This window comes from Dufourea novaeangliae, unplaced genomic scaffold, assembly GCF_001272555.1.
Source record: "Dufourea novaeangliae isolate 0120121106 unplaced genomic scaffold, ASM127255v1 scaffold64, whole genome shotgun sequence".
NCBI classification, from domain to species: domain Eukaryota; kingdom Metazoa; phylum Arthropoda; class Insecta; order Hymenoptera; family Halictidae; genus Dufourea; species Dufourea novaeangliae.
In genome coordinates, this window is record NW_015373954.1 from 1,803,713 (window position 1) to 2,082,715 (window position 279,003).

Genomic DNA, 279,003 nt, shown 5'->3' on the forward strand with positions numbered 1-279,003 from the left:
CTAAATATTATATTATAATAGGAAATACGCTAATCGTCTAATTTTTCGATCTTACACTCCGACGTACAATTGAGAACACCTGTCCGTTACAATGCAATTGAGGATTACGGTTCCTAGGTAAACGATTATATGAATGAAAAAAAAAAATAACAATCATGCAATTTAACCGATGAATGAATCCCGCGAGGCATACAATCCACCTGGTGTCTGTAATTCCAGTTATTTACTTTCGTGCCGGCTGGCTAATCCATAGGCTTTAAATATTTATAAGTCGTCGTATTTATGCGGACATTTTTATTGCCGTTCACGTACACCGCTAATTGCAGTTCCCGTTACGTGTTAGTTTTCCAGTGGACATGCACCGTCAGTGACCCAGATGCATTCAGAACGCGGAAAGCCTGTAGAACAGCCGAATTTCGCTTAACCAGACAGCGATCTGTCTCTTCTGTTCCCGTAAAATCATTCACATTACCTTCCACAATTTCGATAAATATAACTATCATATAACTCATAACATAGCAAAAAACATTTCACATTGAGTAATATCTTTGAGTAATAAACCGTTTTATTTACTCCGGTGTATTCCTGATCATTAATCCTCTATTCCTGGTATGTCTGATCAATCCCACTTTCCTCCACTTACCCCCTCAACAGGAAGTCCCTAAACTACCAAAACAAACAATTTGGGGTTTTCCAAAATAATGAAAAATACTTCGATTTTCAAAAATTCCAGTCTCTACGGAACTTTAAGGGAGAAAAATTCTGAAAGAATTTTCTATGATACCTATCGGTTATCCACTATTGACCCCAGGACAGTCTTCAGAAGGGCTGTATCTACAGAAGGCGTCGCTGATGGATGCAGTTATTCGACACAGGGTTGAAAGTACTTCCTCCAGGCGGCAAAAAGCGCGCTGGCAGCGTCGATACGGTTCGTCGAGGGGGTGGGAGGTCCGACAAGAAGCTGCCAGAGCTTTTCTCAGCGTTCAAGATGGCTGGCAGCCAGCCAAAGATTATCGGTGGCGATGCACCTCTCCCCACCCAAGGAACTTCATAACCGAAATGAAAGAATCTAGTGGTTTCGAAACGTTTTTTCGATCTATCGAACTCTATCTCGCTCTCCGTCGATTTTCCGGATAAATACAGGAAACTCCTAACTTGAAATGATGCGCCAACTCCCTATCGGAATTCCAATCTGTCTTCTGCGGTGACAGTCGGTTCATTTCGATTCGGGGAATCGTTCTCCCCGCGAAAGTGATCGAAGAATTGGTCAATTTTGTATATTCGATTGGAGTTCTAATAACTACTGGCGAAATTTCTGTGTTCTGTGGTCGAAACAACACAGGTTTCAAGGACCTGCAAAGTTTAACCGAGGACTGTGTGTTTATGACAATTACGATCTCAATGACTATGCTCGATGCAACAATTATGGGCACTCGAAACGATCTAATTTGACCGATGCAGGAATTATGGGCACTCAATATGGTCTAATTTGACCGATGCGCGTGTTCCGTTTGAAATCTATTTAGCTGGTAATTTTATACACGGCGACGGAGGAAGGTAGTAATGCATCACAACTGTCAATGGATTGAAAATCTCTTGGTGAATGTTGTGTGCTCGGGAAATTTGATAAACTTAATGTGTATCGTCATCGGACAAAACACACGAATCCATACGGTCGTGTTATCGGAGTACAGCTTACTCGTCGGTGTCCTATTTCCCAGATGCATCCAAGTGAAAATCGCTCACCCCCTGCTGTCACATCATCTGTATTTTGTGTTTCAGACTCGTCCCAACTGAAATAGTGAACACCACTCTTTCAGGAACGATAATAAATTTTACGTTTTGCTACGATAATTGGTCAACGAAATAAAATACTCTCGAACGGAATACTTTTGTTGTCCTTTTTGAAAAAACATGAGAAATTCATCGATTAAGAAATAAAGAGTTCGAATTAAGAAAATATACAGGAAATATACATAATTAAAAAAGATATTTGGGAGTCACACTTAAATGAGACACCTTCTAAATTATAATTCATTTAAGCTATATGGTGTCACATTATAATTAAGAATTATTATACAGTGGGTCAGGATCAAATTGAAAGAATCGTAGAAATGGATTAAGAAATAGAAGTGAGATACGGCTGAATAGGAAATGTCCGCGTACGAAGTTCCAGGGGGGAGAAAATGGAGCATACTTATGTATGTATAATAGAAACCTAGGCTGAATTATGGCCGATCTACGGTATCATGGAAACCGAGGGAGCAAATGATAATTGGAATTAGGCCAACTTGAAGCGCGCTTGTCCGGCGCAGCTGCTGTCGGAGGAGCTGTATAAAACGTTGTTTCTTCTTCGAATGCTACCCGTAAATTTTCGTCGTGTCTCCCCCGTATTACGGAATTCGAAATTACGTTCACGCGTAGCCGGTGATGATAATACTTTCAACCCCATTCTGGAGGTGGTTGTTACCACTCCATTCGTAATCCTACATGGAAATGCTTCTTATTAGACGCAACGGGGAAAGTTTTCCCGTTTCTTCCCGTGGCAATGTTCGAATAATTCAGAAGCTATACTTATCCCAACTGCAAATTTTGTGCATCTATGGCATGGATGCAAGTTTGTGAATCGTGGTTGAATGGAAACAAGAATTGACATTGTTCTTCGTGAAATGAAAGTATGGGGACATAATTTCGTGGATAAATGGAGCATACTTGTTTCTCGATTACATTCTTGTAAGTTCCAATTTTAGCCAGTCTAGATATTCACACGGATCACTGTTCTCAAGAAAAACAACTTCAAATGTTCCCCGGATACACCAACATCCGCCTACGATAATTGCAAGTAGAGAAAGTAAGTAATAGTCAGACAGGTGAGCAGAGTCTAATCCAGCAGTTCGTGTTCCACATGAATATTTAAATTCAATTTTCCCGTGAATACGACGCCCGGGTGTAACAGAATTTTATTCCATCATTTCTACCAATTTTCCACGAACAATTCATTCAATGCCACTAACACCACCACTGATAACGAGCCACCGTACCCGTAATTATACAAAACCACCAAAGATAGTCGCTATTCATCATTTCACTCGGCCGATATTAAAACGATAGATCGATTCGGCCTGGGTTGCCTCCCTCGAACGTAGTTAGCATTAAATATTCAAGGGGGTGCAAGAGAAATAAACTCGATAACACTGACAGTGACTTATAGATCGTTTTCCGCGAATGATTGATCGTTTGCTCGTCGAGCCATCAGTCTTTCCTCTTCCCCGGAATAATACATTCTCGTTAAGAATGTGGATGCTAACGCGTTCGTAGAGCATCCGATAAATGATTCACAAGGAAGACGCGTTTCTCTGGGGATCGATAGGTGATGGGTAGTGGTCGAAGTTTCGGTGAGCGATATCGCGGTACCTGTGCAAACGTTGCTAATTACACTGGCGCGTTGGTCCGTTTAAATATTTGCCGGACAGGGTCGTCGTAAATCCATCCCTCCTCTGGTTCCCGAAAAACTGGCCTGCTAATGGTGGTTGAAAAATCAATTTGAATCGACACCACGTGTGCCGCACCGAGGGGGATGGAGAAACAATGTCCCAGCAGAGTAATGTACCATGACGTTACGGAAAACGATGAATTAATGGCATGCCTGTTCACCTAGAGCCTTGTCGAGAGAGGGATGATTACTATATCTAATTCATGCCTAATCGATAACTGATCGACACCTGATCCACACAGTCCGTACCTAATCCATATGTCCTAGTCCATATTCTATCCATACATCCTAGTACATACCCAACTTATGCCTAATCCACACCTGATCCACACCTAATCTGTATCTAGGTTCGAAGGGATTACGTTCACAAGGATGACTAATATTGGAATAGTTCATATTCCATTAAAACTTTATCTAGAAATACCTATTGCTTTCTGTCATCTGTATGCAAACGTGGAATGGATACGTGACAACTGGAGCAAAACTTTCGACATAGCCCAGAATACTTGCTCTCGAATGATTTGTATCTCCCTGTTACTCACGACCGTTTAATGACGTTTCCACAGCCGTATTAGACAGCTTGAGCTTCGATGTTCACCGATTGTCTGCTGCGAGCCACAACGATGACAATACTCTCAATTGCCCCGGGAAGAATACACGACCCGGTCGTCCAACCGGACAGATCGATCGATTCGAACTAATGGACGTTCAGTTTTCAGGTCGTCAGTCACCGTTCCCACCGGACTCGGGCACGATCCAGCCCGCGTTTACTTAGCTTAATACACGCCTCTCAACGAAACACCTCGATAACGTTTTAATTGCTCCCGTGAAGGTAATCGATCTCGTGCACCGTGGGCTTCCGCTCGTAAATCGCGCCGATAGGGATCGACGGGACTTGTGACCGTCGAGGGTTTTCGTGAAAATGTTTCTTGAAATTCAGGTGGACGGGAAAACGGCGTTAATCGTGACGAACGACGACCGTGTGTCATTTAGACAGGGGGGGCCGAATTCGAGCGTTCTAAAACGGGCCCCAGAGGCCATTACTCGAATTGTATACCGGGACGATGCAATGATCATGGTATACCCTCATAACGATGGAGCTGAGGAAACGGGACCAAATGTTTGCTTTGCTGTTATTAGGAGCGACTTACCATTAATTTCTGTAATTTGAACAGACGTTCAATCGACGAACCTGAACACATACCCTATACCAGCTATATGAAGATTTTAATAACGACACTAAATTATGTGATGGTTCTGTCGACGAGACGAGAACTTCAAGGTGCTAATTTACACATCGATTCCCGTTTGATCCACCAGCGTTACAATTGTCACAGGCTTATCGGCTCCCGTGACAACGTTCATTGATTCATTGGGACGTTCTGGTACTCAGACGGTTGCTATTCCAACCTTCCCCAGTCGGAGGGGGCGGTGGCCACTTAGCCCCAGGAAACGAGAAACGTGTGTGTGTGTGTGTGTGTGTTAGACAATGGATTCTGACGATCAGCAAATTGATCGGGGAAATTTTCAGTTGTTCACACCTTAATCGAAAAACAATTCCTATTCGGATCACGATTTCCCCGGAGCCAATTATCTTTCCCTCTGATCGGCTGCAAATGCCCAGACACTTTTGTGACGTTTCGTACGGGCAACTAGGTCGACGTTGGATGACTGTGCAGAAACTTTCGAGGATCCTCAGAACTTACATCGGCTATTTTCAGGGTCGGGGATACGCATCGTGTGCCAGCCGGTAAGACTTTATCCGCTAATAGCCTGGCCACGTGAACGTATTAATAACCATGGGAATATCGTCGTGATCAAATGCAACCGCGTCCCAGGGATCGTTGGTTTCAATGTAACGAATTTTCCTTGGCTTATGCCTCGTGCTAAAATACACGTGTTCACTTTCGGCTACAGAACATTGAGAAAATTCGAAGGTACGTTTGCATGGAATGAAGTCGAGACATTCGGAAGAAGCTATTATCAAAGTACAGAAGAAAACAGAAACCAAAACTTTTTTATGTTATTTAGAAGTAGTTCAACAATTACTAACAAGAAGCACTTGATTACATATTGTATTTACCGAAGAAAACATTCCTAAAGGTAGGTTAACTTTTTCGGCCGTCAAATTAGAATGACCCCTAAAGACCCTTTTCCCTTTAGCGGCCGAAAAAAAAGGTGTCACTTAGGAAATTTTTTTTAAATAAAACAAACAAGATATGGTGAAAAAGCTTCGTGTACTTTATTTATTATATTTTCAGGAAAATAAAAAAAAAATGTTTGTTTCAATATTCGTGCATTGTAGGTGGTGCTAATCGTGTTGATCCGAAACTTCACTGTATGCAAACGATGCCAATCATAAGGTAAAAAATTATCAATTATCGCACGATCTACCATTGAAAATTTTGGAGCATAAATTCTTGTGGTATTCACAACAAAATCAACACGATTAGCGCCACCTACAATTCGCCACGCTACACGAACATTGAAACAAAACTTTTGTTTATTCACTCGAATGTATAATAAATAAATGCCAGGAAGTTTTTTCATCATATCTCCTGTACATTCCTTAAACAAAATTCCTAAATACAGTAAAGACTTGATGAGAGTTGGCTACTTCAGGCCCACCACTAGGGTAATTAATTACTCCCCCCCTCCCTGCATTTGTTGCCGAGGGTAAAGCTTCGGGCAAACAACAGATTTGTGAGGTGTCGAAAGGATTCCCGATGCATCGTGAAGGTCTGAATCGGACCCGAGTTTCAAACTCTCATGGAGTCTTTACTGTTTCACCTTTTTGCGGGCCGTTAAAGGGGCCCTAAATATGAAAGATCGAGTAAACATACGGTACCTGAACGCGGCCCATCGGTGGCGACACCACCAGGAAGATTCTCATGGTCGCCTTGAGAAAGTCATCCTGATTCCGGTTGGTCTCGTGCAGACCGGTCGTCTCCGCGATGCTGGCGCTCGCGTGGGCCGGTTTACGGCGCACTTTTCGTCTGATGCTGCCGACTAGCCGTCGCCAATCCTGTCCGGAACCGGCGTTTGTCGCGCCAGCACCGGTTGCGGCGGCACCGACACCGCCACCACCCCCGCCCCCGCAGGTGGGCGCATCCTGGCCCTCCGTGGGCCCCCTCGTGGGAGGGCTTAACTCGCGACTCGGCCGTCGACTGGGGACACCACCGCGGCTAGGTGGTGCGCCGGCGGACACCGTGCCGCCTCTGGGCCCCACCACCGGCTGCTGGTGTTGCCCGCCCAGGCAACCGTCGACAGGGTCGTCCGTGGTCCCCTCGCCACAACCGATGAACCCCTCCACCGGTCTGCCACCGTTGGGCCCGGCTGCCCCACCGTCACCGAACGAACCAATCGCGTAACGTCCTACGAGTCCAATGCCGCCGATGCTCAATCTACGGACCAGCCTGAGCAGACTATCCTTTAGCGCGTTGAACCCTTCCGCCTTCTCTTCCCTGTCCTCTTGGTGTCTATCCAGGCTACGTCTGAACGGACAGAGATTCTTTACTATTCTTCGGTTGACTATAGCGTCAAGCTGTTATAGGGTACACATTGAGCAGAGGATAAATAACAGGATTGATGAATATCTGATGGTTGTACGTTGGATACCATTGGAGAGTAAATAGAACTTTTGGAGATCTGTGTAGATTTTAGTTTCCCTGGCCACGATTTCTGTATCTCACCTCCCAGAGGGAACTTAGAGCCTGAGGTTAAAGGCTGTATTGCTGCTGAGTCGGTGTGCTCGTTACTCTTGGCAACGGTTCGACGAAACTGTCTACGGGATCATTAGGATCGTTCCTTTCGATGACGTCTCGTTGGATAGTTTCCCTTCGCTGGAAGTGTTGACTGGTTGCTTCTGGTTGTTCACGGTGGTAATGATTCTTTCTTGCTGATCCCGCCACGAGTAAGCATCCTGCCGCTGTTTTGCGGAGGATGATGGATGTATCGGTTTACGGAGTCGCGTGTGCTCACGCGGACGGAGAAGTTTGTAGCTGGCGGGCCACTTGACCCGGGATAATGGCACCCCGTTTCTGGGGTATACGGACCTCTGGAGATCCGATTTTCTTATTATCTTCGGGGAGTTTGGATACTCGCGTACCGACCCAGCTGGATTCTGTGGCGATCGTACAATCCCCTTAGCTATCCCAAAGTTCGCTAATCAACCTCGGTAAATTTCAGAACCGAAGTCGATTCGGGTTTTTAGTGCCGTCGAGGTTTTTATGTCGTTGGCGACGGCCAGCTCTCGATCAACCTACGCCACTTTTCTCGGTCTTAGGGGATAGGCTACTAGGTACCTCTCTGTTGATACTCTGGCCACGTAGCCGTTGTTCGGGAAGTTGATTCAACGAGGAGTCACGTTTCAACGCGACTGGAACGTTGCATTAGGCTGCGCCGAATCGACTTTCCCACTCGAGGCAGCACCTAGTGCGTCTCAAAGATGATGGCATCATTTGCTTAATAGCGGTTCAAGTGGATCGAACATAGAATTGTAAATGGAATCATTGAAACGTTAGGAGTAAGTCATCGAATACGTTTGGAAGATTCCCATCTGGACCTGTGTTCCATTCTCATTCCGCTGGCCAGAGTTCTCGACACCGGTTGGTATATCGGGCTGCAGCACGATATTGTTCCCGCGTATTCCCTCGGTGAACTTTCAAGAATCCACGAAACTTTGGGCAAAACTTCGATCACAAGTCGCCTCGAATTGTAACCAAATGGGGGAAGCTAGTGATCCATCTTCAAGAATCCCTTCGAATAGGTTGTTATTTCGAAACTTGGTGGGCAAGAATCGGGGGTCGATTATTTCTGTTAAACTGTTCAACTCGGTGAAACTGTCGCCTAATTACCTTTTAATGAAACATCGAGGAATCCGAAAGACGATGAGGAGTTTCTTATCTTCACGTTTAGGGGGCTTCGAACTATTGCTTTGCAGGGATTTTTCATTCGTTTGTCTTGCCCTTAGTCTTCGATCCTTTAGATCCTGCTAGTCTTCAGGGCGTAGATGACTTCAATACACGCGACAGTTTGCGTTGTCTGGCATCTGTGTAACCATAGAATCGGGTCAGTGGAGGCTGGTCCAGGCGATCGAGAAGCCTAGGACACATGTCACCGTGGAAAATCGAGTCTCGGGCCGGTGTGGGATCGATCGCGAATATGTTAATGCACGGCTGTGTGCCGTCGTAAGGAGAAATTGTTGACCCGAAAACAACGAGCCCGCCTTAAAGCACACGACCGCTTTCGTGGAAACCTTCTCGGGCTTTTTTAATCTTTCCGAGACCTCGTAGTCTAAGGCTGCGTCGGGCATAGACCGTCCGCGGGGAAAATTTCGCGGGATTTGCGTAAAGTGACCCTAACCGAGACACAAACCGCAAACATCGTGTAAAAGGTACTTTGTTTGGAAAGATGCACGACAAACTGGGACATGAATGTATAATCAAAAAGTTGTCGGTGTTAACGAACAGCGCTGTTGATTAATAGTGTGTTTCGAAACTTTGTACAATATGCAATAAAAAGAACCATTCTGTGCCTGTGTATGTCGGAAAGAAACTAATCGTGAGACAGTGCCTGACTATTGATCGTTATTTCTACTTATCCAGCGATGAAATACGAATTAAAAGATTCTTCAAACCATCTGTCCATTGCAAATACATCGTTATATTATTGTATTTTCTTGAACAATAATAGAACTGATTGTGTAACACACACCAACGTAATTGGAAATCGTGGCCTAAGTGGAAATATCCAAAAATAGTCAGGCATATCATGCAAAACGTTCTCCCGTGCTCAATTTTCCTAGGCGTAGCATAGAAATCATTTTATTCCCTATTTCTGGTTTATTTTCAGCGAAATTCCTGTTATTGTCAGTCATATTCTTGTTATTTCGCGTTGCATCGCACATTTTACGCTTGCCTTGACGTTCGAAAAGGCTCAAGAACCAAAGCTACTGGTCCGTGGTCTAATCCGATCATTCTCTATTCTCGTTTCCTCCAAGATACGGGAGCAAACAAAATATTTCGGGATTCGGAACGTTCGGTAAAAATTCAAATACTCCGACGGAATGGCTCCTCCAGTGCGTTATTGAGCACGTTTGTATGCGGCGCGTGTTCTCTTCGAGTCGAAGGAGCGGGCAAGCCGATTTTTTATCGGCACCGCCTGCGAATAAATTTTTCTCCCTCCCCCACTCCCCATCCTGGGATGAAAAGTTCGTTTTCTCCATGTATTGGTTAAGGCTCGATTCGACCATTCCCCCGGCACGCGGCGGAGTGATCGAAGTGAATCTGCGCGGAAGAACAAATCGAGCGAGCAATTTCCATCCAACGTTTTAAGCCAGCCTCGCGAAATATAAATACGTGCCGCGCCGTGGAGAGCACGCTTTACACCGATTTCTGGCGCTTTCGGGGTGGCTTGAAAGAATGCCAGGAACCCACTTGGCGGAGACTCGACAATTACGGATAAAATGGAAAATCCGGAATGTATGCATTTTCGTTAATTGATATTACCTTCGACGAAACGAAGAACTGAATTCGGAGAAACAGTTCGATTAGAGAATCGAAATCATTTTCTGATTCTCAATGTGTCAAGGAATTGGTTTTTCTCTCGTTCAACAGAAAGTGACAATTTTAACTGTGAAAATGCGTAATCTAACCATGAATACGATTTACTTTGAACGGATAATAGAGACCTGAAAGAATTCTAATTCTGTGACTTTAAAGAAGTGGCTCATTCAACAAGAAAGAAAAATTCTCTATTAAGAATACGAATAAAGTAATAAGTGTAGAATACTCTAATGTTCGACATAATTTTCCTCGAAAGTGGGGTAAATAAATATGGAGGGAAAATCGTCAGGAACAGGAAGAAGCCAAACAACATTCGTCAAGGTTTGACGAGGCTGCAGATTCTCTAATTTAACATTGAATTAACGTTGCCCACTTTTTCCAGCGAATCCTCTTTGCGTTTCGAGACCTCAATTTTTCCTTTTCTCCCTTCGAAATTCCCTCGTTCTCCCGTAATCAGCTTCACCCCAGACGAAACTTCACCGAGTTCATCCGAGTTATTTCGCCGTGGGTCATTCTCGTCTACGTTTTCATTATCCTACGGTTCTATTCTACGTATCTAGAAATTTCTACGATCTAAAACTTGCTTCTAAAGCTTAAATACACCGATATACCAGGACCCCTTCGAGGGTCGAATCATGCTCCTCGATCGATCCTTCCGGTGCCACCAGCGATCCCACTCTAATAATCGGAAACTGGCCCACCTGCTACGTTATTCGTTATAAATTGATCAATCGCCAACCGCGATTCGTATTCATCGTTCGTTCGACACGTGTTCCCAGGGGTTGAAACTCTTTAAATCCCTTCCCTGAAATTCTCTTCTTATACGACGTACCTTGGAATCGTACCAGACCTCACCCCTAGCCCCGTAATCTCCGCGAAACTGAAAGGATGGCAGGGATGGCTTGGGTTTCGTCGAACCGGCCGTCAGATAGAGATCGATCTGTTTACAGACGCCGACTGCGCAACGTGGCGCAACTCTAAAGAAATTATTTGCCCGAGCACACGGTAATCAATGACGAGTTTTCGTTGGTACTCGACGCACATCCGACCTGATTCGATGACTGTGATCCCATTCGAGACCTGTGTTCCGTCGATTCAGTAGAAAATACAGGGAATTCGGTTTATTGGTCTTTCGAGCTAGAGAGCTTACCAGGACGGTTTCAGGGCGGCGGGATGCATCGAATCGATCCGGTAAATTGTTTTTCGGGGATGGAAATTGTCGACGAAGATCAGTACAGTACATCTCATAATTAAACTGTGTACCTTCATGCAGAACTAGATTTTCTAAAGGAATTCATAAAAACAAGAGTAGTACCTAGGGATTTATTTCCTCTCTTAGGTATCTTATTGAGTTTAAAAATAAAATAGAAAACACATTGCATATAATGAGATTTATGTTCTTCATAATACTTCATAGAACCCTATAGGCTATAAATATATAAAATCCGCAGTATACTCGTAACGACAATAATCGTGTAGAACAAGCCAGACGATAATTGAGAGGAGTCTGTATTACAATACAAATTTCTATTGAAAATACATGTCATAAAATAATCATTATGTATTTTATTAATTGTAAAACCCATAAAAACTACCATAAATTTACCTAATATCTACCCATTCATCACTGTAAGTTTTCTTTTGACCACGGTATAATAATTACTAAGTAACTAATAAAAATTAATTCGAGGCAAATGGTTTAATCTGTCTGACGAACGAATCATTTTTCTTCCCCAGCGAACAATTAATTTCCATTTCTCCAACGGGACGACAGTGTCGCGAGACTGATAACGCCCAGATATCCTTCAGCTTCCGTCTTATCGCGGTGTGATCGTGCCTTGATCTCTCTTTGAAGCAGAATCTCAAGGGGGCTAATTGATCGACCTCGTGATTCAATTCGGCCCATTATAATCTGTCTTCAACCGACAGCCTCCCCCTAATTAAGATTTCATTAAGGAACAAAGGATTCGTGCCGCGGTGCTAGAGTCGTTCGAGTTCCTTCGAGAATTTTTCGGTGAGGGGACAATGTCGGACAGGCTTCGTCGCGTCATTATCCAACAATTAGAAACGTTGATGCCTAGTTCGCGAACGTTCGCAAACCCACACCCCTTAATCCCTAATTGAGGCGAGAAAAAGGCCGGATAACAGTTTTAATAACTGGAGAACATTTCGACGAGTCAGCAGATACAGAAGTAGCATCGTTGTTCGAAGATGATCCCTTTTGGATCACTTCAGAAATCTCCCCATATTTCAGATCATTCGTATTCCACGTCGCTGGAAATTCACATCAGTGAACGTAGAGTAAGAATGAATAAAAGTTACCAGATACTGTCATGAAATGAGGCTACCCTTTGTTCGTTTTTGGAAATAATCCATCGATTACCGGTAGCTGGGTCGGAGGATTTTTTATACGCTTCCACATTAATTCCACCATGGGTTAAGACTGTAAAAAAATGAACAGGTAAATATGTTGTATCGTTCACTGAGAGAATAAATTGGAAATGTAGTATAATATTAAGTGCCATTAAAGTTGTGCAATAAGGACCCAAGAAGTGACTCGATAATAGGCCCATAGTAGGCAACATAGATTAATGTTACTTTCACTGCCACGATACGAAGTATGAAAGATATGCAAATTGGTCGATAAACTGCATGTACGAGCAAAGGGTGTACACGTTACACATTTCGAGCGAAAGAGCAGACGATCACGTTCCCGTCAACGGACTCAGTTAAAACTTCGTTAGAATTCCGTTCCGTGGCTTGTAATAAAACCATTCTTACTTCGAAACTCGCGTTATTTCGCGTTGTAATTCGGCAGTTCCCAGGCCACGCACGGCCCGGAGCTGACTTCGCAGTGGAGTAAGAACGAAATATCCCCGGCATTCGTGACCAGTGCCTATGTGGCGCGTGTTCATCACATTCTTTTCTACAAAAAAAAAGGGAACGGTGTAATCGCTCTTACCCCGTCTGAACTGTTGTACAACATTCCTGGGAAATTTTCACAGCTTCTGTGCTCCGTGCAACCTCAGCTACAGGAGTATTCGTACCTTCGCAATTCTTGAATTCGAATAATTAATATTCTTCAACAATAAACATTTTAAAACGTTTATCAATACGGATATATTCCGCAATAACTAAGCTTTCGAATGATATGTCATTAATTGAAAATAGTAATGTATGTAAATAGAAAAATAAGCAAATTATCGAAAGTTAAATCTTGTAAAAGTATTCTATTAATTTGTATAATTTAAGGAGGGATTTTACGAATACATTTGTGAGCTTATTATGAATTTTTATTTTTCAATAAGCGACACATCATTTGAAAGCTTAGTCATTGCACTACATATCCCTGTTAATAAACAATTCAGAATATATATTGTCGAACAATTATTAAGTCATTTGAATTCAAGAATCGCGAAGGTACGAACACTTCTCTGACTCACTGTAGGCGCGAAGCAAAATATACTGAAATAACTCAGACATCGTGTGGAATTAATAACGTTACACTTCTTTGTAACTTATGACAATTTCCAGACAGAAGTGAAGTTAATATAATATGAAATTTGATATTTCTTGGCGAGGAAACGTAAGATAGTCAACTATGAAGTAGAGTAAAGAGAAATTAGTCGGACACTCTGGACATTCCTTCGTATAAATTCCAGTAATTTTCGCGAGATTAATAATAGAACAGTTTATATCATTTCCAGGGGAATTCTACATTTAAACATTTTTTTATATCCCCCGCAGACCACAGAAACTGGGTAATCGTGAAGTGGAATGAGACGAAACACGCACGCCACATCTGACTACATCGTCAAGTCCTCCCATCCGGCAAAATTAACAGTAAAACAGTTTTTACAGCGTCTGCTCGACGGTTTACGATCGTTTTACTGGCAACACGAGATACAATATTCAGAGACTCGGTGGCCCTTTATGGGCCATTTTTATTTGCAAGTGGTACGAGTCGACAATAAGGCCTGACATTCGGTATCCGTGGAGTCAATAATAAACCGATCCTATTCTTCTTTAGAACGTGAGGCTTCAAGCCCTGTGTGCTGTCAATTTTACAGTTGCTTTTTTCCTAAACTCACACAAAACAAAATAATACAAGTCGAGAACGCAGGTGGGACTGACCAGAATGGAAAATTCTTCGCGAGTGTGAAATCCAATCGGTTGATGGCGTTCGATCGGTTTGCATTCTGCCCCACGAAATTGATAAACGAACCGTGGCAGAGCTCCACCGAATTCGGATCGCCGTGTGGATCACGCTGACCGATCTATTTGTGCTCACGGACGATGGGGGCGTCCGAGCGATTCGACTTTTCCAAATATTGAAATTTCTCTGATATTCATCCCCCTGGGGCGTTGCACACGTGATCCACTATTAAACTCACACGATCAACAAGTTACAAGGGAACCCTTTGGAGAACGTTGCTTCCGGTTTCCACGTCCATCTTTGACTTTATCGATCACTGGTTACCGATACCGACATTCCATGGAGGTCGTGGAGTAATCAGTTAGCCCAGGCAACTGATGTTGATTCGAGATCAAAGCAATGCTAGCCTATGACTTAATCCCCTTGAATTCGAGGAACGGTTCGTTGACCATCGACAAAACGTGAAATCTGTCCACGATTTTCTTGGTCAAAGATCATAAACATTTTGTCTGTTTATCGAAGAATCTGATGATCTGGTTTGAATTATATTTATCGAATTATATCGAACGAACAAGTTGCTTGTAGTGAATTTCTCGGGGCCTAATCCCTCCTTTTAATTTACTCGCCTTCGAGACAACAAGGCACAAACGGAATTTTAAACCGATTCCACCTGATCCCCCGAAGCATCCCTCGAAACGACACCGTAATCCGCTTACGAGGTGTATCTAGTCAAAGTTAATAAGCGGCTGGGACGATGAAATTTTATAGTCAATTTTGTTTCATCAAGATTCTGATCGACCGTCAGATAGAGGATAATTTCTGCCATTCGGGATCTTTTAACGGAGGCCTCTTCTCGACTGTTCATCGTACGATCTACTCTAGTTCCTTCCGTATTTAAACCACCTTTTAGACTTCTAAAAGAAGAATTCTTGGAACTACCAATGTGATCCTTTCTGCCAGATTGATCGATCTCTGGTCGATGTTAAAAGGGAACAAGGTTTAAAAATTCACAGTTTTCCTTTACCGTGGAATCCTTCGGAAAATCCGTGTTTCACCGGGGCAAGTACAAATTCCGGGGCCGCCATCAATTATTCTTAGGAGACGGTGGACGTTCCTCTGACAGCAGGAGGGCCAGAAGAAATAATCAATCCCAAGAAGACTCGTCTCCCTTTCCAGGCTGCTTCGACAAAATGAAGTGAATATTTACATAGATCGATGGATAACACCAGGTTCTTTGGTTTTAGATGAAGAAAAAAAAGGTGCCAAGATAAGTGTATCGCGTACATGTTCGTATTCCCAAGAACCATCGGGGAATAATGGCATGACGTTGATCGATTACGAGACTCTGAACAACTGGGCTGGGGTCGAGAGAGCGAATCTCGATGTACTCCGCGCTTTTTCCACCCCCGTCGTCTTTTTCTCCTGTCGAGCAAAAGTTCACCTCTCAAGATGATGATGATCTCGCGGATCCTCGCGTGCACGCGTTGCGACTCCAGCCGTGGGCGTCTTAACCCTTTCATTTCCAAATTATTTAATTATCGAAACAATATTCTGTTGTATTTTTGTGTATGTTACATGAAATATAATTCATCTTCCACAGTTGTTCGTTCAATCGAAAGTTCCTGAATCGTACACGTCCATTGAATGATGGAAATCCATCACACGAAATCCCGTTCGGGTTCGAAACTGCACGACTTTCGATTAAACTTTCCGTTAATGAAATGGACCCCGAAGCCACGGTGAAGATCTTTTTTGTGTAGGTATACACATTCGCGAGACCAAAAAAAAAAAGCGCGGCTGGAGTTGTTTGAACCAGCTAGGTGCTGGCAGCTGTTAAAAGTTTAAAACAACTTCACCGCAACAAAGTTGCTATCCGGAGTGATTTCCACTAGTGTTATATATCAGGACGTGAAAAAAGCACTCTTAATTACAGACAGGATGAAAGTTTTATAACGCGTTATTTTCTTGACCATCGGACGTACACGTGAAAAATGAGTTTTCACGGAAGATGTATCGCTTTTCGGAACAATTCACATCAATTAATTAATATTAACGTTGATCAAAGACATCGGGGCTTGACCTGGAAAAATTTTATCCTTATCGGTTCCTATTGAAACTTATGCAATTCTGTAGTTCGGAAAAGTTTAACTCTGCAGAGAGGAGAGAGAGTGAGATGACGAATCGTTGAAACAGAAAGGGGGTTGGTATTCGATGGTTTGATGAACACGTTCTTTTGAAACCACTTGTGCACAGACTTTCTGTTACATTTTTCGTCTATTTTCATTCATTTCGGAAATTTTTCTTTTATAGTAAAAACAAAAATATCTAGTAACGATGGAAAAAATGCTTGAATTTCATTCATCAGGCGGCATATACGATCCAGAAATCTTTCATATACGTTGGAATGCCACGTTATGCAACGCCAACCCCTCTCAACACACTCGCCGAAGAATCTTAACTTAACAGTTTGAGGAATTCAATTTGGCAACTCTCACGGACTACTTTCTATTAAACAGGTGCACACACACCCACTCGACTTTCATCGTTTCGTTCGCCCCTCCACCCCAGTTAGAACGGTGTTTTTTTGCCCTCGATACTTTCGCCATGCAAATTTTACAAGTTGCTCGTTCACGCGACGAAAGTTTCTCGTTGTTGGAATTCCGGGATGTTATCCGAGAGCGTAATAGCCACGAAATATGCTCCAAGAATTGGAGGCTAAGGGGCTAAGGGTGGTGGTTATTGTTATCTTAATAATTTCTTGGATCTGTGAGCACCGAGTCAATATTTTATGAATAGTTATGGAATTCGCTGGATTAGTAACGAATATAATATGGATCTCAATTAAACGTAGAATGACTTGAAAAATAACTAGAAACACTAGTACATCAGTTAAATTAAAAACGTTTCATTGTTTCATGAATTTCTACGATTAATTAAAACAACTTGCAATTCGATATGATACTGGAAAAACAGAAAGATACATTTATATTTTACGAACTCAATTGTTTCAGGACCCATAATTCACAATGTAGCCTGTAAAAGAAATGGAATATTTTGGTAATGGAGTGGAACGGAAATGGGATCGATATCGATATAGATAATATTAATTACCAGTCGTATCGCCTCGAATTTCGTAATCCTCGCAAGTATTTCGATGCCACGTGCTCCCCGGATATCGATTATCGCGGGAGCGTGTTTTATCCCCGAGGGAGTAGGAGGGGGTGAGTCATTCCCCATCGATCATCGCCTTCCAAATCTAATTCCCATCCCTGGGCGAAAGACACAGTTCGGAGGGAGGAAGATTTCTCAATTAACTTCTTATTGCCAACCAAATTGCGTTCATTTTCATGAAATACTTCCCCCGTTCACCGAACGACCACCACGATGGTCACCACCAGAGATCGAGGAATAGTGGTCCCTTAATGGGGACATAAATATCAGGCCACCACATAATTGGAGGCTCCCTTCGTGTACATGAAAACCGATAGTGAAATTTCTCCATAGTCATTAATCCATAAGATTGTTTCGTCTCAGATATAGGATGTGTAAAAGTGAAATCCTATTTGTCACTGTTCTCCAACCATTTTTAGTGAACGTACGCAAACTTCAACGTAGAAGAAGATAGAGTTGGAGTTAAAAAGGTACTTCAATTATGAAGCAAACGAATATTTATTAATTTTCCACATTGCAGAGAAAATGTAAATTATATTCAGTGTTGTGAAGATTCTTAAGAATTTGTTTAATGAAAGTTTCATTCAGGAATATTCATACAGACGAGTTATAGCACTATAACAGTGAATTTTCTGGAATAATTCTCCCCTGATTACTTTCACTAGTTCTTCGTTAATTTATTTCACGTGCTTCTAGTTGTTTTATATAACAGTATCAGAATTATACGGTTGTGTAATGAATTGGTTCGAATATGGATAGTATTACGAAATTTACAATCGATTATTATTTCACAACTTTTGTTAAATAATTCCGAAAAATGTTTGAGGTATGTTTCGAATCTTCTCGAAGTCACGGTTGAATTGTGTTCTCGACATTTCACTCGATGACCCGATAAATGTCTTTTTGCTCTAAACTTCATTCAGCAAGACATTCCATTATCCGATTAATGCGATCCCAGATAATTAATCTTCCAGCGAAATTTAATAATACGTCCCCTATGGGGGGAGTGAATTTAATAAAAAAAAATTGATAACCCCACCTACTTCGAACAAAACAAAAAATTTTGCTGACGCGTTTCTCATGTATCCTGCATTTTCGACGAACGAGTGATTTTAACGGTGAACGTGGGTGGACAGTGGTGCGGGCGTAAAAAAAAAAGGGCATGGAAATATCTACGGAGAAACATCGTTCATGAAATATTAATTCGTCAGTACGCATTGTGACGCAGGCTGCTCGGAAATATTTAGAAATTGATCGTTTTAGGGCAGCATTTAATTTGCTGATAAAAAATCTGAGAAGAAGGTTGAAAATTACAAACTCCAACAGGAATCGAAATGAATCGCAATGTTTCGCGAAGAGAAAATGAAAAATTCAAACACGGTCGCACGAAACCGAATGTTTTTAAGGGATAATTCTCGTCTCGGTCTGTTCCACTGTTGCCCGACAAACCGATTTAACGTTGAAAAAGAAACAACCTGCTTGTTTGTGAAACACGGTTCTCATAATGTCCAGCGGGCTTAATTAAAAATAAAAACTCGTCACCCGCAAAGTTGTCTTATTTATTTTCTTTTTTTGTCGACCCCGTTTCCCCGCGGGATTATCAGATTTCCAACGATGTATGTATAGTTTCTATGCTTGTAACTGAATTTCCGAAATCTGTGTTACCAGTTCGACAAGCCACCCAAGTCCGAAGATTGCTTTCGGTTATGCTCGTCTCAATTCCAGTCGTATAAATTGCACCGAACGAACTTACGTAGATTGCAATGAAACAGACGCGACTTTTATTAACTTTGTGAACAATATATACACAGAAAATTCAAAATATTTTTTCCCGTCACTCCTGGATAATAATCTAACCTCTAGGAGATGAGTTTCACATGATTTCAAATTTCTTGTATTTAAAGAATTCAAGATGAATTACTACCATCTAAAATTTCTTCTATTTGAACAATTCACGTCTATGGATTAAAATAATAGGGATTTCATGTTATTTTAAATTCGAAGTATTCTTTCCCATCATTGCTAGACAAAAGGCTGAGTTCAATGATTAAACGATTCATCCCGAATATGAGTTTCCCACCATCTAAAATTTATCCTATTTGACCAGTTCATGTCTATCAACTGTGAAAACAGCGGTTTCACGCTATTTCTAATGCAAGTAACGTGTGTACCTAAGCACTGTTCTCTGGGCCGTCCATTAAGCTGAGAGTCAGAAGACCTTCGAGGCACCGAGAACGGCCGTCGAATGGAAACAGTATCCGAAAGGATTGCTCTAACGCCGTCGAAGTAGGATTACCAATGTCGATGAATTTCCGCGTCGCGACGAAATAATGGCACAAGGGCAGAGGGTTCGTTTCGTCGAATCGGTTACAAGGAAGCCCTGGTTCGTCGTTTCGCTGGTAACTTCGTGATTTATCCGGCTGGGATTTAAACTTCTCTAACCTTCCCTTCCCTTGCCCCTTTTCCGACGTGTATTGCGGTTTAAATAAAGTCATGGACTGCTCGTTTTTCCGTATAAACCGACAGGGGGGCAAAAAAGCACAGGGAGCAACGCTCGTATTTGTTAAATTGAAGAAATTGGGTTTTTACACGCCACTGAAAATTATTTACTGCGAGGAGAAGGGATATGGAGAGCTTCAGACTACCTTATAAGAAATATATAACACACGGATTTCTAGAGAGATTTTTGACGGTGTAAAATTATGAATTATAACGTTCGAGGAGGGAAGAACTCTCGGTTATTTAATTTTTAAATATAATTCCCGGGTAATTCCGTTCTCGTTCCAGATAGAATGGAATCGAACGGGGAATATGGAATGAAAAATTACGCGAATGTTTCCGACATAAATCAATAAAATTGCGTTTTTAAGTGGAATGTCCGATTGTTTCTCGGTTCTGGAATGTGGAAATAAATCTCACTGCTCGACACCGGTAATAGTACAACCAACACAGACCGAAAGCATTGATTTATACTACTGCGAAAATATTGTGTATTTGATGATGCCTTGAGAACAAGAAATACTTGTTGCAGTAGCCTCGGAAATGAAGTTAACGTTCCCTCTAATTTTTTTAATTCAGAGAAAATAATTAACATCGTATTGCCATGAGACGTGACGTTCTTGTGTTGCTTTTAACATTTATTCGAGATTTACGAATTATTTTAGCAACATTTTGGCGAAACATTCCTTTAAATACGGTTGTTAAGTTAACTTACTTTCCAAGGCATGTCCAAAGACAAATGACAGCGAACAAACTAGTGGGAAAACTGTACAAAACATTAATTCACCTACTCACTGCTTCTCTGTCTCTCCTCAAAAAAATGAATTTACCGTTGATAAGGTGAACTTATTCCATCACTTTCGCCGGAGGGAAAACTTTTCCCGCCGTCACTTTTCCACGCGACACTTCGAAAACGAGCGTCTCGATTGCCACAAGAATTATTCATCGACCGGTGGCGGTGGGAGTCATGGTAAATATACGGTTGGCGATAGGAATGAAGTATTAAAGGATCCCGTGAGAGCGACAAGGCTGGCCGGAAGTCACCGGATGCTGGGTAATAACGGAACGCAGCCGTCGCGTTGCATTTTGACAGATCGAATTTGTCGTTATTTCCCATACAAATAATGCATACACACACATACCATCGGACAGTAATAATTAGACCACAGATTTTTATGCAAATTCAGATTTTTATAAATTAATTTAGTGAATTGAAATTATACCAAAGATTTGTTTTTTTTATTAACTTTTCTATACCTACCCGTCGCGGTGAGAAACCGACGAAAAGTATGTCCTCATTTGTTTCTATTGAATTTTGTTATAGAAGATTTAAAAATTTATTACTGCAATAAAACTCTACTCTATAATAGTTCTTCTTTTTAGTTTACTTAAATACATTCCCCACCTTTATTTATTAACAATTTTTAACAAATTGTGGTATGTGTTATGCCGCAACTATATTGCGCGGGTATACAAAGGTTGAAGGTTTCGTTAGTATCCAAAGTGAAGTATATTTATTCTCACATTCTCGAGAATTTTTACTGTCCTGTGTTCCGCATACTCACGTTTACGATAAATGCATTTATAGTTCACTACAATGAAGTCACATTACAAACCCAATTGTTCCTATATTTCTGTAATGACTCATACTAAATATTTTTTAGAATGTTAAAAAGATTATTCACCCGATTACAATTTTTTCCCGTCGAACTGATCTACAATTCAATTGCATTCAATAAAAACGTCGTAGTTCAACGAATCAAGAGAATTTTTTCATTAACGTTTAATCGGGCAGGTGATTTCCGTCGAGAAATTCATTGTGGACGGTGGATTGGTTAGTCAGCCGAGTATTCGATCGTTCTAATTGCCGTGGGGACGATCGGTACCGGTAAAAAATTCTCGATATCCGATATTCGAAATATCAGTTTGTTTTAATCAGTGTGCACGGGCCCCAATTCGGGGCTGCGTGTCAATAATTAATTATGCTTTAGCTGAGAATTATGAACTTCACGCAACGCTGTTCGCCGTAACTCGGCCGATTATTTGCCGTGGGGAATTCGTATTTAAGCGATCGGTGAATCAATTAAACACTAAAGTGGATATTTCGAAAAGTTCCATAATTTAATCGCTCGCAGGACCACCATTTACGGGTCTTTTCGATCCTCCTCTGATTGAAAAATTCCAGTGAAGTTAGAAGAAAATTAAACTGCCACAGGATTTTCATACATTTTACTAAATCATATAACAAGCATTCCCGGCATGCTTCGTATACTTTCTACAATACAATGTTTAATCGAATCACGGACGACCGAGGGACATCGTGATCGTTGTAACTCTAGTCGAGTTTACCAGAGTTTAATCGATCTATGGATACATTGGTTTGAAAAGTATGCGAAACGAAGCCTTTGTAAACAAAACACAATACTCTAATTAACCATGAAATTCCAATACAAAACGTGGAGAATTCCTTTGAATTTCATATTGACCGTTGCAATAGTTTGTGAAATCCTGGCAAAGCTGTGTTTGTTGTTCTCCAATTATATTGTCTCGTGGAAATTTACAATATTCGTATTAATATTATTTATACTATATATAAATGATTTATATTACGTACAGTATTTCCTTTATCGAGTTCTTTATACCTCAATATCGTCATCTCCAAACCATGTCACGGTGTCTATCCAAGACTAACCTAGTCATGCTACAGACTTATCAATGTCAGAAGAAAGAACAAAGTGGAAATGAGACACACATTAAACATGAACTATGAACATCATTAACGCCTGCTTCAATCGATCGACGATTAACCCAAATCCTACTACTCTACTTTGAATCAATTGTTTTCCTAAGTCACAGAGTGTAGTGCATTTTCCCACTGTCGAATCGTATGGAAAAAATAGAACAATCCTAAATAAAAATTACGAAGCAACGAAATATATTTTAAAAGGTTGCATACCTTTGAGCTGTTAGATAAGAGGGAAACAATTTTTTTGTATATATAGAATTATTATTTATTAAAAATTCAGTATTGAATTGAGTTATATATCTATCAACAGAAGAAAATGGCTGCCATATAAAAGCATTTATTCGAAATGCAGTTTTCAAAATCGGTACCAGAAATATTTGAAAGACCATTACTGAACCAATTTGGATCAAACTTTGTGGTAATATTCTTAATTTGATTCGTGCGTTGTTTCTTCTTTTAGTAATAAAAGAAGTTAATAATTTAGGTTGGAAACCTAATACCAGTGTTAATTAATTTACGAACCTCCAACGATAATTCAGTATCGAAGATCCCTGTTCGTAATAACGCTACTTTCGTTATAAATTCATCGTTTGTCTTTTCATGAGCAGAGCACGAAAAAGAAGGTGGATTAGGGAAAATGAGAATATCACAAGCGTCACGGTTATTGATTACCCAGAAAGCCAGAGGGCCGCGATTCACCAAAATGGAGGCTTACAGGGTGTATATAATGTCGTGTGACTGGAAGAAAGGTGGCGGAAGGGGGGCGGTTGAGTCGCCACGAAATTGATAGCGGAACCAAGGGAACAGGCACGGGAACGTTTGCCAAAAACAGATCGAACGGTAACGTCATCGTCCACACTTCGTCCACGCTTCGTCCCGTGTTTCCACTGCGCGAAAAATAAAAAAAATCCCTGGTCAATGGACAGTTTCGATCCGGGGCGTATCGTGGAAACTACTGATTTATGCGGGAACCTTTTCCCCAGTTCTTTCGTAAATCCCGCTGCTATCGCGACGCGGAACGATGGAGCCAGGTGGAGAACTTCGTTTACGCTGAAAGTTTTCGGCCAAAGTTATCCATGCCTTTTTATCCAGTATTCGAATACGAAGCTCTAGACGTCAATACTTTTTTTTTTTAAATAAAGCGTACCGGGAAATCAAAGACAGCCACGATTTTATTCGAATAATAAATATGTACAACGTGAGTAATCTGAGATTTTAACCTGACCTGAAGGGAAAATACGTTTGCTTCAATGGGACAATTATTCTGATACGAAGATTATAAAGAAACATAAACAGTGTCTTCGTATGTTAACCCTTTCAGACCTTAATTTTCTTTTAAGGGTGAATAAAAATATTTGATTACACATTTTAACTCAGTAGACTGTTTAGATATTTTATTTAAAAAGAATTTTTTTTAGTTTCTTTAAAAGGTCTGTTATTCAATTCTGAATTCAATAGATCTACTAAAAACATCCAGGACATGAATTTTCTATAAATGCATAAAATTCGCAGTCTATTGATAAGTGTCCTAATATTTATGAACAATTGTGTATGGTGGCTGTTAATACAATGGAGTATTAAGAATCTTAAGAAGAAAGTAAATCGACCTTCCTAGGAAGTGTACCCAAACTGCTCAGAGGTAGAGTATTTCCTAAGCACCAAGGGTAATTACACGAATAATGCACTCCTGCACGTCCACGTTTAACCACGACTATCGTTGCATTTTTATTCGCCTTCTTCCCGTGAAATTTTTAAACCGTCGCTTAAATTTACTCTCTAATTCGAGTATACGCACGGCAGATAAACACGGGACACCACGGAAATTATTCGCTATCAGCGAAGCAAAACGTTCATCCCCCCTCTGGGGAGAAAGTTTTCGCGATGTTTCTTGACCGAACCGAAATGCTGAGGTTTCGATCGAACCGGAAATTTTCGTTGTTGATCTTCGTGTGATCGGATAACTGTTACGCCAGCCAGTACAAGTATTTCGACGAGCAAGTTTCCAGTGGTGGGGGGGAGTCTGAATTTATGAATTGAATTTGAATCAGCAATAAGCTCATTTGCAAGACAAACATTCGCCAACTGAATCCTGTAATCCTAATCAAACGTGGCTCGAGGTGTAAAGTGCTTCTTATTTTAGCTCACTTGAGACACACTCGCTGCCTTTATAGGAGAAGTGATTGTTATCTAACAGTTTCTACCATATTTTGTTTTACAAAATTAGATACAATTGATAGTAGAAACTCGATTGCACCTACTAACTAACGATTTTAACGTTGAACAATTGAACATCTATATTGTCTTCTTTCTCTTTAAATCAACTACTTTCATTTCTTTTCCTGAGTTATTTGATTGCTCGATTTTTAAATTTAAATTTCTGCGAGACTCGATTACACCTACCAAGTAATGATTTTAACGTTGGACAATTGAATATCTAGATCGTCTCCTTTCCCTGTAAAATGGCTACTTTCCTTTCTTTCACTGTGCTGCTAGATTGCTCGATTTTTTAATTTAAATTTCTGCGAGATTTAGTTTCTTTTCGCGCTTTATACCATTAAATGACCAACTATTGTATATACCACGAATGCTTCATAATGCGTAAGAATACTATTCCCGGAATTGTACCCGTTCGTGGCTGGCCTCGTTTATATCGTTCCTTTTATCATTTTCATTTCGTTTCTTATACCCCGGTAGTCCCTCTTTATGCACTTTCATATTTCCGAGGATACTTTTTAACGACTCTACAATACCCACACTCGACCATGCCTGATAACAAAGGAACAAACATGATTCATGTTATATGCAGCAAGATGCCACGGGACAATCGAGGAATTTCTACTCGGCGTTTATCTACATCGAATGAACTATAAACTTTAAAGAAACTACCCTCGTATACGTTCTCGAAACAGCGTAAAAAATTCAGTGCCGATCGTTTAACGGGAATACCACCGGCATTATCGCGGAAATAACACAATGTTGCAAAGTTCCACTATACAGAAAAAAAAACCAGAATCGATGGTTCTCCAAAATGTATGTGTGTGTATGTGTGTACAACAACGTTCCTGGTATCAGACGATGGAATTTCAGTTGGATCCGCGGGTATAGAACGTTTTATTTCCGTGCTGCCACGGCCCGGTCTACACGTAAAAAGGAGGAAAGATTTCGTCGCTTTTGACAAATCCTCGCTCATACGGTGAAAAATAAAAATAAAAATTGAGAAATCAATGATAAATACTGTAAAAAATAAAAATTGAGGGATCAGTGGTGAATACGATGAAAAATAAATTTTGAAAGACCAGTGATGAACACTATACAAAATAAAAATTGAGGGAACAATGATGAATACTGTGAAAAATAAAAATTCAGAGATCAGTGATGAACACAATGAAAAAAAATTGTTTGATTTGGATACCGTCGAATTGTGGAAAAGTCACTGCGAAACTTGAAAAACAAAACTACTCTGAATATAAAAAAATTATCAAGAAGGTATTCCCATTTGCAGGCCGGATCGATCTTTCCAACCCAAAAAATGTACAGACTAATAAATACTTAAGATTTAATAAAATTTTAGGATAAATTTTCTGTCTACAGATCGTTGCTTCACAAATGGGAGAACAATCCTCGAATTCGTAACAACCCTCTGATTTTAAATCGTTCCTGTTCCTACATTCTTGTCCCTATTTTTCCCATCGTTAAAAAAGGATATTTAGCATTCGCGAGAGCAAGAAAATTCCACGATACAAAAGTGCACTCGTCGCAGATCGATCCCCGCGTCTCGATACTTCGATACGGTTCTCGCGGGCAGTAGAAAAGCCGGGTCCGGTTGAAAGGAGACTCGATTTTCCATCGTGGCGCGGTTTTCCCCGGTGTCGAACGAGAAAGATCAAGCATTTACCTTCGACTTTCATCGGCGACGCCATCGCCCGCGTTGCCGCACCACCGTTTCCCTCTCCCTCCTACATAAAACCGACCATGTGCGTGTCTCTTTCTCTCCCACTTCGTTTCCAGTCGTCCTGAAACCTTGTTCACCACTGTGCCTTCCTCCGATAGTATCTTGTTCAGCAGATCCTACGAATCCTCGTACGAGCGGTTCGCCTCGTTCCTTTTCATGCGTTTCCTTCTCATCTCGAGTAGGCTACCGATTTTATATCCCCACCTTACTCCTTTTTCTATCCTCGTACAAATTTTCCTGATCAACCCTCTCCGGTCATCCCATACGAAACGATCATGATCTCCAAACAAAGGTTGTGTTTTCACCGTGAAACAAAGTCTAGATCTAACCCTCTGGACTCTTTAAAGAATTCTTTTTCTAGGTCTCCACTCGTGTATCTCGAGTTTTTCTAATCCTACCTCTGCTGCTTCAATTGATATTCTATCCTCCAAGATCGCGAAAACACAAGTCGACCCCTTGCTCGTTTTCTCTCGGGTTCAAAGGGTCGACCGAAGAAGGAACGATTCTCTGTCAGATAGCTGAATAAGCCCGCTTCGGAATCGTGGTCACACGCTCGTCCGTTTCTCGGCGCCAGTCAACCGCGTTTTTCCGTGTTTGTTCTCGGGGGCGAGGGCGGCGTCGATCTTACCGGGCTGAGGTCGCGCGTCCTACTAGAGGGAAAATCCGTTCTCCGTCATTTCGAACTCGACCAACCCCTCCCCTACCTCACTCACCAACAGCGGGGGTGGCTCGAAAACTGCGCGAGCACGACACGTCCCTCCACAACGCCACGTTCCCATCCCCCCATCCCCACGAGGTTCTTTCTTATCCCGTGACTTCTTCTCTGCGTACAGGGTGACACGAAATAAGGCATAATATTAACCCTTTCAGACCTGGTGGTTACAGTTGTGCACATGAAGGTTCTTACGATTTCACACAAAGCCTTATGTACACTGCGTTGTAGATCTATATTTTTCTTATTACTGTCTGGAACTGTATACTTGTAAATAATAATATAATAATTTTATTATTATAGTAAATAATAATATAATAATACTAATATTATAATAATATTTTCGAAGCTATCGTATCGTATGGAAACAATAAAGAAAATTGTGAAAAAAAAACAATAAAAATGGTAGAAAACCTTCTGTAACCAAGAAAAGAAGAAAGGATGAGGTAATCCAACATTTCCATACGATACGACAGTCACTCGCTTTAACAGAAACGAAAAATTGTTTCTAACTCGGAAAATACTCATTTTTCGTCCCACGTTTATCAGGACATTTTTTCATCATTTGACGAGTACTATCTATAAGTTATGATCCTTTCTTTATATCACCCTGTATATCTCTCTCCCACCATCGCCAGCTCAACCGCCTTTCAGCCGCTTTTTCTCACCCTTCAAACTGGGGAAGGAGATGGGGGTGGTGGGGGTGAGCAGTCGCAGAAATTACCTACGAGGGTCGCGAAGGACGACGCTTTCGGCGATCGTGTGGCTCGCCTCCTCGGTTTTTCGACCGCGCGCGGCAAAGCAACCCCCGAAACCGGGTCGAAACTTTCGAGTTTCCAGTTTTAATTAACGGCCGCCTTTCGAAATATCTCCCCCCACCAAACGGGTGGAATTTTTTGTATGAGATAGAGAGGAAATGCCAGAATTTTTTTCCCGGAAATTCCGTCAGAGCGATCCAGAAAGGGGTGGTGGTTTACTGGCTGCTTCCACCGCGCGTCTGACCGCGGAAAAACCGGGAAGGGAAAATACATTTCTCAGGCTGCCGTCAAAAATCGAGGTTTCCTTTAATTAGGAACGGGCTTATTAGGTCGTTTGGACAGGAAAAAAGAATCAGATAGACGGGACCATGCCGGATTCAACATGGGAATGTTTGAATAGAGGATTTTATCGGCACGTCGAATTTTTTTTTTATGCTGGCGACCTTGGTGGGCTGGATGACACAGGGAGGTGGACACCGAGGCATCAACCCTCCCCGGTTCAGAAATCGATATCTAATCTACATTGCAAATGAACGATCTCAGGGTTTTCATATTTCACTCATTATTATACCGTCAAGGCCGCGGAGAAGTCCGCCGTCAGGAAAATCTGTTAATCCTCCTCCCCCCTATGCTCGCTCCGAGAGTCGAGCTAACTAATAATTTTGCTGGAAGTTCTCCACTGCGCAACTAACCAATGCCCCTCCCCCCTCCCTCCGATTAAACTGTACTGTCCTGGGGATTATAAACCTGTCCAAAATTCCACTAAGGGCATTAAAATCCATCCGGAAATATGATTACCTGGCTTCTGCCATTCGGAATAATTCATGGACTTTTCTGTTTCATCCCTTATCTACCATTTCGGTCGATTTCACGGAAACGTGTGTAATTTTTAATTATTGGACCCGGGCTCTTTATGTGAAATCGCATTGTACAAATTGATTTGTAAAATGCGAAATGCGATCCTGCCCAGAAAGGCAGGAAAATAGAAAATTCTTTTCCCCTTCAGGAATTTTATCGGGATGGAAATAAAATTAAGAGTTTATTAAACTCATGAAAACCACATTGTCGATAGACTGTGAATTTTATGCATTTATAGAACATTTAAGTGGCGAAAATACAATACCTACACTGCGTGGCATTACTATAAAACAATTTTTGACGAATTAATTCTATAAAACCATAAAAAAGACGTGTAAAAGCGTGGCCTACAAAGTCGACTAAACACTAGAAGATACATAAGTGCCTGCCAGTGTTCCGTTCCCGGGGAACGCTAAAAATCAACCACTGCTGGAATAAGACCGAAGTACGTGGGGGAAATAAACAACATATTGTACCCCCTTCCAGTATGACATCTCATTCCAGCGACCACTCAGCCAGGCATAGGCGATCGTACTTTCCTTTTACTCTAGATCCTGCTTTCCGCCACCCCCCCACCCCCTCCCCCCGTTCCACCCTCATCTTTCTCACTTAAACCGTGCTCTCGGGTGGGCTGAAGTGCGCGGCGGTTCCGAAACGCGGGTAAAATGGTGAAAGGTGACCGTGGGTGGTTCGCTAGACACAACGGAAGAGAAAGTGTCGTCGTGGAATCGAGAAAATTCTAATTACAAACGACAAATATTTATCTTCTCCGATGGAAACCCACCAACCCCGTAATCCTTCTTACACGCTCCTGTACAGTATTTCATAATTAACAAAATAATAACCATGGAATAGCAAATAATTTTAATAACTTGTCACGTTTTCTGCCACCTCCCACGACCCACAATTTTTTTTCCTGTTCACTTTACTTTTTTACCACCCACCCCTCCCCCTCCCCCCGTGATAAATCCATCCGTAGATTAAACTGGATCCGCTTATACCAGCACGGAATTAACTCGAAGCCTTAGATCTTCCGTATTATAATGGCGTGATCGCGTAGAATGTATTATTCAGAGACAGTTGAATTCGAGAATGAGGGCCTAGATACACGAAACCGCTAAAAGTTTTCATTACTCTACCTGTAAGAATAATTTAGATATATTTTCCGATGTCACGGTCCTATTTTCAACGGAGATATCCTGGTATTTGCAAGGATTCGCGAGGTAGGGAAAGAAAGCTCGCAAGGGAATGTTCCTGTAAATTGGAAAACGTCTGAAATAACATTTCGTGACGTTCGACGATGCCGTTTTTCGAGAGGGCCGGATCGATCTCTCGATACACACGTGTGTGGACGTAGAAGTCTGATAAAACAGTGTAACAAGTGCATACAAGATCTGCCAGAAAATGCTTAAGGCCAGAAAGAAGTTCGGGCTACTCAAGGAAATCGTAATCGTGTATCAAACGGAAAATATGGCGAGTCGAGTTTATCGCGAGACGTACGAATCGAACTGTCGCGATCTGTTGTTCCTCTGTGTGTTGAAACTTTCTCGGGGGCACGAACCATGAAAAACGGTGGTTTATTTAAAACTTCCCGTAGCATTCTTTCCGAGTCGGCGCGTGGTTACCCGTCCCCCTGTCGGAAACTTGTTTCATTAAAGTATAAATAACAACACCGGTGAACTTTGACTGGTCATCGGTACGAGGGGCTGAATGTACTGGAAATTTTTAATTAAAAAGTTTCATCGAACCGTGGACACGTATGTTTGTTAATCAATAATTCTGATCGATTTAGAGGACGATTCTCTTTTCGTATAAAGGGTAAGGGGGGAAACAGGGAATGTCAATTTTTTTAGCGATTTTTACGGTGTATGACGCATATTTTTGGTGGCAATTTAGGGCTACAAGAACTGTCGATTCACGATTTTAATCATACACGCACGAAAGTAATGTTGGATTTCTGCAATAGATGAAACTTTTGTTTTAATACAAAACACTGTTCAAACTACCTACTGAAGTACACTACCGGCCAAAAGTATGGGACCAGAACTCGATAAATAAGAATATGATATAAATGAAAAAATATAGATCGTAATTCACCTCTTAAAAACGCTACGAACTTTCCGAATAATACCATGTTACACAGACTGTGATTGTCCCATCCGCGGATGTTCACTGAAACTCGCACATGCATTGCTATTGTCTATTTGTATCACATCACAGGGCTCCGCACACAATAACAAAGAAAAAAGAATAAAGCACATAAACTGTGAAGTCAAAAGCCACTAAATTAAATTTAAAAACTACAACTAGTGAACTACAATCTAAAATTACTAAATTAAATTGAAAATTATAATAAACATTTTCCGTTCGCGAGGAGTTCCGTTCTCGACGACGGTCACGGTCAAACTGAAGAAGTGTTCGTTGAGCCTCGCCTGAACAGACGAATTATATTTTCGACAATATGCTTTTACTAACCTGCTGTAGGAAATGTGTGCATTACCTAGTAAATGACTACATTCACTAGAAATAGTATAAATGCTTATATTTGATTTATACTTCTCCTAACACCGTACGTAAATGCATACATTGTAGTAAGTGTATACATTTACTAAACTTCACGCGTTTACAGTGACACATATACCCAGTGAACACGGTTCGATCCTTTTTGGACTAAACAGAGAGAAGAGACACGCGATAAGGCAGCACGGTGCCGTGCACAGATTGAATCGGTGGAAGGAAAAAAAATCGTTTCAACGAAACAGGTGTAAAAGGGAGAAAATGTAACCGGAACACATTGTAGTAGCGATCGGTGGTAGAAAGAGAGACCAGTTGAAACGGGGACTAGTATTAAAGGAGCCCATTAATTTCTCCATCGATCCCTGTGGTCCATTGTCCGGTCGGGTCATCGACAAAAAAAATGGGGGTGGTGGGGTGAGCATTTGGAATCGACGACGCTTGAACGCCTCTTTGGAAAGTAACCTCTTCCCGCTCGACGGATTTAATGATCCGCCGCTGCGAGGTGTATTTACGTTTTCGAGTGTCGTTCAGAAGCAACGCGAAATATCGAAAGGACACCGAGAGGGGATTTCGATGGGCGAAACCACCTCGAAACAAGAAAATTTTATAGTTTTACTCGGATCGGTTTGATCGGGATCGGGAGCATTAGATTCAGTTAGATTCAGTGAAGAATTATCTCCTAGCCCTGTATTGCTGGGATACTCTATTGACAGATCTGAGATCGAACTTTTTATTATGGATTTTATAGTTTTACTCGGATCGATTGGATCGAGCGTTCCAGGCGGAGGTTTAAATTTGGATTAGATAGAATTGTTCTACGAATTAAATATTATCTACTATTAGACAGATCAATAAGTAATTCACTAAGCTTCAATATGGTTGCAATAACATATATGTATATTTCTAACCATCTGTTCAGTCAAAATACTGGAAGATGATAGGAACAAATAGCTAATATCGTTAAAATAGGATAAATCTAAATGAATACCTAACCCTGCATTAACCCTCGAATGGGGTATAGTATCTAATCTATTCTACAAAATATATAAAAAATAAAGGACCATTTGTAACTGGACAGGGAAACTTCGAAGCAATACATTTGTATTTTAATCCGATCGACGTTAATCCTTACCGACTTGTTCCCGTTCACGGTACTGTCGCAGAGGAGGAGGGGTATAGAATCTGTCGACAGGGTGGAAGGATGTAGGGGGTGACGCAATGTTTGCGAAGACTGACGAATGTTCGTTTCTTCCCTTCGGCGGTGAATCCTTCGGAACGGTGCTAACCGTGGCACAGGCCTGGGCGTAAATTCTTTGAAATACTGGGTAATAAATAACATCTAACGTAATGGGAATTCGTTGTTTGTATCTATAACAGAATTCAGGGAAAGATGTTTCGATTCATATGAAAATCACATAAATCACTCGAAATACAGTATTCTCTGTGTGTAATCGATCTCCTTATACACTTGTCACTATTTCCATTATACAGAATCCCACCGAATAATATGTAAACGTGGGCACCACGTGATTCCTTATGAAAAAAATAAGAAAAGAATACAGGAAAACATTTTAGCATTCTTCGCTTAGTTTTCGAGAAAATCGAATTTGAAAATTAATCTGAAACGCGTGTATTCGTAATGGTAGTAAGTAGAAACGGAGTTCAGTGGCCAGACACGCTAGCCAAATATTTAAAATCGATTTTCTCGAAAATTAAGTCGAGAATGAGAAAATTTTATTTCTATATTTTTTTTTATTTTTTTTATAAGATGTCACGTGGTCACTTTGACGTATTGTTCGGTTGGACCTTATACATCATATTAGCTGACACTATACGGACCTTGCCTGATCTATCACAGACCGTAACTACTGCCACATACCTTGTACCTACGTAAAACACAATTATTCAAAAAAATTATTTCTAATCACACGAGGTCATTTATCATTTAAACTAATGCTCAGTTCTACCTATAACAAGCCTCAACACTGCATATACAAGGTAAGTCAATAAGAACTATTATCTCAAATAACTCTTTATATATTGGTTGTGTCAGAAAACGTTTTGATGAATTATGTAGCATTTTAACGGATGTATCGAATGGATACAATTTGATATTTTTATGTCTTATATTTTTTATAAAGAGCGAATTCAGTGACCTATATTATGACGGTAATTAAAAAAAAGATGCAATGACCTGGAAAAAAGCCAAGGTCACCTTGATATCCCCTAAAATAATAAGACATAACAAAATCAAATTGTATCCATCCGATGCGTCCCTTAAAATGCTACATAATTTATTAAAACGTTTTTTAATACAACCAATAGGTAACAAGTTATTTTAGACAGTAATTCTTACTGACTCACCCTGTATATTTCCAGACTTATTTTCAACGTACTGTCAAGTACTCATTTCTCGCGAAACGGTGTTCAATATCCAGTCCAATAACCACCAGTACCGGCTCGCGATACGTCATCCGTTGTATCTGTCCACCTAAAGGGTTAAAACTACCCTCGGCCAAAGACGCTCGATCAAAAGAATCGACGTCGTAGCGCCTCGAGGGGTACGAACCTATTCAAACCACGTCATCCGGATTCTCTCAAAGTGATTAACGAATGCAAAGGAGAGTCTCTAGTCTTTTCCATTCTATGCGGTATAAACTCGCAAAGGACCAGGCCTGGCTGCCATTAAAAAACGAAAAAGGATATCTGACGACGACCCGACGCGCGAAAACTTCAAAGGAAAAAGGATAAATAAACAGCCGATGATGATTCGAGATCACTCGAATAAAAGGGGGTGGAAACTACCCTGCGTACAAGAAGCCGTGTCTTTGGCTCGAGCTCAAAGACCGTCGCCTCTGGCGGACGACTCTTTTGCGACTGGGCCCGCAATGGGAACGCGGATTGTTCCCGGCGAGAGGTGCTCTCGAGCTAGTCAAAGGATCCCGAGAGCAGTCGGATTGTTCAGCGTGTCCGCAACCGTGACAGGATGTGCTCGACACCCTCCTCTTAATCATGCTACGGGAGACAGATCGTCTGTCTGCGCGCGAGACCCCAGAAGACCATTTAAATATTAATTATGGACGAGGAACTTGGGCGTCGGACTGAGAAAAGATCCTCGAGGAGGATCTGAATGGATCATCGATAAACCGTAATCGATCTGGGTACTCAAAAATCAATCTAAAAATCGAAAAGTAGGGAGCAAAAGATCGATCTCAAATCGACAACCCTACACGTAAGTATTATAAACGCTGGAACAGAGAGTTCACCTGCGACCAGCTTCCAGGAAACGCTGTACGAAACAAAACGGTGCTGGTGAGAACACCGTAACTAATTAAACTGGTACTTACCGAATGATGCTTCCCAGCGGATTGTCCGACGTGCAGCTGGGACAAATTTCGGACGGCAACTTTCAGGTTCCTCCATTCGCTCCTGACCTGTTGCTCCCTTTCGCGGCTGAAACAAAAAGTTCACCGGTTAAATACATATATAAACTCGCTGACATAGAGGCTATAAATATTGTAGGAAAAGTACAAATAATGTAAAATCGATCCACGAGACTCTGAATCTGCATTTGGAATTATTCAAATCGAAATCTTTCAAATCGATTTACGCGGCAAAGTTTCAAAGCCGGAAAAAGAGGACATCGGCGGTAGAAGGAAGCATAAGAAATAGATTCCTCCCACCACGTTAATTAACCGTCCGTATAGAAATTCTTCGGCGGTCCATTAAGAGTTTTTCGTACGTAATTTATCACCGCGTCGGATGGTAATTCATCATCGGCGGCGATCGAGCGGGTGAGATCGGTTTTTCATTTCGAAAATCGCCACGGACGATGTATAACGGATGATCGTGAATAAATTGAAAATGAAATGGTTTTCGATATTGTCACCCCTGCAAAACGGCCGCCGCCCGCGCTCCGATGAACTTCGCGAATGATTAATGGCCGTCGAGTGAATTACACGGTTCGCAAATTCGAGGCGAATTCAACAAATCGCGAAACACGGGGAGAACCAACGGTACCAGAGGGGGACAAGCGAGGTCTTCGGCGAATCGCGATTAATTTTGCCGCGTGGGGATCCTGACGGCCGTTCTCTGTTCCCGTAATTGATCGTGTTCCCGCGCTCCAAATATAAAGCTTAATGCTCGGAAATCGAAAGAGACCAACAGTGAGAAAAAGAAGAGGAAAAATTGGTGCAAAGACGAGGAGCTTTGACCGTTCTGATTTGAAAACATAATAAGAGAAACTACAGTGACTCACAAATTTGTTCACAGAAGACTCTCGACTTCATCTCGTCAGATTATGTAACAAATTACGAAATTTTTTTCAATATTTTGAAAAATTTATCACGAAAGCATGATAAAAGTAAAAAATCATGAGGAGACATGAACAGAAATTGCATAAAAATTTGTTCACTTAATTGTAATTCTGAAAGTATATGAACGAATACACGATTCGCTATAAGTGTTCTATGACTTACGGTCAGGAGTGTACCAATATACAGACTGATTAAAAGAAGAGTCCAAGGCTTATAAAAAGGTTAAAATAAATCCTTTCATCGTAAAATTAAGTTTTTATATTTTACAAGCGTTCGATATCGCGAGTCTCTTCGCCACATATTGAACGTAAACAGAAAAATTGCTTCAAGAGTTTATCGATTCAAAATTGTACGACAACAAGGAAGACAAGATACGAAAGGAATATTTGAGAACGTACGTCGATCTATGATGTTTCCTATTGGAATTGAAGAAATAATATATCGAACACGTCTGCAATAAATCTGAAAACAAACTTTTCTATTTATCTTCGAAAAGACTGATTCCAGGACGTATGTTGCCTAAACAATTTTCACTCCTCTCAGTGAGTACTACAAACCCCTATATAGTCTTAAACCTTTTTCTTTTTATCGCCCTGTATACAGACGTACGAGCAAATAATCCCAGGCTACCACACCAGTTTAACCTTTCCCCGAGTGTTTTAATCTCGCCACGAAGATAAGTACGACGAGACGGAATGAGAAAAAGATTTCGCGCGAACACACCCCATTCCCGTGAGTTTCCTCATTCTTTTTTCTTTTTTTTTTTTGTTTGCACGTCGATACATCGTCGGTCGGGAATTTAAGGGACGCGTTAAGAATCGTGCACCTATTCTTTTCGTTTCGGGGGCGGGAAGGGGGACACAATCCGCCCGCTGATTAAAACCTCTTTTACTGCATTCCCAGAGATCCTTCGGGGCCAACGAAATGTAAATGTGTGTGTGACTCTGTGTATTGGCGCGTGTCTGTGTGCACGCGTGTGTATGTGGAGGCCTGCGTAGGCATTACCGAGATTGGGTGGGAGGAAACGTTTCCTTCCGTTTGCTCGTCCTTCCGAATCCTTTCAAGGAAAATTAAGTATATACCTTCTCTCTGGATCCTTACGTGTGCGCCAAGCCGCCAGCACACAGACTGCCAGCGTTGCCTGGTTCGTTTATTAAAACAGATCGCGGAGAAATTGAAAGCTCCTCTGTTCGTTTGTATCGGGGAAGGATTGGAAGGAATAATCCTCTGATTCAACCGGATCTGAGGTCGACTTTTTCCTTTCATATACTCGATTTTATACTTTTACTCGGATCGACTGGATCAAGAGCTGCGAGCGAAGGATTAGATTCAGAGAAGAATTATTCTATGATTTAATTATTATCCACTATTAGGCGTATCGATAAGACACTGATTACTTATTAGTAAATCTGATATTACTATCATTGTTGCAACACTCGTTTCACAAGTTTCTGAGAATTTTATGGTAATAATTCGATATGACATCCTGGAATTAATGATCATCGAACGAGGGTATAAAGTTATCCAATCGATTCTCCAGAGGGTGTAAAAACTAGAGGAATATTTACACTTGGACAGTGACATTACTAGCGAAACATTATCGTACACCCAAGGTTTAGGTATTACGTGGATACATGTCGCGAGCTTTCTTTGATTTTAATCAACAGTGCAGAAACGGTCACAATGCGCGCAGTTTCTGGTCTTCGTCGACGTTCATTACGGAGAAACCCAATCGGTATCGTCAGTCGGGCTTTCTATTACAGTTTAGTCGGAATTTAAAAGAAGAAAAGGCGCGCGGCAAGACGAGGGAGCGGAGGGCAATCGTCTTGTTCGTTGTGCGCATCGCGTTCCTCCTCCTTCTCGCTTCCATCCACGAGAAAGAATAACCGGAATTGCTCAGGGCTACCCGTTGGCTAGGGGTACTTCTCGGGATTGTTAGCAACTGGGTCGAACCAATTACGTACGTGGCACGTAAACTTACGCTTTTGTGGTACAAGGTGATTCAAAGTGGTAACGAACGACTACTTCGAGCACAGTCTCGTGTCTAAAGAAAAACCATGCATCCTTACACCGACCTGTTCACGGAAACAAAACTCACAAGACAACTGCGAGTAGGATCAGAGATGAAAATACATCGGAAGGCTTGCTGAACTTCGAGAAATACCGTTCGAATGTTTAAAGTTTCCCTCACCTTCGATGAAACTAATTACACCCTATTTATCGAACGCTTGGGAGGATAAATCTCTCTGGTCCCTTAATGAGCAGAAAATTTATCGGTTATTTTACAATTACTAGGTTGTTTCTAGTTACTCCTTTAACACCCTATGTGATGTATACGTCACATCTAGGACATCATATTTCCAGGGGTTTTGTCGCGAAACTAAAGGTGAGTCTTTTTTTTTTGGGTTAACTAATCGAGGGAAATAATTTTCTTCCCCGAAAGAGGTGTTTGGGCGTTAAAGGGTTAAAAATAAATTAAAAAATTTATTTTTGATATTTTTGACTATAAACGATTCAAGGGTCTGGGTGTTAAAGGGTTAAAATGAGTTACGATCGTGCAACACTAAAATAACCGTTGTTGAATCTGTAATGAATTAAACTATATAATTATATCATATACAATTTAACACAATATAGTATAATCTAAAATGTATAATAAAGACTACAAGTGAACATAAATCACATTGACGATTTCGCTAATTCTAAAGCAAGAAATTTAAGAATCGTCATTTCCACGATTCTAGGTGTTACCCCAGGTGTTAAGTGTCTACACCTGGTACTTTGGTGGTTCCACGGTGAAATGTCCACTTCACCCAAGTATTTTCTGTACCAAGTATAGCACACGGTAGTGGTCAACGGAAGAAGTTTCCTTTCCAAGAGTTTTCTCTATCGACCAACGGAAAGTCGTGGTAGACATCCCCTTTTTCGTCAGCGAGATCGTCTCTCCCCCCCACCCCCTGGTGAATTAATGGTTTCGGGGAGGGGTAAGACTGCACACCCTTTCGTATTTTACCGCTGATGCATGTGCGAGCCTCCACGGCACGGAGAGTAACGTCGAAACAGGAGTTACGAGATTCCCGAGCTCGGCAAGTCCCGTAAATCAAGCCCGGTTTCGAAGGCGCAATTTGCCCAGTTTTCCTTTAAACAAAAGGAACACACCCGCCCCCTTCCCGGCACGTTAGAAAAGCGACTTTAATTAACTGGAAGCTGTTGATAACAGAGACTATTGCCAGGATTGAAAGGGAGGGGGTGAGCTGACGTCTGAGAGAGTAACGGAGTCGAGGTGATTTCTCGCGACTCGACGACTCATCCAGGCTCGAAGAACTTATTGCGATGGAATTTTTATTCTACCGTTTTTGGACAACGACCGTAATCCATTACTGCGCCTCAATTGAATTCGAAAAGAAAAAAAGGACACTCCATTTACTCTTGATAGAGTTTCACTGACGATTAACCCTTATTCGGGTTTCCCTTTATACACATAGTTTTCCAAAACCATTTTTTCTGGAATTGGTAAGCGCAAACGAATTTGCTATATGATATTTAAGAACTTGATAAATAATAAAAGATTACATAAATTTTCAAATAATTTTGTCAACGCGCATTGAAGTGTGCTTATTTAAAAATTTGCGGTGGCCCCACACAATACGAAGGGTTAAAATGAAGGTGAGTATTTTTTTTTTTTGGGTACTTACAGGGACTTCAGCTCGTTGTTGAGATCATCCGCGCTCGCGAGGGCGGGAAGACTGCTCGCCTCGCAGGGTGGATTACTCAAATCTGTAACGTGAGACAATGAGGGATGAAATCCTCCAATCATATCGACGTTTATCCATGCGTGGTTCTTTGTAAATTTTATCCCTATCTAATAAAATTAATTTTTACTCATTTTAGATTATTTAACTAACACTATTAAATTTCTCAAGATTACCAAATAAAAGGGCCGCTCTTAGGGACTGAACAAAATACGCTAGGATCCATTAAAAAAAAAATCCAATCATATCGTATGTCTATCCTCCCATCGAAAATCCAAAACGATTTCGGTATTTCTTTGATATCAAATAAATTGCACAAGCACATCGAATTACCTATTGTGGAGTCATAGTGATCGCTGTGTCGTCCGTACGGGGCGGTTTTGCTCAGCAGCTCGTTCACCCGTCGCCTTGCGCTTCTGACCTGTCGGAGGAAACGCAATTTCTTTTACAATCGATCGACACACGCTCGAGAGCACATGAAAATTAAGGAACCGCTGCGACGGCCCCCCGAGAAGATACCGTTCGTCTTGGTCGACGATAAAAGATGCACGGCCGACAAGACGAACGGAACAACCCGATTTCCGTGCGAGAATCGAATCAACCAGGATTTACCGCGGCAGCTTCGAACACCGCTTTCTATTTAGAATCGAGCAAGCTAATCGACAGTTTTCTAGGGTGATCAAGGAGGGGGGGGGGCAGATATCTTTTCCCTGGTGGTGTGCTCCACAATTAGTGGATATTTTCATCCGCTTAATGCCCTCCGACCGATTGCACGTCCAGGAAATAGGGAATATAGACTGTCTCGCAGTTCGATCAACTGACAGTAATTTTTAATACTGGAAGCTGGAGTATTTACGATGATTTTTACGAGGAAATTAACGGTCATATTAATACACTAACCACCGTGTTATTCAAATACGATTGACACAAGTTGTACGATAAAATGTTATATCCTTGTGTGGCGGAGCTTGGTTTATTTTGATTGAAAGAAGCTGAACGATTTTCTCTAATAGACAGTACATAAAGACTGTTGGAGTTCATTTTGTACTCATTATTCTGGTTCTTCATCCAGTACATAAGCGACAAGAGATTATTCAAAAGTATTTTTTATATTCGGTCAATTTGACTCGAAAAATGATCGACACTTAATTATATTTTTTATTATGGGAATTTGTAAATTAATTTCACATTAGTATCTGACATACAATATGGGCCAGCTAAATAGGATCACCTAAATATCTGCCTTAATTGTTTGAAAAACTTCTGAGGAAAAAGTTTTTCATACAATTAAGGGAGATATTTAGGTGAACCGATTTAGCTGGTCCATCTTGTATAAATATATTATAATCTAACAATAGGGGAATCTATTTCCTTAATTCGACTTTAATTCAGGCCGAGTTTAATTCAAGGAATAGTCATGCAATAGATTACCAAAGAGTTGTCTGGTGCAAATCCAGTAACTCTCGAGTTAACACGGATTACCCGTGGGGTTAGTTAATCTTCCAAAGTCTCGAAAAGCCGCTTCTAATTTATCTGGATACTAAATCTATCTTAACAAATTGACCGAGTCTTATTGAGAAAAATATTATTAGGTGCTCTGTTAAATAGATCCGTTCACGTTGTCGTAGGACGATGAAACTTCGACAGGTCGATAAGTTGGAAAGTTTTACGAGAGTTTGTGGGCAAACGTGCCCACAGGGACAACGAAATTCAACGAATCAGAGCCGAGGTGGGGGGTGGGGACATTGATCAATTAATCGGAGTTACTTTCTTTTTGTGTGAAACAAACGCCAGTCGATCGGGAAATTTTTGTTAATTCGACGAAGGAACAAAAGTTATTCCCTCGTTTCGTTCCCCATTGTGTCGAATAACGATAATAATACCGAAACGCGTTCAATCTGCGGATTGCGATCGAAGTAAAAACGAAAATCGCAATATACGCGACGAAACAATTATTATCGACGAATTTCGTCCACGGGGTCATTCCTTTCGTTGCCTAGCGATTCGTGTTTTTTTTTCTCTTTACTTCACCGTAGTTCGATTGCTCGTAAAATTGCGTCGCTTACGAAGTTACAAGTAAAAAGAGCTGCGAGTTCCAAAGAATGTTCCGGTAACATATTCTCAAAGCGATCTGTTCGAAGAGAAAGAATCGATCGAAACATCGAATTCCGTGAATTTTTTCAACCAGGTGAAAATACTATATCGTGTCCCGTTCGTCTAGAGACCAAAGTTAATCAAATTCAATCGCACAAATATATCAATTAAGAATCACGGACGGTAATTCCATTTTCCCAGGCCGCCAACAGCTTCATCAAGCGGCCGAATTTTATATCAAATAGAAATGCAAATCCGCGCGTCGGGACCCTTCCGACCGAGATCCACCCCCCTCGCCGATTTCGATTTGAAATTCATTTAAAATCCTATTCAAATTCGATGGGAACGGTCATTAAGTCTTAATTACCGTGGTGAACATTCCCGTAACTAGCACGGTGTCGATGGGGACCGAGCAGCCCTATGAATCGATAGTGCACGCCTAAACTATCGCGTCAGAACGATTGGCTATTGTTTCAACGAATTCAGACATTTCATGAATAATGCTTAAAATGCTAGCTACAAAAGGACTGTAACTACTGATTGCAATTTCAGACATTTGTCAGTGACAAAATCTCATTAATAAATAATTCCTATTGATTTTTATCCGACAAAATTTATGACAAGTTATCATTATGAAATTCTATGTTAATTATCATAACTGTCTCAATAAAATTCTACAATAATCACATTCTAATTCGTCGATGTTTCTTTACATGGGACTACATATTTTTATCATCGTGACGTAATAGTTTAGCTCAACACCAATCCAATGACCTATAATAATGTGATCTTCGCGTGACCTTGTCTACGAAAATCTACAAATGTATGGGAGTAGATTTAAACAATAAAATAGCTACGATTAGTGGAAAAATGTATCGAAGTTGATAGATGTTACTTTGAGCATTTGTTAAAGTAAATTTTCTGCAATCACATTAGGTGGAACACCCTGTCCCAGGTAACACATGACGCCATGAAGAAGCCCATTTTACTGTTATTTTAGGTCTAAACCGCCTTTAACCTGTCTTCAAGGCGTCATTGGGCGTCATATGCTATCTGAGGTATAATCAATGGTTGCAAAATTAACGGACATTTATGACAATGTAGGTCTTACGAAATTCGTGTCGATGAGACTCTGCGTCCTGGTGACTTGTGCCTTCGGTGGATGATGGTCCTCGATGTTCCGTTTCGGGGTTGTGTCCAGCTCGTCGAGACATTCATCCTCCGCCAGAGACACTAAACTGTTATACCATTGCACGCTGGTGGTCCTGATGGGCTTCGAGGGCTCGTGAAGACGGTTCAAATCCTTGCTGAAGCTCAGGCTTCGCCTGATCGGCTGCAGCCCGCGGTTTATCGCCGCCGGTAACTCGGCACTGCCCCTTATCAGCGACCCGATTTTCTGACGGAACGAGGCTTTCCGTTCGAACTTCCCGCTCGATTTTCTCGAGACCGCCGTCAGGTCGTCCGAGTCATTTTCCTCGACGTTAACGACTATCTTATGGTACCTTCGATCTTCTGAAAAACATGATTTTTCATGGACCTCTAGCAGATACATTATCTTTTTGAATTCAAGTTAGAATCTTGGACGCCTTACTGATTCTGTATCTTTGATGACAAACGATCACTTTTGAAGAAAATGAACTGGAGTTTATTAGAACATAAAAATATTATATTATTCGTGTTAACGACCATCGTATAGTATCGTGGGTCTTTTGAAAAAAAAAATGATTTTCCATGGACCTCTAGCAGATACATTATCTTTTTGATTTCAAGTCAGAAATTTGGACACCCTATTGATTCTGTTTCTTTGAGGGTGACAACTGATATATGACAACTGATTTCACTCCTTTAGAAATACAGACACATATAAAAATTCACACTCACGTATTGTTATATCTATTTATCAAATTAAAATTCCATACCGTAAGGGATTAAAAACACCCAGTTCATTTTCTTTCAAACTATCGAGATACATATCCACAAATCCCAATTCCGACACCACGCACTCGGGATCAAAGTTCATTGCGCACCATCCGTCACTTCAAGGAACTCGGGGGTTTCAGCGTAATATGTTCTACCTGATTCGATGCTCGACACGGTCTTTACTGGCTCCTCCAACCGCTGTGGCTTTACTGTTTTCGCGTTACGACCGGATGCTTTCTGGCCGATCGTCATCGTCGTCGTCTTCTTCGGTTTTTTCGAGGCCTTCTTCTCGTCCTTCTTCAGCGTTGTCATCGTGCCAAACGGGCACACAACCTCGAGGGGGGCACGAGGTTCGTCGAAGGCAAAGAGATTAAAAAAAAACGAAAAGAAAAAGAAAGAAAACGTTTCACCGCATCCCCCGTCGTCTCGAAAGATTTCACTCCACTTCACCGCTGGCTGGCTCGTGGTATTGGCCACATTTTCGGCGAGGTCAGCTCGCGAGATAAACGATCGTTTCACGTGTAACGCCAATCACGGGCTGGCCGGTTCAAGCACTGCGGAACCGTCAATAAACGGCGAGGCCACGGCGGGCGCATTATAGGATAACGCGTCCGATCGAACAATTAAATGGAGTTTTTTTTTTCGTTCCTCTTCGAACGACGACTCTCTCTGGTTCCAATGTATTCACTGTAATTCACCGTGATTGTCCGCAACGCGGGACAGCCGAACCAGTGTGCATCACGATGGGTCGAGGAAAAGTGTTTTGTAGTCGTGAAAATCGTCCGATTTAAATGGTTTACGTCGCGATTCGTGCGAACTGTTCGAATGGCCAGACGTGAATGTCTTTCGTACAATTAGTGGCTGTTGTGTACTCGAAGTTCGTAGTGGGGTGACCCTCGTAGGACAGGTATATGTATATACACGAGTGGTATTTGTGATACGGTTGACGGTGATTTTGTGACCTGGAATTTTCGTTTGTTTTGAATTGTACGCGGCTATTGACCTGGCTTGGGGTTCTTGGGTATGATCGAATGGCTAAAATGGTCGATCGTTTGTATAGGGTATAGGGTAAATGTCCTACTTACTGTCAGTTTATTCGTTTTATTTAATGAAACCATACGGTAGAAAGAATTGTGTGAAAAAAATTCTATTATTAAATTGGAATTCTGGTTTACGTGTACGTATCTGGTGTTTGAAAATTAATGTTGAAAAAATAAAAATGCTATTCGAACGTCCAAAACGGAATTACGTAACTAGGAAGAGATTGCGAAATCGTAATAAAGAGCCGTAATTTTGCTATTTGAGCCTATACAAGGTGTAAGAAAAGTGTTGTAGGTGTCTGAAATGAGTCACTCTTAAGGTGATTTAGAACAAGTTTCTTTCTTAGCAAAGAAGTTATCCGAGGCTTTGTTAACGAGATATTAACGAAAAACCCCGACCAATCAGAGCTCGGCCGGCAGACTCGCGCTCTGATGTTTTAAAGAACACGCTTCTTTAATCACAAATTGCATCTAGAATTGCACTTAGCCTGTATCAGTGTATTTTTATTTCTTATCGTATTTTCTTCCTTATCATTGCGACGTCAATTAACCATATCGAAGTTATCGCCCAGAATATCGTAAGTTTTCCCTTTTTCCTCCCAGAGGGCACAAACGAAATTCGCGATCGATCTTCCCGACTAAGATTTTTTAGTTTCGTCTTTTTTCTTTTCTTCTCGTGTCTACGCTCATTAAGGGACACAAAGTACAACTATCCGGTTTTAAATCATCAAAAATGAAAATCGGTAATAGGGACCTGTACAGGATATTTTATTTGCGATTTTTACCACCGTGTTAAATGTTTCAACACGTTTCTCAACTGTGAAAATGCAGTTAAACCGAATACACACCGTGTACTACTTATTGTCGCGCTCCGTTATCGACAATTAACGCTATCGTAAAAGTGAGAGCGTATCGTGGCATTATCGTCGATTTACGAGGAACCTAACGGCTAATAATGTGTTTGCACCTTGATAGTACTGCAAAACTACCTACCAGTTTACAAGTTTAAAGCGATCTTAGTCTTCGATATAGAAACAAGAAGCCCAACACTGTATATACGTACGTCTGATCCTACCATACAATACACAAATAAAAATTTTTTAAATTTACAAAGGAAATTAATTTACAGACGCTTCACAGATGCTAATAATTAGACTGTGGAAGTTCATGCAAATTGACCATTTCAAATTCTAGTATCTACAAATTAAAATGGGAAAGAATTCTGAATCTTACATCAGAAGCTTTAACTGGAAGGTAATTTTACGAAACGATTGCTCCACCTGAAACCTGATCAAAGGGACGTGTTCGGTTAGCCCTCCGCAGCTATCAAAACACGTTGTAGCCAGTGTTCTCGATTGCAGGCCTGAAGGCTCGTGGCTAGTTAAATCGATGCACCGACCGGGGGACCACGTAGCGCGTTGCCACGTTCGTGAATGCGCCGATAAGGCTCGGCTCAAGGTGGCGCGAAGTTCAGCCGATTAGAGCCGGAAAACATCTTAAAAAACTATCGCCGATAAGGCTGGAAAATATCGTACAACTTCCGCGGAATTATTCGCCCCCGTGTCCAAGAATGAAATCACGAATTTTGCGTTCCCCTGTCTCACCTGGCCCCACGTGACACCGGCGATCATCATCAGGGTCCTGTTAAACGTTACACGAGACACAATATTCCACGACAATTCGCCTGGGCGCGATAACACGGCCACCGAAATAATCTCCATACAACGTCACACGTCGCGAGATTCACGGTTTATTGCCGAGTAACCTTGTCACGGAACTAATAGGAAGTGGGGCTTGCGCCTACGGTGGATAGGTTGGCGAGCAATATGGCACACGGTACTGGAACACTGAATCAACGTCCGTGAAAAAATATTAATTAAAATATAATGCAGTACGCGTAGACAATGGAATGTGGACTGTAGACAACCTTTACTATCATTGATAGGATACCCAAAGATCGCTCAGAACGACGTTACTCAAACTAAACATAGCAAGGTACACCGATTCAGGGACGTAAGTCCACCTCCATGGGATCCAAGTGATCATGACACTAAATTACCGTTAAAAGTCACATAGCTAATTTCCCCTATAACGATTTATCACGATTGCACGTGTTTATATCCATTCCTGTTCATTCCACCATTGCACACAATCCTTTTTCTCGAATCGAAGCGTGCATCGAAGACCGTATAGATCGTTCGGATGCACAATATCTATCCAGCGAGATTGTTCGTGGTAAACAAAAGAATTAAAAACCCGAATAATCCGAATTGGTCCCACTTATCGAGCAAACGGCACACTTTCACGAGGCTTATCTCACCGCGATAACACAGCCGCGCACGAATTCACCGTCGTATCGACGATGGGAAACACTATAGATCGCGTATTATATTTCGCTGGGAATGATCGACGCGCGGATTTCCAATATATTGGCTGATCCCGTGGTCGTACAGATCGCGATAACGTTCGTTTTATTATCGGCGCCTAACGTCTACTGGCCGGCGTGGTTTCTGTCTGTCTCCACGATGCGTAACGCGAGCGCGAAAATCGCAGACGCATAGCTGCGAAATTAAGACAGGTGAGACGAGGTAAGCATTTTACTCGCCCGCCGTGGGGAGTGGGGGCGAACGGAACCAGTGGGAAAGAGACAGATCGCGGCCCGTTCGATGGAGCGAAACGAGCGATCGTGAAAGAAACCGTCGGATCGGCGAAGGAAAAATGTGTTGTATCCAGTGGTGCTCAATTGAGCCAAGGTTACCACGATTTCGTGGGATTTTCCGTGGCGTGGATCATCGACTGAAATCATCATCTGAAGACGTTCGTACACATACACGTCCCCCATGTATTGATGCCACGACAAACGTCGACACACCAACGATATCTTTGTAGAACGCACGTTTTAATAATCGTTGGTGATAGGGATTTTATTAAAACGCGATGATTCCATGAAACAGATAGAAGAAGTTAAGTGAGACTATCTATGACTTCGGATTATTAACAGTTACCAATGGAATGTCTAAAATCGATTCTCTGGGAAACTAGGAGAAAATTTCTATATCGATTTTTGTATTCTTGATTACAAAGTATTGTAATGTTCGTCAAGAAACCGATAATAGACGTTCGCGAGTACCCTGTGTAATAGACGAGAAAAAGTTATGGAACTAATGCACCAACGAAACGGCTATAAACTGTCGTCGTTTTGTTAACGCCTGGAGAGAAACTCGTCGTGTAAGATATGTCGAAGCCTTGGAATAACTTCTGTCGAATACAGCGAGACGTCGATTGTAATGGTTGTTTTACGTCCGCGACACACGAATTAATAGCCGGTCATATCGCGTGGAAGACGTTGGTTAGAAGAAAATTGTACATAGATCAATGGACACAGACAATGGTGCAAGAAATACAGTAATTTTCACCAAATAGTACCGAAACACCGTCCATACCTTGGAAGATTGCCTAGATCCGAATATGTCACTACTTACTGCGAACAGAGTCTCACTAGGTAAGTCTCTCTTGATGGTCGTTTCGTATATACAGTCGATATTAAAGTTTGTTTACACCGGTAGCTAATTTGTAACGTTTCACGGGTATTTACCGGACGAGGCAGCGCGACATTACCTCGAAACGCAATAAAGTTTTTATGATGCAACCCCGTAGTACGGGGAACCCTATTCAACGGGCTTTAGAACGCATCGCCCCCGAGCACACGTGCGAAAATGTCGATACGAATTGTCTATTTCTAGGTCGCGAAAGTAAGCGGATCGATACTTACTCCTCTGTGCACGGTACGTAAGGAAGACGACTCGGTAAACTCGCGCCTAGGAGCACGGTCTTTCCCGCCAAACGGAAGGAGAATTCGTGAAACCGCGTGTACGGCCCCCGGGGACCAAGGATTGCCAGCCATTTGCATTCGACCTCGCTGGGCCTCAGCGACACTACTCCAGCAATCGCCGCTAAATCGGTCGCGACGGATCGTAGAGCTGTGCCCATCTTATAGGCGAGTTTCGTCGTTTCCTTGACATCCTTCGCCAGTTAAGGACTCTCCGCGGCGCTCAGGTGTGTCCGCGAAAGAGTCCAAGCGCATGAATCGCCGTTCCATCCGAGAACCGTCCTCGTCGAATCGATAAACGTTTAACCTAAATTTATTCCGTTTCCTACTATGAGCGTGGTGGATTTTCGTGAAGGCGGGAATCGTTGGAGCATCTATGTCCTTCGAGAAATCCAGTTTTTATAATAGATATTACCGTGTAAATCTGTCATGAGTTCTACGAGTTTTGGTATTGGTTGATCTCCTTATCTTCGTGTATCGCAAAACCGTGCACCAGTTCTTCTTATGCTCTCCATTGCAGATAATCGAGGCACCTTCAAGCCTTTCTTGGTATTTTAATACTCACACCGTGTGCGCCGCTTCTATTACCTACAGATCTAGGTGTGATCGTATTAAATCGCGAGCAGAGAAAGGTAGACGTGCCCTGTTTCCAATTTTAAATGCTCCGCCGACCCCGCAATGGGGAGCTCATTAACCGAGGGAAAGTGAACAAATTGACGGCATTGTGAATGGTTCCGTGAATGCCGGATCGGGCGCAATTCGGTGGGGTCATTTATTAAGTCAACAACCTGCTTTAGAATTCCAACGCATTTTACGGGACCGAATTAAATCCCACAACACGATATTCAATGTGGTTGTAGGGCAAGATGTGGGGGGGATATTGCTTCGCAAGGTGTTGAGATTTTGTGAACCAAATATTTTATAATTAAAAAGACAATGAAATAAAACCGTATGCTTACCACGATGAAACAGCAAGGGTAACTGGATCTTAGGTTTCGTCGAACTCAGCTTTCATCATTGTCCAAACAGAGAATCGCGAGCCACGTATCTACGATCTTCGGGTAGCAACACCACAAAAGTTCCTTAGAGGACGTGGTTCACTGTACGTCCAGAAAAGAGGCACTAATTTGAACGATTTTGTATTATACGATATTAGAACTAAACGTCTTTATACTGTAGAAGAACCTTAATAAAGAGGATATTGGATCAAATACAAAAAAGTGTTAAAGTTCTTTGATCGATGAGTCTCTGGGGAACTTTGTCGGCCAAATGGCCCCGAAAGCCTGTGAACCAGCAGTGTTTTTGAGAAGACTGTAACCGACCGCATGGCTCTATACCTGACACCGAGTGGTACTTTCATCCCCTCCAGCTGAACCCTCGTGATTCACCCTCGCCGCCCCCGGTAACGCAATTCAACCTCGAATTAGACTATCGCCATTTTAATGCGTTACATTCGGCCCGAGTAATTAAAGGGTCGGTATATCTAGAGGAGAAACTGGAAAAAAAGGGTAAAATAAATAACGTACGTATCGTGTATCCGTCTAAAAAGGAAAGAAGAATTAATTTCACGAAGGAGAAATAAGAGGATATTCGCAATTTACTTTGAAATTCGTTGGAATGATGAAAACTTAGAAAATGAAAATAAACATAATTCTCTTAAAAGTTGATTTAACTAGCATGAACTAAGCACTTGTTCATTTCGGATATACCACAATGCAAGAATAGGAGTTCGTTGATAAGAAACCGTTATCGATACGAATTTGAACTAATAGAACGAACAGAGTAATAATGACGACGTAGTTTGTCACAATACACAAAGAGAATGATGACACTTTTGGTGTTGCAGTAAAGTGTCGTAATAAAGTATTGTATTAAAAAGAATGTAAGGTAAAGTATAATAAAACGTTAGAAATGATTATAAAATACCGAAAACGTTTATTCTTTCCTCCAACGATTGTCCGTTTCATATTCGTTCTGGAGGAGGCTATTTGACAATGCCCATAATGCTGGAAATTGGTCGACTATAGGCTACGTATTGCGTAAATATTGTGTCCGAAACATTACAACAGCTCAAGCGAAAGAAGTTTTCCATTTCTATTAACTTATCCCTGTTTTCTATCAATTTTATCGAGGAGAATATTTCTTCTTTTGGTTTACGCGTCCTTTCGTCCACCTTGTACAAACGCATCGACTGATGGCGCTGCGATCGGTGGCGTTAATGAAAATCCGCCTGCACACAAGATGTGACACCTCGCGGCCAACATTATTGGAGATGCAATATTTTCCGGTAAAGTAGTTTGGCAGTTCTTTTGGACATTCTGCGGGCAAAAAATACGTGGAAAATGTAAAATTGCGTCGGCGAAACGGGAATCGATTACGTTGGATCCACGCTGTTCTGAACGCGACGAAACTTTCGTGGATTGTGTCTGTGATCCGTCGTGTACATCACATATAGTAGCATATATCGCGATAGGGCGCCCCGAACCGTAATAAAACATCGATCGGTGTAGTGAAAGTGGTAAAAAGAAACAAAATCCAAGTGTTTTTTCATCATGTAGTCGATAAGATCTCCCCAACAGACGTTTATGCTACAATCGCAAACCAATGCTCGTATTATTGGCTTACAAGGTTAAAGAGCCTCAATTCTTAATTGGTTTGTCTCACCAGGGCATTAATAGATGAAAATGAGTGGGGATATGTTTGAGGGAAAGGACTACCCTACCCAGTGGGCCCTAAACCCTTCTGCTTATCAGAATATGAGTAATGACCAAGGTATGTGCAGTAAGAAGTATTTCAGTATGCGATGCGCATATTGTTCATTTTCTTCCAATAAAACTATGAATTCTAACTGATCTATTCACTATTTAGTTGACTGGGCAGCATTAGCTCAGCAATGGATCAAAATGAAAGAGACTGTAGTGCCACCGGCACCACCTCCACCTAATATTAATCCTATATGTTCTGGAAATGATGGTAGCGGAGAGGCACCAATGGATATGGACACAAAAGATGATGATATACCGCCAGCACCACCAGCACCTACTATCAGTGGATCAGGTAACTTAGAAATATTGTAATAATGTAAAATTATTTTTCATGTAGCAGGTATTTTTGAATTTTATATTCACAGGTAACATGTAGAATATAGATACCTATGCATGATGAAAATTAATGTATATTGAAAAGAATTGAACTGTTGAATTCAATAAACTGTTACAAAACTATTCAGTTTCTTTATATTATATTTATTTTTTTAAGTAACAGAGATTATATACTTGTAGAATTATATTGATTTTATATTCAGAGTATACTGTATGTGAAAAATTAGCAGACACCCTATAGTTTTATGTACAATGTTTTGTTTTGTTTCTAACCTTAGTTTCAGAGAGATAAATATTTTAAGCTATATTTATGGAACTGTTTTTCAATGTATATTCTTTACTACCAGCTGAAGCTTGGAACCAATGGAATCAATGGGGCCATTGGAACAGCTCAGGTTCTGGTTCAGGTACTTGGGAGTGGACCGGTGTACCTCCTCCTGGTGTTTCTATAGGTTCTGATGGGAAACCTATGGGAATTCCATCTGTACCGGTTATTCCACCTGCTCCAACCATATCAACAACATCTGAATTTAGCGTGCCACCTCCAGCTGCACCGTCGTTGTATTCTTATAATTCAGTACCTCCAACACAACCTTATAGTCAGGTTAAAATTGTATTTCTAATATAATTCCAAAATCCTTTCCCTTCCTAGTTTTCATAGATCAAATAGAGAAAAAAAAACAATTAGAAATTTTACACAACCTTTAATTATATTTCGAACTTGTCCTGATTTTATTTTCAACAACTTACTAAGTATTATAATAAGGAAGAAACTTATTCTGAAACGAAGTGTGCACGACACTTAAAATTTATGGATAATAAATGTCTTACATATAGGTCTCTAGCTACTGGTCAGGGGATCCACCCGCTACAATACCACCTCAACCGCCTCCTTTCATGAAAGGAGTTAGACACACGAACAGAACATCGCATATGAGGCCTATGGATAATGTACGATGTCGGGAAGACAGAGAAAAGACACCAGAGGAGGACACTACTACAACTATTGGCAAGTATATCAACGACTACCCAATGTTTTTTCGCAATCTGATCAAATGCGACGAGGCAACGCTTTCATAAAGCAAAAATGTTCTTACTTCAGATGCGGCGAAACGTAGACAATTACCAGCATGGATTAGGGAGGGTCTAGAGAAAATGGAAAAAGAAAAGCAGAAAGCTGTAGAGAGGGAGAGGCAAGAAATCCTGAGGAAACAAGAACTGGAGGCCCGAAAGCAGGCTGAGGACGAGGCTCGGGCGGTACTGAATCCGTCTAAGAGCAAATTTGTAGGTGTCTCGTTGCACGGCTAGGCGCGAGCTATTAGTACTTACACAGTTGATCTGTTGGAACGCAGGATTCTGATTCCGAGAAGGAAACAGAGCAAGAGACCGATGAGGGATCACGAGGTCAGCAGCAAGTGGCTGAGAAGAGTTTCGAGCGTACCCCAGACATTCTCCTTCGACCACGGAAATCGCGATTTCGGGACGCGGATTCGCCGGATGCTCATACACACCACACCGACAGGAGTCCGACTATGCCTTCTAACACTTCTCTGGCTACTCCTAAGCGATCGAGAGAGGAAATTCTACAAGATGCGGTGAGTGCCAGCCCAGAACATACAGTTAAATGTAGGGACTCGTTAAACACTCACTTCAGGACCTGCATGATCATTTAACGTGGTAAAAGAGAAAATGGTCTACTTTTTGACCATTTTATGTAGTTAATCTTCAAATGTATATGTTGAACAATACCGATTTAACGAATCCCTAGCGAGATTTTCATGTTGATAGCGCCGAAGATAGACTCGTCGCGAGCATTTAACGGGTCCTTACTGTACTTCGACGCGTGAGGTTCATGTAACATAGATTTTGGTCAGCAGATGTTGAAGGTTCGGAGATCTCTAACGGAAATTCTCCTGGAGGTAACGAACGAAGAAATCGGTGCTATATGCAGAGAGGTTTGGAGCCGCGCACGTGCCAAAGGTACCCCAGATACACACGATACAACTAACAAATTGATATTTCATACTTTCGCTGATCAGTGCACAGAAAATCTGATACACACGAGTCTCGTGCAGTGTTGCGGTGAATTTTATTTGCCCATTTCTGTAATATATAAGCTTTTAAACATTAAACAGAGATTATTCAATTCATAGAGTTACTTATTCGATGATTTCAGGATATCCTACTTTATTTTCCAGGATTTCTATATACATATATATGTATATATATTTATATATATATATACTATAAGTGATACTTATCTTTTCTTGCATTAAATTTTCATCGGATTTTCTCGCGAGTTTGACGCGTGCTGTCGTTTTCTTTTTCTTTAGTAGAGACGAACTATTAACGTTTTTGAACGAGACTTCTTTCGATCGTCAGTCAATTGAAATCTGTGTCGATTTGGCAAAGAAATTTGTTGTTCGTGACGAAAAGAAACAATGGTGAAGAATTGTGTGTTAGAACTCGATGTAACTAGCACGATAAAACGTTCTCATTTCAAGATGTCTGCAAAGGGCAAATACGTGTCAAATACATATTCATTGAAAGTATTCTTATTTCATTGAGCACGCGCGATTACATCTATTGATTGATTCAATAAAACACTCCTATCAAATGAAACACTCGAGACAACAGATAGATCGCATGATCCGAACCCTAAATTCGAAAAATGATTTTTCTTTTCAGACATTTTCCCAAATTATCGTTTAAAAGTATTTTTCGCTTTGTTCTAAACCACAAAAAAAATTACAATATTCTTATATATTGTTAATTATATCGTGCCACATTACGGTCGTGCTGATTGTTAAAATGTCTGTCTACTAACGTCAGTCTAAAGCAGTTTCAGTTTTGTAGTTCAAAATGGATTCGTTAATATCGTAAGGTGTATGAGGAAATGATGCAGGAATCTCGACTCCCTTGCGTGTATCGCTGATGATGATGATGATGATGATGATGATGATGATGATGATGATGATGTGATGATGATCAGTACCATTTAATTTTGGGGGGTACGCTGATCACAGCTCTTAGCCATTGGGTACTAAATGCGTGTGTATTGTAAGTCCCTGCAGGAGAGACCCCCGTCGCATCCCTCAACAACACGGCCCCTCTTGCTCAGATCACTCGTAAGCTTGGTAAGTCCCTACGCTTTTACAATGTTCAACGCACGGTGATCCTAGGAACCGGTCGTGTACAATGCCAGTCATTTGTATAAAATGCATCCGTGCATTTACCGCTGTCTGTAGCCATGCTCGCTTATAAGTTATCCGTGAAAACGAAGATGTCTTACAGGACATTCTTCGATCATAGCAGCAGCATATTTAGTGGTCGAGCGTATGTCTTTTACTTCGAACCAGAAACGAAACAATTCTGCTGTGTACCACGATAATAATCACACGGTTTCGTGTAGGTCTGGGCATCTATGGCGACAGCAACAGCGAGTCCGAGGAGGAGCAGAGCGAGCATATCCAGTCTCAGAACAACGACAGCGACGAGGAACTGATAGTACGTCAACTAATAATTGTTATACCCCGTCTACATTGATAATTATCGCCAAACCTAATGGTTTCATATCTGGTGAAAGAAAAGAATGTATCATCGAACCCGACGGAATTGTTGCAGGAAACGTTGAGACGGCGGCAACAAGCGTTCAAAAAGACGGAGGAAGAAATCGAGGCGCGTCTGGCGGAGGAGGATGAGAGGGATGAACAACGTTACGAGGATCATTATAATAAGCAACAGGATAATCATACTGGTAATACAAGCTGCAAGGAGACAGGTATGTTTCGAAATATAATAGAACCTAAGGCTGTATAAAAATGCAACATTAAGCGTAACACCATCACATCACTACTTTAGTTGATGAAAAAGAAACGATAAATAATCAAAGAGAAGCGTCCGAAACTTTATCGAGCGCCGGGCAAAGTCCGCAGCAACAAGTTGCGCCGGCAGATACGGCGAAGGCCGATACTCCGTCGGGGTCAGCCGACACCGAGTCGAGCAGCTCCGAATCGTCGAGCTCGGACTCGAGCCGTAACTCGTTGAAGAAGAAACGAACAAGCAAGCCACGGGAGCGTGACTACCGTAAGAGACGGTCGAAGAGCCGAAGCCGTTCGAGAGGCAGAAAAACGTCCCGGTCCCGGTCGTCTGAGCGTGGCCGGAAACGGAAGTCCAGGTCCAGATCGATAAAGTCGTCACGTAAAGAGTATCGTTCAAGGTCTTCGAGCAATTATAGGTCCGGCAAGAAGCACAGATCGCGATCGCGAAACCGTAAACGCCGACGATCCCGCTCGAGAAGCTGTCGTAGATCCAGATCGGTCTCGATCGCCCGGAAACGATCAAGGTCGCGTTCCAGACCGAAGAGGAAGTCCCGTTCTATATCACGCAGCAGAAGACGCAGTCGTTCGTACTCGGTCAGACGGAGCAAATCACGGACGAGGGAGAAACGACGTAGTAGATCACGATCGAGGGCCAGAGACCGATCACGTACACGATCGAAAGAACGAAAACGTTCCGAGTCTTACGTTTCCAGGAGCAAGAGGAGATCTCGATCGCGATCGAGGGATCATAGAAAATCACGATCGAGATCACGGCAGTCGAATCATCGGGACGGTAAGAAATCATCGTCGCATCGGTACAGGAATTGAACCTGACCCTAACCCCCCCTGAACTTCTAGCCAAGGTTGTATATACATATTCATATTATAATTTTTCGAAAATATTCGTGCAGAATAAAACGAGAAAAGATATGTGTGAGAGAGAGGGAGAGAGAGAGAGAGAGAGAAAGAGAGAGAGATACATTTTGTTCTACATAGATAGAAGTATGCATACACACACACAAACACAGCAGCAGCAGAGAAACACTGAAAACTGAAGGTTTTCAGGGAAATTGTGATTATCTATTTGAAATGTTTTTCTTCGCTCGCGTGGCACGCGTGGTTAGACCATGTCTGATCGATTAGCTCGTCCCTTTTCCAATCTACTGGAATCTACTAATCTGTAATAGCCTTCGGACAAGTTTTGTAATTATATCGAGAGAATAACTCTACAGATTTTTACCCCTATATAGTGCTGTTTCGTGTGAACCTTCGTACAATTTTCTTCCCTCTGTTTTTTCCGGTTGGTACCCATTCTTCGGTCGGTTTCAAAACGATCAGAAAACACGTACCGCGATACCGAGCCTCTTTCGTTTACCATTCCGATTGGGATTTCCGGCAGCGTATTATTTTGCAATGATATGTATCCGTTTTGTACAAACCGATTACTTAACTTGCATTTCGCGCATTTGTGATTTCGATTTGACGGTCCAAGCGAACGAGCGTACACCGACGTTCGTTGGCTCATTGAATGTCTCGTGTACGCTTCATTGTAAAAGTGCCGATTACCAGTAAACGAAACTGACGAGGTACAAAATGAGTTTTATATCGATGTATGCCCTCCACCCTCCCCCGGAATAGTTTGATTTCTTGTTTGCCTTTCCGTTATTCCATTAGAACCGCGAAAATTCTTAACGTCCATTCTTTATGAAATACCAATTTCCGTCGTGTTTAATTTTTAATTAAACCAAGAACGTTTGACCCGATCATCCTTTGCATAAACACAGAACACACACACACATACACGAAGAAATTCATCTGTTGGTTTTACTTACATGTATTAACATCCGTTCGAAACACTTCAAACCGATGATTTCAATGTATTGTAAGCGCGGGCCTTACATACGCATTGCTATGATAAGTGTAATGAGTCATTTTTAATTGAAATAAATAAAAAAGAACAAAAAACGAAAAACATAACCGAACATGATAAGAGTGAAACATCTCTCCACCTTGCATGAACGATATCGCGAAGGTAAGAGCCCTTCAATTTGTCTCGAGGATGATGATTCCCAAGTTTCTCCGGGTTGTTGTTATCCATTATCTTCTCCTATTATTTTTTTTATTTTTGTTTGTTTTTTTTTGTATTTGTTTCCCTTACAGCGAGATTAGACGACTGAGTGCAGTCCGTTCTATTGCATTATCATAATTTATTTCATATAAACATTTGATACAGTTTTAAAATTTCATTTCGTAGAGCTTAGCTTTTTAGTAGTAGTGTTTTAATAGTTAATTAGATTCTATAGAATGTATCGAAGATAAATGGATGGAGTAATCGAGAGTCAGTTTGGTTTGGCATGATATCGTTTGACGGGTCACTTTGATACATTTGGATATTATATATATATATATAAAAGAACGTCTACAGAACGAAATATGCAACGCGTCGGAATACGAGATTCTTGTTTGGTTTTGACGAATATGGACGCGATAGTTTAGTTAAATTCATGGAACAATGGTGTACAGGTATCTGCAAAATATTTGTAAATTTCTCCCCCTTTCCTGCTTGAGCAACGTTTGTTGGGTAAAGCGGTAGATATGTCACTTTAACGATATTTATTTGTAATACTAATTTTGTAGCGGGATATTTTCTTTGTATAAACATTCTTTCTTCTTGTTGGACACCTTTTTCGAATTATATATACATATATATTTTTTTTCTTACTTTTACTCTTAATCTTCTTTCACTGACCAAAGCTGCCTTGATTCCTGGTTAAGTTTTGTTTACTTTTTAATAAATATAAGTTACACGGAAATAAAACCTGACTAGTCTTGTATTAAACTAAACTTGTAATAGTTAATAAATTAAAATAAATAAAAGTTCTACGTCTACCTGGTTTTCTCTATACAAATACTTAGAAATATTTTGGAATGCCTAATAAATACTTGTAAGAAACATAATGAACCTTTAATAAATCGTATTATTGAAGTCCTATATGTGTTGTTTTCTTTTTTTTAATATATGTATCCTAAATCGTTAACAATAAACAACAATAAAAATCAAATAACTAACTGCAAGAGAAAATTGTGGTTTAATAGCGGTTCTATTTTAATTGCGTATTAATCGATATTTGTCAGTGAAAGGATTAAGAATGTTAAAACCAATTTGTATCACAACATTTTTCCAAACTTATCAAGTAAAGAAAATATTGTTCAAATAGATATTTATCTTACGTTCATTTCAATTCTCGCCTATGATTGATATGTGCAGTATCTTCCCAATTATTACGATATTCGTTAAACAACGAAGATTAGCCCAAAATCTGACAATCTTTTGCATCCAAAGTAGGCATTTCTATACTGTTTCTCCGGAATTAATGTTCAATAGTCGTCATTGTAAAGTAGTAAACACTTGATGATATAATTTTTATTTCAATGATCCAGCCTGAATTGCATACCATCTGCAGATACTAGTCACTATAAAATAAGGTACGTATTTTGATCTATGTGGATAGCTATTGGGAGTCTATTATATAGACTAATCTTATCTATACTCGTTAGAAGATACCTTAACTTTAAATATACAGTAAATATACATGTATGCTTAAACTGTCAAAATATTCTCACCACTGTGATCGAAATGATAGGGGCTAGGCCAGTTATCAACCCTGAAACCACATGATCAGACCTCATTCTGTCAATTCTATTGAATATCTAAACTTATTCCTTCAATAACACAATGAAACACCACTTCGATAGAATTTTATTGTATAATAATATTATTCCGATTTGTAATTCGAAAAGGGATTTTTACACAGAGGTCAGTGTGATTTAAAAGTCAATAAACGACTCGAGGGATGCAATTACTCACACAGAGACGTATATGTATATATGTAGATAAATGTGTACAGTTGAAGGTTAATTAATTTATCAAGCAAGATTGTCACCAGGGGTGGGTTGCTAGTGAGAACATTGTTACAATTTAAGCATAGTGAATATCATTAATTCGCTTTATGTATGGACTAGACTCAATTACTTATAATAGTAGATCTTCATACGATATTGCAAAGAAACATAGTTTCAAGCTGTTACAAAGATGTGAATTTACAATGTGGATTGTCAAGACTTATTAGTGACCATTTTCTCCTACCACCTCTACCTAATGATGATTGTAAAACGATTGACATAGATCGAAGCCCTGCAGAACACGAAATAATAATTTTCCGTCACTATTGGGATCAATTTTTCAATATTAAATGCAGATTGGTTTCAATATCGAAAGAAAAGTCTATCAACTCTGAGCCTCAGACACGACCACGTCAACCAATAAGTCTCGACCTTGTCTATCGCAAAGCCAATCTAGCGGACTGGATGTTTACAAATAATCATAGCAAAATAGTTTCGTATATTGTATAACACTACAACGACATGAAGTAGGTAAAAGTACAGAATAACCGTAGTTTGAAAGATCAAAAAGACGCGTGGATCCGAAGGAAAGAGATGTCTCTGGGTAGCCTTAGAAATCATTACCATGCTATCCGTAAGATTTAAACGTTCCTACTAGCAAATAATACAATATATATATAATCTTTTTTTTTCCTTCATATATCTATATCAAGATTGCGGTAGAATGGGGGACGACTCCACGTACCTTCCCTATTTTCGATTCTGATATGTATACTTCGACGCAAAATAAAAGCACGTTCCCCTTTCTTGCCCCTTCCCCAACCCCCCTGTGAAGATTTGAAGCATTGAAATCACTCAAATCCATCCCCATGTAACACGATCTAGCCCGACACAGGAATCGATCGATCTGTTTTTTCATCGATAGTTCCTTTTTTTTTCCCTTACCATTCCTTTCTGTTTTTTGTCCTCCGTTTCCCCCCCGAGCGCGGATGTTAGCACGTTCACGAAACGATAGTACGTCTATTAAAATTATGGAAGGCTCGTCTAGCTTCGCTAAACGTCAATTACACATGTACATAAATAGCGTATAAATTAATTAAGTACAAAAATTACAAACTTATTAACAGAAACACGTTGGCAAGACTGAGGGGGGTTCGGCCGGATCGAGAGTTTCCCATTGTTCGTCGTTGGCCCCTGTTCGATGGAGTAATATAATAAAATGTAATTACGTCGTTTAACGAAATAAAATACTAATTGTTAATTGTTTATAATGCAATCACTCCTCGATTAACTATCGCGTATCACAGAATCCATATGTGTGTGTACCCTCCTTCGAAGAAACCATTTACACCGCAAGAACCGCGACGACACGATTAACCTCTTCGAGTCTGAACTCGAATTTTCGTTTTTCCATAGTAATTTCAGATTCCTGCGAATTCTATCCACGGAATAATTTCACATCGCGATGAATCAAGGAAGAAAGAAGAAGGCAACGATATAGTACGTACATCACGATCGCACAATACATACGATGATGAAACCTAAATTCAACCTAATTAAACCTAAATTCTGGATACTTACAGTACCGCTCAAAAGTTATTCAAACGCCCAGATTAATTCGGTAAAACACAAAGAATTTTCGATCCATTACACTACCTGTCGTTTTGTTTTTCTCGATGATATTCCACACGTCTTTAGTATATTTGCAATATCACACATCGAATAGCTTTCACCACGAAGAACACACACTGCAGAACACGTTTTTAAATTGAAATCACATAAAAAATTTCTTTTCGGAGATTCCATAAAAATGAAACTTACTAGAGAACTCGAAAAAAAAACAATTATTAATAATTTCTTATTACTTCTTAACAAAAACAAGCTCATCTGTCCGTAATTGGGTCGCTTACCCTATTAGTACCACATTAGAATTCTTGTTTTATTGTGCATTTAAACGATGTGGCCTGTTCCCTAAATACATCCCGTCAACTAAGGGTCATAAAAATCTATAACTGAGTCCATTGTCATCAACTCCAAATATTATATCGTTCGAATAATTCTGAGCGGTACTGTGTGTGTCGCGTTTCACTCGAAGACTCGGGAATTATTTTCAGAAATTGTACCAGCCCGATTCAACTTTTATAACGACGATCACGACGAGGCCCCGGATCCCGTTTTCTCTCGAGGCGATTAATTTTTGTGCTCCTCGGTAGAATCAGGGGATATTATTTGAATTTCGAACGGAATATGTGTTGATTTACAGTAAATCGAACCGTGAAACATTTACGTTCACGCGATATACTCACCACGGCCTCTTGAATCTTAATCTTCTTCATTTATTTCTTCTTACTTTTATACTCGATCGGTCGATTCGTGGAATTTAGGATCGTAGGATTCCCGTAATGATCACCTTTCACCTGTGTGTTCCGCGATCAGGGGAACTCCAATACCGCACGTCCCCCGGAGAACTTTCGTGTGCGAACTTAACAAATACGGACGAATTAACATAATCAGGCATACATACACGTAACGTCGTAGCAACGTCGGATTACATTAACTGTAATGAGTATATTACAGCATTACAAGAGAGAATACTCTTAACGGTTTAACCAATATTATCTGTATGGTACAGTATCGCGTTCGGTGATCCGGCTCGGCGAGACTACCTTCTCCGAGATACCTGAAAAAATACAAGAACATGTTTCAGTGTCTTACGGCAAAAACAACTCGGATAATTCTAGGTTTTTAACACTGGAGCTATCGGAGCGGTCAAAATAACTGGTTCGTAAAACTTACGAAAATGAGTAAACTGATTACTTACTCTCGTATTTTTTAACGTATATGTTTCAAACAACGAATTGCTGTTATTCGAATAAATCTACGTTTTATCGTTAGTTTGGTATTAACAGAAGTCCAAAAATAGTATATAATTAATTTATTATATTACACCAAGTAAACGTTACCTTGATCACTGAAACGTAGCGATGCGGAGGTGACGAAAAGACTATTGGTTGAGCAGGGTGTTAGTCACCTCAGAGATGGACAGCAAAGGACTCCCGGCGTCCGGTTTGGTATCTGAGGGACAGTTGGGCCCATTCCCCCCGGTGATGATCCCACCCCGTGTTGGTGCTGGGGGTGGTGGTGCGCAGGATGGTACAAGACGTTGTGGTTGTTGTTGTTGTTGGTGTTGCTGTCCGGGACGATGCCCATGCCGACTCCCGTCCCCGTTCCCACAGTTGACGGGGGTGTGCTGCAACCGAAAGTATGTCCAACAGTTATTCGCAACCCCTTTCGACCGCCTCGTTCAGCCCTGTCATTGCGGTACTTAATTACTTCATGTCGACAGTATACTCGGTGCACGAAATATCCCTCCTCGTTCAATATTCCATCGATATCGAGAGGATCGTCGAACGTATCCCTCCGGGTGTGCAGTGATACAACTTAAAATATACGAACAGATTACGCGCAATCGACACGAGACCGCGAATTCTAAAATTGTACCGGCGAATATCCTCGAGAATAAAAACGTGGACATGCAACACACAGAGATGTATATACAGGGTCTATTCGAAAGAAATGGGCCCAGGACTTTAGGTGTTTATAGTAGTCACCTCTAGTGGAGTAAAAAATATACAACGTAGAGCCTAAAATCAATCCTCTCGAGGAAAAGTATAGGAGAATATTTTTCAATATAAAACTCACATCCGTGGATTAGGGATCGATTACATTTTCAAATTTTCTTGTATTGCCTGTTATCTTATAACCTTGAAGTAATGAACACTAAATCCTCGATGACTGTTCGAAGGCTCCTCGGCATTGATAAAGAGAGGTACCTCAGGTGTAATGCTGCCTTTTTAATGAGATTTAGCACAGTGATATAGTTTTGGAATTCTAAAGCCAATGATATTTGTATTAGCCATATATGGCTATTTATGAAGTATTTCTAAATCCAAAACTACGATTTCACATCGGGAAGATTGATTTTAGTATATCTATGTTGACCAGGCATTTTTCCCTCCGCTAGACGAGTACTCTCAACCGCCTAACCTCTCGTACTCAATTTTTAGTTCGAACACCCTGTATACGATCGAACGACAGCGCTACTCGATCGAAAAATAATAATTTGTGCATTAATCGTACCCATGCATGCCCGAGAGAAAAATCATCTACACGGTCGATACAGTTTACTCGATCCCTGCACTGATTCACATGTTCGTGGTAGCAATGTTGTATGAATCCATTCACGAAGGAACACACTGTTCCACTATCTATACTATATATGTATACACATATATGCCGACGGTACTCTATAATGCTTTCAAAAAACTTGTGAGGCAGCAGTGACACTCACTGGGGCGCGTGCCTTGGTGGTGCGGGGTGGTGATGGTGGTAGGGATAGTACTGGTAGTGGTGATGGTGTTGCACTCCTTGCCATACCTCGGAGCCCGCTTCCCCGTGGCCATGGCCTGGATGCGAGTGCGTGTATCCGATAGTGCTGGCCGCTGCAGCTGCGGCCGCAGCCGCTGCTGCCGCTGCTGCCTGATATTGTGACGTGGTCACTGGATACTGCTGATGCTGTTGCTGTTGTTGTTGCTGTTGATGATGCTGGTGCTGCGTTTGCGTCTTAGTTCGCGGTGAACTCGGCGCGGTGGTTTGTTGCTCGCTGGGTGACGTTTGCCTCCATTTGCACTCCCCGTTCATCGAGTTCATCTCCGCCAGGGACTTTAGGGGATCACCAGCCGCTGCTGTGTTGGTCGAATGGGTGGACGAATGGGTGGAATGTGGCGTCGGCGGGCTGTAGCTACCGTTATTCCTCGGTGGAGTACGAGGCGGTGGTGCGCCCCACATCAGGACAGTCTGTCTTGGGGCCTCGTTCCCGTACACTTCTGGTTTAACGTCCTCGATCTTCGGGGTGAGCACACCGTTCGTTGGTCCAGTCACGGGGGAGCTTCCAGCGGAATTGCTGGACGACGCTCCACCTTCCAGGGAGTGTCTGCTACCAGCTCGAACGATATTGATGTCGGTGGTCGCTGTGTGCATCGTGGACGCGCTTGCGACCGGACTGGCCGCATAAGGGGAACCACTGACGCTGCTCGGGTGTCTTGTCTCGACGTAGCTGTACTTAGGGGATTCCCCCAATTGCTGGCAGTAGAGTTTCTCTTCTGCTTTACTTGTTAGTTGGTGGGTCTCGTAGGTGGGTAAAGAGACGTCGATGAAGCCGTTGTACGCGGTGCTCGTGTGGTACTCTGGGTAGTAGGAACCGAGAGGCCTGTACTGGAACAGATTCTCCGTGGCTGCTGTTAGATACCTGGATGGGGAATGAACAAATTCGTTGATATTGATGTCACAGGTTTCCTGATCGTGTTATGAAATGGTTAAGCAACTGAAGAGCTACCTATTGTCCAACGCGGTCGCCGGATATAATGTTTGATGATAATTGCCCGTGTGACCGATGTACGTGGTCAACGAAGGATCAGTACTGGCAGCGACTGCCGTAGGCGCGTACGGAGTAGGGTACATCGTGTTCAGGTTGCTGTACGCCGCTGCGACCGCGGCTGCAGCGCTGGTATCAGCCGCTAAATAGTCCACGGACGCGACCGTGGGCGTGACTGGCGGCGAAACGGACGATTGTGCGGAAAGTTTGGTACGTTTGTTCCGACAAGTGGACAGAAAGTCCCTCAACTGGGTCTTGTACCGCCTGTTCACACGCTGAGACGTTGGCTGCGTTGGAAGCGTTGGTGTCATCACCGATCCAGTCAGGCTGTCGCTGTCGGAGAAGTAGCTGTTGGTCAGTCCAGCGTCCAAGTAGCTCACTTTGAAATCCATCGTCCGTTTCCCTAGAAGATCCCTGCCTTCCTCTTCCCTGTACGAGACGAATCGGTGGATTAATGCATGAGACACTAATCTGAGAATTAAGGGGATATTCTACTGTAGTTTTTTTTATTTCAGATGAATAAAACGACCAGAGGTGGTCTACTTCTATGGGCTGCAGTGCCATCTTTATTTCATAGTTTCAATAAAAAAAAAATTTCATGTATATTTCAACATATAATAAATATACAAGATAAAGATTCAGATTAAGAACCTTTCAATAAGTCCTCAAAAAAAATCCTGAAGAAAGTTGAGAAAAATGGCATGTCACAGTAGAACACCCCATTAAGAACTCAAACTGTATACTGACATAAGCGGTCTGTGCGTGCTGATGACGAAGTCAGGCTTCGAATTCTTGTAAACCAATCTGGAACTGGTCTGCAACCACTGCCATCCGCCGTCCTTCTTCTGGAATCTGTACGCTATCATGCCTGAAGCTCCAGTCTTCAGTACTGTAAAAGAACCAAAATCCAAAAATTCACACATAGTTTTTATTTTATCGATAGATCTAATGGAACATCGGAAATGTTCTCACGTTCTTGGTGTGCGCTCGCGACGTAAGCCAAATCGTCGTAATGGACTAGATCGTAGCCACCGAGGTTCGCCAGTTCAGCGTCCGAGTATCCCAGCAACATTTTCCCCCGTTGATCCATGGACACCAGCGCTAGATCCAGTTTGTGTTTACTTTTAAACATCACGTCCTTTTGAGGGACTTCGAGGAGAGAAGGCGGTCCGAATGGTGTGCAGAGGGCGAACAGCGCCAGGGGTGGTTCCTCCGTTTTCCTATTTTGGCCATGGAGTATCTTCACGCGGCCTCTGATGTCTAAACGCTGAAACGTGCATCGAAATTTAATTCTGGACCTTGGAGCTAGATTGTATTAAGTCCACTGCTTCCGACGGTCAACATTATTTCGTTCTAACTCGTTTAGTATTTAATACAATAGTGGAAAGATGATATTAAGTCCATATTTCGTTCGGAACCAAACAATATAACGTCCATCACATAGGGGACCAATGTTCACCATTTCTACATATCGAGACTTTCGAGAGTCGAATTCTCACCGAATGGTTCTAAACCTACAAAATTTTTACGCTTTTAATTCGCTCTCCTCTAAAGTTTAGTATAAGTGTGACTTAATATACTCTGGTTTAGGGGTCCAGAATTATTACCAGACAACCGAGGAAAAGAACGCGGAAGACAAGAATCAAACGATCAGAAGAATCACAACAGCCCACGGACCTGTCCATCGATGGTACTTGTCGTTCCATCGTCCACGAAAACACACGTAAATCATGTCCTGGGCAAAACCAGGTCCGGCCCTTTGGCAGAAACGAGCCGCGTACCCGGCAAAACACTAATTATCTTACGGCAAACAGCCGGTCGAATACAGAAGTAAACGGAACAAAGACAGCCGAAAGGCTATAAAGGGCAACCGACGAAGCACCAGCGGCGGGGCCGAGGATACACGAACACACCAAGCACGCAAAAAGGACGCCGGCTCTGACGTTTATGAAAATGAAACTGTAATCGTAAAAGCTTTACGGCGAGAACGACACCACGGGCACCATCGAGTCGGCATCCCATCGCGGCCCAACACGGGACCGACCGTTCTCCGTTTTTACCAAAATCCACGGTAGCAGGGCGTTGGATCATCCTCGACACCTAGCCTCGTGAATCCTTCTTTTCGCCTGGTTGATGGAATTTTCTTCTCGTCTTTATTTCAACGAAAGGTTAATACGTCATGGATCGTGGGTATCACGAAGAACAGGGCCTAGTTTAATTTACGCACGCCTCTAATTTAAATCCACCCCCCCCAACGCTGCTTGAATCAAGGAGAACCTTAGTTGTAGGCCCGTACAGAACAGTACTCGACGCTTACTAAACAAACAAAAATATTTTCAAACGGAAATAATAAAAAATAGAGGACAGCACAAGAGAAACTATTACTTCGGTCGAATACTACCCTGACCTTATCATCGGAGGGTTAATACGTCGTGGATCATGGATATATTGCGAAGAAAAGGGTTAACTGTTGCTTTTTAAATCAGAGTGAGTGTAACGTTAACGACGTTTCACAAGTCTGATCAATAGGACACTAAAGGGAACCATGGGGTCAGGCCTGTACAGAACAGTATTACAATCTTACGTCAAACGAGAATAAAAAATATACACAAACACGCAGAGCTTAATGCAACTTCCGTCCGAGAAAACCTCTCTCTCTCTCTTTCTCTCCGTACGTAATTCCATCCGCCAGATGCCAGAAAGAGAAAAAAAAAACCGTGGTAATTACAGTCGAACGAGGGAAAAACCACCCCTTTCCGCCGCCAATTAAGTTCCATTATCGCGAGCCGCAGGGTTAAATACGGCTCCCGGTGGCAATTATGAAAATTTGATGTCGTAAAAATCCGATCGATAGCTCGCGACGACGTGAGTGAGACGGCCCCCGATCGAGCGTTCCTCCGTCAAGGGAAAGGGGGTGGTTTTCAGAGGAACGCACGATAGACAGCAGCAGCAGTAGCAGCACGAAAACTCCGCCCGCGGGTCAAAGTATCATCCGTGATCGCGTGACCGTATCGTACACACGTTTCGATGAATGAAGGAAGAGAGTATGCGTACTCGTGGAATTTCCAGTGGAATTGCGACCAGGCATGCGATACAGCCTGGAGGTTCGAAGATCTAGAGGAATTTCGGCGGGAACCAAGAAAATAGCAAAGAATCATCCGAAAACTTATTCTTCTTGCTCCGGATGCATAAATGGTTATTATCGTAAAATCGAATGTTTGATTCTGTTTGTTCTTTTTTTTTTTTCGTTTTTTAATGAAATGTAATGTACGCTCGAGAACGGCAAATCAGCTTCTTCTTTTTACGGGCGTTGTTAGTAAAGGTCGAACAGGAAGGAACAAAGAAGATCCAAGGTACGACCGAGGAAAAAAGCAATTACCAGGAGAGAGACAGAAGGAGAGAGACCGTCGGGAGGAGCCCCGTTTCTCAACCTTTTCCTTTACGACAGTGAAATTATTAATTACGGTTTTGTATGCCGAGCGTGAAGAAGTCACTCTTGGCTGAGGAACGGCGCTGGTCGCCAAGCATCGCGATTATACGACGTAGTCTTTTTGCTTTCGTTGCTACGTTGCCAGTCTAACAGCCGGTAGGCCTTGTATTGCGATTATTTAACTCAAGTATCTGTCGGACGTATTTGCATATTACCATCGTTTCTGCCGTGTTTCGACGTTTATTCGATCGCGGGGATCGAAGTGTCCGTGGGCGAACACTGTTGATACGGAGAACAGAATCCAAAATGGCGTCTATTCGACAGAAGAGTGACGTGGTCGTCCGAGGAAGAGGCACGATGATCGATGGTTATGGAAGAGATTATTTCTGACATTTTTTTTTCAAGCTTACCAAAAAGCCGGACGTATTGTCCAGAAGACAACGGAAACGGACAGTGAAACTGCGCTCCAATAGGTGACTGTGTTGGGGTGAAAGAGCGTACTGTAATTCTTCGCGATCCTCGCTGTGCACCAACTCGTAGACACTTTGGTGGACGATATCGGACTGTGAACAGAAAGAAGAGTTTTTAGAATAAAAGTCTCTAATGTTTTATTGGGGTAATAATTTTATTAATGGTTTAAAACTTGTCACCAAATGGAACGAGTGTTTTATGTGTATTTTCCCGAAAAATATAGTTGATCAGGGTAAGAAGAAATTTTCACGGAGCATGGTGAAATTTTTCGAGAACGATGCCAAGAAGCAGAGTGGCGCAGTGGAAGCGTGCTGGGCCCATAACCCAGAGGTCCGTGGATCGAAACCATGCTCTGCTAAGTGGTGTGATACTTCATTAAATTTTTTTTATTTTTATCTACCTGTTTTATAGCGAGCTGCTTTAAGCAAATACCCACATAATTTCTTTTAACTTTCATGAATATTTAATTTATGTTAATGTATACTGGGATTAAGAATAATGTTTTACTTGTATGAAAAGGTAAGTAGGGTTGTTATATGTATACTATTTGCGACGTGTGTAAAGTAAGTTTCGTGCTAAATGAATATTAAAATGTTTATTTCGGCTGACTTGAATGGGTAATTTGTTACTAGGAAGTCTCGACTGTACTGTATTGGAATAAATAAATAAAAAAAAGTGAATCACTTAGCAGAGCGTGGTTTCGATCCACGGACCTCTGGGTTATGGGCCCAGCACGCTTCCACTGCGCCACTCTGCTTTGTTGAATAGCATTCGAAAATCATTTTCCACATGATTGGATCGTAAATAATTTATTTTTTACTATTCTAATTATCATAAAAGTAAATTATGCAAATGAATTGAATTTAATTAAAACTCCATAGGGTAAAAGAATAAAATTGTGCAACGAAACGAATGTCTACTCGTGATATTATCTACCACGAAATTGTTACAAAGTGCATTAGTTAATGAATACAAAGGATTTTCTTTCCTCTTCTTCATGCAACATCGGTTTCGGAACATTTTAAATAATCTGAGATTGAAAATGTTTAGAAAGCTATGCACAAAAATTAAACGTATAATAATTATGATAAACCATTCGTGTGTTAATTTTACTAATGCGAGGTATTGATTTTCCCCACGGTTTTAACTGAAATGGCTTATATAACAATTTAGGGAAACTCCTTTCACAACAGCAGAGTGGCGCAGTGGAAGCGTGCTGGGCCCATAACCCAGAGGTCCGTGGATCGAAACCACGCTCTGCTAAAGAATTATGGTTCTTCTTTTTTTTTTGCAATTTTTCTCTGTATCTCTTACCAATGCCTATTCACCACTATATCAAACTATTACAGAATTTTTCTTAATTTACTTGCCTTCAAAATTCTACAAAATGTGCACTTTATGTGTACTTCCCGACTTTTTACATATTTCAGGTTATGAGCAATTCCGGTATTAAATATTATATTCCTGAAGCAAAAAGCCCTATTGATTGTTTATTTTTGGCACATTAATATAATGTTAATAACTTTATCTGACTTCATTAAGTAGCAACAAAATTAGCCTAGGTACATATTTTCTTTAATACAAAAGACATTGAATATATGGTTGGCATTATTACAAGTACTGAATTGCTCCTTTCTCGAACAAGGTTTTTGCAGATACACGATTTATTCTTAGATAGGTAGTAGTTCTTATTGACTCACCCCGTATAATACAATCTAGTATAATACAGTGTAATGTAAAATATACAATAAATTAAAGGTCCAACTAAATATCGACGAAGGCACCTTTATGACTTCAGTAATTCTAAAATCAGAAATCTGAATTTTGTCATTCTGATGGATTTAGTCGTTCCAGCGTCAAGCAACGTGTACACTAAATTCTCGTTGTCGTGCCAATAATTCTACAGATTAAAAATCTGACCACGAAAAACCGTGTCCGTTCGGTTTCTCACCCCTGTTGGCTTCCATGAATCAACTGACCCGGCACCCCCGAATGCAACCCGCCCGACAACAGTTCGAGTCTGCCCCCAGGGGCGGCGAATGGCAAGGGACACACAGAGGCGCACACCGTGGCATTATTTCAGGAAATATCTGATCGGTCGTGACGTCGCGACGGCGCGACATAGGCGCGCATACGGCACATGTAGCTACACGTGTCCGACGCACTTTATCGCGCATAATTAATCCGGCCTAGCAGCGACGGACGATGAGCTCGGTGTGCACGAGAAACCCATAGTTTCCTCGTCCCCTTGGTCCGTGAGAGGAAACGAACAAAAAGACTATCGAGTCATTTCTCTCTCTCTCTCTCTCTCTCTCTCTCTCTCTCTCTCTCTCTCTCTCTTTCTCCCTCTGTCTTCGTTCAACGATCGTATATACAAGGTGTCCCAAGATAGTTATAAGTCCTTGGAAGGAATGATTCCTAGGGTAATTTGAAACAACTTTTTCCTCAGCGAAAAAGTTTTCCGAGGCTTTGTTAACAATATATTAACGAAAAATTCCGATTCGTCGGGGTTTTTCATTAGTATATCGTTAACAAAGCCTCGCATAATATTTGAGTGACCCATTTCAGGGACCTACAACATTTTTGTTACACCCTGTATACGTGTATAAATCTTGGATCGTCCTACAACGCAACCCCTCCCCGATATTCCTCTGGTACACAGTGCCCAGCTAGAAAATAGATCGAATTAACAGGCCTGGTTGTTCCGTGGCCACGGTTGTCCGGCCAACGTCGACGCCTGGAATAATGTAATAAATCAGCAGTTGGAAATGATACGGACCGTTGGAACGTGTATACGCTCGTAGAAATAGGAAGACTGCCGGTTTACGATGTAGTCCCGGCGAATGGAGACTTATCCGCCGAAGGGCGAGGAGCATTTTTCGCCCCCCTTCCCTCCCCATAAGGATGGGAAGAGGGAAGAATCCTGTTCTTGGATACGGGGGTTTAAAGTGGTTCATTTTCGAAGGCCAAGGAGAACAATGAACAACATAAAAAATTGCTACTTGAATCCAAAATGGTAGATTTCTTTCAGAAAAATAGCGCGTTACCTTCGGATTCGAATCACGTCTCTAATTGCGAAGGTTTTAGTTGTGGGTCGCCGTTTGTAAGAAATATTGTTATCAACAAACGTTACTTTATTTTTCTTGACCTGCCACTAACCAATTCCAATCGGTATAATGCTTCAGATTTAACTAGGCACGGTTAAAAAAAAAAACAAAAAAATATTCAGACTTGGTTAGAGACACTTCAAGAAAAATGAATCATTGTTTTCTTAATAACTTTTTACTAAACAGCATTCGATAACTGAAATTTTCTGAAGGTCCCTCAGGAGGGTGAACTCGACAACGTATTAAAAAATCATCGAAATCAGACGTGGTTCTCTTGTAAACATATACAAAAATTCGTCTCCTGAGTCTCACTTGGGACTGCAAGTTTCTCGCTGATGATCAATATTGGTCCGTGTCGGTTCGGAACAGAAAACGAACAGAATTTTCACGACGTGGCTGCGGAATTGTCGCGACCGGGGGCATTAACTGGTTGGTGGCTCGGTTAGACCGGGTATAATATAATAAATCACGCGATAGAAGGGAACGGTAGGTTTCGAAGTACACACGTTGCATTTCCGATAGGCGAAACAGCGTTAGCCGCGCGCCGTCCCGTACTGTTCGGTTCGTGTCCGCGGCGCACGGATCTCACGACTTCCATGTTACTCACACCAACCCCCCTCCACCCCCCGACCCTTGCGTTACGATATTACAACCGGACGATAATGGGATGCTGGGGTCTGGTTCAGCGTGCCTTTTTCTGTTTTCGATCGAATTATCGTGATCCATAAAAACAACCGGAAATTTTTTGTAGATTACTTTTTTCAAGTTTATTTTATTTATCGGTTAGTTTTTCACGTCTATTCCATTTATCGCACGTATGTGCGTTGTTCTTGAACCTCCACGATGATGATTATTAACAACTGTAATTTATATTATTTACGTCAAGAAATAAATTATACTGATTGAGAATTTTGTGTTCTGTATAATTTCTCCGCAAAACTCCAATGCATAATTCATCCAACTCCGATTTGTCTAACATAGGTGGCTACCTCGGTTTAACGAAGGTCATTGAAATCTGAGGTGGCCCCCTTATTCTCTATAATTACCAACATTTCTTTCTGGTGATTCCAGAAAAATGAAACTTAGTAGAAAACTCGAAAAAAAAAAACAATTATAAATAATTTCTTATTATTTCTTAACAAAAACAAGCTCATCAAGCCACTAATCTGTCCGTAATTGGGTGACTTACCCTATACCTGGAAGCTACTGAAGGAAACACAAGGAACATGGATCTTTTTCGCCCACCCCCAATGGCCGGGTGCAGACTACTCGACGCCCATAAAACTCGATCTCTCAATAAATATATTACGGAACGCAGCGAGTCGCCCGTGTGTGTCTCGTTGATCCCACAGTTCGCCATTGGGGTCCAGTGAATTCAAACCGGGTACTATATACGAGGTTTCCACGGGCCACGGGTCTAGTCGCAGCAGCAACCCCCGCTGCGTGGTTCCGTTTGCTCTAATTTTAATTAAAGGGTTATACACACGATTTCCGTGGTAATCGAGCTCGAGCCTAAGCTGGTCCATACTTCATTGGGACACAGTGGACGTGTAATTGCTCCGCCGTTCGCCCTTTTATACGCCCGCCCCGCCAACATGGCACGGCGGGGCCAATTTTATTCCCGTTCGCGTATATCAAGCCACACGAGCGCGTACGTGTAATTTTCATTAATACGTGATTTATTCAGGGCCAGCGGTGATTTATAGAATTATATCGACGCCTGGTCGCGGTGCGCCGGCCCGTCGATGTCGAAACGGTGTCTCGGGATCGTTGACGGTTTGGGATCCCTCGATCGATTACAGGTCTCGATCATCTGTTTCGGGGAAGCACGATGACCAGAGTTTCTTATTATTATTTCTACATGTTGCAAGCACTAAGTATTGTCAGGTGTATGTGAAAAGTTTCTGTATCGTTTCGAGCATCGATATCTTCGTTAGTATTTTTACTGATGGAAAAGTGATGTACAGGTGGAAATGTGTTCAGTACTGATTTGATTGGTATATCTTACAGTATTCACTCTATTAATTATTCTTTCAAGAAAAATCGACCACCACAGCCCAGATGTCTTATTGTTCAAATATGACACCAATTGACACCAAAGAAAATCGGGGTGGCACATGCATATAATGTAACGCTGGTAGCGAACGTGTTAACCCATTGGGCTTGCAATATCGAGTCAAACTCGTCAAGATGATTCTGACATTGGATTCAGTAAATATAAATACTGTCAATTTTCTTTACATCGAAGTGAAACACGAACACATTTTCTTTTTTTCTCTATTACCACGTGGATTCTGTTCGGTATAGGTCCGTGGACCGACCAACCCAGCAAAAATTCGTTGACCCCACCCTGTTGTGCTCTTCCCCCTCCTCCTACCGCCACCTCGGTTCGCCTTTTATTTCTCCCCCCGTAGGTTTGCTCACATTTATTTTTAACCCCCCCCCCTCACCGCACCCCAACCCCCGGAACCAACGTAGTCAGCCTTACCAACGACGACGACGACGACGACGGGCGGTTTGCCGGTAAGGTCCGGGTAACGTTTGTTACCATTGCTCGTTTAAATAATCTCGAAACATGCATCCGCGGGACGGAGCGGCCCGAGTCGTGGATGGCTTTACGATCGGCCCTCGTCGTTAATTAAGAGCTTGTAATTATTTAGTGGAGACGCTAGCGCACCCCCGCCGGCATCGAAGCGGTCCCGCTCCCTTGGCAGACTTGATTTACATTCCAGCGAAGAATGCGAAAGGCCTCGCCTTTCTTTGCTCTATTTTCTTTTTTTCAACGCCTCCCCCCACCCCCTTCGTCTCTGTCCTGTCTGCTCGTCCTGTTCCTTCACCTCGTTGGCTTAGACCCTCCAACCCCTTCCCCTCATCCCACCCCACTTATCTTACAGCTCTTTTCTGACGCAGAACTACAACGACAGAATGACACTGTGTATTTACTCGGAGAATCTTGCGAATGATTACAGTTTTTTAGAAACTGAAATGTAATTGAGTATCGGTGAGGAAATTTTGAGGGGTTTCGATGGGAGGTTGGTGTGGACTTTAACCCTTCTATAGTGAAATAGAAAGTTTGAAAGGGAAAGTTAAAACTCGTCTTAAGAATCCAAGGCAAATTGACATTTGGTTTATATTGTTGTATGGAGATTGCTATATGTTGTCTAAGAAAGCTGTATAGTAGAATATCTGTGGCCTAAAAATAGTCCAGGGACTATTTGATATTGATTGTGATACGAAGCAATATCTAAGATCGTCATCCTAATCTATAAACAGTTTACGAGGTTAAATAATTTTTTGCCGAGGGTCTACTCACTTAAGAAGAAACATCACTTTATTATAATACTTGGAATGACCGCGTTTAATCAATAAAAAATGGCGAAAATTCTTATCTTCTACTCGTTATTCGAAACTTTTTATCAAGATAATGAATTTGCCCATCTCTGACGAAATAGGCAAGAGGTGTCGGGAAACGACGAACGAAATCGGTACCAGTCCGTCCCATAAAGCGCCGCCCACATCGCCCGTCACGGGCTTCGAGAGAGACAGGAACGACAGACTACACAGGGAGGAGGGGGAAGAGAACGGATTGCCCGTCGATCGCGTTCACGTAAATCCCCGTTGGCTCGCGCGCACGCTCCTCCGAAGGAGATAAATCAGCCGGGTACGCCGGGTGAAATCGACGGAAACACGATTCGGCGCGATCAAAGGACCCTCTACAAATTGAAACAAATCAGCCGGCTAATAATAATTAATCCGCGGACCGCATTAATTATCGAAAGCCCAGGGCCCCGACGATCCAGCCATCCCCCCCCCCCATGAGCACGAACACGCGGTTTTTGCGCGCAACGGATACGAAAGGGCCCAGGCGTGCGCGCGCGATAATGCGCGAGCCAGAACGCGGCGATACCAAAACTTGAGCTCTCAATTACGCCTGGAGAATTATGACGCCGTGGCCCTTCCACCCCCGTTCATCGGTGGAGGATGTATCCTTTTCTTTGTATCCATCGAGGGGCCCTATAGAGCGGGAGAAACGTACGGACGGAACGCTCCGGGCCAGCTTTGGATTCGCGTCTTCATTAGCGGCTATTAATTGTCGAAATGTGCCACATAATTCAGAGCGCGCGAACCCGACCTGGCTGTATTTAAACTTAACGCGGTCGATTGATTTCTAAATGGTGGGCGACCCGCCCTTAGGGCCCCGAGCTCCCCTCCCCCGTACCTTCGACTTGGGCCCTTGTCTGGCCCGTCTACAATGTTGTTAGATCGGGGGATGGGATTGTAGCTTTGTACCCAGGGATAATATAATCCGCCGTATTTTAGAGATTTTTATACGGCAGAGTCCCAATTATCCGGCCCCCATTTAACCGGTCTCTGCTTTACCCGGGAATCTTTTCCCATTTTCAAGGGGGCCGCGATCTAAGCCTTCCGTTTACGTCAAAGAATAATTAAATGAAATTTTGTTTATTGTTTCCCTTTCGACATAATTAAAAATTGTACTAAACATCTTCCTGTTAAACGTTAAACTTCCATTTTAAAAGGGTTGTACATATTCCATCACTCGGAATCCAACACTGCAATACACAACTAGCAAAGCAACTTCTCTAACCTCTACCAGTTCCACTATCCACCCTACCTCAAGAATTCCACCGTCCACCCCGTTCAGATTCCGTTTTCCCGTCAGATCCCCCACCCCCGACTCGGTCTGTCGCGATAAGCAGCGGCCCTTTGACCTTTCGGTTAAGTTATTACTTTTATCCGACGCGGGTCACGGGCCGCATAAAGGCTCGTTGAGCATTGAATCGACTCTATCAGGCCAATTAAGCCGCGTGCCAACTCCGTGAACAATCGCGTACCCCCCATCCCTCACTTCTCAACCTCCCCCCCACCACTCTCCTGACCAGTTTTTTTCTCTTTCTCTCTTTCTTTCCACCCTGCGTTTGCCACGGTGTTTCTCGCGTGAGATACGGAACTAAAAGAGTCCACAGAGTCCCCGGCTCGTGAATTACCGCGAGGAACATTGCGCGGCCCGACGCTGTCATTACGCGGTTTTTCCCCAGGTTTGTGGTAGGGGGGCGCCCACCGTTGGTAGAGGGGGAACAGGCGAGCTTTCTGTAGAGTTACAGGGTCGTGTAATCGCGTCATCCGAAACGCCCCGCGATTACGTCGGCTCGGATACACGGTCATCGAGTCGGGAAATCATCGGGCCCCTTCTCCCCCCACCCCCTCTCGTAACGCTGGTTTCTTTACAATGTGCCCGGTTGGCCCGCGTTTGCGTGCCTCGTCGCGTATCAATGGACACCGTACACGGTGCGTCCACCCCCTCTTTCTCACTGGTCTGCAGTCGGAGCAGGCGTAGAACGTTTGATTTCGATGGTCTTCGAGGGTAGTTTTATTAATATCTGTACCCCAGTATAATATATTAATATGTGTAATATATTAAATATTAATATATATAATTATAAATTATAATTTTGTGGATTGGTCATTGGTAAATTTAAAAATGATGAACTGCCTCCTGGTCAAGGGTAAATTTTGATTAAATTCTTATATATGTTTTACTAAAGTTTTCGTTAAGAACGCTTGAAAATACTAACTGAACGATGCAGGAAGAAAGTGATACGATACTTTCCACCCCGTCGAGGAAATCGTTGCGTCGCTTATTAAACGCGATACACCTCGTTCCTCTTAAATATCCCGTAATCGGTACGAAAAATCATCGTTGCCCAGGGCTATCGTGACGTGTGTGTGAACCGTTTGCGTGCCCGGTTACATCTCAATGAATGCTACTGCAAAGTCCACTGGAGGAACTTATTTTTCTAAGCAGCCAACCACCCGGCTGGCTTTTTTTCCCCCGATCTTATATAAACAAATTACCCGTTAAATACGATCGAGAGGAGAAACGCGAGGAAAAAGAAGGAGGGGGAGAAGGAATTACGATACGCGTGGTATCTCGAATAAGATTTAATGAGGCTTAACGTTCTTTAAATAACCCCTTTCTTTAAAAAAAAAAATATTCTCTACGTAGTACCTTCTATCGTTTAAATGTTTCACGAAGATCTGAAGATTTCAGGATTCTTTGAACGGTTATAATCATATCTGTGTATTTTATCAGGAAAGTACTAAACGATTAAGAAGATGTTATCTTTATAGTAGTAACGACTGTTTTAATGTTAATAAGTAAGGCACGCGTCCGAATTCTTCAACGATCAATCAACGTGATTCCCAAACTCTGGAAAAACGTGGAGATCATGGAAAAAGGTGAATTAAACGTAAAAAAAAAATTTCCATTCGACTTGCTTTCCGGAACAAAACGATGTCGTTCCACCAACACGCAAGTTCGACATATTTGCCAGAAGAAAACGGCGAAGGGTGAAGAGGGATGACGGGGGAGGTAGGAAGGGTAGGGAGGAGAAGAAAAAAGAAATGACAGATGATGATTTCCCAACGCACACGATGACTGTGCACCAGAAACGCACGCGAACGCTTTTGTGCATAAGATTGTAATTGCAGGAAACGACGAATGATGATTTTCCGATCCGATGATCTCGGGGAAGGGAAACGCGTTACAATATCGCGTTTCTTGTAAACAAATTTCGCGGGGCGATCGCTCGGAACCGTGTGCTTTTCTTCCAGTCCCGTGATTCCCCCGAGAATAGCGTTTCCTAATGGTCTTTCCGACGCACAAATTGAATGGATGAAATCTAACAAGGATAGTGGACACTAAATTATACCGATTATTCGAAAATAGAAAGTAGAAATAATATTCTTGAAGAATTATTTTAGAACTAATATAAAAGTGAACTAGAAACAATATTCTTGTAACGACTATATGACGATATTATCGTACGATGAAAGTTCAAGCCAAGAAACGTCAATGGGGCTCTAGCTTCAATCCCTTCGGAAGGGTCCCCTATTCAGGGTGGTGAGAAACTAGGCGTCGCCTAGTTTCTCCCGTGGTGTCGGAGCAAGGAGAAAAACACGCCCTGAAATTTGACAGAATTACAGAGGGACAGGGGTTGGACGATGTAATCCACGACACGGTGGAGGGGAACGTGGACATTGGATGGGAGGCGTAAGAGGGTCGCGGCCAACCCCCCGATGATCGGTCGCTCCTTCTGAAAAATGCACGGCGACAGGAGGAGGGTGCGCGTCTCCACCGTCAAGGGGGATGATACTTGCGTAAACGTGACACGTGGAACGAAACTGACGGGACTGGCGTGACCGGGAGAGCCGGTTGAGTGTGGACACAAGTCGAGCGAAGATAAACCAACACCGAGGGCACTGGTTTTGTTGCCTAGAATTACGGAATATAGCTAGAGAATGAAAACGGGGAAAAGTATCACCGTTACGTCGAATAAATAACATCGTTTCCTTCGGTCAGATGGACACGCGATCGACGTTTGGATGATTCGTGACATCCTGGATGTGACATCCCGACGTTCGAGGTGGTTTGAACTGAGTTTGTCCGGAGAAATCGGGATTTGATGGGTCTTACGGAAAGTCTGAGGTATTTTGTCTATTTTGTGGTCCGTTTTGCAGAGCGTTGGATGTGTTTGACAATGTTTGACCGTGTGTGAGGTTGTTGGATAGGGTTTGATTATTGTTTGATGTAAATTGGATCAAGTAAACTTCACGCGTAGATGGAATCTAGAGTGGATGAAGAAATGTGTTAGTAATTTAGTGAACGATCTCTACCTGATGGAAGCCAAGGTAACTTTCTATGCTGTGGGTGGCGAAGAACACTTCCCCGTCACAGGTGAGGATGAGTAGGAACCCGTTCAGCGCCTGAAACAAAACGAATTATTTTATGGAGATTATTGTATGTCTGCGTCTTTAACTTCTCTTGCAGTATCCTGAATATTGGATACCTTAGGTAACGAATCGACTGATAGAAAAGTGAAATACAATACAAATCAGTAGAATTATCGAGTCAGGGATGCGATGACAATTTCAATCTGGATTTAGACAATTTCACAAAAATCGTATGGCAAGGGGTTAATACTTTCGATTATCTGATTGTTTTCTCTTTCGACAGCGTTTAATGTGTATTACCAACGACGAGAAAAGCCGCCGAAAAAATTTCTTTCGTAACCTACAAAGTACCACGGCGGAGTGCTCGTTTCCTTTCCGAAAACACGGGTTGTCTGGCTCGCTGAAAACGTTCCGGAAAGTTTCCCCATTTATCGACGTCCCGATAGACTTGCCCCCTGGCTTTCGAATACTGAAAACGAGCTCGAAACTCGAACGTTAAACCTATCGTATCGAAGCCCGAAATATCCCCGTCCCAGTTTAAACGGTCGTGTTGGTCTGTACACCGTCGACACGGGGAGTCGTTTAAAGCCACGTCGACTCGCTTTGTTGCGGGGGCTAAATGTGTACTGTTTTGTTTTATTTCGAGCCAGGTTGCCGTAGGTGCCCGTACCTGGCACGCCAGCGCTGAGACTTTATTGCGTCTGAAATATGAACAGAGACCACCGGTTCCACCCAGTTGTCTCTCGGTTCGGACGAGTTATCACTGAATTTTTCCACCATTCTCGGAATAGAATAAAATTCTACATTGAACATTTTATTACCGTAGCATTTTATCTTGATTCAAACAAATTTAATTCATCTAAATTCGAGGCAACGGAACTGAAAACTCCGAATACTGTTGAACTCTACACAAAACCTTGAAGCAAGAACAATCAGAAAATTTTCTATATCATTAATCTTTACTCTTTAACATTTTCTTGTAGTCTGTGACACGTCGATTTCTAAGTCAGTATAATTTCTTAGATAACAGCAGAATGTGCTTTGCAAAATTCATCTATACTTTATATCATTTATTATCCCTGTTTTGTATATTTTTAATTTCAGATAAACAAGATTTCGAAGTAACGTGCTGGTAGCAAACACACGTGTTAATTTGGAATGTAATAGAAAGAAAACCATAAGAACCTGTCTCCCTTTCTGTTCACCCTCTAATTCCACAAGAGCCTAAAAAGTGTCTCACCCCTCGATAGGAGGTGGCTTGAAACCCACCCCTAGCCTCCAGACACTATAACCGATTGACCCAGGAGGGTGGGGGACGGATATCGAAGTGATCGCATGCGCGACGGATGCTGCGATTTGATTGGTTAATCCGGAGGGTGGGTTTCTCTGGTGGCCCGCGTCAATACGGACCCCCAGCGTAGGGTGAGTTACCCACGATCCAGTCCCCTGTATCCGGAATATAAGTTGTAATAGGATTTTCTCGTTGCCTTTTCGGCCCCCACTTGCAGCCACGAAATGGCCGACATGGCCATTTCTATAAAACGTGCCCTTCCCCTTGGGATCCTCTGTAATCGGTTTGATTGCGTTCGATCCAATAAAATGGGATCGATCTCGTTTCAGACGCCTACAATACAATGGAGAAACGAATCAAAATGAGAAGATTCGTTCAGAACCTATATTGAATGTAAAGGAAAGTTCTGTCGTTTTGAAACGAATCTAAGCTTTTAATGATTTGTCTGTTCTCTCTCATTGTGCCTGAAACATTATCATCGATATGTGATGGTCTCCCTGATCTGGATTTTCCTTTGAATGAAATGTCACCACTATGAAATTCCTCGAACCATCTTTGACAGGTTCTTGGGTTTACTGCGGATCCACTAAATACACCACAACAAATTTTGTACTGCTTGGACAGCATTACTTCCTTCATAATACTAATACAATATACAGTGACCCGAATGCTCGTCTGAATCGAACATTGTGAAACTGATTAATATAAAAAATAATTAATTCACTTGACTAATTTATATTACTGAATATAATAGAACAGTTAACCTAAAAACTGACGTACGTTTTATTTCAATACCTGTTGCCATCTATTAGCTAGAAGTTCCGAAAATTGACAAAATAAAAAACGACAGAACTTTCCCTTACACCCAATAAAAGAATTCTAATCTGTCACTTGAATGATCCTCGATGTATGATGTCCAAATTAGGGATGATTCATGGAAGATAAGGGTCGAACACGAAAAATTCAATGGTTTTTCTATTCTTTTCGCGTGAGCTGACCGGTAAAATCAGTCGCGTGCCGGTTGCCAGAGTACTCGCGTGTTCCGTCCAAGCGTGAACTTCTAATACCCCTTCATCCTCACCTTGACTCTCGTGTATTAGCGGGTCGCCAATAATACTTCACGCACGAAATCTTTCCCTTTTCTTCGCTCATGCAACCGCAGAGGAGTCACGGGCACGAGACGCGCGCCTCACCGGTGTATATGCAGATCCTAGAAATAACTAGGATCGGAATTACAGCTTTCGATACAACTGGTGCACCTTTGACTCTCAACGGCCACATGTAATTTTCCGACTAATTCGTTTTTCGCTCGTGCACATCGTTAACGCTCTACCGGGAATCGGAGCCTACAGTGTATTCCACTTCGATCGTGCAGAATCGCTGTGAATGACGAAAAGTGTCGCAGGTAAAAAGATTGTTCAGTTTCATTATGTCATTTTCTAATACGTACATCGAAAATACAGAAAAATGTCATAAGTCGATGTATATGGATTTATTGCGATTTTCACTTTGCAAACCATAGTAAAATGAAGATTCTAATTTATGAATTACGCCATTGGTATTTTCAAGATCCTAGTACTGAACAATGTATTATGATAGGGTAAACCAATCAGTAATTGACTGCATACCAGTGAATGACCATTAGGCACAGAAATGTAAATAATAAATTTAAAATTGTTAAATCTTTATAGTATAATTTTTATAAAAGATATTTCAGAAATGCAGCAGTCATTATCTAGGCTTTTACACGTTTTGTACTTCATAAATAATTTTTTTTAAATTACGATAAGAATAAGTAATTATTTTTGTAAAAATTTCCATTAAAATAAATGTAATTGCAACAGCTGTTTCAAATGCAAAAATGTGTAAGTAGCTCCGTAAAATGTGAGAATAAATACAAAGGGCGACCCGACTCGTCTTCCCCAGCCAGGAGGTTAATATTAAACGGCCATTTGTATTTTTTGTAATTTTTTTGTATCGTACGTGTTAGAGCCTAGTAATAAATTTAGATAATTTGATAAATGGTATAAATAACCAGGCTTACTCTGGTTATGCCTTAAAAAGTTTAATGAATCTCATGCTCGATGCTCATGCGCTGCATAAATCAGATAATCCATGTACGTTTCTGCGCCGCGTCTGAAATTTCATTAATACAAATAGAACGGGACTTTCTTTCACGGAGACTGCGTTTCACGAGTAAGAAATGCAATTATAAAGTTGTAAAATTAACACACAATTCTTGACGATCACCATGATCGCGCACATTATATACGATATCGTTCTAAAATTTTGAAACAATAAAGCAAAATATTAAACAATCAAATTACAAAATTTTATTACGCTTTTATTTTTAGTCACATATGACCAAGAATATTGTGATAGCTAGAAAAACTATTTTTCATTATGCGGTGGATTATTTTCTATTTAATTCTTTCTATATACACATTTAAAATCGTGTAACATAAAAAGTTTCTTTTTGTATATGTGTAAAAATATTGTTGGGTTCAATCACCGAATTCGATCACTGAACAAAATCCCCCTGGAGTAGCGAACGCATCAGCTTCACGAGGTTTGGTCGAACAGCAATAATTACCAAGGCAGAAGAATCCTTCTCGCGTGCAATACGAAAGGGGTGGCGTGGCCCATCGGGCCCGACAGCTTCACCAGCTGCAACTTTGTCGTTCGTGCGTATACGGTCGCCGATAAGCGTCTTTTCTGTCACGGCATGAATGTAGTATCTATATACGCGATATCGTTTAATAAATTTGCAGCTTTCAACGTGTCCGGCCGGCGATTCTTTCGACGTATTGCCGTTCGGTGTTTTACTAATTAAGCCTTTTCATATGTCGTGTCTCGCAAGCTGGACAAACAACGTCCCTAAATGGGCTCGGCAAATTACAGACGCATACACGTTAACGAAAAACAATTCGACTATCGTGTCATCTAAGAACTCACTTATTACATAGGCAACGTCACACACCCTACTGACCCATTTCAGGGACCTAATTTTTTTGTAGGTGAAGACATAGAGAAACTATGATGGTCAACTTTATTTTTTTAAATGGAACCACATATACTGTTTAATGAGGTGATCGATTAGTACAGAGTTAGAAGCACTTAAATTCCGCGTATAGCTACATTGGAATTAAATACTCTCTTGTAATAAAAGTTAACATATCTCCATCTTAACCATTATTTACAGGGAATGATGAGCTGCATCGTTCAATGCATTAAAAAAGTTGACTTTCAACTTTGGTTTGTGACAATTTCCGGTACCACAAATAATTTTAGAGATATTTGAGGGGACCAATTTAAATGGGACACTCTGTATATCCGTCTCATAATGTTAAAATAACGATTTAAGGGACTGGGCGTTAAAGGGCTAAAATCGCTGACGGAACGTCGGAAAAAAACTGTCCGTCTCGAACATCCGAACGACACGAAGTATAAAATAATAATAATCGTGATAATAGCCCACCCGAAAGGTTTCATGCTCGACCGTAATTAATTACAGACTCCATAGTTGGAGGGGGAGTAGGTTGCAAAGAGGCGAATACGAAAGAAAAATGAAGAAAACAAAATCTCACGATATTCTTCTCCCTTTTTCTACGTCTGAGACGGTTCGCGGATGACTAGGCGATAGACTTCCGGAAACCACAGCGCGGCAAAAGTCGCTCGAAAGTGTTTTACGGCTGGGAATGATTAATCACATCTGCATCTGTCCGCAGCATAACAATCAGCCCAATTCTGAAAGCCCTGAAATATGGGCATTAATTTATGAAACATTTAATGTTCTCTGCCGAGGAGCCTTCGAACACTCATCGAGGATTTACTGTATCTGTATCTCACTCTGAGCTATGAAATTGTACGTATAAATATAAAAATAGTTAACAATTATCTAGTAGTTTTTCAGGGAAAAAAACTTCGTTATCATGAATTTATTACATGATATCTATATACTAAATTGATCAGGAACTAGGTCCGTGACGATATAGAGAAACAAATGAAAAATTACCGGTGACCAAGGTGACGTGATTGAAAAGTGATGCAACCCAATTCAAAGAATGATTTGACCGGGAAAACGTAGTGAGCCAGCGATAAAAGGATTCACCACCGTCCAGTGTGTCTCGGCAGCGTCGACGCCAAGGTAAGAGGAAAGTCGGCGCGGGGGGGTACGTAAGGCGCAAAACGGGGGGTGGTATCTAAGGGAGGAAAGGAGCACGCGATCAATACGGGAAGGACTAGCGGTGCCAGACCAAGGCGAGCCCCGTCGACCGACCAACCTAACCTGACATCATCCCATCCCATGCAACCACCTAACCTACAGTTACCTTTGACTCAGTCCTTGTCTCACTGACTCACTACACTCTGCCGATCGCCTCGTTTTCCTTTGCGCCCCGCTTCCGGTTATCAGTCTTGCCCACCGTTACAGGTATGAAGGAACGCAATCGAAGGGGGCTGCAAACTGTTATCCCGACTACACATATATATATATATACTTGAGGGGGAATATTTCTTTGGGGTCGTACACAGGGGATTAAACAGAGGTAGTCGATGTACATTACAGGTGCATTTAGGATTGGACGGCAATAAATATCGGTTAAAATCGTTCAATCGATTCTGTGTTTCTTTCGACTTCCGGTCTACGGGCTTGACTGTCACTTTTTCGTATAAAAGAATGAGAAGTCAATCAGCATTTAGAAATGATTGGTTTGATAAAGGTTTTGGGGAAATATTTTGAGAACCAGGTAATATACAGTAAATCCTCGATGAGTGGTCGAATGCTCCCCAGCGCTGACTAAAAGAAGTCCTCAGGTGTGACGTTGACTTTTTAATGAAGTTTAGCATAGTGTTTCAGCTTGGAATTCGGAGGCCAATGATATTTGTTTCAGCAGCATATGTTACCATTAGTTTATGAAATATTTAATGTTCAGTGCTGTGGAGGCTTCGAACTCTCATCGACGATTTAGTAGTCTTCTCGTGAAAATTTTAAGTTGGCATGTAAGTTTGGACACTAATAGTCATGGATTTAGCTAACTATACTGAGGAATTGTAACAGTTGTGTGTGAATAGAATTATGAATGTTAGGTTAATTAACGAGTAAATTGACTATGTATATATAGTTTTCTTGATGCCTTAAGAACACTTCGGATACCGAAATAGACTTCGTTTAACCGGCAAGCTGCTGCTCAATGTCGCTCCTTTCTTCAGTGAGCTTTGACACCTGCCGCTTGAATCACTTGGCTCATCTCGTGCGACGGTTTTCGATCGCAAGTGCAGATTGCTCGCTATCTTGTTTGATTAATCTCGATACGACATCGGACGGTTCGCCATCAGGTATACACGATAACACCTTAACCGTTTGTACTTACTAAAGATATATTTCCATTTCTTTTGATCGTCTTGATCAATTACTGAAGTAAAATTTCGAACTTACCAAACAGTTTAAAATATACAAGATACTTCTTACAGATGAAATGGAATCGATTTTTTTTTACTTCATCTGCAGAAAGCTGAGAAGACTATAGAATTTTCTTGATAATTGATAAATCTCTGATATAGTCTGATTATTTCATTTTCTGCTATTTTCTTTCTTTAGCAGTGTAAAGAACTTTCTTTTCAAAAAAAGAATTCATCGATAGGTACTTGGTCGTTATTTACACAGTTTTTAATTCCTTTTTCTTCGCGAATGGAGCAGCTGGCCGACTCGATCTGCACGCTTCAAGCTCTTACTTGTTGCTGATGCTTGCATGTCTACCCCCTCTGCCTCCTGGTTGATTGCTCAACTTCGTCCAGAGTGTTTTCCTGTCGTTGAACTCGTTCGTCACGTGAAATCTTTCGAACGAACCCCTTCCTCGAAGAGTTCCGAGGTTTCGAATCTCGCCAAGGAACGGACAGTCGTTCTTCGAACAATACACCGAACCCCTTAACGAAAATGACTCCAGGAACAGAGCCAGAATCATTTGAAAACAAACATTGATAACAAACAGCCAGGCAATTCTTTTATTGAAAATCGTAACTGCCTTAATTTGGCCAATCTTCGTCAAAATGAATTCGTATATTTATTTATATTAGCTGCTGGTTACGTAAAGCCTGCAGGAATTCTTATATAACATATTAACGATTTCGAGTAAGTTACTATAGAATTTCCTAACCGATGGCTCTGCCTTAACTCGAGTGATCGACAAACAGGAACCTTCCATTTCGTTATGATGAAACCTTATTTAACTTTATTTAAAATAAAATTTCAATTTTTCAAGATTTATGTATTTTGTTCTGCTGTATTATAAAAAATCCCCTCCACTTTTCAAGCAAGGGGGCCCCCAAAAATTTGATAACCCGGGGCCACAAAAAATCTTAATCCTGTTTAACACCAGACCTGTTGATGGGACCAGATTTAGGGAAACATCGAAGGGGAGATTCGATCGACTCGCCATCGTCCACCAGGATCACCCGAAAATGTAGGCGTCGGCAATTGGAAGTTCGCTGGAACCTGCCCGTCGTGCAAGTGAACACTCGAGTGTTGGTAAGAGGCAGCAGGAAGAAAAATAGCTCGGTTATGATTACGGGTTACCGGTGGCGGGGGTTGGTTCCTGACCACGACCCTCTTTTACCGCTACTGCTGCGGTGTGGCCGGCGTATTAATGCGATACACGATAGCCTGCTGGCTATTAAATAAAAAATATGAGAGCAAAATGGCTGCTTTCGCGGCGATACGTCACCGAGAGAGGCGTGATTTGTACCGAACAAAATCCGCTCGAATCGCCCGCTACCAGTCTGTAAACCGCCTACGGAGAGGAGCGGCGTCGACGAAATTTTCGTATCGATAACGGGTGCTAATGGACAGGTTGCCTGGGATCGTTGCCTGTGGGATCGATCCAAAAGGGAGGTAGAGAGAATAAAGAAAGATCGTGTGAAGCGTTTTCGTGGACCGTGATCGCAATACCGATCGGATTCCATCGTGTAGAGAATTTCAAACTTATGAATTGATTAGGACACTGTGGTACGCGGTTGTAGCGGTTCTATACTGTGGAATAATTTATAAATATTTATAGAAACGAATTTGACACTTGATTGAATGTTGCAGGGTATTCGATGTTTATACCAGACCGTGTAATGGAAGAACTATTCTGCCCTCTTTAGCTGAATTGTTCTTAGTAACAGTTTCAAGGATATGGTTATACAAGGTGCAACGAAAGTGTTGTAGGTTTCTGAAATAATGGGTCACTCGGGAGGTGATTTGGAACAAACTTTTCCTTAGAAAAAATGTTTTTTTGTTAATATCTCGTTAACAAAGCCTCGGATAACATTTTCCACTGCGCTTTAATTAAATGTTACTTAATTTTATTAAAAATAAATTGAAATTTCATGTATTTTATTGTACGGTTCACTACAAAAATTTACCCCCACTTTTCAACCAAGAGGGCCCTTGAAGGTATAATAACCCGGAGCCCCAAAAATCTTAATCGGGCCTGGACCATCGAATACAATAATCTGAAATCGGTATAAAACTAACTCGATAAAAAATCTAATATTTAATAAGACGAACACATATTTCTTTAAGGCCAGTAGAGGGAATCCCGCCTCGAAAGAGTTTCGTTTTCGAACGACCATCGAATATCGAATACCATCCGGAAGGGGTAGAGACTCATTGATTCCATTAATCAGCACACGAGGGAAACGGAACGAAGCAAAAGAAAAAAGCATCGAACAGGGGGGAACAGCGTTCGTTTTCTGTTTTTTCCCCCTCGAGGCGCATCGTTCACCGGTTCGCGGTGTCAAGAAAAGTATGTTCGAGTTTCATAAAGGAAAGCTGAGAGGCGCGCTCCGCACGACGGGGGGCGGCGGCGCTGCGCGCGCGAGTATCGTGCCGTTTGCTCGGGGTGATAATTTGCACGGGATGGCAGAAATGGATTGGCAAAGTATGTTCTTCTCGCCGATTGAAAAATCCCCCCGTGTGTACCGGCCGGGGATAACCGTGTGTTTTATTGGTTTGTCTCGAAGCGATTATCAACCTGTTCCCAGGGACAAGGGGACCCGGCTGATTAATGCTGATACGACGATGTTCACGACGATAAAAAGCCGTGAAACCCGAGAAACCGAACCGCCCCAATATTAGTGTCGACGAACCAGAACGGATGGCGAGTGTTTAAAAGTCTTTGGAGCTCTTGGCCGAAATCTTCGGTAGATATTTACCATTAAGGGGGCCACCATCGATTTCGCTGATTTTTTAATGGGTTTGCCACGGTCAACGCCCTGAGTAGTGGTGTTAAGGCTCTGGTTGGGTGTTGTGTAAAAAAATTGTTATCGAATAATGGTTCGTCTTGAACCTGTCACCGGATAGCACATGACGCCTTGAAGACGTATGTCCATTAGTTCATGAAATATTTATTCCTCAGTGCCGAGGAGCCTTCGAACACTCATCGCTGATTTACTGTACTTTGCAAAGTTTTTCTTACTTTGTAAAGAATATTTAAAGAGGACGTACCTCAACTGGGAGATTTAATACAGACACTAAATACGGCTGGAATAATATATACGCAAACGAAACCGAGTCCTCCTAGTTCACTGTTTGCCGGAATATTTAAGGCAATTTCGTAGATAGCGATCGCGCCGAGAGACCCCCGTGTAGATAGCGTGCGAGGAGATACTTTCCCCGGTTGATACTTACGATTTTCTCGACGGTACGCGGATACATTACTCTCGCAAAAGGGTTTCCTCGCGGGGGAGACAGTTACCGCGCGTTTTCCAACACTCCGGGGGAGAGCATTTCTGGCAAAATTGCATCCACCCCCGGACCGGGGAAACTGTAAATCTGTCGACGAACGCCGAATCTACAAACTCTTCTTTCTTCCCTTTCCCATTCTGTTCCAGACGTTTTAGCGAATATTTCGTATCGATATTATATCAGTAGTCAAAATATCGGTACGGCTAAAATATCAAAAGTGAAATATTAGTATCGTCAGTATCGATTATCGATGCTGTTAATTCGTCGTCTGTAATCTGTACTGAAAAAATGCTTAAATAAATAGCTATAAAATGATGTCGATGGCATCAGTGTGGCATCGATTTTCCATTATCGCTACCTCATGTAGAATCATCTCAATTTGTGAAAATGTAATACACTCAAGCAAATGAGAACAGTGTTGCACAGTTGTTTCGAATTTCCGATATTCATGGGGTCAAGTATTGCTGCCACGACACATCGTAATATTATGAATCGATGCCGAATATCGATACGTGGATTCAAAAGTATTAATATTTTGATACATCGATACTGTATCGCCCATCACTAGTCCAAACCTAGGCGATGGTCCAAACTCAGTAACCTTCCCCTACTACACAAAACAGGTAATCGAAAGAAGACTCTGCATATCTGATTAACCACCACTTGCCTTTCGATTAATCTGTCACCAGCCTCGATAGAAACTCTTAAACATCGTCCAAAGAAGGTGGGGGCCATTTTATGGCACAAAGTGTAACCAGCAGATACACCACGAAGATGCCTCGAAACCGATGTCCTTCCTCTCGCGCACGCAGCTTCAAAACACTATAATTGGGGGTGAGGTGGTGTAAAGGGAGAGGGGGGGGGGATGGGAGGGAGTATAAAAATTCGATCGCTCAGCCGTAATTTCGAGAGTGCCTGGTGGTGGCGGTCGGCTTGTCATAAACCGGATTTACTGTCGGGCTTCGTAAACTTTATGAGGATCGGCAAAACGCCGTATAACGTGGCCATCGCGGCGGCTAAAAGAGGGAGGGGGTAGTAGGGGGGGACCAGACGATGGGGCAGGGGGGGAGAAGGCGTAGGAGGCCAGGGGAGGAGGGGAAGTCCTCGGTAGGACAGGTTCAAGGAACTCCCGCGAATTATAGAAAATACGAGTCCCCGACGAACGGTTAATTCCCTGCTACCCCTGCCGTCGGAATTATTGAAGGTGTCCGGCCGGATGGGGAACCTTTATCGGATTCTGTTTCGTACACACACACCGGGTGTCACGTGGTACATGTATATATGAAACGGTTTGCTTTATTGTAATTCCCGTCGATGTTCCTGACGTCACTTAACCGAGCCTCCGGTGGTTCCTGTTTAATTACGGGGAAAGAAAAGAAAGAGTTATCGGTGCTTGGATTTGATCGCCACGGCTGGTTCGGGGTCCCTTGGAATATCCCTTTCGAGAGAATTATCGTCATCTTTGTACTGTTTTTGATACTACACTGTCTTGACATCTCTAGAAGTAACTGATATTCATGAATTTTTTGTAAGAACAATACTATTGCTAGCATTGGATTAAACTTCTCTTTCGGAATAAAACAGTCATATCATTACTTTTATAAACACGTGTTATCGCTGTAAAACAATACAAAAATTAAATGACCCAAACCTGCCTCTACCGGAAAGGTATTGGCGAAATACAGACTCCTTTCGATTATTGTCTGGCTTGTTCTACACGATTATTGTCCAAACGTTATCCGAGGGGCGTGGAACCTGACAAGTGCATATGTTGTTGCCTCTCCGCTTCTGTTACCGAGGTTCCTGGCTTCGGTCAGAAAACGAATTTACAAGGGTCTGAAACATTTCTCCCTACATGATTATTGTCCCGGCGCGAACCCGACCTTCGGGACCACAATCAAGAGGAGTCTGTACCTAGTTTTAGAACGCTAATATTTTTAAAGATTCCTTTGGAATAATAAAATGAAATCCTGATAGAACATTGATGGTAAGACCTTACTAATTTATAATTCTTCAATTAATCATTACCACAAATTAATTTTGATTACTTCTACATCGTCCCGTACCCCAAAAGTGGCGGCTAAGCTGTCAGACCGTCCCGTCCAGGAATCAAATCGCGGCACGAGCTGCATACGTAACGCAATTAACGAGCGGGCAATTAATAACCGGCCGTTATAGATGATGGCGGGAATCGTTCGATCGCATGGAATCGCGGACACCGTTTCGTATCGCTTATCCTCTCTTCCTCCAACCCTTCCCACTGCCCCTCTGCGTCCCCCCACTCCGTGGCAAATAAACCCTTTCCCCTCCCTCGGTTCGTCTCTCTCACCCTCTCTCGTTCGGTTTCGCCGGGTGTGTGTGCGCGGGCTTAAACGCAGGAAAGGGAACGTAATAGCCTCGCATGATACACCGCCATTAATCCGTGTATATACCCTTCCATACTTTGGAGGAATAGACACCTCGTACGCCTCGGTTTCATAGCCGGTTCATCAGCCGGATATCTCTCCCCGCTCGCGCTCTCCTTCGGCTCTTCCTGTCTTTTCCTCTCACTCGCGATGATTTAATTTCGCCTCGTTCCCCCCCCCCTCCACCTCTACTACACTTTCGCCACAGTCTGGGTCTTTGGGATCGATCGAAGATTTGGAGGATGATTCTGGTTCAGGGCCAAACAGTTGCTCTTTAGGCTTGGATATTTTGTTCCTAGGACCCCGAAGTGGGCGATAAGGAGATCTGGAGGGGCGTTCCAGTTATTTTATACTCTTTGTTTTCAATCTAACTTTTTCCGATTCAACGAATACACACAGAACTACACTTGGTAATTTTGATAATAGAGATGGTTGAACAGAGGAAAGTTTGGAAAGGGAGTGGTGAGTCAAAAAACTAGGGGATGCTATGATTTGGAATTTCGATGATTAGAAAGCAAACGGACGAACGCGTTGATATCATTGAAAGCTAGACAATTGTAAAGATTTCTTAAGGTAATTCATATTGCAATTAAAACATTAACAGTATTAACCCTTTCCTTGCTAAAGACTCTCGTAGAGGATATGATTTGTCGTGCAAGTTACACAGGGAGTTGGACAGAGGGTACCATACTGTCGAAAGGGTTAATAATGGTACCAATCAATTAAAATAAAAATTATCTCGTTAGCATACTTGCGTTTGTTCGAATATCTTGAATCATGATTTCCAGTTAGACCTCGAACTGCCCCTATCAAGCTTCGCTCTATTTCACATTTCATTACGGAGAAGTATGAACTAGTTGCAATCACAGACCGTTATTGGGTGGAACGTTAGACTCCCTTCGCACCGAACATCATTCCAGCCACCCACTCGTTCGACCGTCAATCCATCACGAAACACGGGCAAGTGTACATCGTTAAACGAACGGACGTTGATAAAAACGCGTTCTAATTCCGTTCCAACCCCCGCTAGAATGACGTAACTGTTCCCTGAACAACTATATTACAGACCTTGAATGATAAATGGGCCGTTGATAGCAAAGGCAATGCTTTGATTGCACAGTTACCGTTTTCAACTTTCATTCTATATAGATACTCAATGCATATGCTTAATGATTTTACAATTGTGAGGATAGTTAACGATCGATTGCTGTGCGAGTCGCTTACCTGAAGGAACGTTTCGCCGTCAAGATGATGATGATCGTATGCAGCGAACGCGGCCAACTCCCTCGCTCTGTAGTGAGAATCGTGGTGCGAATTTTCCTCCTTGTCTTTGTGCATCACCACTGGAACAGAAATGTTGAAAACGTTACATCGATAATAAAACAGGTGCTGTCAAATCGACGACGATCAGGTGAATGATAAAGTTTTAATATCCGATCTGCATATCTTTTCTCTAGTCGATTTAACCCAAACTAAAAGGAAAACGATCGATTCTTCGTTGCAGTATTATTATTATAATTTCCCATATATTTTGTCATCTCGACGCATATATATATATATTTAGGGACCGAGGATGGCAGGTGTAACAGATCGACAGATTATTATAGGGTTTAAGAGGAAGTGTCGCTCACAATCCTGTCACGTATTGTCGGATTCCCTCGAGAATTCCCTATTAATCTCCATCCGTTCGACTCTTCTTTCAGACCGCTTTGTTTTTTTAAGAATCAACGATAGGCTTACCAAGATTGTGATACGATAATACTCTTCGTTTCACCCAAGCGGAAGGGCACACAGGTGTCGCACCCTACCCCTTTTCGTTCCTCTAAACACGAACGATCGAGAACGTCTGGACATCCTCGAACATTATCTACAAAACCATGGGACAAACATTTTCTTTAAACAACTCTTAAAACTAAATCTACCACAACCGGTTTTGCCGTCCAAATTCCTTTTCGAAAAGTTCAGTAAGTTTAATGTCAAATGAAAATTCATTTCTGAAAGTATTAACGAGTCCAGATACGGATCGCTATACACTATACCAAAAACTTCAAACAAAAAAAAAAAAATGAAGATATCACCGCGAAATTCGAGTTCGTTCACCCGAGGGGAACACCATCCCTGCAGGTCTCTAATCCGTTAAGCCGACATTGCGTCCAGTTCGTCGGACTGGTCCGTTTCAAGATCAAGTGCAAATAATACTGTCGTAGTGGTCGGCACAGCACACGCCCAAAGTGAAAAGCATCGGGCACCAAGGCGCGCACGCAGGCCAGCGCACCAGCACCATCGACGGTGTGCCCCCGATGCAGAGGCCTGGTCTGTGTGTATACACGATTTTCGTATCATTTACACGAGGAAACCGATCGCGGCCGGATAAAATACGATATTTCAGGAGTTCCATGGCCGAGGTGAAGTGAAAGCATCGGTGTCACCGAGTGCTGGGATACCGTACGAATAAGAACAAGACCACCTGCGAGAGTCCGTTCAGGTGGGGTGTCGGAGAGGCTGTCCAAAAGAGGGGAAGGGGAAGGCAAAGGAGCCGGCGATCCGTTTCGAAAGTGAACAACCTCTCGTGGAGCATTTAGCGTCGAAGGGCATCGATGCGTGCATGAAAGATGCGCGACTTCGCCGACGGGGCCCGCTCATAAAAAGCTGCACGCAACTGTACTCCTCTCTTGTCAAGCACGCGTGCGCCACGCGACCCTTCGGGGGCCAGTTTTCATCGGGTACAGTCCGACCGTTGGTGCGCAGGGCGATACGTCTCCGTGTACTTAAAAAGGATCGATTAAGTCGATTTAACGCCGGTCTCGAAATCTTTTCAGGTCTATTTACCTGCCCCCTTGGAATCGGGGACTCCAGCTTGGTGAATATCGTATAAGGCCCACTAGGTTTCGTTGTGATCTACTTTGATACTGATGGATTGTTCATGATTAACAGCTTGGCGCTTGGTGTCGTGGATGTGAGTCACGGAGGACTTGAGCCATAGAGGGGAAACATCAGGCGTCAACCAACCACATTTTTTTCTATCACCAGTTCCAGCGAGGATATTCAGGTGGCCTGTTTTAGGTACCTCACCCTGTATGCTGTCCTGAATCGTCTATCAAATATCCCCTTGTAGTAGGTAGCCTTACCGATGAGTCCAACTAGCATCCCCTCTTCCCTCCCACTTCCCTCTCCATCCATCCTCAGATCTTTCATTACAGCCACTACAAATTACCATCAATTTTAGTAATTATAATCAGTATTATTATCAAATACCTCATTCACACTGTGGAGGGAACTGTTGTCTATCCAGAACTTGTCCATCGTCGCACCATCCTCGGTGACTACCCGGTTTCGCTACACGAACGGACAAACGAATGATCCACGCGGCCGCAGGGAGAATGGCAGTAACAGGTTGCATCGAGCGGGAAGGAAGAGATCGCGGCCCGATTGGACGAGTCGAACACGGGTGTGGGGCAGAAGCGTTTGAGGAAAAGGAACGGGAGAGGCTCAACGACGCGTGCAGGAAGGATGAGCAAGACGGAAGGTTGTTCCACTCGTAAATAGTCGCACGCAATGTCGTGGAGCGGTCGCGTTTCTGCCACGCGACCCTCTGGGACAGGGGACCCCATTAGGATGGTCGTCGGGATAACGGCCGTACCCCGCAGGATACGAACCTCCGCCAGGGCCGCAATGTGTGCTTTATTTACCGTCACGACAATTCGATTTTCAGTGGCCGTATCGACAGGCCGCAACCCCAACCATCCCCAGTCGTATCGGTTCGTCCCGTCGAGTAACGACCGTGGCTAATGTTTCCCCCCAATCGATGACTGCTTTCTTCCGGCCGATACTATATGCTTATCAGATCACCGGTAAGTAGCGTGTAAAGTGTTCAGAAATGTACATATTATAGATTACTATTTACAAGGTTCAGAGGAAGCCTTTAATCTTGAATTCAATTGTTATACGAAGACACACTGACAACGGATGTTTACCTTAGGTTTTTGTTTTTTCTTTCGACGGGATAAGGTAAACCAACCATTAATCGACTGCATATCAGTGAATGACCATTAGGCAGAGAAATGTAAATTATAAATTGAAAATTATTAAATGTTCATAAATGGATTAGTAATATGGAAGTTTAAATATTTATAATTCTTGAATGAGTAAACAATTGGCGAACAATTATTTAATCTCATCAATCGTTCAAAAGTCGGGATAACGATCTCGGATACCTACTCAGGTTTTCACTATTTATGATTCGAATAAAATTCTGCCCAACTCTGGTTGGTATACGTGTCACCGGATGAAAGGGGGCTGTTCTGCGCGCGCAAGTGCCACGGAAATTGCACGAAATAATGCCGGTGACAAGAGCAAAAAGAGAAAAAGCTGAACTCTGTCAGATAGGGATCGAGCCCTCGGCCAGGCTATCCGTAACACCGTGAACACGGGAGTTCAGTTATCGCGATGCACCCGTGAGATCGGTAATAATAATTGTTTCCTCCAGCAAGGTCGGTGGCAAGGCGAGGAGGCCGAGGGGACAGGGCAGGAAGCGACGGTATGAAAAGCACCGGAGGCCAATCGAAATACGCGAAACAGAACGATGGCGAGAGAGAGCCTTGCCTCCCATATAATCGTTCGGATCCGTGGCGTGTATTTACGTGGCGGGCGGCTCTGTGGCCACCGTAAAAATGCGTAAATGTGCTCGACCAATGCTTGTATACTTTGCACCCGTTGAACTGTTATTAGAATTCGTGGGATAAGTCTGTGTGGCATGACCTGCATCGATGTGACGATCAGACTTGGACAAATTTTATTTAAAATGAAAATAAGAAATAACTATTTGAAATAATTTATTTCGAAACTTTATTTTCAATACTATTGTTTGAGAACACGTTTCTTCAACAAATTTTATAGCGTCTATTGTTCCATTAAAATTTTGTTCGAAATATTTTTTTCTATCTGTATGGACTACAGTAAGTACTCGATGAGTGATCTAAGGCACCGCAGCACTGGTGACTTATCCTTGACAATGCCGAGGAGCCTTGGAACACTCATCGAGGATTTACTGTACAGTGTTGCCAAGTTAGCTAAAAGGAATTCAGTGCAGGAATTTTTTGTCCACACCACGTATGCATATTTGTTATACCTGTTTTGAAGTACAGTTTATTATTGCACAATATTCACGCCACTCTTCCAACCGAGCTATGTATGTATACGCTATTCGAACACACCCTGAATATCCATATTTACGTTCGGTTCCTAAGAACGTTACTTTCCATCCTCTTAATTACCTGCTTGTATACCTGGCCAGCAGGCCGTCACATTTAGACGTTCACGGAGTCCAAATAATGACTATCATCGCGTCAAACTATTCAACTGGGGTTCCCCACACCCCTCGAGGTGACTTTGCGTTTTCCGCGGCCCGTCCCATGGCTAAGTGAATGGTTAAGTAAATGATTATCTCCTTGAGCGTATAATCGATCGATGATTAATGGGGGATCGGCGTTGTCGGACGCGGTCCCAATTAGGAAACGTCCCCGGCGATCAGCGGGGACGACACACGCGTGCATGCGCGCGCCGGTTGATTGTTTTGATCCACGTGGCCCACGGGACAGTGGGCGCGGCGACGTCGATTCTTTTAATTTCGCCCCGTCAACTTCCTTACGAATCCTGTCTGTTTACCGTTACAATCGCCGACGATGGACGTGTGCCCGTTACAGGGTCCAACGTTCGACCATGTGAACGCACGAGCAAATAAAAGGGAACTTAGTGTCTCTACCGTTTAAACGAAAATAAAAGGTAGTATTCCTCTTTCGAATAACGCCTATGACCTACAAAATCTCGTTATTGAAACTAGAGAGCGAATTATAAAATTGAGGGTGCCATTTTCCCGTCAAATTACAAAATTTTAATGGCTCAAAGTAGTGTACTGAGACATACTCGACTGTCAACTGGATCAAGGAACATATATTACCTGGGCGGAATTAAAATGTTCAGTGTGCTCGTAAATTCAAAGGCGAAGATAAATAAATAGCCAGACGAGTCTATGGCGGAGAAACGGCAGCGAAAGGTCAGGGCGCAGAAGAACCCCGCAGCGGGTAATTGGTTCGCGTGGGGAGGACGAGTACGCGATAATTGGCCGGGATAAGGGATTACGAGGCATCCGAAGAGGTATATGGTGGAAAGAAAGAAATTACCCAGAACCAGGATCGCACGGTTTTTCAGAAAGTCCGCGACCTCCCTGGCAACGGAATCGAAAAATGCCCGCGGTAGGTACTGACCTGACGAAATGCACTTCGTCTCCGCTTATCGTGGAAGCCATTCGTTTCCGCGACACAATCGGCTCGTGGACGGGGTAGGGAGGAGGAACAAGTATATTAGCGCGCGTGCCCGGTCGCTTAATCTTTCATATTCGTTTGACTCGTTGGCTGGAATCTCGAGGTGAAACGAGGCGTTTCTTGGCGTGGCGATTAGCAGTTTGTGTCGCTCGCGAAGCGACCAGGACTCGACGGGACCGGGGGGATCGAGAAAAAACCATGCGGGTGATCGATCATGTCGCCCTTCTCGCGAATTCACTGCCTCTGGATTCCAGTCAACTTTGGAAACGTTATGGAAATCGGTAGTTTCAACTTCTGTTGACCGGTACACGTCCTGTTATCGGAAAGTACTCCTATTCGAAGTACTCTGATAATTCGCATAGTGGAGGTTGTTCTTTATGATGCCTATAAAAATCCAAGATTTCGCAGTAGCCATCCAATTCGGGGACCAAAGATCTAGGAAGAGTAGCCATCCAATATGAGGACCAAAATTCTAGGAAGAATAGTTATCCAATATGGGGACCAAAGATCTAGGAAGGGTAATCATTAAATATGGGGATCAAAGATCTAGGAAGAACAGCAAACCAATATAGGGACCGAATGTCTAGGAAGAGTAGTCATTGAATATGGGGACCAAAAATCTGGTTCGGGGTGTGTAAACGCAGAACCACACGATTCTTTCGACGTTCAATTCTTTTCTCTTTACAAACTGCTATCGGTCAGGATCATTCTCTGGCCACCTAGCCTGAACCGTGAACGACAAATCGAGGGAACTCCGTGGAATCGTGGCGGATCTGATACCGGGCGGCCAGACGCCGGCAGTTTTTATCGAGGGCGATGAGCACACCGAGGAAGAGAGTAGTTTCGCAGGGCGCACTTTAGTGCTCGACGGCCAAGATACGTGTACCGTATGTATCCACGTATGTATGTATGTATGTACAGTGACCGTATAAAGTAATCCGTCAGACAGAAGTGGGGTGATAATGCATGAGTGCGGTCGCCCCGCCCTATCCCTGTAACCGCGATAACATCTCTCATTACGCAACGAAACGGACCCTCTGCCGCGCTAGACTGTTATCCTTCGAGCAGGAACTCCAATAAAGCATACGTATGTGGAAATTTATATTTCGTTTCGGGACTTTGTGTCGCGCAGCCCCCTTCGATCCACCCCGTAAACCACCCCTCTCCTCTTTATGAAAATGGTGAAACATTGGTTAAAGCCTCTGACTACGAAATACGCTCGTTCTAACCAGCAGAATGTGAATTTTGATCAAATTAATGGTACAGTAAACCTTTCGACAACGTAACATTTACACAGCTTCATTAATTTTTATCGAAAGACGACAGAAAATTTCTGAGAAGAGAAGTCGTGTTCTCCTGTCAAAATTAGCTTCCTGATATCTATCGTATACGTTACTTTATATTTCATTCATTTCGACAATCACGTTGGCATTGTCGCTTGGTTCATCCGTGAGTGTAAAATTTCGCATAACGGTTCGTAGGTTTGTCTTGTGTCACTGTTCTGATATTTCCAAAAACGTCGACACGTGCGATAAAAACAGACGGAAAAAAATGTCGCGACGTCGTAACGCAATTCACGCTGTGGCCGGGTTAATTCGCTGTTAGCGAGCTAATTAACAATAGATACAAATTGGCAGGTTAGTCGCGTTTATGACACATGCGCATGCCGTGCCGCGTGCACATTTCCTCCCGCGACGTGTAATCATTCGTAATTGCGGTTGGTACATAGTTCTGTTGCCGGGCACGGCTATCCGCGGCCCATTACGGCCGGCGAATGTCAATCTAGTGTGTCATCAGACGAGAACTTTTGTCCGTAAACGAGCGGTTCGGTGTTCAAACGCATGGAAAACCGTGCTATCCGATCCGCAGCTTTTTAATCTTCCTCGACGGGGATGGGAAACAATGGCCGCCTAAAGGTCGATTCACGGCTGTGTTTGATTCGACTGATGGCCGCCATTTTAAAACATATTTATCACTGGGCACTGAATATTAAACATTTTATAAATTAATAATCGTATGCAGTTGAAACAACAATCATTGGCTTCAGAATTCCAAGCTCTATTACTGTGCTAAACCACCTTAAAAAGTCAGCGTTATATCCAAGGACCACTGCTTGTCAGTAGCCTTCGAACACTCATCGAGGATTTACTGTACTCACAAAACTAGAAGTTTCACATAGAAATAACCTTCTTACTGATAATTCTTCAATGGATAACGCTTCATTATGAAAAGTCTGTACTACCCACACGATTTACTCGCAAGTGGACACGTAGCATTAGCCTGGAACGGTTTTCGCACGGTCGCGACATGCCACGAAACGAATTTACCATTTCGTACGCGGCGGCGCGGCGGCCCGATCGGGTCGAGTTTCAGCATTAAATTCGGTAACCGATTAAATTTCCTTCGGAGGGGAACCGGCGGCGGCGCACGGAGGACACACGAACCACGGAATCAGCCTGGAAAGCAGTCCTTAATGCCGATGGACTCGTGTCAAGGTGATTTCAGCCGCAATCTCGGGCCGGAAACGCGGCCGCACACTAATGCACCCGTCTATCATCGTCGTCATCATCGAGTGTCGTGCAACCTGCAATGCATATTTCTTTCCAGCCGCCAGCGTAGGCCCGAATATGCTCGTGAGATTCGTCGTCTTTCCATCTAGCCTCGAGAACAGTCGCGTTTTAAGTATTCGAATCCTGAATCGATTGTTCAACACGGTCACCTGATATAGTGAAATATTTACCCTGGTAAAGGAAGGTTTCGAAATTGTAACCTCTATTATTTTAACAGTAGAACTACCAGTATTGAACGTATGATAAGTTAAATTGTGTAATATATTAATACGTATAATACACAGGGTGTAACAAAAATATCGAAGGATCCGGAAATGGGAGACTCGTCATGTAATTTGAAAGTGAGTGATATAAGAGAACTGAACGAAACCAATCTTCCATCTAGAACACAAATGGAGCAGTCTTCTACCACCTCTTATTAGAACTCAGGTGACGTCGATGGAGGACTACGATCAAGGAAGCGGATGAACACACGAAATTCGTGATAGGCGGGGTCGGGCCAGCTCAAAGGCGACTTGAAACGCAAATCACATTATAATTAGTGCGTACAGCTGTAGACACGAGGGCAAATTGTATTAATGCATTCCGTTGTAGGGCATTATCTAGGCTGTATGGTGTTCTCCTATAGCTGGGTGACCAGCTGTCGAGCACCGACTATACTGCCCGGCGACACGACATCGTCATTTATCACCAAGCGCGCGTGCGCTCGCCTGGCTCGCGTAGCTTTTCTTCATTTACCTAATGAGTTTCATAACCGAATTAAATTTTTCGGCCCGTCCACGTCCGGGGTAAAACGGGTTGGGCATCGTTAGCCAGCAGCGACCGCATTAAAACCCGCCAAGATTAATCTGTGCCACAATTAGCCTGGGCTACCATGGTCCCTGTCGTGACCCTACCGCTCCCCTAGATCCGCGGATTTTTCGACCACTATTATGTTCACCAGGATCTCGAGTTTTGTGGCCCATGCGCAGGTTACTCTGTCATTTTCGGATATGAAACTGGTCGTATTAGAGGTCGTCCCAAAAATTCGTAACATTTTCATATACAGTATCTTGATTACTATGTATTTTTATCGAAGAAATGGAAAATTGTTTGATACAGCGAACATGCACTGTTGATGTGAGAAAACTTGAAAAATGGGTTCCTTATGAATTGAAAAAGAAACGAAAATTTTATATCTGACGACTTAATCTTAATCTGTAAATAAATTCTGTGTAATACGTTTATGAGCACTAATCTCCCCGAAAGCTACATTAATATCACCTGTAGCTTCGACCGCGGAATGACCGGAATTTAAATCCATAAATGACAAATTCCTCGAATTTCGTTGCGTTCCTTGCACTCGGTGTGCCCAGCGCGAAAGTAGATTATAATTGTTCTCGTTACTCGGAAGGTGTTACCGTTGATGAAAAGACATTAAGGTTTCCTTCGCTGGGAGCCACCGAATGGACGAAAACCGGAAGTTGCCACCTTGAAAGAAACGTTGCTCACTAAGGGAGCCGTGAATTTCCACGGAAATCTTTGAATTTCGCGCCACTGGACTCTACTGGCCGAAATTTCGATAAAGTCACCATGTTTTTTTTTCTTTAAATCTCTAAAAACATACTTCAGTTTCCGCAGAAATTGTAGAAAACTGAATGCTCACAATTTTTTTCGATACGACTTGCCATTTTTGAGAAATACTTTAAAAATTCTCAAAATATGGATAATTTAAAAAGTTTAAATAACCTTTTTCAGGGATTAGTTTCTTATGAAATGGAATCATTCTATGGGATGAGTACAAAGAAATATAAAAAAAAGTTTTGGTCACGTATGAACGGGGACCATCCTAATATACATGCATACATACGTGTCAGACGTTAATAAACGCGCGCGCACGGGGATCACGATCGGTTTAATTCCTCAGTTTAAATAACGACGCTTCCGTTTATTATTTGCGAGGCTGTACACCCAAACGGTGTATTATTTCCGAGCGGGAGACCTCGCGCGGGGGTAAGCAAAGGAAGATGCGCCGCCGATAAAATCAGTAATTGCGAACCGTTATTAGCCGATGCCAGTTCGGTGGATCTCTCTCGCATTAAAAACGTCTGTTGCTGGCGAACCGAACGCATTGCAACCGTGCTTATCGCCATCGGGCCTCGTGTACGCGTGCTCGCGCAAGATAAAGACAGGACATTACGCGGTCTATCATTAGACGGGTAGCGTCGAATTTCGCGAAACAGTCAGATCGAGGCTGTGTACAAATTAATCGCTTTTGATTGACCGGTGAACTTTCAATTGGACAGTTTCGAACGGAACTGGGTATTTTCTGAAGCGAATTGATAACTGAAAGTACAGTGAATCTTCGATAAATGCTCGAAACTGCTTTGCAACTGTTTCTCGTAAATTCGACTGGTCGTTTGATTGGTTCGAAGGGAAGCAGAAGCATTTAACGTACAGATCATTCCGTGAATTTATCAAGAATTTACTGTAATTCGTTTTCCTCTGTTTCCAAGATGTCAGGCTCTGTCTATAGCGATCTATGAGAGTTGCAACTGTCCGAAAGTGATGTTACAATGCAGAAATGTGATGATCGGGGAAATATCGGATTGCAAAAAAATTCGATGGACTCTGAGCAGAATCCTGGATGAAACGAAAGTTAAATCGAAAACAAACCGAAAGCTCGAACAACCCCATCCGGTCTGACTGAGCCTCGGAGTTCGTTCGCCGGGCTCCTCTTCCGACGGGACAAAATAATTACACACGAGGGAAGAGCAAGACGGATTAATCGAAATTTAATGGTCGCCGGTCGGCCGTTCAAGTGAGCCAGTCACGGTCATTGCCTGGCCGGTTTCGTTTGCTAATTAAATTCGATAAAATCAAGAGGATGACGTAGAGGTAACGCTTGGTCGCGAAACGCGGTCCGGATGATCGAGGACAGACGGTCAAAGGAACGAGGGGTTGGATACCGGGAGACAAGTCCGATCGCAAGGGGGAGAAAACCAGCTTGCGTTCTGTCCCTTAATTATTATAATACGGCCAGTTAACGGGCACTCGGCCAAGAGAATGTCCCTCTTGAGGCGAAACGTTTCCCTGTTTTATTATTTATTTAGAATGGAACGTCTGTTATCGGCAAACTGGTTAGAACTATATCGAAAAACCCAATTGGAATCTGAGGAGGGGCATGCTCTGACCAACACGTTAATGGAAACTTGCCAATATCTCAATCATTCAATATTCATGACTAGACTGCAGAACTTTATGCAAAATAATGTAGATGTAAAGACTGAATATTTTTCTATTTCTTGAGGATTTTATTATGGCAAAAATAAGACAGAAAATGTATTAGATCTAATGTTAGCTTCACCGTTTATCATATTTCACATAGACGTATGTACAGACTCTTCTCGATTATTGTCCCGAATTTGGGTCCGCACCGAGGCAATAATCTTATAGGGAGAATGCTTCAGATTCTCATAAATTTGTTTTTTGTCCGAAGCCCGAGCTTCGGTAACAAAAGCGGAAAGGCAATAAACTATGCGCTTGACAGGTTCCACACCCCCCACCCTCCAAGTGGTGGGGATAACGCCTGGACAATAATCGTGTAGAACGAACCAGATGATAATCGAGGGAAGTCTGTGCTACAAATGCTTGTAATCTGTACTTTATTCATGATCATTCAGAATTTTAATGTCCAAAAAAATATTCGTAGCAGCAATAGATGACACGAACAGGTTCCTTATAAAAATTCAGTAGTCATTGTTTCTGAACAAAACTGTCCTATAAAATACAAATATTGTCCCGTAAATAAGGAAACCAAAAGTAATAAGAAAGAAAGGATTATAATACTAACCAAGGAATAAAATATTCCAGGGTTAAGATGGATCAACTCGGTCGGTTTAAATGAATGCAGTGACTCTCGATCCCTCTGACGCGAAATATTCGCAATTTCATCGGGAGTTTAGGTTCTCGTTGTTTTGTCGACGATCTACGGCCGGGACATGCACAAACGGTGGATCATCAGGCCGCGATCATGAAACCACAGAGAGCAGGCGGAACATGGAAACACGGGGGGAACCGGTACAAATGGGCCGAGATAATGTATTCCCACCTTCCGTATTTTGTCAGGCTCGTTTGCAGGGGACCCCGTGAACGTTTCGGTTTAGCTGAAAAATTACGGCGATCCATTCTAGTTAGACGGAGCCGGTAAAACCGCGTGCAGGGGGACACGCTGTTTCCTCGGAATCCCGCAGGCTCTCTTCCTCCCACCCCCTCCTTCATCAATGATCCATGACTCCCCTCGACCGGGCAAACTCTAAATGATTTTACGCGGGAACAGTCGTTGTTGCCTCGTTACGAGCCTCGGTTACGGATGGGATCAAGTTCGATATCTGAACCCCGGAGTGTACTAATTTTCTTGTCTACGTTTTAAAAAAAAATAACATTTTACATGGTTTCCGTTTTAATTTTCCACTGCTTCTGATGTTAAAATTATTTCATTCCAAGTCGTGTAGCTTTTAATCTAATATTTTAACAGTGATATTAAATTCAGTAGAATGTTCACTATTTCTACATACAGACTCCTCTCGATTATCGTCCCGAACTCGGGTATACGCCGGGACAATAATCTTATAGGGAGAAATGCTTTATGTTTTTTGCCCGAAGTACTAATAAAAGGGTCGGATCTACTCGGCTAGGGTTCGAGTATATTTGGTTCGAATCTCTTTAGTCTGGGTTCGAGTCTACTTAAAAGTATTGCTTTTCTTTTACGAAGTATTTATGAAACGTTCGAAACTATCCAGTTAGATTCGAACATACTTTTAATATACTCTATTCCAACTCTAGCCTCAGTAGGAGGGGGGGAACTTGCATCGCAATCTCAACGACAACATCTGGTGATCACGAAGTACTCGATCATCCTAATCCATAATCACGTGAAAATATTCTGTAGTTCTCAGGTAAAATTAAGTACCTCAACTGCAAATCTACGAACGTTTGACCGAAAGAACGAAGAACCGATGGGAACCGTCCGAGCGTAAAGAAGCTTTGCGTAAGAAGAACAAGCAAAGTACATTACCCGCCCCCGGGTCAATTGAACCGCCACGAACGAGAATCAATGAGTGTTTGCTCAGTTTTTCGAGTGTTGGCACGTATATTGCTTCCGAATGGACCTGGTCATCAGCCATCGTGGTTTCGTTTCTTAGTGTTTCTTTCATCTTGCAGTTCTTTTCTGAAAAGATTTTCATAAAGTGCAACAACTCGATGCAAAGGGGTTAATACTTGTAAAATCGAAAACTTCGTAATGCCTTGTAATTTACTGAAACATGGAGCTGGAAAGGGAAAGAACTTTTAATTTCAAAAGTCCACGAAGAGCTTAGAGGATCCCCCATCGATTCATGGAAACATCCGGCAGCCAGATGAGGGTCGATCGTTCGATGATGATCGAAAACGAAAAATCGTGAGACAGGTTCCTCGGTGAGGTGAAGGAGAGGGGGAATGGTTCACATGCCAACGTGCACCATGCATGATTCGATTACACAGTTCAAATGAAATTTGTAATTTAATTAGTTTCGTAGTAGCAGCCCCGCGCGGACTTTTTGCCTTCTTTGAGAGTTCGCGTGCTCGTTCATACACGTGAGCCGCCGCCGCCGACGGTCTGCCGAATTCAAATTAACCCCCGGGCCGGCTGGTAACAGCAATTTTCTTTTCCCACTCTGTCATTCCTGATAAACCGTGCATTATGCTACCCGAACGCCGCGGGATCTTAGGTCGGCCGTAGTTGAAGGAGAACGAACAGATAACAGAATTAGCTGTACTAATCAGGAAACGAGCTGATACCCCTACACACACATTCATCTAATGGAAGGTTTAAAAGCTCAATTTTGGGGTGAAAGTCGTCGTTTCGCCACGATTTCCACACTTTGGACGATATTAATCGCGTGATTGAGTCTAAATATCTAATGTGGCTGGTAATGTTTACAGTTTAGTTGCAAATAGTCGGAATTTGTTAATACAGGGTGGACAACGAAACGTGATCAGCAGTCGTAAACAGTCAAAGTGACGAGCAGTCGCGATTCGTGGCTCTATCGAGCAGCTGCTGATTTGGCGCGAATTTATGCCGTCGTTTCTAACGAATTTCGAAATTACTGTTTTTTTCGCGACTTCGTAGATCATATCTATGCGTTCATTAACGTACCCGGCTGCATAAACGACGACAGACATTAGCTAATATCTTGCGAACGAAACTTGAGCGGGCAGTTTAAAGGGGCTAAACATTAAATTCCGTTATGTTATAGGAACGGCTGTAAAGCTCTTGAATCCTCACATAACAGATGTTAAAGACTTATCCTTAAGATATTATAATCGCAGAAAAATTAACAAATATATACTTTGTATATAATAAAAACGAATTCCTTGAATTAAGTGTGCTCTCTTTTTTCTTTTTTTAGTTAACAATATCATGTGAACAAATGAAAGTACTGTAAAATATGCACAACAAATCACTCTTCAATTCAATATATAATAAAGTTCTGTTTGTTTGTTAAATAGGGGAGGTACCGGTGGAGAAAACTCTGCTACAGAAACAACATCTCGCATGCGGGCATCGAAGTCACCGGCGCAGACAGTGAAATCTTACCTTCCTTCGATCACGAGATCAAACCTGCTCCACCAAATTCATTGTAACAAAGTATGTAATAACTGGACCGGGGATTTTTATGCAAAAGTAACTAAGGTTGCATGTTGTTAATATAATATATTTTTAACGATCGATTAAAACTGTGCAGGTTACACATCAAACCGCGAGGTTATTTTCGCATGTCAAAATTGACAGGTTTGATATGTGTACACGCCCGAAACGTACCTGTAAATGCACCTATTGCTTCTGCGTATGTGCAGAATGAGATACTTTTGTACATGCTTTTTGGGTACACTTAAAATAAAGAAGTTAGCAGTCTAACATATATACAGGGTGCCCCAAAATAGCTTCGACTCCCGGAAATGAGATGTTCCTGGGATAATTTGCAACCACGTTTTCCTTAGCAAAAAAGTTATCCGAGGCTTTGTTAAAGAGATATTAACGAAAAACCCTGATCAATCGCGGAAGCTCGACCGGCAGACTCGAGCTTTGATTGGTCCAGGTTTTTCGTTAATATCTCGTTAACAAAGCCTCGGAAAACATTTTTGGTAAGGAAAAAATTGTTTCAAATCATCCAAGCAATCCCTCATTTCCGGGAGTCGAAACTATTTTAGTAAACCCTGTATATAGAAGTCTGTGGTACGAACACAGACTCGAGGAGGTATCGTGTCGAGAGCAGTTCGAGATATCGTTATTCCAACGCGCGGCCGTCGCGTCGGTCGGTCGTCCGTGGTTATTCGTGGCTCGAACGGGGTGGCTCGAGACGAAGGGGTTGGTTGGTCGAGTTATCGCGGGTCTAAATCAGCCCGCAATTAGCGAGCAAAGCCGGAAGCCGGCAAACCGTGATACCACTCAAATTCAAAATTTCATTAATTAATGTGCCTCGGACGAATAACATTTCTCCCTTCCGCCACTATTCTTTCTGTTCTTTTTTTTTTTTTTTATTCGAGCTAGGTCTCTCGTTCCTGCAACCCTCTTACCACACATCATACCTGGATGTCACGGAACCACGGGCGTCTGCAACGTTTACGATATATTTATTACCCTCCGCGCTCTCCCTCTCTCTTTTTATTAGATACTTCCATGCGTTTCAACGTAATTCCCTCTACAATAATATTAACATGAAAGTAGAATATTGTGTATTAAGGGGAGAGAATAAAACTTGGGACAAGATTAATAGTGCTATTGTTTGCCTGACGCGTACGAAATGGCGAATTTTTAATGACTTTATACAGGATCGTAGGTGACTGCTGGTACAACCGGAAAGTGGGTGATTCTACGGAAAGAAAATAATTCGAGAGTATAGAATAAAATTTGTGTATACTCCATTTTCGATAAAATCAACTTTGAAAATCTATTGACCACGCGTATCATTGAATAAGACTTTTCAAAATCGATTCTTTAGAAAACAAAGTCTCACACGAAAAAATTTTATTCTGCATTTTTGACTTATTTCTTCACGTAGAATCACTCCATTTCCGATTGTACCACCAGTTACCCACCACACTGTATATTTTTTAGATGATTCTCTATACAGTACCGTTTGGATTGGCTTCGAAAAACACAAAGAACTTTCTATAGTTTCTATGGATTAGACTACCTTTCTTCTCGATGATATTCCACACACTGACCTTCGATATCTTCAGTTTATCTGCAATATCACCGATCACGAACAGCCTTCACCACGAAGAGCACACACACTGCACACAGTTTTCGACTGAAATCACTGAAACTTTCGACAATTTTCAGCACGTTAGAATGAACGTTGTTTCCTCGAGGAACGAACGAGAAATGATTATGGACAAAGGTGAACTTCGTATGTATACGACTCATCGGTTAGGTATATGGTTCTGAAGAAACAATAACACATTGAAGGGATGTGTCTTCACGGTCCGAGCACGGATTTCAATTGCTTCTGACAGCGTCGCAGGGGGGAAAGACGAGAGGGTCGCGCAGGTAAGAAACATGTTTCAGGGTTCTAAGACACTGGAAACCTTTCGCGGTGGATCGCAAGCATGGACGCGCGCCCGGATCTACAGCTAATCCACTTATGGTATCCGATGTCGAATACACTGTCCGGTGTTCGGTTTCACCGTAAATAACGAGGCGAGCGCCGGCTAATTCGCAAATCTTCTCAAAGCGCGAAATCCGATGTGAAAGGCATGATCCGTTCTATCTGATAGAGAAAAAAAAAGATCGAGTCGCAACTGAACTCTTACAGGTCTTGTTCACAAATTATGCCAGGTGATTCAAATCGACCTAATATCATTGTTATCAAATCAAGTTCATTTTTCGCGACAGAATGAATTTTCCCTGTCGATGATCATTAATTTCTTCAGATTTAACCTTCGATTCAGATTCGTCCTTCGATTTTAACAGGGTTTTGTAAGATAACGAGAAAGTAAGAGAATCCTTCGAACACTCATCGATGATTTACTGTAGATCAAATAGACGTGGTATGGCTAATTTGTCAATGTTGCCTTCGAATATACATCGATGATTTATTGTAGATCAAATAGACGTGGTGTGATTAATTTGTCGAAGCTGACTTCGAACACTCATCGATGATTTACTGTATTTGCCGATACTAGAATCACAGTACCAAATTCGTGGTTCCGAAAGCGTTCGGGGTGGTCCGAAATCGTGGAACCCGATGTTACCTTACACCTTGGTCGCGTACGTCGGATATATACGCGCCACCAATACGCATCAACTGACCGAGACGCCATCGTAAATACGGCCGAAAAGACATAGAGGCTCGTTATTATGATGCTAATGAGCGGTCCTCCCGCCTGGAATCCGCCTGGACGGGCCGCCGGGTGCTACACCTGAGATTCACGAGGCCCACGGTGACACAACGCCGCGATAACGTGACTCGTGTGGAGATATCCTTTCGAATTAGAGATTGCGTGAACTGTTACTTCTGAATCACGAGTGATTCGATCACGTTCGTTCCCCAATCACGATGATTTTTCACAATGATTCGTGATTTTTTCATGATCGTTTCTGATCGGTAGAGAACGTAACCGACAATTCTTGCACGTGTCACATAACCTGTATATTTTATATTGACGATATTGGAACAAAAATACGAGTTATCTTCACATTTAAAATACGGAGGATCGTTCAAATAATTTTATCATCTTCCTAACTTATGATTTAATAAATTGTGACGTGTTCCAAGAGACATTCTAATTGATGGTGTATTACCGTGAAGACGGTTCGAGAACTTTTTGCGCAGACTGTGTAAATTACACTGCGCCCGGGTTACTTCGTCGGAATCACAAACCCCTGGCCCATGCCATAAGCACGATATTAGAAAATGAATGCACGAAAAGTGGAGGCAGCGGGTTTCACGCAGAGGTAGAACGCAGGATGCGGTCAGAAGTGGAAGATCATCTGCATAATGACGAGCTCCGGCCAAAAGAGAGGCCCCCTCCGTTTATTTCGAGCAATTGCCATGCATCTGTGTATGGGAATCCAGAGCGAGACCGTTTTATGAGCCGGCTGATTGATCCGTTCGCGACCCAATATCGATTGTTATCGATCGTCGAACATCGGAGTTACCGATGTTTCTTTAATTACGCACGTCTGATTGCGCTGTTACCGGGAACTTCTGTCGAATTTGTTCGTAATTGGCGGAAAAATCAATCGGTTTCGTTCGCCGATTTTTCTTCGAACTATCCATATTACTATCTGAAGTATTAATATTGAGAACAAATTTGTGTAGAATGTCTTTGTCGTAAGAATATTCCCAGTATAATTTAAATCAAAAGAAAAGAATGGATGATAAGAATATAAATATGTTTAGCATCTCTGAATTGCTCGTGGTATTACTGAGACTGATCCTCTGAAAATTACGACAGTGATCGTTTGAACGGTGATTTAAATAAAGATCCGTTTCCGTGCAGGAACGATGAAAGCGAACAGAGACCGTGGAACTCGCTTTCCCCAAGAGCAAGTCGCCCCTGAACATCGATATCAACATCGGGGGCTTGATCTCCGCTTGTAGAGAGCAGCTTCGATAATTCCAGCCAGGACAGGCCGGCGCACGCGCCTCCGGCCGGAAGTACTTAAATCCATCATGGCGTCCACCGGAAACCGCCTGAGTCACTCGCGTAATCGTACCTCCTCCCAATGTATCGATTTTCCTGGACGCTTCTGCGAGGCCCTGCTTCGGGCCGACTTCTCTCCTTTTATCTCTGATTCTCCTCGAGAAAATGGACATCCACTTTCCTGACCCAAAGAAATTCGTTCCTCCAACGACAATCGATTTTCAAATCGATATTAGACGGAATAAAATGAAACTATTCAATCTGTGTATAGACGAGTAACTTCAATTCCAAACCGATTCGAGAAAAGGCGAATTCAATCGGTTAACAGGCATCGTCGCGAAGGATGAACAGAGGTGATTTATCAGACTTTTCCTGGAATCTCGGTCGCCCCGCTAACTCGATCGATCGTGTCGTGTAATTTCGGACCAGTAATTGCACACCGAGAGACCGCGGTGTGCCGCGGTTGATTTATCGCGAGGCCGTTCCGTTCCCTTTCGAACTGACTACTCCAGTACGTCCTGTTAGGGGATGATGATTCTTGTCGCCAGCTTCGACGAATTTCTTCTTTTCGATAGATGATCATAGAAACAAAGAAGAAGTCACCACCCTGGTACGTTCTATCCACCTTGATAGACGAAGATCGATTTTCAGGGACGAAAGCCATTTCGAGAAGTTTACGATTAGAGAACAATTGACTGGCAGAGTTAACCTGCGACGAGGGTTGTTGCGGTGAGCCTTCTCGGTGGCAGACTTTATCGATCTCCCGTGGCCTGAAACGACCACCCCGGGTGTGTTGTGTGGCGGTGCCTTCTTCTTCCTTCTACGATAAGCCCCAACCCGGGGCGTGTTCGTTGTATCCTTCTTTCTTATTGTTACCTTTCGATCCTCCCTGAATCTACGATTCCAGAGGGCTCCCCGACCCCGACGGTAATGCTCCCGTCCCCGCCACCGAGTCGTTTTTAATGATTAATCGTTGCTACTGATCGGGAATCATAGCCCGGCGGCAATCTTCCTGGTGGTTTCACGAAACGAAAATAGGTACGATGGTAGCTGGGAGCTCGTTCTGGTAAATTGCTCGCGAGTTTCGCCGAATGGCTGGAAATTGTCCGCCGAAACTGCGTCGTTCTCGGTGAAAAATGAACGCGGAGTATATAGAAGGTGAATCGAATTATTTCACCGATGTTCGCTTGTAATGGATACAGTAACCGAATTTCGAGCGATTCCTGCAGTTCGTCGTCGTTTATTGCTGTAAAATATATGTTACGGAAGATCGTTCAGAGTTAAAAGGGTAAATAAATTTCTATTTGACTTCAATCTTCGTAAATTAGTCCACAAAATTCGATATTCGCATAAACATCCGCAGTATAGTCATAACACACTGTGGACATTGTGTTTCGAAACGGTTCTGTATGGTTTTCTTTAAAGAGGAGACAGAAATACTTCTGCTTTACGAAATACAATTAAACAACGGACAATAGACGAGACTGAATATTTTCCCAAGTGATCGAGCCGGCGAAGTTTCCACTAACCGGTGAATTACGGGAAAGCAGGACGATGAAATCAGCTGAGCATGCGGCGCCACGTGGCAGGCATCCACGTAAAAGGGGGGAATTCCCGAGAAATATATAGACCCAACGACAGGGGTCAGCGCCATTTTTAACCAGCCGCGTTCACCGCTCCACCCGCCGCCCGATGAGATCTATAAATCCTTTCGCGAGGATCAGGCCGAGCCTGGCTTGTCCGGGGATCAATCGCTGGCTCTCGATTGATATTAATGACACCTTTTAACCCATTGGTCTGGCTACCGATAGACACCCGTGGTTGATCAAAAGATTCCACATAAATCTTAACGTTTGATTCAGAGGATCCAGCGAAACGTCGTGTTCCGAACGACAATGATAGATTAAGCGGGATAACCGCATAGGCGAAATTAATTGCAACACAAAGTCAGCCCTGATTTGTATCAGAAAATTATTTCCATCCCCTTAACCCTTAGCCTTGTAAAAATGTCATCGCTGTAATTGAAGTCTTTTAATCACAGTATTGTCCTTGAATATCAACTAACTTCGAGCTACATTGACAGTAAAAATTCCACATACTTTTTCAAACTGCAGGCTATCGGTGCATAGAGATCCGACCAGAAATTTCGGCTGTGACGGGGGAACGAGCTGGCAACGGGACGGCACGCCAATCAACATTAGCAGAAATGTATTCATGCCACGAATCATTTAATGGCCCTAATGAAATGCGCTGGTAATTACAGTGTGTGTGTATGTGCTGGGAGTCATTCATATTGCATGAGAGGTCCGGTGGAGCGGGCACCGCGGCGAGGTGATGCATGCCGCCACGGTGTCGCTACATTGAAACACATGTTGCGAATTTCTAATGGGGCCGCCCGTGTGTGTATGCGTGTGTGATGTCAAGTTCCGTTCTTCCATCGTTTTCTCCTGGCGGCGCTCTCGGCACGCCACCGGCCGGATATTGTTAATCTGTTAATTGCATATACGCGCTTTAACGGCACTAGTTCCGTTTGGTCGTAGTTTTGTACCTGACGTGTTTTTTGGTTTAGTGAAGATTACACCACATTTTTGGTAGAAACGTCGAGGTACCTCTCATTCCAGTGCCTTCCAACACTCATCGAGGATTTGCTGTAGTAGATTGAATGACTCTGGAAGAAAGACATATTTACACAAGGTTTCTTTGGATTACTTGGAAAATCTTTTAAAATTGTTACATGGATGACGTCAAACAGGTGAATAAGATGAAGCACCATTTTTTACGGGTTTCCCACTCTCGATTGAGTTCTCGATTTGATTTTTAATCGAGGAGAACCCAGTACTTTTTCGAGGGCCAGCCAAAACACAAAGAGGAACGGTCACCGGTCTGGTATAAGGAGAAAAAGGACAGAGAAAGGGGTGAGAGCTGACGGTGAAACACGCGGCTCGCGTATATGCTAATAGCGGCGCCCTGATTGGGGACGATAAACAAAGCAATTATACGAAAAGGGCGGTATCCCGTAGGTACGACGGCCGTGGGGGACGCTGTTACGATTCCAGAAAGGCACACGTGCCAGGTACGCGGACACGGACAAGGACAGAGTGGCTGGAATAAAAGCATTTCGTATTAATCGGACCGGCTGACTTCTGGCTAATGACTCTGCTGGGATGACGGTCTTTCTGAGGGCGTTGATCGCCTCGAAATGTTTCTTCCCCGACATATTATTATACTCTTCTTTAACGGATCCAGTGACGAAGTAATAGCCATGAAAAATCAGAATTAGTGTACTCTGTTTTCCCGTGATATATGTATAGGGCGACCTATCCAGTGAATGAACATTATACAGGGTGAGTCAATAAGAAATAATATCTAAAAAAAACTCGTCAGTCGTATCTGAAAACGTTATAATGAATTGCCTAACAATTTAATTGTCAATTGTTTTTTAAATATCAAGGTGACCTTGAGTTTTTGAAGGTCAATGCATTTTACAACAACAACGTGGTATTAAAACAGATGCATAAACCTTGAAGAAACTCAAGAGCATTTTCATATCTAAAAAAAAAATAAGATATAAAAATATCAAATTGTATATTGTTTGATACAACCAATAGGTAACGAGTTATTTTAGATAGTATTTCTAATTGACTCACCCTGTATATAAAAACTAATAAAGTAAGTTATTAAAATAAGCGAATGATTAAATATTTATTCCTTTCAATTCCTTGCTTCGTATTGAAACAATTAATTCCAAGTTTTCAACATTACATTTTACAAACACGTATAGATACTAAAAAGTCGAACTATCATGTGCCAAATATTTATTAATTACCCTAATATTTATTAATTACCTTGCCACTGAAATTCCAATGATAAAAGCCGCCCTTTGTCGGACCACCATCAGATCGCCATGGTTGACCGGTTCCAAGTCCAAATTACTCGAGAACAAGTTTATCGTAAAATAATTAATGTCTGTACTCTCCGCACGGATCACGTGATCCCAAAGCACGTCCAGTTTCGTGAAATCGTACGTTCGCGAATTTCATCGCCGCTTCTTTCGGCTCTCCGCAGGAAAAAAAAGCTCCGTCCGTGTGGTTATGCACGCGTTGAGTTTCGTTTCGTGCGGCCGGCAGAACAATTAACATTTTCATAGCGTGACGCATTTCGTCGCCTCCGGCTGTTCCTCGTTTTTCAGCGCTTCTCCGCCGATTCCAGGGAATTTCGTTCGTGGCGTCGTCGTCGTCGCCCCGAATCAATTCCGCGGGGCCCGATGCATATTTATGAGTCCAGTTCCATCCATTCCCGGTCGATACACTCGCGGAGATCCTTTCCGACCGTCCACTGAATAATTGAGTTGTTCGATGCTGCCGGGCCATTGGCGAATTTTTCAAAGGAAATTAAATATTTCGAAATTTAAAAAACCAGCTGACATTTGCAGAGATTCATTAAACGTGTAATTTAATGCAGTTTGGCACAGTGATAGAGCTTGGAATTCTGAAGCCAATGATATTTGTTTCAGCCACATATGGTCACTAGTTTATGAATATTTACTGGTTAGAGAATTATGTACAATAGCGTAGTTCAGTTAGTATGTGAAACGTAATCTTGTTTACACAAAGGTTAAAAAAACCAATAAACAAACACGATCGTTGTTAGGAAGCTAGTTATACAAGGTTTTACCTGTATTTGGAATTCGAAAGTAGCACAATTGTGCAAAGCAACATCACGTAGTCTAGAATTAGCGCACGAATCGTTTGATTATTTCCACGTGTAACGCTGTTTCCGCATCAACCCCTTTTGATCACGAATTCATAGAGCAGCAGATGCAAGGAGTTAAGACGTCCGTGGCGTCGAATGGGCCGTCGGGGGAGAAAATCAAAATACACTTCGATGTGATTCAGCAAGAAAGCTTAAACGAAGCCGGACACAAGGTGTGACGAACGAAAATGACACGGTGAGCTGGTTATCACGACGGGGCGAGGCGCGATTAGCGCCGCCTTTATTCCTTGCAGCTGCGCCGGCAACCCCGCAGAGGCCTAATCGAACTGGAATTGACACGAGCCGGAGTAATACTGACCAGGTGATGTCGATAACAAGTCTAAAAGCCGTAGAACCCACGAAAGGTAAACGAAATTTCCCCCAAAATCCCTTCTGTTTAGTCGGGCCTTTAGCGGATACAGTAAATCCTCGATGAGTGTTCGAAGGCTCCTGAAAACTGACAAGGACGGATTGAGATTTAGCACAGTGATAGAGCTTTGAATTCTGAAGCCAATGATATTTGTTTCAGTTGCATATGGCCATTAGTTTATGAAATATTTAATTCAAACTCTAATGGAACCTTTACTGTCTATGCCTTATTTGGACTCTGACCATCACGGAAGAAACCGTAGACCTTCTCCCAACACCAGAAGACCAGCGAACAATCGAAAAATGTAATTTCTATTCAAGTCAAGCAGAAAGCTTCGCAAGCAACTATCTAACTCAAAGGCTTTCAACTATCTGCCGCCCCTACATATATGGACGACCAGCTGGGGCTCTGTTCTTGTAAATTCCAGAATGTTCTAGTTAAATTACGTAAAAACCAACACTGACCAACGGTGTTAAGGACCGAACTGGGCCTGAAAAGTTCAGCCCTAGCCTCGGGGCCCGATGGTAAATGATACCAATCCACGTGATGAATGTCTCGCGAATAGCTTCGGTCGGCCACTTAAATTCCCGCGATTCCCGTCAGAATCCTAATCGCTGTCCCCTTTGACGGCGCGATTCTTCTCGCGGCGAGGGACCGTAGCTATACAGGTCGTTTCACGGTGATTCCTGGGGTCCCCCGTATACCGAGGGGTGCACAGACCTGAAAGACGATCACGGTCGTCGGGGCGTCCCGCCGTGTCGAGCCTCGTGTTACCTAGAGGCCTTCATTAGACTGACACTGATGGCGAATCGCCGCTACGAATCACGTAATCCCGCCTGTGCCCTCTTTCATTTGGCAGATCGAGGGCCCCAACAGCCTCGCACGTTCGGGGTCTCTTCTCTCTCCTCTGCGTCGTGATTCCGCGCACAGCCGTGTTTCACTTCAGGCGCAGCCTTTAATGAAAGGGTTCCTCTTACGGGTGGATGGAGGGAGAATACACACACACACATACACACCCCTGTGGACGATTCCCTTTCGAGAAACTTTGCCTGGTTTCTTCACGTTTCCTGGGCGCCACTCCGAAGGAAACTGGGTGTCTGCGTCACAGAGGATCCGATTGATGGACTGGACTGGTGGTTGGTTGCTCGGTCGATCGCCTGGACTCGCGTGTTTATCTTGAATTTTCGTACACTTTGAATAGAAGTAACGATGGGTTGGCAGAGGGCTGGCGAATTGGTATTTGTTCTGTGTTTTTCCATCGGAGAATTAACCGTGAATTTCACTGCCAGGAGAGGAACGATTATCCATCGATCAGTGTCGAGCAGATTCTATATATATATATATATATATTTAATTTTCAAATATATTGTCAGTGGAACACGTGGAGTTTCCATTCGCAGCTGCGCTCTTTCCGGTATATATAGAGAGGAAAGAACATAATTCTGTAGGGCACCCCCCTCATCGCAAGCCAGATACTGTGAGATACGCCAGGTGCTTCTTACGGAGAGGTGGCCGCCAGGTAGATGATAGATTTATAGCGAATCATTTTACACGGCACTATTGCCGTATATGGGGATCCTCAGACCGCGCGAAGAAATATTATCGGCGTTAACTCTCGAAAAGCGACGCGCTGGGATCACAAGAGAGGAGCCTGAAATGCGATATCGTGTCGCCTTAACCCGTTTTTCAGGCTTTCCTCTCGCCGAGACCGAGGCGCCTACTCGCGAACCCTGCGGCCACCGCTCCTTATGATCGTCATAAAATTTCCTCGATGATCGTCGAATCGACAGTCGACTCACTGATCTTTTAATCAACTCTTTTATCTGCATCGTCCTGCCTTGATCTATAAGGTTTATTAATTCGAAAGTGTTTTCATGCTAGGAGGAGCCCTAATCCAGGAAACCAAATCTAGAAGACTTAATCTAGATGGCTGAATTTTGAAGACCAAATCCAGAGGGCCTGCTACAGAAAACATAATCCAGAAGATGTAATCCATAAAGGACCTAATGCAGAATAAACCAATCCAGACGAGACTGCATCCAGAAGAACCCAACCCAGACTACCTACTCCAGAAATACGTAAATCAGACCTGACGATCACGTTCAGTACCATCTAAATTCAATCCTAAAACAGCACAAGTTGAGTCACAATATTATCCTCTGATTTCCTACAATCGTCTCAATCTATCAAAACGATCAAGGTGATCTTCACGCGACCTTGACCCCGTTGCCCTCGCCGAATAAGAAATCCTCTTCGTCCAACCCTTCGTGAACTAACCTCGACTCCTTCAATTCCATGAAACACACTGGTCCATTCAACAGGAGCGAGGGGGATCTCGGCTGGGCAAGTGGCGGGTTCCTTTCAACCGTCCAGCAGCCAAAGGAAGCCGAGGCCCAGAAGCGTAGGCGACGTTCGAGCGAGTTGACAGGCGGATCTTCCGGTCCAGCGAGCGGTGATCGCGGTTCCGCGAGCGATCGATCTATACCGGGTCGAGGTCGATTCAACGTGGTACGCTTTCCCACGAAGTCCAACCGGAGGATCGTTGGCCAAAGGGGTTCAGGGTGAGAAGAGTGTAGAGTGGGAGGGGATGGGGATTGTTGCGCTGCCAGAAGCGGAGAGGGGACGTCCGTGTGTGTGTCGGTACGAATTCCAGAAAATCTGGCTCTCCTATCTCGTTTTCTCTGCTAGCGAGTCAGGAGAAGCAGGATAAGAAGAGAGGTAGAAAAAAATAAGAATAAAGAACAAAGATGGAACGCGCGTGTCTCGAGTGTCCGCTCGAGAGAAGAGGAGGAACACCGGCCACCGAAAAAGTGACGTGGCGACGACGACGGCGTGCATACATACATATACGCGCCGGGACGTTTTCGAGGGGGATCTTTGGCCGGTTATTGAGGAGCGGACAGGGGATTCTGAGCGTAACCCGGCAGCCGCGTTGTCTTGGCGGCTCAGCTTTCATGCGTCGAGACCACGAGCCTCGAAAAATGACCAGAAGACGACTCTTCTCGGGGCCCGGGAGCTGCGCGGTAGCCAGGGCCCGTCGCTTTCCCCTTGTTTCTTTTTTCGTCGGTCCACGGCCCATCGGTAAGTGAATAAGGAACCGATGTTTGCACCTTCCCGTGCGGTCAGCCGGCCCTGCGAGAATCGCTTTTGAGAATACCGTCCCGACTTAAAATAAACGAAACCGCAGAGATGTCGATGGACCTGGCCGAGATTGGCGACGCTTCTCCAGACATTCAGGTTCATTCTTTTGCGTGCGAGAATAAGCTTGTAATTGGACTTCTTGGTACATGAAGCTGAGAATTCACATCGGCAGCCATCCGTCTATTCTAGGTAATAGAACTTTAATAAAGTGGATAGGTGTTTATGTTTATTGTAGGGGAAGGTTGCTGAATTTAGACCAACGCATAGGTTGGACCATTACCGTGCTTATATGTATATACTAAGTTAGTTAATGCAATCACTACTATCATTCACATATTGTCTACCATACAGTGAAAATTGCTTACAAGTGACAAGTTAGAGTAGTCTCCAAGTCGTAGGACCGAGTACAACACCTTTAAAAAATCTTGAAGAGAATTCAATTGTCTCATTGTAAGCTAAACGTTTCGGAATTCTCGAGTCAGTGTCTGAATTAGGTCTGACCTTTTACGAGATTCCATAGGGTCTTATATTTCATTCTGATCCATATCTGCAAATTGATTCTAGACTACTATGACAGCGAAAAGATGCTTGTGGACCTTAGTACAGGGTAAGTAAGCAGGAGAGGTCAGACTTTGGGTAAAATAAGGATGACTAACAATGTTATAGGGCAGAGCAAAGCGGTAGCAATTATTTATAGAGCGAATCGGCGTCAATAGGTACCTAGGCTGGTCATCCAACACCGTAAGTTTATACCTTTTGATCAAAGCGTACAGCTGACAAAATATATAAGTCGTCGAAGACGGACACTTGCGTGTTCGAAGTTTTAAGTACTTGTTAAGAAAATTGACGGGGACCCGTGGGTACGGTGCATTAACATATGTCATTACGTTAAAGACCTTGCAAATGGCTTTCCGATTAATCATGCACGGTGTAACGCCGGTTAATCGACGGCTTCGCGTCGTTCAGCTGCTTCTTGCGCCGTCTACTTAAACATCGAGCATCTGTATATACCTACACACCACGAGTGTGACGCATTCTTTCAAGTTTTTGGCGCGATTTTGTCGGATATAAACGGAAGAAAACTTGTTACCAGCACGGATCTACGATCGACCCGGTTGTGAATCAAACACTGATTACCCGCAGCATTGTAAAATTCTATGATCCGGGTGTCATGGTTGCGCGAGGCCGATTCGTTTCGGTAGGTTTTACCAGAGCACGATTCTAGCCGGGAATCGTCCTCGCCGCTGTCTATTCCTCGTTTTCGAGGAACAATCTCTCTTTCTCTCCCTCTGGCTGATGGCGTATTAGCGGGGTCGTTCCATTTCGCGGGCATCATCAGCAACGATCATCATATTTTAGCTTGATATCCACGGCGATTTACCTTGACGCCATGCCGTGAGATGGTAATCGATACGACGCGTTCGGTCTACCGTGTCGCGGCCTCACCGATGAAGAAAGTCGGAAAGATACTCAGAAAATATGGTTCTAAGGGAAAAACATACGATGTACAGTAAATCCTCGATGAGTGCTCGGAAGCTTCTCGGTACTGAACATTAAATATTTCATAAACTAATGGCCATACCTAGCTGAAACAAATACCTTTGACTTCAGAATTAAGGTCTTGAAGAAGAGCCTTAGTGTACTGGTTTACAGAGACATTATGAAGATTTTTCACTCCAATCTTTTAATAGTCTTTGAGTGGAATATTTGTTAAAGCTTGTATCCAGGCATTTAAGTCTGCGAGAATTTAAGGAATTTCGTAGATATCGCGTTGTGATATCAACGATTTATTTTACGTTACAGGGATTTTATACAGTCACGTACCTCAGAATAGCTTGAATACATGCAAACGATCGACCTTAAATTTCTATATGGATGTAAGGTACACGATCTTACGCTTAAAAAAATCACTTGATTATACGGAATTTCCTTCGAAATTCGAGCGTTTTCAATAAACACGTGCCTGGTTCGAAGCAAATGATCGCTGTAAATTACCCGAAGCGGTCTTATCTTCGCGCCGAATACCGAAATTAAGGCGAGCAAAGTAGCCGAAGTAAGCAATTCACGTCACACGAGCGATCCACGGAGATTCGATCTTAGCCCGTTTTACCCGCGGCAAGAAATTTATATCGCCGCGAGATTTCATCTTTCTCGTACCATGCTGACAATGTCTTAAAACCAGATGCCCTCTGAGATTTATGGAACTACTTTACTCATCGACTGTTTTCAATCGAATGATTAATAAACCCTCGATGAGCTAATAAATATCTATTTTTTAAAATTCCACCGCGTTCCATTAACAGTAAAACTACCAAAACAATCGAACACCCATCGAGGATTTGCTGTATATGAGTAGCAAGTTAAATTATCTATTCGTTAAATTATCTATTTCGATACTTTCAACAACCTATCCCTTCTACAACAAATTTTAACACGTTCATCTTCGATAGTTCTAGACACGAAGTCTTCGTCAAACAAAATAAATCAGAGAAATTATTCAAGAAGATCTATTAACCTAAAATAAGGCAAACCTTTTGCGTTTTCATCCTCTTTCATAAATTACATAAAATAAGTTCCCTGTAAATTTCAATTCCCATCTGAATGCGTTTTTCCACTAAAGGTCGCAACCATTAAAGGCGATCCAATATAACAGTTTCTAGAATGAAATTCGTGCAATGCATCGAGCAACAACTCGCGACGCGCTATCCCTGGCGTCGTCGTCGCCCCGAAAGCCAAGGTTTCCAGCGGTAATTTCGTCGACGGTCGTGTGTTAGAACAAGGGCTTGGGAATTAATTAGTAGGCGCGTATATACGCCGGGTCCCCTAGAGAGGGCGCAGCATATGGCGCGATCGCATCATCGAATCGCCACCTGGCCCTCCCTTTTCGCCTCTACGCTTTCGCCGTGCTGTCCGAAGGGGGCCAGAGAAATGTTGCTCGGCGGATGGACAAAACCAACGGTCGTACAAAAAGACTACCAACGCAGTCGACGGGGGTTGCCTGCCCGCAACCCTCCTCCTCCAACTCGCCCGTTCATGACCCGTGAAAAGGAGAGCATGCTAGCCGCTCGTTCGAACGAATTGCCCTGGTCTTCCTTCTGTTTGGAGTATCGTTTCCCTTTTATGGCGATTGATTTCTGGGCCCACACTACAGAGCATCACGTACAAACGACTGATTATATTTCATTGGAACTATAGTTTGGCTGACCTGAGACGGAATTGATGGAAATTGTCATTGAGTGTAGGACAAAGAAAAGGAATATTCGAATTGTTGTTAGGAGTCTAGGATTAACGATTATGTAACCATTATTATATATGGCGATAATTTCACCATTATTTAATGCTAACTTTTTACACGCAGTGTCCCCCAAGTCAGCCAGTACTTCTTTTTTATATACATATATCTAGATTATTATTATAGTTAAATCAAATATAACGGATGTGGTAACTCTGTTTCGCCAATCCCATCAGTAATCAAAACCCATTATCCCAGGTTCTGTCCAGACAGATTCAGCTCCCCCAATATACGTAACCCCCGACCGTGTCACCAGGAAGCTTAGGTTTCACCGAACGGCGGATTAGTCGATCGACACGAGCCATTGACTGTCAGCGTGGGCCAATTAAACGTCTATCGACGGTCGGAAGAGGAAAGGCAAACGTATCGTTTTCAGTGGTAACGCTCGCTGTCGGGACAGGACTCGAAGGTAACCAGCCAGGAACACGGACAACAAGGGTTGTGTCTGCTAGGAGAAAGGGAAGTAGGAGAGGGGGGCACAAGTGGCACAACATGGTGGTGAAATAGGGGAGGCGAATGACTGGTGTCGGTTACACGGGCTGGCACTGCAACCCGTGTTTCGTTCAGCTACCCCTGCGGTTACCTGGAGTCTCACCCCCTCCACTCTCCCCTCCTACAGCCCTGGGAGAAACAGTATATTTATATTTCTATACGTTCATCGTTTGACCCGGGGTGGTGTGTACGTGCGCACCGACGCCCGTCATTAAGGACGCTAATCACTTCGCTAGAACGAGCCTTGCTCGTTTCATTCGCTGGTCTCCGGGTGGTTCCTATTCTAGACTAGTCTGCGGTTGCTCTGGGGATCGTGGTCTTGTGCCCGCAGGGGTGAGACTGACGGCACTGCACGTGGAACTGACAGTTACAGGAGTGATTGCGTGGGTTTCTTTAATCCTATATTGGATTTTTTAATTGGGACATTCCGCAGGGACTAATATTCGATTAATTTTCGGAAGATTGTTTGAAAAATTATAGCAAAGCTTGATTCTTGTTTAGTCGCTAAGAGGAAGGTACTAGGGGAGAGTTGTCTAATTTGGACGATCGTCTAAGTTGGCCTATTATTGTAACTTGTCATCTGTAAGCAATCTGGGCCTTATGGTAGACAATTTGTGTTGCTTATGGATAATAACTTAGGCATTGCAATCACCACTATCATACACAGATTGTCGATCATAAGGCCCAAATAGCTCACACATGACAAGTTACAGAAGTGGTCCAAAACTAGGCGATGGTCCATATTCGGTAACATTCCCCCTATTAAGATTGCAGATCATTTATTTTTAAGGGACATTTAGCCACAGGAACAACTTGCGTAAACTCAGGACCGCTTGTCTAGATGATCTTCGTGAAGATCCCGTACGAATGGGCCAGCTAGCGTCCCTGACCCCTGATCGTGGAACTAATCCAAAGTACGCGTATCATGACGGCATCACGGCGCATTAAATGCGCCGTGTGAAGTCACCGGTTGATCGATGACGATTATTAGTCAGTTGGGCCCAGGTCGGACGTTACAAAAGGGCTCTCGGGCTTTTAAATAATCGGGCGACTCTTGACGAGCGATTAAAGGTTCTGTCCCATCGCGTAGATTGATGCGCACCTACGCGGTGCGAGAAGAATCAGACATATTGCATCCTGCTCGAACTTATTTGATCAAATGACCCTGCGGGACGCAGCGTGGCAGTTCGCTCGAGAAAATTGTGTTACCTAGAAAATCCTAGGAAGATTTATTCTCGCCTCGGTGACAGACACATGGCTCCGATTATTCTTTACTTTTGTTTTTTTTTTCGTTTATGTTTTTCACGAGCTTAATGCGTTTCCTTGTGACTTCGCAGACCCATCGGAGATGTATGAGTGTGACCCCATTTAAATGCTCCACCCTTCGTTTCGCGTCGCTCATAAACGCGTGATAGAGAAGAATTGGAAGTTAAGATAATTGAACAGCCCCGAAACTCGAAGTTCGGATTATGGAAATTTTTCAGCAGAGAACATTCTATAATATATTGAGAGATCAGTGATTAATACTAAACCCACTACGACCGGTCAAATTACAGGTTTCGCCGGTCTAATTCAATAGTCGAGTCTAATTGGTAATGTAAATTTGAAAATTCCCAATTTAAATGTTCCCAGTTTGAAATTTATTCCGTTCAAGTACAGTAATGTCTCGATGAGTGTGACGGACTCGGATCCGCTTTGGAGTATTCGTGGCAAAACAGAAAGGTTTTCAGCCCTTCAAACTTTTTTTTACACGAAACCGAACCTCTGCTTGGCTTCTGTTTACTCTGTTTTGATTAGTTTCGTGTCGCATTAATCGAGGTATCGCTGTAATTTTATATCAAAGGAATCTAACCTCATGAAAAATGCCAATTGGTGAATTTCTAAACCTAACTGAATTCTAAGTTGGGAGACTCTTAATTGGACGTGCGCCTATCATTCACCAAAAACTTTGAACGCGTTGCTTACGGCCGTATGACTATCGTGTGTCGAAACTCAGGATCTCGGAAGTTGCGCATAAAGCGCGGCGCGCGCTTTCACCGGTCATTATGATCATTATGAAATGCAGTGGCACACGCAGTTCGTACCGATTAAAAACATTAATTGCATAAACCGGTAATTAACTGAATCATCGCGGGTCCGGTGTATGGCGTAATTTTCCCCGATCTAGATATCCAGATGTGTTAGCAAAACGTCTTTCGGTTTATCAACGTTTCTCGTTCCGGCGGTGAACAAGACTTCGATATCATTCGCTTATCAAACGGAAACGATTACCCGCGCTCGGCCGGCTGAAAATTATTATAATCATCTGAAAGAAAATCATTGTAATTCTGAGGTTACTTTGCCATGGGTTTTCCGGGCTCCCAGCTGAATGCGTTAACGACACGAGTAATTGGGACCTTGATGAACATTCCTCGAAATTTCAAATATTAGGGAAAATTCGGATAATCAATGTTCAAATTGATTTAATATTACTAACGCATTATAATTAAATTTTCTTTAGGATTCATTAATCCTGTTGAGATTTACTTGATACAAGAATTACTGACCAAAATTTATTTAAAATAAGATTTACCGTTTAAAATTTATTTAACATAAGGTTACTGATCAATTACTGGTGAACTTTAAATAGAACTCGGTGTTTCGAAATTCGTAGTAATATTAAAGAAGCAGAAAGTAGTAGAACAAATAGGTATATTACCGGACCATAGATCATTAGAATTACAGTTTTAATACGATTAGAATTATGTTGTAGGTACAAAGCACAATGTCGTAGAAAAACAAGCACGGAGTTTTCCGCCGAGTCGCGTTTCGCCAACGGGGAAACAATATAACAGCAGAGAACCGTGTAAAAACTGTTGCGTTACGCACCGTAATTGATTGCTATCGTACGAGCACGCGTGCAAACAGCCGCTTTGCAGCTCTAACCATCTCGAGCGAGCTATCTTTCCTCGACGTACAACACCAGATAACCCACCGCTGCCTCGCCGGAGCTGGTTCCCCCGCGAATGTAATTCCAATGAGTTCGCTAATTGTCGATCCTCCTTTGAGACCCCGCGAACTCAGCGGTGCGATGGTTATTCGCTCTTTTTTTTCCCCCGACGAAACCAAGAGAGTTTCGAGCCATCATCTGAGAATCTGACTGCTAAGGAGACTTGCAATTAAGCTTCCATAACCTGGGTCAATAAAGTGGTTAACCCTGGGAAAGACATAATTATACTCCACAGGTCTTTACATAAATACCATTTACTGCTTGCGATTCATAGAAATCGAGAATTAACTCTCAGAGGGTGTCTGGGTGTAATTTTGACCCCAGATTTTCGAAACTCACGCATTATTCCAGTTTACGGAAACCTAACTTGAGTTTGTTTATATCAGAATGTTATAAGAAGACCAGAATATTTTGAAGAAATTCGTTCCAAAACACATTAGGCATCTATAATATCTGGGCCCAGGTAAGGTCTCTCACTATAAGTTAAACGTTACAACAGTTTCCACTCCGAACTATCAACACTGACTGCACCTCAAAGAGTCCCAGCGCCGCGTAGACCATCCTCTGGAAATGATGAATCAATCCACGTGAATGGCAATACTATTAACTCTAGGTTTACCAACTCGATGTCTTGCTTTCCTTCCAGATATGCTTGAAAACCGTTCACTGTGATTTAAACCACTCAACAATTTCCTCTCCGAACCATAAACACTGACTGCACCTCAAAAAGTCTCAGCGCCGCGTAGACCATCCTCTGGAAATGATGAATCAATCCACGTGAATGGCAATACTATTAACTCTAGGTTTACCACCTCGATGTCTTGCTTTCCTTCCAGATATGCTTGAAAACCGTTCACTGTGAGTTAAACCACTCAACAATTTCCTCTCCGAACCATAAACACTGACTGCACCTCAAAAAGTCTCAGCGCCGCGTAGACCATCCTCTGGAAATGATGAATCAATCCACGTGAATGGCAATACTATTAACTCTAGGTCTACAACCTGGATGTCCTTGTTTCCTTCCAGATATGCTTGAAAACCGTTCACTATAAGTTAATCCACTCAACAGGTTCCTCTAGTCAACCGTCTGCATCGACTGCACCACGGAGAATCTCAGCGTGGAGGACGTTCCTCTCGAAACGGTGAATCAATCCGCGTGAATGACAATAAAGCGCGTGTACCTGGCGTGAAGCCGGGGCGTCAGCCGCGAATGTGGGGTGAAGCTAAACGAGCGGGCACATGCAAAGGTGTCTCGTTCACTGGGTCAGCAGTGGCAAGAAGCCTTCCGGGCATCCAGCTGATCGCGGCATGGCGTGTTGGCGTGATGCGTGCGCTGTACCCGCACGTGAACGCCGGAGCTTCTGGAGGCCGTGGCCCCTGGTATCGTGGATCCCAATGGATCCTCCGGCCGGTTCGGATCAAGGCACCGTGCCATGCCGTGCCGTTGTTCCGTGCGTGCGATAAATCCGCTCTCGCCCTTCGCTCGCGTGAGAAGTTCACGTATGAGCAACGCGAGATCGAGAAAGAGTATCCGGCGCTAAATGGGTGAAGAGACCGGTCTGATGGTTTTCTGATAACGATGATCCGCGACCATTGTCGGCGCAGATTTTACGATTGATCACCGTGTCCTTGAATCGACGATGTGATTTCCTTGGAATCATTCACCCAGAATCCCAGAGGCCACTCTCGTAGATGAACAGTGCCCAGTCAGTGATCGAAAGATCGATGATGGATAGGTCAATAGTCCATAGAGCAATAGCCTCCAGATCGATAGTCCAAAGATCACTTGTTCAGAGATCAAGTGGAAGATTATCGGGTGCTAAATGGATGATGTTTTCTGATAACGATGGATCATCCACGACCATAGTCGACGGAGATTTTACGATAGATCACCGTGTCCTTGAATCAACAATCGAATGTCCTCTTCTCAGAATCCCTGAAGCTGCAACAGTGATCCTATTCGGAAGTTGTATCCTCTAATCATATCTCAAGTTAGCTGATGGGACATTTGTGTACTTTCTACACGTGGATCATCTACATCTGTTCTTCCAGGATTCGTGTCGTTGTCTCTTCACGCGTTACCAAGAATCCTCAATGTCCACGTGTTTTTCCAGGGTAACTGAGACGCCACCAGCTGGAAACGAAGATCCCGGCGGTTCATCCTCTCTCTCGAGGGCCTGGCCGAAGGGAACAACGTAAATCCAAGGTGGTCGACGGGGAGGTGTTAATAACCTTGGCCGTGTAATGCCGCGAACGCTATGAGGCGAGTGCTGATTACCGCGGTCGTTAATTCCCGGCTAATATACCACCGTTACACTCGATATCTGTGGCCGGGTTGGTAGGTGCGTGTGTGCACGTGCGCGAATACCTCGCGAGGAATTAGAAGGTCGTCGCGTACACTATGTTACCGCGCGATAGCATCTCGGCCATATTTATATCGCGATGATACTATCTCGGGTTACGGATGGAGTTACGGCAGCTGCGCCGTGTTTACCCCGTTTTTCGCCAGCACGCCCCGTTTTTCGGCTCTTCGGAGGCGATCGAAGGCTAACAGGACGAGTCCAGTCGCGGCGAGTACGTGTTGATTACACGGTTTCGTGGACTTAATGTACCAAAGGATCGATCTAGAACGTTGGCGCCACGTGGGCTTAAAGGTTATCGAGAACGATAGTGTTGGAGATGGTAGGGTTGTGGTGTGAGACTTGTTACAGGGGACATTCATCCTAGCTTCGCAACCTAGGGGAATACTTTTTAACTTTGGTGATACTATGTTCTCATTTCTATGTTCCTATGATCCTATATTCCTATAATCCTATGATCCTATGTTCTGATTCCTATATTTTTATGATTCTACAATTCTCTCCATCCCTGATCATTATTAACAATGAAATGTAATTTCTCCACACTCTTCCAACCAACCCCATGAAACCTCCAACCAATAATACCCTCGAAACTTCTTCTCAGCTACTAGCTAGCAAAAATCTTCCAGTGAACGTGTTCATTTGTTCATCTAGCTACCTTTTTATTGAAACCTTGAACTGACAGAATCTCATCTCGTTGAAGGCACCCATCAATGTCGGTGACTATGGCCCGCTCTGCGCCATGACCCCGCAAAATTCTCGGATTAATATAGGTGACTTAGCGCGGACGGGAAGTGTTCACCCAACTAATAAAGTAGATAACAGCCTATACCATCTTAGACGGCACGCGCATAAAATTTCACCGGCCACGTATGAATATGAATCAGTCGTTGCGCCGGTAATTAGAATGGACGCGTATCCGTAACCCACCAGCGAATTGGACTGTAATAACAACTAGTAATTATTATCAGCACGGAGCGCGTTACCACCAAAGCTCTGATGATCATCATTCCCTCGACCGAACGCACACACACATACCGCCCGAGATTTTTCGTTCGGATAAATATTAGATCCCCGATGAAAGTTCGAACGTGTGTTATTAAAGGCAATCTACGGTACTTTGCATATACATCGTGCTTAATTACCGCAGGATTTTCTAAACGATGGAACGACTCGTTTCTTACCAAGGTCGAGAACTTCGGGTAGAATACAATGAGATTTCGATTATTAAGTTAAATTTCCTTCTCGAAGGTTATATCTCGATGTTCTAGGGGGATTTGGGTTAGTATGACTGGTACTTGACTCGATTTATCACCGTTGACACAGATGTCGTTAATTACCTGAAGAATTAATGGTAATTTACGCAACAGAATCCATATTTAGACGGAACGATGATTAATGAACGTAATATCAAACGGTTCGATAGTTCCATGAAAATACACGATTCACGCGTGCTGAAAAGGGGAACGAAGATCGGCAAGTTAAAAAGGTTCTTATGTTTCTTTTTATTTTAACCAGTACGTAACCGCGTAATCTCTCATAAAACGTTTCCCGGTTTTCGTCGAACGATCCACAGGAAACCAATATGGCGTCGTAACGGGTCGCGATCGTGCGCTTTCAACGGAAAACTGTTCGTAATATATTAAACAAACGGAGTCGATGTGTATTACGCCCTAATTGGGACAAGCGTATCTATCACCATACCGTAAAAACAGATAACCGACGTTTAGCTACACGAAACGCAATTATTTCTGCTTTTACGAAACACAACTGAGCCCGCGCACGCGGTGTTGGGACTCCCAGACCGTGAAGGAAACTTTTCCGGGCTAAAAGAGTTGTCGAATCGGAAAAGGAAAACCCTCGAATGCCGTGTATATCAAAAGCAAATAATTCCCCGAGTTTGTAACAGTTTCTATTCTTTGCACACGGAATTCCATAATTCCTCGTACATTTTCTCCCTTCAAAGGGGACAATCGAGTGCAAAGAGTTAGCTTTTAAATACAGATTCAAATTTCTGTCATACCACCTATAAAAGACTGAAAAGAACTATTATATACTCACAGATATAAAATAAATACATAATAATTTCATTTCATAATTTAGAATACGTAGCCATATGGTAACAGTAGGACGGAGAGGGTTAAACAAAGTAACCCTAGTGCCATGTCGCTTGATTAGACTTCAACCTATGACATTTTAGTGGATGCTAAAAAATTGAATATGTTTAACCTATGACACATTTACCCTCCAAGGGTACGATCTTACTGCCCTAGTCACAAAAAGTGAAATATCTGAAGTCCAATCAGTCCCCATTGAGATTTCCAATAAATCCTTAATAACTGGCTAAAGACTATAATTGAACGCGCGTTCCATCGATCAATAGAACCGTAAAAAAAAAGAACAATGCCCGTACGCACGACAACGGGCAGTTACGCGATAATAATTGCGCATCGTCGTGCAACCGGAAACTACCGCGATGGTCCATATTTACCAGCCCCAGTCTCTATTTGGACCACTTCCTCCGTCCATCATTAAGGACGCTTTCTCTCTTTCTATCCTCTCTTTTTCCCTCTTCTGTCGGTTTCCATACGCAGCCGGGGATAGAGAGGCGAGCTCGCTGTGCCACGGATGGCAGGTTCCTCTTGTTAAAGGGATTCCCCGGGCGAATCAGCTCGTTTTTCTTCCATTGCTCTCTGTAATTACGCGCAACTAGCCTCTTTTTCCTGAATATGTTAATGAAAATGTATTCCGTGCATGCTACCGTTTACCGGACACCGCCAGGTAAATCTGTTCACGGAAGGTGGACTGCACCGGTCTAACCGACGGCAAAACCGACAATTGAACGTTTAATTGTTTAAACACGACCGTGGCGTAAGGATACAAGGTGTGCTCCCCCAGCAGACACATTTTCGTCTTCTACTGCGCACTGTTCGTAATATCACTGTATCGTTTATTTTCATTTTTATGTATTACGTCCTTCTCTTGTTATTATAACTTTGTACTAAAGGGTATTTATCCTGTTAATAAATAAATAAATTCTAACTTTCCACTATATTTGAAAATATAGCCCGTTTAGAAAACAATTTTGAAGTATAATGTCTCGATGAGTGCGACATACTCTGGTCCGCCTCGGAGCATTCATGGCAAGACGGAGAGGTTTTCAGACCCTCATAAAATTCCCGTGAACATGACAGTCAGCCTACCGATCGAAAGTCCGATTTTACGAACGGCAACGACAGACAACGAAGTGTTCGCCAAAAGATAGAAAAACGTCGCGAATGGAACAGTCTCTCGACGCAAAGGGAGAAATCGGCCGGGTACTTTTTTAACGAACCCGTTGCCCCGTTAGTCGTTAGCATGCGCCGAGTAACCAACAGGATAGTGATCTTTTCGAGCGCACGCGCTCACCGACCATGAGAGACTTCGGAATATATTTTTATATGAATAACCGAGCGGCGAACGTTAGTTCGCGGCACGACGAAATTTTTCAGTGCGCACGCACGTGCTCGCGTAATGGAGAAACGGAACACGGTCTCTGCGTTCGATGATCCCTATCGATCACCGTAGTCCACCCGCGATCGTGCGTTATGATCGCGTCGTTCGAAAAATCGATCGAACATTGGCGAACATGAGGATCTGCGGGAGAAAAATAAGAGATTGACAGGAGAATCTACGCCAGCTGTGTCTAGATCACGCGCGAATTGTAGATCAACAGTTCATAGATCATTAGCCTCGGATCAATAATTCACAGAAAAATAATCCACAGGACTGTAGTCCCCAAATCAATAGTCCAAACATCGATTGTCCACAGATCAATACTCCGCGGATCAATAGTCGATAGATCGATGATCCAGACATCAACAATCCACATGTCAATAATCCAGAGGTAAATGGTCCAGAGATCAATAGTTCCAAGATCAATACTCCCCGGATCACTAGCTATATAGATCGATGATCGACCGATCAATAGTACAGTGGTCAATAAACCACAGAGAAATAGTACTTCAGTTTAACTTTATCTGGATCTCGATTCACCAGACTGTAGATGATTCTTCGTCTCCACCGAGAGACATCACTGGGTCCTCAAAGAGAGTTGGCAATCAGTAAGCCTCGTACAACATTCGGAACAACTGGTACAGATCCTTATTATCTGAACGTAAGAGAGCGAACTGGGGTAGTGTTTCGCCACGAATCGTCGAACCCCGTCTCCCACGGTGGACGGTCTACAGCTTATTGGTCAAAGGAAGACAAACACGAGGCTGGAACTGCACTGGACACCGCGGTACAATACAAAATATACCAATTAACGTCGGTAGAGGCTGGAACCTCGACGGGGCGGGATGGGTGCAGGGAGTTGTTCTTAATTAAAATGATTGCCGACATTACGGCTAAACTCTCGCAATTATGATTCCCTTTCTCCCATAAAAGTGCTGCCCGATGCCCGTTGGTGTTCCTCGTATTTTCAGCTAATAACACCCTTACGCCGCTCTTATCAAGGTTCATCATCGTGCAACGCCGAGGCCAGCGCATCGCGGCCAACGAGCATCGGTCGCTAATTTCCATGGATTCTCCGTTTCGATGTCACGTGAGCAGAGAAGCTTTCGGCGAGCCACGGCTCTTGCACGGCCGGATGCGCAATCATGGGCGTGTGCTCTTGGGAAAGAGATCTTTCCTGACTTGGGGTACGCATACTAATTGTGCATTAACACTCTCAACAACGTCTACATCGTCCACAAGACCTGACGTTACACCGAGTAAAGAAGGTCTCGGTGAAGGATCAGTAAACTGGGGACTTTATGCGTTTATACCTAGATAGCACATGACGCCTTGAAGATGCCCATTTTCAATGATTACCTATTTTAAGTCTGAGGATCCCTTAAGCCGTCGGTGTAAGCCGTATGTGTCCTAACTTGGGTAGTATACACGATTATCTAGAACTCAGTATATTTCACCCTTCCAGACCTGGTGATCACCTTTGTCTACATGAAGTTTGTCACAATTTCACAGAAAGCCTTTGGTACTAATGTGTTGCAGATCCATATCTTGTGTACATTTAATGTCTGCAAAACTATCGGACATATAAACATCTTTTTAAACAAAATACCATAACATTCTACTGAGGTAAAATGTGTAACGAATTATTTTTGTAAAAGAAAATTCAGGTCTTTAAGTGTTTGGTAATGTTTAAAGAGGTTACTGTTTCATTTGAAATCTAGTAGAATAGTAAATAAAGTAAGCCAAAAATCTATACTCGCACGAACATCCACAGTGTAGACTGATCAGTGTGTTAACAGAAGATTTTACGAAGTTAGAGGAACACAACAGAAAATTGACGTTAACGCGTTGATTGCCGTGGCAGTCGTCATCCGTGACCAGTTCCTATCTTCCGAGCGGCGCCTTGGTGATCGCTGATCACCATATTTCATTATTAGTACATAACCACGGTAATAAAAAGTTCCATTCCGGTGCACATGGCGAGGCAAGCAAAAGCCGTCCTGGGCAGTTCACATCCACGGAACTCTCGATTTTCTGCGTGTTACAGTTACCAAGTCGTAATTATGTACGTATCAGTATTTAATAAGGAGGAACCCTGGTACCCAGCAACAAATTAAACGCATCTCCACACATTGGATCCAACCAACCAGCTTTCCCAGCGTTTTCGAGATGATGTCCCAGGCGAGTGGTTATTAATTCTTAATCGTGTACGTCGTTCGTGTGGCGTCCTTAACGCGATCGATCGGTCCAACGTGATTGTAGTTAAGCGGACAGGTGCTGGGTCCGATGCGCGAAAAGTGGCCACGCCGGTTTACATGGCAATCGATTTTCCTACCACCTTTGATGATCCCGTCCGATTGCGTCTGACGTTCCAGCCGCCCGCAGTGATGTATACAGTACTATACAGCCTTTAAGCCTCCGTAACCTGTCCACAAACCGTTTCGTTTCGCCTGTATTCGTTACCGTTCGAACGGAAGGCCATCTGCGGCATCATAAACGCCGCTTGTACTACGACCAAACACACATCGTCCGTCCCAGCAACTCGACGGAGCAGGTGGACGTCAATTTAAATCTTTTTTCACGATTTCGGCTCCGCATCAGAAGTATTCCTTCGATTGTACGATCGTCTTGATACTGTGTCGAACATTTGGACATATCAGATTTACTGCGTGTCGCTAATTTTTGTGGCGTTCTTCAGGCTGGTCGATCTTTAAGTACTAATTACGTGTACTATAATTAGAAGAAATTTTCCAAGGTTATATTAGGTTCTATATAAAATAAAAATTCCATTGAAATTTGATAAACCTTGTAGGGTAAACCTGGTCGCATTGGTGAATTTATGGACGTTTGAGATTAATACTTGAATGTATTTATTTATAACAAAGAAACAACTATTGAAATTGCAATTGTACTTATTAATGTATGCTTCATACGCTAAACTAAAAATATGGAATATTAAAAGTGCAACTACCCTCCATTTCTAAACATTTTAACATTCTTTAATTTATAATTTACATTTCTTGCCTAATGGTTATTTACTGGTTAGTTTACCCAACTATGTTGAATTTTGGATAATCGAATATGCTGTAAATGCATGAAATCCGATATTTCAGTCGAAATCCAAATCTTTGTGATAATACCTTACAATGGATTTCCATTTGTGAGATGCAATATAGATACTCATAAATTCTAACGAATGCAGGTTGCTTAACACTGTGATGAATGTGAAGAAAATAATTATTTCAATTGAATCTGCTATTATACTTTCCTTTGATTCCACATTAATTGTATTTTAACATCTAACATTCACCTCTTCGCGGGCTATAAAAATCATCTCCATTTGCATCATATTCCATTAGAACGAACACGTCTAAACAGTTTGCGCAGAAGATACGAATCTTTACGACGAGAAGCGCAGAAGCCCAGAACCATGATTATTCTTAAGTTCGTTTATCCAAGCGGTTAATCGTTGCGTGAATTATCCTGACTGGAGAACGGTCTCGTTGCAACCGAGTCCATTTCCTTTCGCGTGACCATCCCTGATCGTAATAACAATCATATTGTTCCAGGTACTGTATAAAGAAGCGTCAAAGTGATAAAAACGAGATATATCAGTGAACCACATTCTGTATCGTGGTCTACACATAGATCACAAAACCAAAGAGTCTATAAGAATAATTACACTACTAAAAACTAGAGTCTACCTCGTTTAGAAATGGCCGTTCGAATTGCAAAAATTTCAAATCTTCTCGAGTAACTCCACAAAAAAAATACTAAAACTTTAATTGCCTTTCGACGTACGTTCTCAATTATTTAACCAATTAACACCAGGATTTTTTTCGTTAAAATTGCCCGACACTGGAAATTAAGGCCACTTTCTTGCATACCGTTACGTCAAGCCACAAACAACTTGCGTTTTCGTTTCTTAAAATTCCCATCGGTCCAAGACGGTTTAACATTCATCGAATACAGCACCTCAGTCAATATGTATACAGGGTGAGTAATTATGAAATACTATCTAAAATAACTCGTTACGTATTGACTGTATCAGAAAACGTTGTAATAAATTATGTAACATTTTAAGGGACCCATCGGATGGATACAATTTGATTGTTTTATATCTAATCTGTTTTGAAATATCAAGCTGACCTTGAGTTTTTTCAAGGTCAGTGCATCTTCTTTTTAATACCACGTTGTAGTCGATGGAAGAACGAATTCAGCGACCTATAACATGATGGTAAAAAAGTCAAGGTCACCATGATGTCCAAAAAAAAAGATAAGTTATAAAAAAATCAAATTGTAACCATTCGACGCGTCCCTTGAAATGCTACATAATTAATTATAACATTTTTTGATACAACCAATAGGTAATGACTTATTTTAAGTAATACGGTAAATCCTCGATGAGTGTTCGAAGACTCCTCAGCACTGACAAGGAGAGGTCCCCAGATGTAACGCCGATTTTTTCACGAGGTTTAGCACAGCGATAGAGGTTGTAATTCAGAAGCCAATTATAAAATAATTAATGTCCAGTGCCGAGGAACCTTCGAACGCTCATCGAGGGTTTGCTGTAATTCTTATTAACTCACCCTGTACACGCATATTTTAATCACTGTCATTTGATCGACATATTTTTCCGTCAACGATACTAATTTTCGATCCGAAGGTTATGCATCTCGGGGCAGTAATTTGAATTTTCCACGAAACAATCGAGTGTCCGTTGGTGTTTTATAACAAGAAGACGTGTCCTCGAGGCCAAACGACGCGCGAACCACGTATTCTCGAACGTGGCCGGATCAAAAGAAAGGTGTTCGCCGATCGAGCAACGGGTCCCGTGAGGCCCCCGGGCCCCATATAAGTCGATATTCGCCCCGGTCTAATTGCCGCATTTTTAATAATGACGTTAATGAGCGATCGTTATCGCGTGTCCGGTCCCTGAGCCACGGCCGATGCCGTTCGCCGCCGCTCGGTGTCGAACCGATTAAAGGCAAATCGGATGTTGCTCGTCCGAAAGAAGGACCCAGGACTGTCGGGGCCGCGCGACGACCGGCGATATCGATCGCAACGCGTGCCATTCCTTCCGTGAACCGGCCAACGGGGCCCTATCAGAAAAATGCAGCAGTCTCTCGCGCGCGCGCGCGCGCGTCATTTCATCGGGAACGGCTTGATGGGTCGCGCTCGCTCGCTCGCGTACACGGCAGATGTCCCAACGAACTTTTTTCGGTATCTCGATCACCGTTCCAAGCACGCCGATCGCTCACGATCGCGACCGATCTACCGTGGATGGATAAAATGAGTCAGTTGACCAGAGAGGATCGTTTGTGGATAATAGACGGTAATGGGTGTTTGTGATGAATTCTTGGGAAACGACTTCAAGCTTTGGTCGGCTGTCGAATAATTTGATTGAACTGCTAGTCGTTTTTTGATAGTTAATTAAGCCGTTGTAGTGTAGATACTGGGCGAAATTGTTGACTTTCTTTCTGTTTGATAAAAGGTGCTTAGCTTCCGTTTACTCTGTTTTGATTGGTTCTAGAGAGGGAGCCCACAGTGGTGGGAATAACGTCGTTGTTCGTGTCGCATTCATCGAGGAATCACTGTAGTAGTCAGCGAGTCGTTCTTCTAATTCATTATTCAGAACTTATTTAGTAATTCAATAGTACTACGTTAAACGTTCCTCTATACTCCTAGTGGAAAAATACTTTAATTACCGGGTGATTAGTAGCACAAAACCGTGTTTGCTCGCGTCTTCCGAAGATCTAATACATGGATCAGGATTCAGAAAGTTCGCACAGGGATCAAGGATCACACACCAAAGTGGTTCCCGCCGCGTGTCCATAAAAGAAAATAAAAGACGCACACGTACACAGACGAGAACGTCATGGCACGAGACAGACGGAAAGGAAATCACTTTTCAAACCCGCGGGGGTAATCGTCGCCCCGAGGCTGATGACTTCATACACGATGACGCGGGTGCTGAGGCTCGGTCATTGTGCGGCGGGAAATCATAAAAGCTGAGGGCCCAGCCGCATCGCGATAATCGCATGAAAAATGAACTCGGCCGCAGATAATCGACGAAATTAAATAATTGCACTGGTCGGTAGCGCGAGTCCGAACCGACGAATTTAATCGATTTACGATCTTCCATAATCCCACCGCGCGCCGGCTTCCGGTTCTTGCCAACCCCCGACCGTCCGGGCCCACCGAGTGATCCGTTCCGTTGATTTCTCCCTCTTTCTTCAACTTGGAGAGCCGTGTGTGTGTGTGTATGTGTTTCGTTCTGTCAATCTTTCTTAACCGCTTGCTCCAATTCCCTTCGTTCACTTACGATGCTTTTTCCATTGCCAGCGCCATCTTTCTTCCATCGGTTATACATATACACTGGCTTCCTTTGTGCCTTGTTCCTTTTGCGCGCGTCCTCTTCGCGGTCTTTTTGCGCCGTCTCGTTTCCTGTATCCACACCTTCCTTCCTTTCTTCTCGAATCGCGTTTCGTTGTTCTTCGTGAATTCGAATGTTCTTCGGCGACAGCACGTCGATACTTATTTCTTGTGCACCTTTAATCATTCGGTGCATCTTTTTGGTATCTTGTACAAAAACTTTTTTTCTTTATTTCGTTTGTAACATCGAATTTCTAATGTTTGGATGTCATGTAAAGGAGATTCTGGACGTTAATGTGTTAATTGATTGATTTCCCGTCTTTCTACCATCCTTTCGCATTTTGAAGCCATCGTTATAGAAAGTTACGAAGTCTCTCTGTTCTGTAGGAACATTCTATGCCTCTTCCACCTATTTAATTTCGATTCGTTCCTCTTTCCTCCACACAATCTCTCGTTTTCTTCCTCGGTTAGCCCCTACCGCCCTTCGTCACGCGGTGCTAGCCTCGGTTGTCCCTCCCCGCCAGGTGTCAGATCGAAATGAAAAATGTAAATGAGTCGTAATGATGAGAAGGTAACTGTATCGATGTATATCTCTTCATCAACGTCCATGGTACGCATTTACATGGCACGCTAACGCTAAGTATGTACAAGGTGTTTCATCGTGGAAGCACGTCTGCATTCGCCCATTCCTAGGTCCAACTTGTACTAATAAATATTTTATGGACAGAAATATAATTTCCACAGAATATATGTATATACATATTAATATGCAAAGACACTTTAGATAAAACATCAGTTCGAAATGTATTCCACAATGATTCGAAAAATAGTGTTCAGAACCAGGGTTGGTTCAACGGTGAAAAAGTGTTTCGCGTACCCGCCATTATTCCAAGCACAGTGGATTTTGATTAAGGTGTCGGAGGGTGACGAATTGCGTAATGAGGATTTGATGCCCTCGCGCGGCGAGTAATTAGTCCGCCTGGATTATTAATGCCTTCAACTAACAATTTCATCAGCCGCCATATTCGTATTTTCTCTTCCTGTCGCATGCGAAATCGGACTCTCCTGTACTCTCCCCTAATGGAGTAACTACTTTTTCCATATTTTTAATTTAAAAAACAAATAGAGCAGTAAACTTACAACGAGGAATATTCTAATGACGAAACTATCGATCGATCGAAATTCCACTTCGAAATTTTCGAAGTCAGCCAAGAAACCAATTGTCTATAGAACTGTGAGACGCAAAGTCTAAGATTGGACCGTCAAAAACCGTCGACGAAATCGTCGCGAATGGGAAACAGAGGGGTATACGCGGGGCAGCCGGCAAAAAGATCGACGCGGAGAAGGTTAATTACCGGGACTCGTCGCTTTGGACCTTTTATGGGGGTCCACGGAGGGAACGGCGAAGCGCGGGAGAGGAACGGTAAGCGTCAGTAAAAAAGCGAAAGAGGTGCAACCCCCACGATCCGCTATCTGAATCTCCTGGCAACGTCCGCCACCTTCCTTCTTCTCCTTTTCTTCGTCCTCCTCCTCTTATTCTTCTTCTTCTTCGTCTTCTTCTTCTTCTTTCCGGCGAGTAACCGCAGGCGAGGACGCACCACGTGCCTGCTTGAAAAATCAGCGCGTTTACCGAGAGGCTAATTAATTTACATAGCAGAGCGTAGGGGGGCCGTTTGGGTTTTTTTTTCAATTTTATTTTGGGTCGGTGGAGTTTGCGGAATCGAACGCGAGCTTGTGGGAAATAGACGATAACACAGGCTCCCTGGAGAAATTTAATGAACGTTTCGACGATCGTTACACACCCATCCCCTCTTCCAAGACTTTTGAGTTTCATCTGAAGCTCAAATTATATTGATTTATATTTTTTTAAATAAATATTTACTATCGACAATAACGGATGTATTCAGCTAACTTTCCTAGAGTACAGTATAAATTGGTATGGCGAAAGTGTTCGAAATCATTGCTTCGATTCTATATCTCGACCCCAGAGCCAGAGTACATTGTCACACTTACCAAACTTAAATAATGTTTACCATAGGAAGGAGGGAAAAAGTTTGATGGACTTACAATAAGAAGTGGATAAAGTAGAAACAATGTGGACTTAATATAGTCCAGCTCTGGGGTCCAGATATTGTCTCGTGAATAAAGAAGAAATTAATGATCAAAGAAAGCACAGTACTGTCAGCTATTCGAATATTGTCAATTCCAGGTGGTACAGCCCAATAAAAACAAGTTCGATACGAATGTTGTTTTTTTTTTGTCTTCATTTAAATTAAATTACCTATTGGTCGTTGTCGAACGTTCCGATTGAACCGGGAAAGTTTTATGGAGCAGGGCAGAATTATGCAACTCCGGGCAGCGCGCGGGTTCCCTGCGCCGCGGGTGTGCAATCTCATCTGCAATCGCAATCAGGTGGGGGCCAATCGGAAGAATCGCCGCGGAATAATGGGCAGACGTTCCCTCTTTCTTCCCGTCCATTATCTTCCTCACCCGGTCTGGAGTTGCCTTCTGCAACTCCAATCTCACGACGAACGTGCGCGCGGCCTCTAAGTGTGCCCACACGAAACCCTCGTAATGCGGCTCCTACACTTTTATCGATTTAACGCCGCTAAGTACTGCGAACCTGGCCACGAACGATCGCCACCCTCCCTCCCTCCCTGACTACCGGGGAAACTCTGATAATACCGGTGTCCCGAATGCTTGTTGCCCCCTGGATCGAGTCTCTTTGCCATCCTGATCAACTAGACCAGTTATACTGATGCTATATATTATAGTATAGTCCAATTCTTCGAATTTCATAGACTTTAAGAGTGATCTGTGAATGTTGAATCAGTTTCTGGACAGAGTTCATTAAATTTACTGTTAATGTGGGTAATACCACTGGCCCACCTGAAGCTCTAAGTTCTTGATGCAGTATAAAATTATGTATAGAATTCTGTATTGGTGTTGGAGCCTCCGATGGTAAGCAGTTCGGATGTAGATGTTGCCTGATTAGGATCTAGATGGTACACGGTTGGCCCTTAGGACTTAATGTGACAGGATATGAAGCTCTGGAGTGTTAGGGTCTGATGTGCTACATTCTTACAACCTGGGTTATTAAGTAGTTAGACACTGAAATGTTAGATACTTATCATCCGTCTATACACGGCCATCACTTCAAACGTTGCATACTTTAAACCAACTCTAGTTACTGGTAACTTCGTAGGAGAACTGAACGTTAACAAGTACAACGATAATAACAACGCTTCGTTTTCTATACTTTGCAGAACTTATCGATGTAATAAGTACGCTGAATACGCTTAAGAAGACTGTTTATCTATGAGGCTTGAAACAATCAGAGAACTTTTGCACTGGTCAAAAACAGGGTATACCAATTCCAACTATCCTCATCCGAGGTTCAGCAATCAGGGGTCCAAGGATGAACACCCAAACAAGAGGGTTAAAAATAAGCACCCCACGATTTTTCACGAAGTCAAAACAAGAATAGAACAATTCCAGCCATCCCCATCTGAGGTTCAACAACTCCAAGGATCAGCAGACTCCAACTGCTCAAAGTAACCACCCTAAAATTGTTCACAAAGTCAGAACCACTACGACCAACTGTAGTCCCATTCACCAAGGAGACGGCCCAGGCTCTCGGTTGACTCAGGGACACTTTCTTCAAGATCGAATCCTCTTCTTTTCCCCCCATAAAGGAAGAGCCCGTACCGAACGAACGTCGAGTGAACGACGCGAGCGGGTCGCGGTGTATGCAAGGTAATGGACACGAATCCGGATCGTAGTCTCTCTCGGGTGCGAACGGGAATGCGAATGCGAATGGTAACAGGAATGCGAACACGGGGAGAGAGAGAGAGAGAAAGAGTTAGAGACACAACGGACCGAGCTGGAGTGGAGAGCAACGTTGTGTCCAGTTCTGGGTGCCCTGCGAGTCCACGTCCCGATATCGCGGATCTCGCAGTATATCACCTGCGGGGCACAAGAGGTTGCCCGGGCCCCTCTACTTAGCGCTCTTGTTGCTACCGGCCCGCGATCCTGAGAGCGAAACCCACGGCCCAGCCCCCGGGGGCATTGTTCACACCGTTTTAATAGGTATTCATTGTCGGACCTCAGATCTTTTCCGAAGACTCCACCGGGTGAATGTGTCGCCCGATGCCCCGATACCTGGGAGGTTCCTCTGCATTACCAGCCATCCCCCCACCCACACCTTCCCCAGTTCGCCATCCCTCCACGTGCAACCCTGCCAGGACGCTAATTGCGAATAACTCTCGGCGTTCCATCTGAATATAGTGAAGCTCTGACGTGGTCCAGGGTGCGAGGAATATTAGAGACACGTGCTGTTGGATTATATATGTACGAGGAGTGTTTCGAAAATGTTCTGGGAATTACGATCTCGTTGAATAATGCAGGGGTAATGACTGATTTGAAAGCAGACTTTCCCGACGATATGTTAGTCGATACCGATCGGAATGGTTTACCCGCTTGGCGAACACAGATGGGTTTTTGAGCGTTGATTTTGTGACTGTGGAAGAAGTTATTAGTTTTCGACGAACGATTGTTTTCGTGAAAATTAGTTTTAACATTCGAAGGTTTTTTATGTTCCTACGAACAACGGTGATTTAATGAATTGAAGGTTTTAACATTTAATGTTTCTTCAGGCCTTCCTTTTATTTCAAAAAGTGCAAGAAGAATAGTAGTAGCGTTACATTAATATAAATTCAAAAAATGCAATGATTTTGCTTTTGAGAAAATTACAAAATACTAGGCTTGTAGTTTGTACTTTTTCCATGATCAGGTAAAATGTGACGTTCTACAGTAGATGTGCCACGAAAAGAGAAACGATGTATGGAAACGTCGCGACTTCAACATGGCGCTCGTGACTCGTGACAGGAAACCCTTTGGCACAGTTCCTGTACTTGCGGAAAATAAAGGCGGAAGTAACTTCGTTCGACCGCAAGTGCCGTCAGATTGAACAATGCGAAGGAAGTGATTCACGTGAGGGAAGAAGTTTCTTTCTGTCGATGGTAAAAGTTTCATGAAAAGCCGAAACACCTGACTCGTACTGTTCACAATGTGTACCACATGACAACATCTACAAGGTGTTCGACAACTGATGAACCAGGCAGGTTGTAACAATTATCAAGAAAAAGGAAGACTTTTATGGTATGACGATTTTAGAAACTGGTAAGCTTAAACCATCCTTCTCAAAATAACTGAATTGCATTTGTTTTTCTTGAAATTTTCATAATACTAATTACTTGTTCTTATCGTTATTTTAAACAAATTATTTATAAAGTGCAAAACGTGTAAAAGTCCAGTAAATGACTGCTAGATTTCTGAAATATTTTTAATAAGAACTGTACTAATCAATGTTTATTTAATACGCTAAACTAAAAATATGGGATATTAACAGTGCAATTACAGATATTTAAGAATTTTTCATTTATAACTTACATTTCTTTGCTTAATAGTTACTCACTGGTATGCGGTCAATTACTGGTTGATATATAGACTTTTGCTTTCTAGAATTCCGATAAAAAATTGTTTACTCGACGATAAAAGCGAACCTTTATAAACGCCCACAACAAAACAGGAATATATTAAAAGTAACCTTCAATATCGTAATCTGAAACATTCACGCCAGAATTATTCAGGGCTCGAAAAATGGGTCAGTTTGGTGGAAATGAATTTATTTCCCGAACGGACAAAACCAAGATCTCCCCCCATCGGCGATAATTCGGACTAAATAGAGACGATATCGGAGTGCACCGACATCGTCGTGAAATGGAACAAAACACGGAACGTTAAATGTTGAATTCGAGCGGAATTTATCCAAGTTCGATCTGCGAAACGAGTCGGCATGATATCTGGCCTGACCTGAAATTTAAAAATGTCATAGCTGCGCCGGATATCTGGACTAATTATGAATAAGCAATGCAAATGGGGGTTAGCGAATGTTACGATTCCGCGTCACGAAGGGTTTATAAAGTCTTCTTTGTACTGAAATTACAACCTTCGGGCAAATGAACGCCGTGAGCTTCTCGTAATAACCCAACAGGAGGGGGTGGAGGGGCTTATCTTTTTACGACGGATTTTCAGCGTATCGATTGGCGAACATTGTTATCCCCCGTCCACACGATGAATTTTGCTCGCCTATTGAGACTGACTTCAGCAAATTTTTAGTAATTATAAATTTAGTTGAACATTATCAGAACGTTCTTAATATCTTCAACTTTCGATTACTACCAAAAAATCGCAAGGTCAGCGATAAAATTCAAAAAGGTAACAGTTTCATTGCCATTTTTCTTGCGTCAGTAACGTAAAAAAATATGTGGCATGCACCGGCATTTTCTACTTATTTGTAAATTCTCTTTCCACTTAAGTATTTTGAAGTAGTTTAAAATATTAATTATTCAAATTAAATTGGTAAAATTGATAAAAAGTATAAAGGACAATTGGAGCCACAGCTGCACACGATACCAAACACGGAAGCTACCTTAAACGGTACACTAATGTTTCGAAAGAATTTTCGAAATTCACAGTGGATTCCACGGTAGAAAATTCCGTGAATCTCCAGCGCAATGTAATAACAATAGTCTCGAGAGCACAATAGTCGCAGGGGGACGTAAGATGTTTGACGAATCGCGGAACAACAACACCGGCCATTGTTTTTGAATCTTATTGTTGCCAAGGAAGAGAGTAACGACAGCTTCGCGTGTTCCGAAGGATGTTGCCGGATGCTAATGCCTCGCAATGTGCAACGGCGTTTCTATACAACGACCGAACTGCAAGAGATTACTGAATGAACGCCGCACATCGACGACGAACGTTCTGGTCACGATTGATATTAGATCGTAGCATCTGACGGGCTTGTGAATCTGTTAAAATTTATTCCAACCAAGGAAAATCGTTTCACCCTTGTGCACTGTTCAATAAACAATTGCATCGCAATTCGATGAATTAAATTGGGGCCTGAATTATAATTTGAATTACAGAAACATATTTGTCTATCGCTAGATTATAATATAAGGTAAGCTACTTGAGATCTAATTAATTTAAAAGTTTCTATAGGAGGAAATATATAATTAACATTTTATAGACTTGATGGCCTATTAATAGACTTTTAAATTTCAATGCTTATAGATAAGAACCCTATTGATATCCCATTTAGATCAGAGTTGCAGAAGAAATTGTTACATTATTTAATTGACCCGAAGAGTGCACAAGGGTTAATATTTCCATAGACATTCAAATAAAAATTCTCTAATTACGAACTAATTTACCTTGAAAGTAGCTTTTCGTTCGAAGATAGCTCACACTGAGTCTGAGGATGCTGAGCCGGTCTAGCTTGCTCAGGATATTCTGCTCGAATGGTAGCAACGACGCCAGCGTGTCCAATTCGGCGTTCAGTCGTTCGCGATGTCGTTTGCTGGGATTCGACTTCGTCACGCCATCCTTTTGGGGTGGTTTTAAGCTGGAACAGATGGAAACCCCATTGCCATGAAACAAACTTTTAAATATTTTACCACCGATCTTATGGGAGTCGGTGGTCCACATAAACTTCGTACCAACACCCTAAAAGGCCTGTAATTTTATATTTTTTGGATAGTGAGACTAAAATGGAAATAGGGTAATGTAATCCCAGAAAATTGGGCGGCAAAAATACATTGGATGAAATATCTACTCCAATAGCTCGTCTGTGATTTTACCCACAACCATCGTTTGGTGTTCCAAGAGGTTTAACGATAGCCATTTACAACGTAACAATGAAAATTTTCGCCTAACCGTGAGAAGTTTAAACCATAAATTCGAGTTTATTAGAGTTCATTACGTTCCTGCGATCTGGAAAATACGAGATATCATAATGCTTCACCTTTTCGTTGAAGAACAGGGAACACCGGGTATAGCAACAATTGCATCACCTTAATTAGCCAGAATAATCGGGATAATCGTTTCCAGCCTCTCCAACGTTCGACTGGTTTCAGGAATTCCTCGACCTGAAAGAGTATCCGCTGACCACCTTCGAGGCTCGAACAACAGGCGGCCTGCGCGACCGTGTACGATCTCGATAATTAAAGACGACCAGCGTCGGAGGGTTGATTGACACGCGGGGAAACCCTGCGGACCGATTTGCCCACTCAACAGTCGGGATTCTTTCGGATATGTATAATTATTACGAAGTGTATTTCGCCCATCTGCACCGATCTCCCTCTCTTTTTTCCGTCCTCTTTCTTTACTCTTTTTCTTCCGTTCCAAGCCCCAAGTCCCCGTTACATTGCCCTCGAATACAACGTAAACTACAAGAATCATCCGGCAATTATGACAACTGGAAATTGACAACCACGCGATACCATGCGGTGGCCGTCATTGGCGTAACATCCTTGTAGTAAACAAATCCCATCAACCGAACGCTCGAAATAACATCAAACACTCGTAATTCCATTCGTTTATCTAGGAAACCGATCGATAAAGAATACCCATTGAGGATGTAACATAAAATAACCCAATAAAAAAATTGTCTGGAATTCATTCCACCTAAGAAATATGACAAAGAATTTCCATATATCCTAGGAAATATGCTTGAAATTAATCTTTCTAGATGATCGAAGATTAAACGTATCACCTCGTGAAGCAATGTTGCAATTTTCTTTTTTACCTCCAATCCGTGTGATTAATTATTGGGCACCTAAATTGTAAAAATTCGACGACAAGTGAAATAAAGAGGTGGACAACGGCGACGCCACTGATCGTTCGCGAAACCAAATACAAACGTAAAATCAAACGTTACGGATCGGCCTCGGACTGTTTTTGTTTAATTGAACCGGTCACCGTGGGAATGGGACCCCATACCCGAGGGACCAGTACGGAACACCTTGTCAAAGACACCGGCGGCCGCGGCCATTCGCGGCCCTATACTTAGCGAATAATTATTATTCCTACGCGTATATTTAACGGCAGTCGTTCGCCAGTCCCGTCGAGAAACGAGATGAACGCGACGCAACGGACCCAGGACCAGTTCTTACCTCGAATCGGCTTCTGAAACAGTGTCGTACGACCAGGTAAACGAGCCTGGTATTAAAACGCGGCTGGGCCACGTAGGAGCCCTAATTCCGCGGTCCGCAGAGATCATACACTCTGAATAGAGTCCATTAAACGAAATTTTATTGAATAAAAGCGAAAGTTCCTACCCCCTTCGACAGAAAAAGAACGGCTACCAACGGTCTGTTCCTCGATTGGGACATTTATCGTCGATATAACCCAGTTCCCCCTGACCGTAATCGGTTAATCGACGATGATCAAATCACAACGATCCACCGATTAACTTATTAACGCGCCCGGGTGATCTACGTTAAAGAGAGCAACAGAAATGCCCAGTTGTGGCTTGTTGGAAATCGCCAGGGAAAAAAGGGAGGCACACGGCTGACGATGGAACGAAAAGAAAGATGAGAAAAAGAGGAGAAAAACAACGTTTGGCCTTAATTAAAATGCTTAGGGGTTAGAAAGCGTGATGAATGAGACTGCCGGCGGTACGCAGCACAGACACATACACATATGTATATATGTATATATATATATATGTATATATACATATATGCATATATGGGACAGCGCGCGGCAGCACCAAGAAGAACTCTATTAATTATTAGATGACACCGAATCCATTATCCGGGACGAGGAACGACGACCTGAGGTCCTCGAGGAATAGTCTCTCATTCAGATACCATTAGGACCTCGCGCGGCCTGGCCTTTTGTTCCCCGGCTGGTCGCGCGCGCGTTCCTCGTGCGCCAGGCGTGCAAAACACGGTTAATTATTGGGACGAGGACGGGAAGAAAGGAGTGCCACGTGGGCCGTGCCCCCGGGTCGGTTATGGCTCCAGTTTTTAAATCGGCGCGATCGTTTCGACTGGGACTACACGCCCCCTCAGCTTCTTTCCTTAACCCAATCTGGCTGTCGTCTTTTCTTGTTACTATTCCGGGCTGGACAATGTCTTAAATTACACTCGTTGGAATGGAGAATTTTAGATAATTTCATTCTTTGGAAGAAATGCAGTTTGGTGACACATGACAGATATTTTGATGGTCTTCATTGATCCACTTTTGGGCCTAACTATTGGATTTTTAGACTCTGACCTGAGTAACAGCATCCACTTTTGGGCCTAAATATTGGATGTTCGCAATCTGAACTGGTAAACAGGAATGATTTAATCTAATCCTCGTTCCTGTTGTTTCGACATTACCATCAGACAATGTTCCGAAATTCCGCCAATTGGATCGGATGATTCAGCCTAATTACTCGTACGCTAATTTCTACATGAGAAGGTTAATAGAACACAGAAGATCGGATGACTGTACGACGATGACGTACGGATAAAAGGAAAGAAAAAACAAAACAAATTATAGATTTCATAGAACAATGTGTCCCGGGTTACCAATGAACGAGCCCTCCGCGCTCAGGGGATTTATGTAACCGACTTTTGTTCTCCGCCGGCGTGGGAAGAAAGCCCGCCGCGAACCGTGCACTTTGCCCGACGGAAAACTGTATGTTTCAATTGCACAAAACTGAAACTGCAAGTTCGCCGGGAATCGTTGGAGAATGAAACCGATGCGACAATGCCCGTAATTATAATGCGATTGTTTTATGTTCTCCTGCCGCAACCGGCAGGCCCCCGCCCGTTTCCTGAGTATGACGATTCAAATGACTTCATTCAACCCGCAGTCACCGCTTCAAATTGTTTCAAACAATTTCCATCGAACGATGGAACACACCACATGAATGACACACCAGGCAGCAATTTCTGCAGTTGATTTTGACCATCGAATTCGAGTCGCTGATTTTGTTTTTTTTTTTTTGCTCTCGAACCTGTTACCCCCTTCCCCCATTATTTTTCCTGACAGGCAACTGGTCCCCATTAAAGTTGAATTATACAGTTCCCGCCGCGAACATTATTGAATTTGGCTTACAGTTCTCAAGGCGGTTAAGAATAATTATCTTAATCGCGTTCGCTGCGACAAGTAATCACGGGACTACCGATCGTAACTCTTCGGGGTAACTAGTTGCCGTAGACTGGTCGTTTTATTTATACCCGTCCCGTTTGGTCTACTGGCTGGCTACTGTAGATGCCCTTGGATAATAAAATATTTTATAGGTTCGGTTCTCTAATCAGTCAATTATGAAAATTTCAGCTACTAACGTTCAGAGCACGGAATCTCACAGACTAATGGCTAACAATTGGTGTACATGTCTGGCGTTTAAACGTGAATTACACTGGCTGGTATTTTATGTGTCTACTTTTTAAATGTTAATTTACCACAGTAAAAGTCTTAAGGGGTTACGTACCTTTGAGTTGTTAAATAAGAAAGAAAATTGATGAAATATTGTATATATTATCTCCGACATAAATTTCCAACTTCTTCTGTTACTAAAACAAGAAAAAATGCAGGAATGAAAAATTCGCTTCAAGTACTGGATTTCGGTCTCAAAAATATTACCACAAAGTTTGATCCAAATTGCTTCGATAGTCTTATGTATGTAAAAGATGTATACATATGTTGAATTATTAATAAACAATAATTCTGAATATACAAGAACCTTTTTTAATTTTCCCTCTTATGTTACCCTTTAACATGCGGTAACACTGTCGGTGGGACAAAAAGGGTTAAACTGGATTCGTAGCTTCAACGGTGTGGGTAAATTTATACGAGCCCCAGGGCAATTAGCAGATTTTTAAAGGTACAAATAAATCGGCGAGCCACGATTCCGGCCTGGGGCCAGGTGATAACGTGTCAAACAGTTCGAAAACCGCCCTCCGAACGGTCTCCATCACTCGAAATATTAGATCGGTCGAGTAGATGCCGTGTCGGGACCCGCGAACCGTAACACGGTTACGCACTCGAAATGTGCGCGCATACTTCAGCCGCTGTTTAATGGCCGGCCACCGTTATCGCGATCGTTACCCCAAGGCAATTTTCCGTCCCCCGGCTGGCAACGAAGCTCGCCTTCGATCGCGTTTTCCTGAACGTACGACGGGGAGTGGACAACATATTCGACAAGAACACACTTTGGAACAACCCCTGAGGAATATATCGTACTAATTCATCAAGATCCTGCGTGAGCCGATACCCAATCGATTTCGAGTAACAATAATTTCCCAGGAGCCAACAACACGGCTCTCAGACACGATTGGAATTAAATAACACGAGTCGAAGGTGTCGGAAGCGTTCTCCCGACACGCAATTCTCGAATCCATCAGCCACCCGAAATCCCAGTCAAGGTTGCCAGACCTTCGCTATTGCTTCCTGCTAGAAGAGTTTCGAATAACTCAATGAAAGATAAGAAAAAAAAGTACTTCGTCGTTTTCAATCATTTAAACGTCGAAATCTCCACTTTTTATAATAAAATAATCCTTTGGCAAGCAATTATTTAATCTCAATTAACTGGTTAAAGCTTAGGACGAAAATTGTGTCCAACTTTTGTTCCTAGGTGAAGTCTTCATGTTCGATTCAGATCCTTCCACACGAAAACATGAAAGAATCTGAAACCTTGTTGGTCTACGAAGTCCCCAAGATTATCCAGGCCTCCAAGAAGAAACCATTTCCTTCGATTGAACGCCATTTTGTTCCCGTGATACACCCTGGCATCCAACCCCAACCCTCCAGAGTCCCCATCGCCCCTTGGACAGGACAAACAGCTCAGGAAAGAAGCGTCTAGGTATCCGTTTCGTCTCCCTACCCAATACTACCCTTTAATGGCCAGCCACATGAAGCTTCGTTGACGTTCTTCCACTCAAGAGAGAAACCAGACCGACGGGAGGGAACGGAACCCCGGGGGGAGGGAGACGCGCAGGCGCCACGAAGGGTGGGTCCACTATGGATTTTCGAGGGTAGATATACACGGTCTACCAGCGGAGTTCCGGGGTGGCAGACATCATGGGGGTAGCAATGGAAGCTTCCATTGCAGGAGGGATGCTAGGTTGCTTCCTGGGAGGGTGATATAAACACCTTGGCCGGGCGAGATGGAGGGTGAGCCAATGCCTTGGAATGCCTACGATTGACCTTGAACCGTAGTTCGTGTCTTCGAGTATAGCTCGGTTGAGTTGGAAGATATCTGAATTTTTCGGGGAGGATTCGGAGACGAGAAATCTTCTACCGTTTATTCGTTTAATTCTTTATACGTTACATTTTTATTATTTGTAATAAATAAAATTACTATATTAGAAACACTGGCAGTAATTGGGACATTCACCCTATTCGACAATAAATTTATCATGTTTCCAACTGATATTCGTTAAGTCACAATCTGTAATGTAATCTCACCTACAAATAATTCGTCGGACGTAGTCGTCGCTCATTCACGAGCAGCATTTCAACGTCGTTTATTAATTACCGTCCACGTATACCTGGTTTTCCACTGGTCGTGCAGCCATACGGCAAAAGACACCAAAGACTGATATTATCAAATCAGATCTCGCGGGGCGATAAATAGGTATCGGTCACGTGGCCAAGGAATTACGACTCGCCACGCCGTGGATAATGATTCAGCTGGGTGGCAGAGCTGTCCGCGATAATTGCGTTTTAATGGAAAATGCTAGAATTTCGTTTCAACGTCCGCCGGAAACAATCCCGCTCTGTCTCTACGTCGACGTATTTTCCCCTCCTGTTAATTGTGGGAGTAGATCTAAAAACTTCCTAGGAACCCCTAAATTAACTTTCCTTTTCGGTAACGCTATCTCTACCATTTTCCATTAGTATTTAACAATTTTGTATCATTTTGTATCAACTCGTAACCAGAGATTTCGTCTCGACGACTTTATTGGTACATCGCAATTTCTCTGAAGACCTGTATGTTTTTTTTTTCGTTTCTCAGTTCCCTTTTGTTTGTTCCCTGATAAATTATTACAACGACTACACAACCATGTATCCACGAGGCTCACGGGCCGTCTCACGCAACAAACTCGCCTCGACCCGAAACGAGCGGAAGTGCATTCGCCTGTCAACGTCGAATTTCGTAAATGGCGACCAGAAAGAGCGCACCGATGGCGGTCGGCGTGACTTTCGACATCCTGTGGCGAATAATCGACCATATGTCGACCGGGAACAGAATTAGTGGTTCTTCGAAGAAAGCTTCCCGACAACAAAAATGCAAATGCAGCTGTTAAGGCCTGCCTCAACGGTATCGGCTTGCCCCTTGTTTCGCATAGAACCAGCCTACAAGCTCTATCAGCCCCTTTTTCTATAAAACAGTTCTCCAAAAGAATTACATACTATGTCCACCTTCTTTTCAATCCCATATATATAGTCCCTGCAATTTATCCAAGTGGACATTCGGCAAGTTCTAATGATATTTATTTATGGATAGCGTGCCCCATTTCCATTTTAATGCCACTACCCATCGTAGATTCACCGGTCTTATAACGTACAGATCACTAAAAATCACAGGCTTTTCCAGGTGACGTTTCAAAAGTTCAGAAGAGCCACCAACTCCCACAAAATCTATTCTTATACAGTAATGTCTCGATGAACATTTCAGCCCCTCGTCAATTTATTTTTTACCCGAAGCCCAGCCTCTGCTGAGCTTCTGTTTACTCTGTTTCGATTAATTCCAGAGGGACATCCCCCCAGTGATGGGAATAACGCCGTTGTTAGTGTCGCATTCATCGAGAAATCACTGTACCTCGTCGGTGATGGTAGTCTCGTCTGTCGTTCGACCAACATCGTGTCCCGCGAGTCTGATCGACCAACGTCGCTATTTAGCGGACAAATCGCGTGCACGTGAAAAAAAAGAGACAACCGTCTGCTCGATCCGCCCGCGGTAATTAATCCCGGGGAACGATCGTAGTAATTAATTCGCGACGGAACGATGGAAGGAAACGGGGTTCGCGACGCTCTGGTTGAACGCAACGGCCCGCGCCTGTTCCGATGTTAACCGACCGGTGACCAGGGGCCCGTTTGTTAACGCGCTTAACACACGCGGCAGCAACGATCCTTTCTGCTCCCGTTAGCATCGTTAACGCCGATTTCGGACCGTTACTCGGGGGGGGAGGGGGGGAACACAAATTCTTGCCGGCGAAAAATCTAACGCGAACCGAACGCCTCTGATGAATCACCGGTCGCGGCCATCTTGGGTAGCACGCGACCTTATCCTTGCTGATACCCACGATCTTCATTTATCATCCGTCAATAAGTCATCGTTGGAAAAATTGTTCGTTTCGGTGCCTTACCAGCCGAAGCATCTTCAATGTTCCCGTTGCACCTGTTTTTTTGCCGCGTCTTACCGCCAAGAAAAACACGCAACGTTGTGTTTACTTCGCCGTATTAGGTTAGGTCTGGACGTAGACGCGATGCCAACGCCTCCCTAGCCCACGGGCAATTCCATGTGCCCGGCTATGTAGAGCGCGTAACTGGCGTGACAAACGAAATTATTATGCGAGGACGAACACCTCGCCGCCCCGTAGATCCTCCGCGACTGCCGGAACTAATTGATTGTGTACGAACTGAGACAGTTTTTCGCGCACCGACATACACATACTACGGATATCGTTCATCTGAACGCGAGAACCGGGCCCCGTGAAATTGAATTTCGTGGAATTTGTTAACCGGACGGTACATGGAAAGAACATGTTCTCACTTCAAGGTTTGTTCTATGCGTTAGACCACAGCTTCCCAAACTTTTTTAAGCGACCGTTCCCTTTTCAACGTTTTTTTTTTTTTAAAAATGTTTAAAATAGATCGGTCTAATATCAATATTTTCGACTTCAAAATACCAAGATACCACATACAGTCTCATATTTTTGAAATAACTATTTAAGGATCTGGACGTTAAAGGGTTAACTTTTCTGGAAGATAAACCAAAAAGAGTGACAAACACCTGACAGTACGTCTGTAGCAGATCGAATGTAATTCTTGTGTCTTCTTCAACGATCCACTTTCCTGGAAGAGGGTGGTATAAAGAAGTTCCTGGCAGGTTCGACGATGGTCAGATCAGATCGCGATTCCCGCTTAGAAATCTCTCCACGCATCGAAATCTCCGGGCGTCCCACGCAGAGGACTCTGGAGGAAGATCCTCCAGCGATCAGTCCGTGCATCGACATTACCCTCTTTCTCTCTCTCGCGTGATCGCACGGGGGCCCCGATGCAGCGAATTTCGAATTCACCTGAGAATTTATGGCGGCGCGTTCCCGGGGCCCGGGGAGAGACTCCAGGGTCCTGTGGTAGTTGTCCATAGTTCTCTCTCTCTCTCTCTCTCTCTCTCTCTCTCTCTCTCTCTCTCTCTGTCCCCGAGTTTTGCACCCGTTGCGTTTTCGGCAGCCGGGAGATTTGTGGTCCACGGGTATTCGACGATTTAGATGTTCATTTAATTTAGTCGTCGTCGCCCGTCCGCCGAGAACCGACGACGCACCGTTTCGCCCCGTTCGCTCATTAATAGTCGAGGGAGAGCCCCGGGCAAATAAAACGAGCTTTGATTTATACACTACCCGGCCGCGCGTACGCTGCGAACGCGTTCCCGTTGGTTAATTAAATTGTTTATAGGCGTCGCTCGACAGGGATTTTCTGGAATTAAAATTGCATCGACACGCCGGTGTCTTGTTAGGGCGGGTCCTCACCCCGTTCTTGAATCTCCGTCGAGAAACCAGGGGACTCAAAGTGGCTTTCTACAATTTTGGAAAGTAAATGACACCAGATCGAAAATTGAAGAAAGAAGGCAGTGTTCACAACACGTTTACACAGTGCACCCAAATTTTTTTCTATGCGGCCATATTTCAATATGGCGGAAAGTTGTAATGCGCAGTGGAATCTGTTGTATAATTACATTACACAAAGTTCTGTTAATATATATATCCTACATGTTGAATCACAATTCACAAAATACTTATATACTTCTAAGAGAAATACTTATATACTTCCAAGTGTATATATGACCCGTGGAATCTGAATTTTTCAAACGGGTGATTTCCACACCTGTATTCGACCGCTCATTTATTAACACCCCGTGTACGTGGCTGAGGGGTTGGCCATCGCGAATCTATGTTGGCCTCTGGCGTGGCTCGCGAGCAACAGCAAGACGCCTCCGTCGATAGGGATCAGAGGAGGGAATAACGTCGCCAGTAGCCACCGTAAACAAAGCCCACCGAAGGCGTGGGACGTCTCGAATGGAAAGCCAGCAACGGATCTTCGTTAATTGTACGGATTGAAACGGCGATCTCCACGCCGTGATATCTTCGATTTTCTGCAATAACCCCAGAGGCCCTGTCTAGCCTGGGGCCCCCCCGTGGAACATAAATTCGCGGCGGACGGTTCGCAGAACTCGACGGCTATAATACGCGAAGAACCCCCTTCGAGTCCAGCTGTTTCGAGGGAGGGGGCACACGGCTGTGAACAAAAAGACTCCATTTTCAAAATAAACGACTCCGGTAATTCTCACAGATAACTTGGTTATTTTTTTCTTCCCGGAAGAAACATCGAGGAATTCGTTTCTCTCGTTACGATCGAGTATAGAAATCTCTGGCGAAGATAAATGTAGTCTTTGTTTCTTTCTTCAAAAAGAGGGGGAGTAAAAGTCGAACATTCTCCAAGGTGAAATGATTAAAGTCCATTACATGAATGTAAGATAGAACGAGAGTTTCTAAATCACTGGGAAACGTTTAATCCGCGCGTTAATTAATTCCACCGAGTGAATTTCATACTTAAAGGAACGAAACGATTCTCTGCAGGCGGCGGTAGCCTCTGCTCGGCCAACTTCCGGCCGCTTGTTAATTGCATAAAAAATGCTTATTAGACAGAGCCGAGGCGCGGCGAAACGCCGTGGCCATGCAAATTCGCCCACTTATACGGACGCGCGTCCTTAATATGAATATTTTGTATCCTTAGTATGCGTACATCGACGCGCGAGCACACATAATGCTGTACATAATAATGAGACGAAAAGGGGTTCCTAGCCTGGCTAAAACGAAATACGTGTCTGGAGACCTTCGAAATGCTAATTATCGACGATTATCTAATGGTTCATCTAACGTGCCCGGGGCTGTCATTTGTCAGATTCGACTAAACCAATGAACGAAATCCAGACGATTTCCAAACGGATCCCATTAAGACTTCATATCCATCGTTAAGACCGTTTCAGTGAATCCGTGTCTCGTTGATCCAGCGCCGTGAAATATGGACTCCCGTAATCGACACTAACGATCGATCACAAATCAATTAACCCGCGACGACAATTAGTCGTTCCGTGAAAAAAATTACATCTTATTTCGTTAAGTGACCGTCGTTTCAGTAATATCACGAGCGAAAAATATCCAGGAGATCTTAATCGATACGAGATTCCGTGAATGCACGATTCCTCGGTACGAGCTCTCCCGTTCCACGAAACTGAGCGGATCGTGGACGGTTTATTCGATCATTCGATCGGTAAACGGTTACTTAGCGGCCATTTCTAAACGGAATCGAAGCACCGACGCAAGGGGACACCCGGGTCACGGGGCGTTTTTGACGAAACGTGAACAGGGGCCAGAAGTAGCCGTAGGACTTTATAGACTGGTCGAATGGCCAATAAACGGCGGTCGTTCGCGAACCGGCCTGATCGTTTATGATCGGTTGGATATCGCTCTGGTGGCTTTGGATGCAGGTGTGGTCCCGATCAATAAGTACTCTTTCGTGACGATTGATGAACTATTACACCGGTCGTATTCTGTTTTGCCAACCTCCTCCCCGCCCCCCCCCATTCCAGAATTATTATCGTATCGTGCAGGCTCACCGCAATCACCTGAACGTTACACCTGATCATTGATTTCTTCAAACAGTTCCCTTCAAACGGTAATTGTCGTTGCGGACGTCTGAAGTACCATAGTCACTTGGTGCTCGCTTGATCAGCAATCTCGTTGATCAGATATCTTCGCGTTCAATCCTATTACTGCTATTAATTGTAGTCTACAAATGAGAGGTAACAAAATATAATGCGATATCACAAGATGGATGGAACATCGGTTTTCTCGACGTCAAGGCCCTGAACACTTGTTCCCCAGATAGACCGAAGGGATCATCTACATTGTAAATGATGTGAAAAACCTTCTCGAGGCTGCATTTTGTAATCATAGACTACAAGTGAAATGTAACAAAATATATATGTTACCACAAGGTAAATGGAACATTGGTTTTCTTGCTACCAGGACCCCAATCACTTGTTCCCCAGATAGATCAAGGAATCATCTCTATTCTGGATGCCTGTCAGGCCTGAGAGTCGAAAACCTTATCGAGGGTGCATTTTGTAATCATAGACTACCAAGTGAAAAGTAACAAAATATATATGTTACCACAAGGTGAATGGAACATTGGTTTTCTTGCTACCAGGACCCCAATCACTTGTTTCCCAGATAGACCATGGGATCTCGTCTCCATCGTTTGATGGCCTGGGAATCGAAAAACCGTGTCGCGGTCTCGGTGGTCACGTGACGGAGTAAGAAACCGCGAGGCCGCGTGATTTAGGAAGGAGAGTCGTTAATCAACCGGCCGAGTTAGAAGTCAACAGGTGCGAGAGAACGAAGCAGTGGTGGCATGCTGCTCGTGGGACACGCATGTCGCGCGCGTGTGTCACGGACGTGTGTCCTCAGCGCGTGTAAAACCAGACGAGCGTGTATTAGTGTGGAGCTTGTCCGACGTTTACGTGTGATGGCTGAATCGAGAAACTGTGACAGAGCGTACCTGTTTTCAGGCCGATGATAAAGAAAATTGATAAAGGGGGGAGTAATAATAAATACGATTTCCATTGTTGCTATGGAAATCTTCGAATTTTTCTAGAATTGTCGGTAAATTGGAACAACTATATGTAACACTGTACCATTCAACGTGGAGTTGGCTAACATAACTTTCCTCTCTTTGTTAGATATAATCGTTTCGTGCAAAGTTGATTCGACCAGAAATTGTATAAGAAAAATGAAGATGAAAACCGTCCAGTCGACATGAAAAAAGTAGAAAGACGAGTAATATTTTATGTTCTTTGCCACTTATTACACCGAGCATTAGTCCTTCTCAGCAATTCCGCCGGACTTTAATCGACGAGTCATCGACGGGCACGAATAAATTTCGGTTAACGAGGGGAATTAGTCAGCGAGAAGTTATCGTTCGGATTAAGTTGCATGCATTAAAACGCCGTTAAAGGTGACGCGTAAATTGCGCCCGATGTAATCGATAATGAAATTTATTGTCTCGTCGAGATGCCGGGATTAGTTGAATCCCCGAGTGTAAACCGGTCCCCGATACCCCCCCGGCGAGACGGCGGTGGCGGCGGTCTTCTTCTTGTTTCGTACAGATAGCAATTTTCTCCCGGTAATTATCACTTTAAGCCTAGATACCGGGCGCATTAATAATCCACGGGAAATGCTCAGCGCTCGTGAGTACAACGTTGCCCCTCGATCAATTCCTTCTCTCGCGGCTCCGTTCGATTTCTTTTTTATCCCCATCGAGGGATTGCGCCGATCTCACCAGAACGGTTAATTAAGTAATAGATTTACAGTGTGTACACGAACTGGTATAATATGCTAGATAACTATCAACAGGAATAATCCGACGTATGATACTCGAGGCCAAGAAAATGGGACCCAGATATCATTGATAGAAGGTTTCATGGTGATGACTCTATCGGACGGAACGGTACAAGGCATCAGGGTTGTAAATCAAGGGTTCTGACAGGTCTGAGAAGCCTCAGAGACCCGATTTCACGAGCGAGAAGAGTGTGTGTCTGTCCAAGAACCGAAAGATACACCTGACTACTCGAGGGCCCCCAGAAAACACCAGAGGACAGACCGAGCTAGTGGAGGGCTGACAAACGAGTCAGGCTTCTTCTAAACGCTTTCTAACGGCGTCCTTTAATCACTCGATCCAGCCCGTGTGCGGAGGCTTCGGCCAGAGAAAGGGCCCGCGAACAGACTCGACGGGCCGTGCTACCGAATTCCCGTGACAAGGTACAAGGAACTCGAGCGAGCCAGACGAGCAAAAGGACCAATGGGTTGCCACGGCTGGTCGAGGAGGGAAGAGGTGGAAAAAGAAGGGGGGGGGGGGGGCCCCGGCAGACGCATTTGTCGGCTGTTGGCACGGTTCTCGTTGCTCTCCTCCGAGCCAGCAGGAAAGATTAGTGGTCCTAATTCACGTACTTCCCCTCACTCCTCTCTGTTCCGTAGGAAATACCCCCGTGCGGTGCCAGAGACACGTCTCTCTGTCCTCTCTCCTCCGTTCGACAAGGGGAAGAAGAGAGGAACGGCTTGGAGTTATCTGTTCCGTTTCACGGGCTGTGTAGGTAGGAGTGTAGGTTACGAGTGTCCGAAACCTGCGCGCGGCCACGCTCGTGCTTGCTACCGTAAATGTAAATATCCTACGCTCGTCGCATTAACATACGTCCCCGCGGGCTCATTAAGGATGAAATTAATTATCCGACGGAATCGTTTGTCGTGTTCCGTGAGACGATGGAACCGGGGGCCCACGGAAAATGTTGCATTTTAGGCTTGAGGGGAGATGATCTAAAGAGATTTTGGGTTACCTGATAACTCTAAAATGTAACTGCTCTATTGAAAGTCTTGATCTTAGCATCAAAACGTCACTGTTTCGATTACAGTATGGAACATCGATTATTCGTTCTTTTTCTCCTAGTTACGAATCGATGCCAACTTAAGCATCCCTTTTCCTGTGGAGATACCGCTCCGGGGCTATCCCCTATGTTGCCCAACGAACGCTTTCGTCTACATATGGAACGTCTAGAGTGATCTCTAGAGCAAACGTATCGCAGAGTATATGTGCTCTGCAGATGAATCTGTTAAGAATGTTTCACTGGTAATGTTTGGTATTCCAGTCAACAACTGTTTTTATAACGCCGAATTGTCGCGAAATCCTTCGAGCCTTGCGATGTCCAAAAAAACCAGAGTCCCGGAATCCGTTAGGAAGTTCGGCCGATAACGGACGGGAGCGGTTAAAAAGGTGGCGCCAATCGATGAATTATCGGGCGCGTCGCGTTGAACGCGCGCGTAAAGCAATCAACGCGAGCGAAGAAATCACGGGGAGACTTAGAAGAGCAATTATCCTAATGGATGCAAAGTCACACCCTGCTGTCTGCACCGGGCATGGTAATGAGTTGATATCACCGCATACCAGGACCTTGTATCCTTCCAGGTCCTGTCCGAACCGTGGTGGACTGCAGCCACCACAACGCCGGATCCTCCTCCGCCTCTACCTTTCGTCCCTTTTTCACTCCCACCTATCTGCTGCGCAGCATCTCACTCTCGACCCACCCTCCCCCTGTTGCAGAATTCACTCAGCCTCGAAAATCACCTTCACACTTGGGCCCTGCGACCGTGTTCAGGAGATATCCCAGCGGGCACGAACGGGGAACAGATAACGGAGTGGAGAAGGAGACCGATTGGCGATCGCGATTTCGTCGTTTCAATGGGAATCGTTCCCTCCTTGTCACCTGGGGACTAGCGGGTTTCACGCCGCTCTTGGGTTTGCACATTGGCGCCTCGAAGTTGCAGAATTCTCATTAGGGGAAGGCTATCGAATTTGGACCACTACTGTAACTTGTCGTGTATTAACAATTGGGGCCTAGTGATAGACAATGTGATAGTTGTGATTGCATTAACTAGGTTATTACCTATAAGCAATACATGATTTCTATTAAAAGGCTCAAATTGCTTACACATGACAAGTTACAGTAGTAGTCCGACCTAGACGATGGTCCAAATTCAACAACCTTCCCTTGAGTATCCGGCTTTTAAATTGAACCTTTGTGTTTCTCTTCAGTGCAACTGTGATCCGAAATATAGAAAGTATTTTCTAATCAGTTATGCGTGTAATTTTCATCGGTATTTACTAGCTGCTAGTTAATACCATTAATGTTTCAGGATAGTCTTAAATCGTATGGTCCTTTAATTTTGAGTGAACGAAAGAGGTAATACAATTAATTATGAGCATCGAGCATAAACGGATTAAGAGACTCGTCCCGTGCTCGGTGAACCGCTTGAAATGGCTTCGCACTTATCACCGAACCACAGTTATCTTTCCTTTTCTTGGAAGGTGTTCGCGAGGTGACAAAAGATACCGCGGCGCATAACCTGTACCTGCAGTACACCACCGTTGCATCGTTCACCAAACGATTACCTGCTCACGATTCGTTGAAATCTCGAGCGGGTTGGTGCTTATTCAACCTCGTCGCGAGGTATTGGTTCACGAGCGAAGTCACCAGAGTTAAACGAAGAAAATGAAAAGGAATGAATCGACCAATCGTCCCTGTCAAAGAACCTAAGAAAAAAGAAGCCTGTACGAACCTCAGATCGAAAGAATCTATCAGGCACAATTTCCCGCGGAACCGCCTTCAGCACCTCCATCCTTTTACAGATGCTCCAATCAAAACGTCTACGGGAAGATCCTTTCGAAGTCGAGACTGACCGATCAGAACGAAAAGGAAATCCTGCGCGACGGACGACAAAAGACCCGTGGCAAAGACGCGAATGAACTGCGGGCTCCGCTAGGTGGCAAGACGCTTTTGTACGCCAAGGCATATGCATTGATTGAAATGCAAACCAGTTAAGGGTGCAACCTAATCTTCGGTCGGAAGAAAACTGGCGAGACCTTCTGCCGTGGGTGTAATCCCTACGGCAAGATTCGGTGTCGTTTTCCGTCGACTAAAGAAGACAACGAGCTCCGTTAGCTCGACTGGCTTCCCGGCTAACAGACTTCGGTTCTCAATCCATTAGTAAAACAACCATGCTTGATCGTACCTATTAAAATACAGATGTGCAACTTTGGGACGAATCACTAGAGATTCACCCAAAAAACTGGCCACTCTTAAAAGAATCGTTTAATGTCGTGCCGAGTTTCCAATAGAATTCTATTTCTTATTAGAACGAAAGAAGTTAACAATAATTTCTGTGGTGTCTAAGTGGTGCTCTCCTTTGTTTTCTACTAGACTGTCTAAAACTAAAGTACTTCGTGGTACAAATTCTGATGTTGAAAAGATACGAATTCTTTAAAAGCTCTGTGTTCGTCTGAAATGTAACGAATCCTTAAAATGTACCAACAATAGTAAAACAAGAAACGAAAGCCCTGCAATATCGAATAATACCACGAATTATCCCCAGGTAGCAGCCAGTGGAAAGATCGAGGCAGCCCGTAAGCTAAGCCCGTAGGATCAAGCAACACTTCCATGATTTCGAAGCCAGACAGACCATCCCCGGATAGAACTAAAATCGGGGCAAACTCCACCGATAGCCGATTAAGCGTCTTAAAATCCAACAACAAAATAATCCTGCTGCACTGTTCCCCCTGTTTGGATGGAGGGGAATGGAAGGTCGCCAGAAGCCGACATTTCTCGGTCTTCCCTAGTTGTGGCGCGCATTAAATCGCGCCGTTGAGCTACGGAATCCGCGTATCCGCGAGGAAAATTCAGAATGCATCGTGCTTAAGGGCAGCCGGGTTGCGTCGCTGCCCCGGCACGGTAAACTATTGGATTATTCGAGGCGTACGAGTGGAAGAGCTGCGGTTAGCAGGCATCAGACTGAGTTTATTGGATTCGGGATCAAAGTAATCTCGTTTGTTACCTTCCGATCAGCCTATCCCCGGTGACTAGGGGTAAGAAAACCACGCCCTATCAACCACGATTATCGTTGCCGTTCGTGGTCTTTTCGAAAACGCGCGTGTAATCGTTTTTACAACAGTTGATTAAGTTCTGGTGTTCGTGGCAGGAAAAGAAACCATGAAATGTCCGCGATATCTTGTCAGTCGAACGATTTTCATGGTGGCATAACGATGATTCTGGAGGGTCTATCAGGCCCGAATCGTATGGAAAATATTATGACAATTATCGCGATAAAATGATGCGGGTAACTGGCTCGATTTTCATCGAGAAACTGTCAGCCTAACTGGTTCGAATCCACCAACGCGTCCCTTTCAGCGCATATTTAACCGGATGTTTGCGGAATGTTGGACACCCCTGATGTCAGCTGAGACGTGTGATCTAGTTAGGTGACTCTAGGGTGGGTTTTGCCCTCGGTAGGCCGCAATCCGCTTGTTTTTCGAGGCCGGATTAGCCTCATAAGACGACACCGTTGCTAGACAGATTGGATAGAGATTACCTATTCAAACAGCATCGAATGACGATTTTAATCGGATAGGCAAGTCGATACTGATTATTCTTGATGGATAGGACCGCTGGAAACCCGTGGCCGCTGTCGCGTTACCACCACCAACGGCGGACTGACCAGAGATAACCTGCTCGAGTCTCCTCTTTGTCAGTTGTACTGGTTAAATTTCTCGAATTGTTCGATTTCGCGTGATATATCGAAACACAATAGACTAGACTTCGCTGTTTACAATGATAATCATTCAAATATGAACGAAAAACACTTAAAGAAACACGACGTCGTGTTGACACAGTTATTAAGGCACTCCTGATTGACTAATACCATTTCTGACATCCGTTAAGTGAAATACAGCACAAAGTACGTGTTATTAGAAATTTACAAAGAAAGGACAAAGGAAGAAAGATTCCAGCAGACTCCTACCAACGGACTGTCTATTTAATCCCAGCGTTGACACGAATACGAGACCCCTGGCCAATCGCCCAAAGATACCATCCCATTCATACGATTCAACCTCATATTACCCAAATATGTCTTCTTCCACTCGACTATCACACTACCCAAAAACAATATAACCGAACCAAAAGCTAGCTGAACCGATTGAGCCATCCACTTCGTCGACAGTGCTCCGAATGATTCGCCTAAACCAGCCGCCCACGAGTTTTTCGCCCGTTAATTCGACCTGGTCACCGTTAAGCGACCGTCTCGGCTCGAGCTCGGACAATAAAACGCGCGCGACAAAGATCATCTCTCCCACCGGTTCGTGACGTTCCGGGCCGTGGAACTTCGCGTGGTCCATTCTGTCTTGCCGGAGGAGGGGGAGAGCACGCACGATGACGTGATCACGTGACCGTTAAAAACCTGACCTAACCGACACATCCCTGGTGCTTGCTGGCACGCCATTATCCGTGGCGTCCATCGGCTACTGAATGAGCCCCCGATGTGTCCGGGGCATAAACTCGCTGTATCGGGCCGGCCCTCGTAAATCCATCCCGCCAAAAGGACATGCGATCCAGCCCGGGTCCGTTGTCCTTCCTATCAGCGATGCCTTCTTTCGTGTGTATCGGTTCAAGGTCCCCACACTGTGCACGCGCGCGTCTCTTTGCGTGTCCAGTGGCTCGACTGTCTCGGAAGTGAGAGACCTCTACTCCACAGTTCTCCTCCATCGACGATTGTCTTTGAATGGTGCATTGGTGTGTTATGGTTCATTCTACGAACGCCAGAATTCCCTCGACCTTAGCGACGTTTCATACACCAGACAGTCGAGAACGATTCTCGTGGGTTCTGACCAGCGAACGGCTGGTCTAGCTTCTAGGGAGACACCAGTGTCCTCGATTAGCCCAGGCTTGGACGACTGATTGATGGGCATTCTATTTTTGAGTCCTATACTCTAGGACCCAAGTACCTAGATTTTAGAAGCAAGGTGGCTCCCTGTTTGGCACTTGACTTATTCACCAGTCGCTGTGGAAGACACAGGTGGGTCAGTGTGGACAGGCTTCAAGGTCCCTTCTCTCATAGAACGGAGCATAGGTGTAACATCACCTGTGATAGGAACTTTCTTGTATCAGATATTACCGGATCCTTCTTCGGTTAAGTAAATAGGTGACGATTCTATCGAGACTGACTTCACGATCGTGGAAATAAAGATTTCAAGTAACCGGAAGTCAATCGATCGAACTCCGGGTCGGCACGGTATTATCGTTGATACGATTCGATAAAATGACAGCGGTCCGGGGCGATTACCGTGTGCACGCAACTCCCCGAATGAACTAATATGCAAGTGTCGACCTAATATTGAAGCTTGCCGGTAAATCCATCGCGTCGAAGACACGCAACACACGCGGGGGTCGTCTCTCTCTCTTTCTCATCACGAAGCCTGTAGGTATCCCTTTTTCTCGAGTCGTCGTTGCATGTGTGTGCGCAGCACACCTCTCGCAGGACGTGCCGTGGATATCCGGTGGTTGATCGATACGTCAGGAACGCAGCGATTACTCCTCCACGGGATTACTTTACCGGTATCGTGTTGCCAATCTGTGTATATACAGAGAGGAGACCAGGTGAAATTGCGTGAAACTTGCCAAGTTTGCCAGCACGAGGAACTTCGCCGAGGCTCCTTTATGTGATTACAATGAGGGAGGATCGATGACACAATAGGACGTGGCGAACACGTCTTTGGATTACTTATTATTGCACTGCTAGATTGGTTCGGTTGATCCAATAGAATTTAGTTACAAAGAATAGCAAGCTTTACTCAGCACATCCAGTCTTAAGTGGGGAAACGTTGAAAACACTTGTTCCTTGAGAATTGTAGGGATCCTCTAGCTTCAAATCATCTTTCGTCATTTAACCAGTTTCTAGACATCTCCGAGGAGACACCTCCCGACCGAAGTCTCTATCAGAAGATAATCCCAAAAGACATTCGATCCCAGGAAGACGGATCAACAGAGGCAGATGGTGCTACTCCGGCCGCGAATCGATTTCGATCTTTCGCTCTCGATCCCATAAATATCTGGCCGAGCCAGTCAGCCGGATAATTACGTATCGGGGCGTACAGGGGGCGGAGAGCGCAACAGCGTTCTATAGCGTTCCGAGATATTATGCCTATACGTAGTCGCGGCACGCTTGACCCTTTTGACACTCGGATGATATAATAATAATTGTTGCACAGCCGCAGAGCTACAGTCCCTCCCGCGGTCTCATTGGTAGAAAGTCGTACGCTGGTCGGGAACCGAGCCGTGTGTTGCTGGGAGACCGGCCCAGTGCGCAGAACGGGGCCCCGTTTAATTTCCTCGCTTCGTTTCATGCTTCTTCCGAACAAGCTTTTTCGTTTGGCCGCCGTTTAATTAATACCCGAAGGTTGCTCCTCGCTCTTTGCCACGAATTCAACCAGTCTTCGGACAATGATCGTCAACATTTTCCTTCGGTCGTGTCATATTTGCTAACTCACTTTCGATTCATAACAGCGTTTTCTTTTTACATTTAGAGATACTAACACCAGAGTATTTCATAATATGCTATCATTCGAATATAATAAACTTTTCTGTTGTTTCAAATATCGTCCATGAAACCATATATCATCCCCAGTAACTCTTACAGTAGAGCCTTAGCTAATGTTAAGTACTTTACATTACTAACATCACGAATTATCGGAGAGCTATCGAATTCTACCGATCTGAAAGCCACAAAAGAACACCGATGTTGCCTTTCATACAGCCCCGATGATGGGGTTACATATAATGTTTTGATCAGCGCGCAAACCGTTCCTGATTACATCTTATCCTAACAGGAGGAGTGAGGGAGGGGGTTCTCTTAAACTGATTACTTCGTCAAATCACAAAGGAACGCGTGCACGGCGTGTCGACAATTACCTGCCCCGCTGTTCGCCCCGTGTACGCATTCTATTTGCACGGGAGTAATTGATCGGACGAACGAGGGCCCCGCGCAATCGAAAAAGAGCATTCCGACTGGGCAGCTTCCTGCCGATGCGGTAGCCGCGGCCAGGCACGAAAATGTTTAACGCAAAACGAGTATAATGGGATCTTTGGCGAAACAGAAACGAAATAAAACCACGTTGCCGGTAGCTTCTTGGCCGGGATCGCACCGGTCTTTTAATGGGGTTAACCCCCGGTGCTAACCCCGCGCGTATAATTAAAAACAGAAAATGATCCGGGACGAATCGGGATTATTGATCCGAGCTGAACTTTACGTAGACGTTTTAAGCCGTAACGGGCCGACATCGATCTATCAATTCGTCGTGAGCGCTTCCTTGGCCTAGAACCCGAGCTGAAATATAATGCTGCCGAAACGAACTTCGTCGAATCGATGCTGCGACGACTGTTAGTCCAACAACGGGGACAATTCGACGGTCCCCAAGGTCCTCTGCGTGCATACGTTTCAATCATCCTGGAATTCAAAGTTCCCCTTGAAAGAAGCATCCGTACCTGGTCTCGAAATACGAAAGGTAGCGAAAGAAGGAGAAACGGTTTCGGGCTACCAAGCGATCGGGAGGCAACGTGGCCGGTATTCAGATAATATGCTAATTCCTTGACAGGTAAGTAAAGCACGTAGGCAGATTAGGCCCCATACTAACCTCACAATTCAGTCGAATCGGTAATGGTTATGGCCGTTAATGGCTACGTATTTCAAGTCGAGCGACGATCGTTTTACTGTACACCACCGCGCTCTGGCCTTCTCTTTGTTTCTACTCGAGACCCACGGATAGGTAATGCCCCCCCTTCGATATTCCATCCTACTGATTCGGTATGCAGTTTCGTCTGTGTGTTATCTGCTCCCACCACCGAAATCCAAATTTTTCAAAGAGGGAGCTCTCTGCTGAGAGGGATGTCTCGTTGGAGTAGCCTCGACGAGGTCAAGGGCTTCCGTGGTTGCATCCTTTTGCTCTCTCCAACGAAATAACAAACATTAGGGTATTTTCTTCGTTCATGGACGGTGAGAATCGAAGGTACAAACAGGCAACTTGTTCCAAATTACGAAAACCCACGAAGATCCATCTGGTACCGTCTTTTTTCGACCAGAAATCGAACCGATTCTTCGGACTCGCCAGCAAGAACCGAGGGCGCAAACACGACGATCCAGTTCGCGCAAGTAACACGGCCATTTGCGGTGAGCTAACAGCTTCATAGAAGGTTCGACGAGTCCCACCCGGTCCCCGTTACTGTACGAAACGACCGGGTCAAGCTCGAGCTTACGCGAAACCGAGGGAATAAGAGATAATCGGTAAACGAGCGGCAATTAGTTTCACGGGGCAGTGAGGGCAAAGGGGATAGCCGGGACGATGGAAGAAGCCTTCCTCGCTTCTTATCGGCTGTTTTGCCGTGTTTACCTTTTCGCTGTCGACGACCCGATTCGCGAGTCGGATTCGAGAGACGGTTACACGAGATGCTCGTTCCACCGATTTCGTGGCTTCGCGGAAACGAATTTCACCGCTCCTTATACCGGTGTAATTGCGCGCCTCTACTTTTGCGCGAATCTTCTTGCTGTGGATCTGTTTTTCTGGACCCCACTTCGGTAAAAAAAAACATCATCGTTGGGGGAATTGATTTCCGGACGATGAAGAATTCATTTCTAAGATTTTTCCTGAAGCACTTCAAGTTTGTTTCTTCTTAGTTCTTAATATCGCTAAACACAGATTTAACCCTAGGGCCCCTTCACAAGATATGACGAATGTATCATAGTAATGACTAGCAAGAACAGGCGTAAAGACTAATTACAGAAGAGATTCAAAATCCTTCAAATAGTGATGAATCCTCAAGTACCAAAGTCCGTAGGAAGCATTCACGACTCAAGTCACGAAATAAATTAAGATGAAAACAAAACGACGACAAAAAAATAAAAAAAAATTCTGCCACCAGAGTATCAACGACGAATGTGTCCATTTCCCTCCGCCGGGAGGAGCAAAGAGGAGAGAGAGAGAGAGAGAGAGAAAAAGAACAGAAGACAGCAACCGGGAGGAGGGAAGATCGAAGGCGAAAGGAAGCTAATGCCCGGCCGAGCAATCAGCGCCACGCGTAATGCGTATCATTGGCCGGTCCTCGTAAACACGAGCGCAAAAAACAATTATTAAGGGAAGATTGAAGAGAACGGCAGTCAAGAGGGTGCAGAGGGCAAGTCCTTTGAGAGAACGAGGGATCCTTAGCGTGAATCCCACGGTTGTGCCTGCCGCTTTTGAACCCCCGGCTGCCGTTGCGCGATCGGTGGTGGGTTTAGTGAGGCAACTGGGCTGGATCCTCGACGTGGAATCTGTTTGGGCGCTGCGCGACCGTAAATTAAAAGGAGTTCCGACCGAGCGACGTGTTAATGATGTTCCTTGACACTTGGCCTCCTGTAATTTCATAAACAATTACGTTTAATCTTCTTTGATATATAACCCATTTCTAGACCCGGTGGAATTGATTCTGATACGAACAGTCCCATTGAAGATGAAGGCAAGGTGAATGATCAATAACCAATAACACCAGTTCATAACGCGAAGGTTTCTTGGTACGTACATACATACATACGTTGACTGAGGATCATCGAAAATTAATCGAACTTTCGCAGTGGATACGAATCTTCTAGTCGTCGATCGAAAACCAGAATTGGGCGTAATTTTATTCGAATAATACATAGTAAATACCTGTTGTACCCTTTCTGGAATCTATATAGTCCTTCGTTTGATTTACAATGGCTCTTTGTAAGAGCTCGGGACTGGAGAAAGAGAACGTAATCTCTTTAGAATGACTCGTTTTTTCACGTAATCAACGGAGAAAGAACTCTCGCCAATTGGAACAGGACACGGCGAGCCGTATATGAACGCGGAAAAAATACCGTGGAGAGGGTAGGAGGGGCGAGTGCATATTTATAAAATGCAAATTCTAATTGCGGTAACAGCGACGCGAAATTAATGATTGCATTTAAAACGCTTTATCAGCGGCCGGCACATTTTAACTCACATAATAAGCAGCCCACGGACTATGGTTGCGTGTGTTCAGTCGAACGAAAAGCGCGGTCGCATAAATTTTTATTTAAAAAAAAAAAAGGGGGAAATGTCGTGCCCGAGTAGGAATATCGAAACTTGAAACCATTACGCTCGGTTTGCTGGAAAAATCATCAGGAATCACCGTCGACGACGTTGTCGAGGCGTTAACGCCAATTTCTAACTGGAACAGTCTGATATATACCCTAAGCCTTAGGACCTTAGGGTCTAAAGTCTTGATAGTATGAACGTTGAAAATCATTCTGAAGGAAGATTTGCGTCAGAAGAACAAGGGAAACATCGAAAGTTCTTCGTAGGACAGTGGAACAGATGACGCGCTAACAGAGTCACCCGTTGAAAAGAAAGCTAACAGGCGAGCATATGGTATGGTTAGCGTGATCTTTCGGGAGAAAAGGAATAAGTTTGCGTGCAGTCCAGTCAAGAGAACTTCGTCTATTATGCGGTACTTGTGCTTCTACAAACAGCATTCCTTCTATAGCCAGTGTAGTTCATCACTGACACTTGTGTCGATGATGTACTCACTGTACTTACAGAACCATTTAAGTATCTAATCTCAATTGGTTCCATAGCAACCGTGTCGTTTGTGAACAGAAGCATCTACAGTGACAGTCAAAGCTAAGTGTACACCTTGCAAAGATGAGGCTCGTGTAATACTTCTATAGGATCCCACTATTCGTCATGGTAGTAATACAGTTGGAGATGATTTAACGATCTAAAAACTTTGACTTTTAACTCAGTACACATTGACGTTGGCCAATCAGTTTTTCGACTTGATCAAGCTCAAAACGCCGTCAGAAACTAACGGAATATATCATTCACTATTAATGCCGCCAATTTATTTCGCCTGTAGACGTTTTAACGCGAAACTGGAAACCTGCAGGTGCCTCGTTACCTTCCTGTTTCCCCCGTGAAACAGGGCAGCCTAATTACTCAGGGACCCGTTCGTTAAACAGCGATAAACATCTCGACGATTAATAAGGAATACTTGTTTTCTCGTGCTACCGGTCGAACCTCCCGTGCGAGGGCCGCGCGCCGATTCCGTCCGAAAACGGCAAAAATGTGGCTAAAGGTGAGACATAAAACGGAAGAGAAGGATCCCATGGGGCCCCAGAGGCTGACGTTAATTGCGACCCAGGACGGTCGTAAATTAATTTTCCATCCGTTAAGTATCGCCATAGTACGTTGTATCGTCTGGTTAATTCCCATGGACAACAAAAAATGGGTACGATAAAGGTACGTTTTCACGTGACAGTAAGTCGTGACTTTTACGGTCATGACACTATATGTTGTGATTAGACTGCCGATTTTATGCATTTATAGCGAATAAGATTGCTTATATCTTAGTATACACAAATATTTAATAAACTCTGATGAGGTATGTGTTTCGTTTGGAAAAGAATTCTTTTTTTAAAAGAATTTCTGTTTGATAACAGTATTTGTGAAGTAGACAATAAAAATCTATATTTACATAAAAATTCACAGTCTAGTTAAGAACTTTTGTCGTCATGATAACTAGATGTTGCGTTGCCATGCAATTGGTTTACATTGCCACACAGTATCACAACAACGAAAGTCATGGCCTTCAATGTCACGTGAAAACGTACCTGGAGTGTTGCGAAAATTTCGTCCTGACAAAAAAATTTAATTCTGAGTAGTAATCGGTCAATCGCCCAACGGTAAGACCGAGATCCCAGACAGCTATACTTCTGTATTCTTTCCTATTCTGTAGTGTCCCGCCGAGACACGTACAGCACACACTACCAACCTCGGAACTCTTGAGGTGATGTAATTTACGATATGACCCCTGACAAGTGATTTGCAGACGTCTCGGAGAGGAGCCCATGAATGACTTTACGGTTAATAACGTTCTACTATTTACGTTCCTCCAGGCGTATCTTCTTATTTTCCTGTGATGTATCGTGAGAAAAAAACTCGGACGGTTGTTTGCTTTCTCGTGATATACTGTGATACATTCTGTGTTCAGTCTGTTTGCCTTCGTGAACTGATATTTGAACGATACTGACCTATTATTTACAAAAATCGACGTTTTAAATTACAGTAATATATTAGTTAATTATAGTTTAATTAATATAACGGTGCCGTATTAACTGGTATTTAAATATTACTGCGAACCTAACCTCTCTGTTCCTTGGAGTCAGACGGTAATGGCGACCGATCATTATCGAATGATATAAGAGACTCTATTTAGTGATCGATGAAGCTGCTAGATATACCCAGATGTTTGTACATCAAAATATGGATAACGATAATGTAACTTTCTTAATATTGTGAATTTTTTCTTGACAATTTAATGCAAGTTACTCCAAGAATCCTCGATAGTATAGCGGTCAGTATCCCCGCCTGTCACGCGGGAGACCGGGGTTCGACTCCCCGTCGGGGAGGATTATTTTTTTCATCGTTCAAACATCAGTTTTTCTTCATTATTCAATTATCAATTAATAATAATTTACGAACAGTCGACAATAATATAAACAAACCGATTTTAGATACAGTAATCAAAATCTACTGATGCAGAAAACAACTGGTTAAGTATCATGTAAATCGCGATATAATGCAATGAGCTAAGAGATACTACGTATATTAGAAGATTACAAAAGGGAAATGCACGGCCACTCGTCACACACACACACACAACACAGACTACAGGAGTGCGCCACGCAGGTCAACTCCTCGAACCTTTCTCTTTCACGACCCATTCACGACTGCCCTTTTCCCAAACCCCCCATTGCCGGTCGTGTCTCACAGCATACGTCTGCGTATACAAGAAATATTTGAAACTAAACAGATACACTCTTGAGAAATATTCGAAATCGGAGAAAACCGTATACACAGTGAGGGACACTTATATAGTTAGCGGAGACGACGAAAGTAGGCGCCGCATCGTTTCTTGGATCTTTTTAGCTGTCGACGACAAATACTATTTTACCTACATATTTATCTCTTTGTAGTACAAACAACTTTTTTTAGTTTTGATTGTTACTTTACAATTTGTCCATTGTATAGTCCAATATAAGTCAGTAGGATGTCTCCTTTTCAGTCTTTTTTCAATACCGATTGTGCATGCCTCCGTAGCTAGTTGGTATAAATATTTGACCCAGTGGTATTCCATAGATCCATATTAGTTTTATGATTATAGTACAAATAACGCCAAGATGTTACAAGATTCCATACAAGTGTGATATAACGTTAGTTAGGACATCCACAAAGAACCCTAGTGTCGCTGACAATACCACACAGTCGGTGTAAGGTTAATAAAGTAAAAGAAATTAATCAACATGCATCTGCGCTATTAAATATCGCGGTACGCCAACATCTCGTGGCTCCTGTGTTCCACTAATTATCTAAACAACCAGTGGAATTCCGACACAGCACTAATAGTCTCCACAGACAAATCGGTAAATGTCACGAAATGATTCCTCACGACTATCCGCTCGCGGTCGTCACGAAAAATTCCGGCCTGATTAAAGAGCCAAAAAATCGTCTCCCTCTAGGTTTCACGTGTCGCTAATGGGCGATGCGGTGAAAAACGAGTCGGATTTTCCAGGAGCAGGGCGAAATTTCGGTGGTAAAAACGGGGCCGAGAGAGCGCGTGTTAACCACCCGCCGGAAGTAAATTCGCCAGACGGCGAAATGCTCGGATTTCCATATCTCGGCGGAATATTTCTGTTTCGCGGGAAAAGGAACACGTGATCGGGGAAAGAGAAAGAAACAGGTGGAATTACGAAAACTTTACGGTTTGTCGAGAAACTCAGGATCATTAGAATTCTTTCCGATTGTGCATTGAATTGTGAGAGGGGAGGAAACTCGAGAGTTTCGTGTGCGAATCAAAATGGCCGCCACGAGAATTTCAGTGACAGGTAGACTGTTGAAATTCTGTTCAGTTAAAATGTGTTTTGATATTGAAATAAGTGTGCGAGTAACAATTAATATATCGGAGTATTTGTGAATAATCATCGCAGCCCAATGATGATGAAGGAAGTTGTTCCCCCTTTTCTGTCAGACAGGTAAGACCCTTCACTACCTCTATCTTAATTTGATATTTCAATTATGCTTGATTTTACATCAATCTCGATTCTACGCGCAATGCAATCCTCTTATCGTCGAGAATAAATATTAATACAAGCTGTCCACTGTGAGATAGGTAAATTACCAAGTGAAGATACATAAAGAATTAGATTTAAGGTTTCCTGACTGGCTAACGTGCACAGTTATAAATCAAATTTCAGTAATGAGTAGGTAACTCTTCTCCTTTCCAATTATGTTCCTCGTTTTCTACGAACACTTAAGAACATAATAGACGGAACAAGGGATACTGTAAAACACAACCATACAATAAAATAAGTTCTTAAGTAATCTTGGGTCTGTAGTAGAAATCAGATTTAACCACAATTTTACTCGAATAAAACAACGAAAAGCAGCAGTATCTAACAGCGTCATCCTGATCTTTAACATCTTGAGGGATACTGACACGTATGTGTACGTTCAGTTTTTCTTTCATTCAAGCATTATTTCGAAACTGTAATCGAATATTCACTAGGAAATTCTCCAACAAAAAAGGACATTCTACCAATAGATTGTCGTTAATATTTGTAAATATATTTAAATAAGTACAGCCGAAGAATAAAGAAAATATTCTTTCTAGTCTTAATAAATTGATCCCTGTATTTTCATAATAAAACAATATTTCTTCTCGAGCGAGTAGACGCTCGGCAAACCATTATTTAATCTTATTAAGTGTTTAAAGGTCAAGACACCGATCTTAGATACCGCTGCGTTTCAGCATTCGAATAATATTCAGCTCAGCTCTGAGCAACAGTAATTCACATTACACAATAGAATTTTCACACAACACTTTCACATAACGAACATGTCATCGTGTCCCAGCCCTGTATGCCCAGCCACGCAGTTCCCTCTATTAATCATCCAATATCGCAGACAACCTTAAAAGATCCCTTTGTCCGATCATTGGTATCATCAACAAGTTAATTGCACACGCATCAAGGGTACAACACTGTTTAAAGCTTAAGATTATTCAAATAAAATACTGCTCTGGTTAAAATATATTATATTACTAAAGAAGATCTTTATATTCATTTTCCTTCGACACAAGTAACTATCGATATTTTCGATGCACTACTACATAAGTAGATATCGACCCTTTTTTTCGATACAAGTTAGGAGTAAAAGTATCAATACCTTGATAGTTTATCCCTAGGCTCAGGTAACAGATCGCTGTCCACGCTCGTATGTTAGTCATCGTTATGCCGATTCCAGTGAAAATTCGACGACCATACGTGTATATGCGTGTGTGTGCGCGCGCGTTCTCTAAGGAAAGGCAATGGGGCAGGTGGCGGTACGGATAGTTTGCATATTCATCGGTTTCTCGCTTATCGGTCCCATATTATCACAGTGTGCTTAATTGACTTCAGATTCCCTCATTAGCGCTAATGGGTTAATTCCAAAACTGTTCCACCGTGAGGCGGCCCCGGGTAACCGCGAGCGAGCGCGCGAGAGGACCGTTTGTTAACTGAAACGCGACTGTTTTTTCCTTGGCGATAAACACGGATAAATTATGTTCCCTTTAGAAAGATGTACGCACCGACGACAGATAAAGATCGGTGAAACGATGATTATACTTCGCGAAACTTCGTGGATCCCGCTTCCGTTTCGTCCGTGTTACTTTATGCGCCTCTTCTTCCTGTTTTAATATTTCTCGACTACCGTTCTTTTTTTGTTTTGTTTCTTTTCGTTGTTGGTAGTCGTCTCTCAGGATCGATAAAATGTTTCGCCGTATTAAACAGAAGGGGAGAGGTCTCAATCGGTTGTGAAGAAAAACATATTAAAAAAAAAAAAAAAGAAAATACACACACGCGGCAATAAACGCGTTGCATGTTACGTGACAATGTGTCACGGAGTGAGAACTGCACAAACATATACTATACATACATACGTAACCGCGTACTATTCAGTGATAGAACACACAGCGTATAATAATTGTGCTGTAGGTATATAAAGAGCACAGAATCGTTGTAACAACGTGCGCAATGCAGCATATCGATTTAATGAAAAGCCGGCGTGTGTATCGAACGCATAAAGCATAAGTGTCGTTCGAGAAACGGGAACCTGACTTGGAGCGAACAGAAAATTTGGTTACATTTTTAAAATACATAAATGCTGGAACAAACAATATGTGAGAATAGTAAGGTACTTTATTTATTAGAATAATGGCATTTTCGTCCGAGAAACTGTACGAGAATTGCTGGATTATCAACTCCTCCTAGCTACTCTGTCCAAGGACAATGCTTACTCAGAAGTGGCTAAGGGTTGATAGGGAGGGTACTTGAGACGACTCTCTGAAATTTTAATAAATTTTTGCAGAATAATAGCAAAGGTTGACTCTTCTCCAAATCGAAAAACGTAGATCTCAACTCTCATCAGTTTTCGATATAATCGATTAAAGATTTGAAACGTTTGAACTTTTTTTGTAAATGTCATTCCCACCCAATCAAAAGACGATGTACCCACATAGTATATCACCATAAATCTATAATCGTAAGCAATAGTGCTCCAAGAACGTCATTTCGCGAAATAGTCTCGTACAAGGTGATACAAAAAAAGGGTTCGTAACTTGTAGGACAGATAATGATGAAAAGTCCTGATAAACATAGGTCGAAAAATTAATATTTTCAAATGAACCCTTTTTAATATCACCCTGTATATTTGTTTTACTTGTTTGGAAATAGTATTTTTTATTGAAAATTTCAATTGTATAATTCACTAGACTTGCAGGACCTCAAAAGAATCACCACCGAAAGTTTTCAGTTGCCCAACGTTCCAACGACGAACTTTCCCTCGCAAAACGACAAACACGTCGCGGAAGGACGGCCATGAATATTTCACAGGTTCGAGCTATAGACTCGCCCCTTAATATAGGGTTTCTCGATAAAAAGACGCGGATTGCGTTAGGGCGTCATGATTATCGGCGGCGAGTTGACACGATGATTCCCACGAACGTACTGTCACTTTGTTAGAAAACTCGGGGATGACGGAAGAGGAAGGGGGAATCCGAAAGACTGGAAAGTTCCCCGCGCGTCTATAGACATGATTAGAACGACAGACTTTCGCCGTCCCACGCGAGACTGGACTTCGTAATCGAGGATGTAATTTAAATTACTTACATCCAGACCAAACAATTTGCCGGTGAGTCGGGCGTTCTTGGTCACTCGTTGGAAAACTATCGAGCATTTAACGAAATCAAAGTTCCCTCCCTTATAACTTCACTACCATTCTAATTCCTCTGTTAAAGTATCAGTCATATCGATAATCTGGATTTCTCAAGATTTCGTCGAAACAATACTTAATATATGGGATTACCTCTTGTTATAAAAGGACCTTGATTGAACCAAATTAAAGTCCCCTCCTCTATAACATCACTACCATACTAATTCCTCTGTTGAACTGTCAGTCCTATCGATGATCCGAATTTCTCGAGTGTTCCGTCGAAATACTCACGCTGTCTAAACAATATCCAATAAATGATAAAATGTTAAGGCATCCGATAGAAAATGGTAGGAGAGAGATGTGGGAAGGGGTTTTTGTTAGAAAGGAGAGGAAAGGCCGACGGGTAACTTAACTCGACGCCCCGACATCCGATCCTCCCTATAAAAATGCACACACGCCACTCACGTCTATGTAAACAAACGGACATCGAATGGTCGAGTGACTCTCTTTTTCCGGTTAGATACACCTATTAGCTGGTATGTAGATCGTATAGCAGTCATTGCACAGTTCCTTGCAACAGGCCCCCACCTCCTTTCTCCACGGCCAGGTAAAGGTACTCCTCCTCCGATTCGCGAAACGCGACTCTTTCGCGATGGAATTCGACTCGAGTCCCCCGATCGGACGTACGGTGAACCTGAACGCGTGCATTCTACGTAGACCGTGTCTGCACACGCTTGACTCTGGCAGATATTGGGTGTTCCTGCCATTTATATCGTTGCACGTCTACTATCAAACTCGATAACAAAAATTTTCCTTGATCTTTCTGCTTAATAACTGATCGTTCGAATTGTTTGTCAGCAATGTTATATTATATTACTGGTTCCAAATTGTTTGATATTTTCATACATTAGGTAACATTTAACTCATCGTACTACTGGTCAGGTGAACTTGATCCAAACTCAGACTTTAATTTTTCATTAGAATCTTTACCAAAGAAACTCTTTGATCTAGGTGGCGTATAATGCCTGGACGGTTATTCGAGTAGCTATCCGTTGCACAGGTGAATCAGCCAGGTAAGTTGGTCGCTCGGATAAAACAAGGCGAGGTAAAAGCAAGTGTCGATCATAAATAAACGACTGTCTCGGATTGTTCGGCGCAGGAAAGCGGATGGAAAGTGTGGGTTTCGATGAAAAAGCAGAAAGCCTGACGGAAAAATCTCTAAAATGGCGACACCGGACCGGTCGCGTAACTGGCGCGTACTCGCCGCGCGCCGGCTCGACTATCATGTTGCAACCGCATCTACCGATTATTCTTAAAAGCGGCTGATTTTTCAAGCTGGTCCGTCGACTACCGGGACGACAAAAAACGATCGAAATAAACGTGGAGCCAACGAGCCGCCATTTTTTTCTCCACATCTCGTCGCCCCCGTTTCAATATATGTATGTACCTCCTTCAAGACAGGATTAGCCGAGAAATTCTCAGTACAGTGATCCCTCGATGAATGCAAACAAATTTATGAAATGCTGAAAACCTTTCCGCCATGCAACGAATGCTCCGAAATGGATCTTGATTTGTCGCACTTATCGAGGCATTAATGTACTTGCAATATTCCACGGCAATTACCATGTTTCATTACATAATAAATTTATTCTTCATTATGGGTAACTACATATCGACAACGCGCGACCCGTAATCAATTACACATTACATCCCTGTTTAACCGTTCGATTCACTTTCATTACCATGTTTCTTATTTGCTCAGGGCCGTTCAATTTATTTCCATCACGGGTTATTTACTGAAAAACATATCGATCCCGCCTATACGTATATGTATCCCGATCACGGAGTCTCTTCTTTCGTCTGTAATTTTATTAAATAAATCAAGTCGATCCAGTGACGGGGCGCGGCTGCCGGAAACCGGGCTCGCTGCTCTTCTGTTCCACCTGCCATCGAGGACAGGCACGCCTGAAATTATGCTAATTAATACCGATCCGAGGAGCAACAACAACAACAACGACGACGAGTAAGAAAACGAAAAAAAAAAAAAAAAAAAGACGAGGCAAAGCACAACAAGCAGAAAGCGGAAAAAATTGAGTCGACTCGCCCTCGAGAATTTATATGAAAGTTCCCCACCACCACATGTACAACATTGTCCTGTAGGCTGTTCTTTACGATTACACGATACACCAAAAACATCAAGTAGGCGTTTACACTTAGAAGAATTCCGAAATTATGGGATCGTTGAAAACGGTGTTTCGCGGTGCTGACTACTTCCCTGCCTGTTTCACTCACTCTCTCTTTCGCCCTCGGTTCAGAATGATTCAAGGGCACGCGAGAAAAATAATACGAGCCACGTTAGCGAGGTCGTAAAAATGGGGGTTCTTTACTTTAATAAAAAAACAATTCATCCTTTTCCTGATCTCGAAATTCTAGAAGAGTTCATTGTTTCTAATCTTCTAACACCTCAAAGAACCCTTCAATCAACATATATGTACCTCACTAGGGGTCCTCGCCTTTGACAAGAAGACAGTTCATCCTATTCCTAATCTCGAGATTCAAGAGAGGTTGTTACTACAATTTTAAAGCCCAAAAAGCCCCATCCAATCTAGACATTCCTCACCAGGTACTCTAAATCTAGACGCACTTACATTTTAACTTGCTACCAACCCTTCATCTACGGTACTACAACTTGCACCCCAAACTGTCTATACACGCCCACCCTAAGTCTCCTTGAAACTTCACTTTGCCACCACCTCGAGAAAGTTTTCTCTAATCAAATCACCTGCTTTTCAAAACGACCTAGAATCTCTCCCACGAAGCTTTCCACCGATCCAGCCGACGTTCAATCCTCCCTCAGAGGTTCGCAACACACCTACGGTAATGCCATAATAATCAGTATCGCCAGGCGGCAACTACAACCCGGCCGGTTAAAATAAACGCCGCGAAACACTATCGACGTACTGCTCTATGCAATAGCAGAGAGAAAATCACTCTTTCTCTGGCTCCGAGGACTTCACCTGTTAGGGTACTTGCTACCGATTTCGCGCTACGTGCCAGGGCCAACACACTCTGCTCTGGCTAGGGTATTTTGATACCCCGGCGCGCGGTGATCGCGAGCGTGTTATTACCCCGCCTAGTGGCTAGCTTCGAAGATTACACGTCTACGGATCGGCTGGGGCCCGGACTGAACCGGGGTCTGCCTCGAATTTGTAACGGCGATTGCGCGCCGCCACTTGAATTTGCATATCACCCAGGAGACAAGTCTGGTTTCGCGCACCCGGGAGAGAAGTCTTCATTTTTGACTCGGTGAACAGACGCTGAACGACGGTCTATTGGGTGTCTGAACACCGACGTTCGACTAGGTTGAAAACGTAGGAGGGATAGAGGATCTAGGAAGATCCTCTCTAGGTTATCAATATGACCGCTACCGCTGCCAAGCATTCCTTTGTCTCGAAACGATCTAGTTTAGGAATGTTCTATAACATATATAGATATATATGCTATATACTAACAGCCTAAAGTATGGGAGCAGAGTTCATGATTGATAGAACAGTAATACATTATTGCTTTACCTTCATTGACTCTTTGTAGAATAATATTTTCCTCCTTGTTCAATTATCAAACCTGGTATCATAGTTTTGGTCGTTAATGTAGTTATACATCGATCTTCTGAAAAATCGAATCGGAATCGAACATCCCTAATCTAGTTTGACCATGCTGAATCACAAATGACGATGGAATAGCGACAGAAAGCTTGCAATGTCCAATTTTCAAAATCTTTTTATATGATACTATCCTCGATTCGGTCCTCGTTTCTAAGGGCACCCGAATTAATCGGTCAAGATAAATTCTGCAATCATTCGGTGTTTATTACGCATAATTACGAAATCGTATCGCGACCTACACTCATGTAAGTATGTGCAAATCGGTCCTTTAAGCAGCCGATCCACCAACGTATCGTAGCCGCCGCGTATCCACGGTCATTAGCATAGAAATGATACGTTGATGATCGTGCGCGCACGTCCATATTTAGTCGAAATTCCGCGCGCGACAGAATGCGTACATCGGTTATTTACCGCGATTTCTGACCGGATCCCGAACCAGCAATTTCACGGCAATCTGTAGGCGCGTCTCTCTCCGGTTTTCGATTAATTAATTCCCCGACCGTGCATGGTGATTCCCGCCTACCCTGTCGTCTTCGGCGAGCGAGAACATTTATCGTATAAACGGTTTGACACACTGTCATTCCGATTTTAACATTTAATTCGTAGGCCGATCGACCTTAATGACGCGTCACGCGAAGTCGCAGGCTCGTAGTCGTGAAAATTGCGTGTTTTTCGAGCGAAATTTGGTGAACCGTTTATTATTCCGTTAACCATAACTTAATAGAAAAATTGTTCCACTAAAACGTTTCATTTTTACGTTGTGCCCACCAAGAGCCAACGAATCAGAAAACCTTCAGCGCTAAACAATCGCACTGCTGCATTGCAGTTGGCCGGTGACTTTGATGCATGGACGAGCGCAAACCTTTTTCAATAATTACAATTTATCACCAACACTAGCTTCACTGGGCACCTAAAAGTAGTGATAGGCGATACAGTATCGTAACGTTACGATATATTACGGTGTCGATACTTAACCCATAAGTATCGACATTTCGATACAATTCAAATGTATCGCAATCACTACCAGAAATGTACTTCATGCAAACGATGCACCAGAAAAGAAACCAATTGCACAACATTAATCTCTTCCAATGCGATATACATTATTCCGACGTTACGGTAGGTATACAGAGATCGGTTCGCAAGGCCACAAAACCGCTCGTTTCCAAGACAGAACGCTAAAGACAGGCGTTCGTTATTTCGCGATCCCGCAATTCCCGCGGTTTTCGATCCGTCCGGTTAGAATGAAAATTCGAACGCAGAAGCGTAGCATGCACCACGGGGCGAAGATAATGAACCCAGAAAGCCATCACCGGGGACTACCCTGTGTTTACACGGCGAGGTGGTCCGCCCCGCGAGCATTAGAGCTCTATCGTTGCGCCGCCCAATTTCGCGTTCCCCCCGAATGCAAATTCGTACCGAAACGAGCGGGATAGTAACAGCAGAAATACAGGGAAAGGATGCAAACGACGACCGATGATTGACTAACTGACGCGTACCGGTTCCCGTGTTGTCCCGAACGCTAAAAGGATAGTCCTCTCCGCCCACGAGGTAGGCACGGCGTGCACGGTCACGCGACGATGTCTCTTTCCGCCATGTGAAAATTCATTCGCAGAATTATTTTACCACGAATACCGAATCGAATAAATATATTCCAATAGATATCTCAGTGAAACAAGCTTGATTTCTCTTTTTTTCCTCCCCTGTCACTGTTCCCCAACATTCTCCTCCTTCCGGATCCCATACTCGCAGAATCCAACTGACACTAGCCAATGAAAATATATTCTTCGCTATTCAAACACTTCCTGCGCATTATAAGACCATTAAAACAATGAAACCAAGTGAAAAAATTAAATAATTTAATATGAATAACCATCTTTTTATTGACGCATACCGTAATTTGGATCCTATTACGTAAAAATTTTGATTTACATTTAAAATTTAGCACAACAACCGAATTGTCGGGATAATTTAAATAATTATGTGTTTCAATAATAAGGTAGTAATACTGTAAATTGCCCTCTATAAAATGAAACATAATCAAATAAAAGTTGTAGTACTTTCTTTCAAACTGAGTATCTTCTTCCTGCATAAGTGAGTACGAAATATTTGTCCAGTGTGGTCACACTGGCCGTCGACAACCTAAATTACACGAAATAACGGAACACAGTGGGATCACAGCTGTTTCGTTAATTATTTGATTGTACTCCGGGAAATTTAATCCTCGGGTCTTTTCGAAGAGCGTTGCTTCTATTTAACGCGCAAAAACTTCGATATTTTTCTATTCCCAAAAGACACGCATTCCTAGTCGCCCCCGATCACGGTCTAAATTCCACCGGTAATTCCGTCCCGTCCGCCTTCAACCTCGCTGCCAAACTTCCTTCTGACAGCTTGAAGGAAATCATTCCGTTCCGAAAGCCGGTAATCACGCTAGGTCGAACTTGCAAAATTGGCCGGACGCGTACGCAGCTCGACAACGATCCGTAATGTACGCCCGGTGGGGAGATGCTCCGTTTCTTCTTCTTCTTTTTTTTTTTTCACCGAAGGTCGATAATTAGCCCCGTTCCACGGCAATTTAGTCATTTATTCGTCACACAGAGAGAGAGGGAGAAAGAGTGGAACAGAAAGACTAGTTGGAAGGGGAGGGTAGATCAACGAAGACACATGACATCGGTGGTGTTCGCCTCGATCCTCCAACGTAGCAGGTACTTCCGGTGCCAGGAGGCGGCCACCTCATTGTCATTACGTCACCAGAAGCTGTCATTTGGTTTTTCAAGCATCCGTTTTTCTCGCCGTGCAGATAGACGGCTCGACGATCGTAATTACACCAGGACCACATATCAGGGAGGACGTCTTTAACGGAGATGTACATATACATATGTATATTGTATACGCGTGTTTGAATGTAGAATCTGTTGAATGGTGGAATTGGTGCAACTAAATTGGTCTTTTTGGATCCTCCTGAGGCGAACTCATTGAATACACACAGAGTGACTCAGGGAACGTTGTGCGTTAGATACGATGAATGATAACTATAGGCTCGTACACAAATCGTCGCTCTAGTCCTTAATTGTTCTATCTCCGCTAATTTCTAAACTGTGAAAACTGAGTCTAAGGTTGACGAAGTTTCATGTTATAAAAGCAGGAAGGTACTGAAATAATCACTATAGAGACGTCCCGAACGCGGATCCGCGCCAGGACAATAATCTTATAGGGAGAAATTTTTCATTGTAAATTCGTTTTTTGCCCGAAGCCGAATCGATACCGACAATATTGATATTTTACTCCCGATAGATATGTGTTATACTCTGGGTATCAATACGTATCGATACAAATCAAATGTATCGTTATCACTACTGTGCATTCGCTTAAAAAAAAATGAATTCCCACGGTAGGCAGTATACGCTGAGTGGCACGATTAGTCATCCAGAAGAACACCCCTAACGCGTTCAATTCGATGATTAACGAACGATTGTTTGTGAAACCTGATTATTCAACGCCCGTCGATGTTAAGATGACCAGGTAATCTTGCGCAGATCGTCGTGAATCGGAGTAACGGGTGAACGTACGGAATTCGAATTGGCGCTCGATGATAGATCAAACACAGTTCGACAACGGGGGACCGGTCATTGTCGTTAGTGGACACGAGCGGACGATTGCTGGTGGGGTTGGGGAGAGCCGAGATGCCCCGCGCGGCAAACAAATCGTGGCTAATAAGAAGTTGATACATGGTGGCGAGCTGGAGGGGGCCAATACATAAAAATAAGATAAATTTTACACTTGGCTGGTGATGAATGGCGGGATGAATTATTGAATAGTTAAACACACAGCGCCGTACCGGGTCCGGATCGTTCCGAGCCCAGGCCCCAAAGCCGGATCGGTGCATCGTTTGGGGCCAGGGCCGGTTGTTTCGACACGAAATCTCGAGTTCCATCTCGTTTTCTATCAGTCACCTGTATTTCTCGCGATGAAACATATTTAAGGACACCTTTACTGAGGGTAACCAATGACTGTCTACTGGAAAGATGATATCTTTTTAAAGAAAATAAAACAGAGACTATTCTCCACTAGAATACAATATACATAAAGAAATCAGAGTTGCTCTTAATCAATAAAACCTAACGCGACCGAATGTGATCGGACCCCTAACCTTTAATTAAATCCACGACCGTTTTTGCATTTTTTCTTGGTCTACACACTGGTCGCCTTTCAGGTCGCCAGGAACAGCAAGGCGGAGAACGAGAACGGCGCTCGTCCGTTCCTGCGGCATAAATTCACCTGCACGTTTCACTTCGTTATGGCTCTATTCACGGTGCTGTAACCGCGAGGACGGATATTCCTTGCTGTGCGGCCCATTCACCATTGGCCGGGGGCCCCGAAGGGGCCAGCAGCCCCGATCGCGGGTGGATGATGCACCGTGCATCCCGCCGATTGTTTAATCGGCTCGTTCGCCAACCTGTATCCCTGTTCCCTTCGTGGACACTTTGTTTCACGTGAGCAGAACTCGCTTGCAACGATATCTATATACCTGAGATTGACTGAATCTTTTCAAAAGACGAATGACCGCCGGTAAAATAACCTAAACTAAGAATAAGCAAAGGTTGTTCGACTGTCAAAGATATCTTAAGAGAATCTTAGGGTCTGGACAGCACTGTCTAAGGATACGTTACTCTCTGGAGTGAGGCATCAAAATGGGTGGGATCCAGAACAGTCGAAACTTCGACCCAAAGAAGACGAGAGACAGAGGGCCACAGTACCAGGGTCGGAAGCGATAGGGCAATATGTAATGGGGCACCAATTATAAGCGTGACACGGGGCATCGTTATAATTGGATACGAGGTGTTAAATCTGTTGGGTGTGGCTGGTTACGGGAGTTATGAGTGTTCCAGCAATAATGGTCTTGTCGCGGGCTCGGAGCTATACATATCTCTCGCACGAGCGAAACGCATCACGGCGCCGACTAACGCGAGGGGAGTCTATTAAATTACAGCTTGTGCTCGCTGCGACGTAGAAAGTAGGTAAACGATATCCTCCTTCGGCTACGGAATTAAATCTTGCCCCGATCGTACGATATCTAACTCGTCGTTCCCCGTCGGGGCTGTGTTGACTCTGCTTTCCGCGAGATAAATCACTCCTGGTAGGGACCTGACCCAGGCGAAATTCATTCGCGAAACAACAATTATTCGATATATTTCGTTGTTCAACGGGCAATAACAGAATGATCATAGCTCGATTATAAATTTTAGACAGATCCTGAGAAACGTCGAGGATAGAAACTAAACTCTTCATCCTCAATTTTCTATAAACGCTATATGTATATACGTATATACGTTCATAAGAACGAAAGCTAAACTCTTAATGGACAACCGAACATCCTCCGGTGAACCACTAAGGTCCGTCCGAAGATCTTTGGCCGGCTGAATGGAACAAAGGTCTCAGAAGCAGGTTCATTACAAGGCTATAAACGCACGTTAGAAGGCCATAAGGATGCGCGGCAATTACTTAAGAACTAATCAGCCGAAACCCGGCACGACGGCTGCTGTCCATCAAGAAATCATCGACCTCTTGGTGAATGGTTCTTTAGTTGCTCTCTCGTGGCAATTTCAGAACGCGCCCCCTGTTAGTGGACCCCGTCGGTCAGTCCGCGTAATTAAAAGATCGCATGTTGCGAACGTGAAATCGAGAACTTCGACCGCTTTTTGAATTAGAATCGCGGAACGCCAATTATCGGAATGCGAACGGAGGAGAAAGAAAGAGAGAGAGAGAGAGAGAGAGAGAGAGAGAGAGAGAGAGAGAGAGATGGATTATGGATCATGAAAACGGATGTGTTTCACCGGGGCTGCATTCTCAAGCGTTAACATTCGAGAAAAGGAAAACCGGTAAATTCGGCGGAACGTGGGTTGCGCGGTTGAAGGGTCGTTCGAGGGATCGCGGAGCCCTCGAAGAAATCGAGAGCCCTTCCCTCCCCCTCCCACTTTCACGGTGAACGAGAGCGAAGCTGACAGTCGAACGAGTCAAGATCGAGAGAGAGACTGACTAAAGTATAATCAGGTTTCGACTGAGTCCGCGGCCGCGTGTAATAACAGTAATCCCTTCCTTCACCGGTAATTTGGCCGTTCGCTCAAAAACTCCAAATTATAGAAGCTGCTGTCATTAGGCAACGGCGAACACTGTGTATCGCGGGGCCACCATCTTCCCCGAACCCTCGGGAATTTTTGGGAAACTCGCCACTCCGCGCCCCCTATGCTGTGGATCGTTAGGTATCAAACACTTCGCTGCGGAGCGCGACACTTCCCGATAATTCCACTCACATTACTCTACTCAACTCTACCCACTACATCATAGCTAATGTTGGAGGATCAATTGAACTGTTTCTGTCACACGTCTTCAAGTTATCAGCCCAGTGTCAACAGCAAGAATTAAGCACAGAACCATAGCGGATGTGCAGAACATACGCATCCCTAAACACTCATTCGCCTAGAATCACCCAAGCCCGAGGGAAGGACTCCTTAGATCCGTAGGAGCTGAAGGAGCCAAGGAAGAAGCGAAGAATGAACCAGACAGATCGCCCCGAGCCATTCTCTGCCGGATAGCCCGTCTCATTCTTTCTTCTCTTCTTTATCGTATCAAAGGAAAGCAGACGGGTAGAAACGAGAGGGGAATCGTCGGCCGTACACCTCGAAACACCGTTTAAAACTCCATTATGCCCGTCCGTGATCACCGGGATCACGACGTAAGTTCGCTGTTGTGTCCAGGGCTTCCCGCGCTCGATCTGCGAACCAACCCGTCGATCGTCGGACGTGACACGTTCCCTGAATCCTTGAAGGATCAAGGAACGATCAGGGGATCAACCCTGTCGCCTTTGTTCGTTCGCCGGAGCGACTGGACAAAGTTAAACTGTGGAACAATGAAACTGTCTGGCTAGAGGAGGAGGGTCCGGTAGGATTCAGTAATAAAGTAATTTGTGCATAACACATTTTGCTAACTGTCTTGAATAGTGAATTTCAAGCTAAGGTGAAAAAAATCATGCTCTGATGGAACGTGTTCATTCGCCAGAAGAAAATGAAGTTATGTATGTACATTTTCCGTGTCGTGAAAGCCTAACATACATATCCGACGGGAAAATATTCATAATACGGTGAAATACAGATATCGACAAATGTAAAATACGTTCGAGGAACGTGAGTCATTAAAATAAAGCGGCAATGTTGGTTTAAATTACCCTATCGGTCGATTATGTCACGCGTCTTTTTTATGCGCCTTGCCACCGCACTCGCGTTATGAATATGCATCCCGGTTTGTTGATAAACAATCGTAATTATAATTGTAAAACTCGGTCGATATCTTTTTTCCTTGGCTTTGTAAGCTGAACGTAATCTTTCCTGAGTTCGAACTTAATCGATCGCGCGGGAACTCATTTCAAACTTCGTGGACACTTTTGTCTATATCCCGAGATCGTCCTGCCTCGTTGACCCCCAACCTACAAAAATGGCGGTCTTGCGACGCAACACTACGAAACACGTCTTACCGTGCCACCCCCACCTTCCGCGATTCCTATTCTCTCCCCCCAGGCAGTGTGTACAGTGGACGCGATAAAAAGACAGAGAGAAAAAAAAAGGAAGTTAACGCTCATTCGGGTATATCTCAGCTAATTACGAGCAACGTATGCAAACGATTCTAGTAAAGTTCAGACGGATATTCCTTTGCCACAGGGCGGTTCTGCCCTCTCCCCTACACCCCCTTCCTCGCAATCAGTGCCGCACTCCGTCTCTGTCAGCTTAGCACCGGTTATCCCCGGTCTATCTTTCTCTTGATGTATCGAACATTATACACGTATATGTATCGTGTGTCCTGCGCACCAACGCGCTATACTTATGCGCGTCTGATACCCCCGCGCAACCAAGTGTCGCGTTCAAGCGCACGTGCGTTCGCGTGCATTTCCGTGTTATGGGAGAAATTCAGAATCGTGGATCACACTCGCTATCCCAGATATTTTCCTTGAGTATCTTGCCATTTCTTGGAGAGCACAAACCTCATCTCCAAAGAATAGATAGCAGGTATATTTCTCTGTTTCACGCAAGATGAATGTAGAAAGTTTCACCCCTATGTTTCTATTTGTCTACAGCACTCGTCACTTCAACAAGTTACAGAAGATCGTGTTAATTGCTCAAGTGTCCACTGTGTAGAATGCTTCCAGCAATGAACATTCGACACACCAGGTGTTTTAATTGCTCCTAATCAGATGGTCTGCATTTCACTTGGCTTCGTGTAAAGTCAAAGTGGAAACTTTGCCTTAACCTTCAGATAATTAATGGAGATCTATACAGTGTGCTCTTTCCTTGCACTTGCCCTGCACTCTTCCAATCCGCCCACACCGGTCGGTATAACGGAATCTAAAATACTTCCACCCGTATTCCACCTTGAGCGGAATAATGACTATTCCCCCGCTACGAGTACTAAATTTATGACCTATAGATGCATAGCGTGTCGCATTAGCGCATAATCAATAAGACTCCATGTGAAAAACACCGGCTACATGCCCCTCTGTCCAAGAGTTGAATCGGATGAAATGGTACGTCTTTGAAGCGGCCTGGCAGCGTTAAGTCTGGCACATCGGGGCACGCTTTACACCCGCAAACACCCTACCCCCGATCCCATTAGCACCGGCTTTAGTCACATGAATTGTATATGCACCGCGTCACGATACTTCGTGGCTATCGTTTCTCTATTCAATGGCTGACAAATTAGCGCTTTTGCGACCCCCACTTTCCTTCGACAATTTTCCAACGTGAACGCGAGACAACGTGTAATCGAGGGAGAGAGAATCGCTACCGCCTACTCTAATCATTCTTATCATTAACTTCTTTCTCCACCACGTTCGGTTTCTTTTTATTCCCAGCCACAAACCCGCGAGGGATGTTCAATGAAGTATTCGTAGCGTATTATAGGGTATACCACCAACCTTTTCCCATTCCGACGTCTTCGTTTGGTGGCATAAACGGTTCCTAGTTGGCTCATCGCGACCGGGTTGTTGGGTCCCGACGCCGTGGTCGGTGTCGGCACCGGCGCCGAGGTCGGCGTCATCGCGGGATCAACGACGTGGGGCTGAGGGTGAGAGGCGGTCAGGGCAAGCTGTGATCCCGGGGGATAGCATGCCGACGTCACGTAATCCGTCGCGGCCGCCGCGAGGGACGCACTCGCTGGTCCACAAATCCCGGCGACCACCCCCTGCACACCACCCCCGACGTTGCTCCCGCTACCGCCGCCACTTCCCCCTCCTCCTCCTCCTCCGCCTCCTCCTCTTCCTCCTCCTCCACCGCCAGCGACACCGACAACACCCCCAACCACCCCCAGCCCCGCCGAGGCGGTCCTGTCCAGCGCGTACACCGTGCAGACCGTGACGCCCTTCGTTTCCGCCGACGCTACGTCATCGTCGTCTGTCACTGACGGGGTTGACCAGCTGCCGGCGTCAAGCTTTCGGCTACCAATCCCCGGTGCTGGGCGTCGGGACGATGCAGCTGCGACAGCTGTTTCCTGATAACGAATAGCACTGTCCTGTTTCGCGTTCGATCGCGGGAAACGGGAAAAAATTTTCGTCCGAAGAACTCGTTCGAAGTTCGGAAACGGTGGATTCTTGGTCGTCGTCGATCACATTCGTGAACAGTCAAGGGCTGCAGTGACAGATGTGTATCATTGGTACCGGAAACTGGGTATCGCTAAACATGCGGTTTCTCACGACCAATGGGAAATTCATTCGAAGGCACAAAGATATGCATTTTAGTACTGGGTTACACTTTCGTAATTATGGTTAGCTTGTTGTGTTGATCACTTCTGTCACACGTTCGAACCAGATACCGGCTATCGGATCATCACCGTTGGTGCACTGACAGTCTCGTACCGTGACGGGCCGCGGTAGATCCTACCGTAACGAAATCTCATTTCTCAGCTGGACAGAAGCTTCTCTGCTGGTTCGTGGGATTGACAAGCGGTGAGTTCACTGGATCGGCGGTGTGGAAAAATAATCTCCAGACACAAAGCAATCAATCACTTTTCTTCCCGATGCACACGCATGAACACACTTGTCAATTGTCACTGCACCAAACTCGATCACGATCCTGCTTCAATCGTTCTGGACGATCGAAGCTTGTCCAACGTCGCGTTCAATCGATAGTCACATCTGTGCGATCCACCACTCATTTCGTTCGACGCCAACAAGTTCACCGAGATTTATCCTCTGATCACTAAACTGTAGTCGTACACACTCTCACTGATATATTTACCGTATCCTTCCCTGATCACTCCTCCGGTGCTAACGATCCACTAAAGTCACAATCACGATCACGTGACACCGGACAACAGCGCAGTTCAACCATCCAAAAAAAAATGTCGTGCGTGTGGATGTGTGTGTGTGTGTGGACACGCACCACCGATGGGGGGATGATATCGGCTCACGAGGTCGTCGAAACGCGCTTCTCGATCGGAACGCGTCACGTGCGCGCGGAAACTGAACCCACTTGGACACTCACACACTCCCCCCTTCGTCCTCCTCCACGATATCCCCCCCTCTCACCTTTTGGAGCCTGTTTCCCTCTCCCGTGGGGCACACTTTTTCCCGCTGTGGTGACACAGTCGCGGAAGAAAAACGCGGATTCGCGGGGCTGTGGGTAGCCGAGAGGTAGAGACAGAGAGGTAGAGGTGAGAGTAAGAGCACGGAGAACCCCGGGTGTGCTCGCCTGGTAGAAGCGTATCGTGTACTGGCGGCCCTGCCGGGCGTAGCATAAGTCAGGAGACCGTGGCATAGATCGGAACGGGCCGGTGGTGGTAGCGGCGGCGGTGGCGGCCAGTGGTAGTGGTGGTGGTGGTAGTGGTGGACTCACCTCCTCGATAGAGGAGTAACCTCGCGATCGTCAGACGCGACCGCCACCTCTTCCGCCCCAGTCCTGTCCGGAATTGCTCCTCGGAGCAAAGCAGCGTCCCCACTCTGTCGCACCACACAGTCATGATAGCCATACACGAACGATAGATCGCGATGCCCGCGTTTATGCGTGTGGGCACGGTATACAAACGTAACACGGTGCGTGGAGGGGAACGAAACCCCTAAAGGTATCGCTATCCCCTCCCCGGCCGATGACTCCGCCCAACTTGGAAACGTGCCGTCCAATCGGGCAGGCAGCATGGCGCTAACAAGCCACGCCTACCGCGCGCGGTGCCCGTGTAGATACCATCGTGCGCGTTAAACGATTACACCTATTCCACCGGTGTTATCCTGTCCTTCTCTGACGTGCACGTCGCTCCTACGCATCGTTCTGGTTCTCTCTGTCCCTCCGATATGGGTCTCCTCGCATGAACGAAGATGGGAATTTCGTTGGTTCTATTCGATATCGTTCGTAATGTCCCAACGAGGACTGCTTGTTAAGTTCGACGCGTCGTCCCCGGTTTTATCCACGGATCTTTGCCGAGTTTGCGATGGCTGCGGACTGCTGGCAAAGTTAGAACGATGGTGGCGGTGTCGTTGGTAGATCTCCGCTTATACGTTGTGATCGACGGGTATATGTATTTGGTGTTGCATATTTTGAAACTAATGGAAAATATTATCCAGTGTAATTAATACCGAGTGTAAACATTTGCTGCAATCAGAGAATTAATGAATTCATAATATGAATTCATTCGGTAGATGCGTAAGAATAGAGTCGTCAGCCCCTTCCTTGAATCTTCTGATCCCAGCACCAAAGATTCTCCATATTAAATGGTTCCTTGCATATTGCTACACTTCTATGTATGTACGCTTTGAAACATAATATACTCAATAGCGTAGCATCCAACATCGCAAATAAATGAAGTCTACTCAAGTCAACCGACGGACTTAAGAGTTCCAGGCATTAAGAGGACACCGTACCATCTGCAGGAATTGTAGAGGCACATTTCTGTTATCTGAAGACAATTCTCTTGGTGAACGTTATCAGATCGCGAGGCACAAACAATATCCGCCATTCTAGAAGCGACTTCAGACATGCTACCGATATGGAGGTGACATTCAGCGCCGAAAGTCGATCTCGCGATCGGCATCGACGGCCGACTGCGATATGTTGCACACTTTTCCCGGCAATCACCGGACACGATATCGCCTCGAATCCACCGAAAATGGATCACAACCACTGATCGAAACGTTTCGGTGACATGCGATTCGACGGTTGTTTTATCTTCGATTGTTCCAGGTCTCTCGTAGCGAGGTTGTTCATGTTGTACCTGGTGTTGTTCGGTGGAGGAACGACATAGTTCAATGGGCGATACGTGAAAACTGCGATAGAACACTGCGATATTCTATCACGCGGTGATATGGTGGTTGCATGCGAAAGACATATATGGGGATGTCTCGACGACTGTTTGCCGGAGGTGAATCCACTTTTGATATGTTTGACACGATTCCCTTGGTGATGCGCCTCTGTTTTCGGGAACTTTGTAAGTAATAGAACGAGTTCCGTGTTTTCGTTCCTATGAGTAATTAAGAGATAAATCGTATGAATTTCGAAACCAACTTCTGCAGTTCCAACTTTGGAAACGATAGTCCCCATAAATGGGACTTGAAGAATGATCGCCGTGAAAGTGTTAGATATCCTCCATTTTGTCTTCTTGGCGGTATTCCGTTTTCTGAAGTTGCTATAATCCTGTGCTGGTCACTTTTGTCTTAGGAATACATAATTGTTCACCTTTTTTATTTGTCATCGTAGATTCTATACAATTTTCTGTGCAGAAAATTCGTACATACACTTCAAGTTTGTATTATTGCATCTACGTCTCAACGACGTTGTTCTGTAGAAGCAGAAATTACTGCAATTGCAGCCCTAGGTTACTTCGATTGTTAAATTAAAAAATACATTCATATTTCTTGCAGAGAATACATGTTTTTAAGTATTTACATAAAATTGCCGTTGATCTGATCAGTTAAAACATTAACTATTCACTACATTAGTGTATAATAACATGGTACTTCTTGTGATTTATAAAATTTTGTACATGTATATGTATTACGCCACAAGAGAATATTAAACGACGAAAACGATCACTCCAATCGCGCGATAAACGTAGTACATTATTCAAAAATGATAATCAACATTGTCGTCGATGACATTACGTAAAATACGTCTAAACTTTTTCAAAGTCCATATCGAATAGCTTTTTTATAATGTCCGAGTCCGTAATGCACAGCTACAATTACCTATCTCAATCGCGCACCACTAATTATAACTTCTCAAGATTTTTCTATAAGTATTTTTTTTTCTTTTCCGTTCGTAATTACCCCGCCGTCGTTTTTCCGACTTTTATGAATTACTCCTTGGTAATTACCACCGCGTCCATATATTTCGTTCTTACTAATGTAGGTGTATTGTTGGTCTGAGATCTCGACGGTGTGAATGATTCTCATGTGGTTTAACTGCAGTTATAACCGATATTGAAATGTACCGAGTACGATCGAAAGAACGCTATTTCGTAACAGACTGCAAACAAGCTTGGATATCGCCACTATAAACGGAGGGGAAGAAGTTATTTCAGTGGGGGAAGGGGGTTACACATTTCGTTTTTTCGGCCGGCCGTAATTGTTCGGCCGAAATGGCGCGCCTTTTTATTTATTTACTGGCGTACACAGCGAGCGTAACAGCGGCGGTCTTGTTTTAATAACACGTTACACACCTTCTTACGAAAAATCCCATTCGCGTTAAGAACTCATTTCACGCATGCATTTCAGGCATTGGACGCTACCGTTGGAGGAGCTCCTTTACACGCAACTAAAATACCGGCCCTCGCCAGCTGACTATCTTTAATTCTCTCGTTCTTGGCGATGGTCGGTGGAGACTCCTTCTCTAACAAGTACCTACTCGGACAAATTCATGCCTGATAAAATATTTAACATACTCAAACTTTAGGCTGTCCTAGAATAATAAAACTTTTTGTTTCTGTTTGATTGTTCTGAAACATAGCTACCACGATTTTTAAGCAGATCTTGTGCATCCAGATATTTAAAGTATTCAAACTCTTGAGATATTAAGGTATTGAGGAATTTCAAAGTACCAATGAAGATTCAAAATTATAGAACTTGAGCAATTTCAAAACATGAAGAACTTTTAAGACTTACAGTTTTCAAGAATAATGGAATGAATAGAAAGCCTTTGAGAGTACTCAAAATTTAGTAAAGATAGGATTCTTTAAGAATACTTGAAACCTGCAAAACTTTTTGAACTAGGGAATCATCAAGGTGCTGCAGGACTTTAAGAATTCTGCAGACATATAACAATAAGATCATCAATGAAACATGTAAGAGTTGTAAAAGTTTCAGAACTTTGAAGACACTTAAAAGTCAATGGAGTTTTAGATCTTTGGTAGCATACATAACTCTCAGTAGCCTTAGAGATGTCAGAGTATTAAATACATTGAAGGCATTCAATAGTTTTATATCCAGTCAGAACATCACAAAAAGTCAGATCTTTTAAAGGCTTAAAAGTCACAAGAATTCCATACTTGCATTAATCCTCTCAAATCCATCACTAGTTCTATTACTCATTCCCTCTCTTTTCTTCTATTCCCTGAATGTATCTTTCTTCCTCCAATCACAGGTAATGTTTCTTCGTCTACCACCATAAACCTAGATCACACAAAGTCTAAAATTTTTTTACTTGTAAAACGAAGCTGAATTCTAATAATTAATACGTTTGCCTTATTCATTTTCTGATTATTCGTCTTTTACGCAATTCGAATCAATCGAAGACTTCGTTCCATTCAATTTGCGCAGTGAAACCCAAAATGAAAACGTGGAATCTTCGTGACCAGATTCTTAGATTCGAAATCAATTCCAAATCGGAAGATTTCAATGTATACTTCTTCCGTTTGGCTAGGTTAATACAAATCACAAAATTACGTTTCATTGGCTGTTTTGCAAACATCAGTGCATAACAATCATTTTAGTTCACAGAAACTTAGTAAAATTGTTGGAAACAGTCTCTAACTCTAACCGACGAAATCATACCGTCATCCCTAACCTGGATACACATTATTCACGTATCCAAACTTTTCGGCCGTTACTTAACATTTTTTCATACATAATCAATCATAAATCAATTTTTCGATCTAAATAATCATTTACATACCTGAAAGCAGAATCCTAATGTGTAAAGAAAGAAACCCCAGCCGGCAGCCTGCAAGCATTCATCTGTCTCGACTAAAGTCACCTACACAACTATGGGTTGTTTGCGCGGGAACATTGAGTCCTCGATGGGCCACGGTGGCGGCATCTGTGGCCAGATCGCATCACTAATAATCTCCCACCAGTATAATTCTATCATTACCAACCGATAAAATACAGAATTCTCGGCTGTAATTTCGCCAGAATAATTACAGGGGATCTCGTTAGAGGCGATCAAACTGTAACAGACAAATTACAGAAAGCTCATTAATAGAAACACAAATTGGGACACGTTAGGGGACTTACGATCGACATAGAACTTCTATTCGTTTCCTATTCCGTAGAAACGATTCGATTTCCCCAAGTTTCGAACACAAGTTCCGCGGCACGAAAAGCAATCCGTCGTCGTTATTTCGTGCCGTGGGAATAATGGACGCCGGTGGATAATGGGCGGCACGTTACAACAAAAGCCCGGCCTAACAATGCAAAACCGAGGCTTAATTAGATAAATCATTGTTTTGAGACGTGAACCCGCAATCAGGGCTCCGAGCAGCGGCGCAATTGATGCCGCGATACCAACAACACGCCGCAGCACCACTCGTAATTGCGTGCTATGAATAATTACTTGTGCAACGGACGGCCAGGGGTAGTCAACCACCGGGACTGTATATATGTATATATACGCCTGTATGGCCAATACAAAAGGAACGAAAGAAAACGACGACGCTTATCGAGTGGCCGCGCCCCGCGGAACTAGATTACCATCTATCCCCCTAGCGATCCACGCGTGCGCGCGCTAATCAAACGCGAACGTATACGATTATCAATCCTTCGAAAAGAAACGTTTTTCCCAGGGAATTCCTGTCTAGTAGATGCATAGATGTATAAATTTGCAATCTACTTATATTTATACAAACATTCTTACGTGCACCTTTTATCTGTCCCTCGGAATGATTTGAATAAGGCCATCTGTAATTCCTCCCGTTGTATTAAAAATTACGAAACACCCTGAATATGTTCAGATAAGTGTTCCTACAACACAAACAGAGAAACATCGATTCGTAATTTCAAGAAGTTACGGCCAATCTTCTCACTTCCAACTACACTCATCCTACCTACGCAAAGTCCATTTCTGTGTATTAAGTTCCTTGAAAACGATTCAGATGATTCCCCACAAATACACACACATTCGTGCTTCGAGGACTGGGGGGAGGTACTTCGAATTCCTTCGTGTTTCTGTACGAGATGCCTCTGTGCAACAAAGTTTCGCGTGCGGACTTGCCAGGTTTCTTTTAAACCCATCTCGAAACCGCGTATCGGCATGTGCGTGATAGATGACAGACCGCGAAGGGGCAATTTCAAACTTTCAACTGGTCTCGCTTTTCAAACTGCGCTTTTTCACATGGATGCATCCCGCGTCTGGTTGCCGATTCTGTCGAACTCGAAACTCCAAATTCTCCCTAATTGATAATGGCGATCCTTGTTACCTTTGGAGAACCAACCAGTATTCCCTGTAACTATCAACCGCAAGGAGCAACGTGAACCAATGGGAACAATAGTCATCAACTCTCCTCGTGTCTACGCCGACTAATTGCACCAGTGCTCACCGAATGCAAGAATCGTACGTTTTCATTTTAATGAAAATAATTACCACGATAACGATCGACCGCCACCGCGGTTATTTTTATCAAAGCTGTGGGACGGACGGAGGACGGGCTATGGACGAAACGGAACGATATTGTTTTGATCTTGTGCGCTAGAGCCGCGCACAGCAAGCCAAAGCGGCACGTATCAAACGAAACATTGAACCCCTCAAATTAGCGGCAATGCTCGGCCAGCAGGTCTCGTCGGGGACATGCGATCATTGGGACAAGTACTGTACGCGAGTTGGGGACCGTTGAACCTCGAACGGGCAAATTTAAATTCATGGAACTACCGGTCAACTAGGAGACAGTATTTGGAACGGCGAAATCTACTGAAGAATATTAAATTGTATTCCTCGAAACTGAACCGGACTGTCGGACGATAGACGATCTCTCGATTATAGGAAAGATTCTCCCCCATCGTCCAAAGGATCAAGACACCCACGTGTAGGGCCTTAATAAATTCGCTCGGTTTTCTACACTCGTAGAAGGAAGCTGGTTTACCCAGGATAGAGAAACCCTTCAAGTCTGTCTTGTATTACGTTTATCTAATTGCTCCCGGGTAGTAAATACCCGAGGCCGCAAAAATATATCCAAGCCCAGCGCGCAAGCGATCGGTGCGGTGTGTGTCGAACCGATGATTATCCCCCCGGCATCCAGAGGGCCGCAGCGCGCGTTACATTGTTATTATAATGAAACAAGGATAAATATAAGCCGCCGGTACACGTGATCGGTGCAATTACCTTCTTATGATGATTTTCGTGGCGGTGGATCAGAGGAGAGAGACGCGGTGAGGACAGGGGCGAGGTAGCGAGCAACAGCAGCCAGCAGCCGCGCCAGTTCGCTCGACCCGAAGAAATTATCAGAAATTATGAACGAAGAAATTGGTAGTCTAGCCCGCGGTTGATTGACAGCCGGTCTGCCTGGCAACTCTACCCCTCCCCTCTCAACGTTCTCCTCAGAATCCCCGGTGTTTCACCCTGCGCTCTCCCCTAATTCCCTCGTGGTTCTACCTTTCACGGCATCGGGACCTACGCAGACATCTTTCCCGATTGTCCCTCAGGACGAAGGAGCCGCCGACCCATCCTCTATGATCGCGAACCGTTCCCCTGTTTCTTGGACGGCGTTTCTTCCTTTACGGATACATACCTTTTTCATTCTTTATCCCGGCGGCTAGGCTGTCCGAATGAATACCGTGGAAATTCGTCTGCGACTGGGTGGATGATCGTGTACAGCCATCAGATTCAGTAGAGCCATCGATGGATTCTTTGGTAGAGTAATCGCTATATCCTTCGATAGAATTATTTCTTAGATACTCTGCAGACAAAAAAAAATCGACGGGTTTAGTAATTACGTAGCGAGCTATCCGAGATGCTGGTAATAAACAGACATGGGTATTAAGCGCGAAAGAAATTTTAATGTTGCTAATCGATTCGCTGAAAACGAGTCGCCGACGCGGCTGATTCTTTGTTTTTTTCTTGTTATATTCCTTCGATCCCTTTGTTCTTGTTATCTTTTTCTTTTTTTTTTGCTTTCGTGGCTCGCTGCTGTGTTACACGACCGCGGAAGAGACCGAACGAAAAGAAACTGAACACTGGCGTGTGTGCACGCGATGAGCATAATTCCAATATTCCAGATTTCATTTCGTACGTACCACAGAGTCTTTAATTGTTTTGTATTATTTACACGGCGAGATTCCAACGCGATACAGGTGATTTCAATGCTTCTGCAAACGGTCGGTTTGCATTAATTCGCGGAACGAAAGTCGAAGCGGTTCCATTGGAACGCCTCGTTTAATTCGGAAGATTGGAGTTTCTCTTCCTGTTCAACTCGCGTTTAATGCATGTAATTTCAGTTACCACAATGCTAAATATATAATACTGTACTGTGGAGAATTCTTTTTCTGTGCAAGATTTTCATCATCACTTGTAGAATAACTTATCTTTTACTGTGTACTTTATTATTCCATGATTATGAAATGTATTTATATACCGAACCCAGACCATCTACTTTCTTCCGTGTCATGCGTAGATGGTAAATGTAATCGTTTCTTCCAAGATTGTATCATATTAATATTTTTAAATCACCAGATTTTGATGGTACATATGTCATAAGTATTACATTATCGACGTAAGAACGATCAATAGATCAACAGGCAAGTTGTGCAAAAAAATCGGCACACCCTGCGATGGCGTCGAGGCACGAACAAGATGGCTGACGGGTCTGCAACGCGCTCGACTGCTTGCAATAATTAAGGCATACACTCGCTCTTGACGCAAGTGTTCTCGCGAACCACGTCCCTTTTTCCTTTCGACGAGATGCCGATCTGGCGAGCCTACCACTCGTCGTAATCTTTTTCCACCTGTTGACCGACTTGAAATTACATTTCCGGGATTTCTGCAGGGTAATTTCGTATACACGGTAGCACAGAATCGATGGACATATCGGGCCCTCGATGCGTCTTGCAGCCGTATTCATTTTTGCAATTGTCCCTCGTACTTTCTTCTTTCGTTTCCTCTTCGTTCTCAAAAAGTCACACTGAATCGTTTATTGTCCCAACTAGATTCCAAACAGAACCGTGGAGAAGAGTACAATTGTCATAGTCGTCGCCAAGGAAAGGAAGCAAAGTATTCTCACTTTGCGATGGTACCATGTGTACTTCCTTTCGTTTCATCTTCGTTCCCAAAGGTCACACTGAATTGTTCCAAGTCGTTCTAAATGGAACCGTGAACGGAGAGTATTCTTGTTATGGTCTTCGCCAAGGATAGGGAATAAAGAGGGTTAACTCGAGGGACCCGATCGATGGCTTGGGGTTCAATTAGATTTCGGCTTGGTCCAGCCGAAACGAAACTGGCTGACCTGTACGCGATTAACGATGATTCGAGCTTCCACGGAATGGTACGCGGGGCTACGGATTCGTAGTAACGCTTTAACAGGCCAATTTCACGTTATAAAAGGGGACACACGGCCTGGTGTAATGCCGCCTTTGCTTCCTTCCAGGGAACTATGTGGTCGTGTCTGTGCACACTCTACGAGGCCAATAAAACCAACGCCGCCACCGCCGCTGTTCTCGGTTTGTTCTACGCTGCCCTACGGCGTTTATTAAGGGGGGCCCCGGATTTTCGTCTGACCCGTCGTCTCAGCCCTGACAAGGAAATCACTTTCAACGTCCCGGCTAATTTACCGGACCCGATCGGACCGATACAAATTTCTCTCGTATCATAATTGCGTCTAAAACGCTCGAGAGGACCGTGTACGGTTCTAGAGTTCTTCCGTGCAACGAATCGTCGAGTTTTTCAATTGAAAATCCTTCTTTTAAGATCCGTTAAAAAGAAAAGACCAAGTCACCTTTACGATTTCATCTAAATGTCACTAACCAACAGTGCTCGCTAATACCCTGGATGTCGATACGACGCTAATCTTTTGAATAAAAAAGAAAATTCTTCCTTTATCCGACCTTTCAACAGACTACGATCCAATGTGAACCTGTCTCATCAATCTGTCTCATTTCGAACATGGCTACCGAGCAGAAAGTGTATCGATACTTCCACTACGTTCCGTCGTCGATCACGTCGTCGATAACGAAATTTCACATGTTAATTTCAAGCGAGAAAAAAAAGGGAATACTGGAACGTATAACGACCGAGCAGATGATGCGACCAGACCCGAAGGAACGAAATTGCACCAGTCCAGGACATGGAGGATGGTTCGCTACCGTGCATCCCTTCAACATGGCGGATTGCTACTGATAGATCACGCCACGTGAATATACACATACACAGTCCCAGTAAGATATGCGGGTCCGTGTGTTGTATATCTCGGGGAACACAGTAATGGCCGCCGCCGCGAGCCGGCGGTTGCAAAGCGAAATGACTGAGGCAGCGGCGGAGAACCGGAGGAATTGCAGAGCGGAGGTGCGATAATGAGTAAATTGGGCTTGAACGGCGGAGTTATGCCCGGGATGAAAGGACCTGAGAGTAAAGTGGTCTCAAGGCCACATCGTGCAACGATTCTATGCCGATTCCCGGTATTCTCTGAACCGCGGATCGGTGCATGACTTATTTCGCGTTATTTCGCGTTATCTCGCTTCCTGTGAGAGATCGTTCGCACAAAATTGCAGGTGGAAAACCATCATGGCGGCGTGTGTGTGTGTGTGTGTCTAATTGCCGCGACGTTCGAGCGGTTCTCCGTCTAATTCCGGCAGCTGAACAATAATTTCAGCTCTTAGAAACACGGATGTCTGGATGGAATTTTTGTAAGTGAGTGTCTTGTTACGACAGTTCTGTTCTACTTTGAATTATTATTGCATTAAACAGATAGGTACATATATGTTCGTAAATACAATGTTTTACGAGTTGTCTAGGATCTGTAACGTTTGCCTCAAAATATTTAATGGAAAGTTTAAATATGTTTCAAACACATGTACGTAACACGGTATTGAAGATATCTTTTTTTGCAGTCATTTTAAAGCTTCTTATTGTCTTTTTGACAAATGTTACGGGGTCTTTTAATTGTTTTTTGTTGGAAAGATAATTATATGCAACATGTTTATGAGCAGAAATCCATGTTCAGTAGTACTGGAATGTTTACAACTGGTAATTTCTCGTTTATTGTATGAGGAACACTGCATTAAACAACTTGCCGACGGCGGCTCGAGCTATACCCTCTAAGTATTACGCCTGACTGACGTCGACAAAAGCTAAGATTAACTTTTCCAGTATATTTGATTAGCCGTGTAACCATACGTTTATAAGCATTCTCAATTCGTTAAACAAAAGACCAACATTATTTTCAGAATTCCTTAGGTGAAACTGTTATGTTCCACGTTTACCTTACATTTCATTGAGACCTGCGTTGCGAAATAAATGTCGTCGTTTATTGCCCAGAGAATGAAATATTAAATCCAACGGAAAAAAGGTTGCATAAGATAACCCGCGCAAACCGCATGTACCTATGTGCAGCGTTAATAATCATGATTAATCCATTAATTAACAGCGGGTTCTTTTAATAGCCTGGAAAACGCTGCAACGATTAATGACTAGTGTCACGGATGTCACGCTGCCCTAGTTCTCAAACAATTCAGTAACTCGCAATTGTTATAGATATAGCCTCCGGCTAACTGCGGCGATGTGACACGAATCTAAATGAATTTCTGGCATAACCGAAGGAGAACAGAAAAGAGAGATTACGAATTTTGACCAACTAACTAACTCAGCTACAATAATATTAATCATTGGAAAGTAATTCCAACAGATTTTCAAACCGTAAATTGATCCTCATTTAATTCATTGTAGATTAGAACAGTTCCTATTACTATTTATTATATTATAATTACATTACTGTTTATAATATATATTTGGAGTACCCATTAAGGCTTCTAGAATTTTCAAGACTATATTTCAAGATCTGTGATTCTCAAGAACGATATTTATCATCGTTTCACGGGCTTTGTGTCAACGTCACCTAGCAACGCCATAATGGCCGCAGAACCCGATGTCTGGATCCCTATACCATCCTCCTCCGGCCGCTTCCGAATTTTTTTTCCACGCAATTTCTCGACCGATTTCTGATGAATAAAAGATCGTGGATCGAAGCGGTTCGGTTGGACGTCTGAAAATCATCGGCCGCCATCGAAAATTATTCCCCGGCGAGGAGGATGCCGGTAGCCGTGGCTGGAGAGGCCATCACGCTAGCCAGAAGGAATACGTTTATTCTCCTTCACCGAACGGCCAAGGGATCGGCGGTGGGGGGAGGGGGCCTCCTAGACCCGGCTTGGACAGGCAATTATTTGAAAATTACTCGAACCTATCCAGTTTCTTGGGTTTTGTTTCGAAACGAAAGTTATTCTACACGCGAGCCCCATCATCGCCCACCACCCGAGCAACCCCTGATAAACTGATTGGATCTTTGCGATCGTATTCACTTCTATTAGGCTCGTCTACATAAACTCATGTAAGTTTAAGTCATATTATTCAACTGCTGTCGCTTTATTTGTTGTACCAGCATTAAAGCCTGGCTCCGCGAGACATTACTATGATACCACAGAAAAATCCCTCTAGAAACAAATACTGATTTTTTTTATCTTGCCAGACACAGAGAGCGAAAAATATAAGAAGAAGAAGAAGACATTTCAACGTTTATCGCCATCTGCGCATTGCAGGATCAAAAAATCTCGATGTTTCTTTTAATACACCATTATATCATAGTAAACATTCACGTTATACTGAAAATTAACTTTGGGCCCTTAAGATAAACATGGTACCTGTTTTCAACCGCAAATACTACCCATTTTGGAATGTTCCAGATTTAGGAGCTTTTTCTGTAATCTTGGGTGCCCAGGAAATATCGTGCCAATTTTCAACCTTTTAGGTCATCAGGCAGTACGAAAAAAAGCCTCTGGACAAGATTTTGCTAACAAACGAACGGACACGTTAAACATCTTATTATATAGGATTGAATTTACTAATAATTATTCTATGTTGCTAGCTCACGAGATTTTCTTAATAACTCACAATTTTAAACACAAACCCTATTCGTTTACGACCCTAAAAGCATACGATTAAACAGAGTCATCTACAGACAGTGTTCCTCATCATCGACGCGTAGTCTATCGAGTTCCGATTTCACGTGACCGTGTTTTTTTCCATCCCCCGTCCTCTCTTTTCTTTCCCGAGCCCCGTTTTATCCAGACAGGCAATCATAAAAAACAAAGAATACAAGAAAACTGCATACGTACTCGTATTTCCGCGGATCAAGATTAGCCGCACTGTCTAAACCGCGGTTTCAGCGAAACGATTTCACGTGCCGCAATTTCCCGGTAATGTAACGCGATAGCGGACGTGCTTAAATCGTGATAATGAGGCCGACACGTATGTCACAAGTGTATAAAGTTAACAGCGCTTAATAATACACGTTGCCTGCCTTGTGATCCCTCCGCGTCGATAACCGTCAGTCCAGTTAATGCCACTTTCAAGAGAGGGTATCGATAACGGCGACAACTGCGTATTCCCACGAATACACGCTTGTCTGTGGGAGAGGAAAAAAATATATATACATATACATATATATTTTATCACACACCCAACGTCACATACACACATACCCCTTCCCCGGCTTCTATCCTGTCCTGTCTCGCGGACCTCTCCCGTCCGTCATCGCGCGGAAATTGCGCCGAGTTTTGCAGGAATAACGAGACACCGGGGCTGCTGATGGTTTATTGTCCCCGCCATCATGCTGAAATACAACCTCGTAACGGGAAATCGGTCTAACGATTGACGCTCCTGATACTACAAAGCACTCCAAAGCTACGCTAACGATCGTGCACACAGGTCGAGATTCTCTTCCGCGTTTGCGCAAGAATCACGTTCCATATTTCCAGGATATCTTACGTATGTCTTCCCTCGGACGTGGAGCCTACTGGAGGACATACACCAGGCTGGAGGTACGTACTCACTGTAAGGTTACGAAGCGCACTTGGTGTCTCTGTTCTCATCGTCGAATAAGTGGTTGCGTAAAACACCTAATTCAATTCATTCGTCAAGACTGCGTGAAACAGTGGACAAGGAATTTAGTCACGATAGATCGGTCACGGTGAAGTTTCACCGGGAAAAGTTAATCGGTTTCCGCGGCCGAAGTAACGTGGGCGCAATTCGTCCAGCGTTTGAGATGAGAATATAGGGGACGATCGCCGAATTTGGACCATCGACTAGATTATATCAGTACTATAACTTGTCATGTGAAATCAATTTATGCTGTATGACAGACAATATGTCTATGGTGATTGCATTAATTGACTTAGCATATAAGTAACACATATTGTATATCACACGACGCAAATTGCTTACATATGGCAAGTTACAGCAGTAGTCTAACCTAGGTAATAGTCCAAATTTAACAACCTTCGTCTATATATTTATTATATGAGACTTGAAAAAGTCTTAACGAGGGTCAGATGATGCACGTTACTTGCCAAACAATCATCGAAAAGGATCTCGCGCAGCGTCCTAACGTGAAATGAAAACAGCTTCAGAGATCAGGACTGCAGCCTAAATGACGGGTATATACCGACCATTGATTGCAGTTGAGAAAGGATACCCGAGAACAACGAAGATTCTACAGAAATATCAAAGGGAGAACCCGCTTCTCATAATCGACAGGTAGTGATTGTTAAGGAAAGCCATTCTTCGAGTGCGAGGTGGTTCGAGCAACACCCCCAGAAAAGACGAAATCGCGACGAAGCGGGTGCAGTTAGTGGATGGTCGCGACTGGCGAATGGTGGTTCCCCGACGGATCGGGGACTGGTCGGCGAAAAAAAAGGAGAAAGACAAAAAAGAGGAAAAGACAGAGAAACCGAGGGGAAAAAATCGAGAAAACGGAGGAATGCACGCGACCAAGATGGCGCCGTATTGTATGCACTCTAGATAGACAGGGACGGCAGCACGAAACAGGAATGGAAGCCGAGGGAGAATGGGGATAATTGCGTTTGGAAATGCAGCAAGGCTCCTCCCCTTATTCAAACCTAAAGGCTGCAACTACAAGTGCCAAGCTGCTCACTTTACGGCGCGCACACATGACACGTTCGACCACTGACGACCGCGAATATGTACACCGATACACTGATACGGACTGCTCCGCCTTTGCATCGCCACGCATGCATTTCTGCGTGAACCAACAATGAACCACTGTCAGAAAATCTGGTCAGCTGTCGTTGGACGATCGATTTGTGTTTTTCTTACGATGGAAAGGATTCCCCGTTCGCAAGTCCTGGGCGCGGTCACTGGTCCTCCTTTTTTTTTAGTTCTAAAGAAAATCTCCATGTCAGGTTTGCGACCTTCGTAGACCTGGCAACACAATTTACAAAGATTAAGAGTCACTCAACACCCTTTTCCACCTTGTTCCTTGAATCTGATAAGGCGAATTCTCTTATCCGATAACGTTTCCAGCGTGTACTGGTTTGGTAATTCGTATTCCCAATTTAATTAAGCGCTGACGCGCATTACCATACTCGAACACTTACCTCCACTCCCCCTGCCGACTCAATCGATTAATTCTTTAGATTCTATCAATGATTTATTTTTCCCAGTAAGATGGTTTTCTACTGACTCATGAATCTAATTAATAGTAACTGTAAGCGCAAGTTTTATCGGTTGCGTGATCTTTCTCCCTCGAGGATACTCTACTAGCACATTCCAGGTAGCCACGCGACATCTACGAACTGACATGTTTATCAACCGTAGGATTTGCCAGTCATTGAAAATGTTGAGTGACTTCTTTACTAATAGGTACTAGAGGTTCCTATACCTCGCCTGTGGTAATAGCTAGTCTTCTAAACGTCCCCCCGCCTGCAACCATAGATTCAATGATTCATTAATATGTAAATATAGTCGTGGAGCTATAGTCGTCTATGGAGGAAAGTATTTGAGTAACAGGTACTCATGCCTAAACAATTAACAATTACAAGGTTTTTAAAGAATAGGGGGACTAATCCTAAGCGGTAAAAAGAATTCTAATGATCTTGAATTAATAAAGGGTAGTAACTTTCTTGCTGTATACAAGAAGTACTTATACATAACTTCTTTAAAAACTTACATAAATATTTATGCCTATCCAAGGCGCCATTGAGTGCTGCGAGAAACTGTTTATGATCGTTACCTTCTAGCGGTTAGTTTTGAATTTTTGAAAGTTTTGCTTTTTGTTGGACACTTCAATGTCATCTATCAGAGACAACGCGTATCACCATCGATTCTAATGCACGTCACAGACGAGGTATAAAAATAGACATATGTAACATCCAATGCATTCTCGTGACCCGATTTACTGGGGCGCTAGCTCTCAGTTATCATTTTCGCGTCAGTACCCGACGTTACCGATAAACATATGCGTTGGTTAAGTTGTGCTTAAGTTTAAAGGATGAATTTAACATTGCTAAAACACGAAAAATCCTATAAACTTTATTGAATTTCTCAGACGAATGTCTATTAAAGTAGACCTACATAAAATAAAAAACAGTTAAGATCCCTTATAAACATTCAACAGATTGCCGTTACATTAAAATGACAGACTTTTTAAGTTGTCGGTAGTACAGATTTGGCCCACGAAGTGCCATAAGGTGATAAATCTATTATTATACCTTATCTGTGGTCACGTGTTTTATCTAATTGGATCTACTGACACCTACCTTAATTAAAGGTGTATAAGACTATACACTACATTAAGTATATTACATAAAAGCAGAAACTCTCTTCCTATAGAATGACTATAGCGTACAGTAGTATAGAGAATGCTCGGTATATACAAAGTATAATGATTTTAAGAATTGTCGCGCCTTGGTATACATTGCACATCAATTTCCAGTGTTCTTTGGCGAAAAAATATTTTATCTAAACCTCCCGTCGTATAATTCATAAGGAAACACGTATGTGAAGTGTCATGTTACTATGTTACTAAACTACGTTCTTTTTATTTAGATGAATCGATAATCGCATTTCCGATATGACATTCAGATGAAACTCTTAGAATTAACACTAAATAAATTCGTTTTACGCGGTAACATACTATACTTGTTCTTTGCCATGAAATGTGAAAACATCAGTCTACTAGAAACTGTCATTGCTGTCAAAAGAGCCATGAAGTGTTGAAGTTTTAAAATTGATTATTGCAAGTGATAGCAATTGTAAGCTGTATTATTTCTCACTGCAATCTGTAAGAATTTACTTCATTTCAGTTATACAATCAAAATTCCAACAATGTTTGAATGGGCATATGATGGTGTTAATGCCTCCATACCACGTAATGTGGGTCCAGAATGTGCATATTATTTGAGTACACAACATAAAATAATCGAAACATCATTTGTATCTATATTGATAATAGTGCTTCTTGTATGGGGCTACAAACGAATGAAATTGCCTAATCAAATATACATAGACCATGATAGAGTGGGCAGAAGAATGTTGTTGATTATCATGGCTTTAGTATTGGGAATAGAAATAGGTTTTAAATTGACCAGCAGGACTGTTGTATATTTGTTTAATCCCTGTCACATAACAACAGCAGTACAGGTAAAATAAATAAACATAATTCGCTCGAAGTGACACACAATGACTATTTACAACTCTGGCTTTTTCTGTGATACAGTTATATTTATTAGCAGCTGCTCCTAGTCCGACTGTCACTACTCTCTTCAGGATACACTTAAACTTTATGAATGGACCAGTCTTAGCTTATTTGTTCCCAGAAACAGAATCTCGAAGAGTAAGCTATCATGTTCTTTTTAATACTGAACTACTTTAATTGTTCATATTGAAATGGCATGTATTCTTCCAGATATTTGCAGATAAAGCATTGTATTACATACAGCATGGCTTAATGGTAGTAATACCCTATTATTTGCTAAGGCTTGGAGGTAGTTAATTCTAATAATAGCCATTTTACATATTCATGTACCTGCAAAGGTCACAAATATATTTTAATTTTTGATAATAGGTGTATACAACGTTGAGCCTTTATCAGACATGAGCTGGACAGTTTTTAGTTATGGTCTGAATCTAGCGTACCACTTCTGGATTCTTCAAGCTATTGCTTTGGTCCGTAGTGTCTTATCTTCTGTCAAATACTATCTTTCATTATACATAATATTTATCTTACTTTGTAGCCTGTACAAGTCAATCTTAGCCACATATTGTGTCCAGCTGTACTGGATCCGTTTGAAGGGAGCAATTACAGATTATGGACAGTAGTTCATCAAGGATTGCTATGTCCCTTACTGTGCAAGCTACTTTGCTATATCTTTAATTTCTTTTTAACTGAATTTCCACCAACAAGAGTAAAGCCAGCTCTTGAATGTATACTTCCAAAAAAGAGAAACAAATATGAAGATAATAGAAAATTATACGAAAGTACAGGTACCTCAGAGAATGGACATACTCGTGTAAACTAGACCCATTTTTCCCTAATATGTATATACCAATGTGATCTCTGTAGACACATTGCTGCAATGAAGTGAGTACTCAAAAGTTAGAGGGAAAAGGTCTTGTATCCTAATAATTAAATGAACGCAAGCTGCTTTGTCCTTCTATGGGTATCCGTAACTGCACTGTTGCTACTTGTACGTGACGAAATTTTTCTGGAACGAACGCGTTCGTAATTTTCTTCACACTGAATTTTCAGATGCGGTTGGTCAGAATATTGTAGAGGAAATGGTAACTAGTTATCTATACATTGCAAATAAACATGTGATGACTTTCAGTTAAATGCTACACGTGGACGGTAGCACGTACCGTTCACACAAGGTTTATAACTTACGAGGCACCGGTTGTCTCATAACTCGAATTCCTAACAAATATGGAAATTGAAATATGTATGGGTTATTTTGCTATTGAATCCACCTTTTTTTTTAACTGTTTTTGTTTAATGACTACGAAGTCTACCCCGTTTTTTGTTTAATGTTATTTTAAATAGTGTTACACGCGTGCAATCACTTTCTTTAAATACGATTTATCGTATAAATCTATTTTCAATAATAACTTAATACATGTTACGATTTATTAGGATTATTTTAATATTTACGTTTTATTCGTACAATGAATACTGTATAAATTACGTAAAACTTTTCCTATTATGACTGATGGTGAATTTGGCCACAAAACTAGTCTACAGTACCTGTTGTAGTTTAAAGAGATACTTATAGAGTTAGATCAAATTTATGATTTGTTTATTTTAAATTTGTATATTTTAGTGTTTCTATATCTTTAGTGTATTTTGTTATTTGCGATGATTTTTAGTTATAAGAATATAACTTGATTATAAACATGAAAATCAAGCACAGTATGTGATCCCGAATAAACTACAGATAAGTTTATAAGATCAAGAATTGTGTCAACAGTGTGCACACAACAGGTAACTGTTTGATTGTACAATAGATTTTTTAAAAACTGATATATACAACTAAAGTAACGGAAGAAATTACACTAACTGTCGGAAATTTCATTCGACAGAATATATTTTTTTATACCAAATCGTAAATGAAAGTGAGAGAAATGAACAGAGTAATATGTAAATTAAGAAATGAGTTCAGACCAAGCATTCCTTATAATATCCTTGAAATATACGCTGTAAGGAAACTATATAATACGTACTTATGATATATGTACTACAACATTTAAACAGTACTCAACACATTCTTGTTTTACAATTCCAATTTTAATCCATAACAAATTTCTTAAGCAAAGCTTAACTTTTTTTATTAGTTTCTTCGAATTTTTATTTACTTAATGTGTGTAAAATGATTTTACAGTACTATGGCCTAACAGGAAAAGATTTGTTATCCATTGTATTGATAGGATTGATTAGTTTTAGCTGTTTTAATTGTGTTTGTTATTAGTTTCTCAGTTAGATTAATACCCACCAAAGAATTATAAACCATTATTTTTTAAACAAAAAAATTTGATAAATTGATCACGTAATGCGTTCTATTAAGATTAATATAACAGTAAGGGCTAGTGAATCATTGGTTTTAAATTTCCAGTAAATTATAGTATGTTAATGTTTGAGCTTTAATTGTGCGCACTTTTTACACAACTCACTTTTGTATCCTCTTGCATGAAAACAACTTTAAGAAATTCGATCAGTTCAATCATGGTGTTTGAAAATGTTTTATGGGGTACACTTGCTTTTGTATCATTCAAATCGTAGATTTTCCCTTAGTTCGTATAAAATTCCATGCAAGAAGATTCAAACAATATCCAACAGTAATTACATTACATTTATAAATGGACAGTGTCCATGTGGAGTATATATTAAGGCCTCGAAAAGGTGTAACTTGGAACCTCGATTGAATGCGATAAGATCTTTTATAATAGTGATTGAAACAAAATTGTGCAACAAGAAATTCTCGATCCGGGTACTTAATTCATATTGAAGGCATATCAAGACCTGGACGAACTATATCAGGAATGTAGTATTATATAAGTGTTTTAAACCACTGTTCCATAGTAGATACAGCAAGAAGATTAGCATACATTGGACATTATATACAAAGAGAACTGTGTGTGTATGTACATTACTTGTATCTCTGTAAATTGCAATCGTATTATCTTGTGAAATACACTGAACGAAGCATCAACAACATTTTGACTGTATGAAACATTTGTTATCATATTGGGCCAAATATAATCTTATTTTATTTTGAAGAAAAGATGTCCTTTACAAAGTTTCAGACTACCCCTTGTATTTAGACTATCAGATATTGGGATTCCTAGAAAATGATTCAATTAGATTGATTATAATTTAGACCATTATGATTTTAAGTCTTTCTTAATTATGTATCCTATACAAAATTAATGTATATGCAAATTGTACAGTAATAGAGGATTGTATACTGGTATAATGAATTGCTATTGTTATATTTTTGTAAGTTATGGGAAGCATTGCTGTCATGGCAGTAGCAGTCATGTACAAATTTGAAATTAAATATAAGAATTGGTTGAAGACGAAGAACGAAAAAGTGTTTGTACAAAATATTCACATGTAAATGTTTCAAATTAAAAAGTTTTGACACCAATTACATATATCTTACTCATTCATTACCTGATATTATAATTTACTTGAACTTCATGGTATGCAACAATGCAAACATTAAAGCATTAAAATAAAATAATTTATTTACAGAGCGATGTACAATTCTTGGTTTTAAAACACTCGTATTATTGATGAACGAGCATATATAAAGTATACCGGTGTTCCAAGCTTAATCGTACCTTGACTAATTTACGTTTCCTCCAAACATTTGTACAGAATAGGTTTGCAGTCGATTACTTGATTACTTATATGCATATTCAAATACGTATATTTACAAAATGATGTACTTTCCACTGATAGTTATAATTGTTTCACATGTACGTCTATGTTTGCGACGGACACTTTCAGATTACATTAAATGAATCATAATAAGGCACCATTATATTCCACGTGTAATCTTCATAAGTTTTCATAGAGATTTAATTCGTGTCATCGTCGATCCGAAAGGATATAAATTCTAAATCAACCCGTAACCCATAATGCATGGACCATTGATGATGAAGTCATTTGACATACACAAAATAAGATTTATTTTCTCCTTCTACATTCACGACTGACAAACACGATTCTGTACAAAAGTTTAGGAAAGTGAACGTAACTTACAAACACTACACTTAACAAACACAGTGACCGTAATGATGCATATGTACATTACCAGTTATGCAAACTTCTAAGACATGGTATCTATAAGTACAGACTTTGTAGAACACGATTTACAATTTTCACATTCAACCCAATGCAAAACTTTCCTATGGACACTAAATGTATAAGCGAATCAAAAAGTTTCCTTTGGATTATGCGAGACTCATTGTGCATTCCTCGCAATAGTGGTTGCCAAATCACACACTGTGATACACTTTCAAATACTTTATATAAACAACACATCATACAGAAAGGACCACACACGTCAGGACAAAAATACAAAATCTTGATAATGTGTAGATGAATTCCATAGGTACATGGTACACTTCTAACATTATCTATCTGCACCTTCATCATCAGATCTACTTAAAAAGAAATACTAATGACCCTAAGAATTATTATACATACTGAAATTTCTACACTAAGACATTACTTTACATAATCAAACTAGAATAATTATGAACACTTTAAGTGGAACACCCTGTATACTATTTCGTCGAATTATTAGTTATTCTCGATCGGATCGGCAATTTCGCTACTTAAGCCCTATTGTATGGCATTTTAAAAGTCTGTTCTTAATATCAGGAGGTTGATAATAATCTACGACGTGTATAAATAGTTAATATAAATTAAAAAATAAAGCGTAATTGATTTTTGTAAGAAAAGCATCTCCTCCTTCTTCAGAAATACTTTTAACAGCCATAACAAAGATAGAAATAATCAAAGTACCTACATAGAGATAACGTAAAAAAAAATATCCACACTAATAAAATCCAATGAATCACAGTTATTCCATTTATAATTACTATGAAGTTATGCGAACAGCATAAGAATACTAAAAACGTATTGAATATTAATAGCAGACTTGTTATGCCATGGTAAGTGACTATTTTGGAAACAAGTTGAAATTGCCATCTCTTTGGCTGATGATTTATACATATGAAGCATGTATTTATACAAGAAGAATATAAGTATCGATGGAAGATAAAGAACCTGACATTTCTTATTCCTATGTACATGTGTAGCTAAATTAAAATAAATCTACATGACTGAAAACACATTGAAATTAATCTGACTTGTATTCATTTGAGCGACACGCAAATTACATCGCGGAGGAACTTTTCTGTTGAAGATTATCTAACTCAAAACCATTCACATAATTATCTGCCCTTCACTAATATTAACATTCTCACAAGATACTAATTATGAGGTGTAAATAATACATATTGTTACCAAACATATAGAGCTTCTTCAGCTAAAATTATTTGATGTCCCAAGTGTTAAGTAACTTACAATTGTTAACACTGTATAAAGCCCTATTATGGATGTATCAGGTTAAATGGAATACTAATACTATTTACAATCTATTGACTGAATGAACAGGCACACATCCGTCATAAAGAATATCATACAGTTCATCAGTGTGCTGGTTCTATTTCATAGTAGACATATTGGTGTGATACAGAGAATTCTGCATTCACATTTCACCAAACAGCCTTGACCAAGCCTCTGAAGATATGTCTCTACTGGAAGTAAAGTGTTAGCCATCTAGAGGTGGTCCTAAGTACACCATAGTTACTTCTGTATTTCCATATACAGCAGATACAGATGGATATAATCTTTTGTCTGGCAACCCTACATGTACAATAGTATCATTAACATTACCAGATGCACCAGAGCCACAAAAATACAAACGAAACAAAAATACTTAAGTAATATTGATGTATTTTAAAATATTCTGACGTTAATGTTTTAATTGAAGATACAATCTGTCTAACTTAAAAAACTCTTACTACAATTAATTTATTTAACACTAAAATGTATCAAATATTGAAATACAATACCTCTAAATGCCACTCCCAAAAATTCGTAATTTTTTTCAAAAGATAATGTGTTATCATCACAATCTAATATTACCCTAATTCTTTCCCCAGCCTGTTAATTACAAAATTTTAACACCTTAAGGTATATTCCATCATATTCTAGGCATTTCTTAAATAAGCATATCTCACCTGATACCTAGGAGCATTATTAAGCAACGGATAATTCCCTTGCACATCACCATTGTGTAGCAGATGATTATCCACTAGATTCCATCCCCATGAATGCTCATCAGAGCCCAATAATGCTACATACCCATGACACAGTAACGGTACTTCTTTGGTTGCTATTCCTATAACTGCTACTGTGCCCAAAGGTCCTTCCCAAATGATTTCCCAGGCATGTCTGCCATGCCGGAAACCAATTTTACCCCTACAAGCATCTGTGATTTGCGCAATAGGGTTCCTGTCACACAGTCACAAACAGTTGCATTTATTACTAAAGAGCAATGACCCTCAAAACAACATTGTCATTGAGCACCAATTACCCATGACAGTAAGTTTGTTTGCACCACTTATTGACGAACATTAATAATCGAACCATAGCTCTACCTGTGCAGAGTGAATCCGTTGGATTTAATGTAAATGTTTTTCGAACAATCGAGGGGGTTCCACGCGTGATAAAATGCACGCAATTTCGATTTATAGGTAGGCACCGATGACAATATATCGGAGCTAAGAGCCTCCTGAGCCAACTTACGAATACAGTGTATTCTCCACGCTTCGTTATTCTCGTCGTTTAAAAAACGGTTCCAACGTTTGCACACTAACGCACAATTTCTTAACGTGTGCAAATCTAAATAAGAAAATATCACTTCTAAAACACGATCAGATGCTCGCAGTGCTATATCGTCCATTTTGCCGGTCTGATCGAGTAGCCAAGCAAAACATACGCACGCAAAACGCCGCACTGTGTCACTCTATGCAAGCGTTATATAAAACTTCAATGCTGATTTTCATGTAAGTGAACAGAGTCGATAAAATAAGCTAAATATACTTCTACCGGTTTCTACATAATTCTTTAACATTTATTATTTCCACTATGAAAGAACACTGACTTCTGCAAATGTCCCTTGGTTGTAAGCAATTCCAGAACTATATATATATATTTTGTGCTTCTGGTTGACTGATTGTCGACAACTCGCATTCCAATATACTCTACGATTAATAAAGGAATTCAACTGCGTACATACCCTGCACCATTTTCCAAACTTTCTTGTTCCAACTCGTTTTAGATGAAATATATTAATGTCCGATGTCTCGTGTTTTCGCTGCTCTCTCCTCGAGGTTTTGAATCCTCGCAGTGCTTTCCTAACGCCCTCTGTGATAAATACTTTCCACCAATTTTCAAATGGCACCAGAGTTATTTGGAATATTTCTTTAAAAACTTGTAATCTGATGAAGAGTGTCAGAAAAATTAAGAAGGGGAAGTAACCAAATGTTCTATTATATGTTTAGACTTAAAGTATTCTATATATATATATATTTAAATATATTCAAGTTAGTTTCGAATTTCTTCACAAATGACACTCTAGAAACGCTTAAAATTTATTGTGGCGTCATCTATACGAAACTAGCATATTCTAATTGGTTAACAGCTTGAGCGTTTTGCCGTAGATGACGCTTGCATTTATTTTAAGCGCGTTGTTTGAAATTTTATTAAGATTTTAATGTCTCTACAGTTGTTTTAAAAAATAAAGCAGCGCAGTTCAATATTATTTGCCGTCCATGAAATATAAAGATGATGACAAACACCGAACAAGTATAACAATAAACATATAATGAGGATACTAACGTACATAATTTTATCTAACAATAAGATATCTTGTATATTAGAGAAACTTATAAATTCAGAGGCACCATAGAAGAGTCGATTTTATTCCCAACATTTATATCTTATCAGTAGTACCACGTTGATAAAGGAAAGAAGCGTTAGTTGGATTCTTGATAGAGATTTTATTGTAAATTGTTACAATTCACGTAAATATTATTCCTTAAATATACTTTACGAGACTTGTAATAACATATACATTGCTTAAACCATGTGAGGTATTTACCAGTATTTACATGTCGCATGGTGAAGTGTTCACGCATGCTGTGCTACATCGAGCTAACACGAGACACTGAACCTGAGAAAGTGGTCCACATTCGTTGTTTCTCTGAGCAGTCATTTTTATGAATAATAATGGTACAAAATGTATTTCGACATGGCCAGAAGCTCCTTTGGATCGGCGGTGCCTGTATCGGTACTTACATCGCGTACCGATACTGGAAAAAACGAGAGCTTCTGATAATAGACGAAGGTTTCGAGGAGGTTTCCAAGGTTAGAGCTTCAGTCTTGCTCAAAATGATGTCTGATTAATTTAGATGAGAATAGTTTCAACTCATTCATGTTTAGCTTTACTTCATTATTTTTAACCTTTTTTCATTACTCTTAAATATCAGAAAGGGAATTAATAATATGGAATCGAGCCTAAATTTGGTATTGGTCACTGTCACTTTGTTTTTATAGATTGATGACTATCATGAAAAAAGAGTGGTTCTGTTGGGTTTAGATGGAGCTGGAAAAACTTCCATTATAAATCAAATTTGTGTTGCAAATGGTGATGAAAATTCTTATACTGTTCCTCCAAAACCTACACAGGGTTCTTCTGTATATAAAATAAAAAATGGATCGTATTGTTATAATATTTGGGACAGTATGTATTCATTTACTTTTGACTGACCAAAATTTCTTATAAGGTAGCGATAAAGATGGATTTGATTTTGTTGCTAGTTGGAGGTGCAGACACTGCTAGAAAATATTGGGCTGCTTTTCTAGAAGACACAGATCTTCTAGTGTTTGTGGTAGATGCATCCGATATAGAGAAATTATCATTGGCTGCTTCTACTCTTAAACAGTTATTAGATGATGCAAGAATGGAGAATGTGCCAATATTAGTAATTGCTAACAAACAGGTAATTTTAAATGAAGAAGGAGATTATGCAATGATGTATGTAATGCCTAATATATTCATGTATGAAATCAGGATTGTTCTGATGCTCTGAGGCCAGAAGAAGTAAAAAAAGCTCTAGATTTGTTAAGTATCTCTCCTCAAAAGCACAAAGTAGAAATAGTGGGATGTCAAACAAGACCTCTACCTGAGAAGCCAACAGAAACGACCGAATATACATGGCACCACGAATCCATGGATACTGTTAGGAAAAAAATATTCTCCATGGCAACTTAAATTTAAGAGAATTTCTTAATTGTTTATTTGAGTTGTTGAAAAAGTACTTTATACATATGAAAAAGAACAAATAGGTTAAGAACAAGAAGTAAAAGACACTGTGTCAAATGAGGTATAGTGTACTCAATTTTTCATGGTTTAACGTTATTATGAACAATTTGTCCATTACGAAATTTAAAAAAAATAATTCAAGCTTTACAAAAAATAATATAGAAATAAAAGTATGTAAGTTTTTAGTATTGCTCATTATAGTGTATTCATGATCATCTAACTTTGTTGTAATTTTTATATTGGTTTTTCAATATATATTTATTTAATAAATTATTTATTTATTTTACAAAGTTGCAGTAAACATTGTCATATATTTTATTTTAATTATGTACAATGTGGAGTATACACTGACTTTGTAATTAATATACAAAGTGTTAATGTTTACAGGTGATACAAATGAAAAAATAGATCTATTTTAATGATTATTACTGTATAGCACTGTATAAGTAATATAAAAAATGTCTACTTTTACTTCAGAACAGTGTTTTAACCTTTTTTTTCCACAGTTATTATATTTATTACTTAAATGAAAAGACTACTGATTAATTTATTATGCACAAACAAATACTTCAAATAGATCTTAAGTAAATACAATTAAAAATATTTATTACTCAGTGTTTTTGCTTTGGAGATATTCATTATATTGCTCAGGGATACCCTTAAACATTTTAATTTTTGCACGTATCTGTTTCCATGTCAATTGGTAATAATTCTTCTTATCCCGTGCCATAGCCTATGTGAATGAGATAAAAATAAGAAACATTTTCGTTGATTATAAAATAAATTACTTTAAACAATAAACTTTACCTTAAAATCTTCTCCATATTTATCTATTAAATTTGTAAGGAAATGTACTTGACTCTTTGGCAGTCTGAACATTTTTCTTCTTGGAGCTTTGGCCTCAGCTTCTAGTTCTTCAACTACATGACTTTTGGCAGGTATCATGTCTACATCTTCCTCTTGTTCTGTTATACTTTCAGGATCTACAATTTTACGTTTCACATCCTCAATGAGCTCTCTTTTGGCATTTGGAATTTTTAACACTTGGTTTGGATCATATGCCAGTCCCATTTGTTTCAAGTTGGTTCGTGTGGACATAGTCACTTCCCATGATTGTTTTATTTGAGGACTGTAATCAGGAAATACATATTAATTAAAAATAATGTTAAGATATAATTCTCTTTAGTTGTAATACGTACCAGCCGATAGTTGGTAATTTCCTTAACTTATTTCTTAGTCTTTTACGGTTTACGTTCATACGGAACTTCTTTTTGCGTTTTACTTTTCTGATTTTTGTCATTTTGATGATTCTAAGTTACCACGTGCCGTTCGAAAACAATCATCGACTTATTCGATTAAACACACACGAACACATCTGTACGCAAACATGTTTATCAGGTTAAGCACTACGCAGTACTTTTCCCCTATGCGAAAATAAATCCCCAGATTGAGATAGTCCATGATGGCGGTAGAATTTGTTCTTTTCGTTGAACTTATGAAGTAAGAAATTACGTATAAATTCTTTTTGATAATTAAAAGTGAAAAGAGTATGTCTATCACGAGGGGCTGTTTAACTCTTAACAACCCAGTACGTTTGATTCTGTATCTAAATCAAAGTGAAAATGTATCCGTTGAGCACTACTGGGTTGTTTAGGGTTAAGTAAGATTAAGTAGATTCGACAGCTAACTACAGCACAAGGAGCACAAGGAACAAATGTTTGAATGCTAAAGGCTGCTTATTCCATGAATGTTAGCTGTATTGAATTTATCCCAGATTTCGTGGGAATTGATTGTCAATCCTCGATCGTACATTGTATGCAAATTATCCTGCTGGCCTCAAAAATAGAGACTCCACACAATTACTGCACGGACGAAAGTCTTCTCATGAATCATAACGAAGTTTAAACACGTCAATGATTGTGTTACGCTATTTCCATTGTTATTCATGAGTCTAGATTCATAAAAGACAGTCTTTTGTTGTCATTTTCTGTTGAAATTTTACTTACAAGAAAATACCGTTTCTCTTCTTCTTTAGGGAAATGTCCTCCATCTTGTTATCTGTAGAGAATGTTTCGAAGGTGGTGTTTAAACGAGGAGAATTTTATCAGAAAATAAATGAATGTATTACATTTAATTGTAATTCAATTAAAAGTATTACAACTTTCCTATTTAAAGAAACAATGTAGTAACGGGAGACTATAAAATCAAGTTGTAATTAAGTAAAAAATTAATATTTATTTGTCATTGTTCAGGTTCAGGTATAACATTGTCATGGGCTGCATTTTTCGGGGAAGTGGGAATAGCGAATTTGTTCCATGTATGTACGAAAGTACACGCAACAGTTACCTATTAGCTATACACGTGTGTATCTACATCTACTTTCACGCATAATTTATACATATACAATACAATTGGGTAGTTCTAAGTGAAGTACTCGGAAGTTTTTTCTACACAAATCGGTTAAACTTATTGCAATAACCCTTTTGTATTACCGTGTTTTCAGCAGATATTGCGCTTTTCAGTCAGGTGCATCGAACTTCTCGTAAAAACGAACCTTCACTGAAAGCGTAACTTCCACGAGCCTTCTTTTAGAAATTCCAAGAGGACATCAAATGAATATTTAAATCAGATTGGCTAAAAAACGGTTCAGAACGCGACTAATCGAGTGAGGTTCCAGCGGCTGAAGGAAATTAAAGATCGGAAACTTCAAAAAGACACCGAACGAAAGGATCTATATAGAAGTACAAAATTTACCAAGCGTAACTGGTTCCAAGACCGTTGAACACGGTGTGCACCAAGGGAGACGCGGGCTCGAGGGTTTTCGAGATGAAGTGACTTTGGGGAGCGTAGTCGTAGATGGGCCCAGACTTAGCGAAAATTGGAGCGGCGTATCCTTGAGCAGGGGCGAGCAGAGCACTTTTGGCGATGACTGGAGCATGGGCGGCGTATTCGTAGCTCTTGGTGATGACTGGGGCATGGGCGGCGTATTCGTAGCTCTTGGTGATGACTGGTGTATGGGCGGCGTATTCGTAGCTCTTGGTGATGACTGGGGCATGGGCGGCGTATTCGTAGCTCTTGGCTAAGAGGGGAGCACCAGATGTGATGTAGGATTTGGTCAGAAGGGGAGATGATTCAATGTAGGACTTGGTCAAGAGAGGTGTAGCCGGGGCAGCGTAGGTTTTGGTAAGGAGGGGTGCTGGAGCGGCAATGGTCTTGGTCAACAGGGGAGAAATAGGGGCAGCAGCGTAGGCCTTGGCGTACAGTGGTGCAGCAGGGGCGGCATAAGTCTTAATGAGAGGCGCAGCAGCAGCGTAACTGTACGGGGCAGTATAAGTCTTGGCGATAAGAGGCGCAGCGGCAGCGTAACTATATTGGGCACCGTATGTCTTGGCGATGAGAGGAGTAGCGGTCGGTGTGATGTAGGCAGGACCAGCGATGGCGGTCTTCACGATCGGAGCGTGGTGTAGATTGTAGTTCAACAAAGCGTCGTTGCTAACACTGTGGCTGCTCACACGGACGGAGGAGTGAGCGCTGTCTTCGGCTCTCGAGTAGGAGGAGATCACGTTTTGACCCCCGTAGCCCTTCTGAGTCGATTCCTGACTGAAACCGATGCTCCCGAGATCGCCGGACGCCGCTGCGATGTCATATGCCGCCGGGCCACTAGCGCGGGCTACTGCCAAACAGGCTGCGAATGCTACGAACTGCGAAATAAAGGAAATTTTTATATTGTACCAGGTAGTCCCTGATAGACCAAAAAAACTTCAGAAGGAAATCGTTTAAAGTAAACAAATAAGTAGAATCGTTAAAAGTTTTATCAATGACTCTTAATGTTACTTAGGTAATTTAACGTTTCATTTCTTCCTTGTTACACGGTATCAAAATACCTTTGTTCTTTCTGCTGAGTAAGCGTAACCCTGAAGGTGTAACGCGTTTCACGTAGAAGCTTACCTTGAATGCCATTTTGTTTTTCCTCGAAAGAGTTGCTGGGCTCTGACAAAATCTGGGACCTGGGCCAGTATTTATATGCAGGCAAGACTGCAGGGGGATCAATCGAATTTTGGGTGCCACTGCTCTCAATGCGATTGGACATGCCCGATCAGGGGAGAGGGAAACTGTACCGCGGGACCTTTTTGTGTTGTAGAACCATTCAGGAAGGAGGATAGAAAGTGTGAAGGTGGAGAAGGATAGTCGGGCTAAAGGGGACATGGACGAATTTCAGGCGTGGTCCCCGGGGCAATTAAAATCGCCGGTTCGACAGGGTACGCATAACAGATAACCCATTCTACATTAGGACGTCATTAACGTGTAAGTTATAATAAGCCATTCTCTCTTCGACCCGGAACTTCAAACTTGCAGAGATAAGTATTTTCTTAGACATATAACATATCTGTATACGAGTTAGAATATAGACTGTTTGGAATTGATAACCCTTTTGTTTGCATAATGTTGCTCGTGAATTATCGTATCGCATAAATATTCAACTTAATCTTCGCATACATGAATTTTCGAGTCATATTAACTACCAATGCATTTTAAGTGGTTACTACGGAACACTCAACGTGTACAAACAACGTTAACAGAGAATGTTTAGGGCTAATATACTTCAAACTTTTATTTAAAAATATCATCGTCATGTAATCATCAAGTCGAGTCACCGTGTGCACGTCAACCAGTTTTAACTTAGCTTATCCTGGATCGCGAAAGGGAACGTTACCACGTCATACGTAAAATCCTTTTTTTTCTTATGTCGTGTCCTTCCCTTCGTTTATGTAACCTGATACATATACCAATGCCAGGCCGTGATATTGTAAAACCAGTCAAGGACGCACTTTCTCCGATTTGTGGCACTGACATATAAAGCCAAATATGTTGTGCACCGGTTTCACGTAACACCTGCCTGTGTATTGGTGATCTGGTTACTTTCTTAGACAAAATTAGCTGTCGCGATGTCCTGCCTGGGGCGGATAGTTCGTACAGGAACCCGTAGGTGTGACCTCAGCAACCCTGAAGCAATCAGTGGCGCAACATCGAGTATACGTATACCGATTCAAATCGTGTGCAAGCTAGTCTTTGATAGGAAAAGACACTTTCTACTTGTCCGTTGTTTCGTTTCGTTTGTCTGATTTGATATATTTCAGTATCTAAAAATAGAGAAGAGAAAAGAAACACTGAACAGGTCTCCTTAATAATTGAAAAGGAAATCCTCGATTGTGCTCACTTTTCTCAATGGACTCTGCCTGGGTGCCTCGGTTACTTGTTCAACATTTTGATTAGGCTGATTTACCACGTTGGTGCCGACACTTTGCCTATTCCCACTTATTGTAGCAATCCTAGATGTTTGCGTCTTGCGTGTCTTGGCCCACGTACTGATGTTTCTCTGCAATATTGATTGCTGGTTCGCGTTTTGCAACGAAAAATCACTAAAGACATTGTCAATTATGAACATGTCTGGATCGCAGAAATGGTCAAAACTGAAGTCTTCTACAGATGCTAGTTCCATTTCACGCTGATCAACTTGATCGATTTTTTCTCGTGAACGGTGTCTTTGATGCATTTCGTTGGAGTCTCTCGATTTTAACGACAAAGTTTCGCTGTCTTTGGACGACGATGGCTGTTGTTTCTTAAGATAAAAAGCTTTCTGATCAGCACTTGGGTCTCTGCTGGCCTGGAATAACGTCTTCGCACCTTTTTATCCGATTGTATAGAATTCCTGCGAGTAGTTTTGCTTTGTAGCTAAACTTACTCTATTGATCCCGGTCGTTGAACCGTGATTGATAATGGACTTATATTTAACATAAAGGTTTTTTAGTATCAACGTTTCGTGACGAGGCAAGGATTTGCTTTTAATGAGACGCTCCATCATCTGGAAGTACTCTTCTGTCGGGGAGAAATCTTTCGAACAACACAGCGACACGTTATGTTCTATGTAGACATAAAGTACATGTCGTTTGTATTTGTGTTTTTAAAGCATCATGTTCTCAAAACCTAAGATCTACTGTAACTTACTCGATAATTGTTTCGGTTGAAACACAATCGACTCATCATCGTCAATCAATACGTAGGACCTCGTGGGTGATGCATTTTCACTCCCCCATGTGTCTGGTATCGAAGGTCTCTTTGTCTCGGAAGTATTTCGCATTATTCTTCCGGTACATTTATGATTTCCGATAATTTATTCATTCTACATCTTCAATATTCATCTTCTGTATAATGTCATGGTCATGTTTCCCTTAGTATCTTTTTTATAACCTCCATTTTTCCTCATCACAACTTCATGAACTTTTTAATGCCACCAATTGGAAGAAAATTTATGTGAACTCATCATACTGTTATAAATTCACGTTCATCTCTGATAAAACTAAACGCAAGTTGCATGTGCTTATGCAACTGCATCACTTATATTTGAGGAGAATATTATTTTGTTTCCTTACAAAAATATTATAACCAATTATGAACAAGAATTATAGTAGTCGAATGGTTTAATAAAATAAAAGAAAAAATACAAAAACAGAAAAGTCGACGAGGATGGGATTCGAACCCACGCGTGCAGAGCACATTGGATTAGCAGTCCAACGCCTTAACCACTCGGCCACCTCGTCAGGTATGAAAGTATTCTCTAAAAGTTTATGATAATGGGAAAAATTTCCAATTTTCGCAATAAAATCCCTTTCGCTTTCTGTTTATTCGCAAACAATTCTGTTTCCTATTATTTCAGTAGATCGCTGTGTACATTTGTGCATATGTTGCATTCATTTTAGTGCACTCTACGTGTGGATATGTTACGTAATCGAATTGCACGAGCTTGTGTATGTGTGGAATCATCCATAGATTCTGTTATCGTTTGATAATGCAATTATAGTGCATTATATTGCACTTATTGAATTCTTTTATTTTTACGGAAAATGACCGTGCCGCCTTAAAAAAAACGAGACTCAGGTTACGATTTCTTTAAGTTTGACTCAGAACCTGTTACAAATATTCTGAACATATGTATCAGTTTATAAATTTATTTAACTAACAGTTTATTTTTCTATCATGTATATTATCTCGTGTATTTATTTTTCTATCGAAAGCCTTATTCGTATGTATCTTTTCCTACGTTCTGTAAACGATATTTATGTATGTACGTTGAAGAAGGTGTTGTAAGCCGTTGGTCGTCGCTGGTAGCTAAATACAGATATATTTAGTACTGAAGACGCATGACAGAAGAGTCTGTTTGTAATTACGTGAATTAGATTCTTCATAGAGACTCTGGGAAGCCACGGAAACGAAGAATACTACCTATTCCTATTAGGTAATCACGTTAACGCTGCTCCCGCAGTACGAGTATTTCATTCGATGTACAGTCATGATATAGATATCATAAGAAACGCATTCGTTATTTCATACGTCTTTTATTGGCATGGAAAATATCATAAATATAACAGCGTCGTATACGTCAGTATACGACGACGAAACAGCGAAAACTCTCCAAAATAATTTTTCACGAATTAAAGGTAAGTATAGAGCGAATAATATGGTACTTAATGTACATTCTGCTGTTTTAAAGTGGAAAAGTACTAGACTTAAAGAATGCGGGAATACGAAGAATGAGTCTTTAATACCCGGTTATTTTTCAGAGGAATGTTATTTGGATCATGCCGGATCTACTTTATATTCAGACACACAAATAAAAAATGTTGCTGCTGATTTGCATAATTCACTTTATGCTAATCCACACTCTGTTGGGACTGCAAGCAATTTAACACAAGATATCATTGAACAGATGAGATATCTGTAAGACATCCATCAGCATAAATTATGTACATATTGATACACAAGTATACCAATAAGTGTTCCTTCTTGCAGGATCTTAAATCATTTTCATACATCTTCTGAAGATTATACTGTCATATTTACATCAGGTGCAACTGCATCCCTGAAGATTGTAGCTGATGCATTCCTGTTTAATACAGAGATGACAAATAGTACAATGTTACAGACAGCACATTTTGTTTATACACAAGACAATCACACATCAGTTCTTGGTATGAGAGAAGTTGTTACTGCAAAAGGAGCAAAAGTAACTTGCTTGAGGCACAATGAAACTTTCGAAATTTTTCATTCTCCCATGTCCCCACTGACCTGTTCAGAACAAAAAAGCAACTCACTTTTTGTGTATCCTGCTCAGTGTAATTTTTCGGGGTTAAAGTATCCTTTAGAATGGATTAGTGATGTACATAATGGAATTCTATCAGGTATAACTTCTGACACATCTACTAAGTGGTATGTCCTGCTTGATGCTGCTGCGTTTGTGTCAACAAATGACTTAGACTTGTCCAAATACAAGCCAGACTTTGTGTGTCTGTCTTTTTATAAAATGTTTGGATATCCTACTGGAATTGGTGCATTATTAGTCAAGAATACTAGTGCAAATGTACTGCACAAGATCTATTATGGCGGTGGTACTGTAGATGTTTCACTGAGTTCTGAAATGTTTCATATCAAGCGTCAAAGCCTACATCAAAGGTACAAACTCAAGTTGTTCATAACAATACTGATTTCTTATTTAACTCCATATGTTTCCAGGTTTGAAGATGGCACTGTACCATTTCTCTCTATAGCATCACTAAGACATGGTTTTGATATACTATCATCCATTACCATGCAGAAGATTTCACAACATGTATTTTCACTTGCACAATTTGTACATAACTCCTTGTTAACATTACATCACAGTAATGGAAAGCCAGTTGTAAAACTATACTTCGATACAGCTTATGACAGTTGTGACTTTCAGGGAGGCATTGTTACATTTAGTATTATACGTTCTAACAGTGAATATGTAGGCTATATGGAAGTTTTAAATATGGCAGCTCTATTTAAAATTCATCTTAGAACTGGTTGTTTATGCAATCCTGGTGCATGTCAAAGACATTTAGGATTATCAAACGAGGAAGTTCTTCGGAACTATGATGCAGGATATGTTTGTGGAGGATCCACAGACTTAATAAATGGCAGACCAACAGGAGCTGTAAGAGTTTCATTTGGATACATGTCTACATTTAAAGACGTACAGACTCTGTTAGGTATGATTATAGAATGTTTTGTAGATGGACCACAAATAATTAAAGTTCCTGACTGGTGGCCGAATAACAGAATAACATTACACACAAAATATATTCGACATAATATAAATGGAATACAAAACACACATAGCATACAAAACAATAATAGTAATGGAATCACCAATCAATTGAAAAGTATCAAAGATTCAGCGAATTATATTATCAATGACAGTCAATTTTTCAATCTGATATCAGACAATATGGCAACTAAGAAGAAGTGTATCTTAGAACAATTGTACATATTTCCAATTAAATCATGTGCTGCATATAAAATAATAGGTTCCTGGAGTTTAAACTCTAAAGGTTTAGAGTATGATAGAGAATGGATGATCATTAGATCCTCTGGTACTTGTTTAACACAAAAGCAACATATCAATTTATGTTTACTGAAGCCAGTTATATTTACAGAAAAAAGGGTTATGCAATTAAGTTATCCAGGTAAAAAATCTAATCATTGCAAATATTGTTTCTTATTATTCCATTTAACAATTGTAAAATATTTTAGGAATGCCTGTAATAAGTGTTCCGTTAGATAATACACCTGTAAATACTGTAGAAGGAACAATATGCCAAAGTAGAATTTGTGGACACAAAGTAGAGGGTGTTGACTGTGGTTCAGATGTTTCTGAATGGTTAAGTTTAGCATTAGGATTACCAAATTTAAAGCTTTTAAGGCAAAGTAACTGTGAGACAAAAAAGAAAGGTATAATGAAAATCATATAAATTATACATGTTCTAATTTGATTTAACTGAAGTTCCTTTGAACAGATAACAAGCCAGAACTATCATTTTCTATGCAAGCTCAATATCTGTTAATAAACAGAGCAAGTGTATCATGGTTGAGTGAAAAAATCAGTGACACAGAAGTTCAGAAAGATACAATTATACATAGATTTAGAGGAAATATGATATTAAGTGGCTGTGAAGCTTTTGAGGAAGCACAATGGAAAAATATTTGTATTGGAAAACATAATTTTGTGGTACGTAGTAAACTGATTCGAATACAAATTATATAGCTGTTTGTTATCAACAACTTGTTCTAACTAATTTAGGTAACAGGACCATGTACGCGGTGTCAGATGATATGTATTGATCAAACCACAGGGATAAAAACTGTAGAACCGTTACGCACACTTGCTGAACAATTTCATGGAAAATTAAGGTTTGGCATTTATTTAACAAAAGAATCTAAAGAAGATGGAATTATCAGTATTGGAGATAATGTTTGTATCTTATGATCTCTCTTATGATCTCTCTTATGAAAGGACACAGTTACTTTCCAAGTCATCCTGTATATTCAAAAATTCATGTTAATAATGAGTATGTACTCAAAATGTTTTCTTATGGTTGTTTAGGCAATTTAACAACTTCTCCCATAATAAAACTATTAAAAAGCATTTACACACTTTTAACATTAATTTGAAGTCCTCTTGGTCCTATCTGGTCCTATCAAGGAGGAAATTGGAGGAAATGAGAGTGCTCACCGTGCTCACCTCACGATGCTCACGCCGGGAATTCGTTGTTCCCGGGAAGTGCTGCACCAAACGGCCAATTCTGGCATAATAGTAGGAATCTACCTGTTTTAGTTTACCTATTGATGGAAATTGGAACTAAATCTAGAATTTCTTCATGTAGTTTTGAAAGTCTTCGCCAAGTGACGCGATTATGCTGATTTTACAGTTTCCCGTAATGAGCCATCTCGTAGCCGCGGGATTCCGGGAATCGGGAACGTCACGGCGTGCGAGCGAGAGCGGTATGAGAATCCGTTCACGACCATGGTCCCTTCTTAGATTTAACGTAGTTCACAAATTCACCGTTCTCATAACGTAGAGGGCAGCAGAAAATCCCTGACTTTTTACACTATCGGTATTTCAGAAAATTAGACACGAAGTCCCATAAGATGATAGGTCTATCCTCCTACACCTAGTCGGTGTTATTATTTTGGTATTATTTATTGTTTATTATTTTTTTGGTAAATTGACATTAGAAATAGGAGTGAAGATAGTGCTGGGATGAATGAATAACTTATGTGTATGATTTGAATGTTTTTAGTGAAAGAATAGTAAAAAAATATATAATTTACAATGGTATTTGTATAAATGTAACAACAATTGCCTTACATACCATGTACATACATATATAATATTTTTGGTGTAATAAATTCACAAAGATCAGCTTATTTGCAGCGTTCTATATGTAATTTCTCCTTTAACGCGCAGACTTTTTTTGTCACGTAAAACCACTTCCAATTGATATAGTATATTTGTGGTTCTGATATGAGCCACCGCTGTCCGTGGCGTCCTTGCATGCGCACCTGTTACATGTCACTGTGAACGAAGTTCCGTGTAGCCTTGTAGTACGTGAATTTGGAACGGTGTGTTGATTTTAAAACGTGTGTTGCATTATATTTTCAATTATAGAGGTATTTCACTTAACGACAATAGGCTGTGTTATATACAGGATATTTCATCTTGAGACGCGCGAATCTTTTGAAAATTGTATACGTAGGCAACAGGTGTCTAATGTCACCCATGTGTCTTACTGTCTTGTATTTAAACAAGGAAACTACATAAACGCTTTACAAAAAAGGACCGTATTTTAAAACATGTTTAAAAAGTTCCTCAATATATTCAGTGGATGTTCAAATTTCGATGAGATTTCCCGATAGTTTGAATTACTTGCGTGAATTATCGATTTCTGAAAATGGAATACGATTATTTAATTAAATTCTTGGCTCTTGGGAATTCCGGAGTTGGCAAGACGAGTTTCCTCTATCAATATACCGATGGCACGTTTGATTCTCGCTTCATGTCTACAGTTGGCATTGATTTTAAAGAAAAAAGGGTGGTAAGTTATAACGTGGTTTTTTTTTATGTATTTGTTATTTATAACTAATATGGGTGTAATTTATGTAAGTATACAGATATATTTGTAAGAGTATGTGTATGTATGTAAATGACTTAAAGGAGCACATATGTTGCTACGTATAAGCTAGGGTCATTACCTCTTGCAGATGTACCAAACAGCAAATGGTAGAACTCAACGTGTGCATTTACAGCTGTGGGACACAGCTGGCCAAGAGAGGTAATGATTTTCATATCACTAGTCACATAAGGTCATACAACATTGATACTTTTAACACCACATGTTGTTAATCATATGCTTCTAACATTTCAATTATTATCAACAAAAATTAAGTAGTATTGTGTAGAATAATATGCACAAAGTATTCGGTATTCTTGAAAGCTGGTATCATTAGCCCTAACAAAAATAATGATAGGGCCGATTAATATTACTACATACAATTGCTTTGATGCTATTAATATTCAGGTTCAGAAGTTTAACAACTGCCTTTTACCGGGATTCCATGGGATTTCTTTTAATTTTCGATCTGACCAATGAGCTCTCATTCCTTGAAGTAAGAAATTGGCTGGAACAACTTAGGGTACTAATCATTTATTAATATTGTAGTATGTACTGTAGAAATAGCTGTATCGAACGATCATTTAAGTTAACATAATAGTAGAAGATAAAATCTCATTTAAGTACTAACAGTGTATATAATATGGTTTCTGTTTTGTGCATGAGCATGGTATAACTTTAGAGTGTAGTTTGGATCTGTAGATTGTTGATATTTGGGATTATAACCATTCTCAGTTCGACTATCATATAAAATCATACACAGTCTTTATAAATGTCACATTCTATGTAAACAAACAGTACATTCTGTATTCAATAAATAAAAAAAATTATAAATGTGACTACATTCTCATTATATTTTCAAGTGTAATGAACGTATTTCGTCAAAAGAATAAATAAACAAAAATCTATTGAATTATTTACCGAACAAATGGTTCTTACTGTTATTTCTCTAGCTCAAATTGTCGTTCGATCGAATAATTGTAAAAACAAAAAGTCGTTATCAAAATGACATTGAATGTATCTGTGCACGTATAATAGACTCACGCATACTGCGAAGATCCGGACATAATTCTCTGTGGAAATAAATCTGATCTCGAAGACAAACGGGTTATTGGCGAAGAAAAAGCCCGGGAATTAGCAGAGAAGCATGGGTAAATGACACAGCCCACACCAGGCTTGCCCCTTTGAAGAAGTGTTCTGATTCCACATAGTTGGAACAAGATCAATTGGTTGCACTAGGTTACTGAAAATCCATTCTAATCACACCTTAGGCTATCTTAGTCCCATCTCTTGTCTTTCCTATGTACACCGCAAACACTTCCCGCCGCAGTAGCTATGGAAGTCAACATTCTACGAAGATACGAATCATGACTACCGAAATTCTGCTTGAGAAAATGATCTTCTGGGGTCAGATAACTTAATGATTCGTCAGAACACTTCTCCAAAAAAGGACATTAGAGCCTCTAATCGTATAACCAAAATCGTGATCGGTCAAAGGATCTGAATGGATTGTATTTCGTAGCTTGGTCTACTTGGAAACGAGCGCAGCAACCGGACAGAACGTGGTACGTGCTGTAGAGATACTTTTGGATCGGGTGATGCGCAGAATGGAGACCACCGTGGACAAATCGTTGCTGCCACACCAGAGGGTCTTACGGTGTCATGAGCGCGACACAGCGCCTCCCAGTACTTCTTGTTATTGCTGACATTGTCCTTACACGTAGCTGAATAAATCGCTGTTTCCGAAGTTTCGATGAAACTCGGTAGCTCGCGTTTTATTCAGCTGACGGCAATCGACTGACGAATCTTGTACTTGAATCTTCTAGAGTTAGAAATGGTCAAAAGGATACGCACGTATGTATATGTATAACGAAACGTTGGGTATCCCTAAATAAGTTTTCTCTCGTTTAAGGTCTTCAGAACCAGGCTACGAATCATGTTTATGGATATTCAATGTTTCATCCTATGCCTACGGAAATTCCAGCTTTGTTTGCGAACGAAGCTGACGTATTGTCTTGTATACTTCACATCCACGCAAGTATTTGTACTGTGAAAATGTTGTTTCACGTATCCACGCACATTACCGTCGTCTTCCATTGTCGCTTCCCTGGATGCTGGACTATCCTCGACGCATGTTGCCTTTCATTGTACGCGATAATGCGATTTACCTATTACTATCGGGCGCAAAACGTGTTCAATAGACATGTGCATCAGTCTCTCTTCACTCGTCAAAGATTATGATACAGTGGCTATGATTCGAGGCAGGGTTCGGTGATTCTCGTCTATACTTAATGTATTTTTGATGCTGTTATTGTGTCTAACCAAAGTTCATATACCTAGTCGTAAGTAACGTACTGAGAAAAACAATCAAACTTTGTGCGATTCTTTTGCCTTCCGCGCAACACCTGTTTGTACTTTCGATACACTGAATACTGGTGATCCCTCTTGCATTCTTGCCAAGTTTGAAATGAATTATACAGATATATGTATAAATATATTAAGTACGAATTCGATATAGATATACAATCAAGAATGATGCACGTGATGTCTTCTAACTTTTATACGTGTGTTAACGTTAAGGGAACTCTGAAAGACGACCATATAAAAGGTTGCAGGTGCTGAGAGGTATTGATCCGACCCGTACTTCTGAGAATAAGACGTTTTAGAGATTGCAACATCTATGATAGCTTTTTAGGATGAACGTAACTTACAAATCAATTGAAAGAACACTTGTAGTCGATATGTTTCTACCTGTGGATATTTACCACTTAGCACCTGAAAATCTCGTGTTACACAGACTACATATACGTATGTTATTTCTTCTAACTTTTACACAGTCTCTGCGACTTAGAGTTTATCCAGATCGAATATATTAAAATATATAATTGTTGTGTGTACACAGAATGAAATAGCGATTTACTAGTCGTTTGCCATTAGCGCAGAAGTTAAGGACCTAGCTGCCATCAGAGTTGTGGTAATGAACATGGCTGTTTTCTCACTGGAATCGTAAATCAGGGTAGTCACTTTTTACATTAACATTGTCTTCCATATTAGGAGAGTCTTCTGATCTCGATGAGTCTTCTGAATGTATGGAGATATTGTTAGTTGTATTATGATACACACGAAAAAATTTCAATTACTTCTAAATACTTTTACTTCCATTAGATCTTGATGTGTTCACTGAACAGGAAGTTTGGACTAATTTCTTTATGATAGTGTTTACGACTGCGTGTGATTATAAGCCTTAATAATTGTCATTTTGAACTGTTCAGATGTTGTTCCTGTGTTTCACGTATATTACACACTTGTGTTACTCTGTTAAACGCTGACTGATCGGTTATTTTGCCCAGATTTCTTAACGTTCAACTATTTCCCGCTGCCTAGCTAGAATGGTTTAAAAGAATTCCTTCCCTCCGTGGGATCAAACTTGCAGATGGTGGGTGTTCCGCTTGCAGTTTCGATTATTACTTTTAAGGTGTTTGAAGTCAAATGGTCAGGGAGGTGGAATTTTGAAAATATATTGAATCTCGAGCATCAAGCGATGCAACTTAATTTCATCAATAACCCAAGCGGGCGAAAGGTGCAGTCGCTCGAAAGTTCTGTACGTCATATTTGGACAGGTCTCACGGTTTTATATGGACAGCATTCGTCTTGACCAAGCATTTAATTTAAAGCTTAAAAAATGTAGATTAAACCCAGCATATTGTTAATAACAATAAACGACCAGAACACTGTTAAAATCGCATTTAATTGCGGAATACCACTATTTTTTTGACCGGTGGCGCCACCCGTGGTGAATCGCTGAAACTGCTAGCCAAATTATACCGACAGGTAAGTGAAAATTTCTGCAATTGGAAAAACGCGAATATCTTAGTAATTAGGCGTTTAAAATGAACGTGGTTGGTATCAAATTATTCCTGTCGACCCAATACATCGAGACAATACCGCAAACACCCATAATTAGAAGAATTATGTATGCATCTGTTATCACATGACCTTAAGGAGATAGCAGTAAATACATACATACTACTCCCACGCGATTCTACCACATTTACATGATTAAACGAACGCCAATGTTCTGCCTCGAGCACTAGATTTGTAGCTTAAAGAACGTAGATTAATACCCTTTACTGATTGATAAGAAATAATCACACGAACAGTGTGAAAATCACAATTGTTTGTAATGGCTGTTAGTGAGTATCGTCATGCATACCCTGTGTAGTCCACTTTGGACAGCTCTTATACCGTTATGCGGACGGCTATCGTCTTGACCAAGCATTCGATCTGAAGCTTAAAGAACGTAGATTAATACCCTTTACCGATTGATAAGCAATAATCACATGAACAGTGTTAAAATCGCACTTGTTTGTAATGGTTGTCAGTGAGTATCGTCATGCGTAATCTGTTTAGTTCACTTTGAACAGCTCTTATACCGTTATGCGGAAAGCATTCGTCTTGACCAAGCATTCGATTTGTAGCTTAAAGAACGTAGATTAATACCCGTATATTGTTAATAACAATAAACGACCAGAACACTGTTAAAATCGCATTTAATCCTGGAATACCACTATTTTTTTGACCGGTGGCGCCACCCGTGGTGAATCGCTGAAACTGCTCGACAAATTATACCGACAGGTAAGTGAAAATTTCTACAATTGGAAAAATGCGAATATCTTCGTAATTAGACGTTTAAAATGAACGTTGTTAATATCAAATTATTTCCTACGACCCAATGCATCGATTTAATATCGCAGGGACCTAAAATCAGACAAATTATATTATCCAACAGTGTTAACACTGACAGAAATAATTCGTATAATTATGGGTGTTTACGGTATTGACTCAAAGCATTGGGTCGACAGGAATAATTTGGTACCAACAACGTTCATTTTAAACGCCTAATTACTAAGATATTCGCGTTTTTCCAATTGCAGAAATTTTCACTTACCTGTCGGTATAATTTGGCTAGCAGTTTCAGCGATTCGCCACGGGTGGCGCCACCGGTCAAAAAAATAGTGGTATTCCAGGATTAAATGCGATTTTAACAGTGTTCTGGTCGTTTATTGTTATTAACAATATACGGGGATTAATCTACGGTCTTTAAGCTTCAAATCGAATGCTTGGTCAAGACGATAGCTGTCCGCATAACGGTATAAGAGCTGTCCAAAGTGGACTACACAGGGTATGCATGACGATACTCACTAACAGCCATTACAAACAATTGTAATTTTCACACTGTTCGTGTGATTATTTCTTATCAATCAGTAAAAGGTATTAATCTACGTTCTTTAAGCTACTAATCTAGTGCTCGAGGCAGAACATTGGCGTTCGTTTAATCATGTAAATGTAGTAGAATCGTGTGGGAGTAGTATGTATGTATTTACTGCTATCTCCGTAAGGTCATGTGATAACAGATGCATACATAATTCTTCTAATTATGGGTGTTTACGGTATTGACTCAAAGCATTGGGTCGACAGGAATAATTTGGTACCAACAACGTTCATTTTAAACGCCTAATTACTAAGATATTCGCGTTTTTCCAATTGCAGAAATTTTCACTTACCTGTCGGTATAATTTGGCTAGCAGTTTCAGCGATTCGCCACGGGTGGCGCCACCGGTCAAAAAAATAGTGGTATTCCAGGATTAAATGCGATTTTAACAGTGTTCTGGTCGTTTATTGTTATTAACAATATACGGGGATTAATCTACGTTCTTTAAGCTTCAAATCGAATGCTTTGTCAAGATGAAAGCTGTCTGCGTAATGGTATAAGGGCTGTCCAAAGGGAACTAAACGGGGTATGCATGACGATACTCAATAAGAACCATTACTAACAATTGTAATTTTAACAATGTTCTTGTAATTACTGGCTACCAGCCGCTAAAGAGTACTAATGTACGTTCTTTGAACTTCAAATCTAATGCGTGACAAAGAAAATTGATGCCCGTTCGGCGGTGTTAATGCGATCGAAATATGTTACAGTTAGGGTTGCCGCTCCATAAGGGTGTGTGTTAATACAGGCATAAATAATTTTACTAATTCTGGAGTTCTGCAGTATTGGGTCGATGTATTAAGTCCTCAGCAATCTTTTGAGACCAACGACGATCTGTTTTATAATATTCAATAGATATCTTAATAACAACTTATCAACAAGGAGTAATTTAAATAATGTTGTTGCATACATGTTACGTAGGCTATGACTTTCTCCGTATTCAAATTCGTTCAACAGATCGAAGTGTCACGTTAATAGTTCTACGACGAATTATAAAAGCACAATTCAATAGTTAATTAATATCCACATTGGATCCGCAGACGTCGATCAAAAGTTCGTGAGAAGAAGAATCTGCATTAAATAATGGTGACAATGGCAATATTGTATATTGTTTAGGAGTTTGTACAGTACCGTTTAATACTTATACAGACACGCACATATATACAAAGTTTTGGCACGTTGAAAACTTCGGTCCTCATTCGGTTACGGAAGATAATGTGCTATTGGATTAGAAATACGCAGTGAAGATCTACTCTGATTTAAGTTAGTGGAAAGATTTTGTTGAATGGAACACGTATAAATATGTCGTTTGCCACTTTTGCGAAGACTAGACCGAACGTTTCCTCGTACGGTGCTTGAAGCTCTTTGAACAGTAAATCGGAATTCTCATTGATGAAACGGTTCATTTGTTCTCCTGTAAGAAGGAAAAAAAAACATTTCTGTAATACCGCAGTAGAATAGGAACAAATGGAAATCATGTGATTCGAGTAATAAAAGAAGGTACAAACGAATCTTGAAAGTCGATCGGGCTAAAAAAATTGCACAATGTTCGACTTAATATTATCTCAAATGATATCCGATCAATTGTCAAATCTTCCTGATTTTATATTATGCCTAAATAATTATCAGTTGCGACCTTTTTAGGTATATAATTAGACATCTAATTAGTATGCAGGCACCATCTAGCGAAATGCCTGTAGGGCTAATTGTTTACCTACTGTTCTTGTATATAGTATACAAAAGAAATTAAATATAATTCAGAATAATTCCATAAACAATATAATATGAATGGAATAACATTTTCCACGGGTATCCTGCATTTTCCATTGAGTTTGACCATGAGTACATAAACGGTCAGTGATTTCCATGAGTGGTACAACTACTTTTTCATCGAGCACAAAGAGGTATCAATGAGTGGTGTAAGATTCACTATGGAATCGTTCGATTGATTTTTATATTAATGGATACTTAATCTTAGATTAGATTGTGCCTACCCAGAATAGTGTCGCCGTCGAATAGGTTGTCAAATCGTAACGTTACTCGACCAGGGGAGAATTTCACGTCATATTTCGTCACCCTTATGTAGGTTTCTCCGTTTTTCTGGTACTTCTCGCAGTGTATTTCATTTTGTGTTTTCAAGTCGTCTGGAACGTTAGACAGTAACGTTAAAATTTACATAAACGACAATGTAATTCGTATGTTTAAATTACAAAAGAAACGATATTTACACATAGTAATGTTCGATTTCCCGGATCCTTTGACCGGTAACAACAATATCTTTCCGTCGATTCTGTAATCGGCGACAAAGTCCACCTGAGGATTGTATGACTCGGACGTCAACAAACACTTGTCCCAGTCGATGCTAAAAATAAACAGAATGTTTATCACAGACAATATAATTATCACGCACCTTGAGCTCAGTACAAATTTCTTTTTTTTTCTTAGTTCGATTCATACTACCGATTCATGAGTACAGATTTCCCCGCTCGAGCTTGATCAATTACCACAAACAAGATTTCTGAACGCGTCACACGAGATTCTTTTCAGAACGATTACATAAGTAACGTGTATAACCATTTTACTTATTCAATTTAGTTTATTTACGATCCATCTTTGTCATCCTTTAGAGCCCCAGCGAAGTACTCCACACAATTCATAAATTATTGCATAATTTGTATTTTACAAATTGTCTTATTATACAACATTGTATTTCATCCGTGAAGGCGCTCTTTTCAACCACCCATAACTCGAATTATCACAACTAGACCGCGGATCTTTATACGAAATAACATTTTGTACAGTAATTTACAAAAGCAGAATTAAAAACAAACATTTCTTTTCCCTCCTAGGAAGTTCATTGTGTTAAGAATTAAATGTGAAATATGTTATAACTTATGGAAGATTTATCTTCTATTACATCGATCAAAAGCTCGTAAACAGAAGCATTATTATTCGCTCACCGGTAATTTTTCACTTCGAGCTGCTTCGTGAGGCCGTGTAACTTGATATTCCGATATTCTTGCCTCAAAGTGACCGATCCTTGGGATTCACCGATCTTCACGCTGTCCACTGCCAACGGTTCGATCGGTAGGATCTTGAAGCTCTTCAGACCTGAACCAATATTCCGAGTTAAAACTTACGCGATGGGACTCTTAACTTGGTCGAGGATTTTTTAAATATCGATCAGTACGAGCCACGATGTCGGATTATTTAACAATGAATCGTTAATTCGACACGTTCTGATTTTTCAAACATAGGTATTATAAAACGTTGTAGTCAATGTTTAACCCTTTAATGCCCTGGACCCCTGAACTATTAGGGATCTGGATCCTTAAATAGTTATTTTAAAATTAGAAGACTGATATATATGTTGCATTTCGTTATTTTGAAGTCGAAAATTTCTAAAGGAAATACTTGAATTTCTCAACTGAAAACGCGTGGAGATCTACTTCACAACAGTGAAACCATGGATACTTTTTAACAAAAGTTAAATATTTAACCAGCGACAGAATCCCAGACAGCACATGACGCTTTGAAGACGCCCATTTGACAGCTATTTTACGTCTGAGACGCCTTTAAGCCGTCTTCAAGGCGTCATTTTTAAAATGTATGTGGAACTGGTATAACATTGGGTATTTAAAGGGTTAAGGGGGCGGAGGAAAAATGCAGGAAACACCTGGCAGGTGGTGCACACGTGTCAAGATCTCCGTATCAGGAAATCGTTGCTATTTCACGCGATAGTGCATGCACGTATGCGTATAATAGTTGTCGCAAAGTCTCGGAAAGCGAAGGGACACACACAGCGGCCGTCTCGAGTCAAGGAGAACCTCTGCAAATTGCTGCGAACGATTATCGTCAGGTGAAACCTAATGCCCGTTTCGGGGAAACGCATTGCTCCGGTGAAATCGGGCGGGAAACAGCGCTACGACCAGAGTTGGCCACAATTTTACTCGAATACAAACATAGTGAAAAGCTGCAGTAATTGAGGGCATCATTCTGAGCTTTAAACAGTTAAATGAGATTAAATAATTGCTTTCCAAATGTCGACTCATTCATGAAGAAGTATTACTTTATTATAAAAATTGGAATTTTCACGTTTAAACGATTAAAAATAAACGAAGTAATTTTTTATTCTCCTATTCGTTGTTAGACACTCTTTATCTGGATAACGAATTTGCCCATTTCTGATTATAACGTTCACAGAAAACCGGAATAATACAAACACACACAGACAGGACTTATCCTATTCGAAGAACCAATGGCTGAAAAATTCTAATTTCGACGTTATTGTATCTATTTCTATTTACTTTCTGTATTAAGAGTATATAGGTACATTCTAATTTATTTGGAATTTAATAAGTGATTGTCTTTATTTATACCTCTCCTTGACTCGATTTATTCGCGATTACAAATGTTTTCTTGCTGAGCTTCGTGATTGAATATAATCTCCGATAACTTTCAGGAATTTATAGACAGTCCACGATACGTTGTACACGTCTTTGGTAATTAATTAGTAGACTGCTGATGTTTATAGCGTTTGATAACGTGGAAAATGCAATAAAGTAAACGTATCAATGAAGTTAATGCTATTTATGTGTTATTATTAACGTAGTGAAACCTCTAGTACAGAATTCGAAATTATTGACTTGATTTCCAAATGAATCATATCCAAAGAAAAACTTGAATTCCAAAGGAATCATATTGAGACAAAATGGCGGAAAGGAGTAAAATATCGTTGAAAAAAAAATATAAGAAATAGAACGTTGTAATTTAACGGATCTGTTATCGAGACAACATAGTGTAGACAGATACAAAGAAATTAGAAAAATGATTAGAAAAGTGAAGTGTTTCAATAATACATTACATAGAGACGAAAAGCAGCGTGTCAACGGGTTAGCAGAGAGCGGCGTAATACATAGTGCATCGGGCCGGACGAGTAAAAAGAGAAGAAATTCCCGTTTCTCAATGAAAATCACGTTGACGTGAGAGACCGAGAGTTCGGTCAGGTGAAATACTTATGTAACCGTGTAACGAGGGAAATAACAACAACTCACCGACCGTTAACTTTATAGTCTCGCGGCAATTACGATAATTCATTCCCAACTAGAAAATTTTAAATGTTCGTTTTACTGGATACTTTTTGTTGCTTGTTACCTTTGTTTTATACTCTGTTCAGGATCATTCAACACGAACAGAGGATCTACCATTATTTCTTGTCTCGATTGGTATCCTAAATGGCTATGAGCGGACGAATTACCTAATATTTTAAGTGGTCATTTCTTCTCTTTTTTTTGACGAGAACATATATATAATAATTATATATTATTTGTTTACATGTCATATTTTTGCAACAATAAGGTAAATCCGGTACTAAGTTTGTAAGCAATTGTATATTCTGCATATAAAAAACGACAACGTCAAAATTCTATCTAGAAAGGAAATTTGAAACAGCACAAACTTCTACGTGAGAAATTATTATGTAAATTTTTTAACATATCTTTAAGTGCTGATATCTGATAATACCTCTCCAATAACTTCATAAATACTGACATTGGTGCTTCTTGCACCAAACCGCACGCGCACACATATATACTATAGTATTTACGCAGTTGAGATATTTCCACTTAAAGATACGTTAAAAAATCTATGCCCAAATAATTTCTGACACAAAAGTTCCTGCCGTTTCCAATTTCCTTTCCAGATAGAATCTGAAACTGTCGTTTCTTATACACAGAATATACAATTATTTACAAACTCAATAACAGGTTTAACTAATATTTGCAAATATCTAACATATATAATATTTACATGTTGTCTAATCACTGTTACCGAAAAAGCAGGAAAAATAAAATGGCGGGGCTCACCTCCAGCCAAAGAGACCACTGCGTCTCTGGCAGATTCGGAGACGCACTTGTAATACTCCTGTTCCGGCAGCGTTCTCTTGCATATCCTGAAGCTGCTCGCTGAAACAGACGAAAACAGAGAAGGTTGGTAAAAACAGAAAAAAAAAAAATGGAAAAATTTCACGGGTCGCGTTTTTGTTACGTAATCCGAGTCTACAACCGGGGATTCAATAAAGTGCAACGACAATCACCGCTAGAGCCGAACTCAAGTTCGGTATTGACTTTCTCTTTCGTATTATACACACGCGTGGCGGTCTCTAATGGCTGTTTATCGTTCGATCGATGGAAAACACCGTCTCCAGTTTACATGCCGATTTTCATCCGTGGACACACCCGTTTCTTCGATTGACATTGACCTTAATGCAATCACGTCGCATCCACGCGTGCCGCCACAAAACGATCGAGTTCATCACGCTGCTTGGCCAAAAAAGGATTCAAGGGGTCGCGTAATGATATGTTTGACCACGAACCCAGCAGCCTCCTTTCACGGTGTTTGTGGTTACATTGAACTGGTAATCGACGAAAAACGTGATGATAATATGACCCTCGGTGGTTATAAACTTTAACGGCGCGCTCGTGCGTAGTGTACACGGTCAACGATGGTATATCCTTGTGTCGTTTCGTTTTTCGTGGCCGTGGGTAATGGAGAAAAATGCTGTATTGAAGAGCAAACTCGACTAGATTGAAAGTGGATGTCTACTTATCGAATCGAGCTTTCCCGATTATGCCCAATCAAATCAATTGGAACGAAACCGTAAAATTTCGATGATCATTCGGAACTTTCAAACTGACATTCAACTAGATTATTTAGTAAACATTAGTGTAAGATGGAATTGTGTTAATCTATTCTGTCTTGTTAATATAAATCGTTCAAATTTACACAAACTTTTCTCCTAGATCGTTACTTATCATCGATAGACTGGCGGATGTTTAGAAACATATTTTATCAGTCAATATGCACGAAACTGAACGTAATGAAAAATTTATTTACCCTGTTGAGGGTGCTAGCAGGTTAAAAATACGAGGAAAATCTCGATAAATTTATCGAAACTTTATAGTGTATATTAAATGTTAAAAGATCGAATATTCAACAAATGCATAAAATCCGCAGTCTAATCATCAATTTCTAATTCGATAATTGATATATTAAATAAAATAAATGATCTTTAAACCATCTGGATTTCTTCGTGTTGCTTAAATAAACCAACCGAACAATTTTATCGATTAATCGTATAATATTACGTCCATGGTGGAAATTCCTGGCATAGATCGTACGGAACTTATACTCACGCAATTCGATTCCCGTGGTACCGGAGAACACGGCCGCCAGAAGGACCAACGGTAATACCGCGATAGTGTTCATGTCGAATTATAGAAGTTAGTCTTTTTCCAATTCACCAGACCGGACACACGATTTTCTTCCGATGGAAATTACTTCGGACAAGCTGAATGTGAACTGGAAGAAACGGTCATTCATGCAGTCTATTTAAACAGCACGACCGACCGCCCCACCATCATCGGCTTTGAACGGGGACGCGTGTCTCTTCACGCAGGATCACGGGAAAAACGAAAAAGATGAAAAAAAAAGAAAAAAAAAAAGGGAAATGAAATTGTCGAATAATATGCTTAGCCGAGGTCAGTCCGCCAGGGATGATTCACTGGGTTGCCGATGGAAAACTTTTTTTCCCCGGTCGAGAGACCACGTCCGCCTTCATTCGGATAGAGACCGAAAAATTGGCCAAAACTTTACATATCAAATCGGACGGCCCTCTCACGTGTTTTTCCTTTCTTCTAAGCCTGAATGGACAAACACTTACATACATGGTCGAGAACTTTTTCATCAGGTGTACATACCTATGTTTTTATTAGCACGCAAATAGATGGCGGTTGGTCCTTTATTCGCCACTTAACGTGTTCACTTCGAAAGTAAAAGTATTTTTCTCGCACCGTCTCACGTTTCTTCTAGTCCACACTTTTTTTTCTCTGTTTTCTTTGAGAGAATTGACCGATTCGGGCCATATTCAGGGGAACAACCGGACGTCGAGTGAATAGGAGACCGCGGTTTCTGACGACACATTTCAAATGATCAATTTCGTTTAATTGTTCTTGAATTTTTCCTCTTCGGTAGATTGAAATGATTTTAGGGAAATAGAGCAGATTGGACGAATTTCGAAGGAATTGTGGGGAGCACCGCGAAGCGAATGGCGGCCATTAAATCGGGGATCAGCGAACCTTGAGGCGTTGGTTACCTTGAACGGGTAACCTCAAAATTCAGTCGTTTTTCATGAAACTAAAAGCATATATTCAAGTAATGTTAATAAAAAAGGAGATTTTCTTAATACCAAGGAAGATTTCTCTCTCGATCAGGTCAAACGAAGAATCGACCGTTCCTTCGAATCCGAATTGACGAACGCTCGAGGGGATTCAAATCTCGACTGACGATTGAAATTCAATGACGTCCGAATTCCAGCCTAAACGATCGTAAAACGCGACGACTCTGCTTGCAGGCCATTTTCAAGATGAAAGAAACGACGATTTATGATGCGACAGATGAGAAGGAATTCGCTTTTTTTGCTCGAGAAGAGAAACGCAGTTGTGTATTGCACCAGAGTGATCGACGGTTTCGTTGATTAGCTGCTATTTCCATGTTTCTAACGGCGATAAGTAAACTACCCCGTTTATGACCTGTCATTAACAAAAGAATTCACTTTCATGTACGATCGATATCACGGACACCGTTCGTAGATTTTCGAATCTTTCGTTCAAAGTTATTTCGAGTCGTGGCTGATGGATATATTTTTATTTTCATAGTGGAGCACATGATGTACGGTGGATCAGACGCGTAAAATTCTTGATGGCGTCACGAACCTTTCAAACACGTACATCTTGTTGTTCCCGTTGTTCTTTGGATGTGAACCGTCTACCATCAATCATTTTTATTTGTTTAAATTGATTCTACATATATCGGGAAACGCGTAACTTCTCTCATCGATCGTATTTTCAGTTACCTACACCGAACAATGGCCAGAAATACATTATAAGAAAATTTTGATTCGAGGCACGTCCTCCTCCGACATTCTCACGAAGTGCACAACTAACGATTTATTCTTTCAATTCTTTAACATAATAGGATTGTTAATAAAGTCAACTGAAGTTTGCATATTGTGGATTTACGCAACGCGATTCAAGTATAAGTGATTAAGGATCAGTTTTTTAATGGCTAAAATCGTGACTTTTGGTAGAAAAAGCTGTTATCCTGGTTCATTATTATTTATTCGAGATGTAGAATAAATCTTAGAAATTGATCTCTCATCGAGAACTAGTTCCACAATTCTGTTTATTCCAGCGAGAATTCTGACGTGATTGCGTTAATTGCAATTCAAATCACGAATCTCAAAGCAAGCGGATCCCGACGCTCATTACGTTCGATTTTAATCATTCCATCCGAGAAAATTATAATTGAAGAATTGCACAAGATTATTAACTTGTTAATATTACAAGAAATAAAGGTGACGATCGTGAAACGAAAGCTGGTACCTATTCGCTCGTCATCCAGAATGAAGACATAAGGGGGTATAAACAAAATAACGAGAATGGACAGTGGAAAATTGGTTCAGACCGAGAGGTTTACGTCGATTTGGAACGACGATTACGGTTTTTCTAGGTCCAATTTAAATAACGACCGTCTCTCCATTTTCGAAGACAGAGACGACGCCATTATCCACGCCGTACGAACAGCCAACGTTGCGTGTGTTGTTTACAGAAACCAATCAAATAATTCACCATTCGACTCGAAATAACTCAATCTATCGTAAGAAAATTATTTGCTTGTAAACCGTTACGATTATCCGAATAAAGATACGCGACAAACAAAATTGAGATGTGTAAGTTACTTTGCACCGACATGTCGACAAGGCGAGGTCGGCCATAAACACCTCCACGATTCGAGTAGTTCCCGGGGACAAAATGATGAATTTTATCTCGTTTAATGCCACCGACCAGTCTTCAACCTTGTCCTTCGTTTACCCTTACTCTGTTTCCCCCTTGGACCCTTCACTTCAGTTTTAACAATATTCTCGCATATTCGAGTCACGATACCTCCAACAAATCGCACGAATTTATACGGATATTTTCTGTCTATTATTGTTTTGAAACGAAGCATCGAAAAATTCGTCTCTACGCGTTGAAGAAAAGAAATCAATGTTGTTCAGGCATTTAATTGAACAAAATGTTTGTCCACGTACGTATATCTACCATCGAATGATTCATACGGAAGTGCACACGGTGATCCTGACTCAAATTTATGCAACAACGACATGCAGTTATGGGCATTGTTTGAACATACAACTCGTATTCCGCATGAAATTAAACAGAAACTAATCATCGTTCTTTCGATTCCTCGAAAACGAAATGATTAACTTTCATTGAGATTTTTGCGTGCAAATTCCCTTCTGTTCCTACAGATTTATAATCTGTGGGTTACATCAGCGTGTGATTCATTAGTAATAAATCATTACATTTGTTGCATTCGAAAAAATCTTCCTCGGTTACAACACAGTACCAGCCGGCTACAACATATTATCAGATGCTCCGATGGTTTTAATTCTATTCAGAATTGCACTGCTTCGCGTATCTTTTATTCACGAGAGATTTGCATAGAGTGAGCTTGAACTCGTTAGAGGTCGTCGTGAATCCAACATGGCCACGAAAAACGGCTAATCCTATCTGTGTCTTGGGCTTCGGCTCGTGGATGAGATCACGTAGCCGTCTCGCATATACTTACATACATACATACATCGTACATTGCATCTTCCTTACCGTGTTACGTACTTTCTTCTCGCCGAAACGAGCGTACTTTTTCGCCCTTATATTTTATTCAATGCGATAAACCTGCTGCGCAAGGTTGAATCTTGCGGAAAAGCCAAAATACAAAGTGCTTTTCGTGGCACGCCGTGACCCGATGCACGTTCCTTATACGCTCTGAATCAGAATTCGATTCACTGGAAACATCATTTTATTGATACAATTTACAATTGAATATTCTGTAGAAAATTTAACGGAAAATAATATACTTTATCCCCCTCTCCTAATTTTTCTTCGAGCGAAATGAGATCATCGGAACTACAGACACGGACTTCTTACTTCGTTCACCTACACATATACATGTTTACTGGGCATTAACTATGGTAATTATTCAATTAGCTTCCCTTATGGTAGTCGTTTTTGGTACTTTAACGCCAAACTATTTAGTGGCGGTCTAGCCTTCGTGACACCAAGATCGATAGCGTGGCCAGTTAAGGGACATGTCTGGCAACGCTTTTTTTTGTAGTTGGTGTTGCTGTTGTTCTTCTCCTGATGAACGATGTACCGTGGAAAATAATGAATTCGTTTTCTCTGCAACGTGGCGCAGGCAGGCATCGTCACCACCAAGTCTTTTTTGTGAATTGTTCTCGCTGGTTCTGGGAATAGTCGGTCGTTCAGCAGATACTGTTCCAAAGAGCCCGAGGATTTCGACGAGTGTAACGTGTGGCTGGACCCGTGGGTGTCGAAGTAATTTTGTTCACGGAATTTTCTGAGTTCCCTCAGTTCGTTATCCGAAATATGCTGCTTGTCCCTTTCTGTTTGTTCCAAATTACTGACGTAAACCGAAGGTTCATAATCTCCCGAGTGAATATCCTCTTTCACCAAAGCAATTCTGGTCGGTTGTTCCACCTTATTTCTGGAGCAGCATGGACACTCTTTGGCGAACGATTGTATCGTTCTTTTACCGTTTGTCGACGTTTTGGAACTTGATTTAGTCTTACTTAAGTCAGGTACACTTCTCTTCGAAGTTAAGGTTCTCTTGATTATGTATTTTGGTCTTGATTGCCTCGAAGTCTTAGGACTTTCTTCCTCCTCGGTGAACTCTAAATCTGTTACCACTCCAGATACAGATTTCAATTTCGTTACGTTGTCGGATACGGATTTTGATTTTGTTAAGTTGTCGGTAATTTCTGATTGTTTCCTCTTACCGATAAATTCGTGGTAACATGGCGATCTGTAACATGTGTCTGGGCAATCTCCTGTTGCTGCAGTATCTAGCAGGGAGACTTTGCTTTGCACATTGCGCAAAAATTGTGATCTAGGTGCATAGTCTATTCTCTGAACTCTCCTCAGAGTCTCACAACTAATCGGTGAATTTATTAGTGACCTTTCAAGACTGTCCTTTATAATTGCTGGCTTGAACTCAATATGATTTCTGCAGTATTTGCAGGCTGTATCCGATTTATGTTGAGTTCTTGTGGACCTCAATTGTACTTTTTTCACTTCCGGGTGACAGTAACATTCTTTTACAGGTTTCTTCTGTACATTTTTCGAGCAACACTGTGGCTCAGAATGTTTTTTCGATGTTATTAATACCCTTCTGGCTCTTGATAAGTTAGGCATTGATGCAGGTAAATGGTCTGAGCTATCAGAAATATAATCTAAATGCAATGCTTCACCAACACCACTAGAATCATTCCGTAATTGCCATGATTTGATATTTCCCCTATGACATGAACTTCTGTTGGCTGTATAGTAATTGTCCCCCAAAGTTCTATAAATGAAAGACAAAGCATAATACGATCAACGCTTGCTCCCAGATATATACTTTTGCAGGTGACAAACAGAACTCACTGTGAGTATAATCTTTTAATTTCCTCTTTAACCCTCTGAGAATTCCTATCTACTTGGGCCAACAAAAGTCTACTTTTTTTACGCAATTGATCTATACGTTCATTGAAGCTTTGCTCCATATGATCATTACATATTCACCTACCAATAAAAAGAACTTTAGTCTATTGTTAAATTTCAAAGAAGCTCAGATAGATAATTAGATAGATCCAAATTAGATTTAGGTCAGATGTGGAGATATGGAATGTCTGATAGGTCTGAATTACATTGAAGTTATCAAGCCTATACTAGTTAGACATTAGTTTTGGACAACAAATGGTCAGAGCAATATATGTTGGATGTTGAAGGGGATTAGGACTTCATCTATTACAGCACCAGTAAATACTGTATTAGGTATTTAACGGAATCGTAAGAAATCAATAAAATTTAATACCCTTCTTAACAATTCTCAGTCATGTACATTCACGTTTCCTCGAATATTATTAACCATTTTCCAATTACTTCAAATAATTGACAGAACAATCCAAGTTCGACTCCGAAAATCCCCCAGTGAAATGTTTATTTTTATTCCAACGTTTGAAGTTTGACAAGCGTCCACTGTAAACAGAAAGATGCCATCCAGGCGCGCCACCCCAATGAAATAATGTTTTCCCCACGAATTTTTAATTAATTGAAATGACAAAAAAAACATGTGTTTATTATTGTTCTCTCATATGATGAATACTCTTTAGAAGAGAAACGAATAGATAGGCATTAATTACATTATGGGGGAATTAATCGTTTGTATTTTATGATGTTCAAAGCAACGTCCGGGATAGTGTTTTATCGTGGCCATGTTGGAGAAACGCACAGGACGCGGCGTTACGTTACGATGTATCGTCATTGAAGAAGTGTTTTTTAATTTAATTAACGAACTCGTGTTTTTCACCGATGCTTCGTCCGTAAAGTAGCTTGTGGTTTTGCACGACAAAAAAAAATATGAATCTGGATACGTGATCGTGGTTGCTCACTCTGTGCCACTCGGTGGCGAATACTAGAGGTTATAAACGATCGCATGTTTGAATCCTGGAGACGCGTACCTTTCCGCGGTGAAATGGATTTCTCCGGGAGCAACGTTGTCCAGGGGGTCCTTCCTCAGTTTTCGGAGCTAACGTCTCAACCGAATCCCGGTTCAACGTTGAAATTCACCAGCGGTGATACTGTTCACGGGGAACAAACCGCTGTTTACACTACCGCCGCCGGATCGCATCAACCGAAACAGACTTTATTGGTGAGATTTCGCAGAATTTGCCGAGTTAAGATCCTTTTCGTTCGAGTTCTCTTTGACAGTTATATACATTTTAATTTTAGGTGAATTCGACTAACAAGTACACAGGACCAATACTTGCTTGGCCAGATCCCAATACTCTCATGCAACTCTGTGAGAAGCAGGGTATTCAGGCTATTAACATTCCTAATTATAATCAAAACAACCCAATATTAGGAGTTCAGCCTAATACTTTACCTGTAAGGATCATACCTAATGTGTACTTGCCTTCTACCTCTCAACCAGAGAATGTTAAAATAGATACAAGGAATGAAATTGAAGCTAAGACATCTGCCATGGTACTATATTTCTGTGTTCAGATGTATAGAATATGTTTCTAGCTTTATACTGAATGAGAAATGTGACTTTTTTTCAGCAAGATTCTCAAGTCCAGGTCCAGCAACAAAGTGCCATGGCAGAATATTTTCAGAAGTTACAAGCTACCACTCTTCCGCTGACATTGCAACAGTTAATTAAGTTGCAAACAGAACAAGTAAAGAAAGACAAGACTGAAGAAGAGAAAGTGGAACACACGCAGAACAATATTCTTAACATTCCTAGTGTTCCAGTGTTTAGGAACGCTCAGTTACAGAATGGAACCACTTTTATGAACCCTGAGCATATGATGGTATCCATTAATCCAAATGATTTAAATGTGCATGTCGAGAACCAGCAAGAAAATGGAAACATGGTGCATAGTGTGAAAGTAGAGCAGCAAATACAGACGGATTCTCCTAAAACTGAAAGAAAAATGAAATTTAGAGCTAAGACTGGAGAAATTAAAATCAGTGTTGGTCTAGATGGTTCAACGCTCTATTGCTGTCCTGAGTGTAATTTAGCATTTTCAGACAAGGCAGAAATAGAGCAGCACATTCAAGCTCATATACAGGTATGCATTGAATTACAAAAATTCATTAAGCTATTTATCATTTTTTAAATGTTTAACATTGTTTCAGGAACGAAAATATCAATGCAAAGAATGCGGTGCTATGTTAAAAAGGAAAGAGCACCTTGATCAGCATATGCGTGGCCATTCGGATGAAAGACCGTTCAAATGTCCTGTGTGCCAAAAAGCATTCAAAAGGAATGAGCATTTAACCAGGCATTATGTTATTCACTCTGGTGATAAGAATTTTGCTTGTTCGGTATGCCAAAAGGCATTTTCTAGAAAGGATCACTTGAACAAACATACTCAAACACATTTAGGAATCAGGAGGAATAGAACAAAGAAAGATACTTTCTATGTAGATCAGAAGGAATCCTTTGAAAAGACTCCTGAAATCAGTGTAATGCCCAAACAGGAAGTGAACTTTTTCCTGAAGGATGGGTTCATAAAGCAAGAACCCAACCAATTTCTTCAGTACATTCAGAATCTCCAGAAAGATCAAAATTTAATACATACGTTTTCCTCATTTAAAGAGCAAGCAATGAAAGAAGCAAATGTTTTGCAACAGCAGGCTGTCAACATGAACGAGATTCTGCCTCAAAATACAAGGTACTTAATGCCATCTTAGTCGTAAGTCGATAATCTGATGTAAGTCCAAAGCAATAAAGGCTGTTTACGAAGTGTGTTGAGGTTAGCACAAATAGAAAATTCGTTAGACACATTAGGAATTGAAGAATATTCTAGGACTTGAAAAGAAAATGATTGGGGCAGCACTAAATGTTTGAGGTGCAATTAAAATAAATTTTTCATCGGCGTCGAACGATGTAAATTTCAACGAAAATTGATGGCGGTCATATCACTGAGCGCCATTTGCATTCTAAATAAAGACTTTTAGCTATTTTTCCGTCTGTAAAGAAAATTAATGCCATGAAATTTTGTAATACACTTAATAATTAGTATTCCGTGAACACAACCTAAAAATTTGTATTCTTAGCGGTTGCACTCTGAAGCGAGGGCTATGCACTAAGTTTTATTATTTGCATGAAGATAATACTTAATTTTTTAAGTTTATGTCAGTCTGATTTGGTACTTGTACAAAAGGGAGAGGGATAATTTTGTATAAATGCACACCGTTTGTCTAATTTAAACTAGCTTTGAAGAATATAGTTTCTTTACTGATTCTAGTCTACGATCACGACAACTATAATTAGATAGAGTTCTAAATGCATTTTCTTAATCTCACATGGAATATGTTTGGATCATAAGTATGACCAATACTACTGAATGAGACACTTAAACCAATCTGCCATTAGGATAACAATTTCTCGAAACGAGTACCAGTAGTTAAGTAATAGTATACTGCCGATAATCGTCGTTATACAGTTTGTAGAATATTTATGTATATAAATAAGATACAAATTTTACCTGAAAGAGACTTAGTAGGTATGTTGTTTGAACTTGATCTCTGATTCGTCCGTGTTCATCTTTAGCAACAAATGCATAGTGCATATTTTAGGAAAGCATTCATTCTCACTCATCATGTTTTAATCTATTACTTATTTTTTTATTTTTTAACTTTTTCATGCGCGATCAAACTCACAATCAGTCAGTGTTTTTATTTCAGCATATACACTTTCATTCATTATTTCGTATGATTTTTTATTTTATTTTTTTTAAATTATCTTTTTACTATTTTTTAAGGCAAAAGCAATAGGAATTTTTATTCTAGCAACCAAAGTAAGTTCTTTAAAGATTCGGCAGCGATTTATTCTTTGTAATTTTTTACCATAGCTTAAAAAAAAACGTGATATTAATTTTGCAATGCTCAAAGAACGTGCACTATTAATGGCTTCTTGTAATACGAAGTCAAAAATTTAATCAAAGAATATTCGGCAAAATAATATTCTTTAATTTCGAATATATTTGATTAAATAATCGTTTTTAATATATTTTTTATATTTAAATTAGTATATCTGGGGAGAGTTCTCATTACTTTTGCATTTATTCAATTGCCTTTTACCATGTCTATGTAATTATGCATGAAAGAGTTAAATTTTATCTTTGCAACAAATTATTGTCCAAAGCCGATATAGTGGCCAATGTAACTGAAAACAGTAAAATTGCTCAAAATTAATTTTGACATAAAAACTAAGTTAGGTTGTCAAAAAATTGAAAGAAATCAATTATATTTCTTGGAGTTCTCTTTAGTTAATTAAACGATTATCAATTTTCTCTTATTAGTGCTGTAGAATTAAAAATACAGATTTTTTGATAACCTACGTCATCTACAGTGAAGATAAATTTGCTTTGTCATTCGGTTCACTCGAAACATCGACCCACTGTAGAGTTTAACATTTGTGATTATGTTCGGCAACGACAAAGATGTTTCGAAGTCAATCAAATGTCTATTAGATATTACTTTAGAACAAATGGCTCTAAGATAAGATTCAAGCCGCGTCATAATAGAACCAAAGACTTTCAATGTACGAGAAATAGCAGTATTTTATCTCTTCTTCCTAAACTTTTTTTAATTTTTTCGTTTCCTTAACCCAGGCAGAGGAGCAGGTTGGTATGGAGTATTTTGTTCGTTTTTTTTTTTTGACATTGTACTATCCTGGGTTAAGAAAACATTTTACTTCTGAATAAAATTAATTAATTAGTTATAAGATCTCGATGCTCACAGTGGTGGTCATCGTGCATAAGGCGATACAATGATAAAGTATTTTAACAATGAACACGCATTTACAATAAGGTGTTACTCGAAGAAAAAAAAACGATTGTTATTGTATGATACAATGATTGCCAAAAGAGAAAATGGACAAAATGTGACACATGTATTTTTCAGACCGAGATATTTTTGAATAAAACAAGTGTAAAGAACCGTCGTTCGCTTTACTTGACCAGAAGATCATCCTTGAATCCTTTTCGATAAACTGATCACACGATAACCCTGAAACGGATCCGAATCTCAATTTCCATTTTATCCGACAAAATACGCATTCCTTGCACTAATTACCGTCAATTATTCACTGTAGTGTTATTATTGTAAATAGCTTTGGCCAGCTTCGAGTAGACCCCGTAAGTGACCCCCAGAAGTGATCCAAGCCAGTCGACAAGGTGTCTGCTTAACGTGACAGGAAACTGTAGACTGGATTTCGGAGTGACAAATTCCACCTCGCTGTCTTTATCAACCGTTTCGTCCTCTAAATCCAATGGTTCCAGAGGTTCCAACTGATCCAAAGGTTGAATATCGTTCACCCAATCGTCCCTCATTAGACGGAAAACGTGCTCGGTCGGACGAGACTTTTCTGCATCCACATTGTTCTTCCTCGAGCTTTCTTGCATCCGATTCGACCAGATCAATTTGAACGCGTTCACGTCCGGATCAGGTGCGTCCTTTGCTAATATTTTCTCCACGTTGCTGGTGTTCTCCGGTTTTCGGAAGACAAAGTCGTACGTGGCTCGTAACTTACCGAGAAACCTGTCCAACGGTTTTGTCTCGTTGCCAATTCGTTGATGGTATTCCACGGCCTCCTGGACCGGAAATAGCTTCGTTATCTGCGGCTTCGATTGCACTCTCGCCACGGAGAGCTGAAAATACGCGCGTTTTCGTCCATTATTAAAAATGTGCACGTTTGGTCCCATTTGGGGTCCAGAAACTTGGTGACAATGGGAACAGGAGGAGGGCCTGATGTAAGCACCACTAACGACAGGGGATATATTGGGAACTCCGATGGTTCGACTTAGAAAAACCCAGGTTTTTGCGCTTGTAAATCATTTGGTTTCCCATTTATAATTGACGAGACTCAGAATTAATTTATTAACTAGCACCCAGACTGGCACAATCGTGGGGGTGACACCCAATATTTTCAAACGTATGTTAGAAAATTACATTTTTGCCAATTTTACAACTGTCAGCCCTTTCCTACAATATATGATATTCCCTACGAACTCTTAAATCCATGCTTTCTAACGACCAAACATTTTATATAATATTGAGGGATTGGGGGTGACACTACGAATTACCGCGCCGGGTGGTACAAATGCTAAGAACACCACTGATTGTACCTACCCTCATTTAAATTGAATCAACTTTTCGTTAAAGAAAGGAGATCTGTTTCCATTCTTTTTCACTGTTCGAGTCACATTTACTACTCTAATTAAACGCACTGCCCGGGGAAATGAATTTCTTGGGGGCACTGGTAGAACACTAACTACGTTCTAATTGTTGTAACTCTGTTCGGTGACCTACCTCCGTCGAAATTTCTCAATTTATTTTTAATCAAGCTTTCTCAGCGCACAGATTTTAAATTCAATTTTACTGCTGATTAAGGGAAGGGTGTGATTTAGATTTCTTTTTTTTCTTTTTGAGAAAATTTCACTTACGCAAAGAAGAGAGAGCGCCAATGTGTGAATCTTCATGTCACTCGTTCGATTATTCCTTTCGTTCGAGGCGAAACGAACCGTACTGAAGGACCCATCGATTTCAAAATCCATTTATACCGACGTGCAACGCAACGGCGTGACACTACCGACGAAGTGTAATTGTGTTCGTGGTCCCATGCATCCCCCCATTGTTTTTCGTTCTACGCCTTTGGCTCCTTGGGACAAACCATCGACACAGAGAATTGCTTAACGAGATTTCTATTCGGGGCACGTAACGACACCGCTTCGTGGGCTCTGTGTCCCGGTCATATCGTCCGAGCAATAAACAATATCGTCTCTGGTTCGAACGACGGGTCAAGGTGGATTGTTGAAATTCGCGAAATTTTGGCCACCCTCCCCCCTCGATGTGCCTAGATCTCGTGAGTTATTCTATATTTTATTTCGATGATATATTCATACTGATTAGAAACATTCGATACCTAACACTTGAATGCACAACTAATTATTCTTGTGACAAATTAATTGTTAAAATATGTTTACTCGTTTTGACTATAGCTGGTACGAATTCATGAGTCAATACTTTATTGTATTCATAATTATCCTCACGTTAGCCTGACTGTTCTGGCTGAATGAGTCAACGGGTCGATTGAATACAGAAGCTTTTTATTGAGCATTAATTATACATAAACGGTGTTGTTACCGCGTCCAGGTATCTTCCTGGGCTTCTTAAAGATATTACGTGTAGATCGGTTCAAACGTCGTTGGAATATCACTACTGAAATTACTTTCTCGACTTCTATTCAGTCATTTCGATTCACTTCCTATTGGTAGTTCCTGATTGGTATCTACAACATGTTAATCGATGTTTTTTCAGATTGTAAAAAAAGAGAAACAAAAACATGATCGATTGATCATCGATTTATGGCTACTTGTCTATTGGTTCTATTCAGGCGTTCGGTTCGTTTCACGAATATTTATATCACGCTGATTAACCCATTGTCGTATGATTTTTTTCGACGACTGTTTAGTCTGACTCGTCATTATAAGGCAAGGGTTTAATGTTCCTTCTAGAATGAAAAACAGAAATTAATTCTAAATACAACAGACCGATCCTGAACCGTTTAAAGCGAGTATCGTAAAGGTAACAGGGGCCTCAATTCCTTGTTGAGGCTGCTCGACGGATCGTTCAGATCTTGGATAGCCTGTCTGGTTTTGTTCCTCGAGTCCACTCGCATCAGTTCGTTTCGTTCCAGGACCTTCTCCAAGAGTTGCTTTAGTTGTGGCACGATCCCACCCTCTGCGGACGTTTCCAAGGTGTTTAGAACCTCGTCGGAGTATCCAGTGTACTTGCCGAAGCCTTGTTTCCTCGCGTCCTTGCTCAGCGAGTCGTACAGGTTCGCCAGCTGCTGAAGAGTCGCGCTCGGCGGCACTCGGGCGCGTTTCAAGTAGCTGATTAGGCTTGGCCTCGGCACTTGCGTGACCCTCTCGCCTAGACGTGTGAACCTACACAAATTGGGTTCGAAAGGACCGTCTCGTTAACCATTTAGACACCTGTTTGTCTAAATAAATTGGGCTGGTATTTCGAACAAATTCGTGTATTTGATAATTTTAGGCGATAGTAGATGTGAATGTATGGCAACAATTCTTCCGATTCCTCGGAAGTCGATTGATGTATTCAAATAAATCGACTCTCTCGCATAGACGCGTGAACCGTCAGTTGCTTTAACTAAAATGGAACACTGTTTGAAAATAGTAATTTTTCGGGCCAAGTTTAATAGGACTTTTTTTCCTCATTAGGTATTATCTATCCTGGAAGTTATGAACCCTTTTTTGGTTCACCCTATATCCTATATAATAAGATGCTTTACGTGTCTGCGCGTTTGTTAGCAAAATCTGTCAAGAGGCATTTTTTTGGTCATCCCGAAGACCAGGAAGGTTGAAATGAAACTCTTAAAAAAATCAAATAAGTTGTTTACAAAAAGTAAGTTGTTTTCAAAGAAGTATACTTTGAGCACCTAATTGTTTGAAATGAGCCTAGCTCAATATCTTTGCGGTACCATAGTAAAGCCTGGCAAAGACAGGCTTAAATACTAGTATTCAAATTGTAGGAGGAACAGCGAACAACAAACACGACACAGAATTAAAAAATTCAACAAAAACTACAATAAGTAAAATCTCTTCACCTGTTCTCGTCGTTCTCGTCTTCAGTGTGCTCCGTTTCGTTTTCGACCGAAACTCCTGCGGCGTTTTTCGACTCCGTCATGGTCGCAGTGTCCACGTCCAGGAATTCCGATGGTGTAGGTCGTAGAATTTCGTACACTTCCTGGACCACGCTCTCGACAGTGGGTTCCTTTTTCTTTTGCTCGATCGATTCCTCGACCGATAACGAACCAGTCGAAATACTCGTCGATCCTGCGGTCAGTGATGGCGATACATTTGAATTGTATCGATATTTGGTATCGAAATTTGGTATAGATATTTGGTATCCATACGTATTGATACTCAAAGTATGGGGAATAAAATATCAATATTATCGGTATCGATACTAGCAATTAAATCAAAAGTAAAAAATCGAAAAAATAAAAAATGAATCATTATTCAAGCAGATATTTGGTAAGACAGATTATCAGGTAACAACATGGAAAAGATATCGACCAATTGCAAAAACATTATAGGAAGTTCGCGATTGATATCATTTTCCTTACGATCTGTTACGTTACAGCAAATTCAGCGGTTGTATTGAAATTTCGATATTTTCAGATTAAGGATACTGTAATATCTCGTCACTTTAAGTATCGATATTTCAATTGAAAAGTATCGATATTTCGAATATGGCACATCACTACCTGCGGTCGTTTCCGTAGCGGAAGAAGCATTCGTGTCGACGGTGGATAGACTCCACTCGTGATGATTCTCTTCAGGGACTTCTTCGTTCGTCTCCTGGACGTCTTGCACGTCTTCCGGCGTCTCGTAATTCGTCTCCGGTGTCGCGTAGTTCGTTTCTGGCGTTTCCGCGTTCACCTCTGGCGATTCCTGATGGTTCGAGGTTTCTTCGATCGGTTCACTCGAGGTGTTTTCCGTCGATTCCTCGCCGATTTCGTACGATTTCGTCGTGTTTTCTACGGTATTCGACGTTTCAGGGATTATTTCCGTCGATACGCCATCTTCCTCTATTCCCTTGTCTGATTGGGTGGTCTCTGTTTCCGTTGAGGCTGTTGAAAATTCCTGATTCTGCTCGTACCAGTTTATGTGGCTGATGGGCGAGGTGTTAGCAATCGCTTCCGTTAACTGGAGTAGCTTCAATTGGTCCACCGCGTGGAATATCACCTGTACCAGGTGCGGTTGTTTCGTGTCAATCGATCTATTTCTATTTATGTTTATAACTTTCTACATAATCGTAAGTTTCTGTATATTCTTGCAAATGCCTTTGTAATTTTTGTTCGTTTTTTTGTTCATTTTTTTCTAATTTTTTATATAGTCCTGTAGAACTTTTGTGAAATTTTATTAAACTATCAGTTTTTATAAACTCTGGTGTATTTTTACGTATTATTGTGTATCTAAACTTTTTGTTTCTCCTCTAGACTTCCATATACTTGTATATTGTATCAAAGAGTTTATAACCCGGTTATAAATAAATATTATATCAGTATTATTATTACATAATATATATTATTTTTGGAGCATAATTCATTACTGGTCAATAGAAGAATGGTGCTGGTCGACCTAGGTATTGTTCTAATGGGGGGGCAAGTGTAAAGAAACGTTCAGTAGGTAATGAAATCGTCCCCGTCTCGTGAAGCGTCATAAATTTCCGTCGACGAAAGGGTAGGGTGCGTGATTAAGTCCCGTTTAATTAAGCGCAAGACTTACCTGCATGGCTGCAGGAAGATAAGAATCTGAGTACACAGGATTTGAAAACGCTGGCGGACCTCTGACCACCCCGCTGATAGCCTGCAGGAGGAAAGTGTTAATGAACCATTCGACTCGAACCGAATCCTACGATCCCCATACAGTAAATCCTCGACGAGTGTTCGAAGGCTTTTGGCCATTGACAAGAAGAAGTCCCCAGGTGTAGCTGATTTTTTAATGAGGTTTAACAAAGTGATAGAGTTTGGAGTTCCGAAACCAACGATATTCGTTTCAGTCGCATATGACCATTAGCACTTATCCAGGATTTACTGTATATCGTTTGCTATATGATATGCAGTTAAAGTAAACTTCTTTCTTTCTTGGGTCGCAGTTTCACACTATTTCTGTTAGAATGAAGCATCTAACAGGACTCTATATTTGAACTATCCCATATTTAGACCCCTATATTTGAACCCCCTCCTCCACTAACGAGAACATTATGGTTCGAGTTCAAGGGTATCCTAAAGTTAGACTTTCATAGATCCCCATTACGGTGGATACACAGAGTGACTAAGAAGTGAGATACCACGAACGTTCCTACGATCATTGCTCACCTGGTGAAACAGGAGGGTCACAAAGAGACAACAAACGGTGTTCATGATGGTCCTTCAAACACACTTCGACAGCTCCAATCCCGAAAACTACCTCAACAATTTCCCTCGAATTCCTTCTTTTAAAATTAAAAACTAGTAACTTCTATCACTTCAAGGTCACAACTTTTCAAAGACACGAATCTGAACACTTTCTTATCAGCGTCCGATCCTCTAGGGATGACGTCGTTCGCGCCGAAATTTGGTCCCTGTGGTGCACACAGTTTGCTCGCCAATGGCCGACTACGTGGCCACCGTTTCGATGGACCGGTCCGAAAATGCTGGACACCACCACCCCCCACAGGGAATTCTTTCGATTTTCCTTGATCGGATCGAGCGCCCGATCGAACGATCACGAGACACACGACTGGAACGAGGGAACGCAGAGCAAGCTGGTAACGGTTCCAGCTCGTCCTCGCCGCGCACACCTATATTCTACGTGTGATCGCGCGTACGTAAACGAGTCCCGGGTTCCTCCGTCACGTCTCCGCAGGTGTATTAACTGGCCTGGCTATCGTGACACTTAAATTAAGTTCGCGATCCATCGGCATGCGGACCGTGTCCGTGAACCACGGTCGATGCTTTTCCCGCTATATGCAACTGGTTCTTTGCGACTGTCCGGAGACACTGGACGGGACGGCGCTTATGGTAATTCAGCTGTTTATCGACGTTCGATCGGAGACCTTCAGGGAGGAAAAAAAGGGGTTCGAAACGGAGCGCTGTTTCATTCCTTTGAGTTGTATATCAAGTGGGGATGCGTTCGATTCTGATTCGATTTTTTAGAAGATTCCCTTGGGTAACACCTCACTGACAAGTATAATGCACAGACAAAAGTATGGTACCAGAGTTGAGTGATGGAACAGTAACTGATTATTCTGTTACGATAAAATGAAAGTTATGGAATCGGTATATACAGGGTGAGTCAATAAGAATTATTATCTAAATTAAACATTGTAATTAAAGCGTTTTAAGGGACGCATCGGATGGATACAAATAGATTTTTTTTTTAGATACCTGGGTGACTTTGAGTTTCAAATTTTTTTCTCTCATTATCAGACTTTTTTTCAGTCCCGTACTTTTGGCTGTTGGTGTATGTGTTATATATGACAGTGACGTGTTATCTAAGGGAATCGATCTTCTGAACAATCGAATCGGAATCGAATAATATCACTATGTTTTTGTCGCGAATTAATCAGATGCGTTGGTGGTCACTGTACGGAAACGATAGAGATATATTCGTATGGAATGTAGCTGGGACGAAAGTGAATCGGAAGGAACTGAAAAGGGGAACAAAACAAGATGGCGGCGAAACAAGTGGCGGTTCAGGAACACGATTGGGACTTTCGTTCTCGAGAGAGAGACTGCGACCTTGCACAAGGCTACCGGTAACGATCTCATGGAATGAAAAAAGGGAATGGAAGACATGGATCCTTCAAGGCGATTCAGTTATGGGAACACGGTTGAATACAATGGTAAAAAATGAAAGGTCGACCGGTTCTCTCGGAATCGTTTCGCGTTCCTCTTGATACAGTTCCAGAAACAGTGGAATCCTGAGAGAAAATTGAAAGAAGTTAATATTATATTTTACTTGTACGATTACTCTAGATGTTCACTGCCACTCGTAATTATTAGGATATTTATTCTGTACGAAAAATGTGATGCTTCCGCAAAAATAAGAGTAAGCAGTACAATAAGTATATAAGTAGAGATATAATATATAGGTATAACATAGGATGTGCCATATTCCTCAAGAGGTTAATATACCTTAGGCCAGTTTTATTAGTTTGTACAACATGAGCGTTGTTTATGAGCTTCAGCATCCCCTAAACAATATTTATTTCATACTTTCAGAGATTTCGTAATGCCACGTGACATTCACTGCATATTCGATAAGTGTTCGAATACTTACGAGTGTGAGTGTGCATCGGTAAACTAGTAAACGGAACACCAATCAGATTGTAGTTCGTTCTTCGCGAATAGTTAACTTTCAAGGACACAGACTATGAATACGTAATTTCTTTCTTCGCAGTTTTAAAATACAGCAGCAAGTTTTTTGTTTATCCTTTAATTGAATAATTTTCTAAGTTTAATTGTAGATAATTAGGATTAAGAAGACATTTTTCGAGAAAAATATTAGAGAAATGAAAGAGTTCTCCATATCAATGGCGTACGGAATACACCACCCGTGTCCTTGATTGTTAATAACCAGCGTTTTCCGATTGGAGAAGCCGTCAAGTTTCACTGCGATTAGGGAAATGGGTTCGACATGAATCAATCCGTCCTATGCCCATATGAATGGACATATACGTACAATTTGGTAATTTCGTCCTTATCTGCGAGTCATGAGGGTGCCCCTATACGATAAAGGGAACACGAGGTGTAAGGAACGATGCATATATATACTGGACATATTTCAACTCGGCTGCATTTCGACTGTAACGTTCCTTGTAAATTCTGTGAAGTTTCTGGAAACGTGTTTTTTGGGTGTAATCGGTATTGTCGCTAGGATAGAGATATACAATGCCGTCAGCGTTGGTTTTTCTACTGCTTTTAACGGTAACTTCACACTTAGCTTTATCGACTTCTGTTCAAAAGTGAAACAGAATTTTCGTGTACCTCAAATTGGATTTAATTTCGTTAAATATTTAGATCGTTGGAATACACTCGAAAGCCCTGGACACATTCATTGACGGATCCACGAACAAGATCGACGGTGAGGTACGATCAGAGGGGACAGGCGTGGATCAAGACACTTCTGCATCGAGTTCAAACGATGGAACCACTAAGAAGGTCAGTGTTTAACCCTTTGCACTCTAACGGTCAATCTTATTCACCACGTTATTTTTTGCACTAACCGGTGTTAAGATTTTAATATTATATTTTTCAATATTACATTTGTACAGCCTGACGGATCCAGCACCGCGAAACCGAGTCTTCTCACCTGGTTTCTCGCGCCCCTGTCGCAAAACGTGCAATTCTCGCCGCAAACTTTCCTACGGGACCGTATCGTCCAGTTGAAGGAGACGCTGAACAATCTTGGAGTCCAAGGGAACAGCGAGGGGAAGCAGTTTGGAAACGGGAACGGATTGCTGCAGGTTGCGGGGGCGAACGACGCTGGATATTACACGGACAGGCTCGATCCAGCCGGATTTTTCGGCGGAAACGGCTGGCTGGCGAACAAGGGCGGGATCCTAGGGGGTCCCGGGGTGATACTTTCAACGGGAAGCGTTCTCACGGATTATCCGACGCCGTACAGGAAGAAGTAGAACCGGGAGAAACGTAGAAATAACGTGATATCGTGGAATTTCGTTAGCCCAGGCCAGTGGTGGCGTAATCTTTTTATGTGCTCGTGCTAAAAATTTAGAAATAATATTTCTTGAGTTGCTGAGGTGCTGGGAAATTTTTAATAGGGGGAAGAATTATATAAAAAATGAATTATTGCAGAGTTTTATCCAGACAATTTTGAAAATTACTATAGAATTTTATAAAGAGGAACTTATAGCTTGTGATAAATTTTGTCGTAGAAAAATCAATATTAATATTGATATATTTATTAATGAAACGTTTTCTGTTGTACAGTCTTTGGCTAAAAAATTAGGGCCACCCACAATTTTCCAAATTTTTCGCGGTAATCGTATAATTGAATGGATTACTAAGGTACGTACGTATATATTACATAAATATGTATTAATAATTTGTGTTTCCCCCTTTGCTTTTATTACAGCATGTCGGGAGAGTTGCCTGGTAAAAGTAAAAAAATAATAAGGAATTACGTGCAATAATATATACATTATCAATATGTAATTATATGTACGTACTTTAGCAGCTAATGGAATTTATTATTAAATTACACTCTGATCTTTTCATTCCACGATTACCACGAAACATTTGGATAATTATAGGCAGTCCTAATTTTTTGGCCACGAACTGTACATTGGAATTTGTGCGTATTTACCGCAACGTCCACACGCGGTTCTACGAAAATTGTCGACGGAGGTTTCGTAGAACACAGAGGACCTGGTGTGTCGATATCAAAGTTTTAACGAGCTGTCCCCAGCTAGTCCTCTTGTTTCAAAGCGCAGCAACCAGGCTGTATAATGTGCATGCACACATATCACCTACTGGCCTGGAATTTTCTCCGACACGGATTTCCCCAGTGTCGCGGGAAAACGTTCAGAGGCCTCGGAAAACGTTTCGCTGAAACGGGAATAAACAGAAAAGAATTTCGACAAGGGGCCACGAGAATGTTCTGTGGTTGGTTCGTCGATTTTGTATCAATAAATTCCTACGCGTTTCGAAAAATCACAAAATCAATCTGAAAACGAATTTACGAGGGTCTGAAGCATTTCTCCCTATAAGATTATTGTCCTGGCGTGGATCCGAGTTCGGGACAATAATCGAGAGGAGTCTATACTAACCGAAGACAGACTTTGATACATTTTTAAAATAAGTGTTGCACCGGTGCAACTTTGCGGGTTAAAGGGTTAAAGCCGATGGATCAAGATTCCAACGATGAAGGGGATTTAAACGATCGATATTTTTGTGTCGCGTCGTGGCTGACGCTCCTGATCATATTAAGTTTACCGTATATAACGATAAACAGCAATGACCTAATGAGGTAGGCGTCAATCGATAGATGGAACAGAACCGAGAGGCCATAAACGTCCATTTTCCATTCGTGATACCAGCATCGGCCTCCTGATAGCTCAAGAGAGAGTTTCTAAGAGCACGTCAAGATTCTGGTAAGTATCGTGGCCAAAGACTGGGGGAGGGGTGGGGGGAAAATGTAACGTGCTCTTCGCTGTAATGGCCCCGGAAGTTTCACCCAACCCAGGGTCCGTTTCGCTACTTGCTCGTATAGTGGAGGACCTCGTGTCGGATTAGCCGCATTACCTACGGAACCGAAGACGTCCCCCGCCCATCCTCCCCTGTCTGTCATTATCGCGTGGAATTAGGGGGGGGGGGCAAATTAGATAGTCGACTTGCTGCTCACGAGGCTGGAATTCGCGTGGATTATTGTTGCACGCGTTATTCTGTCGATAAAGGTACGTTTCCACGTGACAGTGAATTTTACGGTCGTGACACTAAATGTTATGACTTCCGTCGTCGTGAAAACTAGATAGATGTTGTCGTGACGTTGATTTACATTGTCATACAGTGTCGCGACAGGAAAAGCCGTGACACTTTTACTGCCACGTGGAAATGTGCCTTAATTGTGACGGAAGTGGAAAACGCGCGATTTCCACTGAATAAGAGTGATGTACTAAATAAGAATGTATCTTGGACAGACCAATAAATAATAATTCAATCGTAGAGGATTAGAGAAGTTCTGTACAGTTTTTGTATCGTCATTTTCATCGATATATGTATGTAGACGGAAATGTGAAAAAGTACGAAACCGAAATAAATATTGATTGTTGAGGATTGTTTATCTCCTACTTGAATTCATATAGAATAATAATATGTTTTGTAATAAAGAAGGTACTATTATAAGTGTATTGTCAATTCCCTTCTTAATAAAAATTCAAATGAGTGGTACTTCGAAGTGTTCATAATAATTTCATCACCCACTGTAATTAGGAATTTATGCGTATAAATTTTTCTATAGCTAGTTTTCCTACGCCCAGTCCCAGTATCGTGGTACGGTCTGACGAAAGAGAAACCTCTCTACTTAAGGGATGCGCCCTATCCTCTTGAACCGAGTGGCGTTAACAAATTCAGTGGTAGACGTCCTCTACAGACCGCTCCAAAACAGGACGGTCTCAAATTTGTTTCCCAGGAAAATAAATACTTTTTTCTTTAAATTTATCATGACAAGATTCCTCCTAAATTTTTCGATCCTTAACGATTCGATTCAAGTGTCAATCATACCTCACGATTGACCGAAATAGACGAATTCTTTCGAGATGCCCACACTCCATCCCCCCAGAGTCGCGCGTTATGAGACACCCTGTACACGGCAGCCCTATACATCGTCGAATAGGGTGGGAGAGAGCAAGATGGTGGGAGATGGAATAAAACGATTCGAGTCGTACGGGGGAGCGGAGACTCACTCAGTCGATCGAGCGACGCGGCGGCGGATGGTCGCTCGTTGGTCCTTGTCCCCAATGGAACACGCGACGTTTCGTCGAAATGATCAAAAATCGAGAATAAATAAATAAAGGAACATATACACACCGAGAGATTCAGTTTTTTTTTTTATTCGTGATTTAGTCGGTGTGCTCATATTTTCGTTAACTTCGTCGTTTCTCCCTTTCCCTCGTTTGGATTCGATAAAAGTGGGTTGATCGACCGCTCTGCTAGGACGATCATTTTCCTTCTTGACTCGCAAAGGGACTAGAGTTTTTCCCCGTTCACGGAGATATCGCAGGAACGATCCGAGCCGGCGTTTGGGGGAAGAGGAATGAAAACGGGAAGGCCTGGTTTCGTTTTCCACGGGTATGGCACACTATGTATGTTTGGTTATTGTTTTTGGCGGGGGCCACGTGCGCTGGCCATGCGCACGGTGCCTCCCCTGTTATCGAGTGAAATGATTTCTGTCCGATCGAACATGATAGATCGTCGTAACTAGACTGCGGAAGTTTATGCAAATTCACAAACACGAATATCTGGGAATTAAAATGTAACGAAATTATGAATTTTGTACTGGAGGCTTTGCTATGTTAGTAATAATACACAAATGGCATTGAATTTCATTAAAACTATTATTTAGAGGAGAAATATTATGGAGTTTTTGTGATGATTTTAACCTCTTCATGGACGATGTTATTAAGACCAGAAAGAATATTTTTTTATTCGTCGGCAGTTTTTAATTAAAATATATTTATAAATATTACCGACAGTCAACTGGTAAAATGTGCTTTTTTGTTAGGGAATTTCTTAGTGAATATCGAATTGCAGTTTCGGCATAATGCTTGAATAAAAGATAAACTAACCGTACACATACGTGCCAGTATCCTTCAAGAGGTTAAGGTAGTACGGAAAATGGCTGTTTTTCATATTATTATTTTTACTGGAGAGATAGATAATCGGTAGAAACGGTGAACATACACTGTCCTCAAAACAGATTTCATATTATATGTGCTATGTGAGTTTAGTAGAGGAATTTATGTTTTTTGAATAATAGGATCGAGTATACAGTGTAGTTCAATCGCACTATCTAAAAAATATGCACGTCGAGTGGGAAATTTTACAGCATTTATTCTATTTAGTATCTGTAAATTGTTTCTGTAAATTGTTTCTCGTTGGAATGAATTGGTATTGCAAAATATTACGCGATTGTACTACGGCACCGTGTAAATCGGTACAACGCGATAATATGTATTGTCGTTTGTTTGGCGAAATGTATAGATTGTACTGGTATTATTTCTTTTTAGTTCAGTACAGAGCTATTCGTTACTAGTGAACAGTGTTTATTGCATATAAATTCAACGGAATATTTTCGTTCTTACACGCAAAAATTGAATAGTATATCACAGAATACATGTACTGGGACTATAACTTCATTCCGAAAAGTAATTCAGTTGTTCCGGTCTTCACTGTTGCAACCGAATGTTATTTTTGAATGATAAATCAATCTCTGGTAGATTAACGGAGGGTTCAATCTTTTGCCTAAAGATAAAATCCTTGGTAGATAAATTTATATGGTTAGTTAAAGGAATCTACGTTCAAAAATAGCGTTAACGGGTGAATCGTGAAAAATGATATTAAATGTGTATGTCGTCAATCGAAAGATAAAAGTTGCTTGGAGGAGTACTTAATGGTAATGTCATGACTAAGGATCACTATAAGAAGTTTAATATTGTTGCACGGTGTTCTTCGAGCAAAATCCAAAGCAGCAGCGTTATTAAATGTCCATTTGGGTACACGATATATTATGTTAAACTTTTCTCCCCGTAAAATAGATACAAAATTCTTTCAAGTTCAATAAATTGAAAGAAGCAACAAAGAGCTGCGCTGGAACGTTTTATATCGCGTTACAAATTCCAGTAAAGAAGAAAGCGTGACTGTAACTCATTCAAAATGTAATTTTACGATAATTCTTTTTTAAAAGAAAAAAGTAAAGAAATATTTCTGTAGCGGTAGAACTTTTAATTCTGATTTTATTCAGCCATTTAATTTTGAATACTCAATTGTTAAGGGTCAGAGACGAATGCTCATTTAACAATTGCTTTAAATTAACTTCTCTTGGGAAAAATGAGACATAGGAACGTTGTCGCGCTTTAGCCTTTCTTGAATCCATGTACCTCGAGTTAAACAGAATCTTTACATGTCCAGGAATACAATATCGTGGATGGACACTACACACGAATATTTGCTTGCTCACGCGATGACTGAAGGTATTCACGTCCATAGACTTTTGCCTATGGTTAAACACAGTCTACCGTCGGGAACAAGACCTCTGTTAATCCGTTAAAGTCTATCCTCGACTGGATTTCTCAACAATTCTTCGCGCGTATAATTATTCTACCCGCCGCGTATATTACACGAAAGAATTCGAATTTTCCCTCGAAACTGCACAATTTTCTTTATTTTTCTTTTACACTCAATCTCAATGTTCTCACCGGCTTTATATTCAATAAAGCGAAAAGGTTCCATTAACGCGGGAGAGCCGATCGATCCCTTTTTCTTTCAATTCTTTCGTCATCCAGTGGAAAAGCGAACTGTTCGCCTGAAAATATATTATGCAAACGCGATTGAAGTTAGCGCGTTACAAAATGAATCGAATAAACTCTATATATTATTTAATACTAACTTCTTGGAAAAGAAAGATCGTGTTCGAAATTCAGTCGAGATTACATTTTAAAAATAAACAGAAAGTTACCATTGTTGTAGAAAGATACGCAAAATATTTCACCGGCGATAGTTTCGGCTGAATTGCCAGAGGCTTTCAAAAGCGTGGCTTCGCCTCGTTCGGTCACGCGAGCACAACTAAGATAAAAAAGAAAAAAAAACACGCGATTCCAGTCGCCGAATGCGAAGCTTAATTCACCGTAAACTGATAACGTTTACCATTACCGAGAGAGTTATCCGGTTTCCGGTAACAGGCAGCGTGGGCCAACGTTTTCGAACGCCAGCGGAAAAGTACGCCATTGTGGAATACCCGAGTAACTTACGTGCAAACCTCTAATCTGCCCGGTTTCCGGTTCGTACAACGATAACCTTTATGAAACGGGACCCTCGCCCTCCCCCACCTGCCCCGTGAGAGACATAAAATCTCTCCTTTGTCATCGAGCACGAGAAAATTCATTTTTCTGTGGATTTAGCGAAAAATATATATTAGTATTTGATTTGTCGAACTGCAAACTTACGAATTTTGAAGGTCACAAAATTGAAAGATTGAAATTTCGACAGGGTTATGTTCTTAACACTGGAACTATCAAACCAGTAAAAATGACGGATTGAGCTTCTTATTTTGGGATTACTGATATTATAACAGTGTTTTAGGCGAAATTTACATTGGCTTCTAATTTACTACACATTTTATGTTATACTATATTACGTACAAAATATCTTTCTGAACAATCTACTGAGTTCAAAATGTGTAATCAAATGTTTCTTTTGCTTTTAAAAGGAAATTCAGGTATGAGTGGGTTACAATGACTATTAGTTCTTGATTTCATGAAAAAAAACGAATTTTCTACAAGATATCAAAAAGATGCAGGAAACGGGTTAAAGTTACTCATCAAAGACATTACGAAGATTCTTATCCCGATCGCAAACCCAGGCGCTCCTCAGTCATCAATCAGAACGGTTCTTTCCATATACTCGTTTCATTGCAAAGCGATATATCATGTAAGGTCCGTCGAAAAAGGGGGTAAAGACGTAACAGATATATCCTCGAGATGGATGGGTTTCCCATCGAGCTTCTGCAATCACTGTGACCGGATAAACAGTTCCTCGGGATAAGAGAAAAGTAAAAGCAAAGCTGCGGAATCACGAATCAATATCAACCGTACAGTTATTATACTTAACCCTTTGCACTTGATTCTCCTTACTGAAAGGACAAATAGTAATGGAGGAATTAGAGAATTCCGTGTGCAAAGGGTTAATCGATGGAATTCTCACCCCGTCGGGTCGAAACAATTCAATGTGGATAAGATCGGAAACTATTCGGACACCATCAATGGAATATTACAATTGGAATTGTATTCCGAATTCGGTACGTTAGTAGTGAAATTAACAAAATTGCCTGTTTGTGGACTGGTACCTCGGTTGCTTTACCAAACCGAGGTCCATTCAATTAGAAAAGAAAGGTCCCTAAATACTTGACCTTCGGACGTGCATATCCGGTGGAGGCTTATCGAGTCGGGGGCTGACCTTGCACGGACGAAACCACTGGCTTTGAAGGATCCTCGAGGCCCACTCTCTATCCCAACAACCCCTACGTTATTATTTCTTTCTTTTTTCTTTCTTCTCTCTCCTTTCGAGGCCGAAGTGGGGGACAGTCACCTCTTTCGATACGATATCGCGTGCTTGATATACGGTTACGTCATCGAAGCTGGCCTCCCGGGTCTTTTGTTTTGACATTTGCCACGGCAAATAAAGCGGTCGTTCTGACGTAATTCATTGATAATTGAACGATATTCGATCGAACCGCCCCCCTGTGGCGCGACAATTCCCCCCTATCTCGTATTTGTTATTTTATTTCGCTCGAACGATGTATATCTTCGTTCTGTCGCGAACTGGCAACGATTTTCCACGCTTCACCGACGCCATTTTTTCTATCCTGTCACCATTCGTCACTGTTCCTGCACGATTTCGATCTTCTGTTCAACAAACAATGGTTTCTTTCTTGTCGAAACACGTTTAAATACGATGAATTACTGCTTTTTCTGTTCGATTCTAGATGTCACTTTATTAAAATTGAATTTCAAGGCAACAGTGTTGACAAACAGAACTCATTCGATTGTTAAACTAATTAAATACTGTACTTGAGTCTTATCCTCGGCCGAGAAAACAGTCGAGGATTGCACACTCTCGGGGAAATCTGATATAAGCGAAACTGCCTTAATTGACGAATTAACAATCCCAGTGAATTGACGTCGGTGGTTCAGCAAGTCTTATCCCAAGGCACACAAAAATCATGTCAACTGTCCATTTTTCAGTGCAGAAACTTCATTTTATCTGTCCATATAATTTTCCACGATTTTATTTTTCATTCAAACCCAAATCACAAATTCAGTTGCAAATTTCTATGGATTTCACCCGTGTCTGACCACAGAAGTGGACGTTCCACTTACGTCCAGACAGAAAGATACGAATTCACTGCACTTTTTGTTAATTATTTTCATGAGGTGGTTTTTCAAGTGAAATGACAAGTTTAATTTACCATCCATTTACCCGCTGCCTCATAGACAACTTTAAGCAACTGCGATAGCACACGTGTAGAGGCCTTAGCTACGTAATTTGCATCACCTTCCGGTGGTAGGCACGGACGCGAGAATCGACAGAGAGGAGCTCCCTCGCACGTGGGTGGAATTTCTAGTTGGGATCCTCGTGCAACTCCTCCGTATCCTTGAACCCTCCCTCCCTCTCGTTATTTTATCGTATCTTGATGCTGCGCGTGATACCGTGATAATGCAGTAAACGTCTCGAGCAACAATGTCCCTCCTTCCTTTTCGGCAAGAAAAAAAAAAGGAACGGATTCCACGATTCCGTTCGGCGGACGGAAACTTTTCATCATCCACAAAGCTTGCATTTTTTCGTATTTCTGTCCGCAATACCGTACCAAAGAACAAACGCGCGTTTGTTCGTGAACAACGCACACAATAGGAATAAGCGTTCCAATTATAGTACAGGTTAAGATATATAGTCGAGGTCGTAAAAACGGCACAGCGCGTCGAAAGTTAATCGAAACGGCGGGAAATGATGCGTAAGGGTAAAGCAAAGTTTACAGACATTATAGTAACTATACAGAAAGTTTAATAAAACTAAACAAAAATTCTATGAGACTCTATGAAGAATTACAAAAATAGATAACAAGAAAGTTTTCAGAGAGTATAAATCGCCCAGGCCACCATATAAACGTGTAGCAGAAAGAGAGAGAGAGAGAGAGAGAGAGAAAACGAGCATCTGTATCCGATCCCTCAGATTTGAATAATTGAATTCGATCAACAGAACTTGGGAATACTCGAAGGTACGGTCGTCGGAGGGTTAGGAGGTTTTTGATTATGCTCGTTGCGGCATCGACGTTTTCGACTTCACGGCACGGGGGGCGTATTAATAGTCGGAAGCGATTCGCCCATTGGAATTATGCATCGTATTACGGTCTCCTTGGTTTCCACGTACCGGGGTGGTTTAATAACACATTCCAGGGCAATTATGTAAAGATTGCGTGGTCGCGGTTACTCGAATGAACCATCGGTTACGTGGTCGATGGTGGATGTAAAGTGATCAGTTCTCACAGTTTCCCACACTAATTGAAAATAAACATAATAATAAGCCCAAGAAATATGTGACACTCGTCGAGGATTTACGGTATAATGATCGATTCCAAATGTTCGAGTTCTCACCGTAAAGAATCTGAGTAGGATAAACCAATGAACGACCACTTATGCGATTTTGTAATTATTTAAGTCGAATTTTAAATGATAATAATATTAATAGATATTTGCCACATGAAAATTCGATTTTGTAGTATCTATAACTTTTGATAACGTATAGATTTCAATGTAAAAGAATTGGAAGAATGTAATTGATAAATTAAAAAAAAAATTCTGATTTCATCACTAAATGAACATTTCTAACCAGTGGCGCGAAAATTGAATATGAAACAAGGAATTGAAGAAATCAATATTTAATCATTTACCTATTTTAATAAGTTATTTTATTCGTTTTTATATATAATGTTCATTCGTTAGTACGTGTCTATTTATTGGTGCGTCTACACTGCTATCAAGATTTTCGAGTGTTTTCTCTTTCTGTTCACGCGGAATCACCCCTTAACCTCCATTATCATGAAGTTTTCGTTTCCCCAATTTCCTTTTCGAACTTCCCGCAAGTATGTCAAAGGGAAAGGGATTAGGAAAACGAAACTGTTTGCCTGAATATTTTCTCCGGTGGTAAAATCGCACCACGGTTCATCCGACGAGCAAAATGTTGTACGAAAATCGATAGGCTCGACTTCCACCCCCTCGTCAAGGACATCACGCGTACTTTCATCTTTCACCGTGGTTCTTCTTGTCCCACTGTTCGCCTCCGGGCCCTGAACGATGCTCTGCGGCTTGGTTTTTCAGTTAATAGCTTGCACAAACTAATTACCAGATATCCCGGCGGCCTGCAGCCAAGAAAAACCGATATTTCCAACCCGGTGTCTTCGGTTACTCGAACCGACTTAAATGTCCACTGAAAATTCTTATGAAATTCCGTGTTAATTGATGTCTTGAGAGCTCTGTAATTACATTCCGTCATTGTTATATAAGCAATAAATCATTCGATGTACCAACAGGTAATTTCACCGTTCCTTGACGAGATCAGTAGAAATTTCTGTAGAAGTCGGGGATCTATGTTCAATTTATAATTCAGAATGATATTCCAAGATTCTACGCTAATTTCACTCGGTGAAATTGTAGGAAAGATATTTTTCATTCAAAATATATCGTTCTACAATAAAAAAATATAGTGATAAAAAAAATGATAGATGAAAAAAATATCTGACAATTCCGTAATGTCTATGTGAACAGAAGGGACTCCTGATGTTTCCAGATGTGCTTTAGAATTTATATGTTTATAAATATGAAAATGAAAATTCAGGCGTTATAGGGTTAAGGAATTTTTATCGTTAGAATTTCTTTGTTCAACTTCGATCCTTTTAATCTAAACCAGAAAAAAATAATATATATTTCTATTATTTAGATATTCAAGTTGAAAATTGTTGAATATCTTTTGGACACTTTGATACGTTGATTTATCAGCGAATGGTCCCTAAACTCGATTCGACGAACTGTTATACGTGTATCTCCAGTTGGTAGCACGCGTTTGCGACTCGTGGCCGGGTGTCGCCGGTTTGTCATCCTAATAGTATTTCATTGGCGTTTATCAACGTTATTCAGCAAATATTGGGTTGTCGGACGAGTTCCCCGACCGCATTGCAAATGTCATTACACAAGCTTCATTTACATCGTTCCACGAAATCGAGACAGACGTCCACGGTCGACCAAAACACTATTCGGGCCAAATTGAACAGCGGTTTATCGAATCTCCTGGTTAATATATCTACATACACTACTGCTCACAAGTATTAGGACATTTATTGAATATACAAATTAAACGTTACCAAACATCGCAAAATTACTGAAAGTCTGAAATAAAAAATTTTCAGGGGGGCACTAAAGTTCAACAGGCAACGCATATGCGTTCTATGTAGCAATAAAAGTGCACGAAAATGTAAAATTTTCACGAAATATTTTCTTCGATATAGATCAGCTGTCTTAATATAGTATTTATGGATAGACTGCGAATGTTTATGCAAAATGATAGTTTTGAACACTAATATACAACTATAAAAATTATGTACAATTTTATTCCCCGCATTGGAAGCTTTAATATGTTAATAATAATACATGAAGAATAACGAACTCAATTAAAATTTACATTCCAGTGTGTTTTTGCAGATTAGAAAACAGTATAAATACATGAATATTCGTGGTCTACTTATGGTGCATGTTCCTAAAGTTCTACTAACACTTATGGTATACATGCCTGAAATTCTACCAATACTTCTGGTGTATGTTCCTCAACTCCTCGAACGAAAGTTAAACCACCACAGTCTTCGAACGCGAGCCTCGACTCGCGAGGAATTAATTTCAATTAACCTTTCCTCCCCCCGGACGAATAAGCCCGTAGCTTTAATTTCAAGTCGCTCGTGTATATAAACAGCGCGAGGAAGAAAACTACAAGACGGATAGAGAAATCATGAAAGTCCTTAAAAAAAAGCAGAGTTACCTGGAAAAAACGATCTTTCATCGTCGCAGAAGCGCGGAAAAACAGCGTCGTCACCGAGGGCAGGAGGAAAGCTAACTTCCGTTCCGACAATGTAATTTCGTTTGTGCAACAGGGACACGCGTAGATCGTAACTGTTACGATTTGCGCATCCACCGGCATTAAAATTCATGAAAATCTCGAGTGGCGCGCGCGGTGCTCTTCTTATGCGTCTCTGTCGACGAACGAAACGCAAACAAACAATTCCTTCTCAGCACACAGTTCCGCCACTCGTTCTTGTAAACTTCCATGTCAAAACAGAGGCAAGAACGTGTGCACAATTTCCACCTCGTATTTTTCACTTCTTTACGAGACAGTTCCGCCGCGCGATAACGTTTAGCGAGGTATTCCCGAAGATGTTGATCGGATACGTACTGGAATTGTGGATGGTCACGAATACATATGGAGATCGTTGGCTGCCGATATTCTCGGAAGTGTTGATAGTACAGTAAATCATAGATGAATGAAGGCTTCACGGCACTGAATGTCCAGACGTCATCCCCACCACTCTCCCCTGGAGACAGTTAAACACTCAGTGGTTGAAAAAGATTCGCAACGGACGGTTTAGCCGTGTGACCCTGACCTTCGTCTCGGTTGCTATTTCTTGAGTTTGACAGTAATATTGTACGCGGTGAAAGACACGATAGGGTTGGCGCTGCGGGGACAAGGTCGTGGTCGCATAACGAAAGGGTTGACAGAAAGAGATAGCCAGCTGGACGAGGAGCTAGGTCGACGAATGTGGGGAGGGGGGATGTGAAGGGGCTGAAAAGAGATGTTTGGAAAACGGAGCATGGAAACAAAAGACCAAGAACTCGTCCGGCGATAAAAGATACGGGACGAACGAAATGGTGGGATATAAAAAAAATGGTTAGAGAGGGTTGAGAAGTGTTACCATCGAGGGACAGCTTTTGTTTCCCGAACTCTCGATTGGCCTGGTGGCTTTCTTTCCTGACAAAACTATCGTATTTCTTGCGGGAGTTCGTGAAACATTCTCGATGATTTAACCACCTGAGAACTTTGAAATATCAGTAATCGGTTAGGTTGAATTTGTTACTAGAATGGAGTAAATTGAACTAAATCGAGGGATAGATTTAAATTTTAGTCTATTTGAAATTTAATGTTGGAGGACGGAAGAGTGACTCTAGTGGTCCAGGATGGGCTATTCAAGGTAATGACCCCTACTTACTCCCTAACCACTGACCAACCATGACCATAGAGTAACCATGAGTGGGATAGAGGACAGAGGGTAGACAGTGGGGAGAGTTCGATGAGAACTGAAAGAATTTTTGGTCGATCACCTCTTCACACTATTTGGTCCCCTCTAATCCTCCGATATTTGAAAATCGCGCGGGATCTAAAGATCAAGGGTGTGAAATTTTATATTTCTATAATCTCTCTGGCCTCTTTAAGTCCAGATACCAAGTAATATTTAAAATGTTCTCCAGTTCTTTCGAATCTTTGTTATTTGTACGAATAATTTTAAGTCACTTCAGATTGATGAAGTTCTGTGCGATTCACGAGTCCTGGTACTGAATTCCAGCCGAGTATCCATAACTCAAAAGACGACCAGGTCGCGTCAAGTATACACAGAAGGGTGGTACGCCCGACGTACTTACGGAGCTTTTCGCGGTTTACCTTTAAGCTCGGCGAATTTACGGTGAAGTCGAGGCGGCGTTCATGGAATACGAAAAAGCTCGACGTTGTACGTGGCTTGTAAGCATCGGTAGAGAAGCGAAGAACAGGGGGGCACGCTGTTGCTGAACTAGTATCTTCAGGGGGCCTGTCTCTTGTACCTCTCTAGCTTCACCTGTTTAATCCTGAGAGATATCCTTATCATCCGGAGGTCTCGTAAAACGTACGCCACGGTGAGTGGGAGGTCGGTGGATATAGATCGAAATTGCGTATGGAAATTTCTTTTTATTTATCCGCTTAACTTGATATCCACGCTGAACTGGTTTGACAGACTACACGACACGAGGCAAATTCCTAAATACCGACATAGGTTTAGTTGGATTGGCTTGGAAGAATATTTTAGATTGCCCTCTGAGATTTACTCTAACATTTTACAGTTCCGAAGAAGTTTAAAAAAAGGTTCAACGAAACTTCTAAAGTTTAGTTTTAAAGAAAAAATATAATTAACAAATAACTACCAAACTCGTCAAAATGACGGATTGCAAATTTCTTATTTTATGATTACTGAGATTATACATGAGATTATATATAAATGGCCTTTGGAAAAATTTATGTTGACTTTTAACTCACTAGACATTTTACATTGTACTTTCTTACGTTAAATTATGCGCTACATTTTACATTTTACCATATTATACAATTTTATTTACTATACATTCAGTACTGGTAGTTCCAGTGTTAAGATTCGAACATTTACTTTGGGGGTGAAATTGACCTGAATTGCACAGGTGCGTTAAAGAAATTGTATTGACAAGGACTGGGAAAAATCGGGGTCGATTAAAAATAAATATAGTTTGAATTAACGCGACCCGATTTCGTTTCACCTTAATTCGGAATAAACGCTTCGACAAACACGCCCTTAATTCCATTTAACTGTGCACGACACGTTCTTTTTGTTCTTAATGAATGCGTTGTCGTTATCCAGCAGTTGAAATAAATCTATACAAGACATTGTTCATTATTTTTAGTGTTTCTCATAATTCTGTATCATCTAATTTTTGTATTAGTTATGCTGCTGTACTCTTTTTTGTTCCTGTTCCATCTACGTTGGCCTTTTGTTTTCGCAATTCTCTGAATTTTTTAAGTCGAGCTGAGAGATTTCGAGAAAGCTATTTCCCATTCCGGTTTTACGAAAAAAAAAAAAGAAAAACAGAAACAGAAACACGTAGAAAATGACTCAAAGCATTCCCCGGAATCGAGCGGGTTTCGAAGTATCTACAAATTTTATGCGATACGAGTACGTGCTTCGCTTTTCCGATGCCGTTTTCGACGGTCGGGATATATAAAGTCGTGTAACGCCGCTCTCGTCGTAATATGTAGCTACGAGTGATACTCGTTCGGAACGTAGAATATTTATCACCTGGGATGGGACATACACACATACACACACTCTTCATTAAAAGTGCAAAAGAGACGGTGGAACGTTTTATTCGCCAAGCAATAGAGATATGAATTGTCATTCGCATTTTTCACGAATGGAATCCGTGAATTAAAAACGGAGAGAAATAATTCTGCAGTCAAGAAACAGAAATGAACTTGTATTAACTGACGGGATCGTTTAATTAAGCTTTCGGCACTGATATGTTCAAATTTCCATGATGAAACTTTACAAAAACGGAGCCCCTCCCTGGAAAAGCTATTACCGCCTGAAAAGTTTTCACAGAGTTTCGAATAACGTTGCAACGGTATTTTCTTTTAATAACAGCCGAATGTTTACCAGTGGCCGCGGTAACGAAACAGATATATCCCTCCACCGTGTATATCCGGGATCGACTTTTTCCGAAGCGAACTCCGAAAAAGCTTCTTCGATTTTCACGCGATATTCTACATCCGTTTCACGGGAATATTCACGGAACACTGGAAACATCGCGATAAACGGCGAGCTGTTCACCACGTGGAATATATTCTTTGAAATATTTTTACACGCCCGTCGGCGTCGTGTCTTTTTTTCCACCCTTGGTCGGATACAACGGAAAATGTTTCAAGAATGAATAAAACGGAACAGAATCGTGATGTTGCAAGAAAGCACGGAAACATACACGAGAAATAATAATTTTAATTTTTTGAACACCGTGTGGTATCGTCGTATGTTTCAGTTTAATTAAAGAGTGAATATCGTTCATTCGAGCGCAAATCGAAAGAATAATCCGTAAAGGGCTTTCACACTACGCGCAGGTCGAATTAAATGCCTGGAATTCTTTTTGTATAGATAACGATCGGCTTTACGGTTTCCGTGGCATCCGACACAAAAGTGGACGGGGACGTATTCAATTATAGCGGCTTATCCTCGGCTCTATTCACGATTTATTAATCGACGTTGGATAGATAGTTCGGTATCGACATTTAGGAGCGAGGCCTCCTCAATGAACCGTGGATTAATCCGATCAATCGATTGTATTCACGCTGATCCGTGATAACAGAAACGGTGTGAAATAAATGTGATTTCTATGCATGTACATTATGTAAAGTCGCGTTAACTGCACGTAACGACCTCCACGTTGACTGTCTACGCGTCATATCCACCACTGGTGGAAGATCACTCTTCAAACCAATTAAGCGAGTAATTTATTACGCTAATGCAAATTTCGGCTGCCTCGACTCTTAGCCTCTAGCGGGATTCTCGCACGTATATGTACGTACAGTTTTTCTTTTATTCAAGCATTATTCTGAAACTGTTATTACATGTTCATTAGGAAATTCTTCAATAAAAAAGAATATTCTACCAATTGTCGTTAATATTTATAAATATATTTTAATTTACATACAGCTGAAGAATAAAAAAAATATTTTTTCTAGTCTTAATAATTCTAGTCTAATTAATTAATAAGAGGTTAACTTCTATTTCTTTCTCATTCACTATCACTGCTGAGATTACATTGTGTCGCGTAGTTAGCGCGACTTTACGGTATTCCATAAATCTAACGGCGCGTCAGCTATAAAAATACAAACGTCTGCTCTTGTTTCACAGATCCTCCAATGAGTGAGAACGCGACGGAATGTTCGTCATATCCCTTGAATAACAAGGAGAGAAAAAT

At 41.8% G+C, this 279,003-nt stretch overlaps 16 protein-coding genes and 5 non-coding genes across 21 annotated transcripts in view; 10 read left to right on the top strand and 11 right to left on the bottom strand.

The window, feature by feature from the left end:
• The window catches only part of LOC107186215 (pleckstrin homology domain-containing family G member 5), a 75,412-nt gene extending 31,590 nt beyond the window's left edge, over positions 1-43,822 (bottom strand). Inside the window, exons 1-5 of the mRNA XM_015574037.1 lie at positions 43,618-43,822; positions 42,702-43,102; positions 39,830-39,917; positions 39,440-39,521; positions 34,776-34,881 (exon numbers count right to left, since the gene is read on the bottom strand). Coding sequence (XP_015429523.1) covers positions 34,776-34,881; positions 39,440-39,521; positions 39,830-39,917; positions 42,702-43,102; positions 43,618-43,822 — 882 coding nt within the window. The remainder of the gene's footprint in view (positions 1-34,775; positions 34,882-39,439; positions 39,522-39,829; positions 39,918-42,701; positions 43,103-43,617) is intronic.
• Positions 43,823-51,046: 7,224 nt separating this feature from the next.
• On the top strand, positions 51,047-56,205 carry LOC107186254 (arginine/serine-rich protein PNISR). The gene is made up of 11 exons (XM_015574083.1): positions 51,047-51,151; positions 51,248-51,436; positions 51,828-52,084; positions 52,318-52,489; positions 52,583-52,764; positions 52,833-53,075; positions 53,358-53,460; positions 54,546-54,617; positions 54,893-54,987; positions 55,105-55,261; positions 55,342-56,205. Exons 1-11 carry the CDS (start codon positions 51,058-51,060, stop codon positions 56,127-56,129), a joined length of 2,352 nt encoding a protein of 783 aa, XP_015429569.1. The 5' UTR covers positions 51,047-51,057; the 3' UTR covers positions 56,130-56,205.
• A 6,026-nt stretch (positions 56,206-62,231) lies between these two features.
• On the bottom strand, positions 62,232-190,194 carry LOC107186271 (circadian locomoter output cycles protein kaput). The gene is made up of 10 exons (XM_015574102.1): positions 190,124-190,194; positions 145,930-146,120; positions 93,047-93,165; positions 79,342-79,431; positions 68,479-68,631; positions 65,611-65,905; positions 65,386-65,527; positions 64,600-65,067; positions 63,556-64,512; positions 62,232-62,454 (listed from the first exon to the last, which is right to left on the bottom strand). Exons 1-10 carry the CDS (start codon positions 190,177-190,179, stop codon positions 62,232-62,234), a joined length of 2,694 nt encoding a protein of 897 aa, XP_015429588.1. The 5' UTR covers positions 190,180-190,194.
• Positions 68,826-68,897, top strand: Trnam-cau. Its single transcript has one exon. It is a non-coding gene; the product is annotated as a tRNA-Met (tRNA).
• On the bottom strand, positions 69,225-69,296 carry Trnam-cau. Its single transcript has one exon. It is a non-coding gene; the product is annotated as a tRNA-Met (tRNA).
• On the top strand, positions 69,731-69,802 carry Trnam-cau. The gene has a single exon. It is a non-coding gene; the product is annotated as a tRNA-Met (tRNA).
• On the top strand, positions 172,585-172,656 carry Trnad-guc. Its single transcript has one exon. It is a non-coding gene; the product is annotated as a tRNA-Asp (tRNA).
• An 18,003-nt stretch (positions 190,195-208,197) lies between the features above and the next one.
• On the top strand, positions 208,198-209,917 carry LOC107186292 (transmembrane protein 164). The gene is made up of 6 exons (XM_015574124.1): positions 208,198-208,393; positions 208,703-209,039; positions 209,116-209,232; positions 209,305-209,383; positions 209,464-209,564; positions 209,633-209,917. The coding sequence occupies exons 2-6, from the start codon at positions 208,725-208,727 to the stop codon at positions 209,915-209,917; spliced, it is 897 nt and encodes a 298-aa protein (XP_015429610.1). The 5' UTR covers positions 208,198-208,393; positions 208,703-208,724.
• A 4,538-nt stretch (positions 209,918-214,455) lies between these two features.
• LOC107186290 (F-box/SPRY domain-containing protein 1) lies at positions 214,456-215,935 on the bottom strand. Its single transcript, XM_015574123.1, has 4 exons — positions 215,631-215,935; positions 215,211-215,484; positions 215,043-215,133; positions 214,456-214,833 (listed from the first exon to the last, which is right to left on the bottom strand). The coding sequence occupies exons 1-4, from the start codon at positions 215,933-215,935 to the stop codon at positions 214,739-214,741; spliced, it is 765 nt and encodes a 254-aa protein (XP_015429609.1). The 3' UTR covers positions 214,456-214,738.
• Positions 215,936-217,005: 1,070 nt separating this feature from the next.
• Positions 217,006-218,388, top strand: LOC107186297 (ADP-ribosylation factor-like protein 3). Its single transcript, XM_015574130.1, has 4 exons — positions 217,006-217,401; positions 217,591-217,777; positions 217,855-218,036; positions 218,108-218,388. Exons 1-4 carry the CDS (start codon positions 217,264-217,266, stop codon positions 218,306-218,308), a joined length of 708 nt encoding a protein of 235 aa, XP_015429616.1. The 5' UTR covers positions 217,006-217,263; the 3' UTR covers positions 218,309-218,388.
• A 575-nt stretch (positions 218,389-218,963) lies between these two features.
• On the bottom strand, positions 218,964-219,709 carry LOC107186294 (nucleolar protein 16). Its single transcript, XM_015574126.1, has 3 exons — positions 219,559-219,709; positions 219,167-219,488; positions 218,964-219,092 (listed from the first exon to the last, which is right to left on the bottom strand). Exons 1-3 carry the CDS (start codon positions 219,657-219,659, stop codon positions 218,967-218,969), a joined length of 549 nt encoding a protein of 182 aa, XP_015429612.1. The 5' UTR covers positions 219,660-219,709; the 3' UTR covers positions 218,964-218,966.
• Positions 219,710-221,109: 1,400 nt separating this feature from the next.
• LOC107186216 (larval/pupal cuticle protein H1C-like) lies at positions 221,110-222,565 on the bottom strand. The gene is made up of 3 exons (XM_015574038.1): positions 222,308-222,565; positions 221,641-222,060; positions 221,110-221,571 (listed from the first exon to the last, which is right to left on the bottom strand). The coding sequence occupies exons 1-3, from the start codon at positions 222,563-222,565 to the stop codon at positions 221,110-221,112; spliced, it is 1,140 nt and encodes a 379-aa protein (XP_015429524.1).
• Positions 222,566-224,876: 2,311 nt separating this feature from the next.
• Trnas-gcu lies at positions 224,877-224,958 on the bottom strand. The gene has a single exon. It is a non-coding gene; the product is annotated as a tRNA-Ser (tRNA).
• Positions 224,959-225,710: 752 nt separating this feature from the next.
• On the top strand, positions 225,711-228,704 carry LOC107186288 (molybdenum cofactor sulfurase 1). The gene is made up of 7 exons (XM_015574121.1): positions 225,711-225,855; positions 225,979-226,135; positions 226,208-226,867; positions 226,928-227,904; positions 227,972-228,169; positions 228,247-228,446; positions 228,519-228,704. The coding sequence occupies exons 1-7, from the start codon at positions 225,762-225,764 to the stop codon at positions 228,702-228,704; spliced, it is 2,472 nt and encodes an 823-aa protein (XP_015429607.1). The 5' UTR covers positions 225,711-225,761.
• Positions 228,705-230,133: 1,429 nt separating this feature from the next.
• LOC107186253 (ras-related protein Rab-27A) lies at positions 230,134-233,425 on the top strand. The gene is made up of 5 exons (XM_015574082.1): positions 230,134-230,313; positions 230,480-230,550; positions 230,797-230,911; positions 231,427-231,539; positions 231,911-233,425. Exons 1-5 carry the CDS (start codon positions 230,170-230,172, stop codon positions 232,092-232,094), a joined length of 627 nt encoding a protein of 208 aa, XP_015429568.1. The 5' UTR covers positions 230,134-230,169; the 3' UTR covers positions 232,095-233,425.
• A 2,634-nt stretch (positions 233,426-236,059) lies between these two features.
• On the bottom strand, positions 236,060-243,461 carry LOC107186245 (protein takeout-like). The gene is made up of 7 exons (XM_015574070.1): positions 243,418-243,461; positions 242,854-243,019; positions 241,525-241,623; positions 238,621-238,771; positions 237,889-238,022; positions 237,655-237,804; positions 236,060-237,074 (listed from the first exon to the last, which is right to left on the bottom strand). Exons 2-7 carry the CDS (start codon positions 242,924-242,926, stop codon positions 236,920-236,922), a joined length of 762 nt encoding a protein of 253 aa, XP_015429556.1. The 5' UTR covers positions 242,927-243,019; positions 243,418-243,461; the 3' UTR covers positions 236,060-236,919.
• A 3,310-nt stretch (positions 243,462-246,771) lies between these two features.
• Positions 246,772-248,339, bottom strand: LOC107186244. Its single transcript, XM_015574069.1, is given in 2 exon segments — positions 246,772-248,114; positions 248,177-248,339. Coding segments are annotated over 2 exon segments (1,506 nt in total).
• Positions 248,340-249,250: 911 nt separating this feature from the next.
• LOC107186243 (zinc finger protein with KRAB and SCAN domains 5-like) lies at positions 249,251-251,602 on the top strand. Its single transcript, XM_015574067.1, has 4 exons — positions 249,251-249,487; positions 249,568-249,822; positions 249,900-250,412; positions 250,480-251,602. Exons 1-4 carry the CDS (start codon positions 249,272-249,274, stop codon positions 251,035-251,037), a joined length of 1,542 nt encoding a protein of 513 aa, XP_015429553.1. The 5' UTR covers positions 249,251-249,271; the 3' UTR covers positions 251,038-251,602.
• A 1,825-nt stretch (positions 251,603-253,427) lies between these two features.
• LOC107186217 lies at positions 253,428-254,054 on the bottom strand. The gene has a single exon (XM_015574039.1). The coding sequence runs from the start codon at positions 254,052-254,054 to the stop codon at positions 253,428-253,430; it is 627 nt and encodes a 208-aa protein (XP_015429525.1).
• Positions 254,055-255,916: 1,862 nt separating this feature from the next.
• LOC107186218 lies at positions 255,917-259,303 on the bottom strand. The gene is made up of 5 exons (XM_015574040.1): positions 259,259-259,303; positions 258,666-258,746; positions 257,583-258,122; positions 256,979-257,169; positions 255,917-256,298 (listed from the first exon to the last, which is right to left on the bottom strand). Exons 1-5 carry the CDS (start codon positions 259,301-259,303, stop codon positions 255,917-255,919), a joined length of 1,239 nt encoding a protein of 412 aa, XP_015429526.1.
• A 2,511-nt stretch (positions 259,304-261,814) lies between these two features.
• LOC107186219 lies at positions 261,815-262,560 on the top strand. The gene is made up of 3 exons (XM_015574041.1): positions 261,815-261,850; positions 261,944-262,084; positions 262,198-262,560. Exons 1-3 carry the CDS (start codon positions 261,815-261,817, stop codon positions 262,558-262,560), a joined length of 540 nt encoding a protein of 179 aa, XP_015429527.1.
• The last annotated feature ends 16,443 nt before the right edge of the window (positions 262,561-279,003 follow it).

Excerpts from the sequence above, each read along its gene's own strand:
- LOC107186254 (XM_015574083.1), top strand. The coding sequence starts at position 51,058 with ATGAAAATGAGTGGGGATATGTTTGAGGGAAAGGACTACCCTACCCAG. Across the intron at positions 51,152-51,247 it reads GAATATGAGTAATGACCAAG|TTGACTGGGCAGCATTAGCT; the intron begins GTATGTGCAGTA and ends TTCACTATTTAG. Across the intron at positions 53,076-53,357 it reads AGGAAATTCTACAAGATGCG|ATGTTGAAGGTTCGGAGATC; the intron begins GTGAGTGCCAGC and ends TTTGGTCAGCAG.
- LOC107186271 (XM_015574102.1), bottom strand. The coding sequence starts at position 190,179 with ATGAGCCAACTAGGAACCGTTTATGCCACCAAACGAAGACGTCGGAAT. Across the intron at positions 68,632-79,341 it reads GTTACCTTGGCTTCCATCAG|TCCGATATCGTCCACCAAAG; the intron begins GTAGAGATCGTT and ends TTCTGTTCACAG. Across the intron at positions 62,455-63,555 it reads CCACCAAGGCACGCGCCCCA|CACACCCCCGTCAACTGTGG; the intron begins GTGAGTGTCACT and ends TTTCGGTTGCAG.
- LOC107186292 (XM_015574124.1), top strand. The coding sequence starts at position 208,725 with ATGTTTGAATGGGCATATGATGGTGTTAATGCCTCCATACCACGTAAT. Across the intron at positions 209,384-209,463 it reads TTATTTGCTAAGGCTTGGAG|GTGTATACAACGTTGAGCCT; the intron begins GTAGTTAATTCT and ends TTTTGATAATAG. Across the intron at positions 209,565-209,632 it reads TTCTTCAAGCTATTGCTTTG|CCTGTACAAGTCAATCTTAG; the intron begins GTCCGTAGTGTC and ends CTTACTTTGTAG.
- LOC107186290 (XM_015574123.1), bottom strand. The coding sequence starts at position 215,935 with ATGGACGATATAGCACTGCGAGCATCTGATCGTGTTTTAGAAGTGATA. Across the intron at positions 215,134-215,210 it reads ATAATGCTCCTAGGTATCAG|GCTGGGGAAAGAATTAGGGT; the intron begins GTGAGATATGCT and ends TGTAATTAACAG. Across the intron at positions 214,834-215,042 it reads TTTGGGAGTGGCATTTAGAG|GGTTGCCAGACAAAAGATTA; the intron begins GTATTGTATTTC and ends TTGTACATGTAG.
- LOC107186297 (XM_015574130.1), top strand. The coding sequence starts at position 217,264 with ATGGTACAAAATGTATTTCGACATGGCCAGAAGCTCCTTTGGATCGGC. Across the intron at positions 217,402-217,590 it reads GTTTCGAGGAGGTTTCCAAG|ATTGATGACTATCATGAAAA; the intron begins GTTAGAGCTTCA and ends TTGTTTTTATAG. Across the intron at positions 218,037-218,107 it reads TAGTAATTGCTAACAAACAG|GATTGTTCTGATGCTCTGAG; the intron begins GTAATTTTAAAT and ends GTATGAAATCAG.
- LOC107186294 (XM_015574126.1), bottom strand. The coding sequence starts at position 219,659 with ATGACAAAAATCAGAAAAGTAAAACGCAAAAAGAAGTTCCGTATGAAC. Across the intron at positions 219,489-219,558 it reads AAATTACCAACTATCGGCTG|TCCTCAAATAAAACAATCAT; the intron begins GTACGTATTACA and ends TCCTGATTACAG. Across the intron at positions 219,093-219,166 it reads AATATGGAGAAGATTTTAAG|GCTATGGCACGGGATAAGAA; the intron begins GTAAAGTTTATT and ends TCATTCACATAG.
- LOC107186216 (XM_015574038.1), bottom strand. The coding sequence starts at position 222,565 with ATGTCCCCTTTAGCCCGACTATCCTTCTCCACCTTCACACTTTCTATC. Across the intron at positions 222,061-222,307 it reads AAAACAAAATGGCATTCAAG|TTCGTAGCATTCGCAGCCTG; the intron begins GTAAGCTTCTAC and ends TTTATTTCGCAG. Across the intron at positions 221,572-221,640 it reads CGCCTCTCATTAAGACTTAT|ACCATTGCCGCTCCAGCACC; the intron begins GCCGCCCCTGCT and ends CTGTTGACCAAG.
- LOC107186288 (XM_015574121.1), top strand. The coding sequence starts at position 225,762 with ATGGAAAATATCATAAATATAACAGCGTCGTATACGTCAGTATACGAC. Across the intron at positions 226,136-226,207 it reads ATTGAACAGATGAGATATCT|GATCTTAAATCATTTTCATA; the intron begins GTAAGACATCCA and ends TCCTTCTTGCAG. Across the intron at positions 228,170-228,246 it reads CTGTGAGACAAAAAAGAAAG|AACTATCATTTTCTATGCAA; the intron begins GTATAATGAAAA and ends ATAACAAGCCAG.
- LOC107186253 (XM_015574082.1), top strand. The coding sequence starts at position 230,170 with ATGGAATACGATTATTTAATTAAATTCTTGGCTCTTGGGAATTCCGGA. Across the intron at positions 230,551-230,796 it reads GACACAGCTGGCCAAGAGAG|GTTCAGAAGTTTAACAACTG; the intron begins GTAATGATTTTC and ends ATTAATATTCAG. Across the intron at positions 230,912-231,426 it reads ATTGGCTGGAACAACTTAGG|ACTCACGCATACTGCGAAGA; the intron begins GTACTAATCATT and ends CACGTATAATAG.
- LOC107186245 (XM_015574070.1), bottom strand. The coding sequence starts at position 242,926 with ATGAACACTATCGCGGTATTACCGTTGGTCCTTCTGGCGGCCGTGTTC. Across the intron at positions 241,624-242,853 it reads TACCACGGGAATCGAATTGC|CGAGCAGCTTCAGGATATGC; the intron begins GTGAGTATAAGT and ends CGTCTGTTTCAG. Across the intron at positions 237,075-237,654 it reads CGACGGCGACACTATTCTGG|GAGAACAAATGAACCGTTTC; the intron begins GTAGGCACAATC and ends TCCTTCTTACAG.
- LOC107186243 (XM_015574067.1), top strand. The coding sequence starts at position 249,272 with ATGTTTGAATCCTGGAGACGCGTACCTTTCCGCGGTGAAATGGATTTC. Across the intron at positions 249,488-249,567 it reads AACCGAAACAGACTTTATTG|GTGAATTCGACTAACAAGTA; the intron begins GTGAGATTTCGC and ends TTTTAATTTTAG. Across the intron at positions 250,413-250,479 it reads ACATTCAAGCTCATATACAG|GAACGAAAATATCAATGCAA; the intron begins GTATGCATTGAA and ends ACATTGTTTCAG.
- LOC107186217 (XM_015574039.1), bottom strand. The coding sequence starts at position 254,054 with ATGGGACCAAACGTGCACATTTTTAATAATGGACGAAAACGCGCGTAT.
- LOC107186218 (XM_015574040.1), bottom strand. The coding sequence starts at position 259,303 with ATGAACACCGTTTGTTGTCTCTTTGTGACCCTCCTGTTTCACCAG. Across the intron at positions 258,747-259,258 it reads TGACCCTCCTGTTTCACCAG|GCTATCAGCGGGGTGGTCAG; the intron begins GTGAGCAATGAT and ends TTCCTCCTGCAG. Across the intron at positions 258,123-258,665 it reads ATCTTCCTGCAGCCATGCAG|GTGATATTCCACGCGGTGGA; the intron begins GTAAGTCTTGCG and ends CACCTGGTACAG.
- LOC107186219 (XM_015574041.1), top strand. The coding sequence starts at position 261,815 with ATGCCGTCAGCGTTGGTTTTTCTACTGCTTTTAACG. Across the intron at positions 261,851-261,943 it reads TTTTTCTACTGCTTTTAACG|ATCGTTGGAATACACTCGAA; the intron begins GTAACTTCACAC and ends TTAAATATTTAG. Across the intron at positions 262,085-262,197 it reads ACGATGGAACCACTAAGAAG|CCTGACGGATCCAGCACCGC; the intron begins GTCAGTGTTTAA and ends ACATTTGTACAG.